Source organism: Sander vitreus, chromosome 1 (genome assembly GCF_031162955.1).
Source record: "Sander vitreus isolate 19-12246 chromosome 1, sanVit1, whole genome shotgun sequence".
Classification (NCBI taxonomy): Eukaryota; Metazoa; Chordata; class Actinopteri; order Perciformes; family Percidae; genus Sander; species Sander vitreus.
In genome coordinates this window covers 5,953,068-6,238,067 of record NC_135855.1, presented here as the reverse complement: position 1 = coordinate 6,238,067, position 285,000 = coordinate 5,953,068, and the positions used below count along the sequence as shown (strand labels likewise).

At 41.8% G+C, this 285,000-nt stretch overlaps 5 protein-coding genes and 1 long non-coding RNA gene across 9 annotated transcripts; 5 read left to right on the top strand and 1 right to left on the bottom strand.

Moving 5' to 3' along the window:
- Nucleotides 1-36,688: 36,688 nt before the first annotated feature.
- tssk6 (testis-specific serine kinase 6) lies at nucleotides 36,689-45,819 on the top strand. Its single transcript, XM_078256098.1, has 6 exons — nucleotides 36,689-36,943; nucleotides 41,836-42,418; nucleotides 44,783-44,962; nucleotides 45,056-45,123; nucleotides 45,632-45,727; nucleotides 45,802-45,819. Exons 1-6 carry the CDS (start codon nucleotides 36,689-36,691, stop codon nucleotides 45,817-45,819), a joined length of 1,200 nt encoding a protein of 399 aa, XP_078112224.1.
- Nucleotides 45,820-49,790: 3,971 nt separating this feature from the next.
- hdgfl3 (HDGF like 3) lies at nucleotides 49,791-65,966 on the top strand. Of its 3 annotated transcripts, none has more exons than XM_078255260.1 (6): nucleotides 49,791-50,101; nucleotides 50,919-50,995; nucleotides 51,844-51,982; nucleotides 52,276-52,428; nucleotides 57,491-57,625; nucleotides 60,933-65,966. In XM_078255260.1, the coding sequence occupies exons 1-6, from the start codon at nucleotides 50,018-50,020 to the stop codon at nucleotides 60,951-60,953; spliced, it is 609 nt and encodes a 202-aa protein (XP_078111386.1). In that variant the 5' UTR covers nucleotides 49,791-50,017; the 3' UTR covers nucleotides 60,954-65,966. The 3 variants fall into 3 exon arrangements, with proteins under 3 accessions (XP_078111386.1, XP_078111296.1, XP_078111212.1); XM_078255170.1 differs by having other exon boundaries at nucleotides 60,930-65,966; XM_078255086.1 differs by having other exon boundaries at nucleotides 49,792-50,101; nucleotides 60,927-65,966.
- Nucleotides 65,967-66,673: 707 nt separating this feature from the next.
- rbbp7 (RB binding protein 7, chromatin remodeling factor) lies at nucleotides 66,674-80,437 on the top strand. 2 transcript variants are annotated; one of them, XM_078254840.1, is made up of 12 exons: nucleotides 66,674-66,840; nucleotides 67,531-67,675; nucleotides 71,416-71,561; nucleotides 73,418-73,591; nucleotides 73,703-73,818; nucleotides 74,602-74,762; nucleotides 75,273-75,399; nucleotides 75,484-75,561; nucleotides 76,834-76,910; nucleotides 78,936-78,993; nucleotides 80,022-80,132; nucleotides 80,271-80,437. In XM_078254840.1, exons 1-12 carry the CDS (start codon nucleotides 66,825-66,827, stop codon nucleotides 80,340-80,342), a joined length of 1,281 nt encoding a protein of 426 aa, XP_078110966.1. In that variant the 5' UTR covers nucleotides 66,674-66,824; the 3' UTR covers nucleotides 80,343-80,437. The 2 variants fall into 2 exon arrangements, with proteins under 2 accessions (XP_078110966.1, XP_078110880.1); XM_078254754.1 differs by having other exon boundaries at nucleotides 73,415-73,591.
- Nucleotides 80,438-83,343: 2,906 nt separating this feature from the next.
- On the bottom strand, nucleotides 83,344-95,646 carry txlng (taxilin gamma). The gene is made up of 11 exons (XM_078254617.1): nucleotides 95,593-95,646; nucleotides 93,484-93,592; nucleotides 91,383-91,530; nucleotides 90,357-90,448; nucleotides 89,358-89,528; nucleotides 88,218-88,412; nucleotides 86,861-86,980; nucleotides 86,636-86,710; nucleotides 85,960-86,052; nucleotides 85,774-85,869; nucleotides 83,344-84,715 (listed from the first exon to the last, which is right to left on the bottom strand). Exons 2-11 carry the CDS (start codon nucleotides 93,574-93,576, stop codon nucleotides 84,329-84,331), a joined length of 1,470 nt encoding a protein of 489 aa, XP_078110743.1. The 5' UTR covers nucleotides 93,577-93,592; nucleotides 95,593-95,646; the 3' UTR covers nucleotides 83,344-84,328.
- Nucleotides 95,647-123,261: 27,615 nt separating this feature from the next.
- On the top strand, nucleotides 123,262-168,792 carry LOC144520626 (uncharacterized). Its single transcript, XR_013502239.1, has 3 exons — nucleotides 123,262-123,447; nucleotides 148,067-148,136; nucleotides 168,696-168,792. It is a non-coding gene; the product is annotated as an uncharacterized LOC144520626 (long non-coding RNA).
- A 4-nt stretch (nucleotides 168,793-168,796) lies between these two features.
- Nucleotides 168,797-220,273, top strand: ccdc102a (coiled-coil domain containing 102A). The gene is made up of 9 exons (XM_078254402.1): nucleotides 168,797-169,194; nucleotides 170,725-171,135; nucleotides 178,447-178,667; nucleotides 180,559-180,667; nucleotides 189,288-189,404; nucleotides 190,254-190,463; nucleotides 206,223-206,393; nucleotides 206,820-206,923; nucleotides 217,724-220,273. Exons 1-9 carry the CDS (start codon nucleotides 168,832-168,834, stop codon nucleotides 217,854-217,856), a joined length of 1,839 nt encoding a protein of 612 aa, XP_078110528.1. The 5' UTR covers nucleotides 168,797-168,831; the 3' UTR covers nucleotides 217,857-220,273.
- Nucleotides 220,274-285,000: the final 64,727 nt, after the last annotated feature.

Below are 285,000 nucleotides of genomic sequence, written 5' to 3'. Positions count from 1 at the left end.
TTTTAATACTGTGTGCAACACACAAAAGAAACCATCCTCCTCTACTGTGGTACACATCTCAAAACCTTGACGAAAAGAAAAGAAAAAACTATCTGCATGAATAGCTAAAACTGAGAGAATATATATAGTATATATGGGTTTACTGACTCTTTATAATAGTGCAAGAGAGTTAAATCAGGACAAAAACGAAGTCAATCAACTGCTGTACAAACTCTTCTTTCTTTCTCACTTCAAGATTCAAGATTAACTATTGTCCTATTTTGTCTTGGGTGCTTGACCCATACTGCCGCCATCAAAATAAACATATACAACATGATACAATAGAAAAAAACAAAACAATAATATGACCCTAATGGTGTGTAAAACACAACATGGTGTCATGCGGTGCATATTACTAAAACAAAATGAAAAAAAAAATTGTGCAGTGATCACAACTGCAACAATAACTGTGCAAAAGAATGCAAATCCCCATCATCAACCCGGGCCTTTTCTGCATGATATTTTGTGAAAGCTAAACAGACACAAGAATAAATGAGTTTTTGACTCCCAGAGAAAACCACGAGGAGAAATAAAAAAAAACTGCATTTTCCAAACGCAGAGAGAGAGAAGGGATAAAAGACACATGCTCTGTACATCGCATACTCTCCCTCCCACTCCCAGTGCAGGAGAGGTGTGCAGCATGGCTCAGTTCAGCGAGCAGGTCAGCGCTTCAAGGCCCTGCGCTGGCTGACTGACAGTTTGCTCTCACAGGGCTGAGTGGCCCGAGCATTTCATGTGTAAACCGGCGCGGCTCTGGCTCCTCTCAGATGTCATGGAGAGGAGCTGGCAGGCAGAGAGCAGCCGCGGCAGATGCAGTCCGACACTCCCAGGCCCCGGAGCCAACGCACCAACACAAATGCCTGCTCAGGCAACCGAAAGAGGTGACAAAACACATCAGGTATCTTTGCCTTTCCGGATGGTTCCCACCCTATCGTGTCACAGGCGTGAGATGTCTTCACGTCAGACGTTAACGCTCACTGAAAGTCAGCGGTAGAAGTACTCAGATCCTTTACCTAAGTAAAAGTACTGATACAACACTGTCAAAATACTCGGGTACAAGTGAAAGTCCTGCATTGAAAATGTTACTTAGCTAATAGTGTGTAAGTATCATCAGGAAAATGTACTTAAAGTATTAGCCTCACATTTTAGAAAGTGTAAAGGATCCAAACATTTGTGTGTTTAATGGTCTAATCAGTTCAGCTGGACTTGTAGGCCGTTGTATTGTTGGGTAGTTTAATTTATAATAAAACATATTTTATAAACTACATGTGTTTTGCGTGCAAAAATCTTAATTTGTAAAGGAACTAAAGCTGTCAAATTATTGTAGTGGAGTAAAAAGTACAATATTTCTCTCTGAAATGTAGCAGAGTAGAAGTAGAAAGTGGCATGAAAAGAAAAGACTTGAGTAAAGTACCTCAACATTTGGACTTAAGTACAGTACTTGAGTAAATGTACTCAGTTACCTTCCACCACTGCTGAAAGTGACAGGCCCCTCTCCGCGGTAGGATGAATGCAGTGGAGGCGTTTAACTGGTGGTTAACTGGGGCAGCAGATGCCGACTGGTAGCTAGCAGCAAGAGAAAACAGAGCTGTAAATAGTGATGTCGTAACGAGGCTGTCTTACTGTCCTCTGAGGTCACTAAAGCAATTAGGTGCTCATGTGCACAATGGACAGATGTCAGGAGAAATGGAGAGCATCATTAAGAAAGCAAAGCTCATTAGTGGCCCTGTTGGTGTGAAATAGGACAACATCTTTAGGGTCTGACCACTTCAGATGGATGCATTGAAAGGCAAAGGCAATTACACAGTTACAATTTCTCATATCGGAGCTGACTAACCTATGTAATGTTCAATAAAACCTTTTTTAATCAAAGATCTTTTTAACACACCTGTGCAGAATTAGAAGAGATACTTTATTACACTACACACAGGCCTGAAATACACACTCATGCACAGGACCTTTAATATGCTCTAATGAAGAGATGTCAGAGTGAGGGGGACTGCCCATTTAAGGCATCCCGAGCAGTTGGGGGTTTGGTGCCTTGCTCAAGGGAAACTCAGTCATGCCCAGGAGTTCTGGCAGCTCTGCAGCTACCAGTCCTTGAACTGGTGACCCTCCGGTTCCCAGGCCAAGACCCTATGGACTGAGCTACCGCTGGCCCAAAGACTAAAGGTATTAATTATAAATAATAAAGTATTAAAGGAAAACTAAGTTCAGTTATGATCAGATGTGATAACATTGTACTCACTGAAGTAATGGCTGAGACCTCAGAATGTGGCTTTAAGATCCAACAGGGCAAGAAGAATATTGTTGAAAAAAAATCATCCAAATGTTTACGTTGCCCCACTAAGAGAGAATCCCAGAAAAACTAGCCTCTTCCTCTGCAACTTTGTTTGGCACAATATTTTTTTTGTAAGTTCCCAAGAATGAGAAGGCCGCTGATTTTACACATCTAAGTCAGATTCCAGGTGTTGGGAAGTACTACATGTGTGAAAAGTTGTATAAAGGCTTTTGCTGCTGCAAAGGGAGCTGTGTGAAGTCTGATAAATTGACTCAAGTGATGTTGCTTGAGTCAGCGTCGGTTTGGGGCTGACTCAAAGAAGTTTGAAAAAGAGAATAATCTGGTGGTGTGGAGTTAGAAAGAAGTGAGCTTACTAGACCGCTGATGCTCCTCATCTATGCTGCAGGCTCCAGGCTCCATTAGCCGGTACTAAAATAATAGTCTCGCATTGCCAGACCTTCCTCCACAGCATTGGGATGGGAGAAAAACTTTCTTTAAACCAATAACAATTGTCTTGGGCGGCCCTAAGCAACGGAGCAACGGTGCCTCTGCCTCAAAGCGAGACTAACGCCCGACGAGGTGTCCATTATCAGAAATGAATAGGCAACAAAGATGCCAGAACTGTCCGACACGCAGCAGAGTCTATTAATTACCTCATGATGGATACCTCAAAGGGCATTAACCCTCTTATACCATGGTTTTATCATGAACTCTCGAAAAAATGTTATCATCTACTTTAAATGTAAAGATGGGAACTGTAATATTGTTAGTCCTTTTTATTTTATTAGGTTCCATATTCACAAAGCTAAATTCACTAAATCAATCCCATGTTTCTTAATTGGATTTGATATGCACTTTGAGTCTCCTACAGCCAATTGGTAACAAAAAAGAAAGGCATTTCAATAACTAATATCTACTCGGAACTATTTAATTAAGAACACTTGCTGTCACCACGTTTAGTGAAGCTTGTAAGTCTGTCACTTTTTCATTTATGTAATTTTTGTGTTTCAATTATTATTTTTCTTTTATTTTATGTCATATGTATTTGTATATGTACATTGTATGTTCCCGAACTGAGATGACTGACTGTACTTGAGATTCAATGTCGTTATATCCGTTTTAGTCTGTCTCATAGTAGAGCTGACAAAAAGCCATATTTTTATATTTTATATTATTTATATTATATTATATATTTTATATTATTTAATAGCCACACTATTCACAACTGCAGGGGAATTCAGGAGAGGGCTTGGTTTTCTAAATAGATGTCGTCTGTCATTTTAGATCACATAATCAAATCTCCAAACAGCACCAAGCATGTAGAGCAGAAAATAAAGAAATGGGGGATATTTGAAGATAATTAGCCACAGTTTTGTTCTCTTGGCACATATCACTGTGTTTACTACTTTGGGTTTACACACTGGTGCGGGGGGTGCGGCATATCAAGTCCACTCATTAATCCTGTAGAGGGGTTCTTGAGATTTCACATCACAGTCAGGGCCGCGGCCCGTCAGCCAATCCCCTCCGCTGCTGCAATTGGTGACATTACACTGAAATATTAAACGTTTGTGCGCATCACACTTTTTTCAAATGTGCAGAAGCATATTTCGTGTAGTGCTTAGGAATATTAAAGCATAATTTATATTTCAGGAGTTTGACACCTTGACATTTTGGCACCTCTGTTTTGAATTTCAGCATGCGGTTTGACATGTTTGTATTAATAACATTGTGATCTCGGAGGGCCATGGCCTCGGGCTACTTGAACAAGACTACTAAAGAAAGGGATTTCAAAAGGAATCGTAGAGCAGCCTAGGGACTCGTCAAAATCAGCCCTGATACTGTTGCCCTGATAAAAATCCATTACCCACAAACTTAAGGGGGGATGGTGGTTTGTGGGTGTGCGGTGTGTGTGTGTGTGTGTGTGTGCACGTGCGTGTGCGTAAATTAGAGAGAGATACTGAGGCCTGTGAGTTTTCTCAGGCAGTGCAGTGTGTTAGAAAGACATTCAGTGTTTCATTGGGCCTTATTGGTTTGTAGTGTCTGGTGTAATTTCATTGCTGCATCATGATCATGCCTGATCTCTTAAACCAAACATCTATTTTTTTGTCACTCCAAGCTCTCACTACTCGGTTCTGTCTGTTACGACAACCTCGTATTCACCATATTATTGAGACCTGTCATGCATTTTTCGAACCTAAAATAAAATAAAATTGCATACATTTAGCATACATTTTTAAGCGGAGTGGGCAGGGAGGGACATGGACATGGACAGGTCAGGTCCGCTCCTTCTATGTACCATTGACCATCTCAGTTTAGCACGAGGTAAAATAAAGAACCGTATACTAGATGGGGATTTTTTTCACTATAAATATATCTGAAAAAGTAAGGTGTCCTATATACGGGGCCCCCGTATAAATGTACCGGTTAAAGGTGAGTACAGGTGTGTACAGTATATAGTAGTCTCGCTTTGCCAGACCCTCCTCCAAAGCGCACTGGTGCTCAGGTGTTCACGTAGGTGGACCGTTCAATGCAGTAGGCTGTGAGAAAGTAAAAATGGAACTCGTGAGCAGCAAGTGTTGTTTGGCAGTACTTTCAGTCAAAAGAAGGCGATTCAAGTCGAGCTACATGTTCAATTTGCAATGCCGATTTGTCTCGTGGTGGCGAGGACCCTAAACAATACACAACATCGCCGCTGTTAAAACATTTGCGTATGAAACATCCGAAAGAATACGAGTTGTGCATGAAGGAATCTACAGGCGGCAGCCAAAATGCAGCAACTTCAGGTACGGCAAAGGAAGGACAGTCACAGCTAAAAACTTGTGTTAACCAGACGCATAATGTTCTTTTCTTTTTTTTTTCCGGTGCATCCCTATTCTGCTTACTATCCATTTACTGGCAGTGGGAAAACGACTGGATCTGAAAGATGAAACATAAGAATTAATATGCAGTTAGTACTGGACAGAGTGTAACACAACACATAGGCGCAGAGGGGAGTGCCAGTCAAACATTATTGGGTTACCGCCCTGCAGTTGTGGAGACGTGCACTCTATACGTCAATTAAATATCATCAAATATTCCTCTGCCAGACACCTCTGGGGTGACATTTATCACCCAGACATGTGATACTTCCTCAGTCTAGTATTCACAGTGGACCGAGGAATGCATGTTGATATGATTTTTGGAGGACTTAATAATCATAGGAAAACTTATTCACCCCATAGTGATTCAGTGAGAGTGAAAGGGGCACTTCAGGTTTTAATCTGTACATAACTCAAAAAGATGTCATCATAATTATTTTATTCACAGTTAAGCGGTGTGCAATACTTTACAAATTTTGAATGTTTGTATTGTATACAATGGGAATGTATGGACCTCCATAGACTTTGATTCATTATGTACGTAGCAATGACTCAAACTGTATACTGTATGTCATTATAATAAGCAATTTGGAACGTTAATGCAATTGGTGCTGTATACAGGTGCTGTGTTACAAGTACAATGGAACGGAATGGGCCTCCAACAGATTTTTATAACTCATATTTGTCATTATTAGTTTATTTATTTGTGTAGGATCCTCATAATTGGTTGCATAAAGGTTGCACCCCTAATCATAACAGTCTGTATGGTTTGAATATACAATGAATAGATCACTTATCAAAGTTGTACTGAACAAGACTTTCACTTTCCTTACCACATCATTAAACTGACACATTTAAGTTCACTTAAAGTTCAGCCACTGCCACATCACATGTTCATTCAGAGTCTAACCACACACACAGACCCAATTCAATGTTCTAGCTGAACATGAGTTTCATCAAGTAAATGCATTAGTTCATTTTACCATAACAGCGTATTAGCTTAACACAGGAAGGGTAGTGTACGCGCAGCGAGGCAAGGAGGCATTTCATTGGTTCCTTCAAAGCAGACCGTGAGTCTTGGTAGGCGTTTTTACAGGATTACAGTAGCTAGAAGACGGATCTCTTTCAGAGCCCATAAGATATTTATTGCTGTCCGGGTGTAAAGACCTAGGGCGTAATTTCCACTGGGGAGAGGGGGGACATGTCCCCCCCACTTTTCAATATCCCGTTTGTGTCCCACTTTCAAATTAATTTGATAGAATTTTATCTAAAGCTACATTGTGTAAGAATTTCTCCCATCTAGCGGTGAAATTGTATACGACAACCAACTGAATATTACTTTCTAGCCCCTCCCATTCCGAGCGCGTTTTAACTCCTACGGTGGCCGTATTATTCCTAGAAGTACGACTTCGTCCGTGAGTGTTCCTTCCAGTGAAATAATAGATTTACGTTATTTTGGTACCATTTCATTGCTAACATCAGCTATCAGGTTCCCAAACATATGCAAGCTAATGTTAGTAAAGTATCAGTGCTATCGTTATTCTGTATATTGTACGAGATTAATAGTGTAAGGCAATGTTTACAGCGTAGGAGAGAAGCAACGGAGGTTTGTGTTTTTAATATATTTCTCTCAGCAGTATGAACAATGTCAATGAAACCGAAATTAGCCTTTAGTATCTCCATCGTTTACACGCAGCTGTTCTAGTAGCTAGTCTGTGTTACAATGGAGCTTTATGTCTTGGTGATTGGCCCCCTATTTTGAGCAATAAAGAAAGTAAGACATCTTTTCTTTCTGGCATAATTTATCATTATGCGCAACTTACAGTAATTATTTCCTGGATTTTGTATTACCCTATAAATGTATACAGGAAATGGGATTCAAATTTAAAAAAAATTCTGGCGGAGGACACCCAGACCCCCCACCTACTTCTCAAACCAAAGTTACACCCTTAGTAAAGACCATTTCAAACAATATATAAAAAGTGTATATTGGAAATAGTTACCAACCCTGTCTAAAAATGTATTTAAAAGTTCAGCTGAAGATAATATGGGCTTCTGCTGTTTGTGTTAGCCAAATGAAGTGGTGATATCTTCCAAAGTCTTTTTTTAGTGCAGAATTCCCTCTTGGTGTTTCCACTGACAGTGTGTCATTGCTGAGCAACAGATAGCAAAAAGAGGGAATTTTGTATTAAATAGACAAGAGATCAAAATGAAGGCCATAAAGCAGGAGTCTTCAACGTTTTTTAAGCCAAGGACCCTTAACTGAAAGGGAGACGGATCAAGGACCCCCTACTAGATATATTGTAGAAGATTTGGTTGCCTACAATAACATGTAGGCCTAAAGCCTTTGTACATACCTTTTTTTGCATAGAATACAAAGCTATTAAAATAATAATTGTTGACATGATTTTATGAATCTGTGGCACAGTGAATCCTTATTAACTGTATCTGTGGATGGTTCCCTTAGTGACTACCTTATAGGCCAGTAAGACTATCATCAGTGGGGATTCATACTTGCTAGTAATATATTAGAATTATGTTAAGACATTTTCATTTATGAAAAAACTTTGAAAAATCGACAATAATTGGGAATCTGTGGACCCCCTAGGGGTCCCGGACCCCCTGTCCGGCCATGAAGAATAATCAGAAGTTAACGCCACCGTGTTGCTGTCAGCGTGACCAAAAAAAGCTATGTTTCTTGTTATGAGAACATTTAGTCATTTTACAGAGGTCCGTTCATCTTATGCCAATGTGTTTTTCATGTTTTATTACTGCATACAACATAATGCAATCACACTAAAATGCATTGTTGAGTGTGTCAAATATTGCATTAAAATATAGAATAAAGAGAGCTTTCTCTTTTAATTTGTGAAAACGTGAAAGGAGAAGTGAGAGAGCTTTGAGTGGTGACATGGAGCAAATATGTCCTTTCAAGTGAAAAAGTACCTTCATGTTCCAGTTTTGTGGGGTCCTGTTGAAGCACACTGAAAGAAACCCATCTCATTCTTCATCACAATAATCTAATAAATCTCACTTATCTCTCATAAGCTCACTAATAACACGAACATTTTGATCATGTCTGCTGCTGCGCTTCCTGCTGACTACCAGTCAGTACAGTCAGACAGTTCAGACAGTCATGACCATCTGCACTGTTCTCCATCGCTGCACAAAGTGCACAGCTACACCTGACCGTCTCGTGGTTATCTCGGCCTCAGCACTGCACTGAAGTGTTCATGATTTACAAATCTCCCACACGAGACATAACAATAAGTTGACTGTGTAAAACATAATATCAACTAACCGCGCTATCTGCCCACACGGTGAGTCACCGCGCTGGCCCGTAGGTCACCACTATTTGAAGTGCTGATCGAGATGATAAGATGTTCTGATGATGTCCAGCTTTACATCTGACTCAGAATAACACATCAACTGCCAACAAACCAAGTTTTTGACCAAGAGTAATTTCCTCTCTTCTTGAAGAAGCACCTCTTAACTACCTTTAACCCAATCAGGCTGGGTTGTGGCTAGAAGGGATACAGCCAGGGCTTTAAATTAACACCCGCCAACCCGTCAAATGCGGGTAAAAATTAACTTTGGCGGGTAACATTTTAAAGTTACTAACCAATTTGGCCGGTGATGACTGAAGTGAAGTGTTTGTTTGAATCGGCAGGCTGCAGAAACGATGCGACAAGTCAGTGTTTCCAGATGATGGTCTGTGTTCTGCCAAGACATTTGGGCGGTCTTGTGTGTGTTTGGCTTGGAAACGTAATCTTTATCTGGCAACACTGCTTGTAGTACTTATCCTACATTTCCCATGAACATTAAGTTGTGACGCGTCAGACCACCGTTTGGCTACGCGCCTAGCGTGCGTGGTATCGATTACAAGCTACGCAAATCTTTAACAATTAAATAGCCATGTTGGTCGATGATAAAAAAAAAAAGGTAATTTAAAACCCTGGATACAGCTATTACAGTTACGCATAATCTCGCAAAATCTAATATGATATAATATTCGTTGTTCGCGTGTTTGTTTCTCGGGGGTGTTATAATCCAAACCATGACCTTTTCCCTAAACTTAACTAGTCGTTTTGGTGCCTAATTGTCATTTTCTTCGTTGCATGATGCTCAATTTTTCTTGGCTACGCGCCGTAGGTGTAGCCCTTCTAGCCACAATCCTCAGGCAGCTGTACATGTCACAATCCACCCGTACAGTCAGGACACAGGCTCTGGATATTGAAAACATAGATTGGTTTAATTGAATTTCCAGTGTCCTCCAGTCCGAGTCACCAGAGTAGAGATAATTCCCTTATCCACATCAATGCAGGCCCTCTGCTGGGCTCAGTGAAAGGGGCTGTGAACCTACTGTTTGCTGGCAGGATATGCCACAATCACTTACACAAGCCTTGTTAAATGCCCCGCCATTTCCTGACTCCGCTCAACCCACACTGATGGTATGAACTAAGTTAAAGGAACCAAACAAGAGCCGCTGAGACAAATAACCCTAGATCATAGTCCGGCTACAGTGCAATTTGGTGTCTTAAGATGGCTTAAGCTGGCTGAAGTAATGCCACGAAATGCTGGACGTGTGATGGTGCCCTGCAGCCAGCCGGGGGTTTGATGAGGAGGGCTGAGCATTGCCCCCTCGTCGGAAACCAGCGCATAGCTGTGTTTGCCTAACCAGCTGGCTCCTTCTTTCATCCTGCCCACTCACCCAAGTGTCCGTTCTGGCACCAGCACACGCACACACACACACACACACACACAGACACACGCACGCACGCACGCACGCACACACACACACACACACACACACACACACAAACAAAAAAGCCGACTTGTGAAAGACGTAGTAAACGTAGGTAGTTTAATGTTTCCTACCTTTGACTTCTCTTCACATGCAGTACACTCTCCAGTGAGCACATGAACTACTTTGTTTACCCCTCTGAACTGAGGCTGGCATTTTTCAATATTTTCTTTATTGTCAACAAATCCCATTACAAGGCCAAAACGGACTTGCTAGTCCATCTCTCAGTACTTTCTGACTGTGGCGTCCCAAGCCCATTGGTTCCTACCAAAGTCATAAATCTTAAAAAATGGCTCACTAATTTCCCCTTAAATAGCTGGCCACTGCTAGCCTGACGAGCCAGATGGTTAGTTACACAGAACCATCTGAGAAGCTGTCATTGGAAACGGTTTGGGAAAGGGCAGGCACTTTAAAAAAAAAAAACCTGGCAGGTGATTGGATGAACCATCTGTCTATCACGTTTACCATTGTTGTTTTGTTAAATTTGCGTTTCCTAGGATGGCGAAGGCATGTCCCCATATACTCTGCGTTACTCTGCTTCTGATTTGCTAAACCTGGTATTCTTACTCTAACCCTAACCAGTCACAGAAATTGCATTCTGGGAGAATAGTGTCCACAACAGCATGCTCAAAAACATTTTCTTTACAAACTTCCGTTTCAGGGTGTTATGTTGTGTACAAGTTGCAATGTTTCTTTCTCTGCGTTAGTTTTCTGTATTTGCAGCCTATTTCATTATGCTGCATATATGTTCGCACATTGGTGAAGGTATGTCTTCATTTTCTTATAATACATTGTACAGTATATGCATACTTCCCCCCCCCCTAAATGCGACGTGTTGTCAAAATGGTTAAAAAAAATTTATACACATGCTTGCTTGTGTTTTGTCTATTTGCTCGTGTTTTCTTGAATTGTAGTGTATTAAGCTCTCTGGAGCACTGTATAGGACCGTGTGTTGGGGATTAAGCCGTGGTGTTCATGGTAATGAAGGAACATATGTGACCTGTGTGCTCTATGGCTCAGAGCAGTGATTCTCAAAGTGTTGTCTGGGGACCCCCAGGGGCATCCTTGAAGGGGTTCCAGGGGGTCCCCAACGAAAAGGTGAATCATTTATTTTCACTATAATTTCATCCATAAGTAACACAACGACAGATTGTATGACTATTGTGCTCATGGGTTCCATTCACTTTCTGTAATAGAACATCTAAAAGCAAAAAATCTGTCAGGTAGGGGACCCTGGGTCAAAGTCTTATCAGATGGGAGTCCGTGGTGTAATTTGTGTCAGTCTAGGGGTCCTTGATGTGAAAAAGTTTGATAACCACTGGCTCAGAGGAATACGATCAAACAAAAAATATAGAATAACGCCTGTCTTATCTTCAAAGCCATAATATATTCTTCAATCATATCTGTTAAAATGTATTAGGAAATATTTAAACAATGTAACATGGTCTGTTCCACCATGTACTGTATGTTCAGGGTATCTACAATGACTTGAATAAAAATGCATTTTCTTCTTCAACTAGTTGCAAGAGAAACCCTTGGTATTCAGTTTGTGGTCTTCTACACTTTTTTTTTTTTAAATCTTGGATTTGAACTTGTTTATAAAGCACAGTAAACCCTACCTAACAAAAAGACTGAATTCTTTGAGCTTTGGCTGTTTGATTTATATACAATTATAAATTCAAGTTTTAGAAGTTTTCTAAGAGTTCACTGTTGCAAGCCAACTGTTCTGTGGAGGCTGTAGAGGCTCTTTGTGTGTCTAACGTTTAAAAAAAAAAAGTGTCATGTCTTACAAAGTTTCTATGAAGCAGTGCCTCTCATTGGTTATGCTATCGTCTATGATGTGTACGATGATTTTTCTCTTTTGTTGGCTGCTGTATAGAGACAGGTTTAAGTGCCTCGGTGGAACTCCTGTTTATCCCCATGTTCAGCACTCTCCCATGGCCTCTTCTCCATTTCCACTGCCCAGAAAAAATATGTCATTGTGAACCCTGACCCCCACCCTGATCCACATCCACTCTCCATCAGGAAGCCAAACACATGCCTGAACAATTAACTCCTGCACTGCCATCAATTTAGCCCAGAGGGAAGAAAAGATTGAGTCACCCAGGGTTAGGCGAAAAAAGAGATGGGTAAAAACATGAGGATAAAAGGGTTTTTCTTGAGAAAGAAAGAGAAAAAAACATGTTTTTTAGTCCCTGAAAAGTAACTGTCACTGGAGTGACAAGGAGACACTATTAAGAGCCTCCGTTCATTCAGCCGGTTTGTCTGAACTGTTCAACAAACAATCACAGGGAGTCATGAGGGTTATGTTTATCCTGAGACCATGACTGTTAGGAGCTGCCTTAAAAGCCATGGTGAATTTAAGAGGCAAGTACATCTGCTTCATAAACTTGTGATGTTGTGTCTCCGTATTGATTCCTGTTCAACGCAGCAGTTGATGGTCAGCAGGAGGCTGATGGCAGCCTGACCCACTGTCTGTTACAAGTCACAGTGAAGCAGCTCCGGCTCTCCACTGGGGAGTAGACCGATGAACGGTGGCTGAGACGGTTCAACACAAACGCAAAAGCCACAACACAAACGCAAAAGCTACAACACAAATACAAAAGCAAAAACTAAAACTACAACACAAACGCAAAAGCTACAACACAAACGCAAAAGCTACAACGCAAAAGCTACAACACAAATGCAAAAGCTGGTCCCATTGGTCCAGCGTCTTCCCATCTTTTGGCGGTATCTCCAGTCCCTTTTGTTTTTCCTTGGTTGTTACTTTTGGGAATGTTTTTGATTGATTTAATAAAGCTTGTTGGTTAATTGTTAACCTTTTGTCTGGCATCCTTTTTAATATGGTGCATCCTCCAACCCCTTTTGTGCCTTGGTTTGATTCTTTAAATGGATGTGGACTGTAATTCGTAAGCATTCCACATATTTTTTTGCTGTCTGCACCCCATTGACTACTGCTGTATAAGAACGCGGTTGGCCATGTTGGGACGAGGTCGGGATGGATTGGTGGGTCATAAAACACAGGACTTTCAACCCAGGGAGCGGAGTTCGCTTCCTGGGGAAAACAAAAGCCTTTCACCCAGGAAATGCATGTTCCTTGGGTGTGTTTTAATCCAAACCACAATCTTTTTTCCAAAACTTCGTTTTGATGCCTGAACTTAACTGTCGTCACCGCATAACACTCACTTTTTGTCGCCTAAACTTAACTGAAGTTTGCCGAAACGACCGGCAGCTTGCGGTGCTCTGTACCCGGCTCAAAGTCACCTATTCTCTTGTTAACTGAACCACCAACAACCGCTGAAATGAAGGAGGACCATGTGGAGCACTGTAGCCGGCGTCGCAGAGCTCTGTAGCGGCTAAACACATCTGATAACTGCTCGTACTATATCATACAGACCCGTTCATGAGAATGCGTTGTTGCAACAACAACAGAGCGTAAAAATGTAATTTATTTTTGTAATAAAGTGCTTCTTCTTTTCTCAAAAACTTGAGCATGGTGTCTGGTGCTAGTGTAGCCAGATACTTTAGTGAAACTAAAAAGTGTGTTTGACTTCCCACTTCGGTCCTGCTGATACTTAGTTCACAGCTTCTCCAGCCCTTTTGTCTATCACTCTTTTATTTGCTTTCTCTGTTTCTTCAAATTTTCCTCCAACCCATCTTCCCCTAACCCTCTGGTCTACCACCACCTGCCAATTAATGCCAATCAGGCCAGCGGTGGGCTGATGTGGTGGGAGGGTTTGGGACTGGGACCACCTGGCTATCGCTCACAGCTGGCCTCTCATCCATACCTGTCAGGACCAGGTCTCTCTCCCAACACCCAGGAGATAGAAGGCTGCACGGCTAAACCTGTGTCCACTATGGTTTATTAATGCTGGGACACACTCTCTCACTCAATGTGTGTGTGTGTGTTATATTTGTATTCCATCCTGCTGACCACTTTTAGACTTTTACTGTGAAAACATCTTAGAGAAGTGTGAGATCAGTTCTCCTAACTATTCGACAATATTGGTCGTTTTTTCCTGCCCTCTAATATGACCCACAGGAGCGTTTTCCATCGTCATATCTAAATCAGAGAAAGTAACTGACTTTTGAACATTGTGAAACGGTTGCAGTTTGGTTATGTTAAGGCACCAAAACTACTACGTTTAGAAAAAGAACTTTGCTGCTTGTCGTTCCCCCTCTCTCTCCCCTTTCATGTCTGGGCTGTCCTTCCAATAGGGGCCTACAATGCCAAAAAAAGAATCTTAAAAAATTACGCACATGACGCTGAATTTGACGCAAAGTAGCCTCAGCTTTTACTTTTATTTTCAAACTGGACAGACCCTGAAGTCCCGAGTGAAAGTCCTGTTTGTTTGACCCATCCACCACCCCAACCTACCTTCCTATGAAGAACATAGCGATCTTATACTTCCTCACCTTACTTCCTGCTTTGCTCCCGCCATAACTACTACGGCCACTAGAGGGATCTACCACTAGAAACGCTAATATGAGTCGTAATTGCTGCTTGAAGGAACGACCTATGGGAGCGTTTTTTCAGGGGAGGGCAGTCTCGTCTTTTCACAGGTGGTTCATTTAGGTTAGGACTTAAAGGTAAGTGTTAAGTTACAATTAGAATCAGTTAAAATAAAGTTTAAGGTTAATTTAGGACTGCAATCTGAGTTAAGATTTAAAAGGGTTACATTAGATTTTGAATTTGATTTAGGGTCTGAGTTCAACCCGTTCTCACTCCGAACTCGTAAAATACGGACGTTTGGACAGTGGCTGTCAGTGTCTGAAGTGACGAAAAAAGCGCCCCTTCAGCATGTTCTACGAACATGCTGAAGAGCAGCAGCTACACGAGGTTTAGCGAGTAGTATGTAAAATGGAAATTCCGCGTAGGGAGGTTGGTCGGGGTGGTGGATGGGTCAAGCACAGGACTTTCACCCAGGAGGTCAGGGTTTGTGTCCAGCGTGTGTCTTTAACCGTCCTGTTATTCCCACGAGTCACGGAAGACGCTTTCTTCTTTAACCGGCCCGTTATTCCCGTGTGTGACGGAAGCGTAAGCCCACCCACGACCTTTTCCTAAACTCAACCATCCCATTCTTCCCGCAAGTCACGGAAACGTAAGCCCACCCATGAGCTTTTCCTTAACCTAACTGCGTGAAAAGGGACGCCAATAGTCCCGACCAAGCACGTTTAGTTAAAGCACGTTATATGAAGCTAAAGGAGACTTTTAGCGTCAATAAGAACGACAAAGACACCTGACCAAGCGTCCGTATTTTACAAGATGGGAGTGAGAATGTGTTGCAACCCCTTCCATATTTTACGAGATGGGAGTGAGAATGTGTTGCTGAGTTATATACCCTAATCTCAATGTGCTAACATGGTTATTTCTCCAGATAATTTTCTGAGTTTAGAGTTTTTTTGTGATTGTTGCGGGCAAAAATCCTTGATTATGCAGCACGTTTTCTTAAAAAATGCGATGGAATATGCGGGATATTTATGCAATTTTATGCAATGAAATTGCGGGAACTTGCAAAAACTGCAGTTTCATCGTGGCTTCATCGCGGGGTTTGCAGCTTTTCGATGATGTTCACGTCGCGTAATAACGTCACTTCATAACGTTCCCATGGCAACAGGGGAAAATGTCAGCTCTTGTGTGAAGTAAACGCAACATTTTTAAACTTTCTGCTAAGAAATATGTAACTTTTTTTTAAATCATGCAAGCCCCGCATATTTTGCGCGAAAATCGGCAACTTATGCGGCGAAAGTGCGGACTTTGGCTGATTATGCATTGAATTATGCGATCTCATAATCACGTTTTTCTGGAGGGACTGTAATGTCGACTTAACCAGTTTGGGATGATGGGTGGCTGTTTACCAATCACAAGCTGTGTCTTCGAAGATACAACTCATGATTGATATAGCTGCTCGAGTCATGTGGTAGTTTTGTAAAAATGATGTTGAGTGGAGGACGTAAGCGGTACCAATATATCAGCCCATTGGCTAGGGCAAAACTATTGTTTTATTTTGGTGAAATCTTCCCAGTGCACATTATTACTGTAAACAGCATTTTGATCAAGTATCAGATCATTATGCCTCTTAGTCAATATTAATTCTTTTAAATCTTTTAAAACTCTTTTGCTCTTTCACTTAAACAGGTCATATATTAGCAAGCTAGTTGTGTCAGTTGTTTTAGTGAGCAGCAAGAGGTACATCTAGAATATTTAGTGACAACTCTGTGTTTCTGTGTGAGAAATTAGCTTTAAAAAATCTACAAAATCCACTGCTGAGAGATGCACACATACAGGCTTTCATTTCCACGGCCCAGCCATAACTCCCTTAAGTCTGGTGGACAAACACGTTGCTTATGAACAAAGTGAGACATTTATTAATAACAGTAAATGTCAATGACTTTTGTTCAGTTGAACATCTACCAGTTCATTAGATGTACTGCAGCTGTGTTGTTGCAGCTGCTGGAGATCACATACTGTACGGCTGCCAGTAGCCCAGTACTGACTTCCACCGACAGTTGAGTGATGTCGGCCAAGGCTGAAGTGTGCTCTGCTTTTCTTTCCTGCTAATTTGTAACACTTTCCAAAAAGTGACATCTCCATACTAGTGAAAGTTATTTATGTCAAGTTCGGTGAATTCAGACAACAGAGAGAGGAGGACTCAAAAGCAGACAGGTAGGATGGAGGGAAATCTACTGCAGGCAATGGTCAGGAACAGGCTAGTCTCGCATTGCTGTGGAAGAAGCTCCACAGCACTGCAAAGGAGGGTCTGGCTGGTCCACACAGCACTCCGGGATAGGAGAAAAACATGCTCTGGTTTATTGGCATTTCTTTTAACCAATCACAATCATCATCATGCTAAATGCCGGACGGAGCCCCGGTGCCACTGCAAATTAGTCTTGTCTTGATGGAACGTGTGTACGTTCAAAAGTTGTTTTAGTCGTGCAACAGAAAACAGATTGGACAGATAGTCTAGCTAGCTGTCTGGATTTACCCTGCAGAGATCTGAGGAGCAGTTAACCATAGTCCTCATAAATCCACCGGAGTTTTGAACGCCAACACAAAGAAAGAGGAAGGTAACGGGACATCCTGCCCTAAATAGTGACATCCGGGCGGAATTTCCGGCAGCAACGGACCAATCCCGGAAGTTGATGTAGACAAGGAACAGGCTTACAGGTTGGCAACGGAAAGGCAGTCCCAACAGTAAAAGAAATCAGACTGTCCTCAAGCAGCAATTATGACTTATAATAACGTTTATAGTGACAGCTCCATCTAGTGGCCGTATTCATAATGATGGGAGCAAAGCAGGAAGTAAGGTGACAAAGTATAAGAGCGCCAAGTTCCGCGTTAGGAGGCAGGTTGGGATTTCCACCTAGGAAACCGGGGTTTGTGTCTTGTTTGAAAATAAAAACAGAAAAGTAAATTAGCATTGACTAAATATCTTGTAAACAATCTTATTAATAGTTTGATTTCAATTCAAACCTGATTTCTTTTTAGTTATGTCATATTTATTCTCATTATCTGCCCAAGATCTTCCTCGTTGTCAGGTTTATTTTGTAAAAAAATAAAAGTTTGATGAAATCTTAAGAACAGAGGTAAAAATTAAACACCATGGTATGGTTTACATTTTCTACGTCAAGTGCCTTTACGTAATGGTATTCCACCTTAGATTTCCTTCCAGCATCCCTGACATTCACCATCCTACTAGAGCACTAAAGATGTAATAATCCATGGTAAAAAATAGTCCCCAACCATTGCACTACCGTATTTCCACCAGTTTGAGTAAAGTTTACTAAAAAATACAGCTCAATGGTTATAGAAAATAATTGAACCTTTTTTTCTTTTTTAAACTATATTTTATTTTTATATTTATGTCTTCAGTAGGAACCCATGTGCTTGGGGCTGAGTGCCACAGACAGGATAGGGAAGTCAGAAAGTAATAAGAGACGGAGTATGAACACATTGTTGGTTTAAGTCTTTACATAGAATGTATAGATAATAATAAAAATACAGAATAACGCCACCTTTATTGCTTAATAGAGCAATTTTGAAATGCCAGAATGGAGTAATAACATGCATCACAAAGTGCCATGTGGTCTGTATGTGCGCATGTGTGCGTGTGTCTGTTTGTCTGAGTATCTGTGTGTGTGTGTGTGTGTGTGTGTGTGTGTGTGTGTGTGTGTGTGTGTGTGTGTGTCTGTGAAGTTATGTGTGATGGAGAAAGAGAGAAACTGAAGCCTGTCACAGTGCCTCACACCTGCTTACCCAGGAGTCTTGGCCGCAACCGTCCGTTTTAGAACTCAAGATCCTTCTAGAAATTGCGCCTGATCTCTGTGATAAATAATGCATCAAGTTTTTTTTTGTAATATTAAAATAGCTGGCTTTTAGCAGCGTTAGTGGGACAGTAATGCCACCTGACAATCACTCCCCGAAGTCTTGACTTTGGCCTGCAGGAAAAAGAGTCAGACTCCTCGTGATTGACAAGGACAAAAAGAGTAGTCCCTCTTCTGTTTTTGAATTGTCAACTGCAGCCATGGGATTTGAGAGCGGAGGATGAAACCGTGACTTTGACTACAAGAAGCAAAGGACTTTAAGCATGACAAGTGTGATTACAGTATCCAGGAAAGTCATTTAGGGCGCCATGGTAAGAGACAGTCTCAACAGGACATTCAATTATTTATACCACTGGGGAGAGTGGGTACTTTCAAGGCCAAACAGCTTGCAGCCTCTTTAAGAAGATGTATTCTCAGATACTTCAGCAACACCAACTCCACTACTTACAGTTACAATAAAACAATTCCATATAAATGGTATGCCTCCCAACATTTAAAACCCCAGCTATTTGGAGTTGGCCTGTCATGACACTGATCAACCCCCGTGTTGATGTAGCGTCTGTCCTAGAGGTAACTAATCAATTAAAATGAAGCTGTGATGCAGGCCTAATAGGAAACCTGTGAACTCAGATCAATAGCAGGCAGATGTTTTTTTTGTTTTACACACTGTATTAGCTTTAAAATCCACCACATTTTCACCATGTGGGTTTAACTTGATAGCTGCTGGAGAGATGAATACATACCCTGCTGCTTCCATTCTTAGCTCTATGATTAAGTCCCATGATTTTTATGCATCACTTAACTAGCCAGAAAAAAACAATCAGCAGCAGCTTGGGTGGAAGGTTCAATATGAAAATGAAGGAACAGTCTTGTATTTCTACTTGCGATGAATAACTCAAAACGTGCACCCACACACATATACATATTGCAAGTACAGAAATGTTGTTCTGCTTATTAAATGGCATTGTAAAAGCATACAAGCATGCATAGTGTTCCAGACAATGTGAAGAAGTGTAAGAAGAGCTCCAAACAAAATGAAAGTCTTGAAAAACAAAAGGCTGTTGGACCTTTTCTATTGTGTAGTTTACATTTTGTACAGACATTCATGGTCCCTGAATACTGACTGTTACCTATTGAAATATAGCATCTACAACAGTGGTTCTAAACCTTTTTGGTCTGAGGTACTGCCATTGGCATGAACTTGCATACCCCTTCATCGATTCCCAATGTATGTTCCAAATATATAACACTATTCATTAGGTAAAAGTGGAAATTGTTATCAATAATTCATACAATTAAACTGTCAATATTAAGGTTGTTTTGGTCAGCAGTCATACTACTACAAGCTTTCTGGGCTACTACTACTTGGAGTGACGCTGAATGTTTCAACTATTTCAACAGTTAGCTAACTATTTCAATTTTTAGCTATCTTAACCGTTTCTCCATTACTTTTAGCTAATCATTCGTTTATCAAACTGTTTAGTCATTACATTTTTACATTTAACTAGTTATTTCTACCATTTATTCATTACTTTTAGCTAAACTTCTACTCACTTGCTAACTAGTTTTCACATGCTCTTATATAGCCTAACTGCAATATGTAGTGTTCAGGTGTTATACTTAATGTTGATACGTGTATATATTCTTCCAATCAATTCATTACTTAAAATGTTTCCAATTAGTTGAGATACTCTACAATGTTTCCATGTACACTGCAGAAGTACCCCCTGGTATAAGTAGCCCTGGTTGGGAATCACTGATCTACAAGACGGAGTGTCAGAACATCTTGTACATTGTTCCCTGGGCCTAATTTTGAAAAAAATCTTAGAAATGTGGGAACATAGGGCTGTGAGAACATAGGCACGCTTCCTCTTAATTTACTATTTACAACTTAATTTTATTTAGATTTTTTTCAAAATTAGGCCCTATGTTCCCACAGTTCCCACATTTCTAAGATTGTTTTCCAAAATTAGGCCCTATATTCCCACATTTCCAGCAAGACTATCTGTCCAATCTGAGTTTTCTCTCGCACGATTAAAACAACTTTTGAATGTTCCACCAAAACAATTTCTTTCGCAAGGCTATTTTGCAGCGGCTCCGTGCGGAGCTTAGCGCCGCCCATGACAATTGTGATTGGTTTAAAGAAATGCCCATGAACCACAGCACGATTTTCTCCCATCCCCGAATGTTATGTGGAGTAGCCAGACCTTCCTCTGCTCCACAGCGTGTGGAGGATGGTCTGGCAAAGAGAGACTAATGTTTCCCAGAAGATGTACCATAATGACTTTGGTGATCCTTTGACTTTTCATGGGGTTAAAGTTTTAATTTGCTTCAGTTTATGAAGTACCTTCACAAATATTCACATTTCCATTAGCCTCACTCTGACCACCTTGCTCTGTGAATTCCACCGCTCTATAACAACATCACTTGACTTTATTCGTTGCTCCCATCATAATTCCCACGGCTGCTACAAGGTTTTGTCACTTGAACATAATTATGTCATTTTGGGGCACTTGCTGAAATGACTGATGCTGTCGTTTGTCTTGGGAGGACAGGTTCCATTTTTATAGATAGAAGGCCCTGTGCTTCCAGTTATTGTGGCTAATTAGACCAACTCAGGTTGGAGCTGTGCAAAGCTATACTGGGATTTAGTTTTGGGCACCAAACCCCATGGGTTCTTCAGCAATACTACTGGAGAGCCCCTGAATCCAGTAATCCTGAAAGATTTGGTAAAAAAAAAAAGATAAAAGATCCGCATAAAGAACAGATATCGCATAATAAATAATGTCATCTTTTAGGACCTTGGGGGCTCTGTAATTAAACACTCTGAAAGAGGCCATTCTGCATATTGCAGAACTCTGAGAGCAGGACTTTAACTTCTAACATTCTAACAAGTATTTTCACATTGTGGTATTGCTACTTTTACTCAAGTAAAGATTCTGAATACTTCTTCCACCAATCTTGTTGTTACATGTACAAAGACACTGTCCTCCCAAAAGGAAAAAGTACATCTGTCATTTTAGCAAATGCCCAATAATGACATATTTTAATGTTCAAGTGACAAACTCTACCGGCCAGATTCTTTTCCATCGGGAGCAAAGGAGAAAATAGTGTGACGTTGTCATAGAGACGGGAGGCGGGAGACCGCTGTTCATTTCCCATTTCCTACCAACATTCAGCATAAGGTGACCAGATTTCTGAGACAAAATCCAGGGACATTTTCAGCTCAGAAGTAAGTACTAAAATATATACTGTAAATACCTCCAAAACAGGTAATGTTTTTATCTTTGTAAACTTAAAACGGGGACACTGCCCCAGGGGCGTCACTAGACCTAGAGCTGCACTGGGCATACTCCCCTGTAAGAAAATGTTGTCTATTTTAATGATCTGGTGCACTTTGAAAAGAAATTCAGACAACCAGTAAGGGGGGGGGGTTCTATGTGTGGAGTAGTTTTGGAGACATGCCTCTTTGTAATTATGACATATACAGTGGGGAGAACAAATATTTGATACACTGCAGATTTTGCAGGTTTTCCCTCTTACAAAGCATGTAGAAGTCTATAAGAAAATCACATTGTATGATTTTTAAGTAATTAATTTGCATTTTATTGCATGACATAAGTATTTGATACATCAGAAAAGCAGAACTTAATATTTGGTACAGAAACCTTTGTTTGCAATTACAGAGATCATACCTTTCCTGTAGTTCTTGACCAGGTTTGCACACACTGCAGCAGGGATTTTGGCCCACTCCTCCATACAGACCTTATCCAGATTCTTCAGGTTTCGGGGCTGTCGCTGGGCAATATGGACTTTCAGCTCCCTCCAAAGATTTTCTATTGGGTTCAGGTCTGGAGACTGCCTAGGCCACTCTAGGACCTTGAGATGCTTCTTACGGAGCCATTCCTTAGTTGCCCTGGCTGTGTGTTTCGTGTCGTTGTCATGCTGGAAGACCCAGCCACGACCCATCTTCAATGCTCTTACTGAGGGAAGGAGGTTGTTAGCCAAGATCTCGCGATACATGGCCCCATCCATACTCCCCTCAATACGGTGCAGTCGTCCTGTCACCTTTGCAGAAAAGCATCCCCAAAGAATGATGTTTCCACCTCCATGCTTCATGGTTGGGATGGTGTTCTTGGGGTTGTACTCGTCCTTCTTCTTCCTCCAAACACGGCGAGTGGAGTTTAGACCAAAAAGCTCTATTTTTGTCTCATCAGACCACATGACCTTCTCCCATTCCTCCTCCTCCTCTGGCTCATCCAGATGGTCATTGGCAAACTTCAGGCCTGGACATGCACTGGCTTGAGCAGGGGGACCTTGGGGTCTGTTTGATTGAGTGTGTGGACAGGTGTCTTTTATACAGATAACAAGTTCAAACAGGTGCAGTTAATACAGGTAATATGTGGAGAACAGGAGAGCTTCTTAAAGAAAAACTAACAGGTCTGTGAGAGCCGGACTTCTTACTGGTTGGTAGGTGATCAAATACTTATGTCATGCAATAAAATGCAAATTAATTATTAAAAAATCATACAATGTGATTTTCTGGATTTTTGTTTTAGATTCCATCTCTCGCAGTTGAAGTGTACCTATGATAAAAAGTACAGACCTCTACGTGCTTTGTAAGTAGGAAAACCTGCAAAATTGGCAGTGTATCAAATACTTGTTCTCTCCACTGTGTATATATATATATATATATATATATATATATCCATCCATCCATCCATCTTCATCCGCTTATCCGGGGTCGGGTCGCGGGGGTAGCAGCTCCAGCAGGGGACCCCAAACTTCCCTTTCCCGGGCCACATTAACCAGCTCCAACTGGGGGATCCCGAGGCATTCCCAGGCCAGGTTAGAGATATAATCCCTCCACCTAGTCCTGGGTCTCCCCCGAGGCCTCCTCCCAGCTGGACGTGCCTGGAACACCTCCCTTTATATATATATAAAAAGAAGTATGGCAAAAAATATTCCCCAAACTTATGCATATGTCTATTTTTGAAAAGTAAGTGATGTAGTACAACCAGCAGAACACTAATTATGCGTGAAGTAAGTTTACTTGACTCTATTTAATTATTAAAATATTAAATGTTTTTGGCAAAAAATATTCCCCAAAATTATGATTATGTTTATTTATGAAAGGTAAGTGCTGTAGTATAAACAGCAGGGGGGATTCTATGTGTGGAGTAGTTTTGGAGACATGACTCTCTGTAATTATGACAAATTTTACTTTTTTTTTTTTTTTTGGCAAAAACTATTCCCCAAAATTAGGCATATGCCTATTGTTGAAAAGTGCTGTAGTATAACCAGCAGAAGACTAATTATATGTGAGGTAAGTTTAAAGACACAACTATATTTAATTATTAAAATATTAAATGTTTTTGGCAAAAAATATTCCCCAGAATTATGAATATGCTTATTTTTTTAAAGGTCCCATGGCATGAAAATTTCACTTTATGAGGTTTTTTAACATTAATATGAGTTCCCCCAGCCTGCCTATGGTCCCCCAGTGTCTAGAAATGGTGATAGGTGTAAACCGAGCCCTGGGTATCCTGCTCTGCCTTTGAGAAAATGAAAGCTCAGATGGGCCAATCTGGAATCTCCTCCTTATGACGTCATAAGGAACAAGGTTACCTCCCCTTTCTCTGCTTTGCCCGCCCAGAGAATTTGGCCCGCCCATGAGAAAGAGAGAGACATCATGGCTTGCAAACAAGCAAAGTGGCAGTTAGTCAAGGCCACACCCTCACCCTCTACCTTGCACCCCCTCTCTCTCCTCCTCAATAGCATTTAAAGCTACAGACACAGAAATAGCACATCCTAAGTAAAGCCCATTGTGGGACTGGCTCTAGTGGCTGTAATTCTGCACCAAGGCTGAATTTCAGGAAACAAGTTATAATTGAGGTAAGTTTGGAGACACTATCTTATTTAATCATTAATAAATATTTTTGTTGTATCTCTTTTCGGTGTTGTAGTTTGTAGACTGTCCCTAAGCACTTGTCTTACTGCCGTCTCACCGCTGGCTGCTCATAGAGACCAATGTTATTTCTCCAGGTTGGAGGATGGCTCGTTTTGATGAAAATGATTTTGTAGCTCGTTGTTCAGCTTACTACGGTAGGAAACATGCGTCGTTTGTGATTTAATAACATTTCGCTGTAGAGTAATTGATCCCGGAAGTTCGAATCTGTGAATATCTTTCTAACTTTACCGAAGTTGAGCTCTGAGCAGCACTTGCTCTGGCTGTCTTGAGCCTGCGCGTGTAGGGTGCGCGACTATACGTTTGGTCAATGTTTTCTTTCTTTCATTCCAATTTCGGGTCTGTCAGTCACAGTGAAAACCGGGGACATTTCCGGGGACAGTTCCAGCCAGGGACAGGTCACCAAAACCGGGGACATTTGGTCACCCTAATTCAGCATAGCTTCTTTTAACCGTGACGACCATTGTTCCCTAACATTAACAAGTTAGGAATTTTAACCCAACCATGATCTTTCCCTAACCCTAACCAAGTACTAAAGGGGTACATACAATTAAAAAAAAAAAAAAGTTAACTTAAATGTCATGATTTCATCATGGCAGCCGTGCTTCTCCTTGTTCTGTGTGTTTTTGTTTGTTTCCCCTTATGTTTCTCCCTCATGTGCTGATGACTGTGAGGCTTAGCTGGCAGGTGGCGCCAGGTGAGGCTCATTCCCTAAGCACCCTCCTGCAGTATTTAAGGCGGGCTCTGTGATCCACTCGTCGCCAGATCGTACAGTCTACTAGCGTGGCATAGTTGCGCTCCTGGCTCCCTGTGTTTATCTGTGTTCCTGGTGTTTTAGCTTGTGTAGCTAAAACGTTTTCTGTGTTTTCTTGTTGCAGCCTGCCTTGCTTGCTCGTGCTCTCGTTTCCTGTATATCCTGTCTGCTTGCTCCTCCCGCCTGCTTCTCTCTCACTGTAAGGATTGGATTCAAGCCTCAATTGTTTGTTGGACCCTGGAAGAGGCCATACCACATGGTCATCGCCACCACTTCACTGGACACGCTCTGGAGAGCGCACTGCACCCACCACTCACCACTGGATCCCCTCGACACAACCCCACTTTGCCACCAGCATAATTATTGTATATATATTCACGCATTAAATCACTTAATCTTATTTCTTGTGTTTGTCGTCTGCTTTTGGGTCCAACCTCCTGTGCTCCACTGCTGTGGAATCCTTTCTATGAGATACAACAAGCCATCCAGTGGCCTAGTTGTTAAGATGAATAGCGTATAACCACACTGTCCCTGGCTTTGATTCAAATAAAGACAAAAAAACAAATCTCAAATGAACAACATACATGACTTAAATCAGTCTCTCTGATATCAAAAACGACAATGTGTGTTCATACTAATAATTATTTGACAGCCAAAGAAAACGATAAGAAAAGTGAAGGACTAGCTATCTGCTGAGTGTTGCATCACACGCCTAGCACGTACAATAGCAGCTGACACAGACCATCCCCTGAATCAAATCTTCACAATACTTCCATCCGGCCGCAGATACAGAGCACTGAACAGGACTGAAGCCTATTTATATGTTATATGTTTTGTCCCCACCGTCATCACAGTGCTGAACAAACTGTGATACCGCCACCACCACCTCAGTTGCTTTGTAGTTTTCACATTTGATGTGTCTATGTGGGTGTCCTAATTTTTTTGGGGGGGGGGGGGTTTGTATATGTGTTACATGTTTTATGTGTTTTATATGTGTTGTGCTATGGAACACAAAAATAAGATGTATGGAAATGATTATGCCCATGGGACAATAAAGACTATCTACCTATCGTTCTATAGTAGTGTTACAGCAGAAAAATATGGAATATACATGAAATACTAGGATACAATATACATGAAATAATAGAATACAATACAATATACATACATACAATATACATGAAATAATAATAGGATAGAATACAAGAGCAGATATTTAAATATTTAAAATATATACAAGCTGGGAATACAAAATATACAACTGCTTAACTAGTAATGATAAAATGTAGATACACCTATTGTGCAAGTTGCACTTAGTGCAGAAGTGATGTCTAAGAGTCTTATCTAGCACCCAGTGATGAAGTGTTAAAAAGTTGTATTGCCTGTGGTAGGAATGATTTCTTGATCTATCAATGAAACCAGATTTTTTGTTTCGTTTTTAGCAGGTTAAAGCAGGAGCTGGAAAATGAACGGGGCACAGTGTCACACAACCGACAGAGTGGGATGATTTACATGCTTTCATATTTATCCTAATCTATTTCCTTTATTTGCCTGACACATGCCTTGTGTGACTGCTTAAAAAAAAAAAAAAACACAAATGGCAACAATTAGCACAACAGAGATCAAGCTGATGAATGGACTCACAATGAAGAGACTCTCAGTGCCTCCATGGACACATGCAGGCCCGGTGGCCTGACCAGCTGATCGGCCTGCAGTGCCAGACCAGTGTTAAAATGCAACATTAAATGTGTAAATCGAAAACCACACGAGGCAGCTTCAGTCACTCAGAACAGTTGAGTGCCAGCCGCTCCCACCTGCTGTAACCTGATGGTATGATCTCTGCCTGTCATCACTGATTGATTGATTGCATGCATGTACGCATCAACACAATGTGCATTCAGTGGGTGGAGTGCACGTGGCCGAGCGGAGTGGAGAAAAACTGGACGCCGCAGGTGAGAGAGAAGAGAGAAAATTTTCATTTTGCATTCCCTCTGATCCATAGAGGAAGGCTGAGCTGTATTATGAGACAGTATTATGTATTATGGAATAGACCGTCCCTCAGCTGTGGTTGCTATGTCTGTACCATGGCAGTTAGACAGACAGTAGAGCCGGGACGATATACTTTTGTTCCGATTCGATTCTTTCACAATACATGGGTTCTAGAAGTATTGCCGTTCGATAGTATTGAGTATTGCAATTTTCTTTAACAAAAGCTAAAGTTGAATAATACACTTCTAGAGAGAATATATTCATATATTTAGACATTTCTGTCTGACATTTATTTCATTGGTAAAGAAGAACATTTTCTGCTTTTTCTGCATTCGCTCTGTTTTGCTGGAAACGGATATGATGTAGTCGCCTTCAGCGGTACCGTAGAAACAGAAAATATTTAGGTGAATCATTGGTAAAAAAAAAAATATATATAGTTTCTAGGGAAAAGATTCAATTTTAAAAATCGTTGCAAAAAAAAATCACAATACGATTTACGATTTTTTTCCCCCCCCCTTACCCCTTATAGATAATCAGTGAAGCACTGGATGGATCACTGACTGCTGCCAACATAGGAACAGACTGTTGATGTGATTATGACTATAGTCAAGAGATGACGCACTTAGGGCAAGATGTCGGGCAAGTGTCTTTGCTAGTACGCATGTAGCAAATGCACCTGCGCCCATCTTTGCGCCTGCTGGTCTTACAGGGAGGTGTGTTAAGGTGAATTCTTGGCGTATTGCTATCTTGAGGCAGCGGGAAGTGATCGCGCCATTGACCAACAAAAACCTGGTCTAAAGTCAATAACGCAGCATTTCATTGTTATTTTAACAACAAATTAATAAAATGCGCCTAGGCTCGTGCACAGCGCGCACACACTATGCTTGTTACACACACACAGGACACAAACACAGCAGCACACAAACATGCAAAATATTACAAATAAAAAGATTACGGTGCAAATCCGCCATCATAATAGCAATGCGCCAAGGTCCAAATGCGCCTGGCTTTTTAAAGGGAACGGGAGATGACACTCTGATTGGTTTATTGCATGTTACGCCAAAAACACACCTATGAATTAATGAAGACACTAAGTACAACCCTTTTGAACCATGCGCCCGGCGCACGGACCCTTTTTTCCGCTGTCAAACTAGCAAAAAGTGTATTTGGACACGCCCTAAACGCACCTGCGCCATGCGCTTCACGCCGTGCGCTTAGATCGTTAAAATAGGGCCCTTCCTGTTCCTATGGATCAGGGGGAATGCAAACGTGTTTCTCTTCACGCAATTCATCAAAGCAATGTTTTCACCTCCAATGTATTCATTTCTTTTAGAATTTTGTTTATTTTGCACAATAAAATCAAGACAACAGTTAAAGAAAATAAACTTATATATATATATATATATGCGTCCCATTGACTCCCATTCATTTTGGTGCCACTTTAACACCGAATAACTTTACATCTGAAGCGTTTAAAGACTCTATTTGTCCTTTGTTTATTTCTAAAGAAACACGACAATGTATAAAAGGCTCCATTACCTTGTACCTCACGTTATGGCTCCGTAGCAGACGTTTTTGTAAAAATAGGCTAACGATTGTGCCATAACCACACGACTTACTGTCTCACAGTAGAGAAATTACCATACAGTACAGGAGAAACTCGCAGGCAGTTTCAACTTACATTAGCTGTTTAAGTTTAAAGGAACACGCCGACTTATTGGGAATTTAGCTTATTCACTGTAACCCCAAGAGTTAGATAAGTCCATACATACTCTTCTCATCTCTGTGCGTGCTGTACCGCTGTCTGACGGCACCAGCGGCAGCAGCCCATCACAGAAAATGCAAGTGAATGGTTCCAGCAATCCTACTGCTCCGAATTGTGACAGAAGTTACAAAATAACGCCAACATGTTCCTATTTACATGTTGTGATTTGTAGTCACAGCGTGTATAAAAACCAACGTAACACGAGACACAGCCATCTTCTAACCGTAAACAAACCGGGAACTATATTCTCAGAAAGGCTTGCTGCAAAGCAAATCACTCCGCCCAAGTAGCAGAATGAATATAGTTCCCGTGTTGGGTTTGTCACTTATTCGGAGCAGTAGGATTGCTGGAACCAGTCACCTGCATGTTCTGTGCTGGCCTGCTGCCGCTGGAGCCGTCAGACAGCCTTACAGCACGCACGGAGATGAGAAGGGTATGTATCGACTTGTCTAACTCTGGGGGTTACGGTGAATAAGCTAAATTCCCAATAAGTCGGCGTGTTCCTTTAATTACTAATGTTAACTAGCATTTTAGTTAGCAATAATTAGCCTGTGCCTATGTTATCTCCTTACATATACCTATGCTCCCTGTCTCTGCAAGATTGGGAATGATTGAGATTTCTCTTGGCACAGCTACCAAAAGACTTACAACTTTCAGACAGGTTGCTCACGTCACATTTACGTCGTCAAGCTCAGTTTGAGGCTGCGCAGTAACGCTCAGCCATCAACGGAGAAGTGCTTCTAATTCGTCTACGGCGTGGCTTTGTCCATTTGTTTAACTATGGGGAAAACACACAAGGCAGGAAGTAAAACAAGACATGAGAGAGGAGAAACAGAGAGACTACAAAATAAAACAGGAAACTGAAGCATGAAACATACATACAATGAAGAAGCTAGGAAAAACACACAGAAAGAACATGGGTAAAACATAACCAAGAGCAAATGAGAGAAACATTAACAAGGAATGAATGACAACATAAAACAGGAAAGGACCGATAACACAAAGACAGGCTGACAAGGGTGAGACAAGCAGGTAAGGACTACAGAGACACATGAGGCAGTAAACAACAAGGAAACAGGGAATGAATACTAAAATAAATAGGAAAAATCACAACAGAAAACCACAAAACAATGACAGACATGAACAATTCAGAGCAATACAGACAGTTTTACTCAGACAGGTCCTAAGCCTCTTTTTATAAGTTTTGACAGAAGTTGACTAAAAATGCAGTGTTGATATGACGGTTCTATAGCTGTGCTCCCCTGTATCCAATATATAATTGACAGAGCCTAGTATGGAACATACTATTAATACTATACTATTAATTTTTGGCATGTCTTGCATTATAACTGTGTACGTCAGCATTAGACTGAAAAAATACTACACAAGGTATCGGAAGGGAAGCTGGCTGGTCCATCGGTGACGGAAGCGCGCGCACAGACCAAATGACCAAATTACCTGCTAGATTGTCCTGCTGCGCTTTCTCTCTGTACCTTTTCTACAAACCTATACCTTATACAGTCTATGACCTGTACAGACACAACTGTTGCCTCGGCTTGCCATGTTGCGTGTACGCGCTGAACAGAGCTCTGTGGGATATTTTAAGGAATCGCTGCAGCTGGCTGGTCTGATGTGCCGTATAGGCCACCGTACTCTGGCCGTGGGCTGCTGCTGCACACTGGGACACAGCTTTGTTCCTGTGTCGGGCAGCGGAACAGTGGCACAGTATTCCAGCCACCAGCGTTGCAATATATAAGGCATGTTACCGCCACTGCCAAAATAAGCCCTGGTTCCAACATAATTTCGTCGTAATACTGTCAGACAGTGGTGCAATGACAATAAAGCCTCTCATGTCTTATATCTTCAGACAAACATTCAGATGACCCCTCCCAGGGTAGCAGTTCCTCCGAGCAACCAGAGCTTCACCATGATTGACACAAGTCCAGTGAGTCCGGTCAGAGTGCTGAGGAAATGCCAGGTGCAAAAAAACAAACACCCCTAAAGTGCACAAAACGATATATCCTCGCTGTCGGGCAGGAACCTTATACCGCCACATGTTATCATTTCTATATTTTTTCATGAATCAATGCTGTTGGTCACCCTTTACGTCCTACTGCAGGTTTTTACAAATATTTAAAGCTATAGTGCTTAGTTTCTGTCATGATACAAGCCTTCCGTGATCGCGCACCACCCCTTCACCACGCAGTTGCTAGTAGCCAAGGAGGACACGGAGGATTAAAAAAACATGACGGACTCTTCAGAAGAGGTAATTAACTTCACTCGAGTTTCTGCACACGAAAGTTGCCGGACGCCACAGTCTTCTGAACATAGCCATACTGAGAAATACACAGAGAGTTGTGTGGAGCTGATGGTCTTAATTAGCTTTGTACCAACTTGTAGCAATGGCTTAAATGTAACAGATGTTCATTAATATAAAAAATTTACGCACTAAAGCTTTAAACGTGACAAAGTGACGAAGTGTCTGGCTTCATCTGAGAGAAGGAGCTAAATAACATTTTTCAAATAAGCCTTTTTTTCCGTTTCCTGAAAAGCAACAATTTAGGACGTACAAGGTTTTTCGCCAGACAGGGACAATATATGAATATTTACTCCTGTAGACTTTACGAAAGCACAATTGACAAACTCTTGAAACTGAAGACACGTGGTGTGGTTTTTGAAACAGTTTTTTGTGTCTAACTAAAATGTATGCTAATGCTAATGAACATATATTTAAACTAACCGGCTACAGCATACAGTACATGATCTGTTATGAATGTGAAATTGGTCAGCCCAGACCAATTTTCCAGCCTGAATTATTATCCCATTCCAGCCTTGGACACATGACTCTTCTGTCCCCCGCGCGCACACGCACACGCACACACACACACACACACACACACACACACACACACACACACACACACACACATTCAAGCCTTTGTAGCCATGCTCAGTCAGCTGCGAATGCAGTGTGAGCAGATGTGAAAAGTATCACTGGTAGTAGTCACACACTTTTCCAGCGAGCAGCGTCGCGGACAGACATCCATACCAGATGCCGTGTGTGCCCTGGGCTCCGAGGCATCACTGTGAGGGGAAAAGCCAGTGCGGGGAAATAAGCACCTGTCATGTGCCAACTGAAGTGTTAAGTGCACAAATTGTGGAGGCGAGGGTGATGTTTCCTCAGGGGTGACAGCTCTGGGTCTGGGTGCCATGTCAGGCCCTGGCATATCATACAGAGCCCCCCCTCCCAACCCCGCCTTTCCCCCTCTCCTCCCTTGCAGCCCACCCCGGTCCCGCCGCTTGCCGAGGGGCACAATGGCAACTATTATTTACTGGATGTCTGCCTCATTTCCTCATATTCATCCTGGCTGGCCATCACAGGGCTACAGGGGGCGTGTCATCGCTGAGGGGCGGCAGTGGCAAAACAATCTCCGGCGAGCATTTAGATCATTTATTCAGAGCGCAGGGTGTCAGCCGCAAACCAAATTGGCCGCATTTGTGTGGCCGGGTGCTCTCCTCGCGCCTCTCCCTTCAGGTTGGACATGCATGCAAGCCGTGGAAGGTGCATCAGGCCGAGTGTCAGAAGGCCTCTTCACAAACTAACACTAATGCCACACGAAAGGGCTTTCTGTGAACAGTGTGAAAGTGCGAAATGTATGATAAATTGAGCATGCCGGGGGGTGGGGGGCTTTATGGCTGTGAAGTGCCGTGGCTGGTCGCAGGCATTGTTATGACTGGGGCTATTTAGGATCATGGGAGTTGACAGTGCACTACTGGCAGCCATGGAAGCCAGATTTATCCGGGTTGTTTTGTGCACCGATGAGTAACGGTCACAGCGCGAGAGGAAAAACACAAAGTTTTTAGAACATTTCTGAATTTAACAGAACTCCAAGGACATGATAAACACCAGTGACCCAGGCTAATGCTATTAGCTAAAAAAAAGGAGAAGCCTCATCTAACAAGATGACAGCACTTTAGAAATACCTTTCTTTTCATCTGACCACCTGTTGTCAAGGTTGTTAGCCGCTGAGAGTCCCGAACAAAAGAATAAGTGGATGTATTTGGAGAAGGAATAGCCGGAGAGGCAGATAGAAGGCAGGTAATGGTTTTGGGCTAATGGTTTCCTGATGTTGAAATAGTGATACATGACACAGGCTTGGCCGTACACAAACATCTGCAGGAGACAGATGAGAAGCATGTGAGCCAGTGCAGGACAACAGTCTTGTGTTTGTCCTTGCTTTTGCTGCCACCCACAGGGCACACTCCGCCAGGGCGCGCACACACACACACACACACACACACACACACACACACACACACACACACACACACACACACACACACACACAACATGTGGGGGAAATAGGATCACGCCTGTTTGCTATAAAGACACCTGCTGTTAGTTTTCCCTCATGAACATTAGAACACATGAATTAGACATTTCTTAGTATTTAGTGTTTCTTCATATGTATCATTCAAATTACACATCGCTTGCACAGCATAAATCATACCACACATCTTTCTTCTGACTTCACGTTAATGTAGATGGTTGTTCCCTGCTGCCATCTGCTGGAGGACTTTATGAAACACAGTCCTCTCACAGCCTTAGCTGTGATTTGATAAATACTGAGATGAAATACAAATACTGACAAACCAATAAATAAATAAGCGCAAATTAAGGGTAGTCACTACAGGTGAGCAGTCACGATGCCGTCTCTTCTGACTGCACATTGGCTAAGAAGATGATGGCTAAACAACATCAAATCAAAAATTGCACTTACATGTGGCACTTTTTAGTTTGGCTTCTTTGAAGGGAATGTACTTCTATGTGATTCTTGCTGTTGCTGTGTTTCTACCTTTCTGGTTGAATGCACTTCTTGGAATGTAATGTAGTGAAGGTGTATGGGGTAAACATTTGAACAATCTTTTTTTGCATTGCGAGTTTTCTGAAGTTTTATGTTTCAATATGCAAAAGAGGCATTATCCAATGCTAACTTTTTTTGGTGAATCACAGGTGAAATCTGTGATCCGTCAGAATGTGTGCTCTGCAGCGCCGTCTACCTGCCGTAAATCATTTTGTGACTTTGCGGGAAAAATCGGACCCGGGCAGAGGCATTAATAAAAACTAAAAATAGCATTCTATTCACTGTTAGTCTCGTTTGCTGTTACGGGTCATTTATGATCATCAGATGAGAAATTACACAGTTTCAGAAACATTAAAAAGTTACATATAGTTACGTTAATAACCATAACCCACAATGACATGATCATTTTTTGTACATTTTGTGTACTGTTCACAACCTGCTAGGACGGCCAGTGAATATCTATCTATCTATCTATCTATCTATCTATCTATCTATCTATCTATCTATCTTTTTGTTTTTACTCTGTAACAGATGTGACTTGAAATGTAGCACAGTACAATGCTTGTGATTAAAAGTACCTCAAAATTTGAATTACAGATATATGAAGTACATAAAAAAAGGACTTTGTTACAGTAACAACAGACCCCGATCATTTCATCATTTTACGTCTGTAGTCCCTGTGTTGTGGAGTAAAACTTGAAGTTGTTGTACTCTAGTGGTGTACATACAGTATGTTGCACATGATCTAAAAGTGTTAGGAGAAGATATGTCAAGGTTGTATTGTTTCTTTGTAGGGGAAATGCTTCATTTACATCACATAAAGTTTCAGGCTGTTCTATTTGTGTATATGGTTATAAAAAGTAATCCACTGTTATATGTATACATATATATATATATATATATGTACGTATATATAGATGTATGCGCCACATTGAGTGCTGCTGTTTAAAGGTCCCATGGCATGAAAATTTCACTTTATGAGTTTTTTTAGCATTAATATGAGTTCCCCCAGCCTGCCTATCGTCCCCCAGTGGCTAGAAATGGCGATAGGTGTAAACCGAGCCCTGGGTATCCTGCTCTGCCTTTGAGAAAATGAAAGCTCAGATGGGCCGATCTGGAATCTTGCTCCTTATGATGTCATAAGGAGTTAGGTTACCTCCCCTTTCTCTGCTTTCCAGCCACACACCCCCCACCCCCACCCCCCTCTCCTTCTCAATAGCTACAGACACAGAAATGGCACATACTAAGGAAAGCTCATTGTGGGACTGGCTCTAGTGGCTGTAATTCTGCACCAAGGCTGAATTTCGGGAAAGAGACTTCAGATACAGTATTAGGGGACCACTAAGGCCTATATAAAAGCATCCAAAGAGCACCATGTCATGGTACCTTTAAGACCACTCTGGTCTGTGTAGGGCCAAACCAAAAGATTTTTTTCCCCAGTTTGTTTCCCGGGAGTATTACTTACTGTAAAGGGAACCAGTGCTTTAATCCAACCGATGATTCATATTTAGGCTCATGGGAGTTGACAGTGCACTACTGGCAGCCATGGAAGCCAGATTTATCCGGGTTGTTTTGTGCACGTGAGAGGAATAACACAAAGTTTTAAGAACATTTCTGAATTTAACAGAACTCCAAGGACATGATAAACACCAGTGACCCAGGCTAATGCTGTTAGCTCAAAAAGAAAAAGAAGCCTCATCTAACAAGATGACAGCACTTTAGAAATACCTTTCTTTTCATCTGACCACCTGTTATCAAGGTGTTAGCCGCTGAGAGGACAAAAGAGTAAGTGGATGTATTCGGAGAAGGAATGGCAGATCGAAGGCAGGTTATGGTTTAATCCAACCCAATCCAATGGATTTTTTCTAATCTTTAGTTGTTTTCAGGGGCTTATAAGCAGGGGAGTGGAGTTCGCGTCCCAGGGGAAACCAAAAGACTTTCACCAAGAAAACGTGTGTTCATGTCCCCAGAGTACTACTTAAGGGGTCCGTTGTTTTACTTCAAATCACAATCTTTTTTTCTAATCTTAACTAGTTTTGGTGCTTAAACTGTCGCCGCTACAGGACAGTCACCTTTTATCGGCCGCTGAAATGACCAGGACCTCACGGTGCTCTGTAGCCGGCTAGCAGTCACCTCTCGTCAGCTAAACTTAACTGCAACGGCTGAGGCCGACCGGTACCTTACTGTGCCCTGTTCGTACGATATCATACGAACCGGTTCATTAAGTTCTTTTCAGACGCTAAGCGACACTTGGCCTGCGTAGTCGCGTGGATCCGTGGGCTCTCACTGCGCTCCTCACGTGAACAGACAGGCGGACAACGCTCCGCGAGTAAATGCCAGGCGATCAATGCTCAGTAACCATGGGGATCCTGCTGATACAACTGAATGAGAGTAGTTGACCGTGGTATCATATATTACTAATCACAGGTCGATTTGATTTATAACAAATAGTGGCAATCCTAGTCTTTCCTAACCACGAACTGTTATCGATAGCTAAAGTAAGCTAAATTAGCATAGTCATAATTACAGACGTTACCTGATAAATCCAGTCTTGTGCTGTCTGACAAGCAAACGCTCCACTGTCTATCTCCTGATAACTGTTTAGAAAACAGTTTGATATTTTAGGGAACTCACAAACACAAAAGTCTGTCTATTGTTCATTGATTTGTGTCAAGACATGCGTGCGACGGGCGTGTGTGAATGCGACGAGCATGAATGCGACAGTTTCACGGGATTGCGCCCGCTTGTCGCGTTGGCTGTCAGATTGTCCGCACCCATCCTTCTGCCCACTCGCCTCTCATTGAAAATGAATTACGAGGGACGACAGTCGTTCCCTGTGTGAAAAGACCTTTAGAATGCGTTGACAGAGTACATAGAGTTCCGATGGAAGGTTCTCAGAATCATCGCTTCTAAAATGATGTCATAATGTTCTGATTCAATAAACTGTTCCAATCTGACCAAGTGGCATTTCCCTACCAAACTAGATCAGGTTTTGGAGGGAATTCCGGTAACTCAACTTACTGTGGTCATCCTTACATTCATGATGAATAAAAGGCTAATGGAGAGCCGCGGTTATAGCTTTAAATGCAACCTGGGAGAAGGCATGTTTGGCAAAGTTGTGAGTGCATACTCAAGCCGACTAAAGAGAAGGGTTGCCATAAAGGTTATAGACAAAAATAAGGTTAATCCTAGTTACTTGGAAAAGTTTCTGTCTCGGGAAATGGAGATCATCAGGTCTTTGAACCATCCTCACATTATCAAGACTCTTGACATCTTTGAGTCACATACAAGCAAGGTAATCAATATTTTGTATTTATTTAATATTCTGTGAAAGATCATTCTTTATGGCCCAATGCAAATCTTACTTGTATTTTTTCACTAACCACCTGTTTTTATCCACTCGGCCTCGGTCATTTCTGCCCAACTATTAACATTTACCCAGTTTTTATATACACTTTTAAAACTTCTTCTTTTGGATTGTGGAATTCAAATACAAGCCATGTTTAATTATGTGATTCATTCAGGTACATAGTTGAACTTACATAGTTACTTTGAATATTCTGTGAGCATATAGACATACATACATATACATACATACAGGCCTACATATATGACAAACCAGTCTCACTGCAGTTCGTGAAATGTTCACGTAAATTGAATCTATTGATTCGTGTACATGGACACTAGTTTTTTTTCGTGATGATCAGCACGTTTTTTAAACTAATGTATTTCAATGAGAAGCATCTTTTGTGATCACAACACAATTCTTTCTGCCGTCGGGCTGCAGCAGAGAAGCTATTGCTATTATTGGTATTTTTAGCCCAATAACCGCTGTTTTTAAATAAATTTGGGTATAAATGGCGGTAGAAAAAACATGTAACAGTGGCCGGGTTGGTCAGTGGGTATAGCAGGCGTACATATCCTGAGAGGTTTATGCCTCGACGCAGAGGTCCACGGTTCAAATCCGATCTGTGACGATTTCCTGCATGTCTTCTCCCCCTTTCTCACCTAGCTGTACTGTCAAAATTAAAGGTGGAAAAGCCCCAAAAAAACACGTAACATAGAAATTTGAGCGGCCTTTACAAACTCTACCAATTGCCACTGTAGGCCCCGCTGCTGGCATCCAGTGTAAAACCAAATGTAAATACCTTTGTGAAATAGATAGAACAGATATAAGGTGCTTTCCGACCAGATAGTACTTGTACTTTTTAGAGGAAAAGTACACTTCTAAGCAGTTCTAAGAACTACTCTCCCCTAAAATAATTTTTTCCATTTGCATTCCCACTGGCCAAGTGGCCATAGGGACTGGTAGGAGGGGTAAGGGAGTGACGCAAGCACGGCAACAGTCTATAGGATCGGTTATAGCATCGTCACTAGACCTTACAGTTACAGATACAACAACAACAAATTATGCTAATACTTGTGCACTTTTCCTATATTAAATGCACGTCCATTCTCGTAGTAATTCACGTAATGTTTTGCTCAACACAGACGGGGCTTTATTATACTCGGAACAGACCCCGCCTCTGCCTGCTGCGCTGTGGACGTGTGTGTGTGTGTGTGTGTGTGTGTGTGTGTGTGTGTGTGTGTGTGTGTGTGTGTGTGTGTGACGGCCGGCGAGCCGCAGGACAGGCTTGTGGAGTTTAACTCTGAAAAGACAGTTAACCACAGGTTCCCGTTAATCTTATGATGGACATGTGTTGTGATATTTAAACAAACGAACCGTCAACGAAAGTTGAATAAAAGCCACTTATTTACGAGAGCGGTCTGAGAGACCTCCAGCTCACAGCGAGGTGTCTGAGCATGACTGGCCAAGCGACGAGCTAGAAGCCGGGGCAGGCGCTTGCTGGCTGTCGCCTCACTTCATGGAGCTTCTGAACTCCGAAAACTTTGAAGCAAATTGTCAATTCGGCATCAATTTTCGCAAGACTGCCTATATTCGAAATCTAAACAGTTAATTTCTCGCCTAAAACGTTGTCAGAAGTGAATTTAATGATGAATAAGATGGTGAAAATTGTTAAAAATGTCCCGTTGTTGGTCGCTGCTCTGCCTGCAAGTTTCCGAGTTGGCAGTGGGCGTGACTTATAAGTTCGACCAATCAAGTACACCTAGGAAAAGGGAAAAGACCCTGCTCTGAAGTAGGAGCTAAAAAAGTACGCTACAGCGGCCAGAGGAACTTAAAAATCCCCAAATTTTTCCTGTCGGAACACGACGAAAAAAGTGTTCTAGGAACGTTTAGTTCTAAGAACTGCAAAAATCCCTCCGGTCGGAAAGCCCCTATAGATAGCTTTGTATTACACCCATAAAATACAACTTGGGTTTTATTGGTCAACGTGTTTTTATTGAGTGTTGCATACATACACAGTATAGAGACACAACAGGGATTACACAGATATAATACATTGAGAAGAAATTAAATAAATACAACTAAATCAAACAAACGACAAAAATACACATTTTCAATAGGTACAGGGAAAAGTTAATTGTTCCACATAAGAAATAAAAGGCTGCCACACTACATAAAATTTCCCAGTCGATCCCAGCAGTGTGTCTTGTCATCTCTATTTTGAGAAAATGCATGACCTCGGAAATCCACCTGCCAAAGAATGAGACGCCTTGCCAGAAGATCCTCTGATAGTACACCAAAAGGTCCAAGAAAAGGGCATGGTTCAATTGTCCGACCTTTGATCTCTGAATAAACTTCAAATAAAAGCTGGATTTCAATCAAGAAAACATTCCAAACTATTTCTGACCTTTATGTCAATGTAATATTTCCTAATTGGAGCCTACCAATTAAATGGCATCAATAGTAGCCATATACATTTGGATGACTGATACTGTATTTACTTACTACTTACTACATCTGTATCTACACAGAGTTAGCTAAAGGTGTTCAGAAATAATACACGTAAATATTAATACATGGAAAGAGCCAGTTACATTTGAAATGGCTGAGACATAAAATGGCTATAACAACAGACTACTGATAGGACAGATTCTTTTAATGGATAGATGATATATGGATGGATGGATTGATAGATAGATGATAGATGATGGATGGATGGATGGATGGATGGATGGATGGATGATGGATGGATGATGGATGGATGATGGATGGATGGATGGATCAACAAAACGTCATGCTTTTTTAACAGCAGATCGCTGTTCACTTCCCATTTACAACCGTCAACATTGGTTTCTTTTAACCATGACAGTGGTCATTCCCTAACCTTAACCACATGGTTAAAAATTGTAGTCATGATGACAAAGTCCTCTAACATTAATGAAGTAGTAATTCTAACCCAAACCATGATCTTTTTCTAATCCTAACCAAGATAGTGGCGTTCGATCAGAAAATGCTTACCAACAACCTATTTTCTTGTTTAATTTGGAGGATTTGTTCGGTATTTGTGGCAGCAATGGTAGAATTAAAGTAAGTCCATTGAATGACAATATACTGCTGTCGCCTAAACAAGACAACAGTCTACAGCTGCTACAGCAGCTCTGTGCGGCTGCATTTGGCCCAGCAATGCTTTGAGCTAAATCACCTTGCTAACTCCAAATGACTAAGTTGTTGATGCTGCTGATAATATGTACCATGTTCCCCATCTTAGTTTAAGCATTCTGGCATCCCCTAATTTGCATTTAACAAAGTACAGCTGAGGTTGGTGGAAATGACATTTGTTTTGCTATATGATACAGTACTTTGTCAAGATAATTGAAGTTCTGAGCTGATGATGGTGCTAGATGAAAAGGGTATCACCAAAGGCATTACTATTCATCTTGAGGGGAACATGGATGTCTGTAGTAAATTTCATGGCAATCCTTTAAATAGTTGTTGAAATCTTTCACTAAAAGCCAAAAATGTCAACCTGCTGGTGGAGCTAGAGAGAGGGTCAGAAGATCACCACAATCAGTATGAGCTATGGTGGACAACCCAACAGACATTGCCATATCTAGAGCCACAACAATAGCACGGCTAATGTCAGGATCAGACTACACAAATTCAGCCCAATTTTGACATACATGTCATGTGGCGCACATATGTAAACATGGCGAAAGGAAGGAGAGACGCTACTGCTGCTGTCTAGAGCACACAGTGCCCATATAGGCTTTTTTCACAGCAGGGATCGCCCCGCTTCCCAGCATTGCACGCTAGTGGGCTAGCCACTAGTGGTTAATTGTTTCTCTTCACTTTGACCACTGACAAGCAAAGAAAACAGGCTCCGCCCTCTTACAACCGTGATTTCAAAACAGACCATAATGGCGGCTTGTTTGGAATACGATCTCTTATTTTACGAAAATAGTTCACCCAAACCTGATTCTGAAAACATTTTAAGCGAGAAATGGGCTATGCAGTTGTGAATCTGTATTATGTATATTATTTCAGATCGACAATGGTCAGTTTAAAAGATATTCGGGAGTTTTTGAGAGACTGCTGCTCCACCAAAGCGTCGACCTATGAACTTGCGCATGATCTTCACGACAGCACTATACTCGTATAGAGTATACGACATATTCTGTCTGGGGGCTGAATGGTGTCATACTTGTAGTGTTTCCACTCTTCTGTCCAAGACCCAGCAAGAATTGTTGGCAATATGTCTGTCTAGTCTGACATAATGACTGTCGTGAAAGACAAAAAAATCGTGTAGTCTGATCCTGACATAACCCCGAAATTCCACCAGGCGCCGAATTGACGGATTCCGTCTGCAGCGCGGTTTTGTTCCGTCCTCCGCCACGCGCCATACCACACTGAGAGCCTGGGTAAATTAACTGGATGCTCTCGTCCTTCCACTTGCTGCCCGGCCTGTTGAACGCCCCGCAGCATGCGTGAAAAATAGACCTGGCGCATATTTTAGCCACCTCTCGCACGCTTCTCGGATGCGCTTCTTGGACGTGCTTATGGGACGCGGTACTGGGACGTGGTTCTGGGATGCGGTTCTGGGATGCAGTTCTGGAACGCGCTGCATCGCAGCTGGTGAAATAACAAGCACTGTCTTGAATGGCCGTGATTTCTGGTGGTGTCCACGGTGCCGGCGGAACACAGCGCAGACGCACCCAGTGGAATTTGGCTGTAAAAGTGCTACCATTTGTGTTGTTAGGTCAGATTCTTCTTATTTAATTAAAATTTTATTTTGACATCTATTGCACGTTCCTATATTTCACCATGCACTTTTGTATCTCTAGGTCTATGTGGTGATGGAGCTCTGTGTTAAAGGAGACCTCTTGAAGCATATCAATGTCAGGGGAGCCTTACCTGAACATTCAAGCTGCAGGCTTTTCACACAGCTGTGCGAGGCCGTCCAATACCTTCACAACAGTGACATGGCCCACAGAGACCTTAAATGTGAAAACATGCTGCTGGATACACACTTCAACCTCAAAGTGTGTGACTTTGGGTTCAGCAGGAGGCTCACTTACGCAGACGGGCGGTTGGTGCTGAGTGAAACCTTCTGTGGCACCTCGTCCTATGCATCGCCTGAGATTTTGAGAAGTTATCCGTACAACCCCAAAGTGTCTGATGTGTGGAGTATGGGTGTTGTGCTGTATATGATGCTCTATGCAGCAATGCCGTATGATTCCAGCAACGTTAGGAGGATGGTGAGAATTCAAATCCAGCATAATATCAACTTCCCAAACACTCCGTCTGTTTCGTCTGAGGCACAAGACCTTATCCGAAGCATTCTGCACCCTGTTGTGGAGCAGCGAATTACAATCAGCAGCATATTACAGAGTTACTGGATGTTGCGGGAAGTGAGAATGGACGAAAGTAATGAGGCTCCCACATCAAACGCTGGCTCCGGACAGAAAGGACCTCCAGATAAAAAGGCCAAAGAAGAAGAGAAACTTTCAAAAGTCAATTCAGAACCGGGGGAGGGACCATCAACTGCTGCCCCAAGACACTGATGTTACATTGGAAATTAGAAGCTGACCAAACTCTAAATAAATACATTTATTAACACTTTTTTGTTTTAAAGTAACCAGCTGCAAAGTGTTTGAGTTTCCTCAATTGCAGGTGTGATGACCCTCTCACTGTCTTGGAGGCTGGCCAACCTCAGTAGGCCACTGTTTGATAGTGGAGGGTCGTCAGCTGACAAGAAGAAGTACTAGAGAATAATGATTAAGTTACCTTTTAGGACTTTTATTTTGAAAATACACCCTACTCTAGGGCACCTCAGTAAGGTTCTGTTAGCGTCTGGTAGCTTTAATTCTGAAAATCCAGCCCAGTCCAGGTTGAAGAAGGTGTGTGTGTGTGTGTGTGTGTGTGTGTGTGTGTGTGTGTGTGTGTGTGTGTGTGTGTGTGTGTGTGTGTGTGTGTGTGTGTGACACAGAGGTAATTTTAAATTGTGAATCAAATTTGAAGGTTTTTATTTTTTAATAGTAAAAAAGAGAGAGAGAGAGAGAGGGGTCTAAACTGCCAAAAAAGAGCTTAACGGCAATACACCAATCAGAAACAGAGGCAGATACTAATGGAGTGTAATCAGCCAGTCACTTGTGTGTTATCAATCAATCAAGCAAGCAAGCAAGCAACCAAAAAACAAACCAATGAAGTAATTACTCCCTAGGAATCCCCACCAATCAGTTCCGAAACGTTAGAATTTGCAGGATGGCTCTCCAGCTATCGTTGCCTATATGCTTGTGGTGATCTGTATACGATGGAGAACTGGCCAGCAGCAATTGTTTTGTCAGTATCTTTATCCGTGTCTGTCTCCACTGCATGCCGGACGGTTGACACTGGGTCTTACATGAATAATAAAAGGTCGTCAGCATACGAAAAAAAAAACCTGTGCTCTATGCGACCTCTATGAATACCCTAAAGGGGTGAAGATCTAAGAGTTAATTAGGTGTTCTTTAGAAAATAAGTGCAAATAGGAGGGGAATTTCATTATGCAAATGAGACATTATCTAATTATATATGTGCTAATTTGAATAAATAAAGGTGTTTCGTATTTTTCAACTTGGAAGCTATTTTCCCATGCATTGGTATAATGTAAATAATCAACTGGGGAAGTTTCATGGTGATATCTGTTAGTTAAAATATTTTCCTCATTCACCTGCAGTGTCTCCACTTAACATGGGCTGCAATGGGAAATTGCGGCATCATCAATTTCAGTATTTTTCATTATTTTCCACCACTTGGATCTTTTAGGATTTTTTTTATATTTTATAGAGGAGACTTTTATGAGTAATAAACATTTGTCAGATTTTCTGGTGCAATTTGTGGGAGATTCACCCCTTTTTTCTCACAAAATGCTTGCACTACTATTCAGGTTAGCGAGTGCTGGTCGGTTTGTTGTTTTTTGGTGGTCTTGCTGGTGATGTCATACGATCAGCATGGTCTTGTGGGTGAAGCTGCTCCAACAGTATGGTCCTGCTGCCTGCAGCTAAATAACAAACTTATCTAATTGTTTCATGTTATTATGTGTTATTACGGTGGAAAAACTGAGTTTAACTTTAGGGTACTGAGTCCTGAGGCCTGTACTACGAAGCGAGATCAACATGTCCTGGATTTCTTTCAGTTACCCGGCTTCACCTAACCTAACAACCACGGTCCCGCATAAGCTGTATCACGACGCTAGTTATCAACTAGTTCAGTCAACCCAGGTTTTTCCAATCTAGAGACGCGCGCGTTCACATAAAAGGGGCGGTGATCACGCCGTATGTCCAATCGCAAACACGGACAAAACTAGAGCTGCATATTTCACACAGGAGGAGCAGACCATAATCATACAAACTTATCAGCAATTTAAACACATAATAGGGGCTAAAAGCAACACAGTCGCTGCTGCCAAAGCAAGGAGGGAAAGCTGGCAGAAAATAGCAGACGCTGTAAATGCGTACGTTACATGACTTATTGATATAACTGTCACAGGAGAAATATCTGACCATAATTACACTTGTGCATTCCATAACTTATGTTGCCGTATTATTTTAGTTGCAACCCCGGCAGTGGCAAACGATCGTGGGAGCAAATAAAAATTAAATATAAAAACATATTTCAAACCGGTAAGTAGCAGTAGCAATACTTGCACATATTTTAAGGCCAACAAGTACAAGGTTGAATTGCGGGATCAGTCCCTTTTGTAGGATATTGGTATACAAAGGGTCTATAGAACAACGAAATTGCGTGCAGCCAACAGGAAGAAAAATGAGGCAAAGAAGACTGGAGGGGGCCCTCCCCCACAGGACTTCACTCCTGCTGAGGAGCTGGCCCTCTCCAGCAATCAGGGTCGGCCCCTGATGGAAGGAGTGGAAGGGGGCATTTCTTCTGACCCTGGTGGCAGCAGCTCACAGACCCAGGCATATGTACAGGGTACATACATGTACAAGTAATCTACGTGACCATGTTCATTCAACAATTCTTTCTGAATATTGTAGGAGTGAAATGTATTACTGTGCTCTGCAGTGACAGGAGATACAGTGGTGTTGCTGCCACCACCACCACCCACTGTCGTCCCACTGTGCCATACAGCGGTAACAGTGAAACTAATAGTCATACACCAGTATGTATGCCATATGTGGTTGCTGAATATTGATCAAATAGGCCATTTATTTCCTCACGTGGAGGTCCTAGATGATCAGGACACTGTGTCTGCCTGCTCAGAGAGCGTTTTGGGGGTACACTTTTGAGTTTTTTTACCACTTGCAACACAGATGGTGAGAGTGTGTGAATGTGTGGCTGTGATTGAAGTGTCTGTAATGACTTGCTAATGGTGGTGGTCTGAACATGAGACACAAGTCCTTAAAGTGCTCATTTCAAATATGATTGATAAATTGATTAAATTGCTATGGTGTTAAACTCAGCAGGAACAGGAAGAGGAGGAGGAACATATTCCACCCCCTGAGCCTAGGGCCTCCACGTCAAGGCCAAGACAAAGACACGTGGTAAGCAATGGACCTTAAAACACAGTAGTCAAATGGACACCTTCAACTTCCTCCAAGTGTGCCTTGCAAATGGACAATGTTCTTTTATTTGTTTCAGGTTGGAGCAGACAATGTGAGGGCCCTGGAGCTGGATATAGAATATGAGAAGCTTTTAATAAAGAAAACTAGGCTGGAGATAGAAAAGCTTGAGAAGGTAGGTAGTACATAACTGAATGTATAAATGACAAAACGTACAGTTACACTGACATTCTTTTTCTGTGTTCCTAGGAAAGGGACAACGCATGAGGATGTATTTTCTTTCTTTATTCTACGTTTGTCTTTTAACAATTTTCTTCTTTTAACAACAAGTTTTTTGTGGGGGTTTTCACCATTTTTTTTTTCTTTCAATGTCCTATTTATTGTGTTTTGAAACAGAGCTGTTTATAAGTGAATAAAACATCCAACTTCAATGAAAGTAGTAAAATGATCATTTATTTCACTTGAAATGAAGTGAAGAGCATTGTACGGTACCATACATGTTGTTTTTTCTTTGAAATGTTGTGGTTGAAAGAAACCCAAATTACTGATATGGAAATGATTAGAAAATGGGTCAAATCGACCCAAGAACAACAGAAGGGGTTAAGGGGGAGACACCCCAGTGAATAGGGATAACATATCAACATGAAACCTCCCCAATTGATAACTAATATTAGGTCATTTCATTACTAGTTTCCTGTAAATGTTTGAATGAGCAAATTATGAATTAAGTTGTAAAATATGATTACATTTGCATACATTTCCAGGATGGTAATCAGAACATTGGAATAAGACTGAATGAAAATCCTTGTTTCATTTTGTCAACATATTAGAATCCAAAGTCTTTACACTGGGCGCTTTGGATATCTCCTTTTTACCACTCCATTAATCAGAATATGGTGGCAACAGCCATTAAAGAAAATCCGTATAGCTCAAATGCTATGGAACTAAAATAGCCCAACTGAATTGTGAAAAAAATAAAACATGTTTTAGTCTCCCCTTAAACAAAAAACTGCTCTGTAATAGCCTTTCTCACGGCCCTGCCAGTAGGGTAGTCAATGGTGATGGGGTCTACCACATCTGGGGATTGCTGGCTGACAGGTGGGGCTCTCTCCTTTCTTACTGTGGCCACGTTGTGGAGCACGACACAGGCTGTCACAATTTCACAAGCCTGGTCTGGGGCCACTCAAAGGCCACGCAGGCAGTTGAAGCGTGCTTTGAGTATCGATCCTGACCCTTGTTCTGGTAAGGGCCACATTAAAAGCATTCTGTGGCCCTGTGTTTGGGTCAGGATAGGGGGTCATCAGAAAGGGCTGACAGGCGTACCCTCGGTCCCCTACCAGCAATCCACTGAAGAACCCTGAAGATGAAAATTGATGTTAGCATTATCAGTATTACAAAATGCAACATATTACTTTTGCAATTGCCATACCTTGCTCCAATCTGTGGCACAGTGCAGACTCCCTGAAGATCCGGGAGTCATGGACAGACCCAGGCCACTTTGCCTCAATGCTGGTAACCAGACATTGATGGTCACAAGTCATCTGCAAAAGCATCTTGTGTTAAAAGTCCATCCACATAACAGCATTAACATGAGGGAAACATCAATGTGAATTAGAAGGACTCCTCCTTTACCAGTATGACCAAACATGTGTAGCCTGTTCTTTATGATTTACCTGAACCATTGATGCTGTGGTATGATTTGCGATTAATGAAATCGCCTCCATTCACCCCCAGCGATGTCGCAATGGGGATATGGGTGCAGTCGATGGCACCAATTACCCTCGGGAAGCCTAAGGAGTATGATTAATTTCATATGCAACGGTGAACATCATGGGGCCTACATTATTTATAGATGAAGTTTCAATTTAAGTGAATATTTACCTGCTATTTCATAAAAGCCCTTTTTTATTGTCTGCATTGGCAAGTGCCCTGGGAACACTACAAATGCATTTAAGTGTGCTGTTAAAGCACGCATCACCTTGCGGATTGCGCGGCAGACGGTGTTCTTGCTGAGGTTCTCCGCATCACCCACACTGTACATGAATGTACCCATTGCAAAATAGCACAGCGCTAAGCATACAGTCTGTGGGACTGTGAGCGCACAGCTTCGTTGTGTTGCATTGGCAACATGCGGCTCAAGAAGCTGACAAAGGTACGTAATTCCCTCCGCGGAGAATCTATATCTTTCATAAAGATAGTCAACGGGTTTTGTCGGTCTCTAAATGTTCTGGCTCTTCTGAGCACACCTCTCACTATACGCGCACCAAGCTCCACTCTCGGTGACGCCATTATGATCAAGAATGAATGAGTCAGTGGGCGGTGCTTTTATACTGGTTGATCTCTGATCTCCAACTTAACCTGCTCCCGACCAGGTTAGGCGTTCAGCATAAGTTACCACGGCGATTGAACCCGATCACAAGTGATCCACCTTCGTAGTACAGAAAACCCTGGGTTGAACCTGAAGAAACAAATCTTGCTTCGTAGTACAGGCCTCTGGAACAAATTACTGCACTTTTTTGAAATCAACCCACTTGTGCCTTTTGGACAACTTTGAAATCTGATATTTAAACCTCCAAAAGTCTACTTGTAATTGAGTTACATAATTGGACTTTCTAAGTTCCCTTGGCCTTTGGAATTAAAATAGCCCCACATCATCACATACCCTTCACCATACCTAGAGATTGGCATGGGGTACTTTCCATAAAATCATCTCTCTATCTCTTTATCTCTCTTTATCAGGATGCATAGTATCCTGGATCCATGAAATAACTGGCCTTTAAAAATAAAAATCTGTCTGCGTCTATGGGAATTTAACATAGGGGTGTACTTACTTATGCCCCCTGTATTTTAAGGAATAACATTTATTTATTTACGATACATTATTCATTTACAAAGAAAATTGGTGTCCTTAAAGGTTGGATTTTTCCTCATTTTTTTAAATTAATTTAATTACAGTATTAAGATCAATTTCCAAAAGATGATTGATTTATTTATTCCTCTTTTTAGTCAACTTTAGCATGGGTTCATAAACTTATGAGCACCACTGTAAATGAGGGCCGCCGCTCAATGATCTCTCGAGTATAAATAAAGGTTGAACAAATGAATTAATAAAGCAATAATCCATTAATCTGATCAGGTTGTGGGTACAGCTCATATTCCAGTATGCAAGTGGAAAACAGCCGACCGTCTTTGAATGTATTTACAAAACAATCTTTTGTGGCAGACTTCCTTAAATTGTTGTTCGATTTTATCTTCTTTATTTTGCGTCTAATATTAATAATGGCAGAAGTAACAAGAATAGATGAAGTAACAAGTTGGATTGGTATAAAGTAGGCAACCACTTCATAAACTCAGGAAGGGAAGAGGATCAAGCTGATTGCTTACTAACAACATCACTGGGGAAATGCTTCCACCAAGTGGCTGCCAACTGTCATTAAGCTGAGGGATGACCAATAAAATGGAGACATTTTAACTGGAGTTACATGTGTCCGATTAAGAGTAGCCTGGGAAAGTGCAGTTGCTGAAAGATGGTTATTTTTTTTATTATTTTTTGGGGGCTTTTCCCATTATTAGACAGTGACAGTGGATAGACAGGAAAGGGGGAGAGAGATGGGGGATGACACGCAGCAAAGGCCAGCAGGTCGGATGGTTATTTGATCATTGTGTTAGCCAATCACTTTATTGGCAAAAATGTGGCAACTTTCACCAAACATTATTGTAGGGTAAGTATTGTTAAATTGGGACACTTTTTTGAAAATTTGAATTCTGGAACAATTTGCAGAATTTTCCAAATGTCTAAGCTCCAAACGTGTTATATTTCTATAAACTACAACATGCAAAAAAATAAATAAATAAATAAAATAATAATAATAATACTTAAACACAATATCAATGGTTCCATCTCAAACACAATATGTCCTAAAACACTTTTTCAAAAATGGGACACCTTCATTGACAAAATGGGACACCTTATCTCATGATACAAAAGACATTGAAGAAGTTGAGCAACATGTAATGTCTTCAAATAACACACACAGCCTAACAGCAAAATGAAAGCATTTCTAGAACATCTTTTTTTCCATACTTTTCCTTGCTCTTGCTTCTCTTCTCCTGTCTTTCCCTGTTCCCTTCCCTTGGATTTTGGTTGAATGCATGTGCGTCAGTTTTTCTTTTATTTCGATGACCGGAAGTTTGATTTGTCCTATTGAGAGAGACTTTGCGTTTCTTACAGGTACCCTACTCCAACTTAGGCCATTCTCGGTAACGCTTACACCTGAATTTGTGCGTAAGAGGATAGCCCTTTCCCAGGCCCCGTTTTCCGCGTTTTTTTAATTATTTATTTCCGTGTAAACTGCAGTCTTGATATAAAAACATTGATGGTCGATAATTTAGCCCTCCGTTAAAGAGCCCCGGGGAGAACTGCAAAGGATTATAAAGTCGTCTCCTCCGTCTTTAACCCAGCGACATGGCTCGACCACGGCCGCGCGAATACAAGGCAGGAGATTTGGTTTTCGCTAAGATGAAGGGATACCCGCACTGGCCGGCGAGGGTGAGTCTAGGATGCGGCCGGGCTGGGAGCACAGGGAGGCGGGGTTGATTTACACAATACAGCCGCTGCTTCGCTGGGGTAATAGGAGGGATGCTACTATGCCCCGAGCTCGGCTGGGGCTGACTCCACAGCCCACAGCCACATTTTGGTCTGCGTATTTCTCTTACTGGTGACCAAAACGTCTTTTAAAAAGCCTTTCTTTTCCGCCAGGTTGAGTAAAAATTTAGACATTTTAAAATAACATTTATTGGGCTCCATTTTTCACCAATACGTTTCCTGCTCCATTCAGCTATCGCTTGAGTTGTAACGCACTTTGGCATGTTATTTTTTTTCCCACTAGCCTAATTAGTTCATTGTGTTTTTAATTAGCCTAAATGTTTGCATTTAGCTGTCACCCATGGAATAAATGAGCCAGTAGCTGACCTTAGGTAACCCTTAGCGCCTCTGTTTCAAAACTACTACTACCAATACAACCGTCTCATTAGCAACAAATGTTGTCATGTGTTTAAATACACTATAGCAGACAGAGTATGGCCTCAAATTCAATGGCGCACATGGGCTATCATGTTATGACTGTGGATTTCCACTATGCAGGCTCCATTTCTAATCTCTTACAACAAATGAGCATCTCTACTAAAATACAATGCTTTATTGCATATGTGGGCTATGTATGACAGGGAATATAACCCATAGTAGGCTAGTAAATTATTAGTGAGGTACTGTGGTATACATTAACAGATGACTGGTAATCTGAACATAATCTAAAAAAAGGAGAAGTATAATAAATATGCAGTAATTCTCTCTCCCTGTGCTTCAGATTGATGAGCTTCCAGAAGGAGCTGTCAAACCGCCTGCCAACAAGTACCCCATCTTCTTTTTTGGGACCCATGAAACGTAAGTACCTTTTTCTCAGTAACAGTACAGTAAAAAAAAAAAAAAAGCTTCCTGATTTAGTTCAGCAAATATATGATAAAATAATAAGTGAACAAGCCTATGAATCTGAGTATACAGACACATAGTCAGTCCTCTGTGTAAGCAAACACTTTTTTTTAAATAAAAGGGGTCAGCTAGGGTTTTTACCTCCTAAAGGTTATTACAGTTCAATACTCATAGTGTTTGGGTTCGAAGTTGCTCAGCAGCTCATTTATTTCTGCAACATTTTATATTTTTTAAATTTGAAAACTTTTATGTACAAAGATCCTAATGAAGTAGCAACATTGTTGCATTTTTTATTTGGTTCAGTTTGCTTTCGCACTGACTGCACTTTGTCAAACGCACCGAACACCGTAAACACGCGCGATCGAGACGGTCGAGCAGCTGACAGACAGAGAGTGAAGGAGAGAGAGATGATGATGTCACACAGACTGATGATGTCACACGGACGACCAGCAGTGCATGCTCGGAATAGCTTATGGATCTAAAAGTTAGCATCCCTTAAATCTTATATAAGTCCGTAAATTGTGTGTAAGGTTGAAACTGCTGGCCTGTAAATGCTCTTGTTTTTCTCACCTGAAGTAAACTGAACTCTAGTTCACTTGGAAGAGAGCCGAGACCCACCGTTTTCAAGCGGACCAGAGTTTGTTGGTTTGATCCGCACCAGAGTTCAGATGAGCTTTCACACCAGCCCCAAACCAACCGGCCTATCAGACCAAAACACTCCAGGGTTGGTTTTAAACGGACCAAACAGGGCATGTGTGAAAGCAACCTAATAAGTAGTAAATGTGTCTTCCCCTCTTCTTTAGTGCATTCTTGGGCCCGAAGGATCTTCTGCCCTACAAGGAGTATAAAGACAAATTTGGCAAGTCCAACAAGAGGAAAGGCTTCAATGAGGGTCTGTGGGAGATCGAGAACAACCCTGGAGTCAAGTTTACAGGCTATCAGGTCAGTCGGCAGTGTATTGTGTATGTGGAGAACAGTGGGAAAAAACATGAGCGGGGGAAGCAGAGATGCCAGGCGGGCTCGATGCTCAACAAAGCCACATTGTTGCCTCGCCAAAAAGTGTAAGACACAAATGAAAAGGACTGTTCAAAGCAGACAGCGTTTGAGTAAAGAAAGATGGATTCATTTGTCGTAACTTGCAGTCTTACATTTACACATTTCAAGTGTCAGTTACTGTGGAACTAGCCATTTTAGTTTTGCAAGAAAAAAAAATGGTAGGCGTCTTTCGCACACAGGCCATCCAGCAACAGAGTTCGTCAGAAACAGAAGAGGGAGGAAACGCTGCTGATGGCAGCAGTGAGGGCGACTCTGTTGAGGAGGAAGATGACAAGGAAAAGCTGAAGGGAGACAAGACCGGATCCAAACGGAAAAAGACAGCCACCTCCAAGGTACTTTACTTCAGCTGGGGACGGTACTAAAACAGGAGCTCAGGTGTGGTGGAAGAAGTATTCAGGTCCTTTACTTTAGTAAAAGTACTAATACCACACTGCAAAAATACTCCGTTACAAGTAGAAGTCCTGCATTGAAAATGTTAATTAAGTATCATTAGGAAAATGTATTTAAAGTATTAAAAGTAAAAAGTACTCAATGCAACAACAACAAAAATTTAGAAAGTGGAAAGGATCCAAACACTCGTGTGTTTAATGGTCTAACCATCTCAGCTGGACTTGTAGGCCGTTATATTGTTGGCTAGTTTAATTTATAATAAAACATCAGATTTTATAAACTACATTAGTTTTGTGTGCAGAAACCTTAATGTGTAAAGTAACTAGTTACTAAAGCTGTCAGATGAATGTAGTGGAGTTTAAAAGTACAATATTTCTCTCCGAAATGTAGCGGAAGTAGAAGTATAGAAAGTGGCAGGAAAAGAAAAGACTCAAGTAAAGTACAGTAACTAAGTAACTAAGTACAGTACTTGAGTAAATGTACTTAGTTACATTCTACCACTGATGACGACCAACCTGAAAATGATACGTTCGATTAATGAGAGGCTAGATTTGACGAATGTAGAAACGATCTTTCATCCCGTTTAAATATTTGAAATCTGGCATGAACAGTCCAGCCAGACGTCATCAGCTGTGTGTCATGTGTGGCACTGATGGAAAATTCCATCCTCAGATACACCTATTGCATCATCCAGCTGTGAAGTTGAAGGCATAGTTACAGGGTCAGGAGGTCAGGGGGGGTGCAGGGGACATATCCCCTGGCACCCCCCTCCCCAAAATCCACACCTATGCGATCAAGTACAAACAGGTTGATACCGGCACTGGCTTCTCTAAAGGCCTCACCCCGTATACTTGAAACCAACTAGATCATACACTTGTCGTATGAGCATCTCAAAAGGCAAAGCTGTTTATGCCTGTTCCAAATGACCACCCTCGAACGCAGGATTGAAAACCTGCCTTACCTTTGCACTGGGTGACATGTTCCTTCATTACCATGAACTAGGGCCGGGCATCGCCGGCGAGTTTCCCCCAATCCATTCAATTCCGATTTCAAAGGTCCCGATTCCAAATTTCAGCTACAAGACTAATTAAGCTTTGATATAAAAGAGATTCTCAGAGAACCTATTCTGTGAATTGTACAAGCAAGAAGCAACCCTCAAATGTTGTTTTTTTTGTTTTTGTTTTTTATTTGCACCAGGTTCATGTTTACATTAAGAACTGACCCCCAAAGAGGGAGTCAATTCACTGCATCCATTGTGAAAAGGCATATATTAAAAGATCGGTTTTGGGATTGTATGAATCGAAACCAGATCAGTCGAACAAAGATCAATTTTAATTGGAGAATTGATTATTTTAACCCAGCCCTACCATGGACACACGCACTGTAGTTTATTTTGCCGCAAATGTGAAATAATCTGCCACTGAACATGGTCCCCGGCAAATACACGGTTTCCTCCTGTTTGGGTAATGTTTCTTTTTCATGGGATTTGTTGACAGTGAGGAAAGTATAAAGCAAGGCCAACTTCATCGTACAACATACTGTATTCATTATTCCCAGAGGGATAAATAAAACCTAGAAGCAGTTCATTAGTGTATAGGGATACTTAGATGTTCATGGACAAAATATTGTCATTAAAGGGGTTTGCGTCTTCCACTTAAGGATTTGTTGAAAATAGAGCAGCGTGGCTGTTTCCTTTTGTTTGTTTTTTCTGCTGAATACTAGACTGTAGCTTCACAGTGTGACATTTCTCCCAATTTCATTCATCCAAACATGTCTTTAACAACCTCTGTTCCAGGGGATCTTACTGTATTCATTAGGCCGTCCACTTCTGTTTGACCTTGCCTTTATTTTGAAAAAAAGAAGCTTTGAGGGTTTGAAGGGATGGAGTGCTGCAGAGCACTGCCACAGCGTGTTACTGTATTAGTGCATAAGCCATTGCTGCTGTAAATGGAAGCGGGTTGAAAAAGTCACATGCATCCTGCTCCTCACTTAGCAACCACAGTTGCCTAGCAACTGGGCTCCATTACGCACAGCACATGTGGTGCATCCGAAGGAATGTGGCACTATTGTGGAGCGGTTTGCTGATGTGTGTGTGTGTGTGTGTGTGTGTGTGTGTGTGTGTGTGTGTGTGTGTGTGTGTGTGTGTGTGTGTGTGTGTGTGTGTGTGTGTGTGTGTGTGTGTGGTACATGAAGGAACTGGAATCTCCTCAGCTGAGAAAAGATTAAATGTGATCTCTGTTTATGGGGTGGTGAGAGGGGGGAACAATCATTTGGTTGTTTTCAACCCCACGCCCTCACACACACACACACACACACACACACACAGACCAATGGTACATTTTTAAAACGGAGTTGTAATGCATATATGATTTTCATGGTTTTATTGGATATGTTGTGCGACTGCGACTTCTGATGCATTTGTGACCATGTAAAAAGTGACCATTTTTAAATTTTTCAGATATGTTCACATACATAAAAGACAGTAGTTGTTATGAATGAAATATGAATAACAATTAATTAAACGTATAATATGCATTATATTACTAAAAAACAATGTATGAGACTAATACAAAAGTAATCCCTGTCAGTCGTCATTATGACCCACTAGAAGTGTGTGGTGGTGTCTGTATCTGCAGAGACCCTGCCCTCTGCCTCATTTCTTTTTCTTTTCTTTTTTTGTGAGTGCAGGACGTTTATGGGCGTGGTCAAAGAGCCTTTGGGCCCCACACGAGTGTGCAACCCCCAGGCAATAACAGCGTGCAGGGTGGGCAGCCCGTTCTCATAAGGGGTTGCATGACTTCAGATTTTTCAAAGTGGACTCTGATGTGACGAAAGTCAAGTCGATGTCGACCAGTCGCCGATGACGTCATTGATGTCATTTTTTTCAGTCATTAATGAAATCACAGGAGGAGGGAATGCTTTGTAACAATCTGCATTCACTGACAACAGACAGATAATGCACAGAATTCATGCAGAACAGCAAGTACAACAAGCAGCAACTCGGCTGCATTATACATAACACCTAATGTTATGCTACGTCTCCCATATAAGTGCAAAAGAAAATACTTTGAATTTCGGAAAACAACTGGGGAGGAAAAATACACACAGGCAAGGGCCTGCATGCCAAGTCACCATCACAGTCCCTGTAGTGGAATGGCTTCGAATGACGGCCAAAAACGCTCGTCTTTTACTGTGAACATTTACTGTTCAATATGTTGCAGTTTTACAAACAAGAAAGTGAACAACTTAAGCTTGACGGACACGTTTTGCATCTAGCGTCTCACGTTCATCTCAGTACGCTAGCAAGAGTACACAACAGACAACTTCCGTGTAGGCTACTTCAAAATAAAAGCACTCCCTGTGACGGTTCGCAGTAAAACTAAATCACTGTTAAACAAATAAGGTTGTGTACCTTTTCACAAATCAGCTGTAAATCAAGTACTGTAAATAATGTAAATAGTGAGGTTTTTTTCCTTTAGACTGTTTTAAACTAAACAACATGAATTTCTTATTCAAGTGCTTTAAACAAACATTTTACAACAGTCCTGCTCAGTCACAGTTTCAGTCACAGTTTTGGGTTTTTAATCCTGGTTTGCATCGACGTGGGCTGGATGAAGGCTCGGCCTCTGTTGCGTAATGGTATTTCCAGCCAGAAGGGGGGAAAAAATCCTCTCGCCTGGTGTGCTGGTGGCTGGGACAGCCAGGTAACATTTGCACAACTTTGCCAAACAGGAAAAACTGTCTGCGTTCTGGGCCCACCACTGCAGCGGGTCCTGCATGGTGGGAATTTGCGGCGTTTGCACATTAGTCGCGGACCTCTTCGTCTGCAGTGGAATAATGCCCCGCTCTCCTTCCACTTTGATAGTGTGGGCCGAAAAGTTGTTCAAAATCCTGTTCGAGCCTAGCTTTTTCCCCCGTTACTGGCTCTCCCTCACTATCATCCACATCCTCACTTTGGACACCCTCACCTAGGACAACATGAATAACTACGTTTACCAAAGTTTACCAGAATTCAGAAATAGAAAAGAATTTAAAACAATTAAGGTGACGGACTTGTTTCATTCAGATGACTCACCTGTTGCTGCGAAGCCGCTCTTCCTCCTCTTCAAGCACGGTGTTGAGATGGCTCTGGGCGGCCTCGCTTTTACTCTACGTGGATGAACTGAAGATGCTTGAACCGGGGATCAAGCACACAGACCACAATAGGAATGTATCAAATTATGAGAAAAGCACTGCTTGCCACAGGGCCACTAAAGCCCCTGACACGCCAACCCGATAATCGGCCGTTGGACAGTCTGGCGAGGTCGGTGACTCGAGTCTGTTCGGTATATTCCGTGCCGTCGTCTGTCGGAGGGGACGTTGGCCTTCATTTTTGGCCGACCTGACTTGCTGGGTCGGAGGGCGTGCAGTCGGACTCAATGACCAATCTGATTGGTGGAGTGCTAACCCGGAAATAACGAGCGGGATGAGTGACGAACGCTTCTTTGTCGATCTGAAATGAAGACAGATTCAGCAACTGCATGGCCTATTTCTCGCTTAAAATGTTTTCAGAAACACGTTTCAGTGAACTATTTTCGTAAAATAAGAGATCGTATTTCAAACAAGTCGCCATTACTATCGGCTGGAGAAGCCAGACCCACGTGACGCGTTCGTCGTTTCCGGTTTTCATTTTTTGTATTACGTCTTACGCACTCGCAGAACGTACGCTCAAGACGGCGTCGCTTCGGTGTGTTCCGAGGCACTTTTCGGACTGGGAGCCGACTGATCAGTCCGACTGCCTTTCCTGCCGATGGTCAGCCGTCGGGTTGGTGTGTCAGGGGCTTTAGTCATCTAAGCCTGCTTTACACTGTGTATAGTTATTGTCCACTTCTAACTGTGTTGGTTTCTTCCCTGCAAATCATGATGCGTTGCTACAAAAAAAGTAGCCAAGTTTGTCTGTTAGAAATGAAAAACTCTTGACACTCAGCAAGTGTTCCCGCGTCCTTATCTGTGTGTCTGTGGCAGAAATCCTCCAAGCTGTCGAGGATCTCATCTGGGGAGGATGACCTGGAGAAGGATGGGAAAGATGACGACCAGAAGAGCGGCTTAGAGGGAGGAGACCCCGACAACGACATCATCCAAAATACCACCGACAGTAAGGTGGGATACCATATTTAGCACTCTAATCATTAATAAGTGCTTACTTAGTCTGGCATTGCCAGACCTTCCTCCACAGCGCTGCGGAGGAGGGTCTGGCTAGTCCACACAGCATTTTGAGATGGGAGAAAAACTTGCTCTGGTTTATTGGCATTTCTTTAAACCAATCACAATCGTCTTGGGCGGCGCTATGCGCCAGACGGAGCCACTCTGCAAAATAGCCTCGGGAAGGAACTTGTTTTGGTGGAACGTGTACACGTGGGGAGGCTAGCTCTGGAAATAAAAACGCTGTCAATTTTACTCAAAACAAAGAAAATGTAATTTCCCGAATCGACCGGAGATTAGAATGCCAACACAAAGAAAACAGAAGGTGAGGGACATCCGGCCGAAAATGCGGGACCTCCGGCGGCACCGGAACAATCCCGGAAATGTAACGCCATCGATATAGTGCTTACTCATTCGCTAGTGCTAGGCGAGAGCAGCAGTGTGGGTTTTACCACCAGTCCAATCGGGGGGGCTAGGAGAGTTCATATCTCTGTCACTAATGTTACTAATCCACCTTGTAGGCATGAGTAAACAAGCTGCCAGTACTGCAGTGGCATCTCACTTATGTATGACACTGTAGTGTTTGTAAAGGATTTTACTTTATTACTACTTTTGCCAAGAAATATGTAGAACCTCTCGATAATCGTCAAATCATTAAAATACTAATTAAATTAATAATTAAATAAAGCCTACATTTAATCAAATTTAAATAGACGGCTCAATGTTTTTTCTGCAAATCAACAAAAGCACACGACTGTTATATGTTAAAGCTATAGTGCGTAGTTTCTGTCGCCCCCATGAGGAAATCTAAGTAATGACAACAACACTGTCCACATGATACAAGCCTTCCATGATCGCGCACCCTCCCACCGCTCCTCCGCGCTGTTGCTAGTAGCCAAGGAGGACACGGAGGATTAAACAAACACGATGGACTCTTCAGAAGAGGTCATTATCTATTGGTCGCCGGACGCCACAATCTTCTGAACATAGCCATACCGAGAAATATAGAAAGAGTTGTGTGGATAGTCTTAATTAGCTTTGTATCAGCTCATTTGGCAATGGCTTGAATGTAACGGGCGTGCATTAATATAAAAAAGTTACGCACTAAAGCTTTAAACTTCAACTGTGGATAAAAATGAAAGCAAAATCCACTAGCCTCTGGGACAGCTAATGCGTGAGCTGCGTGTCCCCTGGTGAGGCTTAAAGTCAGTGTGGCTAGAATAAGGCTGTCTGAAAGGGGCCTGCTGCCAGCCCACAGCTCCTTTAGAGAGACAGATACATATTTCTTTCCTACTTTGTTTATTAAGTTCTGCAGGGACATACAATTGCCATTTACATTCAGAGTTATGCATACAAACCAGTTCCCTTTTTGCATAGAGACAAAGAAGACTAAACAAACATGACACTACGGATAATAACAAAAGGAAAGTAGGTAATAATAACATAACATGAATCAATTTTGGAAGAGCACATATGTATATATTAAAAAAGGATCATGATAAGACGCGAATATGCATTTTTACATTTTAACATATTTAAAATCCGTGGTTTTGTCACCTGCGACTGTTGGTCTAGTTGCCTAACTTTTTCAGTAATTTATCTGCCGCTAGAGCTGAGGTCGGCAGGGGTTACCATGGTTGCATGTCTCCAACCGACAAGGAGGCTCTCAGAAAGTGACTTTGAAAAATACAGCTTAGTGCGTCCTAAAATATACACACTACTGTTGATTCACACAAACGTATGTTGAACCATAGTATACATGTTTAGTATATAGTGCCAAGCATGCGATTCCGGACACAACATTAACCCAATATTCCACCGGGCGCGTCTGCTCTGCGTTCCAGAAGCGCATCCCAGAAGCGCGCATGAAGCGGCTCCCCGCTCCGCTTTGCTAACGTTACACGCCAGGTCTATTTTCACGCGACCCAAGGGGTGTTCACACAGCCGGGCAGGAAGTGAAACAGCAAGATTATCCAGTCAATTTACCGAAACACACCACGGACGACGAGAGATTAATCTTGGAGGTGGAAAAACATAACAGACATCACAGATCTTTTTTATTAAAATAACTTCAGAAAGGAGAAGGCCTGGAGTTTAACTGCAGGAGTGCTTGGAGTGGAAGGTAGATACTAGCATAATAAACATGTGATTGTTCTGTAAAGTACTTGTAGAGACAATATAATCTGCGAGTCGGGTAGCAAGACGCTCGGTTTATGAGACGCTCCCGGTGTGGTATGACGCGTGGCGGAGGACGGAACAAAACCGGAACGCAGCACAGATGCGCCCAGTGGAGAATGGGGGTTATGCTGCGTTCCAGACACAATTTTTAGCCCGTAGGTTACAACTTCAAGTCACGACTCACGACTTGGTAGCGTTCCAGGCAAAGTCACCACAAACCCTTCTAGCTAACGTTGATGTTAGCTAGCGCTAGCTGATACTAGCAATTTCTAGTCGGCGACATATATTGGGCTTTTAATAAACATAACCTGTAGCTAGTAGTACACAATCGTATGTGTATTGTTTTACAATGTGTGGAATTACTTTATGTTGTCTATTTATGTCTATTTATTTTTATTTCTCACTGTTAATCACCGGCGTCTGTACAGCATCAACAGGGGTCGCCATTGTTGTTTATGTGTGTGTGAGACGTCAAAAACTGTAACTGGGAGTACGATGATCTGGTACGAGTTCACTAGTAGTAAGTTACAGGTTTGACTGCCGTTCCAGGGCACTTTCACGGGTAGAAGGTTGTGAAAACACGAGGTACGGGTTGCCTGGAACGCAGCATGAGTCTCTCATCTAAATAGAAAAATGGCTCCCATATTTTTCCGAATTTGTTAGAAACCAGATATTTTTCTCAGGAGTCGGAGAGCATACAAGAGCTTAAAGAGAGTGGATATTGGACTGAGATTCATAAGGTGGACACAAACACGAGTCCAAATGAATGATAATGTTGCTCTGTGTCTTCTGGATCTTTAAAAAAAGCCACTGTTTGCTAACATGGTTACCAGAACAACTTTAGGTGTTAATATATTTAAACCACAACATTTTGATTCATTTCTGATAACCTTACTATTGGTCAATCACTGTAGTTACTAATATCACTGTTATGCTTTCCACTCTTAACACAGTTACAGTATTATTTTAGATTGTATTTTAGATTTCCCCTTTGGTCAACATTGGACTTGATTTCATAGGGCTAATGCTACCAACAACAATGCTAATAATGACTGTGTTTCTCTATTGTGGTGTCCCCCAGAAGCAGCTGCTCATAGAAGAACATTAGGCGAAGAAAAGAAAGCATGAAAGGGAAATGGTTCTTTGTAGCTGTGACGGGGGAAAGGTGAACCTACGACACGATTTCTCATCAGCACCATCTACTGGCTGCCATCTTCACCTCCGCTTCGGTGTTGGACTTCAAGTATGTGTTTTTATAAAAAAAAAAGAAAAAAAAAGGTGCACCCATACTGATAATGGTATCTGGGTGCCAGGGTATAACTGGGCATTATGTCACACAGTTTTTCTTTTTCTTCAGCGCCTGAACTTAATGGCAAGGGCCGTATCAGAAATCAAAGCAAAGCCCTTTGTCATCTTGAACTCTCTTGAATAGACAGATTAAGATGGTTAATCATGTTTACCCGGTGACTCTGAATGCTTGGGAGTTTATATAGTTTTCATCAACGTGAAGTTTAGGACATTTAAAGGGGCATTACGTACTTGACTTGACTTTTATCATGTTCTATTGGCAACAATTAGGCGTTGTGTTTATATGGAGCCTTTTTTCTCTGCTAGGCTTACAGGCCAGCTACATTGCACGCGTGAAGTATGCTCCTACACTACGCTTCCACTATAATCAATCAAATCGGGCTACGCCGCGCATGAGAGCAGCTTGTATGTGGTGCGTATGCGTCGCTGAGATCCGCTCTACAAGCGTAAAAATAGGATAGTCTATTTATATTTTTTACGTCAGGTGTTGCTGCCCTTATACACAGAAATGGATCATAAAGTGTCTTTATGTCTTTTAAAGCTATAGTGCGTCGTTTCTGTCGCCCCCATGAGGAATTCTAAGTAATGACAACAAAACTGTAGGCGCGTCCACATGATCCAAGCCTTCCGTGATTGCGCACAGCCACCCCACCCCCCCACCCCTCCTCCACACAGTTGCTAGTAGCCAAGGAGGACACGGAGGATTAAAAAAACATGATGGACTCTTCAGAAGAGGTAATTAAAGGGGAACTATGCAGTTTTAGCTTAATTTACCTTAACTGAACAGCTTCGGCGTCATTAGAATGGTTTTATGACTTTTTTTCGAGTTGACTGGTGGTCATCTCGCTCCCCCCTAGCGCTTGCGAGCGGAAAAAACACCCTTGCAACTTTCAGCCGGCGAGCTGGCGGCCTCAGCGTCAAGAAGTATCGCGTGATATCAGGTCTCGCGATGTAACGAATTGTTTCACGGCACTGCACACATACGCCCATTCAGGAACCGGCTAACAAGGTAGTGATGGAGTTTTTCACACTATCGTCAAGCTGGCAAAAAAGAAGCAGAAAGCTAGGAAAGCATTGTTGGAAGAACAGAGAAAGAGGAAATGGCAGACTGACCGAACGAGGCGTCAGACACAAGTAAACATAGGAGCTGCTAAATATCTATTCTGAAGCTGTAGGGGGAGCTCTATAGAGAAACCTTCGAGCAAAAAGCGAAGAAATGGCCAAAACTGCATAGCGCCCCTTTAACTTCGCTTGAGTTTCTGTGTGGGAAAGTCACCGGACGACACAGTCTTCTGAACATAGCCATACTGAGAAATACAGAGAGAGTTGTGTGGAGCTGATAGTCTTAATTAGCTTTGTAGCAACTCATTTGGCAATGGCTTGAATGTAACGGACGTTCATTAATATCAAAAACGTATGCACTAAAGCTTTAAATTAATCTACCAATGAGTGTATTGGCAGTTTGGTTTTGAGAGCTTCTGTTTCTATTTCTTGTTACCTGTCAAGTGTGTCCTTTGATAATAGCTGACAGTAGATTGGCGTTATCACAAAACCAAAAATTGACGAAACAATAACAATCCCAAAGCAAAAGCTCTCGCCTGTGACTCACACAACCATACGCGGTGTGCGCGCTGCAGGTGTAGCCAGTTAAAAGATACATCACGCGGCAAATCCAATCCGGTGTACATTCCGCACACGTTATGCGTGCAATGTAGCCAAAGCGTTAGATTAATAATAGCCCAATCACAATAACAAAATGCTTGAATTTGAAAGTTATACCCCTTTCATAGGTTCATGATTTGTTAAGTAATTGGTAAGTGGTGTGCGTGGCTCCCTTTGCCTCTTTTAATAACTACAAGAGTAGAACTAAACCTGTTGCTTCACTGGCATACATAGCAGTAAAATATCCGTCTGTTTGACTTATTTCTGATCATCCTGGCGGACCAAAACAATCATTTAACATCATGTCAAAATAATCTTTACTCAAGGTCTGCTTGCTAGCTTTTTCCAGAACTATCAACTGCATCTCACAGTCTTCATCAGCAATCGGGAGTTGTTGGCTAAATTGTCCCGAATATAAACGAAAACATTAATAGGAATCGTTAATTGTATGATTTCATACAGAAGGGAAAACAATATGCACTCGCTGCCAAGTCACAATGGAAAATCACAATTAGACAGTACCTAAGTCCGGTGAAGAGGTAATATTTCAGCATGCTAAATACTACCATTTGAATGTGTTTGGGCTTGAGAATGAGCAGAACTGTATTTTATGTTGCGTGAGCAGTTGAATATACAAGTGGGTATTAGGGTAACAGAGAGAGATCCAAGATGTACATGTTTGTACTGTGTTAGTAACACAGCTTCTTCAGGTTTAGGCTGACACTATGGTTAATGAATTCGAAATAAATAAAGGAATTGGCACTTAAAGAGCTGAAAATGTAATGGAAAACAGCACGATTACCAGAATGTAGATGCTTCAAGTTGACATAATAACTTGAAGACTTTGTGACAAACCCTCCACTGAGGAGGCAGGTCTGTCCTGAACATCTCTACTCATAGCTCATATTGCTTCAGCTAATGCACCTGGTTTGTTTTTAAGGGTTAAATACCGTATTAACCTTAAAGGTGCCGTAGGTAGGATTGCGAAGATCCAGGACTTAGCCTTAAAATTTGAACATCAACAACTTCTCAGTCCCTCCCCATTTTCCGCTAAAGCCCAAAACGGTCTCCTAAGCCCCTCCCCCCACAAGGGAGAATGAATGCGTGTGCATGAGCAGTGATTGACACACAGTTAGACCCCCCCCCGGGCCTGTAGTGCGATTTGCAAATCGCACTACAGGCTGTAGGTGGAGCCAGAGGAGCCGGATTTATTTTAAATGACCTGCTTCATGTAGTTCTACTCGAACATGGGGTCAGTTTCAGCAAATATGACAGAAAGTTAGTTTTATAAGTCTTACCTACTGCACCTTTAATAAACTAGTCTAGGTCACTCTTTATGGACAATGATGGAAAATGATGTTAATACCATATTAGAAATAATATTTGAGCAAAAGTTGATATCAAATATGTGAATTAATGTAAAAAAAAAAAAAAAATCTAGTTTTGCCCACCACGTTGATGACACATATGAAACTCACACATGACACCACATGAACGCAGCATAATACAATCATGTAACTGCAGCACATGTCCTATTTAGCCTCCAGCCACGAATGTTATCCCCAAATTTTTTAGGGTTGTAAAATAACTTTGTGTCATTTCCCCCTCAGTCTCTCTGACTGGACCGGCAAATCAATGCAGCCGAAGTTCTATTACTGGGGAAATATCGCCATTCATTTTGTAACTCTACTCCAAATGGGTTCAAAGATTAGGAATGGTGTTTACGCCAAATTCCTACCCTACCTACGTTATGTAACCTAACTTAAAAAGTATTAACATGACAATATTTGCCTCTCTTTACATCTCTGATGTACAGATTTTTAGTCATTCTATTCTCTCAAATGGCGTGAAAAATAGTGCATATAGCTGCCATAAATAGAAAAACAAATCTCCTCGAAACATGCCCCCCGGACCCCGCTGGGTTTAGGCTGAGTCCCGAATGTTTCCAACATCTGGCTCTGCCCCTGGATGAAACAGTGGGTTGGAGTGGCTTGTGTTCTTCCTAGTGCTTCATAATCACACATAGTGTAGATAGCCATCAATCGGTATTTATACTGGCCCGTGCATACTGTACCTATCCGTATTGTATCACTCATAATCACCTGCCACTGTGTACAAATGCATTTGATAAGACCTCCATATTATATACTCTCCTACCATCTATGATATATGTTGGATATTGCAGTGTACTGATCACTCTAGTTGTAGCTTGAAATTGCTTCTTTCTTCTTTTTTTTTACGAGGATAGTTATGGGAGGGGCTTATGGAACATTCAGTAACTGTCAGACATTATCCCATCCCCATATATGTTACTCTTTTATGTAACCAGAAAAAGACGAATGGAAATACATAGATAAATGTATGAAGTGTTGTGCACAACTGGGTTACACATTGTAACTCGAAACTATCTATATCTGTATATTTTTGACTTTTGTTGTAGAATATAGGACCACTATTCTACTCGGACTGCTCTAGGTAACAGCTCATCTTTTTATGGAGAAGTGATACATCTGTTCTTCTGTGTATCTGTGAAATAGATCACTGTATATTTCAAAGCTTTATAAAGTGGCATGCTCTGCTGTTTTACTCCAGATCATTCTTATATGAAAGTGTCCATTGGTTCTTAGTTTCAAATCAGATATTTGTTGGTATGTGATAGACCTGGAGGGAAAAAAAGAATACATAATCCACTTTTTTTTTTTCCTTCTGTTGCCTTGTTTTGACGTCTAAACCTGACAGTAAACTGAACCACATTCACTTTTTAAGGAAACTGAGAGCTTTGAAAATGTTTATCATCTGAAACATTGTGAACAACATACAGTGTGATAAGGCATTTTGAACTCTCAAACGTATCATTGTCCCTTGTTTAGAGTTTACTTAGATGGATAAGATGACACCAGACTACTCTGTCTTTTAACTCTGTACCAGTTGCCTTTACTTTGCTCCCGCTGTTGTTATATTGACCTATTTATTTTGGCTGATTAAGACCTTCTATATGTAAAACTCATGCTTTTTTTTGTTTTATTTCCTTCACATCTTTGTTATGCTTGTATTTGGAACATGTTTTGCATTTTCAAGGTTTGTAATTTACTGTAAACTGTTTTTGCTGTTTATGGATGAGACTTTTACAAAATAAACTCATTGGAATGCATAGTGAGGCCGTAATGCTCATTACACACCACAAAACAAAATTGTTGCATGGGTAAAAATAAAGGATACACAAATCCTTTTGAAGATCCTTACCACTTGTGGGACAAAAAAAAAAACATAGTTTTTCCTGAGGGTGGTGCCACAGGAAAGGCTATGTTGTTACCTTCATCAAATCAGCTGTACTTTGTTAGCATGCTTCCAGTTAGCATGCTAACATTAGAATGCTAGCTGATGTCTTTCTGGACTTTTCACTGAACTTCCTATTGACTTATCACCACATAACAGTGTCTACTATTTCCCCTGAACATAAATTATATAATGCCATACACTGTGTTTTGTATGCATTATATAGCACATCAGTGATAGTGTATACTAGTCATTACAGCCCAAATTATACATTGTGATACACTTGTAGCTACTTTCAATTTGCACATTGTCGCACTTGTATTGTGTATTCTGCCCATGTAATCTTATTTTTTCTAAAGCCATGAAGCAAAATGGCTTGGCCAGCATTGTATTTGATATATACTTGAATGTTTATAATTACAATATATTTTTTATAGGTGGTGGGATCCGAGTGTGAAGGCTCAATGTTGGAGCAGGGCCAAGTTGTCTGCGCAGTCCCTTCTCCATCAATGCGCACTACGTGCGCAGTATTGTTCCTCGTTGGTATGCGCGCATTGACGCATGCGTGATAGGTAATCGAGTAATTCGGCGCTGAAAAGGAAGGAGCCTACTTTTGTAGCGGTACAACAACCAAAGCGTCAGTACTAGCTAGGGCGACAGCAGTATTAACTAAAACGGCGTCTACCTAGTTACTTTGCTTTCGAGCATCGTGACAAAGCGCAGAGTTTGGAACATGGCTGATAAAGAGGGTAGGTTTATCAGAAGTAACGTTAACGTTACCTGTCGTATAAAACGGTGGCCCGTTTTCCTCGTGCATTAACGTTACCGCTTTGTGTGCGCTCTGCCATGGGTGCTAGCATGACATGCTAGCTTAGTAAAGTCCTATCAAGAGGCTTGTTGTCGGTTGTGTGCTGCTCTCGGTTGAACGTTTCTTTAAGAACATCATATCACACCTCTACTCTTTAACTTCGGTATAACGTTAACGTTACACCCAATTTACCAAACAGCACTTATTTTAACTTAATAAATTGTTTGCATGTTGTGACGCTGCAAAAGCCCCCTTCACCAAAATACGCCGTGACGTTAGTGAGAAATAGTGAAGATGGTTAATAATACAGAATACCTTTTCAGCTATGATTCTTGAATTTCTTTCATCATTCTCTTATCACAGCTTATCGTTAATGTAACATTGAAGTAAGCTAGCATTAAACTAGTTATGTTAAAATGGAGTATGGTGTAAGACTGTGTTGTCTGTTAACGGTTCCTTGAGCAAGCCCCTGGCTGAACCACCAATGTAACTGTAACGTTATGTGTAAATCCGCTTTCCTCGAGGAAATACGTAAATCTACGTGGGGGAAAAAAAATACATTGCTACAATAGCAATAGCTGCTACTATTTGCTGTTATACCTGTATCTCATACCATGTTGTTCTGCTAAAGTGTATGACGATGCTGTAGAAGAAAGGGTCATCAATGAAGAGTACAAGATTTGGAAGAAAAACACACCTTTCCTGTATGACCTGGTGATGACGCATGCGCTGGAATGGCCCAGCCTTACTGTCCAGTGGCTTCCAGATGTCAGCAGGTATTTACATGGTCTCCATCATACAACGTGGTTTAAATCCCAACAGCAATACCAACAACAGGTGTCTGTCAAGCTGCTTTTTACAGCTAATCAATGTCCTGTGCTGCGTGCTGCTTTCCACCACCTGCAGATTGGACAGTCCCCCCAGCTCTTAATTGTGGGTCTCTTTTGCTGGTGTTTTCCTGCAACATCTTTTTCTTTAAACTGCGTGTCAAAGTAGAGCTGGGTGATGTGGAGAAAATCAAATATTACGATATTTTTGACCAAATACATCAATGTGGATATTGCGGCGATATTGTAGGGTTGACTATTGGTGCTTTCACAAAACATTTACGCAATGAGATTTTTGATAAATAATCATCAGTAATGTGGATTTAAAAACTAAGTGGGTAAAGGCAAATAACAGAACAGCTAGTAAGTCTGGTTAGTTCAGAAAATGACATCACTTTACTGTAACGTAGCATTTAAAACCAGGAAAAGACAGCAAGTGTCATATTACGATATCCAAAATTTAGGAGAATATCTAACCTCATATATCGATGTCGATGTAATATCGATGTATTGCCCAGCAGAGGTCTGATCGGGCCGAATTTTTCCGTCCGAACCCGGCCCGCGTCCGACAGAGCAGTAACCGAGCCCGACACAGTTAAAATCTGTTTTTTTTTTTCTCATACTAATGACACGTGTACGTTTGTTTGTGTGGAAAGCCCACTTTTATTAAGCAACTATAGGAAGGCATTCGGAAATGTCAACAGATCAGCGCACACGGGGCAACAAGCGCACGTTAATAAGCTTTTAATAAGTTTAATTTAAAATGTTCAATGTGTTAACCTTTCCTGCTTGCTTCGATTCCGACCGTGATCTGGTGAGCAGATGAATGAACTTGGCTTTCAGTCTGGGGTTCATCTCGGACACCGCACACACTGTGTACAAAACATAAACTTATTCCACCAACTCTGCTCCGGTCGCATCTACACGTCTGCTTCCTCTTTCTCTATCTCTCTTCTGCCCACTTTACACATGCACTGAGCTCTCTTAAAGGAGCCGCAGCACCATTTTACCACAAATGCCATATCGCGCTGACGTGACCGACCCGAACCCGACCATAATTTCTAAATATCTGTCCGAACCCGGCCCGGGTCGGGTATCCATGCCTTATTGCCCAGCCCTACATCAAAGCCAACGTCTGGTCAGAAGAAGTGGGTCAGACATAGCTCAGTGTGTCTGTTAAATCTCCTCCCACTCTCTGTGATAACCTATATTGTGTTTTTACAACAGCAGAACTCGCTTAACTTAATTGTTAATTGTTGTAAAAAAATTTTTATTCTCCGCTTACATACTACGCAGCAATCATTCCCAAGGTGCTGCGTTGCCGTGCTGATCACATCGTTATTTTATGATCATGACATTGTCTGACAAAATAAACCTCCAGTGAATACTAGTGCTGGCGAGATGAAGCCCCATGAAGCATCGAAGCTTTCCAGCAGAGTGGTTCGCAAAACGGTTCATTTCTCAAGGCTTCATTTGCTCACAATACCACCTGTTGGTCAAAGAGTGTAAAACAGGCCGATATATTACAGGTGATGGAGTGATCTGTGATACACTGTATCAGACAGTTTTTGACTGTGAAGACTTAAAAATAATGGTGAAGAAAAAAAAATCTATTTCCACCTAATCCATTTCTAATATAGTAGGGGTGTGCAAAAAAATCAATTCATATTCAAAAAAAAAAATAATAATAATAAATTTAAAAAAAAGTAAATGGGAAAAGTAACTTCATTTACATACTGTGAATAATTTTTTTTTTAAATCGAATCGTGAGCCCAAAAATCAATATCGAATCGTGACATTTTCTGGATCGTGCACGCCTATAATATAGTCTGTATTTTCTTTTGGTATAATCTAATCAACATAACGGACTTCCTTGAGAGGAATGCGCCGATCAACCGTGTGGGTATCAATCCTTTTGCTCATAATATAGTAATAGCAGGAGGAGCAATATAAGTAGGCTATTCTAAAACTGGAAAGTGGCGGTGGTTTAACTGGGCAGAGGTTGGTGAGTGTGCTCGTGTAGATCCCAGATGTGTAATGAAACCGTTTAGTTTCAAACCACTTCATAAAACGGTCACGTGGTACGGACGGGCAGCGAGGCTTCAGACGTCATCAATGACGTCATTTGCCTAAACCGATACAAGCCTTCGCGGAACACTTCGGGGGGTTCTCGACGAGCTCTTCCAGTCACTAGTAAGTGCAGCTTAATTCAACAACTGGGCTTTGTGATTGGCTATATCGATATTTAAAATGAGTGACCACAAGAGGTGATACAAGTTTTTTTTTTTCTTTTCTTTATGCCACCCGGCCCACCGCCCCTCACTGGGAATGACTTTCATGATTTTGCAAAAGCAGAGCAAAATTTAATTTTGGGTGAGAAACACACTGGCCTAGTGAGACAGTGTAAGAAAATACTGGGAAAGGAAGTTAACATAACATAACTGGTCTCCTATTTCAGGACACAGTCTGTTTGTGGGTTCATGTCTGTTCACTGAAACACAAACCAGCCTTGATACTGTGATACCCAAAACTGGCAAGAGAGAGTGAGAAGTACGGTGGCCGAGAGAGCTCAACACATGACAACATGAGAAAACACAAGCTGATAGACAAACGCAAGCAAATTCAGAAACGGTGTTTTTTTTTTTAAAGTTGCGATTGAGCTCTCCCAGCCGCTGTAGAAGAGAGCACACGACGAGATGGCAGAGTGTAAAAACTAGGGCTGTCTTTTTCTTAATCGCAATTAATCGCTGAATTTCTATAGTTAATCACATGTTTTATCACATGATTAAAATTCTATTATTTTTCATTTCAGAACTGTTTTTAAGTACATATTAACAATGGAAAGCCATTCTTACCAGTGTATCTTGATTGGGAATCAAATGAATGCAAAGAGTTACTTTATGAACTTGCCTTTAAGATTTGTATTTGTTTATTATTTATTTACTGTAAACAAAAGAAAAATGTGTGAATCTAGTTACACATTTGAATCTAGAGTCAATATAACGTGCAGTAACTCCTAAGTAATTTTGATTACTCACTGACGTCCAGCGATCACCGGTTAATGAGACAGCATTTGCACTTTGCAGCAACAGGCTGTGTATGCGTGAAACTACCGTCCCCCTCAACGACAGTGTATAAGACGGGTCAGAACATGCCAACCGTAGTACGTCTGTAAGACCCGAGTCCTCTACGATGCTGACAGGTCTGCAGTTAGTTGCCACCCGTTTCGCAAAAGCTGTAGTATTTTTTTGGGGATTTGGTTTCATCCACAGGTCGGCAACTAGCACTCTCCAAAATAGTGCTTTGCCTGAGCCCGCTAGCATCAACCTGAGTCATGTTAACTGTACTACTATGTTTAGCTCCGTGGGTGGTAGCTCAAGCTTGACGTGCTTCGGTGATATTTTAATTCGGCTACCAAACAAGAATACACTAAGAGATTCATTGAAGCCCAAAACGTTTTGTTTTTATACCTTGATAGTCTTTGCTGTATAAAAGCGTATTGTCATACTATTTCCCTTTTTACTCAACAGTTTTGGAATGTTTTGTAAAAACTTTGAAGAATCACATTTGCCTTCCTACCTTGTTTCCATAGCAAAAGCCCCGCGCTTGATGTTAAACTGAAGGGCAAAGCTGTATTTGCTACAGAGTATAGACTCAAATCCTGTCCTCTTTTGTGGAACTCTGCACAGACCCGAGGGGAAGGACTACGCAGTACACCGGCTGGTGTTAGGGACCCATACGTCCGACGAGCAGAACCACCTGGTGATTGCCAGCGTCCAGGTACCAAATGATGACGCCCAGTTTGACGCCTCGCACTACGACAGCGAGAAAGGAGGTAAATACGCCACACGTCATCCTGCAGGAGAACTTTTCACATCTGAACAGTTGTTGGTTACCACTATAATGTCTTTGTGAGGTCGGGGGGAGTAGGTGTACATTTGCAATACAAACAAGTGGACAATGTCATATTTTAACATGTATTGATTCTCACCATGCTGTACATAGTGTGCATCTGAACAGCTTAACCTAACCTCATAAAACGTTTGTAGAAGCACCAACTACAGCTGTTTGTCATGTCGAGTTTTGTAGGGCTGCAACGATTATTTTCATTGTCAATTATTTTCTCGATTAACGGATCAGTTGTTTGGTCCCTAAAATGTCAGACAATGGTGAAAAATGTGGATCAGTGTTTCCCAAAGCCCACGATGTCTCGTTTTGTCCACATCTCAAAGATATTCCGTTTACTGTCACAGAGGAGTGAAGAAACTAGAAAATATTCACATTTAACAAGCTGGAATCTGAGAACTTTTACTCTTTTTCATAAAAAATGAATCAAACCGATTATAGTTGACAATTAAGTGATTCATCTTTGCAGCTCTAGAGTCAACACTGTCGTTGTCGGAAGCTGGTTTAAATGCCCACGTCCCGTTCCTGTCAATCTTTATGCTGAAACTGTGTTGTTCTGTCTTCCAGCAGGTATGTTGATGGGTGCCCAGCTGTGTGCAAGCGGGCTGAAGGCTCACTGCTCCTTTGGCGTGTTGCCGGAGGTAGTATTAGTATGTTAGCATGGCCCGGGGAAACAATTTTAAGGTACAGTCCAGTCCGAGTCTAAAGCTCAATACACGCACAAAAAATTCTCGGGGTGATAGTAATAGTTTACTACATGTTGGTTTCTGGGTTTTCTTCTTTAAGTGTGCCTGAGCACAGCCGCTGTCACCTTCGCTCAGAAACCAACTGTCAAACTGCTCACCAGCTTTAGTACATTCACACATAATGTCGTTCTTTAATCAGCCGGTGCAGATTTGGGCAAGCAGCAGCACCTTGTAGTAGAGTGGACGTTTATGTGCACTGTTTAATACAACACTTTCCAGGCAAAGTGACTCTGCCAACATCATATAAAATATAGAGATGCTCTGCTATTACTAGAATTTCGGGACCAATAAATATAACCAATAATTATCTGTTCGTTGTGGCCCATACCGATGTTACCTGCCAACATGAATCTTAACAAGTTTATTTTTCTAGCTCACCAATGTTTAGAGAGCCCTCACTGTCCCTACGATAGAGAATATAAGTAATTGTATTGTTTCAATAACATTAATTTCTCATTTATCGGCCAATAATGTGTCAGCCACCAATATTGTGCATTAGGGATGTAACGATGGTTAAGAATGGTTAAGATGGTTAAAAATTAAAAATTAATCGAGATGCAATTCATAAACGGCCTAGGGAGTAATTTACGCTTAATTTCACTTGTTTGACTTCAGGCGTCACTCACTGCGTGTTCTTAGTTTATTTTTTTTTAAGAGATTTCTTTCTATTTTAGTTATTTTAATGAGGGATTTGTTTTAAAAATCTAATTATACATTTTTATTATTTTAAGATAAAATACAATTTCGGTGTCACTTTTGATAAGAGGAGACATCTGTTGGTTGGCACAGTTTATATAAATGAAGGAATATTTTTCAGTCGTTTGTCTGCAGCTCGTTTTGCTAAAAAAGATCCTGAGAAAATCGTATCGTGAACTTAAAATTGTATGTGAGTTGAGTGTATCGTTAACATCCATACTGTGCATCCCTCGTAGTAAACTAGACTATCCAACCGAGCCAGGTTTGACCTGCAGTTGTCAAGTGTCTGGTGCTCCATTTCCTGCCTTGGCTGTACTACAGTCTGATTGTATCCTCTTGTCAGAGTTTGGTGGATTTGGCTCAGTAAGTGGGAAAATCGAGATCGAGATCAAGATCAACCACGAGGGGGAGGTCAACCGAGCCCGCTACATGCCCCAGAACCACTGCATCATCGCCACCAAGACCCCCACCTCTGACGTGCTGGTCTTTGACTACAATAAGCACCCGACTAAGCCAGGTTGGGTCACTGCTGCGCTGATACACCAATGACTACACACACCAGAATGCACTTAACTCCAGTGAGTCACACATCATGAAGGTGAACGCAGTGTGTATTTGTGTGTTTCAGATCCCAGCGGGGAGTGCAGTCCTGACTTGCGGCTGAAAGGCCACCAGAAAGAAGGCTATGGCCTTTCCTGGAATCCCAACCTCAGCGGCAACTTGCTCAGCGCCTCCGACGACCATGTAAGTGACTGGAACTAAAAGCTGAGAGAGAGAGAGAGACACTCTATTGGTGCTTTCACAAAATATTAACACAATGAGATTGTAGATAAATAATCACCAATAATGTTACTGTAATGCAGCCTTTAAAACCACACTTGTGTCATATTACGATATCCTGAATGTAAGTTGATATCTAGCCTTATATGTCGATATAATATCAATGTATTGCCCATTCCTAGTCCAAAGGTTTGTTTAGACTGAAAGTGGAGTGTATTTTAAAGATGGTGCGATTGCAAACACATTCAATGGAAAAGGCGCTAGTGGATTTGATAAACACCACAGTTTCTTCTTCTGTTGACTGTTCATTGCTGTGCCCTCAAACCATTGAGGACTTCTTGGAAAGAACTTGTGATGACAAATTGTGGGTATGCCTAGTGATGCAGCACTGGAAAAAAAACTTTCATGCCGTTTATTGATTTCACCTACCAATCATATGAGAGGAACGCAGCTCTAACTAACGCAGGACTGAAGTACTCTGGCCTGGTGCCCGATTTCTGGCGTTTGACTATTTTAGAAAAATAAATAAATTAAAAGGTCCACATGGGATTTGTTTTGATGCGATGTATTTAACCAGTCATCGAACTTCCGCCTACCAATGAAACGAGTTCTAGCCAATCAGAATCAAAGTAGGGCGGGTCTTTGCCGAAAAGCGAGAGTGCGGTGTGGTCTGTTACCCCCCCCCCCCCCAGTTTTCACTTTAAGCCCTGTAATTGATTGTGCTGTTGTGTTGCCATTTCTCTCCAGACCATCTGTCTATGGGACATCGGGGCGGGCCCAAAGGAAGGGAAGATTGTGGATGCCAAGACCATCTTCACCGGCCACACAGCAGTGGTGGAAGATGTGTCTTGGCATTTGCTCCACGAATCCCTGTTTGGCTCAGTGGCTGACGACCAGAAACTCATGATGTAAGCTGCCGATACAAATAGGTAGTCTGTTGTCTGGTTTTGTGGAATGGAGACAAGATATTCATCAAGTTAAAACTGCTCCATTCCTAGGGCTGCACGATATGAGGAAAATATGCAGTAACTTTGTTGAATATCGCGATGTTTCTTGCGATAAACGAATGTTAAAGTGTACTCAGTTCTGCACTTCTGCTGCTTTCAGTATTCTGCTGAAATAAAACAAATTGCTTGTTGAAAAACAAATCCAAGGAAATCACAACATTCTTTTATTGAACAAATTGAACATTGAATTGAGTATTAAAGACACCACTTAAGACATTTTAAAGTGCAGCTTGCTACTGATATTTTGTCTTTCGTGATATGTCGCAGCCCTTTGTGGTGTTTATTGTGCCAGTTGATATCCGATGACAATAAAGAAAGATTTGTTGTGCAGCCCTGTCCATTTCATTGTTTAATTTGTAACCAAATAAGTGCTGTCCCTTCTGCCTCTGACTCTCCTTAACCCTCCACCAGATGGGACACTCGGTCCAACACCACGTCCAAAGCCAGCCACGCAGTCGAAGCTCACACTGCTGAGGTCAACTGTCTCAGCTTCAACCCCTACAGCGAGTTCATTCTCGCCACTGGTTCTGCTGATAAGGTAGAGAAGAAATAATACACTCTGGACTGAAATTACATAAACTGGATTAACTATTTAATTCAAGGCTTGTTTTGTTTCTCTCAGACTGTTGCACTGTGGGATCTAAGGAACCTCAAACTGAAGCTCCACTCCTTCGAGTCCCACAAAGATGAAATTTTCCAGGTAAGGACTTCCAAATGTATTTATTTAGTTAGTAAGTAGGTCCAACACGGTTTTGTATTAATGCCAGTCTCCGGTCGGAAAGAAATTGTCTGTAATATACATACAGCCAGGTTCCTGATACAGGCAATAATAAAAAGCTGTTATGAAACAGATCGCCTAACAGATCAACTTACGCCAAAAGACACACGGCACGCTGAAGTGTCGTGAAGCGCTGGGAAGCGGAGCTATTTCCAATTTTATTGAAATTGCCCATGTTATTCAATCTGTCCGGCCACATCAGCCTGCGCGCTACGATTGTTTCGGTGTCTCCTCTATTTCTTCCGAGAGCCACAAGCAAATGTGTCAAGCCAGGCAGGTAATCGCATACAGGAAGGCCACAGTGCAGCCGGACACTTTACAAAATAAAACAAATTTCAAAATAAAACGCCCAGGTGGATAATGATTTTGGCTGTCTTGACTTCTCAGCTGTGTCTACAGCGAGACACGCGATCAGGCACGCAGAGAGACAGATGGACGGACAGACAGAGTGACAGAGGTTCTGTAGAGTGGAGAGGATCGCTTTTTGACCGGCACGTCTGGTTTGAAAAGCCAGGCGCGCGGTCAGGCATGAATCTACCCTTCACTTCTATTTGCGGCACTTCCGCGTGTGGTGTGTTTCTGCTGTTAATGGGAGGCAAATAGCAGCCCATGGGCCAAATCTAGCCCAAGGACGAAAAATAGATGTGCGAAGTTCACGTAAATCCCAAATATGACTTTGTAACTTTAATTACTGCCAGTAAGTGAAGAGACGCATGGAAACTAATGGCTACTGTGCCTTGTTCTGCACCAGGCCATGGTGACGCACATAAATTATATAATGTTGTTCATTCAAATGACACCAGCACTCTGTAAAATCACAGTTAAGCTGCAGCTTACTTGACCAGAACAGATCCGTCTCCTGAACACAAATATGCTGCAGTCGAACAGAAATGGTGTGCTACTGAGTTTTTCTTTTTGTAGGGCAACAGCAGCATTTAAATTACAATTTATTGAAACATTATTAATGAAGCAGACCCCTGTTTATTGTGTGTGGATATATCAATAAAATGATGAGCCTCGTAGTGTAACACGGAGCACGCCATCAGTCATTGCCCTGCCAAAGGTATGAATATATGCTGAAACCGTTTTCTGAATTGCTAACAAGGCTGAGGAGAGTTTTTTTACAAGAAAGTCCATGCTGCTATATGAGCGCCACATTTTGACCTGCCAGTGACCAACTGTCCAATTCATCAGGTACAATGGTCTCCACACAATGAAACCATCCTGGCCTCCAGCGGCACCGACCGGCGTCTCAACGTCTGGGACCTCAGGTAAAAACTCTCCACCATGCATCATAATCCATGTCTTTAATGACCCCGGGGTCTCCTGCCAGTTGGAAGTGGTGGGGAAACCTCCAAAGGAGGGGCGCCCCGGAGGCTACCTGATCACACGCCCCAGCCATCTCCACTCATAATAAATGATAACTACGGGAAATTACAATTTAAATATAGCGCAGTCTTAAATGCCAATAGAAGATAACATTAAGGCATCATACTAACTATTATTAATACAACAATATATTGACATGCAGTACATAGAGCCCGAGCGCATCGTGTCATACTCTGGAAGCCACGCCCACCAGTGAGGAAAACAATCGGCGCCACAATAGGCAACTAGGGGCTGAAATGCTAACAAAGTGCCTGTAGCTAGCTAAAAACATCAGATTTAAGCATGTCAAAGGATTATTTTAGCAACCTTTGTTTACCAGAGAGGACAAGTTAGCTGTTAGCAAGCTAATTTAGCTATGTGTTTAAGTGCCCATATTTGAGGTTGTACCAGAATAGGTTTACATGGTTTAATTTTCCAAAAACACCATATTTTTGTTGTACTGCACATTGCTGCAGCTCCTCTTTTCAACCTGTGTCAGGTCTCTGTTTTAGCTACAGAGTGAGGCATCGCACTTCTATCCCATCTTTGTTGGGAGTCGCACATGCGCAGTTGCTAGGTACTGCGCAGTAGCTATGTACTGGGCTACTAGCTTCTAGCGGTTAGGCACCTCGTTCTCAATGGCAAAACACTGCTACAACACACACACCCTAGTTCACCCTAATCTACAAAAGCAATTGTATAGAACTACTTACATGTCCCTCGTCTGCAGGTATTCCACGCAAAGTTGGAAGTGCGCCCTCGTTTAGAAGAAGTATCCCGGCTAATCCTGCCTTGTACTGACCGAAGTTGGAGAAACAGCTAGCTGATGTGGTATTAGCTAAAGTGGTTAGCACACACCAAATGTTTCGGCCAATGACGTAGAAGGCCCTGCCGATTTTGACCAGCTCACCCGGAAACTGAAGGCAGGATACATTCAGAAACCCGTATCTCTCTTCTTTTTTCCAAGTTTGTATGCGTGTGGAAGCACCAGAGACACAAAATAACACCCCAAATCCCAGAAAGTGTTGTTTTTTCTCCATAATATGGGCACTTTAAAGGTCCAATATGCTATATATTTACTGTAATAAATCCAAAAATGACCCCAATGCGTAATCATATATTAAGTAAGCGTGCTAAGTTGAAATACTACAACATACTAATACTACGACAACAATGCTAATGCCAGTATTTTCTTCTTTTGAAATTTCCGTTCCGTGACGGAATTTCTGTTTGTGTTTTGGCCTGTGTTGGTATCAACTGCCCAGTTTGACAGCCAGGCCGGGTTGCCAGATATACCTGTAAAAACGTAAACCCAGCGTGCTACAGCTGTGACGCTAGTACAGCCATGAAAGCAGCAAACAAACTAACAGGATCAACAGAGAGAGATTCTACCCGACCTAAAAAAAAAAACCAGCATGTTTCTAGCTAACAAACCCCAGGTAAATATTGGAGATGTATTTGAAAGATGGAGACAGCTCTCCAGTATTTTTAATTTGTATTGCAGTAACTATTTTAAACATTAGCCGTAAGTATTGCATATTGCACCTTTAACAAGCTATGGCACCTGCAGACATAATACTGCATAGCTTCCTGATTTATCCAGATTCCACTATAACACAAGTTGCCTACTGTGTACAAAATGCTTTAGCTAAACTTACAGAAATATAGTTAGCTTAAAACTGACTTTTGGCTTCATAAAAGCTCAGTGTTTCGGCTCAGCCGCTTACAAAAACTTAAGTTATGGGTTATTTACATTGTTGGTAGTGCATACCGCCACAAAGCAGCTTTTAGACAATTTTGTGTTGCTTGCTAGCAGACGGCGTTAATGAGGAGACACCTTCACACAATACAAGTAAATGGGCGGGACTTAAATGTGCTCTGTCTCTATTGAGGAGTAACTACGTTTTTGTTGGATGTTCTTTTTCTAGTAAAATCGGGGAGGAGCAGTCGGCAGAAGATGCTGAGGATGGCCCACCAGAGCTGCTGGTAAGCGATATCCTATAATCAAGATAACTGTGATTTTATTTTTTTATTTTTATTTTTTTATGCCGAGTCATCCTTAGATCACCATGAGATCCTTAGCTATGTCGGTAGCCATGAAACCTTCCCACACTTGGACCCAAAAAGCAGTGGTGTAATGTGATTGGACAGCCTTTCAATACTCCAAAGTGGGGATCAGGTCTGTCTGACTGCACCTGTCCCGTTGGCAATGCCAGTTGTAACTTCATTACTTGGGTTAATAATATGACATCAGCTGGTTGCATTGTAACTGCTGAAAATGGAACAAGGTGAACTGACCTTTCACTGGGGGGGGTAAAATCACAAGTTTTTATCACAATATGATATCAATTCTTTGGACACAGAAAAGATATTTGCTGATATCACACATTCTGCCATATATGATTCAGATTCAATTCAGCTGCCTGCAACATGAGGCGATAGAAGTCCATTTAACCCAATCAGTTCCATTTATATCAACTCAAAAAAAGAGAACATTTTACCACTTTATTACTGAGGTCTTCCACACATTTAAATAATAAAAAAAGCTATTCTCTTTAATGAAAAGAATAAATATAAAGTCAGAATTTTCAAATAATTGCGCATCTTAAAGATGTGTATCAATATTTACACTTTGCATTGATCACAGTGAATTGTTAAATATTAAATCGATAGATCGGTCCAGATGGATGTATGGTCACACCACATCCTCTCACATTTGTAAGGTTTGAACATGTTGGTTTATTTATTTTATGTTTATTTAAAAGGGACAATGCACATCAATTGACATTTTTTTGTTTACACTCAAAATGTCAATGAAGATGGAAAGCAAATGAAAGAAAAAAGAGACAAGAGAGAGGGAGAAATAAAATAAATAAAAAATAAGTACAATACAAAGAAGGGCAGTACCTAAACTCCTGGTTGAGATGGTTCCAAACTCCTGCTCACCTGTTTACGTCTGGCTGTCGTATCAAAGTGCCTGTCTCTAATGTCCACCTTCCCCCCCCCCCCATCAGTTCATCCACGGTGGCCACACAGCCAAGATCTCTGACTTCTCCTGGAACCCCAATGAACCCTGGGTCATCTGCTCGGTGTCGGAGGACAACATCATGCAAGTCTGGCAGATGGTGAGCACAACTGCCGTCCTTCCGTCCACACAGAGTTGTTCCTTTTTTGGGCTTACGTTAGCTCCAGTCCCTCTCCCCTCTCTGTGTAGAACATCCGAACCCAGCCAAAGTTAACCCCGTGTCCTCTTCTTCTCCCAGGCGGAGAACATCTACAACGACGAGGAGCCAGACAACACCCCTGCATCAGAGCTGGAGGCTCAGGGATCATAACCCAGCTCGGCACCCGTCTCTCCAGGCACGACCCCCGACCCCCAACCCCACCCTATTCCCCGAGCTCCCAGACCCCAGTCCAGCCTGTCGTTTCCCTCTCTGGCTAATCGAGTGCACAAGGAAGAGTCTGCTCCACGTGAATGAACCATGTGGAGAGATGGAGACAGCATGGACTCCAGCCTTGCTAACAGACGGTTGGATTCAGGCTCCAGCTTGCTCCCACTTCACCATGGCCCAAGTCCCCAGAAGCCCTCGGAGTAGGAGAAGAGTTGCTCAGGTGGTAATATCTCCAGTGTTTTGGGGGGGGATGGTATTTGAAGACTCTTAAGAGCAGAAAACCTTTTTAGGTGCAAAGTCAGTGTAAGCTATTGTTAACACAAGTTAATCAGTTAATTCCCAAGGGCTCACGCAAGGAAAACATGAATTTGTCATTTTCGACTTACGAGTAGCCAGAAAACCACTAGCTAAGTAGGCTTCCCCTCAAGACACAAATATGTAAGGAAACCCGCACAGTAAAAGACTGAAATGCTTTTTTTTGTTGTTGGGGAAAATCTGATATACATCTGTCCAAACTTTGATTGGCTAAGAGCTAACCGCGATGGTCCTGTCCAGGGGAGACTTATTCCTACTTTAATTTCCCACCTGTCGAGCACTTGTGGCTGTTAATTTGTTAACGTAATATCGTACTTAGCTGACACTTCCTGGCTGTCCTTTGAAGAAACATTCCCCGCTGCGTTTGCCTCCCGTTAATACGATAAGGTACACAAACTCTTCAGTGTTTGGTTGAGTGAAAGGCGTGGAACTGAATTAGTGCACTTGAGGGAAACGCACATCTTTTCCCTCTGTTATATAATGTGAAATTGCCTTGTTGTTTCCTGCACCACAAATTGCAATAAAACTTTTATAACTTTTCAAAAGGCAAGTTTCTTATTCATGCGAGTTAAAAAACGTCTAAAAACAAACAATGCTTTTACAGACAACTGGCTGAACAATCTCAGTGCACCTTTTGAGAAAATGCTACACACTTAAACCTTTACTCCTATTCTTTCTCTACTCAGGAAATGACAAGACCCAAAAATGATTCCACTTATTGCAAATTCTACAAAAATGTTTATTGAAAAGCAAGACAGGACTATAAGAACATTGTACAATCAAAAGGGGGGTGTGGGCTCATTTATAGTAAAAAATAGAGCTCTCCAAAGCTATGGTGACTCATGCCTCTTCTTTCACAGTTAGTCTCACCTACAGAGGTAGATTCTGACATTACCTGAGAGTCAATCTGGGGGCAACGCCAAAGAAAGAGGAAATGGATGCCGAAAGGTCTTCCCCCTCAAACTAGACCCGTCCTCTACCCGAAAGAAAAATATGTATACCACCTGACCTCATCACATCGATTTTGTTTTTAAATCCACACAATGTGAAGATAAAAAGCATGAGGAGAAATGTAGAAAAGACTGCAAGGCAACGTCTTTAAAGGACATTACACCCAGTTACACGTGGCTCTGTGTATATATTTGTTAAGGAAGATTATTTGTCGGTAACGCCCATATGATTCTCACTGACTTTACAAAATACCGAGTTGAAAAGGGACAGCCACGTGAAGAACTGATTGGCCAGAACACATTTTACAGTGCTGTGGGAATCGGGTCCTTCACCAAACACTTGGAGTTAACAAGCAATTCTGTTTCAGCTGCGGGGGGGAGTGTTGCCCAAAGGTAAAAAACTAGACTTAGAGTAACATCTGCAGAGGATGAGAGTGTGTGAATTGACTTTTGATTTGAGAGGATTCTATTCGTTAACGCTACTAGAACAATCCCACGATGTTTAACAAGCGGTTTCCTGACAATAACTGCAGCTCCTGTAATGCCTCCTATTGATATGCATCGCTGATGGAAATCAATTTTTTTTCCTTTCAATTCACACGCATCACAAAAGAAAACCTTCCAGCATAAAGTGGCGGTTCAGAACTCATGACTTGGCTCTTTTCTGTACACCCTGTTGAGCTGGCCATATGGCAAACGACATGGTTCATTTAAAAAGGAAAAAAAAAAAAGGTGCTGAGATGCAGATCAAAATCAAGCAACGCATTTTGCGCACGGACATTCGCTGAGCTTTCATCTCCACATTTAAGTTCTCTCTCAAGTGGGCGACAAGCAATGTGTCATTTACTTTTATGTTTCAATTTCCCATATTTTCCCCTCATTACATTTCTAAAAAGGTAACACTGAAGGTCAAACCGTGTTTAAGTTCTAACCCTTTTTAACGATTAATTCCTTAAGATCCTGGTCGATTTGGTGACACCTGTGGTGACGGAAGTGAGCTTTAACAATACATATCCCAGAGTTCAGTTCAAAATGATATGGATTGACCACCGGGGACAGCAAACGCCCCGCGAGTGTGAACGACGACAATTGCGAGAACATGTCATCTTAACTTCATTCTTGAAATATGACTATGGTAGAACATTGACCTCTTATCTGTGAAATAAGCGTGTGACCCGTTTCAACTCCACCCCTCAAAAGAACCGGAATCAAAAAGGAAGGAATCGGAATTGGATTCAGAATTGTTAAAAAATGCCTCCACACATTACTTCTCAGATGGTTTGGTGTCACGGCTATCCTTTCAGCAGTGCTTGCTAGTTCTCTCTATTTTGCGTGAATAAAAACAGAAGAAAACAGCAGCCCAGTTTACGGACAGGCCGCGACTGACTCCCTTGCTGGAGTATAAAGGCTGACGCACTTCAGAATTTTGAATTCTAACCGATTAGTGGAGATCCAATAGTGCTTTTCAGATAAGGCGACGGCCCTACTAGCTAGCTCGCTAACTGGCAATTAGCAAGCGCGTTGCCGGAGAGTGAGTAGACCTCGGCAGCTACAGTAGCTCGCCAGCTGTAGTCACTACGTCACTTATTACGCACACCCATGTGCAGATTCATTTTGCTGACACATGCTGCTCTAATCCAGAAAATTAAAATTCAAAAACCTGATATGACATGATCAGAAAAAAAACAAAAAAAAAACTGCTTAATACCCTGTGGCCAAGACAGACTTTGAACTTGTTCTATACTACGTCCCATTTGCTCTTCCAGCTTCTCAGATCACACGGGGGATATTAGGGCTACATTAATCAAAAGTGACGTACGACAAATTATGCATGCAACATGCCCACGTTGGAATTGAATCAAACTAGAATACGCAATTAGACGTTGTGACGCTACGGGGAGAGGCCGCGCGAAGACGGAAGGCCAATTTTAGAGCTGCAAAGACGAATCCATTTGTTGTCAAATATTTAATCAATTGCCGGATATTTTGATAATCGATTAATCAGTCGAAGTCTTTCTTAAATCGGACAAAAGGGGGGAAATTCTGACTGCAGCTTGTTAAATGTGAATATGTTCTAGTCTCTTCTCTCCTCTGTGACAGTCAACTGAATATCTTTGAGCTGTGAACAAAACGAGACACTCGGACGTCGTCTCGGACTTTTTGGGGTCAACACTGATCCACATTTCTCGCCATTTTCTGACATTTTTAGAGACCAGACTACTAACCCCCGTTCATCCAGAAACTGATCGACTGATTAATCGATTATGAAAATAAAAATAAAAGAATCGCTAGTCGCGGCCCTGGCCAATTTGACTTTGAACAGCGTCAATGAGACTGCATGGAAATGACCTATGAAAATACAGTTATGGTAGAAAACAGGGAGGACCAAGTAATGTAAACACCGGCAACATTTTAGAATAGAATCCTTGATACAATCATGTTATTCCTCTTTTACTAACGGCACACAACAACAACAAAAAAAAAAAAAAAAAGAGATATGGGTTGAGTTTCTGCGTAGAAAAACCCCAAGAGGCAAGTCTAAAGTTAAAGAAAAGAAATCTATCCCCGTTGAAGATGCTTTATTTCTGGCTCGTAATGGAACTGGGCTGGAGGTGTGTGGAGCCCCTCCCGTCACAGCCTTCTCACCGTGTGGGGGGGGCTCCTTCAGTCCTGCTGCGAGGCTTCCGTTTCCGCGGGCTGGCTGCTCGTCGTCACAGCAACAGTAGTGGTTGTGTCAGTGGCGGCCGCTGTGGGCTCCAGTTCGGGGGGTCGGGGAGCTCGGTGGATGCCCTCCGCCTCCAGCTTGCCAGCCTGTGCCAGGCCCCCCTCCTCCTCCTCCTCCTCCGCCTCCTCGTCGTCGTCGTCCTCCCCAGCAGAGGGCTCCGGCGGCTGGGCCTCGGGAAGCGCCGCGCTCCCCTCGTCTCCCGGCTCCTGCAGGAGGCTGAGCTGGTTGTTGAGGTCGTTCCTCTCCTTCTGCAGGGCGCGGCACAGCCTCTCCAGCAGCTCCAGCTTCCCCTGCAGGGCCTTGAAGTGGCCGTCGCGCAGAGTTTTCTACAACACAAACACAACCTCTCGTGAGCCTAGGAAATAGCAGTTTTGGGGGGGGGTGAAAAAAATAGCTATAGTACGTAGTTTCCGTCTCCCTCATGAGGAATTCTAATTAATGACAACAACACTGTCGGACCGTCCACATGATACGAGCCTTTCCGTGAACGTGGACTTTTCAGAAGAGGTCATCATCTTGTCATTTGTGTGTCCTCTTCGTCTCAAAGCTGAACGCTGCTTTCTCAGCGGTGAGGTAAAACGCATCACTCGAGCTTCTGCGCGCAAAAGTAGCCGGACTACAGCATTTAGTAAACACAGCCATACTGAGAAATACAGAGAGTTTTGTGGAGCTGATGGGCTTAATTAGATTTGTAGCAACTCATTTTGGTAATGGCTTGAATGTAATGGACGTTCATTAATATAAAGTAGTCGCGCACTATAGCTTTAAGATTATTTTGTCAGCGCTTTCCACCACTTCTCCCAGTCTTGAGAGCCGGGGGGGGCAGTGTTTAACAGCAGCAAAACCTGATGATCATATTCACAAGGAATCTAATTATTCCCAATGCCTCCTCCCTCTGACTTTCAAACATGTCCGTGCAAGTTGAAAATGTTTCGACTTCCCAGGGCTTTAATAATGGACTCTGTCAACGTACAGAGAGAAGAGGACCGTGGAGAGAGACTGGTATGGAGCTCATTTCCGGCCTAAACTTGGGAGAAACAAATACAAATGCCCTGTGATTCACTAACAAACAGCGTGGTTCGCAAACTGTAAATATAATAGAGGAATATACAATGTTAAACCAAACTCAAGTAAATATTGCACATTCGATTAATCGCGGTCTTGACGATTAGCCAATCGCATTCTTTCAAATGGTGATTTTGATTTGAAAGCGATTAATCGTTCGGCCCTAGTTTAAGTCACGTTCATGTTGGTTTGTTTATGTATGCACCTTTTCACCAAGGCCAATTCCACATAAGTGGACTTATTGTGGCAATAATAAGTTTGTCTAACTGCTACCAAAGCGACCAAAAGCAAAGAGGGGCGAGTGCATGCTAAGAGTCACCTCCTCGGCCATCTGCAGCAGCGCCTGGTTGTTGCTCTCCCATTTGGTCCTCCACTGTGTCGTCTCCTTCTCCAGCTTCTTGATCTTCTTGGTCATCTGCGAGGGGAAATCCAGACAGTTAAGCAGCGGGCAGGGGAAAAACACGGGAGACACAAACACAAGGCGACGGGACGCCCCGGCAGTCACCTTCTCCATCTCCTGTCTGAACGTGGTGAAGACTTCGTTGCTTTTGGCCAGCGTGCTCTGAAACTCCTCAAACTTGTCCATGTACAGGGAGAGCTGTGAGAGGGGGGGAGAGAGAGAGAGAGATTTTCAAACCTTTCAGCTGGGCTAACACTAGGGGCACATCTATCTATCTATCTGAATTCAATCCTCTACCATTCAATATCATCCAATCCAATAATATGGATACACTTTTTAAATTTTTAAACTCCCACTTTATGTTTATTTTTAGTAAAAACAGTAGTTTTTATTTATTTAAATGTCTGGAAGAGCTCAGTAATGAAATTGTCAAATCATATTACCACATGCTTATAGTGGCATTGGCAATGAATAGGCCTGAGTAGTGTAGTACATATTACTGCATTTGAGCATTGAATATTCGAATATTATGCTTTCTAACATGTCATCGCGCTAACCATCGTGAAGTCCCTCTAGTGGACAGAACATGTAACAACAACCACATGCTTATAGTGCCACTGGCAATGAATAAGTAGTAGTAGAAGAGTAGTGTAGTACATATTAATAACAGGCTGCATTTGAGCATTGAATATTCAAATATTTGAAAAGTAAAAAAATAAATGAAATTCAAATGGTATTATAGAGGAAGATTGACATTTAGCGTGTGTGTGTGTGTGTTTACCTGTTGTTTGAGCTGCGTTTCTTGCTCCTTCATCAGCTCACACTTGCGTCTGGACTCTGTGGCGTCCTTCAGCAGCTGAAGTGTCAAAGTACCGTCAGTTGATTATACCGAACACTGTTGATTACCACCGATTGGTTGCATTTCTGTTCAGCTACTGGCTGTCTGTGTTTAGGGCCATTTGAGGGTGCAGTGGAAATTGGAACACACGCGTGGATATGTACTCACAAAGTCTCTCTCCCTCTGCTGCTTGTCCTCGACCTCTTTCATCATCTCGGTGATTCTCTGCAGCTTGGCGTCCATTAGCTGCTGCTGCAGCTCCTTGTGCTTGAACACCTTGTCTATGTGCTGCAAGAGGGACACATCACACACACGCAACATTTATTCAGAGACAAATTGAAACCAGCACTGTACATTTACTACCACTTAACAAGTAAAACTGCTGATTTATTCTCTGCTCCGCTGTCTGCTCTGAATACATTCTCTCTCTCATGTACACACTGAACACTGAGCTGTTCCTAAAGGAGCTACGCTTCTCTTATAACACGACGATAGCCTGCCAGAACTTCTGGATTTGGTCAAGCATCTGAACTATCCCAAAAATGCTAATCGCAATAGAAACGAACTGAACCATTTTGGCTGTTTGGTCCGGACCGTGGTCGGGGGGTCAAACTGAAAAGTCTGAAAGTCCGGACCAAACGAGGTAGGTGTGATAGGCCCCGTAAGCAACGTGGCATCGTGACTTTGCGTAAACATACACGCCACTTTCCTAAAGCCAAATGGCGTGTTATCTGTATGCATTTTGAGCTAGCCGCGTGTATGTCTACGCTGTATACAGCGGATGTAAACATACACACCATGTGGCGTGCTATCGCGAGAACGTCACACGCGTGTTCTCACACGTGTTGGGTTTAGGAAAAGAACATTGGGAAAGGCTTTAACACAAAAAAAACACGACGGTGACCAACGTCACACGCTTAGGAAAACAAACGGTTGGGTTGGCGATATAATTCACATGTAATGTAGGTCAACGGGGGCCAAACGGCGTTGATAAACACGCTAAAAAATGATTATGCGTCTTGATAAAACACAAAAATGGCATACGAATTGGCATGTCATACCTACACCACTTAGTGAGATCAGTCTGCCTTAAGAAGCACCAAATAAGTACAAATGGGGGTGACCTCTGGATCACCCAGTAGATCGTGTGCCCCATGTAGGCGGTAGTCCTTGGCAGCGGACTGTGTCCTCTCCTCTCTATCCCTGTGTTTCCTGTCTATCCACTGTCACTATCGAATAAAAAAGGGACAAGCCACCAAAAAAATAATCTAGAAAAATTAAAAACCAATGTAGGTCAGTTTAGTCTTTCTACTCTACTTTTAGCCAGGATTGCAATTTTTGTCCTCGTTAAAGCATCTTTTACTTCCTGCCATGATTCAAGTTCCACATAAAAACTAACTCAGAGAAGCGGAGAAGGCAGAGTTTTAATGGGACTCCACTTTCTGGACCACCACGATTTGTGTTCTTGCAGCGCAGGCTCCGCAGTGGGCTCAGACGTGATGAGACCGCAGCTTTAAACCCGTACCTCCTCTCGGAGCTCGTACTGCTCGATGAGCTTTTTGAGCTTCTCGGCCAGCTCCATGTTCTCCTGCCTCAGCTTGGTGTTGTGGGAGCTGTGCTGCTCCATCTGCACCTCGATGTCGCTCAGGGTCATCTGGAAGTGCAGCATGGCCTCCTTCCGCTGCTCCTCGTACTCCCGGGAGCGCTGGGAGTTCTCCTCCTGAGGGGACACGAGAGGGAAGGAAAGGAGGTCGGCGAGGAGTCGGGAGTGGGAGATCTGTGCCCTTCACACAGGCAACAAATGACATCATATATACGCAGCGAAGCCCCGCACCTTGGACTGCACAAATGTCTTATACTTAAAAATGTTCAGAAGCTGGGGGGGGGAATGTATCCAAGGAGGACCCCTGGCACCGATGGATGTCAGGGTTTGTCCCTCACCTACCGCTCTCAAAATCCCTTCGCTTCAGGAAACATCAACAAACTTCGAGCTAGCGAGCTACACGCGGAAAATGGCAACTTTTGAAGGACATTTGGATCGTGCAACAAGGCCGGCCTGCTTGGTTCTTTCGGGAATCGATTGTAAAGATTTACAAAGAATACGTTTACGGCATTTCCTCTCCAACTGGGACGTTTTGGGAGTGATTGGTGGGATTGCGAGAGCGTAAGAGCAAATGAGGTTTACGTGTATCCACGTTTATGTACGGTTACAGTTGTATCCAGCTAGTTTAAATAGCTCACGTTGCTGTATTGCGTGAACAGTTAACTTCATTTAATATTGCATGTGGTTTTCTTTTGCGGGGTGCAAAATGTTCCACCAAAACAAGTTCCTTTCCGAGATTATTTCGCAGAGCCACCGTCACAACGTCCGGAGCTTAGCGTCGCCCAGGACTATTGTGATCAGTTTAAAGAAACGCAAACCACCCAGTGTTTTTCCTCCTGTTCCCAGAATGCATCTGTGGTGTAGCCAGACCTTACTCCACGGCGCTGTGGAGATGGGCGTTAGCAGTGAACTACTATTTGAAAGACGCGTTTACCTTCCTGAACTCAGAAGTGACCGTTCGCCTTGTGACAGTGCAAGGTGGTGCTGCTGCTGGTTTATTGTCCAGATAAGACAGAAGATGAAAGACATGGATGAATCCAGTTGCAGTAGGCGGAGGTGTACCTTCAGTGTCTTGTTGTGTCTCTGCAGCTCCCTGCAGAGGCTCTCCAGCTTGCTGCGGGCCAGGATGGCCTTGCTGTGCTCCCCCTGCAGGTGGATCTTCTCCTTCACGATCTGAGACTGCTTCTTCTGCAGGGCTTTCAGACGCTTCTGCATGCAGCGGCTCTCCTCCAACTGAACACACAAAACACACACAGTCAACGACAAAGATCATCAATACTTTTCCTTGGATACATCAAAGCACACTATACACACCCCAACTCCAATGAAGTTCTGAATGAAAAATTAGGTGTGTTCAGGTGCATTCTTGGCATATTGCTATCTTGAGGCAGCGGGAAGTGATCGCTCCATTGACCAACAAAAACCTGGTCTAAAGTCAATAGCGCAGCATTTCATTGTTATTTTAACAGCAAAGTAGTAAAATGCACCTAGGCTCGTGCACAGCGCGCGCACACTATGCTTGTCACACACACACACACACACACACACACGCAAAAGATTACAAATAAAAATATTACGGTGCAAATCCACCATCATAATAGCAATGCTCCAAGGTCCAAATGCGCCTGGCTTTTTAAAGGGAACGGGAGATGACACTCTGATTGGTTTATTGCATGTGACGCCCAAAACACACCTATGAATTAATGAAGACACTAAGTACAACCCTTCTGAACCATGCGCTCAACCCACGGACCCTTTTTTCCGCCGTCAAACTAGCAAAAAGTGGATTTGGACACGCCCTAAACGCACCTGCGCCATGCTCTTCACACCGTGCGCTTACATCGTTAAAATAGGGCCCTAAGAGTGTAAACTGCCGCGTCCGTTTCCAGCACGCGAGTAAATGGTACGCATCGCTCTCTGGGGAAGGGGGGGACCCAGGTCGTATCTGAACCGTCATGACCAGGGATCAACCCTGGTCTGATCCAGGTCGTTGGTGTCAAAAAGGTATTAGTGGCTTCGGAATCCAAAGAATGACTCTTCACATACCGACACTCAGCTTACCAGGTCTGCATATTTCTTGCACAAAGCGGCTAGTTTCTCCTCAGGAGTGGCTAGGGAGTTCAGGGCCTGCATCAAAAGAACAACCTCCTTCCCTGGGAAAAAAAAAAAATAATAAGACAAAAAATAATGGAATGTACAGGGACGCTTTCACATTTGATATTCCCCAAAGAATTTCGTTATGGTCATCTTAGGGCTGGGCGATATGGAGAAAATCAAATATCGCGATATTTTTGACCAAATGCCACGATATCGATACCGCGATATTGTTGTGTCGACTATTGGTGCTTTCACAAACTCTTGGCACAATGAGATTTTTGATAATCATCAGTAATGTGGATATAATGACTAAGTGGGTAAAGGCAAAATAATAGAACAGTTACAACAGTCTGGTAAGTTCAGAAAATGACATCACTTTATTCTAATGCAGCCTTTAAAACCAGGAAAAGACAACACTTATGTCATATGACGATATCCCAAATCTAAGACGATATCTAGCCTCATATCACGATATCGATATAATATCGATATATTGCCCAGCTCTAGGTCATCTTGTCATTTTGATGATATCAGACATGTACTGTCATTTCTTTTTTTAGGAATAAGGGGATACTAGGTTTCATCCCTTAAAGCATGTTTTGGAATAGGTCAAACTGAATATCAATTAGACCTGTGATTCCGGTGGTCAAAACAAAGATTGCTGATAATGATATTTATGCATGCAAAAGTTGTTGATGTGCAGCACTTTCTATCTGGGAAATCGAAGGAAGAGGATCAGGGCCGATGTGAAAAATGTGACATTTATTGACGGAATGGGTAACGTGGCGGGTTGCATCTATCTGTTCACGTGATGGCCATTAAGTGATCCATTTATTGCGGTGAGCGTTACAGGTTTGACTTAGTAAGACAGAAACACGACTTGGCCGCTAATTAAGACATGGAACCTTCATGTAAAATTGCCAAGTTACGTATGTAATGAGAGCATGTCTCTAAGTGGCTGTAACATACTGTACTTTGTAGTGTTCCTACCAAAAGCCTTGTCCTCTCCAGTCTTGAGGTCTCCTCCGGGGTCCAGCTCTGCCTCCCCCAGGTCGCTGGGACTGTCCTCTCGGCCTGGAGTCTCCCCCCTCTCCTCCTCGGCACAGCACAGCCCCAAACCAAACTCTGCAACCTCCTCCTGATAAAACACACACACACACACACACACACACACAGCTATAACATTTCATTGAAGAGCTCTTTCAATCTGGCAGCTTTCATCGAGCAGCTCCACTAAAGAAGCTGGGGGGGTTAAGTGCCTCTCGTAGCCCTATTTTCCACCGGTCGCATCTGCGCAGCATTCCGGAGGCGCCGCGGCCCCTGCGAGCAATCGTGGCCATTCAGGTCAAAGCTTGATACTCCAGAAGCGTGGGTGAAGCTGCTGTCCGCGCCTCTAAACATACGCGCCAGGTCCATTTTCATGCGAGCCACGGGCCGTTCGGACAGCATGTTAAACGGCGAGTATCCAGTGAATTTACCAAAAAGAGACGCCCCAAATGGCCCAATATCGTATATATGTCAATTCTACAGCACCACGGACAACGAGAGATTCATCTCGAGAGGTGGAAAAACATGAGAAGACATCACAGATCCTTTTCATAAGGACAACACCGGAAAAGAGAAGGCATGGCGTTTCACTGTAGGGAGTCCCGGTGTGGTGTGGCGCAGCCGGAACACAGCACGGCCTGGTGGAAAATCTGGTTTAACGCCGCCTCAAAGCGCCCGCGGCTGGAGGGAAAGGCTGGAATTTTTCCCACCCTCAATTTCCCAATGGTCTGAGGTATCAAAAACGTTTGTCACCTCTATGCTACTATCGGACTGGGTATCCGAGCTCAGTCTTTTTTTTTCAGAATAATTGAAAATACCTATGTGGGTGTTCGGAGGCTTTGAAAAGGTCCAATATGTAATACTGACAGCCAGCGTTTCAAATAGTTACTGCTGTCCAAATTCAAAACACCGGAGAGTGTCGTCTCCCCCGGCCCCTCCTCCCCCACGGACTTGAAGTTCACGGAGGTTGCCGGGTTGAGAACGCTGCATCCAACAACAATGTTGCTAGACGCTAGTCTCACATAGCCAGACATTACTCCACAGCGCGGCGGAGTAGCTAACGTTAGATGCTGGCTATGTCGACAGTCCTAAAAGCCCGTGCTCACGTGGAGCTCTGTACCCGACTGACAACCACCCGATCGCGGCTTAAAATGACTGCAACAACCGCTAAAACGTCACGACCTCGCCGTCCTCTCTACCCGACTGACAAACACACTTTCTCGGCTTAAAATCGACTGGTAAAAACACCAACCGTTTGTTGGCTACGGCCGCTGAACAGGCTATAAGTTATAAACAGCCGTGGCCCGCTTGCCTGGTCCTCCGGTAACGTTAGCCAGGACCAGTCGGGATCACTTCACTGGCTGTGTCTCAATTGTTTTTGCGAGTAACCAACTGGAGCACTCTATATAATTCAACGCGAGTACACAAATGTTGAAATGACATACAATTCCCATCCCTGGTAGCCGTGATAAATTAGCCTGAAGCTAATGCTTAGCCTACCTGTTCAGGAGGAAATTAGCCAACTCTGCGTCCTTTTGGGCTCTAAGCTGTCTCCATCTTTCAAATACATCTCCAATATTTAGCCGGGTTTCGTAACGTCTCTGGTCACGCAACTATTAGAAACATGCCACGGTTGGTTTTTTTTCCCCCCGGGTCAGGTAGAATCTATCTCCGTTGATCCCGTTCCGTTTGTTTGCTGCTTCCATGGCTGTACTACAGCTGGGTTTGCGTTTTTAAAAAGGTACAGTAGATCTGGCAACCCGGCCCGGCTGTCTAAATAGGCAGTTGATAACAACACACAGGCCAAAACACAAAACAGACATTCCGTCACGTAACGGAAATTTCAAAAAGGAGAAAATACTGGCATTAGCTTTGTTGTCAGAAAAGATAGTATTTCAGCTTAGCATGTTCCCTTAATATCTGGTGACATATTGTGGTCATTATTGGATTTTTGTATGCAGTAAACATATTACATATTGCACCTTTAATGGCATGACAAATAAGAGAACATCCACAAAAGCCCACACAGGTTGACAGTGTTTACCTGGCAGGGGCTGTCCAGGTCAGGGGGAGAGTCACTGCCTCCCACTATTCTTCTGGTGGCCACATCGATCTCACAAACTCCCGTTGTCTCCATTAGTCCTGATCACAAGCTAGAAATGCATAGCAAACCAGAACTGTTAAAACATTTAAATGAGAGGACTACAGGACCAAATACTTTGTATCAAGTCATGAGTAGTGGGAGTCTCAATATAGCCTCGTCTTGTCATGATTATATAAAAAAAAAAAAAAAAGGCAACGGGGGTTTTAATGATGTGGGTGTGCTGCTTCAGGTATTAATGATGCGATAACATTACAAACCAGAAATACCATTTGAATAATACATCCATAACGCTTATCAGACACCAAAACACTGCACTATCAGATATGAGAAAAACTCTGGAAGTTTAAAAGTTATTTCAAATGGAACTTGAGGAAATCATTGATTTATTGTAGTTTACTATTAAAAAAAAAATCAGCTGAATCAGAATCAGTCTGAATGACAGTGTTTTAGAGAGAGAAAATTTCTATTTTTTTTTGTTTTTGGCTTGGCATAAACAAGCTTTCCAAAACAAGCTATGCAGTGTTTCTTAAGGGCTGGCCTAATTCATTCTATATATGGAAGCAAGGACTTGATGACAACACAGCACCAGGGCAGATACTGTAGTCGATGTCAACAGAACAATGTAAACACCTGCTTAGCTTTTACAGTAATTGTGGCCATTGCTATGTAACAAACCCTGGTTGATGGAGAGAGACAAGCTTGCCATGATAAAAAACCATCTTAGCAAAGCAAAAAAATAACCTATTCAACTCCAGACAGCATAAGTCAACCACGTGTGCAGCACGGCACACAGCATGCCTCGTCCTGGGTACATTTCAAAGTAAAGCCAATATGGGTTATCCTGCATTTGAAATAGGCATATACTTAGGTCTCCCAACCAAGCACATTTACTTCTACTTACGTTACCTTACCGGTCATCTAATAAGGCCTACAAAAACTACTTTTCCACCTTTCTGCGTTAACGTTAGGTTAGCAGCCTCGCACCAACATTCACATCGAACGATCCCAACAGGTGGAAGATTGCTATACATGTCATGCTTACATAACATTACGACAGGCAATTTACAGACGTTAATTACAATCTAGCTTGCTTGCCTCGTCGGCTAACGTTAATTGGTGCGTATGAATAGAAATTACGTATGGCGTAAGCTAACGAAAAGCAACAATGTTAACTTTTAGATTACTAACGTCAACTCAATCAGCCTGTCAAGCGCGAAAACGTCTGTTATGACAGTGTGCTGCTGTTCAGATTGGTGACCTAACAATGTTATGTGATTGTAGTGAACGCTGTATGCATTATAGACCGTATGGCGCTGGAGAGACACGATCCCCAGCTAGTCGTGTAATGTCAGAGCTAACTTTGCTACAGTTTCCTGCATATGAACAGACACTGGCAAGCACGCAAAACATGTAACGTTAACCTAGCTAGCTAGCACTTCCAAAAGTTTCAAAGCACCGATTGAAGATAGTACTTAAGCCGAATTGAAATACACATCAGTCTACATAGAAAAAAAAGGTATTCGGTGAAGTATAGTCTCAGCAATGTGGTTTATAAGATTAACGAGGTATATATCTTGAACTGTCGAAATTTCAAAGGGAGTCTGGTGTGACGTTCCATCGCTGAGAACAGGACAGCGCGTACGGTTCATGGTCATGTTAGCTAACGTTACTTAGCCATACGCACAACACGCATTTCACTAACTATCATGGTCACCAAACTGCCGTTAACGTTTGTAATGTAAGTGCAGAGCGCAACTGGTAAATTCGCACCAGTAAGCCGGGGAAACGTAAATCAATTTCTAATCTAAGCTAACACGTTTGCTATTGTTAGCAGGGCTAATGCTAATCTTGTGCTAACAGCTAGTTGGTGGCTAACACTAGAAGTGAACTTTCCTTCGGCAAATACCAAATGTGTGATAGTGAATCAGATGACACACGCTCCAGCTGAGAGTGACAGGTCACCTACTGCATTAAAGTTATGTAAAATCAGCACGATACAACACCAGTAAAGCAAATACGTTGCTGAAATAGCTAGAGCGTTCAACTTACCTGTGTTTTTACACTGGATGGAAGTAGGACACGGTTATCAAGCTAGCTGGGACTGTCCAATAACAAGTAAAACGTCCGGTTATGTCTTTTCAAAATACTATCGAGCGTCTCCAAGAGTCAGATTCTACCAGTAAAACAATTTTATTCCATAATTTATAAAACGCATCTAAACTTTCGTTTGTTTTCCTGTTTAGGTTTTTAAATCACTGTGGTTTTTTCACCCGTTTTGTGTAGGCTTAGTAGTAGTTATCAGTAGTAATAATAATAATAATAATAATAATAATAATAATAATAATATAGGCTAATAATAACGATCATTGATAGGCCTTGATCTTAATATTGCTTCTGTAGTATGTGATTTAAATATCCATTTAATTAATCTAAAATTAAGTATAATATTAATGATTTTACAGCAAATAATCAAACATTCACACAAACTGCAACAATACCATACCCATCATATTGTAACCGTCTTTTGCGCGTGCTAGTAATTTGACATTTTGTAGGCTTTTAATTTGAAGGTAGCAACCTCAAATTTCCGGTAGTAATCTGACTAACTTGATGGCGCTAAAGTCAAAACCAAAAGCAAAAATCTCTGACCTCCTCTTGTTCCGGCACGTTAGCAGCGTTGTAATGTAACAAAGTACAAATACTTCACTACAGTACTTAAGTAGAATTTTCACGTTCTGTACTTTACTTCATTATTTATATTTCCGGAAACTTTTACTTTTACGTCGAGGGCAATGGTGATGACATTACACACCTTTGGCCATAAAGTTCATATTCAGAGTTTTTTTTTGTTTTTTTTTTTTACTTTTACTTCTAATACTTAAGTGCATTTAATATCAGAAAATGAATTTTGATACGTAAGTACAGTAGCATTCTATGAATTAAATAGGCTAAAGAACGGAAGTCTGCGGCATTTAACCTATCTTAACATGACAAGAAATTGTGTTGGGCCATCTCATGCTGTGCCATTTATTATTTATATGTATTATTGCCCTGGGATAGTAACAGGACTGATGGTAACTATTGGTAACAGGACTGATGATGTCATGCTAATATGCTAATTTCTAGCAAACAGGTCCGGGTCAGAAAGGCACATGGTAGGCCTATGTAATTTGAAAGGTTATTACTTCTAGATATTGGTAATATCAGGATTGATAAATAATTGTTTATATGTACACTTTAAAAATGGTAACAGGACTGATGTTGTATGCCGACCCCTCTCTAACAACCCTGATAAAACATGAAAAATAGGACATTTAAGAAGAGAGAAACTTAACTTTAACAAAACTGTGGAATCCACTTCCTCTAAATGACGTCACTTCCTTGAAATTATGTTACTTTTGGTTTGTACCATTATCCGTGCTTTCATGGACATCGGAAAAACGTTTTTCCGAGTGCAAACGTCATCATTCACGTCACTTCCTGTGGGAATCAGAGGTGGGAAACCAAGGGGGTAAGCTTCGCTTCAGAGCTCGAATCTCCTATGGTGCCATTTTGATGCTACAAAGCGATCACCCGACGTTAGCATTCCATTGACTGCCATTCATTTTGACGTCACTTTGACAGCGAATAACTTTACATCTGAAGCGTTTAAAGACTTTATTTGTCCATTGTTTATTTCTAAAGAAACACGACAATGTATAAAAGGCTCCATTACCTTGTACCTCACGTTATGGCTCCGTAGCAGACGTTTTTGTAAAAATAGGCTAACGATTGTGTCATAACCACGAGACTTACTGTCGCATAGTAGAGGACTTACCGTATAGTACAAGAGAAGCTCGCAGGCAGTTTCGTCTCACATTAGTTGTTTAAGTTTAATTACTAATGTTAACTAGCATTTTAGTTAGCAATAATTAGCCTGTGTCCATGTTATCTCCTTACATATACCTACGCTCTCCGTCTCTGCAAGATTGGGAATGATTGAGATTTCTCTTGGCACAGCTACCAGAAGACTTACAACTTTCAGACAGGTTGCTCACGTCACATTTACGTCGTTTCTCTCAGTTGGAGGCTGCGCAGTAATGCTCAGCGCTCACCGGAAAAGTGCTTCTAAAGGCCTTCACTTGTCTCCGTCCAGAGCAACGGGATCTGTTGGTCCATTCTTATATACTATCTATGTGGGAAACTCGGGCCAGATTTTGCTAACCGAGTTTCCCAGTTGGTGACGCGTTGTTGACAACTGACGTTTGATGTAGGCGAATTTGGTTCACTGAACATATTTGGAGCCTTTTATACATTGTGCCTTGATCCCGACCAAGGGGGTAAGCTTCTCCTTGGACCGCGAACCTCCTATGGCGCCATTTTAATGCTAATAAGCCATCACCTCCCGTTAGCATTCCATTGACTGCCATTCATTTTGGCGCCACTTTGACAGCGAATAACTTTACATCTGAAGCGTTTAAAGACTCTATTTGTCCATTGTTTATTTCTAAAGAAACACGACAATGTATAAAAGGCTCCATTACCTTATAGCTCACGTTATGGCTCCGTAGCAGACGTTTTTGTAAAAATAGGCTAGCGATTGTGTCATAACCACGCGACTTACTGTCGCATAGTAGAGGAATTACCATATAGTATAGGAGAAGCTCGCAGGCAGTTTCGTCTCACATTAGCTGTTTAAGTGTAATTACTAATGTTACTACTACTACTGTCTATGATCCCGACATGTGAACGCTGGTAGTCGGAAAAACAACGTAATCACGGGGGCGGTCCCTGTCATTCCGAGGTGGCATGAACGCGTCATATGTTATAGGGTTTTTTTGGTGATAGTAACAGGACTGATATGAAATTAGGGACAATGATAACTGACTTATATTTCTAAGAAAATATATCTATTTATGTCAAAACCATTGCGTAACAATGATATTACACTTGAGACAATATAAAACTGTGAAAATTGTATCATTTTTTACCAATATTTTACAAATGAGAAGGGAGGGACAGGCCAAAATCGTCCAACATTTTTACCCATAGCATATAATATGTGATTTTAATTACTTAAAATGACATTTTATTGGCTTTTACTTGGGCTTATATTGATGCATTTGAGCTATAGTAACATTACGTTTTTTAAATTACACATTTATTTGTTGCTAAAGTTACTTTAGAACTGATTATTTGTTAGGGGACGCAAAAGGCACCAATTTCGTGGAATTATATCAGATACTTTAAGACTTTTACTCAAGTAATATTCTAAAAGGAGACTTTAACTTCTACCAAAGTCATTTTCTGGTAAGATACTTGCACTTTTACTCAAGTATTGCTTTCAAGTACTTTATACAAGACTGCACGTTAGAGAGGGAGGAAAATAACACTATAACAACTACAACAACAAAAAAACCTTACCCACAGTATCTAAGCCATTTTATCCAATTAAGTTGACGCCATCAACTTTACCTTCTAAAAGAGAGTACGTGTAGTGTTGGAAGTCATTGTGAGGTGACTTCCAAAGCTGTTTTTTTTTAAAGTATGAACCCTATGAACAAATAGAAATGAACATTTAAATACAGTAGGCTATGTAGACTGTGCGGAGAATAAAGAAATCATTTTAGAAAGCAAAACTATATAGGTCCATTGGATGATTAGATCAGAATAGTTTTATTGATCCTACACAGGGATCTAGGTTTTTTTTCTGAATTCCTAAGCTTATCTTGCCTGTACAACATAACTAATAAAACAAACTGGGTAATTAGTAAATGAGAATCTAGATCTATATCCATGTTACACATTAACCCTTGTGTGGCGTAGAGGCTAAACCCAAGCTTTAAGACCCTGAGGTGCTCTTCTACGGATAGAGTAATTGACGCACTTTTTACCTTTTTGATCAATGAAAGTCCAAGTCATATTTGCAGTTAACACCATTGGTTCAATTTATTTCCATGAGATATTCGTTGGGTTTCCAGACAAAATACTGCTTGTGTATGCTTGTGTGGCATTGGTGTGCGTGTGTCTGTGTGTCAAAAACTGTTATGTGCTTCCCGGTTGCACCCGAGGAACCAAAGATTGGTTCCTATTTATACCAATTGGCTCTTACATGTGGTGTCCGGGTCTGTGGGACCCATTTTCAGTGTTTGCTAAAAGAAAAATGATGCTCTTTATTATTTATTCTAACTCAAACTCATTGGCCTCGGCTCATTTTCTGTGAAGAACATAAAAAAAAAAAAAACTTATTTTCAATGACTGCACATGGTAAATATGAACCATAAATGATGTATATATATCATTGGTAATTGAGCTGAAGTAAACATCTTATTAAATATTTTTAAATAAATCGTTATGGCTGTATTGATTTAAAAGCCTAATAATGTGGTGGGTCCACCAGACCCGGGAACATTGGCTGTGTAACAAAGATATGAACACCACGCAAGGGTTAAAGATCCTGTCAATGACAGATGAAATGAGTGCTTCAAATATTAGTAATACATTAATCATCACCTCCAAAATCAAATGTGCGTCTGGTGGAAGAAGAACAGTGTGCATTCATTGATTCATTCCTCAGAGTGATTATATACATTCTTAGTGTTTGATTATATATTGAAGTTGATATTGAAGTTGAAAGAGGCTGGGGAGTTTTAGGAACAGGTACAGCGTTACTGAGTAGATGGAGGAGCTATGGCATTGTAAAAACTGTGCAGATATAATTCAGACGAATGCCTGATGGAAAATTGAAATCTATAGCAGCTATTCAGAACAGCCAGCTGAGCCCCCTTTTTTGTCTGACTGGACTTTGGCTCCATCTAGTGGTCTGATGACACACTGACATTCAGTCTCCAAACTCCAAATCAGCTGATTGTGCACAGACTTGACTGATCAGCTACTTAAACTCAGGTGTGTCTGCAGCTCACGTTTAATCACTGTGTTTCCAAGTTCTCAACAAGGTAATGTGACTCTACTTTGGTTTCATCACAACAGACAACATTGGAAAAATGCATATAAAAAGATTTGGAAGTATGATTTTATTTTTATTTTTTTCAGCAGTGGCAGTTTTGTCAGTTTAAAAATACAATTCAATCTTTAGTGATCCGGTTCAGGATCTTTGTTGAATGTCTCACATGTTTTACTGTTACTCCTCACTTTATACTGCGTTCCAGGCAACCCGTAACCCGTGTTTTCACAACCTTCTACCCGTGAAAGTGCCCTGGAACGGCAGTCAACTCGTACCAGATCGTTGTACTCCGTTACAGTTTTTGACTTCTCACACACACATAAACGACAATGTCGACCCCTGTTGATGCTGTACAGACGCCGGTGATTAACAGTAAGAAATAGAAAAAAAATATACATACAAAGGCAACGTAAAGTAATTCCACACATTGTAATTAAAACAATACACATACGATTGTGTACTACTACAGGTTCAGTTTATTAACTGAAGGCCAAAATATGTTGCCGACTAGAAATAGCTAATATCAGCTAGCGCTAGCTAACGCAAGCTAGAAGGGTTTGTCGTGACCTTTGCCTGGAACGCTACCATGTCGTGACTTGAAGTCGTAACGGGCTAAAAATTGTCTGGAACGCAGCAGAGTTTCGAGCTAATGTAGCCTTTGTTTTGGTTCACTTAAAAGCACAGAATGCACACGTTTGACTTTTTAAAAACCTTGAATTTATTTACATAATAAAAGTAAAAGGACATGAGTGGGTCAGACAGAACCATGAGTCATGCTTGGTGTTTGCTTCTGGCAGCAAAAACGCTTGAAATGTTACATTTGTCGTGAAAAGCCATGGAATGCTTTTAATACTTTAATTGTAGTGTCATTATCTTCCAGACAATTGTTTACTTCCGAGTATATTGCACATTTTTATGCATGTTAAATTAATAAATATACAGACCAAACACTCAACTAAACAAACAAAAGAGCTTTGGCAGAGAGGGTGGAGTACCTGTTTATTGCAAATCTTGGGCTAGGTTAAATGGTAGTTTTGGAGAGAGGTCCAGCAAGGCGATCTTAAGATAAATCTTATTCCATGTGATCTAATTGTAAAATATATTTTTTTCCATGTCCAAAATGTCTTCTATTGTTGATAGCCATGGATTTAGTTTGGGTGGATTTGGCTGTTATGTCTGTCAACTGCTTTATAGCCACACACAATATGGTAGAGATGAATGTCAACTGATTTTACATTCCTAGTAAATTAATATCGTAAAGATTTTCTAGTTTCAGAGGTTCTTTTAAGTCAAAAACATACTTTAGGGTTTTCTCAACCTCTTCTCGAAAGGCTATCGATATTGATTGTGAATAGTTAATGTTCTTCTTTCCCACATCCTCTCTCCAACAATTAGTCCCTGCTAGGGTTAATATTGCCCATACATATAAGGCATAATGAAAACCTCTAATGCTCACTTCCCAAGCAAATGGACCTTTTTCACAGCAGACATTTTTGACTTGTCATGGTAGGAAAAGCACAGGTGAAATTGAAAACCTTAACGACGGCTCAATTCCATCAACTGTCCCAGTAAGCTATTTCAGTGAGTCAGCATGCACAATACCAGGGCCTCTCCTAAGTGGAATGCAGCCATCATTAATGGTTTTGAATACACCTGTGCTATATCTACTATGACATGTCAACATGTCTGCCGTGAAAAAGGCCCAGTTTTGATTGTGATGTCTTGAAGGGACAATTCACCCTAAAATGACATGTTTTGATGCGAGTGGCCCAGATGTCCTGGATGACGTGAGATACCGGCTGTAGAGATGTCTGTCTTGCCTTCTCTCCAATATAATGGAACTACATGGCACTTTGCTTGTGGTGCTCAAAGAAGACAATCCACAGACCCAATTATGAGCGGGTTTTTTTACCAACTACACCTGCCAATCGTATGCGCAGAAGCAAGCATGACGTTGCTAGCTTGTGGAGATTATGGCTAACCAAAACTGCTAGCTCACCTGAGCTAGCTTACGCAGTCACTAGCATTAGCCTCTCGTCCATGAGTATGCTTCCTTCGGCGTGGTGGTATGTTTGGCGGGTGTAGTTTGGTAGAAAGAAAATGGTTCCTACATTAAACTGCTCACAACCAGGCCTGTGGATTATCTTGAGTAACTTGGCCATGATTTCTGGAAAGACATTTTGAGTTTTTTTTGGGTGCTTTCAGCACCACAAGTAGTATGCCATCTAGTTCAATTATATTTATACTGCATAATATTTATCTTAACACTGGGAAACTCGCGCTAAAACAATCTAGATTGACAAATGGCACTAGAGGTAAGGGAAAAAATATGTAGGCTATTTTAGATTTTGTTAAATTCACTTGGCGTAGGCTATTTCCATTCTTCAGCTAATGTTCATTTTTATTTCTTCCCCATTTCTCTTTAACTTTAGCTACAATAATGGTGAGCTTTTGCATTATAAATATAGAAACAAAATCTTGCTTTTCTATTTTAGGTCATGTGTTTTATTTTCTGATATGTCCTCTTCCCAATGTTTTAAGATAACTTCTCACTTTAAGTACTTAAAGTACTTTTTTTTTTTTTTTTGGTTGTATGAGGTTATCCATAGTCAGTGTATTACTTACTGTAGAGGAGGGGGGTGGTTTGGAGAAGCAGGCAGCAGTACAATACACAGAAGTGGGTGAGGATGGGGGCATTACAGGCAGCAGCAAAATGTATTTTAGCCTCCTCAAAAAAAGGCCATAAGGTGACACTGTTGTCTGTCGACTCCTTGAACTAACCGGCTAACTGCAAGCTCTCTCCACATGTTTGTTACAGCAGGTAAAGCAAAGAGATGAGGCTTTTCTATTTAAGTGTCCTAGTAAACCTGCTAGTGAGATAACATGCATAATACCAACATTTTGGAAGTGAGAAACGTAATCAAATCGTTGAGTTTACCTGTTTGAGTATTGTTTGGTAAGATCTAGAGTGGGCAGCTGTTTTGGGAAGTTAGTAGTGTGGATGCACAACTCTAACAGTCCTCCTTCCTCCATCTCTGTAGGTTGAATATGGCATCAGCTGTCAACATATCTCTACCAGCTCATCCAGGACCAAATGGAGGGAGCCTACACACTCACTCTAACAGCCGTGGACCAACCTGTGAGCAGCAAGGTCCAGTACTGCACGGCATCAGCCAGGACCCAGGACCGTCAATCCATCCCCAACCCCCCGTCTTTGTCCGGCCTTTCTTCTACGTCCACCCTCAACCCCCCCCCCCCCCCCCCCCCCCTTTCCTCCACTGCCAGTGGCCCATGCCCTTCCCCTATAACCCCTTTGCTGCCTTCCCAGGCATGGGTGAGTCTTAAGTTTTTTTTTTTTTTTTTTCAGTTTTAGATTATTTGACTTTATTTTTTTTTTTCTACCTTCCAGGCTATGGTATGGTCATGCCCCCATTCCTTCCTCATCCTTACGTGGATGCTCCAGGCCACATTCTGTACCACCCTCACGTCCAACCTGTCGAGAGACGTTTCCTCCACCCCCCAGTCTACGCTCCTAGCGCACCCTACCAGAACCCAAACCTGACCCACAGAATTCATCTGCCTCATACTGGAAATGTTAGAGAAACTGTGAACTGTGAGGTCCAAACAGAACCCATACAGAGAGGTCGTTACGGAGAAAGAAGCCCACTCATCGGCTCAGATTCTGGGCGTGGAACCGGCTCAAACTCTCCATCTGCCGAGGTTAGGAACAATACCTTACCCAGCAGTAATTCACTAATGTCAGTGAGTTCTCCAGATAGTATAGTTCCTGTTTGTAGCTCTTTTCAACAAGAGGTTGTTGTCAAAGAGCGTCGCGTCTCTGTTCCTGACATTCTGATGAGTTGGAGAGGTGGCACACCGCAGGCAAGGATTCTGAAATTTGCAGACAACCAGCCTCAGAATGACAAACACCTGCTGGCTTACGAAACTGAAGAAGAACATAAGTCTTTGTACCAGAGTCCAACTCAGACCAAAAATGGTCCAGTGGTGGCTGACAGTGCTAATGTTAATGCTCAGCGTAACCTAAGCTCTAAGAACAGTGCAACCCTTTTTCAGATCCTCAAACTGAGAAAAGCTCATGGAGAGCGAAAGGCAGAATGCAGAAGAGAAAATGAACCGGTGGGATTGATTGGCTCTCTAAAGCATAGCCTACCCTACACAGAAAAGCTGCTACATTCACATAACAAATCCCGAAAGCTCCCTGACAATGAGCAAGAAGATGATGAGACAAATCCACATGAAGACACAACAGACATCATTCCCTATCAAATGAATAGCTGTCAGACGGAGAGAAAAATGAATGAGTCCGTTTGGTCTGTGGCGTCTCTGCCCCCCTTCATCCCCACCAAGGAGTGGCTACTGCAGAACGGCATGTTGGAGCCTGAAGTAACTGGCCCTGTTCCAATGTCCAAAACACTGCCTCAGAATGACCACCAGCTGCCATCTTACACAACTGATGAAGACCATGATAGGTCTTTTTACCAGAGTCCAACTTGGACCAAAAATGGTCGAGTTGTTGCTGACGGTGCTTATGCTAATGGAAATGCTGAGGGTAGCTTAAGCTCAATGGACATTTCAACCCTCTACACAATCTTCAAACTAGGAAATGACCATGAAGAGAAAAATGCAGAATCCAGAAATGCTGTAAGGCGTAGTCTACCCTACACAGATGAACTGCTACATTCCCAAAATGAATCCCGAAAGCTCCCTGACAATGAGCAAGAAGATGGCAACGAGACAACTCCACATGCAGACACGACAGAGATCATTCCCTATCAAATGTCTTTAAATAGTTCTCAGATGGAGAGAAAAATGAATGAGTCTGTTTGGTCTGTGAAGTATCTGCCCCCCATCCCCACTAAGGACTGGCTGCTGCAGAACGGCATGTTGGAGCCTAAGGTAACTGACTCTGTTCAAGTGTCCAAAACACAGCCTCAGAATGTCCACCAGCTGCCGTCTTACGAAACTGAAGAAGACCATGAGAAGTCTTTTTACCAGAGTCCAACTCAGACCAAAACTGGTCAAGCGGTGCCAGACGGCACTAGTCATAATGCTAAGGGTAACTTTAGCTCTACGGACAGTGCGACACTTTTTCAGATCCTTAAACTGAGAAAAGCTTGTATAGAGCGAAATGCAGAATCCAGAAGAGAAAATGAGTCAGTGGAATTCATTGGCTCTGTAAGGAGAGATGAACTGCTACACTCACAAAACGAATCCCCAAAGCTCCCTGACAATGAGCAAGTAGATGAGACAAATCCACACGAAGATGCAACAGAGATCATTCCCTATGACAGGTCTTTAAATAGTTCTCGGGTGGAGAGAAAAATGAATGAGTCTGTTTGGTCTGTAAACTCTCTGCCCCCCTTTAGCCCTACTAAGGACTGGCTGCTTCAGAACGGCATGTTGAAGTCTAAAGTTAACGACTCTGTTCCAATGGCAAACGTGCCGCCTCAGAATGACCACCAGCTGCCGTCTTATGAAACTGAAGAAGACCATGAGAAGTCTTTTTACCAGAGTCCAACTCAGACCAAAACTGGTCCAGTGGTGCCAGACTGTGCTAATCACAATTCTAAGAGTAACTTCAGCTCTATGGATAGTGCGACACGTTTTCAGATCCTCAAACTGAGAAAAGCTCATGGAGGGCGAAATGCAGAATCCAGAAGAGAAAATGAGGCGGTGGAATTCATTGGCTCTGTAAGGAGAGATGAACTGCTACATTCACAAAACGAATCCCAAAAGCTCCCTGACAATGAGCAAGTAGATGACGAGACAAATCGACACGAAGACACGACGGAGATCATTCCCTATGACAGGTCTTTAAATAGTTCTCAGATGGAGAGAAAAATGAATGAGTCTGTTTGGTCTGTAAAGTCTCTGCCCCCCTTTAGCCTCACCAATGGCATGTTGGAGCCTAAAGTAACTGACTCTGTTCCAATGTCCCAAACACTGCCTCAAAATGACCACCAGCTGCCATCTTACGAAACTGAAGAAGAGAAGTCTTTTTACCAGAGTACAACTCGGAACAAAAATGTTCCAATGGTGGCTGACGGTGAATATGCCAATGATGATGCTGAGAGTAACTTAAGCTCTATGGACGGTGTAACCCTTTTCCAGATCCTCAAACTGATGGATGCTCATAAAGGGCATAATGCTGAATGCAGAAGAGAAAATGAGCCGATGGGATTGGTTGGCTCTGGAAGGCGGAGCCTACCCTACACAGATGAACTGCTACATTCACAAAAAGAATCCCAAAAGCTCCCTTACAATGAGCAAGAAGATGGCAACGAGACAAATCCACAAGCAGACGTGACAGAGATAATTCCCAATCAAATGTATAGCTGTCAGACGGAGAGAAAAATGAATGAGTCCGTTTGGTCTGTGGAGTCTCTGCCCCCCTTTATCCCCACTAAGGAGTGGCTGCTGCAGAACGGCATGTTGGAGCCTGAAGTAAACGACTCTGTTCCAGTGTCCAAAACACCGCCTCAGAATGACTACCAGCTGCCGTCTTATTTGGCTGAAGCGGCGCATGAGAAGTCTTTTTACCAGAGTTCAGCTCAGACTGAAAATGGTCCAGTGGTGCCGGACGGTGCAAATGATAATGCTAAGGGTAACTTAAGCTCTAAGAACAGCCCAAACTTTTTCAAACTGAGGGAAGCTCACGAAGAGCAAGAAGGGGAATCCAGAAGAGCAAATGAGTCGCTGGGATTGGTTGATTCTGTACGGCGTATGCTATTTCACGCAGATGGACTGCTACATTCACGAAAGGAATCCCGAAAGATCCCTGACAACGAGCAGGAAGACGGCGATGAGACAAATCCACATGAAGACACGACTCCCTATCAAATGAATGAGTCTGTTTGGTCTGTGGAGTCTTTGCCCCACTTTATCCCCACCAAGGACTGGCTGCTGCAGAACGGCATGCTGGAGCCTGAAGTAACTGACACTGTTCCAGTGTCCAAAACACCGCCTCAGAATGACCACCAGCTGCCGTCTTACGAAGCTGAAGAAGAGCTTGTGAAGTGTTTTTTCCAGAGTCCAACTCAGAACAAAAATGGTCCGGTGATGGCGGACGCCGCTTATGCTAATGATGCTGAGGGTAACTTGAGCTCTATGGACAGCGCAACCCTTTTCGAGATCTTCAAACTGAGAAAAGCTCATGAAGAGCGAAATGCAGAATCCGCAAGAGCTGTGAGGCGTAGCCTATCCTACATGGATGAACTTCTACATTCCCCAAACCAATCCCAAAAGCTCCCTGACAATGAGCAGGAAGATGGCGACGAGACAAATCCACAAGCGGACACTGCAGAGATCATTCCCTATCGAGTGTGTAGCACTCCGATGGAGAGAGAAATGAATGAGTCTGTGGAGTCTCTTCCCCCCTCTGTCCCCACTAAGAAGTGCCATGAAATGGATGTCGCTAAAATATGGAGACTAAAGCAAGGCCAGAGCATGGTTCCGTTAGTAAAGGTCCCCTTAGCTTCCCCAACTCCCCTGCAGAGTAAACAAATTGTTTCAACCCTCACTGAAGAGGACGCAGACACCAATAGGTGTCCGCTGATTCGCCAAAACGGAGCGGACATGGAAGTTGAGGATGGAGCTTGCAAGAACAAAAAAGTCCGAAACCAGCAACTGTGTGTCCAGACGGCTGACCAGGAGATGGCCGACGTGTCTCCATCAAAGGCACATTTAGTGGACTGTGGCGTCCAGTGTACTGAACTACAGGAGCACAAGTGTGTATGTGAGATGAAGAGCAGCGTGGGACCGAGTAGATGGCGTTATTTGGGTGATTTGCTTCTTAATGCAACAATGATAGTTATGTGCTAAGGCTGCTCCATTATTGAAAACCTCTTAATCACAATTATCACATTACATATAATCACGATTATGTAACGATTACTCGTTGACTTTTGGAAAGCGGTTGCATTGATATAAACAGTTAAACAAATTAACATTGAAAATGCCTAATTTTCTTTAGTGTTCATATTATGCTTTTTGGCTTTTTCCCTTTCCTTTGTGTTATATCTTTTTTTGTGCACATTATAGGTTCACAAAGTGAAAAAGCCCAAAGTCCACCCCAAAGGGACTTACCATCTCCAACAGAAAACACTGTTCACAAACTGCTCCAAACAGCTCTATTGTAGTCCAGCCTTTACTTCAGAGACAAACGTGGTCACTTTGTAACACACGTTATAGTACTCGCCGAGCTGCTAGCGTGGCACGCCCTCATGCTCGTGCTTCTTAATGGCTAGTAGTCCTTACCTAGGTACTGTGCATGTGCGACTCCCAACAAAAAACAGAAGTGTGATGTCTCAATCTGTAGCTAAAACGGAGAGCTCAACACACAGGGTGAAAAGAGGCGTGTGCAGTACGATATATATAGATATATATAGATATATATATATGTATATGTATATATGTATATATATATATATGTATGTATATATATGTGTGTGTGTGTAAACCGGTTATGGTACAACCTCCTAAATACTATTATGAACCCGAAAATGATGAATATGAGCACTTTAAGTTGAACTATTTTTCCAGTCAGAACACAAGACAAAATAAGTTACTTGTAAAACGTACTGTGCAAAATAAGTGTTTTTCTCGATTACATTGATTTTGGGATCTTTAGGAGCCGAAATCACGATCAAAATTTTACAAACTGCACAGCCCTAACATGTGCTATGCCCTTTTGCCTGTTGACGAACAAGGTTTGTAGTTTTTTCACGGTTACTTCTCTCCATAGATAAGAAGAAAGCAAACCATTGCCCAGCTGAAGGGGGAAAGCGGAAGAAGAAAAGAGGAGGCATGGTCACTGGAGGAACGTCATCAGGTCAGAATTTCAGTTTCGTTTAACACCAAATTCCTGCAAGACCCCTTTTTTTCCCCCCCTGTTTTTATATAGAAAAATGTGCATACTGTAATTTAAAGATTAATCATTTTCTAGCACAAGCTTGCATACAAAGCACAGTACTCATAAAAGCTCGGTAATTTGAATGCATTCTTTAAGCATTCTTAAAATGTATCCTTGGGAACTGAAACCACGTTTTCAAACTGTACACTATACTACTGTGTGGGTTTGATAAGTTTGCCTGACAAGTGACCGAACATCTGATTTTGATCTAAATGTGTAGTGCACACCAGTACAGAACGCCTCCTTTTTTCCTCCCAACTTCAAACCATTCAAAAGATCACCGAAAAACAAACTGTTCGGACTTTGGCAGGAAAATGGTATGATAGTGTAAGACGCCAAGCTGCTTGGACTTTTTAAATTGCGTCATCTCTCTATATGACCACAGATATGCACAGCAGCCAGCTGGAAGCCTACAATGGAAACTTTAGCAGACCTTGGAAATCACAAGGTAAGAATCACTCGTCAGGATGGGTGATGCCGATCATGCTGTGCCTTTTTAAAATCTAGGCTTATACATTTTCTGTGTAATTCTGAACACTGGTCATTTTATGAAACTTGTATGTTAGCACGTGCAAAAATACAAATGAATCTATACATAAAAAAATTAAATAAATAAAAAATGTGAGGGGCTTGGTTGGGACACTCAAGTGTATACCTTTATCCATTATAAAGGAGAAAGTATGAGACTCTATACAAGTAGGGCAATCTGTGGTTGATTTGATAAACACTGATGATGCCTGAATGTTTGAGATGAATGACTATGATGCAAACAGTTGATAATGCTCGTTTCTGAAGACGAAAGATGGGAACAAGTTTACTTAGATGAGTACTCGCCCAGACTGAGTTACAGTAATACTGTGTATATACCAACGAATAGTATAGAGGAGTGGCAACCTCCAGTGTCTATCATAGGTCGGTGTTTTCCCAAAATGCAACACTTTTTACAATTTTGGTTGGAACTACTTTCCTTTTTTCTTTCTGAGAGACTGAAGTTTTTATTCAAAGACGTGCTATCATTCCATGGCCGAGTACCAAAAAGAGCACATTGTGTGTTCATAATGTTGAGAGATTAATCTTTTAGATTGTGTAAGACGTTCTGGCATCATTTCTCTATATGTCTACAGATACGCACAGCAGCCAGCAGGAAGCCCACAACGGAAACTTTTGCAGACCTTGGAAATCCCAAAGTGAGAATTGCATAAACCTAAGACTACTCATTCAGGGTTAACCCACCTTTTTATCCATCACTGCACATGCTTAATATACACTCTTTGGGGATAAAGGTGGAGTTGGAACAGCCAGCCTAGAACACTGTTTTTAAGATTTTGGTGCGGACCAAACATCCACACAGATCAAATAAAAGACAAGGTATTTCATAAATTAGTTTGATACAATTAATCAAAACCTTTTAACATAACTCAATTAAACAAACCTTCCAAGGTCCTTTGCATCGCAGAGCAATTCTTAAGCACAGGCCAGCTGCACACAACTCTAAACTGCTAATAGATGGGACATGCAATTTTAGTACCTTCCCATTGGACTTCACTTTACAGTCCCAGTACTTTCAGAAAAATCAAATGAAACCTTCATGAGTAGTGTAGTGCAGCTTGACTTGGTGTCAGTCACCCGATTGTATGTTTTTATTATTTTTTTTAAAGGCATTTTGTCAGTTGGCATCATACATACATGAGTTAGGACGATGCTACTAGATTTACTTGCATTGGACAAATGTTTCTACTGTTCTACCCACCCTCTAACCTGCATAATGCATCAGCGGATTTCTTTTGCCTTTTTAATACAGTTTGTTGCTTCTTCCAGGTCGATATGGAAGGAACAGACGCTGACACTGACTACCCTCTACAAGACAACACATGGTTTTAAAGAATATATTTAAAATTTTTAAATCTAAAAATGTAATATTTTAAAACTAATATTTTTCAATAAATGTTTGTACATTCAATGTTTGTCAAGATTTTTGAACATGGTTTAAGATCCTAACAGCCAATTGTGGGTAAGTTTCTAATCCTTCTACTTAATGCTAAGAATAAAGGTCAGAGCCCCTTTTTTTCTGTTCTATCCTGAACCACAACTTCTGCTTGTATCTAAAGTTAAATAGAATAGGACAAGCTAGACTAAAAACTAAACTCCAAGGGCCATTTTTTTTATTTTTATATTTTTTTAATATAAACAAAGTGGTTGGATTGCAACCAATTACTGAGTAATGAAGAAACTGTAAAACCAAGCAGCACCCAACAATGTAACATGCCACTTTTTGGACACACACACACACACACACACACACCCCTACCTACATTTCTCAGTATCAATCAATGCTCACAGACATTTAAACTAAAATATTTTTACCAGGTGGTTTTTTAAAAAAAAAAAAAAGTACAGAGTCATCTGCATAAAATAATATCCCATCCTGCCGATAACAATGTATTCAACCTGCTTCAGCCTTAGATTGCATGGAACTGTACCAGGATTGAGTGGTTACCAGCTTTGATCTTGCATTGATGCACAGACTGGTGTTAACTGAGACCACAGCCACCTACTCAGTCTGTCAATGAAAGAAAACAAAGGATTTAGTAAAGAACCCTGGGAAGGGAAGTCCCTAGGGATTCAGTCTAGTTTAAAGTACAACAGAATGGGAGAAGAGTGAAAAGACTATTAACCCCATTCCACTGGTACTGTAAGTGAATACCTTTTGCCTTCCACATGAGCCAAAGTTTAACCCTTGTGTTGTCTTCCTGTTGACCATGCAATGTTCTCCCAAGTAAAGACTGAAAATTAACCCTTTTTTTTTTTGAGGTTTCTGATGCTTTTTGAAGTTGTGCTTTTTTCTACTACCACCGGATTCACCACTAACATCAACTTATTACCACTAGTTTTACACCTATTTTTGGACATAATCCATAAACCTCATTTATATGTAATCATACCTAATTTGTTTGGTTTAAAAGATCTGAAATTATGAATTATTTCGACAAATCGTTACGATTTAGTGGATAAGCAGACTGACCAAACTATTTGTTTTTTCAAATGCTATAAAAATGTAATGGAACATGCACAATTAAATGAACAAGGTGAACTGATCTAAATATTACCTGCAAAGAGCGTTTTATGTAACCGTCTTATTTTTGGGCAATTTGGCTGAAAAAGTTATGATGAAGAAACTTTGAAAATGGGTCAAGACATCGCCATGTCAGCCACACTTGTTGCTCTCATCTAGGTTGTCGGTCTGGGTAAGGTATTCAGCCCCCCAACTCATTACAATCCTGTAAGAGACCCTGTGGAGGAGAAAGGCATGTACCATCCATACAGCTGGAGATCATACACTGACAACCTTCACAACTTAGGATCTATATGAAGTGATGGACTGATGAATAAAAGAACAATGAAACATGCAGGGAGCTTCAGGGCCTGACCTGCTGATGCTAACAATTTCAGCTGCTCATTAACACCTCGTGATTCACACTGTTAGTTTCCAGGATGACCAGTTGGATGAAAGACAGACCTGATGGATTATTTAGATAAACGCAAACAACAGATTTTTAGCTACATATAGCCTGTCACAGTGGACTCACACAAGCAGTGTTTGAGTCGAGTTACCAACTGTCGAGTCCAAGTCAAGTCTCGAGTCCCCAGGGTTTGATTCAGAGTCCGAGTCCCCAAAGAAGAGGTTGAGGTACGAGTCCCAGTCATTGAAGAAGAGCATCATAAACTACAGTCGCTGGTGGAGGACACACAAATTGCCCCTGCATTAAACCGTTACCAGTCTATATCCACGACGTTCCACTTCTAAGATTGCTCCGTTGCCGGATATCCATTACCTTGGGATTTCTTTGTGTTGACATTTTAAACTCTGGTGGACTTATGAGGACTATGGTTAACTGCTCCTCAGATCTTTGCAGGGTAAATCCAGACAGCTAGCTAGACTATCTGTCCAATCTGAGTTTTCTGTAGAACCTTTGAACGTACACTTGTTCCACCAAAACAAGTTTCTTCCTGAGGCTATTTTGCAGAGGCGCCGTTGCTCCGTACGGCGCTTAGCACCGCCCAAGACAATTGTGATCGGTTTAAAGAAATGCCAATAAACCAGAGCACGTTTCTCTCCCATCCAAGAATGCTGTGTGGACTCGCCAGACCCTCCTCCGCAGCGCTGTGGAGGAAGGTCTGGCAAAGTGAGACTAAACAGTTACAGACTGAACATACAGTGGTGCTCATAAGTATATGAACCCATGCTAAAGTTGACTAAAAAGAGGAATACAAAAAAAAAAAATCATCTTTTGGAAATTGAATCCAACCTTTAAGGACACCAATTTTCTTTGTGAATGAATAATGTATTGTAAATAAACGCTAAGGGGTTAAAATACAGGGGGCATAAGTAAGTACACCCCTATGTTAAATTCCCATAGAGGCAGGCAGATTATTATTTTTAAAGGCCAGTTATTTCATGGATCCAGGATACTATGCATCCTGATAAAGTTCCCTTGGCCTTTGGAATTAAAATAGCTCCACATCATCACATACCCTTCACCATACCTAGAGATTGGCATGGTTTTATTTCAGTTAGCCTAATAGCTGCTTTGATTTCATGTTATTATTAATTCAAAAAGAAAATTGGTGTCCTTAAAGGTTGGATTTTTCCTATTTTTTAATTAAGTCATTAAAGTGCCCATATTATGAAAAAAACACTTTTTCTGGGATTTGGGGTGTTCTTTTGTGTCTCTGGTGCTTCCACACATATACAAACTTTGAAAAAAATCCATCCATGCTGTTTTGAGTGCGATACGGTTTCTGAATGTGTCCTGCCTTCAGTCTCCGGGTGAGCTGTTCAAAATCGGCACGGCTTGTGATGTCACCAGCCGAAACGAGCTGGCTAACTGCAACCGTTAGCTCGTAGCGTTAGCATCCATCCATCCATCCATCTTCATCCGCTTATCCGGGTCGGGTCGCGGGGTAGCAGCTCCAGCAGGGGACCCCAAACTTCCCTTTCCCGGGCCACATTAACCAGCTCCGACTGGGGGATCCCGAGGCGTTCCCAGGCCAGGTTACAGATATAATCCCTCCACCTAGTCCTGGGTCTCCCCCGAGGCCTCCTCCCAGCTGGACGTGCCTGGAACACCTCCCTAGGGAGGCGCCCCAGGGGGCATCCTTACCAGATGCCCGAACCACCTCAACTGGCTCCTTTCGACGCAAAGGAGCAGCGGCTCTACTCCGAGCTCCTCACGGATAACTGAGCTTCTCACCCTATCTCTAAGGGAGACGCCAGCTACCCTCCTGAGGAAACCCATTTCGGCCGCTTGTACCCTGGATCTTGTTCTTTCGGTCATGACCCAGCCTTCATGACCATAGGTGAGGGTAGGAACAAAAACTGACCGGTAGATTGAGAGCTTTGCCTTCTGGCTCAGCTCTCTTTTCGTCACAACGGTGCGATAAATTGAATGTAATACCGCACCTGCTGTGCCGATTCTCCGACCAATCTCCCGCTCCATTGTCCCCTCACTCGCGAACAAGACCCCAAGGTACTTGAACTCCTTCACTTGGGGTAAGGACTCATTCCCTACCTGGAGAAGGCACTCCATCGGTTTCCTGCTGAGAACCATGGCCTCCGATTTAGAGGTGCTGATCCTCATCCCAGCCGCTTCACACTCGGCTGCGAACCGATCCAGTGAGTGCTGAAGGTCACAGGCCGATGATGCCATCAGGACCACATCATCTGCAAAAAGCAGCGATGAGATCCCCAGCCCACCGAACTGCAACCCCTCTCCACCCCGACTACGCCGATATCCTGTCCATAAATACTACAAACAGGATTGGTGACAAAGCGTAGCCCTGGCGGAGGCCAACTCTCACCTGAAACGAGTCCGACTTACTGCCGAGAACCCGGACACAGCTTTCGCTTTGGTCGTACAGAGATTGGATGGCCCTGAGAAGGGACCCTCACCCTGTACTCCCGCAGCACCTCCCACAGTATCTCCCGGGGCACCCGGTCATACGCCTTCTCCAGATCCACAAAACACATGTAGACTGGTTGGGCATACTCCCAGGCTCCCCTCCAGGATCCTTGCGAGAGTAAAGATCTGGTCCGTTGTTCCACGACTCAGGACGGAATCCGCATTGTTCCTCTTCAACCTGAGATTCGACTCATCGACCGAACCCTCCTTTCCAGCACCTTGGAGTAGACTTTACCGGGGAGGCTGAGAAGTGTGATACCCCTGTAATTGGCACACACCCTCTGGTCCCCCCTTTTTAAAAAAGGGGGAACCACCACCCCGGTCTGCCACTCCTTAGGCACCGTCCCCAGACTTCCACGCAATGTTGAAGAGGCGTGTCAACCAAGACAACCCCTCCACACCCAGAGCTTTAAGCATTTCTGGACGGATCTCATCAATTCCTGGGGCTTTGCCACTGTGGAGTTGTTTAACTACCTCAGCAACCTCCACCAGGGAAATTGATGCCAATCCCCCCTCATCCTCCAGCTCTGCCTCTACCATAGAGGGCGATAGTCGGATTTAGGAGTTCCTCAAAGTGCTCCTTCCACCGCCTCTATTACCTCCTCAGTTGAGGTCAACAGCGTCCCCATCCTTACTGTACACAGCTTGATGGTTCCCCCGCTCCCTCCTGAGGTGGCGAACGGTTTTCCAGAAGTACCTTGGTGCCGACCGAAAGTCCTTCTCCATGTCTTCTCCGAACTTCTCCCACACACGCTGCTTTGCCTCTTTCACGGCAGAGGCTGCAGCCCTTCGGGCCCTTCGGGTACCTTGCAACTGCCTCCGGAGTCGCCTGGGATAACATATCCCGAAAGACTCCTTCTTCAGTCGGACGGCTTCCCTGACCACCGGTGTCCACCACGGTGTTCGTGGGTTACCGCCCCTTGAGGCACCTAAGACCCTAAGACCACAGCTCCTCACCGCAGCTTCAGCAATGGAAACTTTGAACATTGTCCACTCAGGTTCAATGCCCCCCAGCCTCCACAGGGATGCACGAAAGCTCCGCCGGAGGTGTGAGCTGAAAGTCTGTCGGACAGGGGCCTCCTCCAGACGTTCCCAATTTACCCGCACTACCCGCTTTGGGCTTACCAGGTCTGTCCAGAGTCTTCCCCCACCCCCTGACCCAACTCACCACCAGATGGTGATCGGTTGACAGCTCCGCCCCTCTCTTCACCCGAGTGTCCAAAACATATGGCCTCAGATCAGATGAAACGATTATAAAATCGATCATTGACCTTTGGCCTAGGGTGCTCTGGGTACCAAGTACACTTATGAGCATCCCTATGTTCGAACATGGTGTTCGTTATAGACAATCCATGACTAGCACAGAAGTCCAACAACAAACAACCACTCTGGTTTAGATCAGGGAGGCCGTTCCTCCCAATCACGCCTCCATGTGTCTCCATCATTACCCACGTGCGCGTTGAAGTCCCCCCCCAGCAGAACTATGGAGTCCCCGACTGGAGCCCCATGCAGGACTCCACTCAAGGTCTCCAAGAAGGCCGAATACTCTGAACTCTTGTTTGGTGCATATGCACAAACAACAGTCAGAGTTTTCCCCCACAACCCGCAGGCGTAGGGAGGCGACCCTCTCGTCCCACCGGGTTAAACTCCAACGTAGCGGCGCTCAGCCGGGGGCTTGTGAGTATCCCCACACCCGCCCGGCGCTCACACCCTGGGCAACTCCGGAGAAGAAAAGAGTCCAACCCCTATCCAGGAGTATGGTTCCAGAACCAAGACTGTGCGTAGAGGTAAGCCCCCACCAGATCTAACCGGTAGCGCTCCACCTCCCGCACAAGTTCCGGCTCCTTCCCCCACAGAGAGGTGACATTCCACGTCCCCCAGAGCCAGCCTCTGCTGCCCGGGTCTGGTCCGTCGAGGCCCCTGACCTTCACTGCCACCCATGTGGCAGCGCACCCGACCCCAGCGGTTCCTCCCACAGGTGGTGGGCCCATGGGATGGAGGGGATGTCCGCCACGTAGCTTTTTTCGGGCTGTGCCCGACCGGGCTCCGTGGCAAACCCGGCCACCAGACGCCGCTGACGAGCCCTCCATCTGGGCCTGGCTCCAGACGGGGGGCCCCCGGGCTTCCTCCGGGCAGGGTCACTTCATCCCTTCTCGATTTTTCATAGGATTTTTTGAACCATTCTTTGTCTGGCCCTCACCTGAGACCACTTTGCCTTGGGAGACCTCTACCAGGAGCACAAAGCTCCAGACAACACAGCCCTCAGGTTCATAGGGACACACAAACCTCTCCACCACGATAAGGTGATGGTTCTCGGGAGAAGTTAGCATGCTAACGCTAATGCTAACGCTAGCATGCTACCTCATTCTCAATAGCAAAGCAGTGCTACAACACACACAAGTTCACCATAATCTACAAAAGAACTACTTCCATGTGCGCCCTCATTTAGAAGTCTCCCAGCTAATCCTGCCTTGTAACTGACCGAAGTTGTAGAAACAGCCTTTCTTTTACTGTCTATGGAGCTAGCTAGCTGACATGATCTACATCTGAGCTACTGCGCATGTGTGAGTGCAATCAAAGATAGTACAGAAGAAGAAGAAGAAAAGAGGTCTCACTCTGTAGCTAAAACAGAGACCAGCTGAAAAGAGGATCTGCAGCAGTGAGAGAGAGCTGTGCAATACAACAAAAATATGGTGTTTTTTGAAAATTAAACCATGTAAACCTATTTTGGTACAACCTTAAAATACAATTATGAACCTGAAAATGAGCATAATATGGGCGCTTTAAGATCAATTTCCAAAAGATGATTTTTTTAATCCTCTTTTTAGTCAACTTTAGCATGGGTTCATAAACTTATGAGCACCACTGTATATCAATGTGTTATATAATTTTTTATGACCAATTACGCATAAAAGTAGTCCGAAACTTCATCCAACTTCCGAGTCATATGGATCATAAATGCTCAAGTCTGATTTAAAAAATCATAAAGTCGAAGTCCAAGACATCAGTGCGCGAGTCTAAGGCGAGGCACGAGTACAGAGAATAGTGACGCAAGTCCAAGTCCATCACTGCACTTAAGACCAAGTGTTCTTTGTTATCCTGTGATTCTCAACCAGGGGTTCCCAAAACCCAATTCTTTTTTAGAAACAGCTACAACTAATGCCGAAACAGTTTAAATAATTAGTTATAAGTACTGGATGAATGGTTCAACTGGTTAGCTGAAAGTAACATTATTGAATAAATGGTTGAAACATTGAGCTTCATTCTAAGTAGTAGCAGCCTATAGACTAGTAGTACAATTGCTGACCAAACCTACATTAATATTGGCAGTTCAATTGTATGAAAAACTTAACAATATCTACTTTTATAGAATTAATAGTGTTACACATTTGGAACATACATGGGGAATGGATGAAGGGGTACGTGAGTTCATCTGACAGGGCTGTGGGGTACCCTTAGACCAAAAAGGTGGGGAACCACTGTTTTAAGCTATAGCTTCCTCATAGATCGACAGGCTCAGCATACCGTGTCCTAGAAAATCACACAGACTGAACTGATTGTCCAGCATTTCCGGGTCTTCTGCATCTGCGCTCTCTGCGCTATCATTGCAGCCAGGGAATGACTGTAACGGCACTGTAATGGCATTTTCTCTATGTATTATAGTTGTGACATCACAACCATACAGAAGTCCTAACGACTCGTTTAAAGACAGTTTCTGAATACGGGCTGTGTGCATTTCTCTATACTTTCACAGAAATTGCATAGCGACTCGACCTGCTTTGTAATAAAACCAGACATCGAAATCTCACTTTTTACAATATGGGACCTTTAATGTAGTGAAGGCCTGCTATACTGGTTTTGGTACAGCTAATTAATGGGTGATTGTGTTGTGTTTAAATTAAGATTTTTGCCAATGGATTTACACAATCCACAAGCAGATACCCAAAGCTTTTCCAATTCTAAGATGAAATACAATGCCACTGGCTCCATCTTCTCATTAGGCTTTTTAGGTAACCGATATTCAACACAGCTTACAAAAAGCTGACACATTCCATTTGAGTCAGAGCCAAAAGAAATCCAAAGATTCACTTCAGCTGTCTGTGAGGTGAAATCAGTTGGCTGGTGGTGAGCCTGTGTAAGTAGCATACTATGCAGACCATATGCATGTAATGCCGTGCACATGTACAAATACGTCTCTGGTTCAAATGTCATTATCGTGCAACATAATCACCAGACGTGATATTCATTCTAATGGATCATCTAACTCAAGCACATTTCAAGTCTCAGCCTGCTCGCATTCAAACCATACTAAAATAAATGGTAACCTGCGCCTCCAAAGTTTTTATACTTGTTTCAATGTTTACCCCTATTTCTTACTAAATCATTTTTTCAGTCAATCAGTCAAATGGTGAACTCATTTATATGGGACAATAAAGCCCCTAGAGTTACGAAGAACCTTTTACAAAGGCAACGTAGTGTTGGTGGACTCACTTTGCCCAGTTTCATCCATTACTACAGGGATGCAAATATCCAAAAGATACTTTTTTGGTTATACTCTCCTCGTATCAACTGGTGTGTTCTTGAGGAACAGTCATGTCAGCGTTCTAGCCTTAGAGCTTTAATTTACTCATTTTTACCTGTAATACCTTCTCACTTCACCTCCCATCCTACAGTGCTATCCACTCTTAAGATTTGGAACCAAATTCACTCTCACTACAAATTAGTTTCTGCTTCTATCCTTGGCCCCATTCACAAAAAACACCTATTTCTTCCCTCTACTATGGATTTGTCCTTTATGGATTGGTGGAAGAGGGGTATTTATTCTTTTCAAGACCTTTACAACTCTAGGGTTCTAGACAGTTATGAAAATCTACAGACACTTCATAACCTCCCTAGACAACTGTTTTTTCAATATCTTCAAATACGACATTTTCTCAAGATCTGCTACCCTTCCTTCCCCACCCTACCAGCATGCGAATCCTGGGAGGAGTTAACTCTTATAAAGCCAGGAAAAGGAATAATGTCTGTATTATATCAGAAAATAATCTCTTTGGAGAACCACAACCTAGCCAGGATTCGGTCTAGCTGGCAGGACGAGCTGGGAATTGATCTGGGAGAGTATTGGGAAGGTGCACTGACGAGAGTCAATCCATCATCATCCTGTGCCCGCTTGGCACTTATTCAGTTTAAAGTGCTACACAGAGCACATTACAGTAAAGCCACGCTAGCTGAAATATATCGAGGAGCTGATGCAAGCTGTAGCAGGTGTTCTTTTTCCCCTGCTAATCTTACTCACACTTTTTGGGTCCTGTCCTTCCCTTGAAATATATTGGTCAGGAGTGTTCAAAATTTGATCTGAGGCTCTCAATATAACCATCGAACCGAACCCCTTTATTGCGATATTCGATATCCCCTCAGAAACAGTTACCAGAGCCCAGTCCGACGTCATTGCATTTACCTCTCTGCTTGCCTGCCGTAGAATCCTTCTAGGGTGGAAATCCACCACACCTCCATCGCTAGCCCGTTGGCTACCCATCATTACCTACTTTGAGAACTTAAAGGAAAACGCCGACTTATTGGGACTTTAGCTTATTCACCGTATCCCCCAGAGTTAGATAAGTCCATACATACCCTTTTCATCTCCATGCGTGTTGTAACTCTTTCCGACGGCTCCACCGGTAGCTTAGCCTAGCGCGGATCCTGAAGGTAATCGGTTCCAACTAGCCTACTGCTCCGAATAAGTGACAAAATAACGCCGTGTTCCTATTTACATGTTGTGATTTGTATAGTCACAGCATGTACAAATAACAAGGTCACATGAGCCCAAGCAGCAGAAGTAGCACACATCACTGAGTGGTAGATAAGACTCATATACTGTACATCACAACACAGTACTGTGTGCAACTTGCACAAACATTTTTTGTTTTACTTACATCTTTATAAATACTATTCCCAACTTGTATATGCGTTTGTACATTTCTTCCTTTGTTCTTTGTTTTTTGAATATTTGTTCTTGCATTCTATCCTATTTGTTATTTCTTGTATATTCTGTATGTGGTCTGTGTGTCTGATATTTTGCTGCTGTAGCACTGAAAACGCACTCTTTTTGAGGGGCTTGTGTCCCTTCTTCCTTAATAGATGCACTGTTGCGACATGATCCCAGCCACAACTATAATTAAAATGAGATACACTAGTGTTGGTATGGACAGTAGTGAGAATATAATTATCTGTGCAGTGACAAAAAACAAGACTACAGGTGGAACCTTGGTAAATGGCTGGACCGTGTATGGTCAATATGCTAAATTGTGGTCAAATTGATGCATGGGTAGTCAGTGGTTGTGTCAAAATGCCTGCTGAGGTGCATCAAGATTCTGTGTTCTCTGATTCAGTTGTGTAGACCAAGAATACAATTCAAACTATCTCCTCACCAGCAGTGATCACGTCCAATTAGCTGGATTCACCAACCATGACTGAACCTCCACACCACCTCTAGCCCAAAGTGCTATAAATATGGTACAGTTTATGGAACATGAAATACCAGCAAACCTTATTTATTAAGAGCCAAAACAAAGAGGAGCTACTGTATTAAAAAGCAATGGTCCTGGACCCCTGTACATGTTAATTCAAACATGGCAATTAACCTAACACACTGTAGGGGTGGAGAAAAACAGTAGAAAAACTACACATTTCACACACAAGTTGGAGGAATGGGGGGTTAATAGAGGCCTTCCAGCCATGCCGTTGTGAGCTGTTTTTAGGGCAGACCATGGTCCTCGGCTTGCCATCAGGGGGTGCCAGTGTTGTGTTTTCTTTTGCTTTTGTGAAGCTCTTGTCATAGGTAATAGAACCTCATGAGACTTAGCTGGTGTGTTGTTTTTAGTTTAGCACTTATCTAGGCCTACCAGACTAACTCCTTATTGGCTCAGCTTAACTTTCCTAGATTATTGAGATATTTAGACTTTTTATGACTATATAGCCTACGTTTCTCAGTTTAAGAGCCGTTTCATTATTGACAGATTATAGGACAATGGGCCCCTAAGCACAGACACGTAAAAGGCCCCTATGAACCAGAGCTACCCCCAAATACTTCACATGCTATACAAAATACCATGGGAAATCATCAAAGGAAACCGGTCATATTTCCTTAAAGCATAGTATAGTCTGCCGTCAAACACATCATTCTATTCAAGTGTGCATGTGCTGCTTTATGACGGAAGAATGATGAAAAATATATTAACTGTATTCACGATTGAAGGATCAGGATGATTTGGACATCCCTTATTTTGACTCTGTGATTTTCTAAGAAATACAAAAAAAATAGCCACAGTGTGTTAAATAATCAGTTAGTCAATTGACAAAAAGTGTGTTTTTTCTAAATTAAAGCAATATTTTTAAATAACTAATTAATTGTTTAAGTCATTTCAAGCGAAAATAAAAAAAAAAAATATGACCCAGTTTCAGCTTCAATCTAGAATTCGATTGTCAGTATTAATATTCTCGGTCATTTCATTTCAAATGAATAATAATCAGTACAGAAATATGATGATATCTGTTGTTTTGCACATGCTTTTAAATTACAAAACACTCCTTAATATGTTTATAGATCTATAAACTGTGGGTTGTTTCTGATAAAAACAACTTTGTCTGCTTTGTTCTTCAGCATTAGGTAAAGTAAGGGAGACATGAGAGAGCTCACATTCCACTAGCTCCTCTCCCGGTGCTGTAGTATTTCAACTGGGAGGTCTTCACTTGGCCAACCAATAAGTACACAGGCTGTGTATTGGAAACAGAACCCGATTGGCTCACAGCGGGATATTCATGTCATATCGATAGCCGATTGGTCGGACGGGTTGTCCAAACGCTCGAGACCCTCCCGTTTTCTGTCCTCAGCGAGAACGACGTTTTCCATCCAGACCAGAAGGGAAAAAAACAGCAAAAAGAGGACAACCACCAGACCGGGGGTTTGGCTGGAAGAAAAAAAATAATACGGAACCTTTAGCTGCTTTTCCGGGATAAAGCACATATCACAGGCGGCGATAACAGCATTCTTCACCGGTGCTTCCTTTACGGTACGTTCCCCTTTGCTTTTGTTGTCATAGTGGCTGATAGTTTGACTGAGTACGCTGCGTTGAGACCCACTGGTGTCAAATGACACGAACAATATCTTGTTCTTCTCTTTTTCTCTCCATGTGCATCGGCTTTTTGGGGTATTATCCTAATTGCCAAATAATAGACCTATGGTGTGCTTTGAAGTGATATTTCCTTAGTTGCTTTATCCGTGATGTCTCCCGGTATGTTGGTAACATTTTTGCTATAAGGAAAAGGCACTTTGACTGTGGAAGCCCCGGTGAAGTTCACACAGTGTTTTGTTTTCCCTTTGCTCATTGACTTTTTTTTAAATGTTTAACTCGTTTATGTAGATGTATAACTACCTGCAATGTAAGGGAAATGACCAGAGCGTTCCAGAGCCTGTAGCAGGAGTTCCCAAAGTGGGGAACCCCAGTGGTAGGCTATACCTGTAAGAGCAGATTGGCTTGTCGAGAAATGATGAATAGGCTACATGAATGTCACAGCTGCCTTATTCTACAGGAGAGACAATCTGAAGAAAAAAAAATGTCTGGATGTTCAGTAACCTAATTTTGCATAAACTCTCATACCTAACAACTGTGACCACAATATACATTGAAATCAGAAAAAAAGAAAGATTTATTGCCAGGTAAGTAGGCTACTTACAAGGAATTTGCCTTGGTGCATGCATAAATAAGCAAACTTATTGAACATTAATATGTGATAAACACATACAGAACCAATATATGCAAAATGATGCAGTTTAATTAACATAAGAATTCAAAGAGAGGCTGAATGGGTACAGAATTTGCAAAAACGATATAGTATGTAACTAAGTCTGCTGGTGATTTTTTTGCCTGATATTCATAAGCTCGTCTGTGGCGAAGGATGCATTTACCCAGCGGTGTAGTCTACGTGATACGCAGGTATACGCAGGACACCCACTAAGAAAGCTCCAGGGTTTCCATATACCCACTTAAAAATGCCCAATGACACGTAACAACATACTTTGCATTGTAATTTTGATATATTTTGAATTGTCATCTGTGTTTTTCTTCTTCACATAGGCTAAACAAAGGTATTTCCACCGCAAATTGGTGCATAAAAGTGTGTCAGAATGCAGGAAAAAGGCCCATTCTGGCCCACATAGTATACAGCGTAGGTCCATACATATACAGTACAGTATATCCACTACAATACTATACAATAGACTACACCACTGCATTTACCCATAGAACTGCAGTAAATGAAAAAGCCAGACGGCGAAATGACTAAACCGTGGTACTTTGAGATGTGACCTAAGGATTGATTCACGCTTTGTGAAGAGAGGTTCACTGGAAAACTGAGTGAACCATCTGTACATGGTTGTGAACATACTGAGATGTAGCCTACATAGTCTTCTCGGCTGTGGTGGTCCGGGATCAGCTTAATGTGAGTTGAGTCATGGAGGTCGGGCTGGGTTTGCCCCGCTTTGTGCCTCTCATGCACATTCAAGTCCCGGAGTGAAGCATCTTGTAAGACCTCCAAGGATGAATTGAAAAGGTCATGTAACCGCACTCGTCGTTGTCTTGAAGGTCTTTACAATATCTTCCAAAATATTCCATCTAAATATTTGAAAGATTTTGAACCAGTGTCCAAAGTCGTGGCTCCGTTTCCAAACACAGATGGATATGCCATATCTCCCTGTCTACTTTGTTGGACGTGTACCAAGATTAAAATGTTTTATTGTCAGTTATATATATATATATTTTTTCCATATATATGTTACATACTACTAGGGCTTTTGTAACGTTTTGGGGAAAAAAAATCGAATTGCGATTTTTCTGCCAGATATTGCGATTACGATTGGATTTGCGATTTATTTTTTAAGTTTAGCTAAAGTTCATTATTCACAGATGAAACGTCATGGAGCATTCTAACATGAGACACAAGCATGGGACATTGAATCTGTGATATGCAACATCATTCCAACATTTATCTTATGAAAAAACTAGTGCTGTCAGTTAAACGCGTTAACACCGTTAACGCGAACCCATTTTTAACGGCGTCCATTTTTTTATCGCGAGATTAACGTTCTTTTTGGCCTAGCAAACTTTGTCGTTTTTTTCACATGCTGTTTGCAACAACTAGTAACGTTAGAAAAACTACAACACCACACCGGATCTAACTAGACCGGAAACAAAACAACAGGCACGCCGCACACACACTTGTTTGGGGCTTGTGAGCCGGGCCAAAGAGTAGTAGGCTAACGTTACGTTTCGAGACGCCGAAATGGATGCCAATAAGATTCTGACTTTTAAAAAGTTGCCAAATGGTTCCATTGACAAGACCAAAGTGATCTGTGTGTTTTGTCGTTGTGAACTGAGCTGTCATCGCAGCACGTCCAGTCTGAGATACCACTTGATGGCCAAGCACACAGCTGATGCCAATTCCCCGCCCCCTCGCCAAAGCCAGGCGACAGAAGCACAAAGCGTGCCGATCTACTTTTCCATGTTGATAAGAGCATTATTAAAATGAGAAAAAAATAATGGGACAAAAAGAAATCTAGGGACATTTAGAATAGAAACAAATGTGCAATTAATTGCGAGTTAACTATGACATTAATGCGATTAATCGCGATTAAATATTTTAATCGTTTGACAGCACTAGAAAAAAAACAGAAAGACAATAATAAAAAGAGGAATAAAAAAATGTTACACCAAACATTCAACTAAATATTTACATTTGATTAATCGCGGTCTTCACGATTAGCTAATCGCATTCATTCAAATCTCGATTTGGATTTGAAAACGATCAATTGTTCAGCCCTGCATACTTTTAACTTAATACACAAAATGTATGAATATTCATCTTGTGTTGCACAAAATGAGCAAGGAGTTGTTCATTGGCATTCTGGGTTTTTCAAAGACCATCGGGAATCTCCTCTGAGAAAAACTGATATAGCGCTGTGACTGGAATGTAATGGTAATATATGTAGGAGGGAGGCAAAGGATATGACTGGGTATAAAACCTCAATACTTTTTTTATTATAAAACTAATGTTCTGTCATATTTGCTGAAAATGACCCTATGTTAGAGTAGAACTACATGAAGCAGGTCATTCAAATAAAAATCCGGCTCCTCTGGCTCCACCTACAGCCTGTAGTTCTCCCTGTTCAGATGCACCAATCAGGGCCGGGGGGGGTGGGTGTCTAACTGCATGTCAATCACTGCTCATGCACATGCATTCATTCTCCCTTGTGGGGGGGAGGGGCTTAGGAGACCGTTTTGGGCTTTAGCGGAAAGGGGGGAGGGACTGAGAAGTTGTCGATGTTCAAATATTTTGGGCTAAGTCCTGGATCTTCGCAATCCTACCTACGGCACCTTTAAGCATGGCACAAAGTGCAAAAGGTTCAGGTAGCAGCTTCTCATTGACCTATTGCTATCCCAGGTACAAATGGCTAATGGCAGAATATATCAGCTGTAGGTACTCAACGTTAATTCCACAAAGGCTAAAATAAACATTGGGCTGCTGTTGTGTGGTTAATGTGCTCTCTGCAAGCCAGTGTCTCAGCCAAAGATCATTTGTGAGAAAGACGAAACATCCCCCTGGGATTTTTGTAGTCCCAACAAGACCAACAGACTGCTGACTCTTCTCTGGAGAAGTGTTAAAGAAACTGATCGGGAGTCTTCCAGTTGAACTTATGTATTCATATCATAAAGCTTATGAACTCGATAGTTATTCATGGGGATCTTCAGTATTTGTTGCCAGTGGAGTTATTTCAGTGTGCCAGACACATTTCATTTCACAGTTTGTGAACATTAATTGGGCTACCAGTAAAATCTGTAGTGTTGTTGGCTTCTCAGAGAGCAAATGTGGACTGCTTTTAATTACAACTTGGAAATGTTGAAAGCTAAACATTTGGTAGATTTGATAAGGGGATACACAGGATTGATTTAAATGCTATCAAACTCCAACCCTACGTTTGGTATTGAACATTTCTAGCAGTCTTAGGTCTGCATTCCCCTTTGAATTAAATCTGAAATGATTGGTCAATTAATGAAATCGTCAAACGACAGAAAAGCATTAAGCCTTTTGATTTTTCAATTAATAATGTTAACTAGCAAGCCAAAATAACAAACCTATATGTCAGTAAATTGAATAGTGTATCTTTGGGTTTTGGATTGTTTGGTTGGACAAAACATGCCTGACTTTGGACTTAAGGAAGTTGTGATGGGCATTTTACACTATGTGCTGATATTTATAGACCAAATGACTAATTTATAATTAAACCTTAGGTATACATTCCAATTCACCATCTGGTTGGAACAGAAATCCTTCGTCATTGTAATGTTTGGGCTGACTTGTCTTCAAAGAATAGAAACTACTACAGGAAGTCCCACACTTTATCAGTTTGTCAGACCCCTAAATAAACACAAGAATTAACCACCCATTTGCACTGCATTTCAGCATCAGGAGAAAAGAATTTTATGTTTTTGATTGATATGGTGAAATATTCCGGGTGGTCTCGAGCCTGGTGAGTTAGCATGACACTGTTGCCGTCTTGTCGCTGTCACCTAAACTGCTGCTTCTTTCACATTAAAGGCCGCTTCCCTCACATCAGCACACTAACAATATCTGCTGTAGTGCTTATGTACATATTTCTTAGTGACTGACAAACAGACCGGCACTTTAGCTGGAGTTAACCTGCTTCCTGGGTGATCTGGTCATTTGCAGACAGAGCCTGTGCAGCCGCTGCAGTTTTGACCGTTTTTCGAAGTAGTTCAATTTCTCACCACTTTCAAAGAGTCTGTGAATCATCTCCAAACCACATAAAAGAAAGAATGGAAAAATAAGCTCCGCATCCAGAAGAACCAAATAAACAATTTTAACTGGAGACAGGTGGAATGGCTCCTTAAAGCAACACTAACTTTTCCTGCTTCGGTCCCCCTACCAATCCTTCCAGAAAAATGTGGAGTTGTTTTGTGATTGTTGCGGGCAAAAATCCTTGATTATGCTGCACGTTTTCTTAAAAAATGTGATGGAATATGGGTGATATTTCTGCAATTTTTTTGCGACGAAATTGCGGGAACTTGCAAAAACTGCGGTTTCATCGTGGCTTCATCGCGGGGTTTGCAGCTTTTCGATGATGTTCACGTCGCGTAATTACGTCACTTCATAACGTCACTTCATAACGTCACTTCATAACGTCACTTCATAACGAAAAATGGATGCTCTTGTGTGACGTAAACGCAGAATTTTTCAACGTTCTGCTAAGATATGTGACTTTTTTTGCAACGGAAATGCGGGGATTAGGAAATCGTGCAAGCCCCGCATATTTTGCGCGGAAATCGGCAATTTATGCGGCGAAAGTGCGGCGTATTTGAAAAAATGCGGCCCCCGCATAAATATGCGGACTTTGGCTGATTATGCATTGAATTATGCGATCGCATAATCGCGTTTTTCTGGAGGGACTGCCCTACAGGTTGGAAGCGGAATTGTCCATTACATTACATTGTCCAGTTCATTGGAACTACAGATCCGCTACCCAATCTGGCAAACTTGCATAATGTAATGTAATGTAATGGACAATTCCTCTAGGAGGACCGAGGTGGGGAAAGTTCTCTAGTGTTGCTTTAAAGCTATAGTGCGTAGTTTCTGTCGACCACATGAGGAATTCCAAGTTATGACAACAACTTTGTCGGAGCATCCACATGACACTAGCCTTCGTTGATTGCGCACCACCCCCACCCCTCCTCCACACAGTTGATAGTAGCATTTATCCCGTCAAATCACGAGGACGCGGAGGATAAAAAAAAAAACGTGATGGTCATTATCTTGTAGTTTTTATGCAACAGAAATGCAGTCGGTCCGTTGGCCACTTTCTTTTTGGGATTTTAGTCATTGTGCTGAACGTGTAGGTCTTCTCTTAGAAGCACAATAACTGAGTGAAACACATCGCGGGCGCTTCTTCGGGTTTTCGGCCCTGCCTTCACCCGTTGCGGCAGTCCTCTTTGTCTCAAAGCGGAACGCTGTTGTTGTCCTTTCTCAGCGGCGATGTAAAGCCCCTGACACGCCAACCCGATAATCGGCCGTTGGACAGCCTGGCGAGGTCGGTGACTCGAGTCTGTTCGGTGTGTTCCGTGCCGTCGTCCGTCAGAGGGGCCGCCGGCCTTCATTTTGGCCGACCTGACTTGCCGGGTCGGAGGGCGGGCAGTCGGACTCAATGACCAATCTGATTGGTGGAGTGCTAACCCGGAAATGGCGAGCGGGATGAGTGACGAACGCCTCTCAAAATCTGGAGAAAATCTTTTAAACTGACCTTTGTCGATCTGAAATGAAGACAGATTCAGCAACTGCACAGCCTTAAAATGTTTTCAGAAACACGTTTCAGTGAACTATTTTCGTAAAATACGAGATCATATTTCGAACAAGCCGCCATTATCGGTCAGCTGGAGAGGCCTGACCCACGTGACGCATTCGTCATTTCCGGTTTTAATTTTTTGTATTACGTCTCGCACACTCGCAGAACGTACGCTCAAGACGGCGTCGCTTCGGTGTGTTCCGAGGCACTTTTTGGACCTCGGGGAGCCGACTGATCAGTCCGACTGCCTTTTCTGCCGACGGTCAGCCGCCAGGTTGGTGTGTCAGGGCCTTAAAACGCATCACTCAAGCTTCTGCGCGCAAAAGTCGCCAGACTACAGCATTTAGTAAACCTAGCCATACTGAGTAATACAGAGAGTTTTGTGGAGCTGATGGGCTTAATTTAGCTTTGTATCAACTCATTTGGTAATGGCCTGAATGCTACGGACGTTAATTAATATAAAATAGTCGCGCACTAGCTTTAAAGGTTGATTAAATGTGACTATTTGATGGGAAAGTATTGTGGATCATGGGGTTGTGAGAGGTATCCCTGCACCCCTGCATACATTTGTCCTGAGGTTTCACTTAGCAGACAGCACCATCTGTTGTGCTGCTTGGAGCTGCCTGCTTTGTTGGTGTGATAGTGGTAGTGCCCCTACCAGTCTGCTCTCTGCCCTCTCTTCCTTTCTGCCTCCATCCTCACCTCTCTCTCACGCCCCGTCCTCCATTTAACTCAATTCAGTCTCCCTTATTGGCCCTGAATGTTGAAAACCGTATCCATCCGTCGCACACCGACATGTGAATGTGACACACACACACACACACACACACACACACACACACACACACACACACACACACACACACACACTCTGCAACCTGAAAGGGGACTTCTGTGTGTGGTTGTCATGGAAACAAAGAGTTTCTGAAGGCATAAGACCGAACAAGAGCCATGTGCTCCTGTTTCAGACACCATGTCTAATCTGTGTGTGTATGTATGTATGTATGTATGTATGTATGTGTGTGTGTGTGTGGTTAGGGTTGGGTACCGAAAGGTTACTAAATGACTAAATTATCTACCGGACCGAATGGCACTGCGGATTTTGGTGCCACTTAAATGCCTGCGCTGCTCTCTGGTGCTCCGAAACAGACGTTAACAGGAAACAGAAGCATCGCTGCATGTGACGCTAGTTAAGATTACACAGCAGGTAACGTTAGCTTATTGTTAGCTAGTAGCTGGCTTAAACACGGTTAAAATGCTGACAGCTAAATCTGTCTTAACGTGTGTCTGTATTTCACTGGAAAGGATTCCAACAACGAGACGTCTAAAGACAACAGTCTGCAGCTAAAGACACAGAGGAAACTAGCTGCACTTTGAGACAGCATGGACACTGCGGGAGAAACAACACCAACAGGACTTAAAGGTCCCATGGCATGAAAATTTCACTTTGAGGTTTTTTAACATTAATATGAGTTCCCCCAGCCTGCCTATGGTCCCACAGTGGCTAGAAATGGTGATAGGTGTCAACCGAGCCCTGGGTATCCTGCTCTGCCTTTTGAGAAAATGAAAGCTCAGATGGGCCGATCTGGAATCTTCCCTTTATGACGTCATAAGGAGGAAGGTTACCTCCCCTTTCTCTGTTTTGCCCGCCCAGAGAATTTGACCCGCCAATGAGAGAGAGAGAGAGACATCATGGTTTGCAAACGAGCGGAGCATAGCAGTTGGTCAAGGCCACACCCCCACTCTCCACCTTGCCCTTGTCTTCTTCAGGATAGACTGTTTCGTTATATGTAACTAGGCTCCACTAATTGATATTTGCCTTGATGTATTAGGTGCATACAGTAAACACTGGACATACTAAAAAGGGAATAAACAATGAAGGAAAGTACTGCTATTGAGAACTAATGAGCCAGTACATTTAATAAAAAATATGGGTAAGGGTTGGTTACTGTGTTTGAGAAACTAAGCTGCCTTTTTAAGGATATTATTTTATTCTTGTGTCACTATTAGAAGTGAAAAAACTGAAAAATAGTCAGAATCACCCATGGGGATGCCTTCCAGTTGCTTGTTTGGTCCAAACAACTGTACAAAACCCAAAGACGTTTAATGATATGAAACAAAGAGAAGCATCAAATCCTCACAGTAGTTATTATGTTTGGCATTTTTGATCAATAAATGACAATTGATTTGAAAATTGTTGTTGAATTATATAATGATATAATCAACTGCACATTTCAATAATGTACTTTTTATAGAAATGACCAGCATAGGGTTGCAGCGATATACTGGTTTCACAGTATACTGTGGTATAATAAGTGACGGTTATCAGACTGTGAACATTTGCTTATCTACAGTAGGGCTGGGCAATATATCGATAGTATATCGATATCGTGATATGAGGCTGGATATCGTCTTAGATTTTGGATATTGTAATATCGTGATATGACACAAGTGTTATCTGTCCCTGGTTTTAATGGCTGGATTACAGTAAAGTGATGTCATTTTTTGAATTTATCAGACTGTTCTAGCTTTTCTATTATTTGCCTTTACCCACTTAGTTATTATATACACATTAATGATGATTATTTATCAAAAATCTCATTGTGTAAATATTTTTTTTGTAAGCACCAATTGTCAACCCTACAATATCGCCACAATGTCGATATGGAGGTATTTGGTCAACAATATTGTGATATTAGATTTTATTTCCATATCGCCAAGCTCTAATCTACGGTATTGACATTTTTTTTTACATTTATTTTCTAAAGAGAGACTTTTTATACATGCTTCCATAAAAAACGGATTCAAGTTTCAATCATGGTGAAACGTTTGTTTAACCAAATAATTTCTTCAGTCCGACGGTCAGGTCTTATTATGATGATGACAATAATTGTGCAATACTGTTTACCCTGCAACCGTGATATTTTCTGAGACGTTTATCAAACCGTGAAAATCTCATACCGTTGCAACTCTACGGCATAGTTGATATCAATACTTTACTGACTAGGCTGTGTACAAAGGACCAAGTATGTGAAGTTGGCATCAAAGTCTTGTTTACTTAGTGTTTGATCAGACGTCGCTTACTGATTTTGAATATTCATTTTGTTTTCTTTTTCACAGTGTTTTATTCACATTTGGCAAATATGGTTTTGGCCTGTTCTCTCCAGTTTGTGTCCTGTGTGTCAATACAGCAGAGCCTTTGTTTGTCTGTCTTCCTGTGTGGGATATCAACATCCTCTCATTTGTTGCTCCACCCGCTGAAACTCAGGCCAAACCAAAGAAGCCAAGTCTTTTCTACTTCCTCCGTCTACCTCAGTCTGCTCCAACACATCTCTCTGTCTGGGGCTGGGCATCGCCAATGATTTCCCCAATCGATTCCATTCTGATTCGATTACATTTCCAACTCGATATCAATTAGTTTGGGGGAAATTTTATTTACAGTACCAATTTAGCTTGGCTGTATAAGAGATTCTCAGAGAACTTCTGCTGTAAATTGTAGCAAGAAGCAACCCTCAGATTTTTTTTGTATAATGCACCAGCTTAATGTTTAAATTAAGAATTGACCCTGCAAAAAAGTTAGTTTAAAGTGCTGTTTTACTTAACGGGACTAACATGACAGTCTTTGAAAAGGCATGTATTAAAAGATTGATTTGGGGATTTTATTAATCGATATCAGATCACTCCAACAAAGATCGATTTAAACTGGAGAATCGATTTATTTTTAACCCAGCCCTATCTCGGTCCCATCACTTATCTCCGTCCGCTCAAACTGTTTCTTTACCTCTGCGGAAGTGTATTTCACTTACAATAAGACCAAATTTGACTTTCGAGGATTGTAACACCGTGGTAAGAATGCTGTCGTATTTGTTCTTGTGCAGTTGGGAGCAGTTGGTATGTAGCTGACAGCCTGTGTGCCAGGTCGACAGTGTACCTTCACTCACTCCGGCCGGCTGCTTAAACACATTCCAATCCCCTCGCACTGTTTACTTTCCTCTCAGCATCTCCCTTTCTTTTTGTTCCTTTCTAAACTCTCTCAGTTCACACGCACGGCCCTTTCTGTCTCTTAACTTCCCAATCTGTTTCTCCTCCTTTCCTTTCCTTTCCTCTCCTCTCTCCTCCCTCTCTCTGTGTTTTTCTCTCCATCACAGTGACTGTCAGGCCTCTTGAAGGTCTTGGAAGTCAAGCTGTTGTCAGCATGGGGTGTGCAGAAGCAGCAGAAGCATCACGGACAAATTCGCAGGCTAAGCCAGCATAATAATTAGGATGTTGGCAAGGTGTGATCAGAGAAAAAGATGTGTCAAGAAACTTTTTTTTCTAGGTTTCTATGGAAATGCTGGCTTAGCATGAATGGAAGCCCAGAAGTTCTGCTACCTGGCCATGCGACAAAATCCCGACTAAATAACAGATTTTGGGTGGGGTTTGGTTTGAGTTATTTTCAAACCTAATTTAAGAAGGATCTGTTCTTCTCTCTCTGACGGTGCCAGTCGCCGTGTGAGGTGACAGTGCTACCGAATTGATTGACCGTAAGTCACACACTCAGCAGTGTAGCTACTGTTAGTCACCCAGTTTAAATGCATATCATTAAAACCCTGAGGTTTGACTGGTTGCATGAAGGGTTATCAAACTCCAAACAGAAGCAGTCAAGAGAGCTGCAGTGTGAGTGTAGGCAGTGTTTTATTCTTGGAGGGAGTGTTTCCCTCTGAGTGGAAGAGAGTGTAAGTGTGTGTCTATGTTTAGCTGTTTGTTTAGGACTTGGTAATTATGGCTGGCAGCAGAGTTTGAGTTAGATCAAGCAGAGGAATGTCTTTGGTCGGCTCCTGTCACTGAAACTTTTCAAATGCTTTAACGTGTGTGTGTGTCTGTGTGGCTTGTTTACCTATATTCGTGGGGTCCAAAAACCGGGAGGCCAGTATACTTGTGGGGTCCCGACAGCTTTGTGGGGCCAAAATGCTAGACCCCACAAGTTCAAAGGGCTGTTTGAGGGTTAAGACTTGGTTTTAGGATTAGGGTTAGAATTAGGTTAGGGTGAGGGTGAGGGTTAAGGCTAGGCATTTAGTTGTGATGGTTAAGGTTAGGGTAAGGGGCTAGGGAATGCATTATGTCAATGACGGGTCCCCACGAAGATAGTGCCACAAACGCGTGTGTGTGATCAGTTTGGTTTTTATTAGTTATTTGATGCTATAAAAACTGTGTCTGTGCGTGCGTCCGTGATCGGTTTGGTTTTTATTAGTTATTTGATGCTATAAAAACTAGGGAAAATTTTGGCCGATACTGATAACTGAACATTGGCAGCTAGACAGAAATAATCATCGGATGTTCACATCGGTTCTTCACAAATTCAAAAGTCATTTAAGCCCTTAAACCCTGCCAATTGCATGCACCTAGTCTTCCACAAACCTAGGGAAAACACTGTAGTGTACCAAATGTTCTCATGAAAGTAATTTTTTTGGCGCAAGTATGCATTTTTTGCATGACATGTGTGTGTTTGTGTGTGACTTTTTTTGAAAATGGCTGACATCTGCCAAGCAAGCATTGACCTCTGAATTCCTGAACACACGTACTTGCATACATTCATTCTCTTTCCAGGCTCCTTAACTAGGAAGAAGCCATAACTTACCCTGTAACACACTCATACACACATAATTAACACACATGGATATAAGCACACACAGCCTTCCTGTTTGGGTGGAACCACCGGATGACATCATTGGCTGCATCTGGTGGCCTCTTGGTGATCTGTCTTCCAGATGTAGAGAACAGGACCAGCAGATGTCCCTGTGTGGAGCCACTGACAGTTGGGGGTCACCACCATCCTGTTTTTGGGCCTTGTTTTGGTTGAACAGAGAGACAGATTTATTATATATATATATATATATATATATATATATATATATATATATATATATATATATATATATATATATATATATATATATATATATATATATATATATGTGTGTGTGTGTATATATTTATTATATATAATAATATATATTATTATGTTTTCTTTACTGATATTTGGAGTATATATTCAATGTTGTGCCAAAATATTACACAAATTGAAGGTATTAACTTTACAGTCAGACGGTGCGGCAATAACGCAGGTCTTTCCATTCATTTTGAATTTCGTCGGATCAAGCCTTTCATTCACCATAAAAGAACTCATCTTAACCCAGTAAGTTTACCAGAGAGACTTGCAGTCACTGTGAGAGTCCTGGCATCCGGTTGTCGGCGAAGCCGTTCAGGCCTCCCGTTTCCGCTTTGTCGCGCGCCGCTGAAAAAAAAATTCTGCCGATTTATTATTATTTATAATTCATTAAAACATATATTATGTATTATAATTGGTAAAACATGACCAATATACCTATCACAATTTTCTAGAGTTGTATGTGTGGTTTAGATTGGACAGTCATGATAGATGCCAAAACATTTTGTATTGGCTGACACCCAGTCAGTTGAATCATCCCTAACTGATTAAATAACTGTCCTGATGAAGCAGCTCTTCAAAAAGCTTTTTTGGATGCACTCAAATTGAGTACTCGAGCTTGTTAAATCTTTGGCTGTGGTTCGTGGGTAAAGTCTTTCACATTTACTGGCTGTACTATTGCAGTCCTGACTGTTACAGAAACTGACGGATACAGAAATGGTCAGAGGCCTACACTGCATTTTCGGTGGATATATTTCTGGATACTTTATTGGAGTCCATTCCCTCTCAGTAGCCAGACTCAGACCAGATAATGGTATTTTGGCGCCAGCATGGCCGATCCTGCTGTGTAGAACTGAGCCTGTAAAACTGGTCTGCTTCCTTTTTTACAATCTCTATACATCTTTAATGTGTCTATATGTGTGCTAGTGTGCAGTAGACCCGCGTGTAACGAGACGAGCGTTAGGAGCTGTGTTTCAGGTCGGCGTCTTGTACTCGACTCATATATTGCATGCGTCACGTGGACGTTGTAGATCTTTAAATGTCGATGTTTCTGAGCTCTTAGATGTCCCCAAGACAATTCTACGACTCGGTATCACGGCCAATCTGGGTGTATTTTAATGGATCAGTGTCGATAAAGATAATAAAGCCGATCACATTGTGGTGGTTCGTGTCCACATAGGCGTTTTTTGACGGCAGGGATCGGCCTGCTTCCCAGTATTTCACACACTATTCGGCTCGCCAAGAAGAATTTCTCTTCACTGACCACTGACAAGCAAAAAAAAACCCCACCACCCTCCGACAGCTGCGATGGACCTGCACCTGATTGGACGAACGCTTCACTCATGGGGCTGTCTGCTCCCGGATTTCAAAACCGACCATCATGGCGGCTCGTTTGGAATATGATCTCTTGTTTTACGAAAAGTTTCTGAAAACATTTTAGTGGAGAAATAAGCTGCAGTTGCTGAATCTTCCTTCACTTCGGATCGACAACGGCCAGTTTAGGAGATTGTCGTGAGTTTTTGAGAGGCGGCGAGTCGAGCTGCCCGTGTCTCATTTGCATAAAGTATCCTGCAGCAGATGCCCAATATTAAAGGACTCCGATTGGGATCGGGGCCAAAAAAAAAGAGCATCCCCACTTTAAGGACTTTTCAGTGAGTTTCTCGTTTTTTGAGCGATGATTTGAATGATTGAATGATTTTGAGGAATGTTTTCCCTAGGTTTGTGAAAGACTTAGTGGCACGTAATTGGCGGGGGGTTAAAGGTCCCATGGCATGAAAATTTCACTTTATGAGGTTTTTTTAACATTAATATGAGTTCACATATTTTGGACCGTTATTGTTACCATAACTGTGTCTAAAACTTTGAAACAGCTAGAGCAGATAATAAATAAATAAATAACACTCAAAAACTCACAAAGACAAAACTTGCTAAATTAGTCCAACTACAATGATTAGATCTGAGAAAACTCATTTAGTTACGTTCATTTGGCTAAGGGAAAACCCTGGAATAGCTTTGATCTGTAGCCATACCAATGGGACTTGTCATGGGACACCGTGGTGTGTGTGTGTACCCGCCTCCCACCTGGGGTCACAGACAGATTTACTCGGCTTTAACGCACAGTTACCTCTGCTGCCACTCCAGACAACAGCAGACACAAATGATTCCACAGAGCATCTGAATGTGACGCACAGAGAGAAAGATCAGATCAACTTCTCTAATCCATTTCTGCTCCCATAACATGTCTTTAAAGTGGATCTGTATCACAGTCTTTATGGCTTTAAGCAGTGCACCACATGTGTTCATCCTGTCTGAGTCTGTGCAGGGTTATTATAGAAAAACCAAAAACCAAAATGAGCAGCAAAAATATTTTTAGTGAACTGAAACTAAATAAAAACTTAAACCTTAAAAAAAAACTTAACTTTAACTGAAACCAAAACTTACCGGATCAAATGTACACAATGGAACAAAAAGATGAACCTTGGTCCGGACCTTGGTTCGGACTTTCAGGTGTGAAAACGTCCTAAGTCATCACCAAGACCAGAGAGTATCGAGACAAGACCAAGTCCAAGGCAGGGCGAGTCCAACACTGCGTGACATGATAAAATGTGGAAAATGCTAACCATAGACACTTCTCAAATTGATTTGAAAAATCCACATTCCCATTTAAAAAAAAAAAAAAAAAAACACCCAACAGAAAACCAACGAAGATTCTTCTTCATTCATCTCTTTTATTGCCATACGTGTATTATGAGAAATGCCTTGATAAAATAAATAAAAGGCAGCTGTGGTCTTGACTGGTCTTGAAATCAAATCAATCCAGAGTTCTCTTTATCTGAGACCGACACAAGACCGAGTGAAAATGCGATCAGATTTCAGTGTGCGTACATGCATTAAAACCGGAGTTGTTGCTGGAATCCAGCTTGACTCATCGTGACTGACAATCTTTGAGTGTGATGTGAATGTTAACAGCTGTTTCCTGTGATGTACGACTTAGGCCTGACCTTTCTGCCTCACCTGCCCCGACGCTTCATTAACCTTAAAGCGGTGTGTAATTAATGAGTCTTTAGTGAGCCCTTACACACTCGTATGCTCTCTCAGCATGACAACAGGCTCCGCGGTATGTGTTTCCACCCCTGAAATATATCCCTCAACTCACTGTAAAGTCCTCTGTTTGCAACTTTCTGTTTGACTCAAAGCTTACCTATTGAGTTTTGGTAATGATATATCCTAAATTTTAAAAAAATATTTGAATATGTGTGCATCACAGGACAGCAAATGACATGTAGATTCTTGTTTGCATATGATGTTAAAACAGGTGATCACCCGACTGATATTTGTCGCCGGTAACTTGGCAAACAGCGGGGCTATGGCTATGTACTGACACTCTACCACAGTCAGACACATCGGAGAGGCTCGCGTAGTACAGCTACACCCACACAGAAACTCCCTATAAGGGCCATACAGTACATGTGCTTTAGCACCACAACATGACATGTCTGAAAGCAGTGTTTCCTCTAGAATTTTTTTCAGCGTTGGGGGGGCGGGGGGTGTTGGACTTCAGAGTACGGGCTTACCTGCTAATGTTAGCTGCCGACCGTTACCTTGAAACCATCCAGAAAATAGACGGTACCGTAGGGTGATTTAACGTCACCGCTCATTTTACCCACAGTTTAACAACAAAACAGAACATTACTAGCTACATTTTTCATGTTGGTTTTGAGCGGTATGCACCCCCACTAACCTGGAAAACGGTTTTAAATCAGTAACGTTACTACAGCGTGTCGGAGGAATACACACAGACTCCTGGCGAGTCAGAGCCAGAGTGGCCGTCAAAGCAGCGTGGCTAACGTTAGCTTCTTTTGTCATCTGGGGTCTGATAAACAGTAAATTCATTAACTTCAGTCTCCACAATGCTATTTTCCAATAAACTGTAGCTGTCGTATTTCACAGGCGTGAGTGCGGATTTCATGTCGCGGCTTTCGTCGCTTTTTATCACTTATTGAGTGAAGTAGTACTCGCCCTGTTGTTTATTTCGTTCCCAGTTTGTTTCCATAACTTCGCGAGTGATGATGTCCTGTCACTGTTCCATTGCTCTGCTCACCCTAGGAGGAGAGAGAGCTCACCCAAGGGGGAGAGATAACGGATGACAGTTCGCGGTTCTATTATTCTCGCATTGCCAGACCTTCCTCCACAGCGCTGCGGAGGAAGGTCTGGCTAGTCCCCACAGCATTCCCGGATGGGAGAAAAACGTGCTCTGGTTTATTGGCATTTCTTTAAACCAATCATAATCGTCTTGGGCAGTGCTAAGAGCCGGACGGAACCACGGTGCCGCTGCAAAATAGCCTCAGGAAGGAACTTGTTTTGGTGGAACACGTGTAACGTTCAAAAGTTGTTATAGTCGTGCAACAGAAAACTCAGATTGGACAGATAGTCTAGCTAGCTGTCTGGATTTACCCTGCAGAGATCTGAGGAGCAGTTAACCATAGTCCTCATACCGTAAATCCACCGGAGTTTAGAACGCCAACACAAAGACAGAGGAAGGTGACGGATAGCCAGCTGAAATAAAAGGACATCCGGCGGAATTTCCGGCGGCAACTGAACGATATAGACTACGTTGCCATCCATGTCACACTGAGCGGGGGTCATTCATGATAACTCCGAAAACATTCCTGTTACCATGACACAGCTTGTTTAAAGGCCGCGGCGACTTGTGAAAATTGCGTCATGGCTGTGCGCTACCGTTTCCAGCCACCCTGGTCATGTGCAATTCACATTGAAATGGACCCTTGTCCAGCCCACATGGCAATCTGGGTCGCGAAGTTGAATTGCTCGCCTAGGGTTACGGGGACACACACAATCATAGACTTACAAAAATGGACCAACAGATCCCGTTGCTCTGGACGGAGACCAGTGAAGGATATTAGAAGCACTTTTCCGGTGATGGCTGAGCGTTACTGCGTAGCCTTCAAATGAGAGAGACGACGTAAATGTGACGTGAGCAACCTGTCTGAAAGTTGTAAGTCTTCTGGTAGCTGTGCCAAGAGAAATCTCAGTCATTCTGAATCTTGTAGAGATGGAGAGCGTAGGTATATGTAAGGTGATAACATAGGCACAGGCTAATTATTGCTAACTAAAATGCTAATTAACATTAGTAATTAAACTTAAACAGCTAATGTAAGTAGAAACTGCCTACGAGCTTCTCCTGTACTATATGGTAATTCCTCTACTATGCGACAGTAAGTCACGTGGCTATGACACAATTAGCCTATTTTTACAAAAACGTCTGATACGGAGCCATAGCGTGAGATACAAGGTAATGGAGCCTTTTATACATTGTCGTGTTTCTTTAGAAATAAACAATGGACAAATAGAGTCTTTAAACGCTTCAGATGTAAAGTTATTCGCTGTCAAAGTGACGCCAAAATGAATGGCAGTCAATGGAATGCTAACGGCGGGTGAGTGCTTGTTAGCATCATAATGTCGCCATAGGAGCTACGCTTTCCAGACGCTCGCTTACCCCCTTGCACGCCATTCGGTATCGTTTATTAACATGGAGTATTTTTCCACAAGTTTAAAGCGACACAGAAACAGTCAGGATGAAGCTCTGCATTCACACAAAATCATCCTTCCGTGCATCTCCTTCCCTCAGACGTTTTGTTTGTGCTTTAGAACAGAACCCATATGAAACCAGAAAATGAATCAGGAAATAACGTTTTATTTCTCTGATTCACTGCTTTGTTTGGCTCCCACTCTTCATTCCTCTCTCTCTCTCTCTGTCTCTCTCTCTCTCTCTCTCTCTCTCTCTCTCGATGGTTAAAATAGTTTGTTCTCTCATTAAAAAAACATTTTCCTTCCTTGTTTTATTCGCTTTTGTTTCTGAATTAAGCTCAAAGTCTCTGCCGGTGACTATTGAGATTATTTGAGAGTCATTAGATTCACTTACAGCTATTTCACACCAGCAAAATCTGTTGTAGAGGAAAATACAATTCAGCCTGGATTCAATTTTTCCTCAAAATACCAAACCAGTGATAGATTGCTCCAGTAGATGTCGTAGATTCATATCAGGACAATGCGTTGTTCATTCTGTCTGTACTATTATTTCCTGGTTGTAGGAGTAGAAGGTCACGGCAGTGCTGTGTGTGTGTGTGTGTGTGTGTGTGTGTGTGTGTGTGTGTGTGTGTGTATTCCCCCTTTTTGAAGTTCTTTAAGTCGCTGCATAAGCTCCCATGTGTCTGTGTGTTGCAGTGTAAGCTCGTTTGGCTGATTGGCTTTGCATTTAAAAAGTGGTTTGATCCCCATTAGGGGCCTGCTAACCCACTCTATCCCTTTGTGCCCACTGAGCTTTGTGTCACACAGGCTGTGAACTCTGCTTCCTAATGGGAAAAGATTAGAGCCAGACAAATTCCTGGTCATCTCAGGCTATTCAGACAGTATTAGACCATTAGCCGCACAGTTTGGCAAAGTTTGCCCGTTTGTCTCAGCCACAGATACACTGTTAAATGTCAGTCACATGCTCATAGCTTGTATCTGCAAGAGCGTCTTCCACTTCTGGAGCTGTTTTTAAAGCATATTAGGTTTAGACAAATAAAGGTGAGTTTTCAAAGCCCATGCCAACAGGACATTAAAGGTCCTATGACATGCTGTTTTTTGGATGCTTTTATATTTGGCTCATTTCTAGCCACTGGGGGACCATAGGCAGGTTGGGGGAACTTCATATTAATGTTAAAAAAAACCTCATAAAGTGAAATGTTCATGCCATGGGACCTTTAAGTTGGTATTCTTAAAGGTGGTATTTAAAGTTTGTATCATTGTGTGGAAACAGAGTGAGCTTTAATATTTAAAAACGTAGCTTGTTAGTTACTGTTAGATCTTAAGAGCTTAACAAGGTAGTAACATTATAATGCACAACACACTGCTCATCAAGTTATCATTATAAAACTAGATGAGAAGTCACGGGAAAGACTGCAAAGGCACAGCTGACGCTTCAACTCTAAAGGACCATACCACTTGTTTAGCCCATTTAAAATGATGACTACTTTAGCTTAGTGATGCAGTAGTGTTGATTTCTTTATGTTTGTCTTACTGTTCCAGGCAGCTATTGAGATTCGATTAGATACAAATGTCGTTAGTTATGTAATCCATCACGGTGAACGTCGAGTTTCAATCAATCCTTTTTATCATTCAATCTTGAGGAACGCGTTGCTACGTTTTGTCGGGGGGCCGAACGTGGCCCAGGATCCAGCTCAGTCTCAGGAAAGGACACCACAGCTCTGGACATCCCGCTGGAAACGGACGCAGGCACCGAGGCCTCGTAGCGAGGACTCCTAGCCACACGCCATCACCATCCAACGTCAACCACATAAAACGGAACTATTATTTGTAATAATAGACGATTCAGCATACATTTAGCAGAGCTGACGGAGAGGCGGCTGGAGAGGTCCGCGCCTTCTAGAACCTAAAAAGTTGGATGGGAGTTGTGAGACAGTACATTTGTGGTCCCTAAAAACCAAAACAACGAGCTAAAAGAGGCTAAATCACTCTGTGAAGCTGAGGGGAGCTGCAGAGTTGGCTGATAACTTTCTGCAGTTTTAATCCTGCACTTATGTCAAAGTCTAACACAAAGCAAGGACTGGAAGTAGGAGTACAGTTGAATGGAGATCACAGACTATTCGGTATACTTGTGCCATTTTGGCAAGATGTGAAGTTTTATTGTGAAGGTGTAACCTCCTACTCGCTCTTTCATCTTTTTTATGCACTGCTTTGCCTTGATATCTCTTTCCATCTCTCTCCTGGAATTTCATCATCTTTACCTCAGCAGATTCTGTGATAAAGAAGCGAAGGAGCTGCGTCCTCCCATCTATTTACCTAATTGTGCGCATTAATGCAAACCTCTCTTAGCTGTTGCTTTGAAGCCGCTGTGCCCTGCAGAAATGCACCTTTTTTTAGCTCTGCTTTCTCAACATCTGAGGCGTTCAGTAACATCACATAATAATGATGACGATAAAGGTTTTAGTGAGGCAATAGCGACTAAAGACAAATTATTATGGAATGACTAACTTTTGACTCAGAACTCAACTTAAGGGCTCATGTGGGCTCATAAATATAGCTAAAGCGCGGCCATTACATCCTTTTTATATTCAATATAGTGTTCAATTTGTCCATAAAAGAATGTTGGAAATGATTTCCTTTCATTGGTTTGAAATTGAACAAGCAATGTATTGTAGGAGAATACTGAAAGCAGCAGAAATGCAGAACTGAGTACATTTTAATATCTGTTTATTTATCGCGAGTAATATCGTTATCGCGATATTCAACAACGTTATCGCATATTTTCCTCATATGGAGCGGCCCTAACCTTTTTAGCTTTCATTTAAAAAAAACAAATAAAAATGTGTACAATTTGTGATTGCAAACTTTGGACATTTCACATCTGTGAAAATCTTTTCCAAACAATGTCTTTTGATTTGGCCTTCAGGCAAGCTGAAATGTGTCTCTTTTCTCATTGATTTTAATGAAGAGGATTTCTCTCTTTTTGGGCACACGTCGAAGGTTTGCCTCAAGTGTTCTGGGGATTTGGGTGGAAGTATGGCTGTTGATAACGTCTAATCCAAACTGTGAAGAACGTGTAGTGGAAAGTGTCTCCCTGTCTTCAGGCTGCCATCTATCTTCGTCCTCCTCCATCCCCTGACATCAACTCCATCCATCCATCCTCTCTCTGTCCGCGTCCTGTTGAATAAATGATGGCAATGTGATACTGCACCACCTGCCTGTGCTGAGCTGGACACTCTGACAGAGCAGTATGAGTGGGCTAGCACTGCAAATACAAAGTCTATGTCTGAAAAGAGGCATGATTGGTTTTCCAATAGTGGACTTTGCCCATATAGGACACACACACACACACACACACACACAACACACACAACACACACAACACACACACACTCACTCTTGCTTGCTCTGTCACTTGCTCTCAAGTATAAATACAAACTCTTGAGTTTTTAGATTAGCGTTATAGCATTTGTAGCATAGAACAGTGCATGTTTGAGTTTGTGTGCATTTCTATTGGTTTGAAGGGCGTATGTTGTGTGGAACCACATGGTGTGTGTGTGTGTGTGTGTGTGTGTGTGTGTGTGGGAGTGGGAGAGTCATGCTTTAGGAATGTTCTGTATAATTTGCTACAATGGAGCCTTTTGCTGCACCTGGGGCCCCATGGGAGATGAAGTTCTCTTTTTTTTTCTTTTTTTTTTTTGCCCAGACGTGTGCAAGATGGAGTATCTATATTTGTCCAGCAAAGTATACAGGCATCGGTGGTACCAAAGTTATTATTTATTTATTTATTTAAAGTTCAGTTTATTTACTGTATACACACAGTTTAGCAACAAGGCCATTCAATGTCATTAAAGGGGCTGTACTCAAAATACCGGGGGGGAAAAACAGTGGGCTCGGATTGCCTCCACACGGCTCTCACAGACCACTCCACAAAACGTAAAAATTCACGTTTTTTTCACGGCCACGCAAACATGCATGACATGCACGCGCGGCCGGAACGGATATCAAAACAAAGAAGTAACTCAGATCACAACACACACAGAGGGAGTGTGACTTCATTCTCTGCTCAGGACGCCATTACTCCAATATATCTTTATATAGCAATTTATATTTGTTTGCTGTTGTGTTAATCTTCGGATTGTCAAGTACAGCCCCTTTTTAAAGAGAATAGGAAATCAAAAACATGGTAAAATCCAATAAGTCATGTATAAAATACGAGAATAAAAGTTCAGTGCAGTGTAAGAAATGAATAATTATTAGATTTAATAAAAGGCAGTGTCAAACGGGAACGTCTTCAGCATTGATTCAAAAGAACTGAGAGTTTGTTCCAGATATGTGATGCGTTCTAGGTGATGAATAAAAAGTGAACGCTGCTTCTCCATGTTTAGTTCTGACTCTGGGGACAGACCACCTGACAGGTCTGGATGGTTCATAATGTAGCAGCAGATCAGAAATAAACCATTCAGTGCTTTATAAACCAACAGAAGTATTCTGAAATCAATTCTTTGACGGACAGAAAGCCAGCGTAAAGACCTCGGAACTGGAGCGATGTCTTCCACTTTCTTGGTCTTTGTGAGGCCTCAAGCAGAAGCATTTTGCATCACTTGCAGCTCTCTCATCGATTTCATAGGTTTAAGTTAGACAGAGCTGAGTGTCTGATGTCAATAAATCGTTCAAGCCTCACTCAAGCCTTTGAAACAAGGTTAAATGTTCTGAGTCGTACATACAATGAAAAGGATTGTGAAGAGCAACTTTCCAAGTAAGAGATCTTCATAATCTTCTGTTTACCCAATAACGCGCAGACTTTGCTGTTTGCTGTGGTACTGGGTATGCCCCGGGTAAATAACAGCGCACGTGATTGAAAGCTGTAATAATACTTGGCAGTGATAGCTCAGAGACTTCACATACTCTACCATTATGTTGTTGCTTGGTATGGTTACCATGCCTTGGTTACCATGCAGACAGGGGTTGCTATTGAGCAGGAGAGAGCGAGAGAGAGAGAGAGAGCTGCCATCACACATTGATCACAGTTTAGCAACAAGGCCATTCAAAGTCATTAAAGGGGCTGTACTCAAAATACCGGGGGGGAAAAACAGTGGGCTCGGATTGCCTCCACACGGCTCTCACAGACCACTCCACAAAACGTAAAAAATCACGTTTTTTTTCACGGCCACGTACTGACATGCACGCGCGGCCGGAACGGATATCAAAACAAAGAAGTAACTCAGATCACAACACACACAGAGGGAGTGTGACTTCATTCTCTGCTCAGGACGCCATTACTCCACTATATCTTTATATAGCAATTTATATTTGTCTTATCAACCTGAAACAAAAGCTAGACATTATTGCACTGCGTACTTCTCTATTTAGGGGTTCCAAGCCCGAAAGGGCTGGGAGCCCACGTTGCCTTGCGTACGCAGGCTCCAGTACCAGTTGTGCTGGAAAACCCTATTGTAATCGCAAAGATTAAGATTATTTTTTCCGGAACTTAAAGTGTCGCTGCAGCTTGAGCCGTGCATGTTGGGGCAGTGCAATTTTTAAGGACTGGCCCAGTCCCCTGCGGGGGAAAAATGAACACTTTCCGAGTTTTTCTCCAAAGGTTTTTCTCCAAAGCGGACTTTTGAATTGTCCCGCTCTGCTGTGAAAACCCAGCGTTAGTCTTGTTGATTATATATAGGCCTACCCTGATTTCAGTCCTAATTTTCCTATTTTATGAAGTATGTTGTTTATTCATATGTAAGGTTGCAAAATTCCGGGATTTTTCAAAGTTGGAAACTTTCCATGGGAATAAACGGGAATTAATGGGAATAAACTGGATATTTTTAATATTGCTTGTTATAATACTGTTAGTCTATAACAGGGAAGTTAATTGTAGTTGGGGAAAAAAACATCTTGCAGCATAATCTTGGTTAAAACAACCTGATTTAATGCAACTTCAGTTCAATGTCCTCCCTATATTAGTCAGTGACATGCACGCACGCAGTAATCAGCATAGGCTACTACATACTTGCCAACATTTAGTTTTTAAAATACGGGAGTATTTTTTGTGTGTGTGTGTGTGTGTGGGGGGGGGGGGTGGTGGATATGTTTATTTTATTCAACATTCATTTTTTTTTTTTGTTCAATGAAAGAATATCAAAGATCTACTGACGAATAACTCAACATTTGTTTTCACTGTATATGCCTGTCTGCTTATTCCAAAACAAAATGTTTATATTTATGTTTGTATAAGATGGAGTTTGTATGAATTGCCCAACATTTACAGGTAATTGTTGTAAATTCCCATTAATTCCTGTACTTTTCATTAATTCCCATGAAAGTTTCCAAATTGGAATGTTTCCAAAATCCCCCAGCTTAACTTTCCATGGAAAGTTTCCGGAAATTTACCAGAAAATTTCAGCCCCTTTGCAACCCTATTCATATGAAGTAAAGTAATATTGTGTTATTCATAATTTATCTATTCATTTAAGAATATTAGCTTTTTTTTGTTAAGTGGAAAAAAGTAGAAACTACAGTATAATTGAAAAAAATTACATTTTAACTTCAGAATCACACCATACATCACTTTACAATACAATTGTACACATAAAGATCACAATATAAAGCATTGTAAAAAATTTAAGCGTCGGCCATTGTCACGTTTTTCTACCTGAGCAGGACATGGGGGCCATACATTCAGCCCTAAAGAGTGTTTGGCCGAGGCATTCACATCATATACAGGGTGGTTGTACTTTTTGTAATGTTGCTGGATTTTCTAAGGCTGGTGCTTGTCTGACTTTTGTTTTCTTTACACCAACAGAACACAACGTTTTCAGACAAAGAGTGTTGGCAAGCTTCTAGGAAGGTCAGACGTTTACTACTGGAGCCAGGTAAATACATTACCCAGTGTCACAGCTACTGCTTCCACAGCACTCTAATAACATCATGTACAAACAGACCATCGTACTTTAAAATGTTTTTCTTGGAACAGAAACAAGCCAAATCACTGTCTGTATATTTGCCTCTAAAATATAACTATATAGTCTATTCGGAGGAAAATAGAAGCTGAGCCATTTCTTCATTAACTAAAATGGACATGCACTTCAAAACTGCTTGAGTAAGCAAAAGAACTGTTACGTATCTAAGCCAAATTACTATTTCTTCAGCAGTGACGTCTTTGTGAAGTAGGATTGGGTACCGGAACCAGTTTAGTCCAGTCATTTTAAGCCAAAATCGGGGTCAACCTTGAACAAATTGCAACAAAAGCAAACTCAACTGATTTTGTGTTCTCAAAATGTCCTGAGTAAGGGAAAAAAAGCCCCGAAGAATCCCATTAGGGGAAAGTTTAAAAAAAAAGACCCAAATATAGCCTATTCATACGCCTATTCATTCTTTTTCCCACGTGAATAGGGTAAACATTTTAACCTTTAGATATCGCCATAAAAATTACTGAGTTGATTACTTACATCAAGACAAACAAAAAATGTATTACAAGTTTTTTGAAATTGTTTGGTAACATGGGCAAACGGTGCATGATCTAATTACGTATGTGCTATATTTGCATAAATACCCCAACAGATCTAAACATTGGGTATAGCCAGGTGAAAATGTCTTGTTGAATCTTGTTGACATCTTACAGTAAGATACTTCATGTTAAGGTCTGAATGGAACCCATTTAGGCTACCCATAAGCATTAATACATAGAGGCAGGAAGAAGTACTTTAAACCAGCCTTCATTCATTATTATTGCAGAGATGGGGAACAGGACCTACCTTTTGTCTTCTGCATTCTCCTCACCCTTGTCTCCTGTTCTTCCATCAGACTCATCCCCCAGAAACAGTCCCACGGACCCAGCCCCAAACCCCATCTCCGCAATAATAATTAATAAAGGCTGGTTTAAAGTACTTCTTCCTGCCTCTATGTATTAATGCTTATGGGTAGCCTAAATGGGTTCCATTCAGACCTTAACATGAAGTATCTTACTGTAAGATGTCAACAAGATTCAACAAGACATTTTCACCTGACCCAATGTTTAGATCTGTTGGGGTATTTATGCAAATTAGCACATACGTAATTAGATTATTATAGCAAAAAAAAAGTGTTTAAGTTACAAACTAATCGACCAGGAATGTGTGTGGATGTATTTGATTGGCCACAGTGTACTGCATTACATTTAGGGCTGCACAAAATGAGGAAAATATACGATATGCGACGATGTTGTTGAAAAACGTAATAATTACAGTATATTACTCGCGACAAATGAACAGATATTAAAGCGTTCTCTGTTCTGCTGCTTTCAGTATTCTCCTTAAATACAACAAACTGCTTGTTGAATTCAAAACAAATGAACAAATTTCCGACATTCTTGTATTGAAACAATTGAACATTGAATTGAGCATAAAAAGGCACCACTAAAAAAGAATGACAGTTACATTTGAACTAGTGCTGTCAAAATAACGCGTTCATTTCGATTAATTAATCTGAGAAAAAAATAACGCGTTAAAAAAAAATAACGCAGATTAATCCATTCCATATTGAACTTTGCCCCGGAGCCGTTCTAGCCACTATTCGACTGTAAAATGAAGGAGGGAGACGAGAATGTGCTGCCTGTATCATTAATTGGAACATTTACTTATAAAAATCTTCTTCCTGAAGGGTTGGGTACCGAAATCCGGTGCTAATACGGCACAGGTGCCTTCACGACCTGTATCTACCAGACCGAATAGCAACGTGGATTTCGGCGCCTCATTCCGGTGCCACTGATATGTCTGCGCTTCTCTCGGATGCTCTGAAACAGACGTTACAGGCAACAGAAACATTGCTGCACGTGACGCTAGTTAACACTACACTCAACAGCAGCTAACGTTAGCCTACCGCTAGCTAGTAGCTGGATTAAACACGGTTACAATGCTGACAGCTAACGCTAAACGGTGTAAAGTGTGACTGTATTTTACTGTAGAGAGGATTCAACACTGGGATGTAACAATGTGCAGCTGCCGTTGTCGGAAAAACACAGAAGGTGCGTTCAATGAAACTGGTAACCTACAGCCTCATGGTGCATTCAAAGTTGTTGTTAAAGGCCCTTTTCCAATCTGGTGGTTGTTTTTCTCATTCAACAGCAATTTACTAGTGAAATAAGTTATTGTTATTACATTATTATTAAATCATTTAATTTTGACCATATGGCCTTAGCAATTAACAAGCCGTTCTTTTAATGTTGCAGACTGTTGTTTAATAGCCTACCCTTCTTTTTCCCCCCGTTTTTTCGGTTATCGGTTAAGGCACCGGGCAAACATTATGTATACGATTAATTTAGATGAATTAATCACAGAGTATGTAATTAATTAGATCCATTTTTTTATCGAGTGACAGCCCTAATTTTTACATTTTTAACAAGTTTTCTTCCGATATTTTCTTTCAACTTACAAAGAAATCTCGGACTGTCCTTAGCTATATGTCGCTCGATGGTGTTTTAAGCCCCCAATGTCTCCTTCCAGGCAGCGCTGCGACCGTTGACTTCAAGGCACCTAACCTTAACCCTAACCATAACCATAACCATTGCCTAATCCAAGGAGACGTTGGGGGGGCTTAAAATACCGATAAACCTATATGTCGCAGCCTTTCGCGATGCGTTTATTGCGCTAGTTGATATCACGATAACGATAAAAAACCAATATATTGTGCAGCCCTAATTACATTGCTGCTCCTGTTGACCAAGGTAAGATATTTTTTTGCTAGCGCCCTCTGGGCCGGCACCCCCACAGCAGCAGTACAGTGGTCTCTGTCTGAACATGGCCTTAGCGCTCATCAATCTACAAGAGTCCATGAAAGAGAAAATGACAGCAAACAAGGTTCTCTGCATTTCTTTAACAGAGGCAGCAGTGGTAAAATGATTAGGTGGTCACAACTGTGACATTTCTTCAGGGGTTTGTCTGTAGACTATAGGGTTAAGTACAGTATAGGGGTGAGTTATGATTGGAAACCTGCCAGTTATATTAAATCGCATTGTTACAGCTAAAGTCTCTCTGATCTTTCCCTTTTGATAGTGTAATTAAGACAGTTTTGCTTGATGAGAGGTCTCATAGAGAGCAGACTGTTTACATGCCCACATGTATAGATTTCTTCCTGTGAAATTCTGTGTTATTTCAGTTCAGGGGGGAGGAACAACTCTCCAGCTCTGCTTTGATGTTTGGAAATCTCCCACTGGCTCTGATTCAAGAACTCTCCGACTTGGAAGGGAAGAGATTTGCTGTAGAAGTTTGGAGCCAAAGCTGAAATGATTAGGCTTGCATTAGAGCGGGAGAATTGTAGCGTCAGCAATTTTTGATATAATGGGAGAGCTTCTAGAGGCTTCGTTTTCTATATCAAAAGTAATATCAGTCCGGTAATACTCTTTGTGAAAGTTTTACAGTTTGACACAGAAAATGGCAGATTCATCTTTGGTTTTTTTTCGTGAATTGATTCAGGGATGAATGTAAGTCTTTTTTAGTTAGTTAAGACTTCTGATACGTTGACTTGATTGTCCTCACCACGTCTTTGTGAGTCACTTGTTTCAGTCATATTGTCAGACCTTCGCAAACCCATTCCATTCAGATAACTGGATGTGTTCATGTGTCCACCAAGTACAGTTCATGGATCAGTCTTTGTTGTGGGTCGTCTCACGTACGCTATGCATATTTCTCCAGTGCATCGTGTTAGTGCTGACAGCCTCAACTTAAGCCAGTGCACTAAATCCATCTTGATCCAAAATCAGCGGGAAAGGGGATCTCGCTGTGACTGCTTAGACCTCTGTTGAAAGACCGTTTTGTAACTACAGGTGGAATATATCATGTTCAGAATGGCAGCTACAGCTAGATTTTTGAAGGCAGATACTGACATTTTTGACAAAGATGTCAGAAAGTTGTTTTTTCTTCTCTTTTTTTTTAAATATAGAATTGTGACAAATATATGTAGGTGTAAGTCTTATAACAGTTATACAGTAAGACTTTTTAGAGCTAAAAAAAAACTTGTCAGTGCCGTGCCTATGTATTTGCAACAAAGATCACTCTAATAAGTAAAATGTTTTGAAGGCAGCTAGCCAGGCTCCAAAATAACAATGACTTTGCGAATAAAACATGTTTTTCTTAAAGGTCCCATGACGTGCTGCTTTTTGGATGCTTTTATATAGGCCTTAGTGGTCCCCTAATACTGTATCTGAAGTCTCTTTTATATAGACCTTAGTGGTCCCCTAATACTGTATCTGAAGTCTCTTTTATATAGGCCTTAGTGGTCCCCTAATACTGTATCTGAAGTCTCTTTTATATAGACCTTAGTGGTCCCCTAATACTGTATCTGAAGTCTCTTTTATATAGGCCTTAGTGGTCTCCTAATACTATATCTGAAGTCTCTTTTATATAGACCTTAGTGGTCCCCTAATACTGTATCTGAAGTCTCTTTCCCGAAATTCAGCCATGGTGCAGAATTACAGCCACTAGAGCCAGTCCCACAATGAGCTTTCCTTAGGATGTGCCATTTCTGTGTCTGTAGCTTTAAATGCTATTGAGGAGGAGAGAGGTGGGGCAAGGTGGAGGGTGGGGGTGTGGCCTTGACCAACTGCCACTTTGCTTGTTTGAAAGCCATGATGTCTCTCTCTCATGTGTGGGCCAAATTCTCTGGGCGGGCAAAGCAGAGAAAGGGGAGGTAACCTTTCCCCTTATGACGTCATAAGGAACAAGATTCCAGATCGGCCCATCTGAGCTTTCATTTTCTCAAAGGCAGAGCAGGATACCCAGGGCTCGGTTTACACCTATCACCATTTCTAGCCACTGGAGGACCATAGGCGGGCTGGGGGAACTCCTAACTCCTAACTGTTAAAAAACCTCATGAAGTGAGATTTTCATGCCATGGGACCTTTTAAAACAAGGTTGATTTCATTCGGACTTGTGGCTTCTACAGGGGCATAAACCATTTCCCGATCTCGTAGCTCGTGGTCAGTCTACCTTGGGTGTTTTAGACATTTTTGCTAATAATCCAAAATCCTTACGGAAAATGAATGGGATTTTTACTACCGGAACCACACTATTGAGCTCTAACAACACGCAACAATCAGAAAACGCACACAAATAGACCACAACCACTTCTGTGTATTTATATCCTTAAATATTTTGTAATGTGCAATAAAGTCATTTACTTATTTGTTGCTCTACGTTAGTTGATTTCTCTTTTGGTACATATGTTTAAAGTCATTATGTACAATAATCAAATCATAGGAATACTATTAACGGTATTTTTGTTTGTCAGAATGTAAATTATTCAAGAAAAGGCCATATACTCAATGTCGTCTTATACTTCTTGCATGCAAAATAACCTATACACAAATGTGATATTAGAAGATGTCCCTCAACATTATTTACCTCGTTACAGCCATTTAGAGTTGCAATCTCAGCAGGGTTTGAGCACGATTTGAGCATGAAATGAAGCGTTTCGCAGCACTGATTGACGGTACCGAACATTATTCTGACAAGTGACAGAAGCCTGCGAGTCAGATACCGGTGTGAATCCTCTGTTCTTTCACTGTGTGGTTGAACTGTACAGGCAGCCAGCCCCACTGAGACAGAGAGTTCTCCAGAGCTGCTTCTCATTTAGAGAAAAATAGCACACAAGATGACTCACTGCAACACACACACACACACACACACACACACACACACACACACACACACACACACACACACACAGAATTGTTGGCGAGCACTGGGGGAAATCCTTTGTAGCGCCATGCTTTATGCTTTATCTCTTCATGGTCACACTGACATAAATCAGTGCTGTGTACTAGGGATGGGGGAAAAAATCTTTTCACGTGTGTTTCGTGACGTTTTTTTGGCAACCATTTTTTAAATTATTTTTCCCCCCAAGAATATATATTAAATTTTTTCTGTTCATGCTGTAGTGCTGAGAGTGACTACATCATATCAGTTTCCAGCAAAACGGAGCGAAAGCATAAAATGCAGAAAATCCATGTTACGTTCTTCTTTACAAATGAAATAAATGTCAGACTGACTGACTGAATGTCTCATAATATACAGTGGTCTCTAGTATATAGTGTATTTTTCAACTTTTGTTATTGATAAAGAAAATCGCGATACACAATACTATCGAATCGCAATACTCCTAGAATCACAATAAATGAAAATCGCAATACAAATCCAATCGGCACCCATGTATCACGAAAGAATCGAATCAGAAGGAAAGCATATCGTCCCGGGCCCTGCTGTGAACCCCCCCCTCTGTCGCCTGTGGTGTGTTTTTGTGTTGCTCGTGCCCCCGTCTGCTACTCAGACTGTTGCTCGTTTAATAAGCAGACATTTTGCGTTGACAAGTGAAATAAACTGTGGTGTGTGTGGCGGGGGTAAGGATAGGGTGAGAACAACTACTTTCCGACACAGGGTCAAGTGTGGTCTGATGGTTTGTTTATGAGAGTCGACGTCAACCATTACTTAAAGTTTGGGCTGTATAGCATATGGTCAGCGAGGACAGATGTTCTGTCAAAGAGTTTATGACCCCGTCGCTCGACCCACTGGCTGGCTGTGCATTTTATGGGCCCTGTGATGACAGAGGGTGGGGCTCACATGGACGTCGGGCCAGGGAAAGGGGAGGAAGAGTCAAACTGTGAGACAGAAAGGCCGTGAAAGAGGAAAAGGAAAGTCGGGAAGTAGCAAAAAAGGATACAGGAAGAGAAGAAAAGCCAAAATCCAGTTTGGACTGCCAGCAAAAGCGTGTGTTTTCTGATTTATGTCCAGCTGGAATACCTCAAGTCCCAAAGGCGAGCGAGGTAAGAATGAGGGCGAAAGTAGCTTCGCAACAAGTTAGTTAAAATGAGACTCAATTGCTCATGATTTTAACCTCTAATCTTGTAAATTACAGTTTGGTGAGTAACTGTACGTAAACACTGCCGCCGACTTGAGCTTCAAAGTTACAGGAAGTCATTCATTTTCAATGGAAGCCGGCTTCTCTCAGCTGCAAGAAGCGGAAAATCCGTCGACGTCGCGTTTTGGGCGTGTTGAGCGACCAGAGCGCCAAGCAGAAAGTTGAAGTTTGGTCAACTTTATGGTAATGAGCTATGACGCGGTTCAGCGGCAAACGACCAGCAACCAATCGGAATATAGACATCCTTCGCGCTGGCTGATTCCAGAGAACATAACGATGTAAACTTTCGTTCCTACCAAAACATTAGTTGTGGAGGAAAAGCTCATCATCGCTATTGCTGGGTTCCCTATAATTTATGATATGACGTTGTTTGCGTATAGGGACCAGTTTAAAAACGAGGCATGGGATAAAATAGCTGGGATAGTTGGCGTCTCGGGTGAGTTGGTGAAGTGCGTGATGTTTTTATTATTTAAGTACGTATGCTAATCTTCCTTGCTTGATGTGAATGTCCTGCCACAAAAGCTTCCCCGTACTTTTTGACAAGCGTCCTTGACAGGGCAGCCAGAGCTTCTTTTTCAGCTCAAGTCGACGGCGGTGTGTACGTACAGTAACTGGAACTCAGTTTCGTCTCGTCATCGAAATCGGAGTCACTTAAAATGTGATTGATACGATAATCCCGATAATTTCAATTTTTTATTCATTTCAATTTTATTTACAGTATCAAATCATAACAAGAGTTCTCTCAAGACACTTTACAGATAGAGTAGGTCTAGACCACACTCTATAATTTACAAAGACCCAACAATTCCAGTAAGTGGCCTTGACCAACTGCCATGCTTCGCTTGTTTGCAAGCCATGATGTCTCTGTCTTTCTCATGGGTAGGCCAAATTCTCTGGGCGGGCAAAGCAGAGAAAGGGGAGGTAACCTTTCCCCTTATGACGTCATAAGGAGAAGATTCCAGATCGGCCCATCTGAGTTTTCATTTTCTCAAAGACAGAGCAGGATACCCAGGGCTCGGTTTACACCTATCACCATTTCTAGCCACTGGGGGACCATAGGCAGGCTGGGGGAACTCATATTAATGTTAAAAAACCTCATAAAGTGAAATGTTCATGCCATGGGACCTTTTAAGTTAATAACCTGAATGTATTGATATGATATGAATGTAAGAGGAACTGGAGAATGTGGCCCCTGAAACTGCAGAGAGAAGACGTGTCACTCTGTTGGAGTTGTGTGAACTACAGAAACACTCAGTACAGAGTGGAGCTTCTTCCTTTAAAACAGATCTTCGGCTGCAGACAGCACAGACAACACAGAGTTTATTTCTGGCCTGTTATCAAGTTAGTCATGGAGTTAACAATAATCAGCGACAGACTAATATGACCTACCAGTACCTATACCAGTTTGTCATAAGGTTTGGGGACTCACAAGAGACCGATCACAAGCCGACATACCATATGTAATCCAACTCAGGAACGCCTTTCACTACTCACTACTCATCATCATCAAAGCATTGAGTCCAAAATATTGTGAAATTTGTCTTTTGCATGTGCTTGCAAGTATGTGAATATGTTGGTTATGTGATCCAGGGCTAGGTGGTGAGAGAAACGGGGGGGCAGAGGCAGTGTAAAAGGAGTTTTATATTTCATTCATGCTTTTGTTTGGTTTTGTGTTGGAGCACAGACATTTCATGATGTATCAGTAAGGGATTCTGATCTATGGATTGTGAAGAGCTTTGAATGCAATATTTTTCATTATTTTGATGAAGCCAAACAGCGAATACTTCCTCAGTCTGTGACACCTTGTGCTAGCAGTGTTGAGTTTTGTGAGAGCAAACCTTGTAGATACAAACAACAGCTTCTACATGCTTGGATCTATGAAACTGATTGCACAGAATAAGTACTCGTGTACTGTTTTTGTTATGGTTTTTTCCACACACATGCTGGTGCTGCTGGGTGGAGTTGCTGCACCAGCATAAATATACACATGCTGGAACTGAATATGTGGTGGAAAAGAAGACAGATTTTTACATTTTAAAGTTTAGTTTAGGCCGTACAGGAAAAAAACTACAGCACATCCACACCCACCCAGAGAATTGTTTTACTAGAGTGGTGGGGGAAAAAAAAGGGAGCTCCCATGCAAGTTAGTGCAGGCTAACAATGAATGACACTATTTTACACATTCCTACATGGATGTTGACAAATGTGCTAATGCTCTCCCCCTACTGTCTCATTGAAATGAATGAGCGTGCACAGTGCCTTCTCACCTAGTGTAAATGTCTGAACATGGCCTTTGTTTGTCTTTGTGGTCTTTTGTGCATGCCCACTCATGGAAGCATTTACTGTATATGGCCCTTCTAGGGTTGTGACTAGAGACCCTTTTGAGTGAACTGGACCGTTCTCAGCGTTATCTCATGATATGAGACATGATAAGCTGATCACGGCTGTAGCTAGTCTGGCTATCACCAGACCAAGCTCAATCTTTTAAGATTGAACATTAGTCTGGGGTGTCTGCTCTGTATTTTCTACTGCGCAAGAGGTGTGATCAACGGGCATAGTTCAAATGACTCTGTACGCAATTGGATAGTCCTTCAACCAATCAGACCAACGATCCGGGTGACGTACTTTGCAGAGCCACCAGCGGGGCTAGCTGGTAAATTAGGCTTTTACCAAAGCCGGTCGGTAGTAAGGTAGTAACACATCCTTCTTTTGTAGGAATTGTTCCAGGGCATCAGCGGCAGCGGCATCAACGGGTTGCTGCGCTTCGGTGGCCGCCATGTTGAAAGTAAACATAAAGCTGCTTGCCTTCGCTTCTCTATCGTCGTCGTGTTAAACCCGCCAATACCATGCCAGGTGGATAAGCCAGTTTGTGATTGGGCTGGACAGGCAGCTTGCAGATAGTGAGGAGATGTTTGCTGTATGTGACAAAAAATGTTGTAGCCTAAAAAACGCGTGACATCGCTTAGAGCACCTTTAAACTACTAACTGTTTGAAGAACCGATTATTCGTCTAATCATTTTCGATCGCAAATGGGACAGAAGAGCTAGCTATCCAGAATCAGCTCTGCTTTGGAAACATTCGTCTCTAAGCCTGTCTGCTGTGTCGTCTCTGTCCTTTTAGGAGCTGGCCGACCTCGCGCCAGGAGGATAAGCCAGTTTGTGATTGGTCCCCGCAGATTTGTAACGGAAGCAGGATTGAAAAATGTATTAGGTTTCCAGCCTGAGCTGCAGGGCGAAATCAAATCGGGTTTAGTTGCCCCTGATAAGGTGGGAAACTTCAGCTTTATGTGTCTTTTATGGAACTATGACCCAGGAACCAAAGCTTTGGTCAAAAGTTCTTGGAAAATGTGACTAATGGCGCCTTTCCCCAATGTCGGTCTGTCCGAACAACAATTGTCCGACTACATTTTTTGTACAGCCCTATTTCTGATACCGTTGTGGCAGAAATGTTGCCATGGTGGGCCGCCACTACAAAACCAACATAGAGGAAACACTGGTGACACTAGCTGAGTCCTTTCATCTGCAACCAAACAGAGGAACGTCTGCACTTCGTCACTTAGCGGTTTTGTGGGGCTGCAATTTGTTTAAAATCTGGGGAGAGTGAATAAAAACCTGCAGTCGCTATTGACAATAGCTTGGCCTATTTCTTTAAATGGCGGGTTTGTGCAGGATGTCCCGTGTCACGCTAGTGGCGATTCTTTCCGACCAATCGGTAGTCGGCAGTGTTTTAATTAAACCTTCTGGTATCGGCTCAGCTCACTTAGAACCTCGGATGTGATCGTACTAAAATAAGCACCAGGTACTATCTGGAACTTTTGCTGATGGAAATCCAAAAAAGGAGCGTGTTGATTTGGGGTAAGGCAGAGCTGTACCATGCAGTGGACCACAGCATAACTCTCCCACCCTATTTGAGGATGGCCACATATTTGAAATCACAAACTTGCTTAGCTAGATTTACATCTTAGGTCTGATAACCCCAGCGTGCTATGTTCACGTGTACTGTTATTTTAGTTATCAGGTCTTTGTAAAAAGAAATCGCAGACTGGCTTGTACATTCTCTTTTCAGCATGGCTGGGGGTTTGCACTGCCCTAATAATGGAAGAACAATGTAAACAATGTGATTGTGAGAGTTTATTACATGGATCATTATCATTTCACACATCACATTTATCTGTTATTTTTGTTTTTATAGTTTCAAAAATATCAGGTAGACAAAATATATTAAGATGAGGCAATATTTGGTCTTAAAATGTGGAGTGTACAATCTCTAAGGCCTGTATCAACACATGGCAGGGCCATCTTCCCCATAATGTGCTTGTAATGTTCTTGTAACAGCCAGATGTGAAGGCTGTCCTGTGTGTGTTTGTGTCTTGTACTAGTCCCAATAGATGCGATTAGTGTGGGTATAGCATCCAAAGCCTGCCAGCTCTTTTCCAGGCTTCCAGGTGTCTCATCTCTCTGACCCTAAAATGTAAAATGCAGTGAATTTTAAGTGTGTGTGTGTGTGTGTGTGTGTGTGTGTGTGTGTGTGTACACTGTGGTCTCATTGAAATGAATGAGTGCACAGTGCTTTCTCACCTAGTGTAAATGTCAGTCTGAACATGGCCTTTGTTGAGTCTTTTGTGCATGCCCACTCATGGAAGCATTTACTGTATATGGCCCCTCTTTCAGGGCAGGGTTGTGACCAGAGACCAGATTGAGTGGACTGACCCCTTGTCAGCATTGGGCCCCATTCACACTGCATGAAAACGCAGGTCTTTCCATTCATTTCGAATGGGGGTAGTGCGCTTAGGCTGCGGCGGGGGGCTGATAAACTGACCACGGCTGCTCACAGTTCCACCACTGATTGGATCCTCTTTAAAAATTCCTGACTGTTCAACAGTCTGCCTGTTGCCCTTCCTGATGGTCTGTTGTCCCTGTCCTGTAGCCATGAAACCACCACTTTACAAGCATGATTTGTCACTGATGACTGATGTTGGGTTCAGGCCAGAGTCATTTGTAATGGCACATTTCATAGCAACTATACTGTACTGAGCAAGAGGTTGTCATACGTGTCAAATGGCTCTCCATCATTTCGCAGACTAATTCGGGACATCACATTGTCATGGTGGCGTGTCCCTGTGCGTCTGGAGGAGAAAATAACTTAACTTGAAGTTATCACCAGGGGAGAATCCCATGACCGATTTGTCCCGGCCAGCTCAAGTCATGAACACTTGTATTGTTAGCTATTTTTATAGATGCACGAAATGATTTTTCCGATGGATTGTCCCACCTCTCTCGTCTGCTAAATCAGCCATTTATAGGCCTTTTCAAACCAGAGAAACTTTTTTTTCTAAGAACCCCCTTTGTATTGTGTCCGCACCGCAAAACTACGAACAATCGTAGTTATTAAAAAAAACGCTGTTTTAGAGACATTTTTAGCTCCTACCTCAGAGTAGATACTCTCCCAGCACAAGAGGAACGTTAGGTTACAAGGTAACCTCGGTTCTCTGAGTGAAGAGAATATCTCTCCAGGGCACGGCCGCTCGGATACCGTTCCAATCAATGTAAGTCAGTGAACCCATGCACACCTGGACCTTTTATGCCCAAGCACGGGCCACGTAGTGGTGTGTCTTAACGTGGAATCCACGTCAACTGCCCCAGTGGGTCAGTCCCCCATACATACAGAATATGTAACTCTGTGGAGAGAGAGAGTCTCGATACGATAGAGAACTTTGTACAGTCATTGGTCCAGATAAGTGTATGTCAGTGATTGATTGATTGATTGATTGATCACATGAGCCAATGCAGCACCGGAAACCGTCATTTTTAACCGCTAGCTAACAAGCCAGCTGCTAAAATGGTAAATGTACTTCAGTTGATCCAGACTAGGGTAAGGGTTTTGTCTTCATTTTACATTTTTACAGCAGTTGGCTCCCCTGACTCCTGCTCTCATACCAGTTTCACTAAAGCTTGGAATTTAGACTCAGACTGCAGCTTCATTTTGCACATAAAAAAATCTGACTTTTTGAAAATGCCACGCCACAGGCTTTGCAGTTGTTCCGCCTTCGTGGCTTGACTACGTAGTGCAGTACACAGTGTACGTACTAAGGATTTTAAGAATTTCCACGCTTCCAGATTTTTCCTTCAATCCCTTTTCATGTGTTAATTATTTTTACAATGTATCAGTTCAGTTGTAACTGTTATTTGTTAGAGAGTTGAATCAACACCGATGACAAAAATGAACAAATATTCAAAGACCTGCTGGAAACGATTTTCAAACCATGTGTCCTCCATAAAGCTATGAAAAATAATAAGAGCATGGAACAGCTGTTTAGGCCTTCATCCAAAGCAAATTCAATATATATTCAAAGCCCAAAAATGACTTTGGTATATTACCAAAGTGTGTGAAATTCGATGTAGTATGCACGCCAGGCGGCTAGGTGGCACTGCCACACAACACCACCAAGTCCACGCGCCTACGTAGAACCTTCCTTCTACTTCTTCTCCTTAGTAGCGCGAAACCAAAACATGTCGAAGCGAACAACAAAAGCTGACAATTTTGTCTGGACAGACGAGGAGGTGGAGTTGCACGTTTGTCTGACGATGACCGACACAGTCGACCGTGATAAGCCACAGCACAGCACCCACGGGAGCACTACCAATATCCTGAGCCTCGCAGCCCTTCAGCTGCTGCTTGAGAGCGAGAGGCAGCGGGCAGAGGAGGCTGAAGCAGACCCTCCTCTGTCTCGCTCTAGATTAATATGAGTTCCCCCAGCCTGCCTATGGTCCCCCAGCGGCTAGAAATGGCGATAGGTGTAAACCGAGCCCTGGGTATCCTGCTCTGCCTTTGAGAAAATGAAAGCTCAGATGGGCCGATCTGGAATCTTGTTCCTTATGACATCATAAGGAGCAAGGTTACCTCCCCTTTCTCTGCTTTGCCCGCCCAGAGAATTTGGCCCGCCCATGAGAGAGAGACATCATGGCAAAGTGGCAGTTGGTCAAGGCCACACCCCCACTCTCCACCTTGCCCCACCAAACCCAGAGAAGAGAAAGCCGTCTCATGCTGGATATGAGGCGGGGGGGGGGGGGAGCAGAATGCATGTTTCAACATGTTGTTAAAGAATTTTCATGTTAAAATGTAAAAGACCGAAATAGACAAAAAATAGTAATCTGACTTTTAATGCTTTGTCAATAAAACCTGCTCCTCATTAACTGTGAATCTCAAATTTCTCAAAATAAAAGATAATTTAATTCAAAGCAATGTGTGGACATTGTGTGTGTGTGTGTGTGTGTGTGTGTGTGTGTGTGTGTGTGTGTGTGTGCGTTCCTAGAGCTGGTCTGACAGGAGGTTTTCATCAAGAGTGCTTTTTATTTATATTTCTACAAGTGTTGGATTTCTGGTTGACCGTCTGTGACCGCTGCCTTGGACTTGATTGCGCTCAAAGGCAAATACATTCATTTTTCATTTTTCTCTCTTGTTATTGCTGCGGTGAACTCTGTCAGTCCCTCCTCATACCCCCCCATCCTCCGCTCACTTTATTTCCTTCCCATACTTTGACCCAGGTTTAGGGGTTTTCTTGAATAGGCTTGGCGTTGTGTGAGTGTGTGTGTGTATATGGCTGCCAGCTAGCTACTAGTCTATGTCGACGACGTTTTATTTCTGGGATTGCGCCAGTGCCGCCGGGAATTCGGCCGATGTCCCCCACCTTCCTCTTCATTTGTGTTGGCGTTCTAAACTCCAGTGGATTTATGAGGACTACGGTTAACTGCTCCTCAGATCTCTGCAGGGTAAATCCAGACAGCTAGCTAAGACCATCTGTCCAGTCTGAGTTTTCTTAAAACGTACTTGTTCCACCAAAACAAGTTCCTTCCAGAGGCTATTTTGCAGAGGCACCGGTGCTTAGCACCGCCCAAGATGATTGTGATTGGTTTAAAGAAATGCCAATAAACCAGAGCACATTTTTCTCCCATCCAGGAATGCTGTGTGGACTAGCCAGACCTGGCAATGTGAGACTAGCTACCTACTGTCTACTGTCTACCTGATAAAGTGGCATGGGGCACTTTCCATAAAATCATCTCTCAATGCATATCAAAGCAGCTATTAGGCTAACTGAAATAAAACCATGCCAATCTCTAGGTATGGTGAACGGTATGTGATGATGTGGGGCTATTTTAATTCCAACTTTATCAGGATGCATAGTATCCTGGATCCATGAAATAACTGGCCTTTAAAAATAAAAATCTGCCTGCCTCTATGGGAATTTAACATAGGGGTGTACTTACTTATGCCCCCTGTATTTTAAGGAAGAACATTTATTTATTTAGGATACATTATTCATTCACAAAGAAAATTGGTGTCCTTAAAGGTTGGATTTTTCCTCCATTTTTTTTAATTAAGGCATTAAGATGAATTTCCAAAAGTTGATTTTTTTTTATTCCTCTTTTTAGTCAACTTTAGCATGGGTTCATAAACTTATGAGTGCCACTGTATATTCAATTGGGTTGGGTAGCGAAGCCTGGTGCTAATATGGCAGTGGTGCCTAAACGTCAGGAATCTACCAGACCGACTAGCAATGTGGATTTCGGTGCCTCATTTCGTTGCCACTTAAATGCATGCCCTGCTCTCTCGTGCTCCGAAATGGACGTAACACGCAACAGAAGCACGTCTTTGAAAAACCAATTGCGTAAGTGGGCCCCAGAGGATAAGGGGTCAAACGTTAGTGGGTTTTGGCAAGAAAAAAGTTTGAGAAAGTCTGGACTAGAGGATACGATTTGGAACTGGAGAAGCTGGATTAGTCACAGTGGGATTCTGAAATACAGCTTATTGGGGATAGAGATGAAGTCAAACTCAGGGTAGCTTCTCTCCCTCGTCGCTCTTTGTTTACCTCGCTGCTCAGGAAGAAATATTTGATTCAGCTGTTGCCAGTGTTCTGTGGCTCTGACTGTTGATCTCCTTTTTGTTCAAGCCTCGTTCCAACAATATTGTGTTTGTCTTGTTTCCACAGCTTGGCACTACAGTTGGTGCAAACAGGAAGTATAATGTTGCCTTGGAATCAGTGGGTCCGTCCCAATACTACAAATATTTTGCGGTTACTCTCCGAGGACACACTTGGTTAATGAGGCCGTCCTGAGACTCGTACAAATACACGGCTCAATGAAGCTCACATCTTTGTCGGTTCTATTTATCTTCCATTTATTTAGGATCAGTCACACGGTATTGCAGCTCCAAGCAGATGGCAGTGAAGGCAAACACGCAATCAGGACCTGAGAGGAATAATAATAAACTGTCATTAATAAAGCAATTAAATTGATTTATCCAGAGCTAGGGCTGTAGCTAACGATTACTTTCATCCTTGATTAAATCTGTTGATTATTTTCTCGATGAATGGATTAGTTGTTTGGTCTATACAATGTCAGAAAATGGTGAAAAATGTGGATCAGTGTTTCCCAAAGCCCAAAATGACGTCCTCAAATGTCTTGTTCTGTCCACAACTCAAAGATATTCAGTTTACTGTCACAGAGGCAAGAAGAAAACTAGAAAATATTCACATTTAACAAGCTGACATCAGAGAATTTGGACGTTCTTAAAAAATGACTCGAACCGATTATCGATTATCATATTTAGGTGCCGATTAATTCAATTGTTGACAATTAATCAATTCATCTTTGCAGCTCTAATCCAGAGGAACGTGAGACAGAGGCAGCAACATATTATTTAGAATGGTTTCTCTCTAAAGTTTTTTTTTTTTTTTTTTGCAAAGGAATATATTTCTCCAAATGATTGCTAAAATAAAATGTAATATTTATGTTGACAATGTCAGATTTGCGCTATTGTTCTTTAAGAAAAATATAAATAACTCAGGAATGATTGCCGATATTCAAGTGCTCATATTATGCTTTTGGGCTTTTTCCCTTTCCTTTATTGTGTTATATATCTTTTTTTGTGCACGTTATAGCTTTACAAAGTGAAAAAGCCCAAAGTCTATCCCAAAGGGACTTACCATCTCCAACAGAAAACACTGTTCACAAACTGCTCCAAACAGCTCTGTTGTAGTCCAGCCTTTACTTCCGTGACGAACGTGCGTCACTTTGTAACACACGTTATAATGCTCACCTAGCTGCTAGCGTGGCACGCCCTCATACTCTGCTTCTGACTGGCTAGTAGTCCTTACCTAGCTACTGCGCATGTGCGACTCCCAACAAAGATGGAACAGAAGTGAGATGTCTCACTCTGTAGCTAAAACAGAGAGCTCAACACACAGGGTGAAAAGAGGAGCTGCAGCAATGTGCAGTACAACAAAAATATTGTTGTATATTGTGTATATATATGTGTTTTTTGAAAATGAAACCACATAAACCTATTATGATACAACCTCCTAAATACAATTATCAACCTGAAAATGAACATAATATGAGCACTTTTTAAGTGACTTTCCTATGAATAATAAGGGTATTCACTGAACACAGTGCGACATCAACTTCTTCATAGCTGCTGATACGGCCTATATTAAAACCAGCATACAGACTGTCCCTTCACCGTCAACATCTGGACTGATGTGCTACACTGGACTGTGGTGAATTGTGGGATACGCCTTGGTATGACGGAAGCAAAAGTATGCATCAAGTGAGGGTTACTGTTGGTGAAATTTTTCAGACGCTGCTACCTAGGGGTGCCTAAACGTGCACTGGGACAGACCCAGTGTATGCTCTTGATCATGTATACCTGTAAAGGTCCACTAGTGGGTGTGGAGGTCGAATTGGTTAAAGGCAGTGACACGTCAACCCGATAATCGGCCGTCAGACAGTCTGGCGAGGTCAGTGACTGGAGTCTGTTCGGTGTTTTCCGTGCCGTCGTCAGTCAGAGGAGCTGTCGGCCTTCATTTTGGCCGACCTGACATGTTGCGTCGGAGGGCGGGCAGTCGGACTCCATGACCAATCTGATTGGTGGAGTGCTAACCTGGAAATGACGAGCGAGATGAGCGTGACTAAGCCTCTCAAAATCGGACGAAAGTCTTTTAAACTGACCTTTGTCGATCTGAAATGAAGACAGATTCAGCAACCGCACGGCCTATTTCTCCCTTAAAATGTTTTCAGAAACACGTTTCAGTGAACTATTTTAGTAAAATATGAGATCGTATTCTAGCAAGCCGCCATGACGGTCTGTCTTTAAATTTCCAGAGAAACCAGACCCACGTGACGCGTTCGTCCAATCAACTGCCAGTTTTCATTCAATACAGATTAGCGCCGCCTGTTATGGAGACGTATTACATGCTCAAGTCGGCGTCGTTTCGGTGTGTTCTGAGGGACTTTTTGGACCTCGGCGAACCGTCAGTCCGACTGCCTTTAATGCCAACGGTCGGCCAACGTCGGGTTAGTGTGTCAGGGGCTTAACAGAGACGAGTAGTGCTGCACAATATCATTTTATGAGGAAAATATCTAATTGCGATTATTTAGACTGATATTGCGATATGATTCACGATATTGGAGGGAATGATCATTTTTGTATCATTATTGTCATTTTCATTGAAAAATGTTAAAATTAAAATGAATATAGTGCGATTTGTGCGAGGATCTGTACCAAACAAACAGGTTTTCTTTAGCCTGTAGGATAGGATTTGTAGTCCGGGACGTCTCTGCAGCTCCGAATGGTTTGACACATATTTTGCCTTTTAACAAATATTTGCAATTTAAATATTGCAGTAGTCCATAGTCTCTATATATCCTCAGAGAGGAGGCAACATGGGCAAAAACAAATGTTGAAGTGATTTTTCCCGTCCACCAAGCTGCTGATGCTGCTCAACCCAGCTTCATTTCCTCTCCTTTTCTTCTGGTTCCATGCGAGTTCTTCCCACAGTTCCAGATCTCCTCCGGAACTTCCTCTGCCTCCTCTGGAGGGGGAGGGGGGGGAGCAGGAAGGAGCAGAGCTTTTCTTGGCCCAGAGAGTTTGAGGCCAACTTCACCACAGCCAGAGATGGGATTTTTCTTTTTGGGATTTCTTAACCCAAACCTGGCACCGACAGTGGAGATTAGATCACGGCTCGCCCACAGCTCCCCGAGGAGAGATTTAGTCGTTTCACAATACAACTGGGCTTTAATATGATACACCAAAGGAAAATAGCCTACAAACAGAAACTATATATCTTGCCAATGATTATAAATCTCCATATTGGTGGAGTTTATAATGAAGTTAAGATAGAAACACATACACTGTGTGCAATTTTATTTTATTTACTTTTTTAATACGTTGAGGCCATCAGTGCAAAGTTTAGGTGTTCCCGTGACGTTTACAGTCTATGGTTCAGACTCAAACACACGGAGCTCTGAAGCAGACCTGTGCGTCGCTTAGGGTCCACCGTCGCTGTAAAAACAGAGATGAGCAGCGCGCCTTCCGTGGTCTGTGCTGCTTCAGGTTTATAACGGACGCGCTCTGCTGTGGAGCTGCTGCGGCAGACGTGTCGCGTTTGAGCTCCGTGTATTTCGGCCGTAGTTTCGGTTTTCCATCTCCGACGTAGAGCAGCGTACAGCCACTTCCCTAAACTTTCGCTCATTCAGAGACCAGAGTCTCCAACAGGGCTCTGAGTCTGTCAGGAGGTCTGAGATCTACCGCATCAGCAGAGCAGTCACGTAACACACAGCAGACTGTGGTGCAGGTAGATTATATTATTATTATTTCTGAAATATAGTGACTTTATTCTTTTAATAGCCTATTATAACTGTATTGTTCTGAAAATATCACGACTCCTCCAAATCTCAGAGAACACAGATGGGATGAGTTATATTTTGAATGTGCACAAAGTTTTGAGCGTGAGCAAAAATCTTGCTCACATCTGAAATATGACAGTCCAGGGGTTTATTAATTCATCAAAATGAATTCATGTATCATTGAGGTGATTAATTGTCATGTGAGATTAACAAGAAATGTATCTTTTTAGATAAAACAGATGTTGACAAACTTTCCTTTTGGGGACAACATTTGAAATTGGGAAAAATTTCAAGTTGGAAAAAAGGTGATCAGATGTCCATATATATATATATATATATATATATATATATATATATATATATATATATATATATATATATATATATATATATATATATATATATAATGTGTGTGTGTGTGTATATATATATATGTGTATATATATGTGTGTGTATATATATATATATATATATATATATATGTGTGTATATATATAGATATATATATATATATATATATATATATATATATATATAGTGTGTATGTATATATATATATATAGTATGTATGTATATATATATATATAGTGTGTATGTATATATATATATAGTGTGTATGTATATATATATAGTGTGTATGTATATATATAGTAGTGTATGTATATATATATGTGTATGTATATATATGTGTATATGTATATGTATATGTGTATGTATATATGTGTGTGTGTATATATATATATATATATATATGTATGTATATGTGTGTGTGTGTGTGTTATGTAATGATGTGTTATCATTGATTTTCTTCTGATAATAACGGAGTTCCATATCTTCCTGTTGCTGTGTTCCTGTCTCCAGGCTGATCACTGACTAGAAGAGGATGATGCTCTCCTGAATCCCACCCGCTCACAACCCCCCCCCCCCCCCCCCCCCCTCCATTCCCCTCCCCACAGCCCCTCCCCCAATTTTCATCCACCAAACCACCGCCTCCATCATGAACCACACCCCCAGCCCCCACCTGTCGGACGGCGGTAAGTCGGCCGGAGGCGGCCTGCTGTGCAGCCTGGGCCTGGGGTCCGACAGGGGGATCCGCTCCCCGGACAGCTTCACCCACACCCCCAGCCCCACCGGAGAAACGCCCAGCTCCAGCCCCCCGCTGCTGCTGTCCCCCGGGCTGGGAGGCTTTGGCCTGGGGTCCCTGGGGGCCATGGGCGAGGGAGCCGGGGCCGACTGGGAGAGCAGGGAGGAGCTGAGGCTACGGGAGCTGGAGGAGGCTCGGGCCAGAGCCGCCCAGATGGAGAAGACCATGAGGTGGTGGTCGGACTGCACCGCCAACTGGAGAGAGAAGTGGAGCAAGGTGGGGGAGTCTAGTGGATACTGAAGTCCAGCCGAGAAAATAGATTGTGAAAAGCTGTGAATTACTATATACAAAGTCAAACATTTCTAAATCCAAATGTTAGGCCTTAAAAAGTCTAAAATTCACTGAAGTATTTTGTTCCTTTGTTCTTCATTTTCCTACTTCCATGTCAGGCTAACTCTAATGCTCATTTTATTTCGCTGTATTAGGACTACAAATGAGAACAACATGCAAATTATATTGCAGCCAATCAGCTTTCGTGTTATTGGCGCGAGTCAATTTCGGATTGTACCACAGGCGGATTTTATTCTTCAGCTAAGGGGGAAGTGCACGTTTAGTGATACTTGGCTTGAAAAAAAACTGAAGTTAGGGCTCAATTGAGGTTGTGATAAAGGTCTTAATTGTCATTCATAACAATCTTAAAAAGGTCTTAAAAAGTCTTAAGTTTGACTCGGTGAAACCTGCAGAAACTCTGTATATAGCGATGGCTTAAGATCTATCTGTTCACGCACAGACTTTCATCATTCCCAATCAGCAAAATTGTGCCAGATTTATTTAAGTCATGTGCATTATTTTGAAGGTTTTTTTAGTGTTTTCACTCACTTTTCTTTACTTCATTGCATTGATGTGTGTTTATGTGTTTTAAGTTAAAATTGACAGAATACATTTGACTTCAGATGTAATAACCCACAGTTGTAAACCTACTGCTCTAAATTATCAGTCTGACATAAGGTTGCACTAAAGGCCCGGACACACAAAGCCGATAATCGGCCGTTGGACAGTCTGGCGAGGTCGGTGACTCGAGTCTGTTCGGGGTGTTCCGTGCTGCCGTCCGTCCGAGGGGGCATCGTCCTTCATTTTGGCCGATTTGACATGTATAATCGGTGGGGCGGGCCCTGCCGGCAGTCGGACTCAAATGACCCATCTGATTGGTAGAGTGCTGACCCGGAAACGGGGAGCGGAATGAGTGTGACTATCTCAAAATCTGACGAAAATCTTTTAAACTGACCTTTGTCGATCTGAAATGAAGACAGATTCAGCAACTGCACGGCCTGTTTCTCGCTTAAAATGTTTTCAGAAAACACTATTTTAGTACAATATGAGATCGTATTCTGAACAAGCCACCACGACAGTCTGTCTTTGAATTTCCGGAGAAACAAGACCCACGTGACGCGTTCGTCCAATCAGCTGTTGGTTTTCATTTTTGGGCGACAGTACAGATTAGCGCCGCCTGCTGTTATGGAGTGGTATTACGTCTTGTCGCTTTGGTGCGTTCCGAGGCACTTTTTTGACCAATGTGGGGAGACTGATCAGCCCAACTGCCTTTTTTGCCAACGTTTGGCCGTCGGCTCTGTGTGTCCAGGCCTTAAGGTCTGGCAAAGCGAGACTAACTTAACTGTAATATGCAAAATAAAGTGCCTAATATTAATTATAAGCAAATTTCCGAGAATAATAATTTAAAAAAAAAATTTATAACGCGAGAAACCAAAAGGCTCGGGGCTGATTCATTTACCTTGTATCGTCTGGCAGGTCCGCGCCGAGCGTAACCGCGCGCGCGACGAGGTCCGCCAGCTGAGGCAGCGGCTGGACACCCTCACCAAGGAGCTGACCAGTGTTCGGCGCGAGCGGCAGGAACTGGCCTCCGAGAACGAGACGCTGCGGCTGGAGACGCTGCGTCTCCACGGTGGCCACACCGCCGACGCTCCTCCTCCGTTGGCCACTTCTCCGTCCTCCTCCTCCCCGGCACACCCTCGCGGTGGCGCCTCCTCCTCCTCCTCCTCTCCATCCATACCTCCCTCCTCCCCCGCCTCCTCCTCTCAGGTCCACGCCGACGGGAAGCTGGACGGGGTGAACCGGGTGGGGGAGGGACCCCCGGGGTCTCCAGAGCCAGAGCCGGTGAGGGACGTGGACTTGGACAGACAAAAAATGTCTCAACAGAAGGTGAGTCTGCGCTGTACATTTATTTTTGTTCACCTAGTGTCATGGTGATTCAATGTTTGTTTTTTTGTGGACGTTTTGGAAACTAAAGGTTAGTCAAAAAAAAAAAAAAGATTGACAGACCAATCAATAATGAAAAAAGTTGCTGTTCTAGATCCTATGAATAGCAGGTTCAGCTGACTTTTTAATTTTTTTGTTTGATGTAGGGCTGGGCAATATATCGACATATGAGGCTAGATATCCTCTTAAATTGTGAAGTAAAGTGTTGTCTTTTCCCGGTTTTTCAGGCTGCATTACAGTAAAGTGATGTCATTTTATAAACTTACCAGACTTACTCTAACTCTTTTTTTTTTTAAGATTATGTTTTTGGGCATTTTTAGCCTTTATTTGGATAGGACAGCTGAAGACATGAAAGGGGGGGGATGACATGCAGCAAAGGGCCGCAGGTCGGAGTCGAACCCGTGGCCCGCTGCGTCGAGAAGCAAACCTCTATATATGGGTGCCCGCTCTACCAACTGTGCTATCCGGGCGCCCTAGACTTACTAACTCTTGTATTATTTGCCCTTACCCACTTAGTCATTGTATCCACATTACTGATGATTATTTATCAAAACTCTCATTGTGTTAGTATTTTGTGAAAGCAACAATAGAACTAGGGCTGTGCAATTAATCAAAATGTAATCGTGATTACGATTTTGGCTCCCAATGATCACAAAAACAGAATAATCGAGAAAACCTATTATTATTGTTATTATTATTATTATTATTATTATTATTATATTCATTTTTTTTTACTGTTGATTTATTTAACTTTTTCCACTGTTTTTTTAAGTTCAATAATTGCAACATCGTTCCAGAAGTCAACGAGTAATCGCGTTAAATTATCGTGATTTCAATTTTGACCGAAATAATTGTGATTATATTTTTTTCCATAATTTTTCCAGCCCTATAGTCAACCCTACAATAGCGCCGCAATATCGACATTGATGTATTTCATCCAAAATATCATGATATTTGATTTTTTTCTAGTCTTAATGTTTAATAGGCATGTCGGTTGTGTTCTGTGCTGCTGACGTTTGCCTATTATCAGTGTGCTCATGCCATCGTCTGCTGCTACAGTGTATGGACAATGAGACCCGAGCATCAGTGGATGTAGGCCAGACTGGCTGCTGGTAGATCGCTCACCAAAAGTGTGTGTGTGTGTGTGTGTGTGTGTGTGTGTGTGTGTGTGTCCGTGTCCGTGTCCTATTTAAGAGACCCTACCCAGGTGCGCACACACTTTCTCATATCATGCATGCATCTCCCTGAGGTCTCAGTGATGCTGCAGTACTTCTTCTCTGTCAGTATGTTCCGTCCCGAACCTAAAGCCTATCTAGTGCTTTCTAAACACAGAGCTGACCTGCTGCTTCGCTCATCCTCCTTCACGCTGACACACGAGACACTCGTGAGAAGATTTTAATCTGGTGTGGGATGTTAGCATAATAGCATTAAGCACCATCATGGGTCATGTTTCAGCCTTCAACCACTCTAAAACACTCTGGGGAGGCCTTTTTTATTCTGAAGATACAGAGAGCCAAAGTGAAGCAGGAACTTCTGGAACTCCAATTACTGAAAAGTCCAGCCCTACAACATAACCTTACTCAACAGTACGTTGTGTGGTTCCCTCACGTCATATTTAAAAAAAACAAAAAACCTATCATTACCTATGTCATATTTAGATTTTTTAGTAAGTCTTTAAGGCACAGCATTATTGTGGGTTAGTCTTGCATTGCCAGCTCTGTCTCCACAGTGCTGTGGAGGAAGGTCTAGCTACACCACAGATACATTCTGGGATTGGAGAAAAATAAAGGCTCTGAGTTGTTTGCATTTCTTTAAACCAATCAGAATCGTCTTAGGCTGCGCTAAGCTTCCGGACGCAGCGACGGTGGCTTTGCAAAATAGTCTCAGGAAAGAAGTTGTTTCGGTGGAACATTTGCACCCCACAAAAGAAAACCCCACATACAATATTAAATGAAGTTAACTGTTCACACAATACAGTAACGTGAGCTACTTAAATTAGCTGGATACATGGTTAATCCTTATTAGCTCTTACCAGTGTATCTCTGTGTGTACTTCGTCCACAGCAATTCCCACCAATCGGTCCCAAAACGTCCCAGTTAGAGAGGAAATGCCGTAAACCTATTCTTTGTAAATCTTTACAATCATTCCCCGGAAGAACCAAGCAGGCCTGCCTTGTTGCACCAACCACATTTTCTTCAAAACTTGACATTTTCAGCGTGTAGCTTCCTAGCTCGAAGGTTGTTGTTATTTCCCGTAGCGAACAGAGTTTGAGAACAGCGACACACGGAGAGCAGAAGGTGAGGGGCATCAAGCGCCAGATGTCAAGACTTTATCCTGAAAATGTATTTCCGTTGATCCAGACGTGAGTTGAACATCAGCAGCTTGATGCCCCAAATTAGTTTTGTCCAACAGCTGGTGGGGGGTCTGTCCCTTTGGTCAGGTGTAAATCATTTGGGATCCCATTTTGTTTTTGATAATTGCTTTTAAGCGTCATTGCCACCGGCAAGGGCCTGATGTCCCCCACACTTGTATCTTTCAAAATCACACTTTTGTGCGACCCACTTTTCCAGTCTCGGTGCACTCACAGCAGTAAATGTCAGCGGCTACATACAGGCCACCCTAACAATCTGATTGGTAGTGCTCGCTGGAAGCAGACACAGCTCAGAGCAAAGAGTAAATCAACTGCTGTTCCCTTCACTGAATATTTTTTGGGTGAAACAAAAGTTTGACCCCTACTCCCAGCCACAAAAAAAGCCATTATAGTGCATAGTATAGTATAATGGTCTGTCATCACACCACATGCTGCTTTCACATCACCAAATGGCGATCCGGCGATTGGCCACAGGGTTGTGCGATGGTGGGAGTGTCACTTAAACGGCCCATTTGTGTGACGTCCTGTTGTGTTCTTTAACCCCCAATGTAGCACAAGTAGACTTTATATTTCACAATTACTTTTTTCCGTCCAATTTAAATTTTTTTTAGATCTTGATGTTTTCCGACTGCACTTGAAAGCAGCCTCATTTCACGGAGGAAGAGAGAAAGAAAAGAGAAGGAGGGACTGAGGAAACAGTCAGCTGTTGCACAAACTCCCAGGCAGTTCATTGCTTGTATTTCGTTTTTTTTTACCCTCATAGTTTTTCAAAACTTTCTTGTGGCAGCAATAGAGGCAGTGATGTTTCCCGTTTCCTGCACGGGAATCTGATGACTGATTTTCCACATTGTATTTTCAGTACGCAATTTGGAATGAACACAAATAAGGAGCTTTTCCTAACATGAGATGAGGGAGCACCACTCCCCTGAACTTCTCCTCTAGATGTGCAAACAATCAAAAAAGATGTCATCAAAATAAAAAATTTCAGAAGAAATGATAGTCACAGCAGTAGTGGTTTTCCCAGTAGAAGTAGCAGCAGTTACAGTAGCATTCTGTTGTCCCATCTGACTGCTGTGACCTCCTATGTTTTCCATTTACTCTGCCCCTCTGTTTCTTGGCAGTTGTCTACTATGTCACCACACACACAAAATCCCTTCACTACGGGAACCAACAACAAATTTTGAGCTTGCAAGCTACATGCTGAAAATGGCAACTCTTATAGAACATTTGGATTGCGCAACAAGGCAGGCCTGCTTGGTTCTTTCAGGGAATGCGTAGGAATTTCTCCCATCTAGCATTGAGATCATATATATCGCAATCAACTCTCTCGCACCACGCAGTTCAAAGTATGTATTACAGCTATGGTAGCCTTCACGCTTCAAAAAGGCGGTCTCTTGCTCTTTTCAATCTCCTTTTTCTTTTTGTGGGCGAAGAAAAAGTTTACTCCTGTTCCTGAAATTTGGATTTTGAATACGTGTGGTCCTCCATGTTTCCTTCTTCAAACTTGCCGGGGGCCGGGAAGCCACGATACCCATTAGCAGCATTAGCAGCACCTGTGAGTTTATCATGTGACAGCGAAAACGCGAAAGGCGGAGCAGTACGTCCTGTATATCCCTTACCGGCTAACATATTTCAAGATGGCGCATGAATATGGAGCGTCTACCCCAGTTCATGCGAATGCAAATGTAAAATTTAAAAATCCAAAAGGAATACTTGGAATTGATGGTGGTGGTAAATATTCATGAAAAAGGACAAGTTTGTGAATGGGGCAACAGATTTTGATAATTAACTAAACTAAACACGTTACACACTGGACCTTTTTAAGATTTACAAAGAATATGTTTACAGCATTTAGTCTCTAACTGGGACGTGCTAGCATGTTGGCCCACCGGTTATGAAAAGAAAGCATTGCCTATCGTCTGCAGTGAGCTAGCGAGGGTAATGTGAAATACGGAGGCATGGCGGGGAAATGTCACGGCTCTGGCTGCAGCTGCCTGCAACAAAGTGCGCACGGCGATACACTGGTAAAAGCAAATGAGGTTTAACCGCGTATCCAGCTAATTTAAATCGCTCACGTTACTGTATTGTGTGAACAGTTAACTTCATTTAATATTGTATGTGGCGTTTTCTTTTGCAGGTGCAAATGTTCCACCATAACAAGTTCCTTCCTGAGACTATTTTGCACAGCCACCGTTGCAGCTTCCGGAACTTAGCGCCGCCCAAGACGATTGTGATTGGTTTAAAGAAATGCAAACAACCCAGAGAACGTGTGTGTGGTGACACGACGCTGTGGAGATACTGTAGGTCAGGCAATGCGAGACTAAAGCAGCAGCCAATAAAGATCACTGTCACTGACACTGCCTGTCAGACTTGACCTTCAGCTAGGCTCAGGGGGGGGTTTCCATGGTAACACACACACACACACACACACACACACACACACACAGACACACAGACAGATAGAAATACACATTGAGGCTGTAGCGTTGCACAGAAACCATGATATTGTGGCTAACTGGTACCCACACACAGCAGAGCCTCATTTCCTGTCTCCGTCCATTGTTCTGGCTCTCACACACACACACACACACACTGAGTACTTCCACATGTGGCACAGGATGGTTTGGCTTACTAATATCTGTTACACACCGGCTCCCTCTGTTGGGGATTACCTGTAATGCCAGCATCGAAATTGGGGGAAACAGCCTTGTTTGTAGATTGACCTCAATGCACTTTTCAAACATTGTAAGGCTTTGTATCATCATCATCATCATCATCATCCCAAAAGCGTGCAGAAAATATTTAAACCACAGATTTGAAAATAATCCAAACCTTAGTAAATGTGAAAAGGTGTGGCCTTGACCAACTGCCATGCTTCGCTTGTTTTCAAGCCATGATGTCTCTCTCTTTCTCATGGGCGGGCCAAATTCTCTGGGCGGGCAAAGCAGAGAAAGGGGAGGTAACCTTTCCCCTTATGACAACATAAGGAGGAGATTCCAGATCGGCCCATCTGAGCTTTTCATTTTCTATCTTTCTATCTATCGCCATTTCTAGCCACTGGGGGACCATAGGCAGGCTGGGGGAACTCACATTAGTGTTTAAAAAACATCATAAAGTGACATTTTCATGCCATGGGACCTTTAAAGGCCCAATTAGACTAGAAAAAGCAGTTCGGTATCACTTAATCGGCCCATTTATGTGACATCCTGTTGTGTTCTTTAACTCCCCAATGTAGCACAAGTTGATATTATATTATTATATTTCACAGTTTTTGATAGATCTCGACATTTCTGATTAGACTTGAAGGCAGCCTCTTTTCACAGAGAAAGAAAGAACATAGACGGAGCAACTGCGCTTTGTTGTTTGCAGAAAACAGGTTTTTGGTCTGGGTTAAACTAGTTGTATGCACGACATTTCGCTTCCGGGATTGCTCCGTTTACCCCCCCGTAAATTCCACCGGATGTCCCTCATTTACAGCGACACTCCGTATCAGCCTGATCTTGTGGTACGTTCTAATCACTACTAACTGCCACTAAAATACAATTCTCTCACAGGGTCCATCATGGTTGACTTTTTCAGCCACAGATATCTTTACAACTCTCAGTCACAGAATGAAATGTTTATGAGGAACTCTTAAAGGCCGCATGAATATTATCTTAAAGAAACCACGCGGCATAATGGAGCCTGTGGGAGACGGAGGCCTCCCATTTTTACATCTGGCCCATGCCGTGAAGGACATAGGGTGGGGAAACATTACGATTTTTTTACTGTCGCAGTGCCAAAGCAGACAGATTTACTATGTGGCGAGGAGGAGAAAGCTCTACATTTCCAATTTAATTTCTGTTAAGGCCATTAAATAAAACGAGATGTGAAAATGTTTGGTCAGGAGAACCCACCCAAGAGTTTTCAGGGTTCTGCTGTGACAGCACGTTGGCAGAAACCTTAGATGGTCTGCTGGATGACACGGCTTGATTTGCAACTTTGTAGCGAGGAACAGAGGGCGGAGGGGAAAACTGAGGACAGAAAGAGAGAAATATTGGCCCATATTTCTGACAACCCCTTCAAAATCAGGGAGCTTCATATGAGTCCATATAAGAGATATATGGGTGTAGTTTGGAAGAAGACTGAGACTTTATTTTGCGGGGACTGAAACTGAAAGGAAGCCTTTATCCCTGCTGATCTGTAAGGGGTTATGGAATGTTGGGGGGGGGCGCGCAAATATTTCTCAAAGGATCATTCCAGCAAAACTGTCTCGACAGGGCTAACCTTTGAAGAAACTGAGACCCGGAGAGCCCAAGATGGAGGCAGCTATCATAGCCTGTTAGCTGCATTGGAGTCCAATATCCGAGGGGCCAGATTTGGCCCACGGGCCTTGAGTTTGACACATGTGCGTTAGTGGTTCAACACGCCCTAGGCACTTGCCCTCGAGGGAAATCCCCGCCGCCATCAAAAGCGTTCTTCCATTTGTCTGAAAAACTGTGAACTTGGTGAGATCGACCCTCTGAGGGCTGCGGGAGTGAGTGAACAACGATGGTCACTCCAGAGGTGGATATCACCCACAATGCATTGCAGTTATGCATTTGCTGCAAAAATACAAATCCACGGTTATGTGGCAGTGATGTACAGCCGGTAAAACTCCTGTTGCCGACCACCAAAGAAGGAGAAGATGAATACATTGAATAAATGTATTCACGGATAGCATTGTGCTCACTAATAACTAGACTGCTTGTGTTTCTGGCCCTGTTGGAGTTTGTTGTAGTGACGTCACCGTGCTATCTGAGTTTCAGTAACATACCAGTATACAGTACATATGCTCCTTACAGCAACAAACTGCTACCCTGGTCACATTGTTGCCTCCCTGTGTCTGTCCCCTGCTCTGTCAGGACCTGGAGGTGCTGGAGTCGGTCCTGCGTTCCCGGGCCCCGGACGGCGACACTCAGGAGGCCTGGGCAATCACCTCGCGTTCCTCCTCCGGTCCCAGCCGGCAGGAACGCAGCAGGCAGCTGTGGGAAGACATTAGCACGGTGGAGGAGGACTCCAGCAGACTCAACGCCCTGCAGCTTCGCCTGGATGAGTCCCAGAAAGTCCTGCTGAAAGAGAGAGAGTAAGACACTCCAAAACTGCCTGGGCTGCAGCAAAGATATAGAGCGGGACATAACAACAGTTGCAAATGAGAACAAAGTGTCGCACAATCTGGCTCCATACGCATATCTCTATTTATTCTGTCGACGTTTCGGCCCTCAGGCCTTCTTCAAATCAACAGGAAGGCCTGAAGCCGAAACGTCGCCAGAATAAATAGAGATATGCGTATGGAGCCAAACGGTCTTCACCAGGCTGACAGCAGACATTTAATGCACATATAGTTTAGTTATAAGTAGGCTGCATGAGAATTATGCAAGAAACAAATCTGCATTGTTTTATATTCATAAATTTGTTTGATTTTATTTCCCCTGCCCATAGTAGCAGGCAGGGCTTAATCAAAGTGTTGATAGAGTAATGTTGGAGAGTATTATAAGTTCAGTTTTTAGAAAAAAATGTCTATATGGATTGGCCTTAACAAAATAACTGTGATAAAGTCATCAGGGTTATCTCAGCTTGGGCTCGGAAACTACAAATGTGCTAGATAAAGGGTGTTTAAGTTACATGCTGGATGCATGGTGGAAACGTTGGTGTTTACAAGGCAGAGAAGGGACTCGCAAAAAGAGGCTATTACTTGCATTGTGGGAAATGTAGGATCCGGTGTTTTTGTAGGTTGACCCAAGGACTAAACATCTGGACGTGTCAGCCTCTGCTTCACACATTTAATGTAAGTACGAAAACTGGAGGAGTACCCCTTTAAATAATAAGAATAAGAAAAGCTAGAACACATAATTGAAGACATAACTCGCTAAAGAAAAACCAACTCCAATCATTCAATCTGAGACAGTTTTAAAGCTCAGATTGATTTTATATTCATTTGGCTTAGGTGGAGCCCAAAGCGGCTTGGGTGCGGCGCCTAAGCCTTATAATGATAGGGAAAAGCCTGTCTCTCCATGCATGGCCGGTCACATGTGCCATGTGTTTTTGAACTGTGCATCATGCAGCATTTATTTATCAGCATTTACAAGCAGAGCTCAACAAGCATGCAGTGTACAGTTCTAGAATCAAAGGCTGTAGATGGTGACTGACCAAGGGGGTAAGCAAGCATCCGGAAAGCGTACCTCCTATGGGGAGTTTCATAGGCTAACGAGCCATCACCTTCTGCTAGCATTCCATTGACTGCCATTCATTTTGGCGTCACTTTGACAGCGAATAACTTTACATCTGAAGCGTTTAAAGACTCCATTTGTCAATTGTATATTTCTAAAGAAACACGACAATGTATAACAGGCTCCATTACCTTGTATCTCACGTTATGGCCCCGTAGCAGGTGTTTTTATAAAAATAGGCTAACGGTTGTGTCATAACCACACGACTTTCTGTCACACTGTAGATAAATTACCGTATAGTCAGGAGAAGCTCGCAGGCAATCGGGGGGACGTGGAGGCATACAGTCAAAATGGCAAAATAATTAATCATAATACTTAACAAAAGTTGCTCCTACGCTCTGGACAGCTCCTACTCTGCTCTCCATCTCAGCAAGATTGAATGATTGAGATTTCTCTTGGCACAGCTACCGGAAGATTTACAACTTTCAGACAGGTTTCTCACGTCACATCTACGTCATCAAGCTCAGTTTGAGGCTGCGCAGCAACGCTCAGCCATCACCGGAAAAATGCTTCTAAGTCTATGGCGTCGCTGTGTCTATTTATTTCACTGTCTATGTGACTGACATTGCACTAGTGATTTCTGGGATAGACTGTTTTTTTTGTTGTGAACTTCACAAGGATTCTTAATGTGGAAGAGTGAAAAATCCATTTTGAAGATATTTGCAGACTCCTATAGTAACTCACACAGGCACCAGAGTGGCATGATTGACTGTTGGGAACCACTAATGTGTGTTGTGTCTTTCCCAGAGACAAGCTTGCACTGAGTAAGAGCATCGAGAGGCTGGAGGCTGAACTCGCTCAGTGGAAATGTAAATATGAGGAGCTCAGCAAGACCAAACAGGAGGCCCTCAAACAGGTGAGACATCCATGACCGCCACTGTGCCAGTCAGAAAGAATATGTCTGAGTGGATTCTACTGAGGTCAGATAGACACCAGGTCACTGCTGTAGCATGAAACAGCATCCTCTGCTTTCTGTTCGCCTACATGTTGGTTCCACAAACAATATCAGTATGTGGCGTTGGATCAAATACGGCCACTCATTCAACCTTTTGTGCTTTAATGTTGCGACTGACTGCAGGGCTATTGTTTCAGTTCAGATCAGGGCTGTAGTCATGACCACCTTTGTCGAGTCGAAGACAAGTCCAAGACCAGGACTAGTCGAGACCAAGTCAAGACCGAGTCCAAAGAGGTTTGAGTCCAATACAAGACCAAGTCCAAAGAGGTTCGAGTCCAATACAAGACCGAGTCCAAAAAGGTTTGAGTCCAGGACAGAAAAAAAGAATGGCCAGGATCTCCGGGAAAAGGCACAATATGTGTGTCTCCATTTCAAAGATCACTGCAGGTTGACTGCTTTTAGCAGCAGAGGTTGATTGTGGGCCACAATACTGTCGTGGTTAGCTCGCCGAAACTACTGCCGAAATTGCTGGCTGGCTCGGCAACGTTAGCTAATGTCCGCTAGCATACGTACACGCTAACTATAGCCAGTTAGCTTTGTGTGTAATGTAACAAAAACCCACCCATCTCATAGGAGCTAAGCTTAATATTTTATTCAATAAAATGATGGTACAAAAGGAGCACTAACGCCACAGGTGTTATGTTGACAACGTGGACGCAGATATAGGAAACTCCAAAGGGAGTCGTAATATTTACCTAGCAGGCTAGGCTAACGCTGTTATGTATGTTCAGCTGCAGATTGTTCAGACCACCTAAAGGCATGGTAGACATGCTGGGTGCTTTTAGCTCAAAGCTAGGGCTGGGTACCTAATTCAATACATTTTAGGGACAGACCGACTTGCCTCTTAAGTATTGAGTATCGAAAAATGCCTCGTCATTCAGTACCCACTTTTAATACCTCAGGAGTTAATCTCATCAGGGTCAGTGAGCCAATAAGCATGCAGCATGCTTCTACCAAGATCTTTTTTTTTTTTTTTGGTATTTGTACCAGTATTGTTAAAAATGTTGAACTATACCCAGCCACTACTCAAAGCGCCACTGTGCCTCAGAGCTGAGCTGCTAGCATGGCTGCACAACTCTGACCGGATACCATTTACGCTTAGATTTGTTTGTGATTGTGTTTGCCACTTGTGCAGCTTGAGTCAGGGAAACCTTTTATGTTGGGAGAGAGATGGTTTTCATTCATCTGCAGCTGGACTTTGATTTTGATTCAGGTTTGGTCTGATTTTATTGGTCTCAGGGATTTGGAACGCATTTATATTTCTTCAATAAATCTGAACCAAGCTACTAAAACTGTAGCGCTAGCTGGCAGCGGGGAGGCACAGACAGAAGTGTTCCAGCCATCCATGGTTCTCTGACGCACTGGTTGATGATGTCTGAGAACGTTCAATCAGTTCTGAGTTATCTGAATCAATTTTCAGTATCAAGGATTGCTTGACTCCACTTTAAAAGACGAGGACACAGCAAAAGAGGATTCTTGATCATCTCAACTTTAAAAGAAGAGCAAACCACAAAAGAAATCAGATTGACCTCACTAGCTCGGCTCAGAACCCTTCTCATTACAACCAGTCAGAAATCCCCTCCTTTCCTCCCCCATTCCCCCTCTTTCTCTCTCTGGCCCATGCATTGCCTTTGGCTTCCATTTCAACTGTGTAGTCATTGGACGCGTGGGGAAGTCCCCGGGATCCGAAATACCCTAACCCAGCCAGTGCCTTCGGATAAGCAGGTTCTCTTTAAAAAATCTTTATGCCACTGACCCGCCCCATGCTCGATTTTGGGATAGGCTAGGGCAGCCCACATTGACTCACCAAAACTTCATACAGTCACAGTGGTGAAACATCTGTGAGAATGAACTGTTTCCTCTGCCTGGCTCTGCACACACACATCCACACACACACATCCACACACACACACACACACACACACACACACACACACACACACACACACACACACACACACACACACACACACAAAGGTTCCAACCAGGAGAAGTCATCAGAGAAGAGGGACAGAAGGCTCAAAATTATAGCCCTAAAATCCTCAAATAAGACATAAAAAGAGTCTTCAGCCTCGCCTAAAATTATATAACTAACAAAGTCTTTCCTCTGAAGGAAGACCAGTAAACCTGCCTGTCCTGTACAGCTAATGGCAGATATTTAACTGGTGAATGTCTTCGTCACATAAGGCTCTAAACCATAGTTGCAGTTTTTGTATGACAATATGTTTTTTAACTTAGCAGTTTTTTCTCCCCCCTTATACATTAAGGCAGTGTTTTTCTACCACTGTGCCGCGGCACACTAGTGTGCCGTGAGAGATCGTAAGGTGTGCCGTGGAAAATTATCCAATTTCACCTAATTGATCTAAAAACATTTTTTGAAAACAAATTAATTATTATCTGCAAATAATATGCCATTGTCGAGTGTCTGTGCTGTAGTAGTGACTGGCGGCGCAATCATGTAATGAGTCCTTATCACTAGATGGCAGCAGGTAGCGAATTGCATTGTACGTTAAGACAAAAGAATTAGTAATGCATGAATGTGAAAGGTAGCGGTGAGAGCATTGTGGCTAGCAAGACTACGATGACGGTGATGGAGAAGTTTTTGAAAAGGAAAAATGCTAACTCCGATCTGGGCCCTGGACAAAATTCGGACCCAGATGAAGGCCATAGTATGAGTGGAGGTCAAAAGAAGGCAAATACGGTGAGCTCGAGGCAATACAGTGAGAGTTACATTTCATTTGGATTTACTTTTACCGGGGATGCAATGACACCGACTCCGTTGTGCTTGGTATGTGGTGAAAAGCTATCCAACAGTGCTATGGTACCAAGCAAGCTTAAACGCCATCTCCAAACGAAACACCCTTCGCTTCAAAACAAGAATGCAGACTATTTTGTTCGCCTGCGTAAACACACGGAGAAACAGGCAACTTTTATGAGAAAAACCACAAAGGTAAATGAGAGAGCCCTTAAAGCTAGCTACCACGTAGCTGAACTTGTAGCTAAATCAAAAAGGTCCCACACTGTGGCAGAGACATTAATATTACCCGCCTGCAAAGCCATTGTAAATGAGATGCTTGGACCTGAAGCGGTTAAAGAAATAGCCAAAGTCCCTCTCTCAGATAACACAATTTCCAGAGAGATTGATGACATGTCTGCAGACATCGAAAGTGTGGTTTTGGAAAAGATCCGTATCAGTGAGAAATTTGCGTTGCAACTTGACGAGTGTACTGATATTAGTGGACATGCTCAACTCTTGGCCAATGTGCGTTTTGTGGATGGAGACGCAATCAGAGAAAACTTCCTATTTTGCAAGGCGTTGCCAGAAAGGACAACAGGAGAGGAAATTTTTCGGGTCACATCAGAATATCTTGAACAAGGAGGACTTATGTGGGAAAACTGCACGAGTGTCTGCACTGATGGAGCTGCAGCCATGGTCGGGCGCACCAAAGGCTTTGTAAGCAGAGTGAAGGAAAGAAACCCAGATGTGATTATTACGCACTGTTTCTTACACCGTGAGGCCCTCGTGGCCAAGACTTTACCAGCAGACCTAGCCCCTGTGTTGAATGATGTTGTGCACATGGTAAACTTTGTAAAGACACGACCTGTGAAAAGCCGCATATTTGCATCTTTGTGTGAGGAAATGGGAGCGGAGCATAAGACCTTGCTGTTTCATACGGAGGTCCGATGGTTGTCGTGCGGCAAGGTGCTGGCCCGTGTGTATGAGCTGCTCAAAGTCAAAGTGTTTCTGACAAATGAGGGGTCCGATTACGCAAAGCTGCTTGCAAGTGATGAGTGGTGTGCAAGGCTGGCTTACCTGGCGGATATTTTTCATCATCTGAATGAACTGAACACACGAATGCAAGGCCGAAATGAAAACCTGCTCACAAGTACGGATAAAATAAACAGAATCCGCTCAAAGGTGCACCTCTGGCAACAACATGTGGAAAGTGGCAACCTTGAAATGTTCCCACTCACCAAGAAATGGCAAAATGTTCACACTGCTGCACTGTGTGAAATAATAAGTAAACATTTAAAAACTCTTGAGGAGAAGATGTCATTTTATTTCTCTTCGGCCTTCACTGAATGCCTTGACTGGGTTAGGGACCCATACAGCTCAGCAGTTGTTGGAAAGGACATGACTTACAGGAGCAGGAAGAACTAACTGAGCTGAGACAAAATCGTGGTTTAAAGCTGAGCTTTGCTGATCTACCTTTGGACAGTTTTTGGTTGACTGCTGCCAAGGAGTTCCCCATTCTGGCAAACAAAGCTATTTTGACATTGCTCCCATTTTCCACAACATATCTGTGTGAAGTGAGCTTCTCAAGCCTGACTGCTATAAAAACTAAAAACAGAGAGAGACTGAGAGCTGTTGAGGAAGAGCTTCGTGTGTGTCTTTCTTCAATTCCCGCCAGGATATCAGCTCTGTGTTCATCCAAACAGGCACAGGTTTCACACTGAGTAAAATATACTGAGATTGACATTTTGTACATGCAACTCTTCATATTGTAACAGTGAAATCTTTCCCAAATAGTATTGCTTCTGTCAGAATAAGCATTATTTTCTGTATTCCTGCTAACAGAATGCTTTTGGACAGAATTTGAGTTTGCAAAACACTTTGAAGTTTTCTACTACCTCTTTAGGTTTAAGACCACATTGTTGTGGCACTTCATGTTCCAGCTGTATTTTTGAAGTGGACATGTTAAGTGCACTTTTTATTTGAAAGAAGAAATATAAAAGATGATAAAAATACATTTTTGTGTTTATTTGATTCCTATTCAAGACACTTTGATGAGAATGACTATATTGTTAATATAGGCGGCTACAGAGTGTCATTTGTTTAACATTTTTGGTTGGTGGTGTGCCTCGTGATTTCTTTCAATGAAAAAAATGTACCTTGGCTCAAAAAAGGTTGAAAAACACTGCATTAAGGAGTAATTTGCACTGAGCCAGCAAATATTACACTGTAACCTGTTGAAAAAATAAATAAAATGAAGACAAAATAAAAGCTAAATTAATCAAACATAATACATTTGCCCTTACTAGGCCAGGGATGTCCGTGCAAAATGTCCAAATGAAAGATCTTTGTAGTGAGCGGCTGTTCAGACATGTTCACAAGTCTAATGAATATGTACTGTGTGAATGTGACAGGTCGCCGTTGCGAATGAGAAGTTGTTCTCAATCGACTTACTATAAAATCAATGAGAAGAATTAAGAACAGAATACAGTAGCATGTAGAAAGAAAAGTAGATTTGTATACACTAGGATGGGATACAACATCTGTAGTTCTCTGATATAGTATTACAAAATAATGCTTTAATCCTGCCTCACACGGACAGAAATACATAATCTCTTCTATTCCTTCTTCTGGTGCTAAGATCACCTTTAATATCGATTCTGAAATAAAAGATCTTCATATGTCCTCAAAATATCCCAATGCGCTGTTAAGTTCCTTTTTGTCAGATACCCAAAGTGCAGTGGTGGAATGTTACTAAGTACATTAACTCAAGTACTGTACTTGCGTACAAATGTTGAGGTACTTTACTTGAGTCTTTTCTTTTCATTCCACTTTCTGCTTCTACTCCTCTACATTTCAGAGAGAAATATTGTACTTTTTACTCCACTACATTCATCTACAGGATTTTTCTGCATTGAGTACGTTTTTACTTTTAATACTTTAAGTACGTTTTCCTCATGATACTTACATACGTTTACTTAAGTAACATTTTCAATGCAGATCTTTTACTTGTAACAGAGTATTTTTTTTTACAGGGTGGTGTTAGTATTTTTACTTAAGTAAACGATCTGAATACTTCTTTCACCACTGCCAAAGTGGCACCCATAGAGTGTGGGCTTAAGGCCTCTGGACAGAAACCATAAAACAGTTTTGGCAGTGTTCCACCACTCGGGGGCAGTCCAGGCCTGCAGAGAGGAGAGACATAAGGACACAGCAATGAATGACAAAATCAGTTTGATTTAAAAAAATAAAAAGCAAAGGGAAATAAAGGATGGGATAGGTCAGAACATATGAGAGATGTGTAGATGGTGATGGTGTGTGTTTTGAAGATAAGCGGGGTAGAAGTGATGGAGATGAAAGCATGATAGGGTGAAGTGCTGAAGGTGGAGAGGAGGCAGATGAGACAGAGGCAGAGATGCAATGATCAGATAAGAACAAGGAGGGATAAAAAAAAAGGGAAGTTAAAGGAGGTTGGGTCATCCTTATCTACACGCTTGTTGTCCTAGATACTTCAAGATCACAGGGGATGTTTGGTTCCAGAAATGGCCACCTTTTAAGAAGAAAGGGAGCGACTTTAATCACAAAATTTGTAGATAACACTAATGTCAAGCTATTGCAAAGTTCATAGAATAGCTGTCGTTATAGTAAGATATTTTAAGTATCATGCATTTCTGAAGTGAACACTGATGTTGTCCTGTCTTTTCCTCAGTGCATAACTTTAGTACTACTTTGTTATATCATTACATAACTCTAATTAAAGTTTTTTTTTATTTCATTATGATCATTATGTGAGAAAATTATTATTAATGTGTTTGAATTTCTGTCATTAATAAATATTTCATTTTCTTTTTTGTAATGGTAAAAAGAACAAGCGAGACAGAGAAATCCCCACAGACTCCCTGCAATGATGCTAACTGGCATGTCATTGAACACAATGTTGCCCACCTTTTTCACTGGGACAGGGAGGGGCACAGTTAGGGGGAGACTGGGGTGCTGCTGACTCATCTGTTGTTAAGTCTGCTAAAAGGGGCAGGGACAATGATTTAATATGAATATCTTGCTAAACGTTCCCCTGCACTGGTTAAATGGTGATTATGATGTAGGCTAACACTAGTCTGTAGCTAGCTAGCTTATTTCACTATGGACATTAAGCCAACAGGTTGATACCACTCACAGACTATAGGCTACCCACCTTTCTTGGTGAAAAACTGGGTTACAGTTTGACACCCTTTCCTTTGTCTTTCCTCTCTCTCTTTTCTCTCTTTCCTTTTTGAAAACCAAATTTTAATTTAACGTTACTTGGTAACATCGTGGTCACTGTAGTTCTGGCGTATCTACTGACTGCAACTAAACACCGTCACTGAGTGCTCTAAGGCAGGACCAAACCATTTCATGCAGATACAGAGGGGTGGTCGGTCTATATGGATGTTTACTTTTTGGTCAATGGGGATATTTAACTTTTACTGCCAAAAACAAGTAAAAACAAAGAGATCATTCATTTTATTATATTTGAAATATATATATACTGAATGATGATGGTTTAATAATTTTATATTAGTTTTTACCCCTTTTTTTGGGGCCCCTGTCAGTCATGGGCCCTTGGAATTGTCCTAACTTTCCCCCCCATACGGCGCCCCTGTATCGGTGATTTCAGTTTCAGAATAAGCAATGTGAAAAAGGTTTGCCCACTTGAATTTTGGCTTCTAAGGAAGCAGATTAAAGTAGCCAATGGTAAACGGCCCCATGACGTAGGACAAAAATGCCAGATGCAAACATAAGGATACATTGATTACATATTCAAAAGATGAGAGAAATGTGAAAGAAAAGTGAAAGTTCGGTCATAGCACCGTTGGAGTCTCAGCTCTCTCATCAACCTTGTTCCCAGTTTGGATTATTGCTGGTATCCTTACCAGCAATAATCCAGTCAGCTGTAATCTGACCTGTCAGTTAACCTGGTAGGGCATGTAAATACATCCAAAATACGGTCTGTGCGTTTAATAAGCAGCATCGTATGTACTTAAAAGGATATTAATGCTGCTCCTCACAGCTTTTTCAGCGGTCGTTGTAGAGTGGCACCGTTTGGGGTGGCAGTAGCTCAGTCTGTCGGGAGTTGGGTTGGGAACCGGAGGGTCGCTGGTTCAAGTCCCCATACGGACCAAAGTATGGTGGTAGACTGGTAAACTGGAGAGGTGCCAGTTCACCTCCTGGGCACTGCCAAGGTGCTCTGGAGCAAGGCACCGTACGCCCAACTGCGATCAACGAGGTCTTGTATCACGTAGATGCTCCGACAGTGTCATTACTTAGAATTCCTCATGGGGGAGACAGAAACTACGCACTATAGCTTTAAAAACAGTACTGCTCGATTTCAGTGGTCCGGCAGTGTTTTCTCACAAACATTAACTTAAAGGGCTAGATTAAAGATATTCACACAGTATTTTTTATGTTCGTACTGTATTTATGTTCACACTGCACTACAATAGAATTTGTACAATCCATTGTTTTAGAAACAACCTTTTCAACCTTAATCGTACTTTTTAACCTAATCTTACTTTACTGTTATAAATATACTTAACATTTGTATTTCTTACTGTAGCTATGTTACTATTTTTACGTTTTTCTTAATCTTATTTTTTTGACTACAATTTTGACTGTGAGCAACTACAACTTAACAATTTCCTTGAGATGATCAATAAAGTGTTCTGATTCTGAAGATAAAAACCGTGTGTGTGTGTGTGTGTGTGTGTGTGTGTGTGTGTGTGTGTGTGTCCCATTCCTAACACCATGTAGCTGAACCTGCTGAAGGAAATGCACCAGGATGAACTCGGCCGCATATCTGAAGACTTGGAGGACGAACTGGGAGCCCGAACCAGTATGGACAAGAAACTAGCTGATCTACGTACTGAGGTGAGGAGACTGGGGAGCAGAGAGAGAGAGAGAGAGAGAGAGAGGAGTAGTTAACGGCAGCATGAAGGAAGAAAGAGCACGAGTGTGGGCTGATGGTACAGAAAAAATGTCAGCATTGTATTAGCATTCGTTTTTAGCTTTATTCCTTGTCATTTGTTATGTGTAAAACAAAGCAATGGATCAACCTTTTGAGCCGATTTCTTTTTTTCCTGAATGTCCCAGTTAGATTGTTAACCTTTAAGGAAACTACCGGTATACTTCATTTCTAGCATTCTCCTGCATTAGGGCATGGTCACCCACTACAACATTTACATTTCATTTAAAATATGTCTATGCAGCCCAGCATTGTCACACTTAAAGAGCCCCTATTATACACATTTTTAGCATCATATTTTTACTCACGTGGTTGAGAAAAAGTGCTGTCTTGAGAAAGCTCCATTTGGAGTGAAATGTGTTTTTTTTTTTTTTTTTTGTACTTAAAAATTTGTATAACATACTAAAAGATGGGAAAAATCCAAAAAAGCATAATAGGGCCTCTTTAAAATGTCACTGGGCAGCGTGACGCAAAAAAGCTCAGTGCACGACAGGCAGATAACTACTCCACTGCTGCAGTAACAGGCGATAGCAATAGCTGCACCGTGGAGACTGAAGGAGGAGAGAAGGTGTGGTCAGAGTGCATCAGACTTTACTTTCAACTCATAAAATGTCAGTGCAGTAATGCCCCCCTCCCAAGATCAAGCATTCAGTGTGACAGTGGAAAAACTTCCTTTAGAAAGGCAGAAACCTCAGTGCCGCTTAGGACACTGAGATCCTTCTGTGTACACTGTGTCTCTGTGGTGTCTCCGTCAGATGGAGAGGCTGCAGGTGGAGAACGCTGCGGAGTGGGGGCGCAGGGAGCGCTTGGAGACGGAGAAACTTGCCCTGGAGAGGGACAACAAGAAGCTGCGAGCTCAGGCTGAAGACCTGGAGGAGCAACTGGCCAAGAAGCGCCGGCAGGCTGCCTCGGCACTCGACATCGACCTCAAGGCCATCCAGAGCGAGCTGTTTGAGAGAAACAAGGTGGGCACACATCCCAGTGCTTCACCATGCTGTCGTCTATCCATTAATTCAGTTCTTGAAACTATTAAGCCATTGAAGGAAAATTCCGCTTTATTACAGCTTGGGTCTTATTTTCATAGTTTTGTCTATTATTAGTTTCTATTAGCTATCACAACATAGTCCTCAACAAAGTAACCTAAATTGTAATAAACCGGAATTATCCTTTTAAATTCCACAATCAACACTAATACATACACACTGATGAGATCTCTTTACATTGTGCCCTGAGATTGTGCCCTGACCTTGTCTTTCCAAAACCCTGTCAGGTGTGTGTGTGTGTGTGTGTGTGTGTGTGTGTGTGTGTGTGTGTGTGTGTGTGTGTGAAAAGAGAGAGATTGATTGTGTTTAGTGTATAGTGTTGAAAAGATAGTATTGATCCAGACAGAGAAGGAGAAACAGGGCAAGGGATTAAGACACTGGATACACACACACACACACACACACACACACACACACACACACACACACACAGGTTGATTGATAGTAGAATCATCTTCAACCCCAGCCAGGGCTTTGGGCATCACTACCACTGAACAGATTGATGTTCACTGTCACACTGCGACACACTCACTCACACACACACACACACACACACACGACGGTGAAGAAAAAGGGCAATTTACACGAAGACAGCAATATAAAATATCTCACTGATATTCGGGAACTTGACGATAAGGGCCAACGCTGAAAAGTCTTCTGCATTCATGTGATAGTTTTTGGATCCTTTAAGAGGGGTCTCAAGACTTATCTGTTGATCTTACACTTAAATAATTAATTCATTCTTATTCTTATGATTTGTATATTTATGGTATTTTTTTCTTTTCATTATTGATATTGTATTGCCATTATTGTTATTATTACTATTTTGGTAAATATTGGCTCAGCAACTTTTAAAAACTGTTTACTGTTAATTTTAACTATTGTAAGATTCATATTTTGTCGCTTTGGACAAAAGTGTCTGCTAAATACAATAACCCCATAACCATAACCCTTCCCAAAAGCTACAATAAAGCTGGGAGTAATATATGCCCTGGAAAAGAGCACCAATACAAGAGAAGCAGTGTAAGCTTACTCAGTCAACAGTCACGTGAAACAAGGATAGAATAGGCTAGCTAAACACTACAGTAGTTAAATAGTTAAAATGGTACTGGCATTAGACAAAGCAACTTTGGCTTTGCAGTGCTACTGAATAACATTAGCTAATTAAGCAATTAGAGGAACACTGATGCTTGTATCAACATTGATTTTATAGAGCACACAGACTTTTCAGCTACCCAACAGGCCAACTGCTAGCATTTTCAATGTAAGCTTAAGCAGTTAGGTTATCTGACACACACACACACACACACACACACACACACACACACAAGTGCGTTTCAATATCTTTGTGGGGACCCGTCATTGACAGAATGAATTCCCTAGTCCCTTACCCTAACCTTAACCATCACAACTAAATGCCTAAACGTAACCCTTACCCTAACCCTAACCATAACCTAATTCTAACCTTAATCCTAAAACCAAGTCTTAACCCTTAAACAGCCCTTTGAAGTTGTGGGGTCCAGCATTTTCGCCCCACAAAGCTGTCCCGAACCCACAACTGTATTCCCGGTTTTTGGACCCCACGAATATAGTTAAACAAGAACACACACACACACACACACACACACACACACACACACACACACACACACAGCCTCCCTCCCTTCTTGAGAGTCCATGTTAATTTGTCTACATTGTCAACTACTCTCTTTTCCATCTTTTCCTCACTCGCTCCCATGGCCCTGTCATGGTCACTCTCCTCCTCCTCGGCTTCTTCCCTGTCATGATGTTGTTTCTGCTTCTCTGTATAGCAAGCCACCTCTCCTCCTTCTTCTACTTTAGGTAATGCTGATGTTGAAGCAGCTACTACAGCCCCAAACGTCAGAAATGTTGGCACCTTTTGAGGCATCCGCCTGTAGATTCTTAATCTTTTTCTCCCGTAATTTCTCTGCACCTCCGTTGCGCTTTGGTGGTCGTTTGTCCATTTTAACGTAGAACCTAAACTTCCAGCAAAAGCATAACTATTACAGCTCGTGTCTCAGGGCCGGGGAGTGGGGAAGGGGGTTCCTGGATTTGATTGGGTCCGGCCAGTGCCAATAAAGAAAATTAAGCAATGGGCCGCTGTCAGTTCTTTATGGGCCGGCACGGCTAAAGGCCTATAAATTATATCGGTGAATCGGCCCAAATGTGCGTCGGCCCACTGGGAAAATGCCCGGTATGCCAGATGGCCAGTCCAGCCCTGGGTTATATTATCTTTCTTAATGTCAAGTTGTCATAACACAGACATTTCAAACAATGCTTACTTTGCATTCGAAGTGTCATAATCTAACAATCACAAACATTCATAAAGACTCATGACCGGTATCATTATAGTTATGATGCTATCATGTCAGTCTTATGCATACCCCTTTTAAGCAAAGTGTTACCGGCTGTGCTTCACATAAGGCAAATAAATGCACTAGAACAGCATTTAAAAAAGGGAAATCAAGTTCATTTAAATATAAAGTTATTGATAATAACCCATACTATATATTTAACATAGAATATTAAAATACCTGGAGATTCAATAACATCAAATCAAAGTAGATGTCTTGTTATGACACCTATGGTCACCAGGTGGGGTTGTTGACCCAACATGCATCTCTCCGGCAGTCAGGAGGAGCTACTGTGTTTAATCTCTTGAGATAACTAGACATTTCTGTTGCTTGAAAAGATGGATAGGCAGTTTGTAGATATGTTTCATGCAAAATGTTGACCCATGATGATTGAAGTTGTTTTCTCCAGTCCTGAGGGTTACCTTGACCTGAGGTCAACTCGTCGTGTTGCCTCTTGCCAACTTGAGCAGTCCAAATGTCTGTGAATATTTTTTCCCAGTAATTAATGGGAATAGATAACTCTATGGGCAGATGTGATCCACCATGTGGACCTAAAGAGCAAAACAAAATAGCACTGTGTTTTGTATTCAGCTCCTGTGTGTGTGTGTGTGTGTGTGTGTGTGTGTGTGTGTGTGTGTGTGTGGTGTGTGAGATGAACTTCTTAAATGGCTCCATTAGCAGCAGGTTGTGTGGCACGGCCATGCACTGGCAGATAATAAGTAAGTGTTGGTCAATGCGTTGCCCTCCATTACCACCTGTCCCACAGAATTATTTATGAAGCTCTCAGGTTAATTTAATGCTTTAGTTACACACACACACACACACACACACACACACACACACACACACACAGGTTAAAAATTCTAACTTTTCAAAGGGGGAGAGAGTAATTATTCCAAACATTATGTTTGAGCAGAAAAGCAACAGGGCGAATTAGCTCACAGTCTCAGAGGTAGGAGGATGAGTATGATGAAAAAGAAGATGGAAGAGGAAAGGATGAAGAGAGGAAAAAGATAAAGAAACAACAAGAATACACGGTGATGTGCTGATAGAGTCAGAAGAAACCAGGGCTGAACAAACATGACAGAAAGGACAAAATAACAATTTGTGACACATTTTCCCACCTAAACCTCAAACATTGTTCATTGTCTCTCATTGGAGCTCACATCAGATTCACTTGCAGCCCTGTATTATGTTTTATTTATTAGTCACTCAATGGTATAGCTGATCTTTTTCAGATTTTAACATTGCATTAGTACAGCCAGTACAGGAAGTAGGAAGTGAAGGATAGGAGTCCTGTCTTAAAATATTTTTGGTTTTATGTAGACAAAACTTTTTTCCCCACAACTAAAAGATACATTTTGGTTCAAACCTGTGAGGTTAATGATGATTATGATGTAACAAAGCTTTTTCTTCCCCAACTTGGTTGCTCTAAAATGTATCATTATCGGTGTTTTTGCCACCCATGATCGCATCAATACTTGACATTTGCAATTGTCGGTTCATTTCACTAATCATGAAAACCAAGCTATGCAAAACAAGTGTTAGGATAATTATTTATCAAAGAATGGACAAAATCACTGGAGTTCTCTTAAAAGCTTGTTGACTTGCAGCAAGTAGAGTCCGTTTACAGCACTTCAGAAAGTGACTGAAGATTGTTCACAGTGTCTTTTTAAAGGAGTTGGGAGTCAAGTTAGTTATTCGGTTCATGCAATCAGTAGCTTTCTTCTTATCTCTGGTCAGGCCCGGCATCTCCTCCACATTATGCGCTCTGCCCTCAGGGATGCATCCTGTGCTCTTTGCAAGGTCACTCCGCTTTCATGATTAACACATGAAAGACAGAAATACTAAAACAGCAGTTCGGATGCAAATGGTTTAACAAAGAAACTGAAGCAAAACCGTTCTACGCATCATTTTTTTTTTCTTCTAACAACAAGCTAAGTATTTTGGACACAATACCTGTCTATTTTTGGGTATAAAGCACACAAGGACTAGGCGTTCCTTGATTGCATCAACCAAAACCATCCACACGGAATGAGTGCATTTTGGTAAACACACATGTTTTGGCCGATCGTAAACGCACTGCCTGAAGACGCACTTTTTAGAAACCTGGTCCCAGGGCGAAAAAAATTCAAAAACGGCACCCTTGTGGCTTCGTTTGGACGGCGAAGCCATCATACTTGCGTATCGATGATGGCTTCGCCACACCCCTCAACCTCTAGCCTTCGACCTCTTATCCCGCGATGACGTCTCATGTTGAGTCATTTACAAATGGATCCGTTTGGATGCAACTATTCTTGAAACGATGCCAGGGAAGACGGGGGGAAAAAAAGATTGTTTTGGTACATATTGACGTGGCCTCAATAGCGGAGCAAGTTGTAGCGTTAGGCTCTCTACACACGGTCAATGACAGAATGGCTCTGCAGAGAGGACATTGGATCTCACACCAGCGCTACCTTTGACTTTGAGCTCTGGAGGGATTTTACACCATGCTGCTGCACTCAAAGTTCAAGTTGACTTTTTTTTTTAGTTTGTGACCTTCCAGTGCACAACTAATGAGATAACATCTGTTTGTGAGGTAACCTTAAAACGACCTGTGGCGGATAAAAAAAAAGAAGAAGAAAGAGGATGAGTTCCAGACAAACATTTTCTACTGCAGTGAAGGGAGCTGAGTGGTTTGCCTGCAGTTGCTCTGTCAGCATTGTCTTTCAGTCTGAAAAGTCTTAAAGTCCCAGTGAAACGGAAGCTGGAGCGTCTTTAGCTTCTGTGCCGTGACGTATTTTCTAGTGAAACGGAATATTTGAGCGGTAAATCAAATACTTCACTTTACATACATACATACTATACATACTTTGATTGGGCCGCTAAAAAGTGGACAGGCTTAGAGTTTAGCTCTTTAATAATGCCTCCACACAGACTCCCCTCACCTGTTGTTGCTGTTAGATCATCTGCATGTAGTGTGTGTGTGTGTGTGTCTGTCTGTGTGTGTGTGTGTGTGTGTCTCTGTGTGTCTGTATCAACGCCGCGTCACATCCACTGCATTGCTGTTGCTATCTAGCTGTTAGTCCCAATCAGTTATAGGGAGCGACATAAAAACACAAGACATTTTTTTTCATTGGACATCAAATTAGCCCCCAAGTGCAGGATAAGTCATACCAGACAGTAATTAGGATAAAAAAAATAAATAATTCAAAATGTTAGTTATTTTCTTTTTACATATACAGTACCAGTCAAAGGTTTGGACACACTTCCCCAAACTTTTGACTGATACTGCATTTGGCAGCGATAAGTGAACAATTAACATAGGGACACAGGATTCAAACTTTTTTACTTCATGGGGCCTTTAACTACCCAGAATTAATGTCAAAGTAGTTCTACTTCAGATTGTCAAAAAAAACTAAATCATTTTGTGCAACAGATGAAGAAAATATCTCTCTGACTTTTAATGAGATAGTCAAAGCCTATGCTTGTGAAACTGGCCCCAGATCATTGTGTAGAGCTCCACTGTAGTTGAAGTCCCCCTCACTGTTGCTCTCATCTCCATCCACCATCTCAATCAGTGCAAATTGTCAGGGTCAAAAATTCATATTCTCACTGAATTTAGGCGGTTACCTAGAGATGCGACTGTATTATAGCCTACCTATCAGTCTGTGAGTGAGTGTTGTAGTCAAGACCACCTAAACCGAGACCAAGTCATTACCAAGACCAGAGTGTATCGAGACCAAGACAAGACCAAGACCAGACCAAACAACTGAAACATACAGTATATACACAACTAGCTAATATATATAGCTAATATCCGGGTGAAGAAATGTCTGAAGAGTTTTGGTACAGAGGCAGATTGATTACTTTAGCTAGCTAGCTTTGCTAGCGTCACTTACACTTAGCTTACCTTTCTTCATGGATCCTTAACAGTAACACATTTCAAACTAGAAATGAGTCAAGTTATTGGTTGCATTTGAAGCAGGACGTTTTACATCCAATCACAGTAAAGCTGTTAACACATAAAGCAGACGATACACAGGCAGTTAAAGGACAATTCCGGCGAAAAATTAATCTAGGGGTTAATAACATATATGTTCCCAGTCGACCGTTCTCTGGGACATGTTTTCATGCTAATCGAATGTGTATTTAGCTTGAAACAAGCTAGCACGGACCGGTGATTAGCTGCTAACGCTACCTTTCGGGGCAGAGGGTAAATCGCTATTTTATACCACTAACAAGGATAAAAATAGCACCACGCTTCCACGGTTGCATAATGCGGGTCCCTACATGTAAACCGAAGCATTGAGAACTTTGTAAGTGTACAGACAGTTTATTGAAAAGATAGTTTATAAAGACAGTAGCATTCATTTTTACATGCGGGGGCGCCATCTTGGAAAACCGTCACGATCAAACAAAGCGTTCGTGATTCGACTGATCGTGACTGTTGCTTGTGCTCAAACTTTCTGCTTGGACTCAGATATGTTGTTCTGTGGACAGATTTCCTGCTCTCAGCTTTGGCCCTTCTCCCTGCACTCTGACGCAGACTGATTCTGCACACTTACAAATCTTCTCCTCTCGGCTCTCTCCTACGCCCCCAGATTTTTTTTGTGTTACAATCCTATCAGTATTCCCCAACCAATAGAATGCCAGCTGTAGTGTTGATCAATGAAATGATCCCTGCCCCATTGAGGGTGCGTTTGCTTTACGTTAGAACGTGTGTTGCAGGCGGCTGCTGGATCTGTCTGTCCTCAATGTGCCAGAGATCTACAAGGACTTCACTCGTTTCTGCACCATCACCTGCATAATCCAAGTGATAAAAGAGAGAACAAACTATTGTGTTCTCTGCTCACATGAATGGGTGCCTGTAACGTCTGCCCACATATACAATCAATTCAATACATGTTGATTAGTATATATTTCTTAAATCATTGTAGTTTTTCAGAGCATTAAGATAAATTATTAAAGCCATGTTCATATTTGCAACAAACTAAAACCCTGATCAAGGCAAATAGGGTTTTCATGTTCTGTAACCTTTATAAAAAAAACTTACCAGAGCCGACACTTGGTAAATGGCTTTATTTTACCTTGTCAAAAACAATGAGTAATTCATAACAAACTGCACAATATTTGACACAAAACCTAAAAAGTGTATGGTTCATACTACTGTGAAGCAGTACACTTTGCCTGTAGGATTTACTGTAGCAGGAACATTGATATTGGCAAACAGATGACCCAGGTACAGGTGTGTTTGTGAGCAGGGTTATGATATGAACTAAAATAAAGATAAGCCTAGTGTTCACAAGAGGGATAATTCAGGTATTGCAACACAAATTAAGAAAAATAAATTAAAATTAAATAGGAGAAGTAGAAGATAAATTAACTATACAAGAGCAATTAAGGCAAATTAATTTGGTAGTAGCAAGCATAAAGTGATGTATAATCAATAGCAATGAGTCAAATCAACAGTGTACACCAGAATAATATATACTGTGATTAAGATAATGATGATTAAGTAATGATACTTAGTGTTGTCTGTACTAATATAACAAAACAGAAAATAATATAGTGTATGGTGCAGTATGGAGAACAACCAAGTCCCATATGACCACAAGAGACTTTTGATGATGTTCACTGCAAACAAATTTGCAGATGGTTGTTGTCTGTAGCCAGCCACACAGTCGGTAGATCTGGAGCAGCAGGGTGACTTCTAGCTTTCATGGGATGGTGATAAGACACTGTGCTGCTATGATGCAGCAGCTCAACAGTGGTCGAGTCCTTCAGCCCCACCTGGATTGAAAAGAAAGTAAAACAAAATACTTGTTTTTTTCTGTTCAGTTTGCTTTGTATTAATTAAAAAAATAACCACTGTTTAAGGAGCAAATAACAAAGCATATCATTTCTAGATCGTTTTTATCATAGTGGTGAAATTGTACTTAACATTACAACTTTTTAAACAGACTGATATGAATTCATCATTTTCAGACTAATGTTATATGAAGGAATGAAGACTAAATTCTGATGAACAACACATAACATTGATGCAAAAACTGACACAAACAATTCAGTTTCTTGTGATCTTTCAGTTATATTACAGTTTAGGTTTTACTACTGGCTCTAACATGAAATTAGCCAAATCCCCAGGAACATGGTTAACCAAACGAGGAAAAAATACAAAGTGGGGTCATCACATATACACATACTGTCCGTCATATGTCGTTCAATCTAGCTAAACGATAAAGAAAATCTACTTGTTTATGGACATCAAGCAAGGCTATATGCTAGCGCCATATGCTAGGTGCTTAAGTTATGTTACTCACCCTCGTAGTTGTGGACGTAACGTGATATGTCCCACTTCAACGCTTTCTCCCGTTACCTGATGGGTACAGGTGAAAGAGCGTCGACCATACTGTGCACATTGTTGACGTATACTAATAATAAAGCAACGGACGGCGGGGGTAAATAAACTCTGTTACAGAGCATCCGCCCGCAACAGACGATCTAACGTAAAGCAAACGCACCCTCAACGGGGCAGGGATCATTTAATTGGTCAACACTACAGCTGGCATTCTATTGGTTGGGGAATTTTGATAGGATTGTAACACAAAAAAAATCTGAGCGCAGGAGAGATCCGAGAGGAGAAGATTTGTAAGCATGCAGAATAAGGCTGAGTGTGGGGAGAAGGGCCAAAGCTGACAGCAGGGAATCTGTCCAAGCAACAACATATCTGAGTCCAAGCAGAAAGTTTGAGCACAAGCAAGCGAGCAGTGACTATTTGAGTGTGAGAGCAAGGTTTTGAGGGAAATTATTATAAAATCTGAACGTAATATCAGTGAGAAATGCTCTCAATGCACTCTTGAATAAAGAGTAGGAATATAACTATAATTTTGAGCCTTGTTAGTGGTATAAAATAACGATTTACCCTCTGCCTCGAAAGGTAGCTTTAGCAGCTAATCACCGGTTCGCGCTAGCTTGTTTCAAGCTAAATACACATTTGATTAGCATGAAAACTAAATGTCCCAGAGAACAGTCGACTGGGTACACATATGTTATTAAAGGTCCCATGGCATGAAAATTTCACTTTATGAGGTTTTTTAACATTAATATGCGTTCCCCCAGCCTGCCTATGGTCCCCCAGTGTCTAGAAATGGCGATAGGTGTAAACCGAGCCCTGGGTATCCTGCTCTGCCTTTGAGAAAATGAAAGCTCAGATGGGCCGATCTGGAATCTTGCTCCTTATGACGTCATAAGGAGCAAGGTTACCTCCCCTTTCTCTGCTTTGCCCGCCCAGAGAATTTGGCCCGCCCATGAGAGAGAGACATCATGGCTTTTAAACGAACAAAGTGGCAGTTGGTCAAGGCCACACCCCCACCATCCACCTTGCCCCCCCCTCTCTCCTCCTCAATAGCATTTAAAGCTACAGACACAAAAATGGCACATACTAAGGAAAGCTCATTGTGGGACTGGCTCTAGTGGCTGTAATTCTGCACCAAGGCTGAATTTCGGGAAAGAGACTTCAGATACAGTGTTAGGGGACCACTAAGGCCTATTTAAAAGCATCCAAAGAGCACCATGTCATGGGACCTTTAACCCCTAAGTTCATTTTGCGCCAGAATTGTCCTTTAAGTGATATATCCCTGCAGTTGTGGTCTTGACTGGTCTAGAAATATAATCCCGAGACATCTTCATACGAGACTGAGACAAGAACGAGTAAAAATGTGGCCAATTCCGAGACCAGACCTTCATAAAGTGGTCTTGAGACCAAGACCGGTCTCAGGTACTACAACGCTGCCGTGAGTTATCTCTGTAATGATTACTTGCTCAATCTGTGAACCGTTCTGCTAAGAATAACAAGTTCAGTCTTAGGCATCCTCCATTTTGGAAATCGGTCCATATGTGTGGGAAGTCCGGTCTTTATTATTTTATCAATGAATGAATATAATCAGAACCCAATCAGTTCTTCAAGTCTATTCCCAGTATACTGAGCCAGTGCCTTTCAAATGGGAACTGATTTGATGTCAACATTGAGAAGAATTACACCACTGTATTCTGTCCAATACAGTCACACGTTAACGGTATCATAGGGGTTTTTAAGTTAGTTTAGGTTTTTTTTCTGTCAGAAAATATGGTTATGCAAAGTGAAGCGAAAATGTTCTATACACAGAATACAGATTTAAGTTAGAGTTGTGACATGCAGATTCAGAGTTGTCTCAAAATGTTTACAGATGCAACACATGACGAGGCACACTTTTGAAGCCTTCTCCAGAGTTCATTTAATTGTTATGTGTTGTATATGTGCACATAAATACTGTATATATGCGTTCCATGTCCATTTCCATATCCATGTTTATTCTTGGTGCTTTTATTAATCTAACCTTTAATATTTTTTGTCTTCTGTTCTTTCTTATCTCTGTCTCTTTTCATTTTCTTCCTCGTCTTTTATTGGGCTGATCTGACCAATCTGGTTGGAGCGGTGCCCATAAGTCCCTCCCCCATTGTATCGCTCGTGGGCAGCCATGATTATAAACCTAATTCTGTGTGTGTGTGTGTGTGTGTGTGTGTGTGTGTGTGTGTGTGTGTAAGACAGACATCACTGTCTAAATAATGCTAAATTCGGTATGGCAGAGGGGGAAGGGAAAATTATAGAGATTGTGTGTGTGTGTGTGTGTGTGTTCGTGAAATAAACGTGTTCACCATAGTTTAAATGAGCTGCAGTTATGCACATCAGTTATTTCCACATCCAACCCTGTTTTTTTCTTTTATGTTTTCTCACATTAAATGATCTTTTTGTCTATTTCTGGACATAAGCCTGTTTGTGTTTGTGTGTGTGTGTGTGTGTGTGTGTGTGTGTGTGTGTGTGTGTGTGTGTGTGTGTGTGTGTGTGTGTGTGTGTGTGGTGGGCGCGCGCGCGTGTGTCTTTGTTTTAGTGGAACAGATGTAGCAGCAGACTTCAGGGTCTCTCCAGTCAAGGAGAAACATTTAACAGGCAGTGTAGCATAACACACACACACACACGCACACACGTACGTACGTACAGTAACACACAAACACATAATTGTGCTTTTGTGTAAGAGCATGTAGACACATATATTAAAACACACATGCATCAGAAACTTAAAGGAGCAAGCCTTCACACACAAACATATTTACAGAGGCAAACAGACACATATTCATGCTCATAGATCATTCAGTAATCCCTCATCTTTAATAGAGTCAGGGACTCCCAGTCTGTCGGCCTCCTCCCATTCATCCATCAACCCCGCCCCCCTTCCTCCCCTGTTCTATCAGACATTTATTACATCGTCTTGAAATGATAAACCTGCAGGGAAAAGTCAGGTTTCTGGCCTGTATGGCTGCTTTGAGGCTGCTTCATTTTATTTCATCTGAACTTTTGTCTGACAGACTACAGGCCAGGGACAGCAGCCAGCTATTCCTAGTTCAGATATCTGTATGATATGTAGTATAAACAGTGCTATAATAGTTTGGAAATTTTTTTTTAAGTGGGTTTCTTTTTCACGTGTTTTTAAGTAACCAGTCCAATGATGATTATTACTTTAATCATTTCAGTCCAGGGATATGTGATAGATGGAGACTTGTATATATTAATATGTGTATTTTCCTAAAATGACGAATGATGGTGGGTGATATTCTGAATACCTGTTTTAGCACCAAATGTGTATTATTAACTCACCACTGAAAATAGTTCCCAATAGATGCACTCCTGTTTGAGTAATGTTTCATAAAAATTACACTGACCAGCTGTTTTAGGAAATACTGAGCCTTTAAAAAAAAGAAATAACAACGCAGAAAGTATAAATAGGCAGCAGGCCAGGGCCCTACGGAATCGGAGAATACACAGTATTCTCAGCAGATTTCCCACAGATTTTTCGCAGATTAAAAAAAATAAATAAATCCAACAGAATGTTAACACATCTCCACCCGAACAAGAATAACAGTCCGCTAAAATTGGCAGATTTTCATTCTGGATCACCGCTGAAAACTGTAAAAAAAAAAAAAAAAAAAAAAAGATTCTGTTTGGCCTTATAGGCAGACACATTGTTGGGGTTTGTATATATTTTTATGGGGTTGTTTTTTGGCTATAAGAGAAATATAGAATAATGCCAGACTTATCCTTTCATGCATAGCTCATATTTCTCCATTGAACCGTTTGCCAAAGCATAGAATGTTGTGTTAGACATGGCACAATTGGTGATCTCATGAATTTCTTTCTCCGCGGCTGCGCCGTGTCTCTCTTCTTTGTTTTTATCCTTACCTTTTTTGTCCTATAAAATACCACCCCTCCAATAACTAGCTTCCCCCCACACTTCCTCATCTCTATCCTCATCCCTTCATCCCTGTCTCTTTCTCAAGGACCCACCCCCTCCTTTTAATTATTCCCTTCTGCATTACCGTGCCGTTCTCTTTGTTTGATCTGGCTCTGGGGTTACACTGTATTTGTGTTGCATTCAGGCATTTTGCCTTAATCATCTGGTAGATTGGTAGATTCACTGAGGGGGGAAGGGTGTCTGAATGCCACGTCTTAAGGAGTTTATAATTTGAACAGATAAAGCACCCATTCCTCTTCTAATCAGATACACTCTGTACATGTAACGCTCTGTGAGAATAAATGAGCCAAAACCCAAAAGGTCGAAGCTAATTATGCGTTGATAGCTGAAGGAATCAAATATTTAATACACAATAAAGATACAAGGCTGGATCAAATACAGATATAAATAAATAAGTAGAGGGCATTTCCCACTCCTTGATCCGGGTCTTTTTATTGTTCCTGTAGATATCTCATTTCTCTCTATCGTATTGTCGTATAAATGCAGGAAAGCTTTCTTGGAAGCCGCTCTGTCTGGGGAGCCATTAGGTGTGGGGCAGCAGAGAGAGAGGCTGAATCAACGCCATCAAAGTACATGAAAGTGCAGTGAGTGACAATGGTGCATTATTGATGAGTCCATTAGCTCCAAGTGCAGACTTTCCTTGGCTAATCCTAATGCAAACCTGTGGTGGAGAGCTTTCTGTTGGCACAAACCTGACCACAACCACAAGTACCTAAAGTTACAGCTTGATAAATAGATTTAAAAAAACAAAACAACGATTTGTAACGGCCTGGAACACAACCAAATGTTAGCATGCAGACATGTCCATTTAGAGGCCATCACATTGGTCTTTCAGAAAGCAGGGATAGAGAGAGCCATTCCTACATACACTCTCTGTCCTTTACAACACCACACCTTGGTTGTAATAAGGAAAATCTGACTTTGCTAAAGTGAATCTTTCGGGCCCTATTTTAACAATCTAAGCGCACGGCGTGAAGCGCCTGGCACAGGTGCGTGTAGGGCGTTGTACGAATCCACTTTTGCTAGTTTAACGGTGGAAAAAAGGGTCCGTGCGTGGGCGCATGGTTCAAAAGGGTTGTACTTAGTGTCTTCATTAATTCATAGGTGTGTTTTTGGCGCAACATGCAATAAACCAATCAGAGTGTCATCTCCCGTTGCCTTTAAAAGCCATAAGTGTTTGGATCTTGGCACATTGCTATTATGAGGGTGGATTTGCACCGTAATATTTTTCTTTGTAATCTTTTGCATGTTTGTGTGTGTGTGTGTGTGTGTGTGTGTGTAACAAGCATAGTGTGCACTCACTGTGCACGTGCCTAGGCGCATTTTAGTAATGCACTGTTAAAATAACTGCATCATTGACTTTAGACCAGGTTTTGTTGGTCAATGGCGCGAACACTTCCCGCTGCCTCAAGATAGCAATACGCCAAGAATACACCTGAACACACCTCCCTGTAAGACCAGCACGCCCATGGGCACAAAGATGGGCGCAGGTGCGTCGGTCTTAAACTAGCAAAGACACTTGCGTCGGGGGTTTGCGCTGCACCGGGTGCAAGATAGGGCCCGACATCTCATAGTGCTTCCTTCCTCGCTGACTCAATAGTTTCATTTCTATTAGATATGTGACATAGTATAGTATATAGAGATGGTCCGATACCATTTTTTGCTTCCCGATACCGATTCCGATACCTGAACTTGCGTATCGGCCGATACCGAGTACCGATCCGATACCAGTGTGTCATATATTTTATTATGTTTTAACAACTGTATACTACTATCTCTGTATGGATGTGATATGATTTCTATCTTTGTTGTCGGTCTGGCTCAGGTTAAACTCTTTGTGAAACATGAACAAACAATGAACGGCCCAGAACTTCTTCTTTTATTCTCCAGTTTGACAGTCCGTTATAACGGAAAAAGAACATAAATAAACTACTTAACGTAGATTTTCTTTAGGGCTTTATTACGTTTATTACGATCGGTCCATTAACTCCAGTACTTCCCGATACTGATACCAGCATTTTAGGCAGTATCGGAGCCGATACCGATACACGGAACATCTCTAATAGTATAGTCATAAACCACAGTGCAAGAGTTCAACCACGCTTTGTGTGTGAAGGTGTGTCAGATAGAAACCGAAGAATTATTGCCTCATGTCATTCTCACAAATTTGTGTGCGTGTGTTCAGCCCAGACTCTGACCCATCTCAGAACTCAGCTGAAACTCCAGTTCTTTCTGCATTTCTGTTCGGTTTCTCTGCTTTTTTACAGATCTCTGTATGTTTATGAAGCGTAATTCATGAAGAAGGCATGCAAATTATTCGCTCAAGTTGAATCATTTTCAACTCTCCATTGACTCTGTATACAGTCATGCCGCCTCTAAAATTCACTATGCATTCAGGTTGGCCCATTACCCATACTCCTTAATAATTAGTCTGGCTATCACCAGACCAAGCTCAATCTTTTAAGATTGAACATTAGTCTGGGGAGTCTGCTCCGTATTTTCTACTGCACAAGAGGCGTGATCAACGGGCATAGTTCAAATGACACTGTACGCAATTGGATAGTCCTTCAACCAATCAAACCAACGATTCGGGTGCGACAGCGGCATCAACGGGTTGCTGTGCTTTAGTGGCCGGCTTGTTGAATGTAAACAAAAAGCTGCTTGTTCGCTTCTCTATTGTCATTGTGTTAAACCCGCCAATACCATGCCAGGTGGATAAGCCAATTTGTGATTGGGCTGGACAGGCAGCTTGCAGATAGTGAGGAGATGTTTGCTGTATGTGACAAAAAATGTTGTAGCCTAAAAAACGCGTGACATCGCTTAGAGCACCTTTAAACTACTAACTGTTTGAAGAACCGATTATTCGTCTAATCATTTTCGATCGCAAATGGGACAGAAGAGCTAGCTATCCAGAATCAGCTCTGCTTTGGAAACATTCGTCTCTAAGCCTGTCTGCTGTGTCGTCTCTGTCCTTTTAGGAGCTGGCCGACCTCCGCCATGTCCACGCTAAGCTGAAGAAGCAGTACCAGGAGAAGACGGCCGAACTGGTCCACGCCAACAGGAGGGTGGAGAGCCACGAGGCCGAAGTCAAAAAGCTGCGACTGAGGGTGGAGGAGCTGAAGAAAGAGTTAGGCCAGGCAGAGGATGAGGTAGGAACATGGCTGTGCATGGATTTGTGTATGTATCGTTCAAAAGAGACCGTCATTGCTCTTGCTTCTGACTACTACACCAATCCAAAACTCTGACACTCATTTCAAACAGTTAGACAACCAAACAGTTTTTTTTCTGATTCTATTAGCAAACTACTTATTCATCTGCAGTAAGGACAAACATTTATTCCTTATCGTTTTAAATGTAGTGTGATTCTACTTCCATGGAGATGACAGACATGATAAAAAATGTTGGTGTGTGTGTGTGTTACCCTTCAGACAACCCTCTCATGTAACGATCAACCCAGAAGCTGTCAACCTCAATTAAATCAATTTATAGTTTAGTGAGACTTATCAGATTGCCTTTTACAAACGTGTGTGTGTGTGTGTGTGTGTGTGTGTGTGTGTGTGTGTGTGTGTGTCCAGTTGGATGAGTCCCATAACCAGACCAGGAAGCTGCAGAGGTCTCTGGATGAGCAGGTGGAGCAGACTGAGAACCTGCAGGTACAATTGGAACACTTACAGTCAAGGTAAGACACACACACTCACTCACTCTCACTCACACACACACACACACACACACAGAGTAGCTCTCCTGAGCTGTTAATGGTGATATAAACATGCCTAAACATGCATACACACACAGTGGTGTCAATGCAGGATTTTGAACAGATTTCAGGTGGTGGGGGCAGGGCTGGTCAGGACAGTGTTCTTCACGTGAGGCTTTGCCAATTAATTTGCACATAATGTGTTGCTACTTTAAAGCACAATAATCACATTTGATGTAATTTCCTGTATTTCACCCCTACTTGACATAATCCATTGGCATGACCTTGTTCTAATAAAGGCTAAGGTACATTTGGTAACGACATGTTGCCTGGCTGCAGTGCATCTGTATAGACCCATGCAGGGTCCGCTGGTTGATAGAATTTCAAATGATCAAATGAAAAACAGTATGTGACTAACAGCGGTCATCACTCCTACTTCTAATGGAAACTGTATTGCTCCTGGTGCCAGTGACATCAGTTAGCATTAATGACCCAAACCGAATGTTATCTGCCATAGGAATATTTGCTGTCTGTTTCGCAGTTTGATCCACGTGTATGTAACGCAATGTGTTTGACTAGATTTTGTTTTATTGTATGTTGTTTTGTTGTTGTTTTTTTTCCCCATTGTGGGAGATCTCTTGGAGCGTTCTTTGTGGGAGGTCTATCTTCATGTTTGGATAATGTGCATATTTATGTGTGGTGGATATTTATGTATTGTGCTGTAAGATGTTGGTGGGTGAACATGCCGGGAGGTTTGGTTTATTGTTAGTTAAAGCATAACTCTCGCCAAAATGCAACCTAGGGTCTTTTTGTGAATGTACCCGAGTCAAACTTTCATTTAAAAGCATATTTAGGACGGAAGCGTGACTTTTAAGATTTACCGTATCTTCGTTTTTCGGTCAAATGGCCTTTTGAATGGGAGTCCTAGGGGCACTTTTATGCTAGCCTCAAAATTGCTATTTTTAAAACGCTAAGAAGGCTCAACACAACATGAAACTTTTCTCAAAGTATCACCAGGGGCTCTACACATGAACTCAAGCATTGACAACATTGTTTGTGTACCCAGAGTTTACTAAAAAGAAAGGTTTTGAGCAACGCCAGGGTTAATTTTTCCTGCTACACGGAAGACACTTTGTTTGTCTGTCTCCACCGCCGGAGCACTGAACTGCCCCGGGAGTTTCTGTAATAAATGAATGTTTCCTGCAACAAAGCAATCGCCGTGTCTCGCTTGTCTCTTTTCTTTCTCTCTCTTTCTCCGTGAAACGAAGCTGCATTCAAGTGCGGTCGGAAACGTTGAGTTCCATAAATGATCTGACCGAAAACTGTAATTGTGAAATATCAAGTCTGCTTTTGCTTTGTTGGGGGGGTTTAAGAACACAACAGGATGTCACACAAATGGGCCGATTCATTGACACCCACCCCCCTCCCAACCAGCGGCAAATCGCTGGATCGCTTTTTTTGGTCTGAATGCCCCGTACGTAGTACTAAATTATAAATCAGCCTTCAGAATGGGGGGCTGTGGCAGTTTCCCTAAGCAGCACCAGTGCAGACACGTTAATTACCCAACTCAAAAAAAAAAAAAAAAGGTTCATTTTTTTTCACCAACACTACTGGCATTCTATATCTACCAACTATTGATAACTTTGTCACTGCATCACTACTACTGCTGGTGCTTCCCATATAGAGCTCAGGGACGCCAGGGACGCCCCTCCTCTGAGAGACCTTGGGTTCCGGAAGTAAATTTCCCATTCATTTCTACCATTGACGTCTGGAAAAGTCCGTACATAAAGAGTTTTAGACCATGCCTAACCAGACGGTACGTGACTCATAAGCGTACGACGTATCATTTTGAGTAAAGAAACGAACAGAAAATCCCCAAAAAGTCAAAGGTACAAGACTGTGTACATATCGTCATTTCAGAGCGAAGGAACTACTCATCCCATAAACCACCGCGCACCACTGAATAAAGGAAGCTACGTTAGTTTAGCTAATTCGGCTAACCGCTAGTTGAGACAGCATGTAATAACTTTAAAAGACCCTCAAAATAAAACCTGAAAATAACCGTTATTTTAGACTGAATCAAGCTGTCAGCTAGCAGTTAGCCGAATTAGCTGTTAGCTAAACTAACTTTAGCTTCCCGGCAGAGGCTAACGTCAGAAGCGTGGAACAGATCGTGATTTGTGCAGTGTCGTAAATCCTCTTGACGGATCGTGCAGGCAGCACAGATCGATTTTATGGCTTATACTCCAATTTGTCAATGGAGAAATTGCATTGTATTTTTACTTACGGAACCCACTGTGGGCGGGACTGTTGAGCTCTATACACGGTCAATTATAACATTTTGGCTTCCCGACCAGCTCACATCCAAAATATTTCTTCTGTATTGAACCGTGAAAACGCAGATCTTTTTCACTTTTGTTATTAAAATCCAAAAAGACATTGGAATATCTTAGATAAAGGCTTATGCCAAAATATATTTTTTGTTCTCTACGACTGGTGCCATGTTTAGCAACAGCACTCCCACTCCCAAACACGCCTCGACAACCATGAAGGCACTCACTTGTTCAGTTCAGGTTTGTGTGTGCATGTGTGCGCGTATTTGTGTGTGAGATGTGAAGCTGACAGCCTACTTGTAGCTCACTGTGAGCCTCAGCACTCACTCCTCTTACTATTTACAGATTAGCGTTTTCTGATTTGTGTGTGTATGTGTGTCTGTCTGTCTTTCAGTTTAGCTCTCACACTCTCTGAGCTTTGCGCAGTCCTCAGCTCCTCGCTCTCTGCCTCTCCCTCTGCATTCGCTCCATGTTATCCACGTCGTTGCTCTGCCACCCAACAGCCAATCGCAGAGCTCCCAGTCGTAGGTTACCCTAGTAACAGAGAGCTCTCTTGTTGCTCTGCTCTGTGGAGGAGTGACAGGCGGATCGGCATGGTAACGGCTTCCGAGACTGACACAAATCTGTGGGTTCTTGTAGAGGGTGTAGCTTAAGCTTTTCTTCATTCTGGATTTGTTTCATTCAGTTTCTCAGAGACTGCTTGACTAGGGTGTGTGTGTGTGTGTGTGTGTGTGTGTGTCTGTCTGTCTGTTTTATTCTGCTGAATAGTAGAATAGTAGTAGTAGTAGTTTAAAGTAGTCATTTAAAGCTCATGCTTCATGTTGATGGATGGCTCTGTTCTGACTATATCACTTGGCAGGGCTGCGCGATCATGCGAAATCACAATCTTTTAACACGATTACTCTGACTTTTGGAAAGATGTCGCATTTATTGAAACAGTTAAACAAATCAACAGTGAAAATACCTTGAACTGTGACATTTCCCTTAATACTTTTCCTGTTTACTTTTAGAATTCCCCTTTCAGAACACAAGACAAAATAAGACTTTACTTTCACAGTGTAACGTGCAAAAAGAAAATTCACTTGATTGCATTGTTTTTGAGATCATTAAGCACCGAAATCGTGATGAATTGCTGCCCTATCACTTGGTCCTGCAGGCCTGCTTTATGCCATGTGCCACTGACACGTTAGCATACAGTGTGTGCGACAGTCTGTACCGTATGTGTGTGTCATTTAGTTTTGTCATCCACTGTTTGTGTGTGTGCGTGCATGCGTGTGTGTGTGTGTGTGTGTGTGTGTGTGTGCGTGCGTGCGTGCACACGTGCATGTTGTAGTCAGTATGTATAATGTAATAGTGCACACCATGATAGTAAAATCTATGGTAACACTTTACTTGAAGGTATCTACATAAGAGTGACATGACACTGTCATGAACACATGACACTGTCATGACACAGTCATGACACATGCACCCTAACCATAACTTGTCATGACAAAAACCGGACAGGACACTTACTAAAAGAAGCGTTATGTCATAAACGTGTATGACTTGTTTATAATGTTTATGACACGTTCAGAACAGTGTCATATCACTCTCGATACCTTCACGTAAAGTGTAACCAAATCTATTCTGCTTCTTTATTGTTTATATATGCGCTGTGTTTTCTGTTTTTGGTGAAGCATAACAAAATCAGAAGGGTTTAAAATGGTGTTAAGATGTTTGAAATATGAACTGATAAGTATTGGCACAATAAATTATAAATACAATACAATAAAATCCTTAATTCCACCATTTCAATCCTGCTGTGACTGAGCCAAAGGGCAACGCAGCTGTCTGCTGGGGGTTGCCAAAGCTGCTCAGCACTAAAACTACACGCGCACACACACACACACACACACACACACACACACACACACACACATACACACATACACGCACACAAGCACAGCCTTTCTATCTACGGTTGCTCATGTTTCTGTCTGTGGAACATGATCTGGCCACGTTTTTGTTTTTGCGAAAGCCATCGATTCTCCTCATTGCTCATTGAAAGAGTGACCACAACACAGCTTGAAACAAATGGATGGCAGGCTGCAACCCCCTCCTGACTCTCTCTCTCTCTCTCTCTCTCTCTCTCTCTCTCTCTCTCTCTCTCTCTCTCTCTCTCTCTCTCTCTCGCTCTCTCTCTCTCTCCTCTCTCTCTCTCTCTCTCTCTGTCTCTGCCTCTCTCTCTCTCTCTCTCTCTCTAACTCTGCCTCTCTCTCTCTCTCTCTCTCTCTCTCTCTCTCTCTCTCTCTCTCTCTCCTCTCTCTCTCTCTCTCTCTCTCTCTCTCTCTAACTCTCTCTCTCTCGCTCTCTCTCTCTCGCTCTCTGTCTCTCTCTCTCTCGCTCTCTCTCTGTGTCTCTGTCTCTCTCTCTCTCGCTCTCTCTCTCTCTCTTTCTCTCTCTCTCTCTCTCTCCTCCCATCTTTCTCTGTAGATTGATTGATGAACAGTCATTCATGTCTAAATGACTGTTTGTTGGCTCAGTAGAAAAGCGTTTTGTGGCTGAGCTTAGGGCTGCACGATATGACCTAAAATAAAAATCACGATTAATTGCACATTTTACCTCCATAACGATAAATGAACGATAATTGAATTTTTTTGTGATTCGACGACGGACACTGCGTTTTGACATTTTTTTTTTTCTGTATAAAGTTTTTTAAAAAAAACGTCTTTTGCATGATAAAAATAGGCTATACAATCTATTTCTTAACCGCTAATTAACTTGTTAGTCCTAACTTTGAACCAGCAAGTTGCGTTTGAAGCGCCTCTTTATTTCTGCTTGTGGAGAGCTACGTGACGCATGAAACCGGGGACCTGCGAGTTAAATCGGCCGTCCGAGAGTAAACCAGGCAGACACACAGCTGACAACCCTTTCATAGGCGCGGGAAGTGGGGGGCGAAGCTTTAAAACTGCGATGGCAATAAAAATGATAGCTTATAAATATCTCTGGTTGTTGTTTCTGTTCCACGGCATGTTGTATGTCATGCTTGGGGTGTGGGATGAAGAGAGGGATCATTTTAGTAATTTTACAATTATTTAATTTATCTTCAGTGTGTATTGGCCAATCAGGATTTAGCAGACAGTGGCGACGTGAATTTTTCGAGGCAGTGGATTTAATGAATTTGGAAATGGAACGCAGATTCGATCGAGCTGCAAAGAGGGAGAAAGTGCTGCTGGATTCTGCTAATGGCCTTGTTTCAGATGCTGACTTGAGTAACCTTCAGCTTCCGCGGATGGACATTGCATCCCTAGGCCTGCAACTGAGGTGATGCTGGGTGACCTCACCAAACAACAAGCATTCCACTCAGTCAAAGAACTTGCACGCTTTGTATCAGCTCCAGTACACAAACAAGAGGGCTCTTCACCGAGGTGGAAAAGCTGATCCACTTGTGCCTCCGTTTACCAGCGTCTACTGCGGACTCCGAAAGGTCTTTCTCAGCTCTTCGCCGCCTGAAAACCTGGCTCAGAGTAGACTTTCACACATGGCGTTGCTTCACGTCAGCATAGTCATTTTGGATGAATCTGGATATTCAGGGTCTCATGGCAGAGTTTATCAGCCGAACTCCAGAGCGCAAATCTACGTTTGGTGTACCGAAATCATTGTAAGGTAGAGACACGGTGTCTTACATCTCTGCGTCTTTTTCCTGCCGCTGTGCAGGCCCAGATGGTAGACTATATTTAGCCTAGTATGATTGGGATTTATGTATGGCTATTATAAAGAAACAAATAGTTTGTAATTTTTTTTAGAATTTGTCACATACTGTCGGAAAAGAAAGGTTTTGTTACTTTGTGGCACTTAGGCCTTTTTTTGGCCGTTATGCGGTTTATGAACACTTAATCTACTTGTGGTTGTTTGAAAGTGCCCATATTTTGAAAAAAACACTTTTTCTGGGATTTGGGGTGTTATTTTGTGTCTCTGGTGCTTCCACACGTATACAAACTTGGAAAAAAAAAAAAACATCCATGCTGTTTTGAGTGAGATATGGGTTACTGAATGCGTCCTGCCTTCAGTCTCCGGGTGAGCCTGTCAAAATCTGCACGGCTTTCTACGTCAGTAGCCGAGACGAGGTGGCTAACCGCTAGCATGCTACCTAAAACACACAAGTTTACCATAATCTACAAAATAACTACCTACATGTCCCTGTTCTGCAAGTATTCCACGCTAAGTTGGAAGTGCGCCCTCGTTTAGAAGAAGTCTCCCGGCTAATCCTGCCTTGTATTGTAACTGACTGACATGATGGTAACAACAACAACAAAGATGGTAAAAAAAATCAGAGGTCTCACTCTGTAGCTAAAACAGAGACCTGAACACAGGGTGAAAAGAGGAGCTGCAGCAAAGTGCAGTACAACAAAAATATGGTGTTTTGTGAAAATTAAACCATGTAAACCTATTCTGGTACAACCTCAAAATACAATTATGAACCTGAAAATGAGCATAATATGTCTGATTTAAAAAAAACATACATTGTCATCTAGAAAACCGATCCTAGTGCATCAAGCTCCTTGTTTTAACAGACATTTTGATTATGCATGTAGTGCTAGTAATATATAATTTACATTGTTTGCACTATATAAATAACTTTTTAGTTTATATGCACGCATTCACACAGATATTTAGATAGGCCTACTTTTTTCATCGCTGGTTTTCGGAGTTTGCTGTGCAGTAGGCCCTATGTTAGGATATAGTTTGTACGCACCGTCAGCTCAGCTGCACTTCATGGAGGGGAGGGGCGAGTGAGCTTTTAAAAGGAGACCGAGGTAGAGTGGTCTGCGGAATACAGAGCCTGTGTAACATAGTATCTTTAGACTCTACATGGACCGTGGACATTTAACTCACTTTTCCTGGCTAAAGTCCACTACCACGGCCCCTGAAAGGGCCGTCATCTGGCGGTGCCTATAGCTGGCTCACAGTCACCTATTGGCAGCTAAACAACTGCCGCTGGTAGACGGCGTTCCCGGAACTCTGTAGCGGCTAAATACAACCAGCAACTGCTGCTCAGATTTTATCGTTCTGTGGCACTATAGACTGTAGAAATTCCACCCATCCCCCCCAGAAAAATCGCACCCTCCTCTTTGTAAGTAAAGCTTAAAATAGCTTAAATTGCATCTTTACAGTGCGTTCAGACAGTCTTGGATCAGTGAAGACACCAACTGAAATGCAGAAGAGGATTTAAATTGCCTTTCGGAGAGCTGAAAATTTGATGCCTTCAACCATCCAACCGTCCTGACAACTCGTGTGTTCAGGGAAAACGAGGACAGCAAGACAAAAAAATCTATCTTCAGGGTCTGTTTTATAATAGGCCTAGCTTGCATATTTGAAATAAGAAATCAATAGTCATTGCCTTTTTAATCAATTGGAAATGCATACAGCTCAGGGTGAAATGAAATCTTTTTTTTTTCATTTTGTGGCTCTTTGAAATCAACTCTGGCATGTAGATCACATATTCCCTTGTATTTTCATTTGTCTCAGCATGAATAAACCCAAAGATATAAAATATACCAGTTACTTGATGTCAGGGTTTTTTTCTGGCTCAGAATGGGTCTTTTGCATATTAAGTGGACGATGTGGGGGGTCCTCCCCCAGGAAATGTTGAGCATCAAACACTTCATTTCCTACATTCTGATACATTTTTATGCACCAATCTATGGTGGAAACATGTTCATGTGAAGGATAACACATACGATCAGGAAGCAGGTGACAGTTCAGAATATAAAAATATAATGGAATATAATGCAGTAAGGGTGCTTTCACATCAGGGACCTGGGCCTGGATCCGAGTACACTTGAAAAGATGGTCTCGACTACAGTTTTTGCGTACTCCTGTACAGTTGCATCAGGTGTGGAAACCAACTGTAGCAAAAACCAAGGTTGTTCTATATTCCTTGCCAAAAACACAGAAGTGAACTACTATATAACACGACTACGAGGAGATTTTAACCAATTATGAAACTGTCTTAATTTAATACTGATGCCTCTTCATCAGACAGCAGCGCAGGGTCGCCGTAGAGTCCGGTACAGCCTGACTCTGGGCGGTAAAAGTGAGATCCAATTAGCGCTATTTTTTTATTTATCAATTTTATTTGTTAGGGACCATGTACAATTTTTACAATGTTTTTTTTTTAACATGAATGTTGCTATTTGATGCACTGTACCAGAGTTAGCCTAAGGCTAATTTACATCTGCAGTCCCTAGGCAGGGCATGCTAGCTTTACAGCTTCACAGCAGTGTGTTCAGGTCCATTCAAAACAATTTAACTTAGCTGGCTTATCAGTGCCAGCCACATTTGTAAAATATAGCAGCTGTGGATGAGAGGGGAGTTGACAGCTGGAAGTAAAGATGTTTTGGTGCTGGGGATTTTTCTTTGGCGCTGGCTAAAACCTCTTTAGGGGGTGCCACGATGCAGGAAAACCCTTGACATTCGTTTTAGTCAGTTGTTATGGTGTATTCTCCATGTATTTTAATGCTTACTTCTAATGCTGAACAGGATTCAGTACTGATCCTTGTACCCATCTACCCCTCGATTTGTACCAGTCCTTTGACTGTTCAATCAATTTACCTTATAATGAGATACAGTATTTAGCACAGAAGCTATCAGTTTGGAAAGCCTGTCATAACTCTGTTGGCTGAATTGATTTTTAGGTACTTTTAGGTATATTTTGTATAGCTGTTTTTAAGCCATGCTAGCAGTGGGCCTCTAGGGATGACAGTGCAGGTTGGTTGTTGAAAATGTCAGCAAATAGTTGAAGGTTCCCATGACATTTACAAACTATGCATGGCCCCCAGAGGCAGAATTCTAATGACTTTTAATCTGGTGGCATCATCTGGTCCAAGACTTTAGTTTATGCTGACGTCCGCTCAATGCACCACTGTGCCTATGTACAGCCTCACAGAGCCGCTTGACACCCATCACACATTGAGGATACATTTACATTGCTACATTTTGGTTTCTTTTACTACGTTTATACCTCGCATTCACACTGCTCTGGCGTTTCAGAGCCCCTAAACCGAAGACATTAGAAAACACTTAAAGGACAATTCCGGCGCAAAATGAACCTAGGGGTTAATAACACATGTGTACCGAGTCGACCGTTCTCTGGGATATGTTTTCATGCTAATCGAATGTGTCTCTAGCTTAACCAGTTACATAGCTCAAACACGGCGTTCGTGCTTCGACTGGTCATGACTGTTTTCCAAGATAGCGCCCGCATCTGTCCATGAACGCTACTGTCTTTATAATCTATCTTTTTAATAAACTGTCTGTACACTTACAAAGTTCTCAATGCTTCGGTTTACATGTACGGACCCTCATTATGCTACCGTTGAAGCGTGGTGCTATTTTGAGCCTTGTTAGTGGTGTAGAAATAGTGATTTACCCTCTGCCCCGAAGGCTAGCATTAGTAGCTAATCACCGGTTTGGGCTAGCTTGTTTCAAGCTAGAGACACATTTGATTAGCATGAAAACATATCCCAGAGAACGGTCAACTCAGTACACATATGTTATTAACCCCTAGGTTCATTTTGCGCCGGAATTGTCCTTTAAGACCTGGTTTTGGTTTGGAATCTGTGGGGTTGTGTTGCAGTCTCAGCGCCCGCAAACGGAGCCCTTTGGCAACACCGACACTGATGCCAATGTTCCTCTGCCTGATTGGGTATTATCAGTAATGGCGTCTCGGTCTCTGAGACTGAGCTACTAACGTTAATATGGCAACTACCAGCAGCGGGTGGATTATACACGCTGCCTCCTGTTTATGCCCAGCATACGAGAATGTTGATGAGATATTTTGGTTTGGGCGTGTTAGTTTAAAAGGAGATTAGTTTTTCTACTGGAGCTGAAACATTTTGGTGATGACAAATGAGAAAAAGCACAAACACTCTACATAACGTAATCAGTGTTAACCCATCAATAAGAAAAATCTCCCAAACTTCACAAACACCATCCACAAAGAACAAGCTGTACGTCCAGTTACTCAGAGTTTCCTGATAATCAACACAAGTCCAGTCAGAGCGCTGAGGAAAGGACCGGTGCAAAACAAACACCCTATAATCATATATATGCATTTTTATTCCTGTAGCTTTATTTATGGAACTGCAATGAACTCAGGAAACTAAAGACACTTATCTGTTCTGTAATCTTTGCTGTTGTATGGTGCAATGTGTACATGTACCTCCATAACTGTCTTATTTGGCTTTCCTTTCTCTTGCTATTTTTGTGTGTGTAATATCCCCAGCACACATTTATACACATATTACATTTACACAAACACACGGCAGTGTGTCTAATGTAAAAATGATATGCAGTACTGTCATATTCTTCAGCATCGTAATGCTATTTTAACACCATTCTTCTTTATCACTCTCTCTCTCTCTCTCTCTCTCTCTCTCTCTCTCTCTCTCTCTCTCTCTCTCAGACTGCGGCGGCAGCAGCAGAGTCCTGGTCTGTTTGGGAAAATGCGATCAGCTCGATTCAGTCCTGAAAACCCAGACGGTCCGACCAGCGACATGGACGAGGAGGAGGAGGAGCTGCAGCTCCAGATCCCATGACACACACACACACACACACACACACACACACACACACACACACACACACACACACTGATACAGGATATACTTTTACACAAACATATAGAAGTTGAATACTGTTGCTCTTGGGGGGGGGGGACTTTGTATCTCAAGAAATGGTCACATTTTGCTACAGGAAGCAGCCGTCAGGCCCAGCTAGTTCTTAAAGGTCCACTCCAACATTATGGGAGATATTTTACCCAGAGTCAGACCAAAAGGTCAATATCACTTTTAGCTCTGTGCATCCACGCGTCCTTGTTGGATGCAAATGTTAGGCAATTCATTGCTGCTTGCAATAATCAAATTCTCATCAAAAACAAATGAACAAAAAAAAAAAAGCAAAGCAAGCCTTGTCGAACAAAGAGACTACAAAGATGCCACAAAATTGTTTATCTGGACTTTAAACATGAAAGAGGTAATGTGACAAAGTTTCAACCAAGCAGCAATCACACACCTACGGTAATCCTCACACAGAACACACACACACACACACATTCTCATACACACTAAGACACACACATGCTTGGACATGCAGGCACACAGCAGCAGGCGTTTGACAGACATTAACAGGATGTCCGGTAGTGTAATGCTGAATGAAAGGATCTCTCTTCAACTTCCACCAAACCACTCTGGCAGAGGCCGACCCGTATCGTCCTTTCAATGTACTCATTCTTACCTCATATCATCACAAGCATTACACCTGTCCCATCTGAACTGTGCTACTGTATTCAAACAAGCCCCAAGCTCACATATACATCACCAGTATTATTTCCTCATAGCGTCTGCCGTGAACAAAATGCCTTTCACGTCCCTCTGAGCTTGCAAGTGTTGATATATCACAAGGGAATATCAGTCAGAAATGTCTTCCAAATATCGAAGTCTATGTCCCATGTATTTCAAGTTCACAACCAATGCTGGGAGCACACTACACCTTTTGCCTCATTATGGCTGCAAGGTGGAAAGTGTCCGCTCAAAGTGAGAGAAAAGCCTCAACTCAACTTCGCTTCATAGCAAATGTGCTTAATGCTGCCCTACTGGCAATCAACGTATCATTAGCAGATTTTCCGTTTTAAAAACCTGCAACCTGCCCTTGAGAGCTGTGTTCAGATTTTGGGCATGAAAGAATAATACAAAAGAGAAGCAAATCAGTCTATACATTTTTCTATACCCAAGACCTGAACCGGGCTCTTACCTTTCAGACTCGACACAGAAGAACCCGCATCGTACTGCCGAATTTGAGACCTGAACCAGAGTTTTTTTGTTATTTCCTCTCCAAAGACAAATGGGTACATGCTTGTTTTGGAAAGGCTTTTTACACACACAAAAAATAACTAACCTGAGAATGACATGGCCAGCACCACACATACATAACATCTACTAGCCAATAAGCCATAGCTTTAGTGGCAGTACACACCTGTAATGTGATCTGATGTTGCACTCTTGTCTGAAGATGACAACAGAACGTACAGTTGAATCTCTCAGTATTGATCTGCCTACCCCTGCAATGGTGTGCATTTAAAAAAGAGGGAAAGGGATGAAGTGTACATCCTTGCAGTGTTTGAGGGAAATGTAAACTAGATGGAGAAAGGAGTAAAAGGCCTGTAACTGTGGGGCACTTGTATTCTCATGTAAGTGCACTAAGCCTGATCATTATTTCAATGATGTAGTGTGTTCCCAGCATGACTGAGGCTGCGACAATAAACAAATGTAACAGTACATAGATAATATGTACGTAAAACACAAGCTTAGTAAGAGGATGTACAACACCATTGTAAAACGAAGAGATTGTGGGATGTAATGGATGGCGTTGGTAGTAAAATCTCTTCTTTTATTGTTTCTTGTGAAGGAAAATATGCACCTGTGAATGTCCACTAAAGTCCCAGTCACATCAGCATTTACAACTGCTTCATTTCCTGAGAAAGTCCTATTCATTCAGTCTGGGTGGAAACCCCTCCAAAGCAGCATTTAGACATCACTGAAACCCGGGCCAGTAAATTTTCCCGTAGGCTTAATTATCCCCGGCGCCTTTAAGACGGCCCATGTGTTCAACAGTAGGGGGAGTTTTTGGATACACTGCGTGTTAATTTATTTGTACAAAACTTGGTTGGGCTAAATCTCCCGCCTGTGAAAGAGCTCCAGTCTAGCACAGGCGGGGATAGATGCAGTTGTGAAAGCAATAAAACATTCATTTATCTTCCACCGCCGCCCACAGTCACTCTCTGCCTCGGCCTCAACTCTGACGCTGGAAGGGGACCAAGATATTTTTACCGATCAAGGATTCAGAACTATTTATGTTGTCGTTGTTATGGTTTAGTTTTTATAAATGATCTGTACCACAGTGGTTTTGTATTAGCTCCATAAATGTCAACTGTACATATAAAAGAAGCATGAGTCACTGTGTCCTTTTTTCTTCCGTACTGTATTTATTCATCACACACGTGTGTCAGGGTAATCTTCTCTTCTATTTGGAGAACACTTTGTGCCTCATTGCTTGTTGTTCTCCTCAGGGTTTCTCTAAAAACGTGCATTTTTCCTGAATAGGCTGAGTAAGTGATTTCTCACACACCAGCAGGAATTTGATGATTATGCCATGGGAATGTTGGTCATGTTCATGCTTAATCTAATCTTAATTGCAATTTAGACACTAATTGTTGCCAGGATATTTTCAGTGTATTAATTAGACATGAAAAAGAGGAGAAACTCCTGTTCTAAGAATCCGCCAAAAGAAAACCAACAACTTCTATAACGTGTGGGGGACTCACAAGAGACTAAAGAAATCAGTATGGTCAATGTTGAGGCAACAGAGGCCCAGATATTCTGACCTTTAGCCCCTAATATTGGTCTAACATCAACAAGGCTCAATCCTACGTTTCCCATAATGCAACCAATGGCATCTTGCTTAATAAATTCCAGTGTATTTCAAACTCAACATCCATAGGCTGTATGCAAGATTTCTGTTATAAATGTGTAGTCTCTGAGCCCAAGTCTGATTTGTTCAGACAACTGCTGAACCATACAGGACATCAGCTTATAACAGAAGGCCAACATGTAAAATCTACATTCTTCTAGTTATTGAAAATGTGCTTGTTTAGCATGTGATTAAAACAACCTACACTACATCAGATCAAACATGTTTTTAAAACGTTTTTTATGGTCCTCGTCTATAGGTCATACATGAATAACAATCGCATAAATACATGCTTTATGTCACACAATGCAAAACATCACACTGATCTGATTTGTTCAGACAACTGCTAAACCACACAGGACATCAGAGATGGCAAAAGTACTCACTTTCCGTACTCAAGTAGAAGTACAGATACTTGTGTTAAAAAATACTCTGGTAAAAGTAGAAGTACTGATTTAACTTATTTACTGAAGTAAAAGTAACAAACTACAGGCTTGGAAATGTACTTAAAGTATAAAAGTAAAAGTAGCTTTGCGAATGACAACCATTTTTTATGCAAAGCTACCTGGATCACACAAATGTTACTAGACTGCAAGCTGAGAAACTTCAGTGGACGTGGAAAAAAGCTCTTTATATGCCGTTGCCTACATTTTAAATGGATGTCTGCCAATAGGCCTAAAACATTACATATATGATTATTGTGACAGAGACTGGGACTCCAGGTTAATAAGATTCTGACTGAGCAAGATATGAATTCAGTTGTGATTCTGTGAGAATTCACAGATCCAGTTTCTCTTTTTTAATCTTCCCCCTACCATTGAAGGAATCCACATGTATACATGTGTGTGTGTGTGCTCAAATATGGCTCCTGGAAAGAAAATAAAGGATAAAATATGAATTACTAAACAGACATTAATTAAAAGTTCCCCATACTTTTAGAGTTACGCAGCACATTGGCCAGGAGTCATTCTTGATGCCTACTATCTCAAACATCTCTCTCAGATAAGGCCAAGGATGATTGGGAATGTCTTGCTGCTTGTTTGCCGAATCTCTGGGATCTCCATTTTCTCTTCATTTTCAATCATGTCGCCGTCCGTACTATGTGCTAACGTTACCGCCATCAAGCCGCAATGATTTGCCGTGAATGAATGCCGCCGAATCTGTCGAGTCGTCTTGTAGTGGTGCGTCAAGTGCAATGTACAGTATATTCCCATCCAATTAGATTGAATTCGGTATTGATGAGGCGAAAAATAATAACGGTAACTCCACTGAAATTGAAACTAAAGAAACGAGCCAATTTTGTAAAATGTAAGGAGTAGAAAGTACCGATATTCGTGTTAAAAATGTAAGGAGTAAAAGGCAAAATAGGCCCAAAAATAAATAGTAAAGTAAAAATATCTGAAAAAATCAACTTGAGTACAGTAACAAAGTATTTGTACTTCGTTACTTTTCGTTTTACTTTTCACAGGCTGAGGAGTTTTCCTCATGATGAGTGAACTGACCTTTATCAGTGGAGTTGCTCTTTAAGTCAAATCTGTACACTAGACCGGTAGTCCCCTTTAAAATATTTACCACCTGACCGGATCAAAAATATTTTTGGTAGAAAAAAAATAAAAAGCCTATATAAAAAAGTCTGATTTACTAAACAACAACCTTAAATGACATTTTAAATGTTTGCCCAGTGCAACAGTGTGGCTCACTGATGTGTTTTAATAGTTTTTGGACAACAATGGAGCTCTGTTGCAGAGAGGAATGAGAAATATCAGGCTTTGATACACAGACATAGACATATCACTAGACTTTTCCTTTTATGCATCCCACAGACAGAGCAACATTATCATTCATTTGGAGTGGTGTTTGTGTCCAGGTGATGAATGCCATTCACTACTCATTCTCTTTTCGCTCCGGTTTTGGTCTCCACCAACATCAGAGAAAAAATGTGTTTAACTTTAGCTGCTAAATGCTCCACTGTGTTTACCAGCTAGTCTCTTACTGTGTCTGTGAGCTGTTTGCTGCTGAGCAGGTAGTGTTGAGTGGGTTTATTCTCTAAAAAAAACCAGTTACCTGCTGCTGGAAACGAAGGTTGATAACAGAGTTTGGGGGTGAAAAACCAAAACAATGAGCTATGTGGAAAGCCGTTTGAGCATTAAATACATACCCACGATATGAAACGACAATTTCCTTTACTACTCAGCTCTATGTACAACACATTATTCTCATTGGATTTTACTTTAACATAAAAAATAATGCAGGCCTAGTAGCTGTTAAGAGAAATGTCTAACGATTTTAAATGAGTACAGATAACCTCCAATAATAGGCAGAGTGATTACTGTAGCATGAGAGTGTAAGGAAGCCAGAGAGTTAGAAAATGTGAGACAAAGGAGTTGGAGCGAGAGAGCGCTAAACTCAGACCCACTCCTGTGGTGTGTTTGGCAGTACAGATGGTGGTGTAGTGCACAGTGTCGACACAGTAATGAGATTGAACCTCAGCCTGACTCCCCACACACAGCATGAGGGAACAGCTCCCATCTCCCTGAGATCATATTCATTACTCTGTGTGTGTGTGTGTGTGTCTGAGAGAAGCCAAGACATATAATGAATGTTTTACCCTTGTGTAGGCTGGAGTCAGAAAGACTGAAATCATAGACACAACTCTGGCACTGCACCGTTGTGTGTGAGTGTGCATGCTTACTTTGCATAAAACGCACAGTTTTGTATTGACAGTTTAGACATACAAACTTGTACAAGTAGTCACTATGGTACCCTTGGGATAACAACACACACACAACAGGCCCACACACTCAGGCTGTTAGCTGTGGATGATGGTGTGTGAGTGTGTTAATGTTTAGCTTGATCCCATGAGTACATTACAGAAGATAATTCTGAAAACTGTTGGCTAAGCATGACACACTGTAATGTGCTGAGGGTGTGTGTTGTGTTCAATGTATGTGTCAGAGGTCATTGTTTCTTCTATTTATTTGTGTGTGTGTGTGTGTGTGTGTGTGTGTGTGTGTGTGTGTGTGTGTGTGTGTGTGTGTGTGTGTGTGTGAGAAGCCTGGAGCTTAGTTCATTATGTTAATTTTCTCAGTGTCTTTATTAGGCCAGGAATGGCTGACAGCAGGAAGGCAGAACATTACACTGATCCCTCTATAATTATTCCACAGCTACCACAGCATCTCCTTGTATTCATGTACAGTATTTGTGTGTGAGCCTGCATGCTTTTGTGTCACTACAAAATACAAACAGTGAAAATAATTCCTTGTGCTGTGAAAAATAATGGAATCATTTGATTTCTGCTATGATGCTATGGCATGTGTTATACACTCTGTAATGTTACTAAATATAACAATGATAACTACGACGGAATATTAAACGTTTATTAGCCCAACAGCATGTCTTTACAGCAGCATGGCCAACACCAACAACGCAAGCTAAAGTTACCCACAATCCATCAGGTGTATCTCAACTACAGATCTAATAATAGCCCAAAATACACAACAGCAAGCTTTTTCTGCCTTTCTATTTATTTAGTGCATTGAATTTGTGTCTCTTTTGTAAAAAAAATAACAATTTAAGCTTGTCTGCATATTAACAAGGCCAAAAAATGATCCTGACACACACAGGTCATTACCATCAGTCCAGGCTGTCTGTTTGCTAGCCTGTTCATATCGACCTCCTTTTGTCTGATCTTCACAGATTTGCGTACCCAAATTGAAAGGCTTATAACAGAAGGCCAACATGTAAAACCTACATTCTTCTAGTTACTGAAAATGTGCTTGTTTAGCATGTGATTAAAACAACCTACACTACATCAGATCAAACATGTTTTTAAAACGGTTTTTATGGTCCTCGTCTATAGGTCATACATGAATAACAATCGCATAAATACATGCTTTATGTCACACAATGCAAAACATCACACATACCTTCTACATCTTGTCAACACCTGTATAAGGTTTCAGACTTCTAGGCCTAACTTGATGGGAGCTAGGCAGTTTTCAGTATCTACTGTCACTGGTGTCCCCGAACCTCTCAAAAACCTCTCCAAGTGACCAAATTGTGCTAAATGCTTGTAGAAAGTCTTGCTGCCACCGTGGGTCACCCTTGGCACAAACCACAGCGACAACAGTTGATTCACAACGTGTGTTTTTAACTCACCTGGAACTGCTCTGTGAGCTATCCCCACACCTCTCCAATGCAGCTGATTGCAAACCACGCTTACCTCCACAATGATTTTTACTTACTTCTGTGACATTAGAAAAACATACTGAAGCCTTAAGACGATTTACAAAACCTTTTTATATTTATTCAAATTTGTTGGTCATCATTTTTTCTCACAAAACACATGAGTGTGACCGTGTGACTGCTGGCTTTGGAAAGAGAGACACAATTTTTAGCCCGTACGTTACTACTTCAAGTCACGACTCACGACTTGGTAGAGTTCCAGGCAAAGTCACGAGCTGGCTAGCTAAACATTGTGCCGTTGGCAGGGTTCAGGTTAGGCTACCTAACGTTAATGTTAGTTAGTGCTAGCTGATACTAGCGATTTAGTCTGCAACATATTTTGGGCTTCATTTAATAAACATAACCTGTAGTAGTACACAATCATATGTGTATTGTTTTGATTACAATGTGCGGAATTACTTTACGTTGCTTATTTATATCTATTTATTCCTATTTCTCACCGTCAATTACAGGCATCTGTACAGAATCAACAGGGGTCGCCATTGTTGTTTATGTGTGTGTGACGTCAAAAACTGTAGCTAACTGAGAGTACAACGATCTGGTACGAGTTCACGGGTAGTAAGTTACGGGTTTGGCTGCCATTCCAGGGCACTTTCATGGGTAGAAGGTTGTGAAACACGGGTTACAGGTTGCCTGGAATGCAGCATCAGTTAGCTACAGTTTTTGACGTCACACACACATAAACAACAATGGCGACCCCTGTTGATGTTGTACAGATGCCGGTAATTAACGGTGAGAAATAGAAATAAATAGACATACGTAATTCGTATAGTAATTCCGCACATTGTAATCAAAACAATACACATATGATTGTGTACTACTATAGGTTATGTTTATTAAATGAAGCCCAAAATATGTTGCCGACTAAATCGCTAGTATCAGCTAGCGCTAGCTAACGTCAACGTTAGGTAGCCACTAGCTAACGTTCACGGGTAGTAAGTTATGGGTTTGGCTGCCATTCCAGGGCACTTTCAGCGGTAGAAGGTTGTGAAAACACAAGTTACGGGTTGCCTAGAATGCAGCATAACATCTGTCACGCATTAATTTAGACTGGCTGCATTTGGATGTTCCTATAATGGGAATTTGGTTGGATACAGTCACGATTGACGTGTTGATAGACAATGACAGCTCGTTCTAACATGGCTGCTCAGAGACAAGAGCGGCACATTGAACTGGGAGGCTTGCTGTCAGGGGCTGCCCTGGGCTGAAAACTAAACAGAAAAAGGTGGGGATAGTTTTTCATTGTGTAGGCAGCAACCTAATGAAAATGAGCATACCCAGCAACACAGTGCAGGAAGAGGAGAAATTATTCTTTCAGACAGAACAAGTTCAGCAAAAGTTAGCAAACAGTTAGCAAACAGTTAGCAATGGAGTCCACAGGACAATATTCAGAAGTTGGATTCATTTTAATGAAACACCCTTCTGATTCTTTTTAATGGTAGACACTTACGGACCAGAGGAATATAAATAAGCCTGGAATGGAACCAGATTCTGCATTCAGGATCAGATCACAGGTAGGGACTTGTCATAATTTTTGGTCTCTTTTGTTTATTAGCATGAGCACTTCAATTATGAATCATGCTTAGATGCTTATGATTTCAGTAAAATGAACTGAACTTTTGTGCAGAATCTAACCGAACCAATCTAACGATGTGTAGCATGTCCATATTAAAGTTAAGTTTTGTGGATATAAGCTTAGTGTGTGGTCGCCTGCAACCCGGTGGATATAAACAAGCGCTAACACTTTACTTGAAGGTATCTACATAAGAGTGACATGACACTGTCATGACACATGAACCCTAACCCTAACCATAACTTGTCATGACAAAAACTCAATGACACTTACTAAAAGAAGCATTATGTCATAAACGTTTATGACTTGTTTATGTTTATGACACGTTCATGACGGTGTCATGTCACTCTTTTGTAGATACCTTCAAGTAAAGTGTAACCAAACAAGCTAATGTTAGCTGAGAGACATTAAAGGACATTTATGTTTCTTTCAACCTTTTCTTTTCATCATCACTGTCGGTCTTCTTTCCATTTTTTTTTTGACCTTAGAAACAGTAGTCCAAAGAAATCAAGGACCACATACTTATTTTTTTCTGGTCTATGTTGTTTAGTAACGTTAATGCAGAGTGCTCACATGTCATTATGTGACATACTTATGTAACTGCTATCATGCAATGACGACCATATATGTCCACCTATTATCAGGGGTTGAAGTGGGCTGGAATGATCCGGAACAGCGTTCCAGGAGCTCTCTCTCTAATTGTCAGTTTCATACATCGGTGTTTCCCGTTTGTTTAAAATAACGCCAAATCTCCATTCTAGTGTTTCCCCTATTCACTCTCAGCAGCGCACCGTCGTGAGTCCATGAACAAGGCAACTGTCTGTGGTTAGTTCAAATGTCTGTAAAAATAGCAGGACAGACGCGTACTATCTAAACTGGTAAAGTCAATTGAACAGATGAAGATCACGTTGCCGGTAGCCTACTGAGCTAGACAGAGAATATTCTGTTAAAAGACAGAGAATATTTGGTTAAAACTGATCGTTGATGTTGTTTTGCCCTCATTGTTCTCCGTGAGGTTTGCTGAAAGTGAACGTAGCCCCGGTTTGTTTTATGTAGAGTGACTGTGTGAGACTCCGTTTAAAAATTCGCCTTTTAAATGCTTGTCAGCAGCAAGTCATATGGTAACTTAGGAGGCAATTAGGCCTTGTGTGCTCTGATTCATTTGGCATGCAGTTTACACGCCAGCCATAATTTAGTTTTAATTAAAACTCAACAATAGCTCCTGGTGTTCTTCACCACTGTTTTGAAATGAGGAAATAATGAGACTAACAGGCGAATCAGCTTTAAAATTGAGTTTTCTTTTCTCTAAGGGTGGGTTCCCCCACCTGCCAGATCCCACTTTAACCCCTGCCTATTATCATGTGACATAAAGGAGAGAGATAGGGGGCGGGGGTGGGTTCCTGTCTTTAGGATGGTTGAATGGTTTGTGGTGAGTACTGACGCCAAGTTTTCAAACCAAGTGGGAAAGAGTGAACAGTTTGCACAAGGTAGTGCACAGAATAAATGGCCAATAATAGAGTTGCATCTGAGAACACCATTCTTCACTACAGCTAAATTGTTGTGCCATAGGTTGCCTGATAGCTGAAAGGTTAATGGTTACATAAATGCAATGTCCCTGGTTCAATTCCAGCTGGGGACTTGTATACCTCTCTTTCTCCTCCCATTGTCTGTTGGCCCTTATACTGTACGCTATCCACAGGGGCGATTCTAGGATCTGACTTTTTTTTTTTTAAACCCTTAAATCATGACTTCTGGTGAGTTTTGGGAAAATAAATAGACAGATTGAGACATGCAATTATGACAAACTATCAACAGATTCAAGGCATCTGCTGTGAAAAAAGATGGCAACTACAAAGCATGATTATTGCAGCACATACCCAGGGGTGTCAGACTAGGGGGAAAAAGGGGACTGAGTACCCAGGGCCCTCATGTGAGGAGGGCCCAAAAAGATGCTAGAATTAATAGCTGTGGATGCAGGGAGGGCCCATAGAAAATGCCTTTCTACAGGGCCCAGAATTTTGAGCTACGCCCCTGCACATACAGTACCTTGAACTGGTAAAATAAGCCATAAATAAAACATATTTTTAGACAGGATTATTCATGTTTTTTTCTGCTGTTAATTTTCAACTTTTTCATTTACATCATTGATAGAAAGTGATATGGTTATACATCTAAATGATGAATAATCTAATCTAATAATGCCTCTGAACCAGATGGGGAAAACCCATCATCTCTTTTTCTTAAGAGCCTAGTCTTCCATGAAATGCATATGTAAATATAATGTGAATGGAATATTTTAAGTGTTTTAAATGTTTTTGCCCATACAATATATGTCCACTTTGTCACCTGGTTCTTCCAGGTCCCTCTCTTTGTCCACTCTCTCTCCATCCTGCTCTCTCTCTCTATCCCCCTCCCTTTGTCATATCACTGACAATCACATACAAAACATTTTGTAATCAACTAGGAAATAATCAAATAAAAGAGAAAACAAAAAACACAGTAGTCCTACTATATATATATATATATATATATATATATATATATATATATATATATATATATATATATATGTCTTATAAGCTAGCTAGCCATTTTCTCACCTTGTTCATCTTGCTCTCTGCCCTTCTCCCTCTCTATTCTCCTCACTCCTTTGTGCTGTCAACCAGAAGGCAAATGTAATCAACTAATCAACAGAGAATGTATCGTGTAGGCTACCAAAGGTTATACATTCACCTATTTATAACATATGTGAATATGGGGTTGCTGTTCAGTGCAGTGGGATAATGTTAAAGGCTTATCTTATACTTTCTCACCTGAACCTGACTGTTTTCTTAAAAAGATATATATATATATATCCATCAATTGGGAAGTCAGGGTTTGTTCTTCCAGTGTTTCAGTTCTGATATGAATGAGTCTGATGATCCGTCAGGTCGAATTATTTATTTTTCATTTGCATTGACAGTTAAAAATAAGAAAATGTCTGGTAGGGAGGTAGCGGTGCTCAAGCCATTACGGCAGGCTATTAATAGCACACTTGAAAAACGCGTTGTAGGCTACTCATTTGCCTACAGTTAGCAATTTTGTCTAACGTTGCACAACAAAATTGGACTCCGTGGTGAATAAGCTAGGCTAATTCAGATATAATTGCCATCATTGTGATCAGGGAATCACAGATTGGTTCCACAAATACACCTGTAGCCTACTTAACGTGTTCATTCGATTAGATTTAATTTTCACTCCAGTAGCCATAGCCTACCTTTTCAGTAGTTGAAAGTAGCCATACTCTGACGACCGAATTTCCCAAAGTGCAATTTGCGCAGACTGAAGAGTAGGCTGAGGCGCCCTCGTTCAGGGAATCGCAGATAGGCTGTTGACTTTAGGCTACAACTGAGCTGAGCCTGTCGTCATTTATCCTATTCCATCGCTAAAATCAGGTTTGCAGAAGTAATAACGTTTGAGCACTAAACGATTTCACAAAATCACAATGATAAGGACTTTATTTTTCAGGGGTGCTGAGATGACTAAAAATAGCCTATGGCTATCCAATAGGCAAAAGTGTCACAAATGAATCTATTTTTTTTTTAAATGGTGTGCCTTAATTTCCGTCTCCACTCAGGGCCAGAATCTTGTTGGATGTGCACCATGGAGGTTAGCGTATTTGTGGTCGAAGTTCACTTTACAAGGCTTATGTTGCTGCCCCAACAGGCTCAGAAGTAAAGCTATGTCTAGGGATAGATATTTAGATATTACTGATGCTAGTAAAACATTATCATAATTAGGGTTGCCTTAACGACCAGTATCTACCGGACCGAATAGCAACGCTGATTTCGGAGCCTCATTTCGGTGCCAATTAAATGCCTTCTGCGCTGCTCGCTGATGCTCTGAAACAGACCGTGGAGGCAACAGAAGCATCGCTGTAAGTGACACTAGTTAACACTTCACTTGACAGCAGGTAACGTTAGCCTACTGTTAGCTAGCAGCTGGATTAAACACGGTTAAAAAGCTGACAGCTAAACGGTGTAAAGGGTGTCTGTATTTCACTGTAGAGGATTCCAACAGCAGGACGTTAAGCAGTGTGCAGCTGCCTTTGTCAGCACAACACAGACGGTGCGTTCACTTGAAACTAGTAAGCCTTGTGGTGCATTCAAAGTTATTGTAAAATACCCTATTCCCTATTACCCTATTTTTTTTAAAGTATTGGTTCAGGCACCGTTTAGGCACCGGCACTGCTTTAAAAGTATTGTTTTAGCACGGGGTATCGTAAAAAACCCAAATGATACACAACCATAATCATAATGCACAGGAATATGACCAAAACTAGAATCAGGTTTAAAAAGTACAAAACTGCTGGCTGTGTGGCATGTAGAGGCCAGTACATACGCTATCTTTGAGTGCTAATGATTACTTATTTGCAACAACGCTGATGGTAAACAGATTCAAATAATTGATTTGATCTGTTTCCAGTCAATTATGGTAGAGAGATGAACCATGTCTCCTCAGGCCTGTAGAACTGTGCAGGTGTTATGTGTAGAAATGTCCTTCGTTGTAGTAAACTGCTGTTGCCAAGAGCTGAGTGCCTCCTATATGGCGGCCAGAGGCTGAGTTATGCCACCTTCTGTAGAGTATTTACTTTACGAGTATGAGATCTCCACACATGGCAAATAAAGTTTTTTTTACTACATAACATTAAAGTTTGTACATAAGAGTGTTCATGGGAGGTAGAGCTGGAGCTTTTCTATCAGTTCAAGGTTCATAAGCTTGGACATGATCTATACTACAATGGTGCCGGCAAATACAGTGTGATTATAAATCATCTTTATAAAAATGGCTTTAGGTGAATAATGAGTCTAGACAATACACAGAGGTATGAGAATCCCATTTTCTGAGGCTGTTCTTTCTTGACCGAAGGAGGAGATGGTCTGCTGGGATTTCTAGCAGAGAGGACACAGTGTTGGCTCCAACAGTCTGATGGGCAGATGAGACAACCAATATGCTCTGTTTTGTATGCTCTGTTTTCATGACGGGGATCACACACACATACACACACACACACACACACACACACACACACACACACACACACACACACACACACACACACACACACACACACACACACACACACACACACACACACACACACACACACCTTAGGCAGTGCTGATCAAATATAAACCAAGATTTTGTTACTGTATTGGCTATTTCACGCCAAAAATGTTATCAGAAACATATTTTAGTGCACCGTTTGGCTGTAATAAGAGTTTGTGAACAGGAATATACTGTTATACTGTTTCCTGTATTTATGAAAATGGAGGCTTTAAAAACTCTGGTAAAACTGTAAAACTAGATAGCGCTGATCAAATACAAACCAAGATTCTGTTACTGCATTGCCTAGTTCCTGCCTAAAATCTTTTCAGTTTAACTGTTACTTATACGAGATTGTTTGTTACCAGCCTGCTGCAATGTTGCTTTCTGTGTCAATACAGACATAGTCTCGCATTGCCAGACCTATCTCCACAGCACTGCGGAGTAAGGTCTGGTCACACCACACATACGTTCTTGGATAGGAGAAAATAAAAAATTCTTGGTGGTTTCCATTTCTTCAAACCAAACACAATCGTCTTGGGCGGCGCTAAGTTTGTCAATTCCAGACGCATCAACGGTGGCTCTGCAAAATAGTGTAGGGAATGAACTTGTTTTGGTGGAAAATTTGCACCCTGAAAAAGAAAATGCCACATACAATATTAAATGAAGTTCACTGTTCACACAAAGCAGTAACTTGAGCTATTTAAATTAGCTGGATACGTGGTTAAGCATCAACTGCTCATACCAGTGTATCGCTGTGTGTACATTTGTCCATGGCAATCCCCGCCAATCGGTCCCAAAATGTTGAATGAAGTTGTCTAACTAATGGACCATACGTTCTGGTTAAGCTTTGGCTCTCTATAAAGTCTCCTCATACACAACTGTAGTAATCGATCTATCCTATAGTAGAGTCATCAGTCAATATGTATCACACAGAATTTGACAACATAAGTGTAATATCTGTTTACAAAAAAAGTTATATTGACCTGATTTGTAATATATTGTATCAATTACAGCAACGCAATTTGAATTGAACATCAGAGGCCATGGGCCTTTTCCCATTTCCAAGTTTGTGCATCCCCGATTCCTCTCCTCGATTCCCCTCCTCGCGTCCTGGTCCCACCCGCAGGAGATTGGAGCCGAGGAGTCGAGGAAGAGCCCCGAGGAGAGAGGAGTTGAGGCAACAGCCATTTAACAAACACAAGACATCTCTGCCTCCGAGCCGTCATTAAAAGCGATGTCAATTAAATATGACGTGCAGCACCACTGCATCAGCTGTCTATTGTTTTGTTTTGCATTTTAGGATTGGATTAGCAGAACTGTGTTCATGACAACTTATATATATATATATATATATATATATATATATATATATATATATATATATATATATACTTTGAATTCAATTCACAACATGGATGAGAATGTACGGGGGTCGTACATTTTTATTTGTTGTATTTAACACAGACACACACACACACACACACACACACACACACACACACACACACACACACACACACACACACACACACACACATACACATACATACATAGGCTTATATATTTGTAATAGTCTATGGCCTACATACACAGTATGTCTATATATTTAATGTAAAACACTACAAAGGTTTGTATGAAAAGAACTGTTCCATTTACTGATTTGAATGTATCAATTTACTTCATGTTCATACAGACGCACAAACACATCCATTGGGCCAGTGGGTATGTTTATGTCTCTTCTCTTCTATCCATTTTTCTTTTGCCGGGAGAAGACAGGCTGTCTGGTCTCACTGGCTGTAATTACAGGCCCTGTCACCTGGCTGGGCTAACACACACACACAAACACACACACACACACACACACACACACACACACACACACACACACACACACACACACACACACACACACACACACACACACACACGTACATCTAGCTCACAAATCCATACTTCTTCTCAAACCCTGTTATCATACTGACTGCTGCTCTTGCGGAAGGTTTTCCTAGCAAATCAGGATAATTCATTTTTTGGTAAAAAAAAAAATGTAAAAAAAATGCAATGGTTAGCTGAACGTCACTTACCGTCTCTTTTCTAGCTCATACCATACAACATACATGGCAGCATACATCTCTCTGAGACTAATGTCTTCATATGGCATCAGTGCTTAAGATTCTCCATAAATACTGGGATTGTGCTAAAATCTTGCCCGTTTCTATACTAGCGACTTATAATAACATCTTGTAACAATGGCAGGTCTCATATAAACTTTACAATGAGCAGGCATTTAGATGGATCAGATTTATCGGTGACAGAAGCAATCCAGTGGACATGTAGAATGATGAGGAGCTGATTGAGAGGTTTCGATTCTGTAGCAGAGTTGAACTCACTGTAGAGCTGTCACTTGAGGTTTGTGTTGGAACACAACGCAGCTGCTGATAGCACTTAGGACGATGCGTTTTAAAAACCAGTTGGAGATATGATCGGTGTCCACAAGTCCCCCGCCTGTCGGGCCATCACAGGGTCAGGGTGTCACTGGCACTATCCAGATCCATGCGCCATCTGAAAATGAGTATCTTTATGTCAACCGCAAGGGATGCCATTCAATTAATGTTTAGATGGCTTGCAGCACCAATTATAACATCTTTAATTGGGTAGCAAGATGGCCTGGATCTACCCACCACGTGGAGAGATTGCATTATACCAGGACTTTGAGTCTGGCAGAAGGAAGGGGCTGCTCCTGGCTACCCACTGGAATGCTGGCTGATGACACCGATCATTGCTCCGAGGATTTAGCGCCCACACTAGGTCAGTTGTTGAGCGATACATCGAAGTCCTCAAGGGGGAGGGGCTAAATCTTCATGATGTGCATATCTTACAAAAAGCTTCCCTTTAATTAGCCTATTTCTTCCATTACTCACACTTAAACTTAAATAATTGCATTTTTGCTGTCTTTATTTTAAACTATTCATTTAAACTATTTCCAATGTACACTTTTTGATTTAGTCTTTGAAATGGTCTTTACTCCCTACAGCAATTTAATAACTTACGGGCTCTGAAAAAGGAGCAAAAAAAAAGATCCATCTTCTGTAGCTGCTGTAATCCTGTAAAAACGCCCACCAATCACTGCCTCACGGTCCGCTAGGAAATAACCAATGAAATGCCTCCTTGCCCCGCTGCGCATACTCTACCCATCCCGTGTACGAGCCTGAGCTCAATGTGCGTCGTCAGCGCATTGCTAACAGTAGTCGTGTTTGCTTTAAACATTTGGTATGATAATAGCCTATTAGGTGTTTGCTTACCGGTAAATGAGACGTCAAGTAAAATGGCAGTGCTTTCTCCGCTCTGCTCTGAAGCAGCAAGGCAGCGGTGCTCGTGCATGTCTTGTGTGTGGGTCGGAGCCCCGAGGGCAGGGGGAGGGGTTAGACGGAGCCCCGACGAGATGCTACTTCCAAATCTTGCCAACTTATCAACATTACCAAACCTGCCTTTTAATTAAGTGTACCTGCGCTGTAAATGCTGTGTTGTTAAAGGTCCCATGGCATGAAAATTTCACTCTATGAGGTTTGTTAACATTAATACATGTGTTCCCCCAGCCTGCCTATCGTCCCCCAGTGGCTAGAAATGGCGATAGGTGTAAACCGAGCCCTGGGTATCCTGCTCTGCCTTTGAGAAAATGAAAGCTCAGATGGGCCGATCTGGAATCTTCCCTTTATGACGTCATAAGGAGGAAGGTTACCTCCCCTTTCTCTGTTTTGCTCGCCCAGAGAATTTGGCCCGCCCATGAGAGAGAGAGACATCATGGCTTGCAAACAAGCAAAGTGGCAGTTGGTCAAGGCCACACCCCCACCATCCACCTTGCCCCCCCCTCCTCAATAGCATTTAAAGCTACAGACACAGAAATAGCACATACTAAGGAAAGTTCATTATGGGACTGGCTCTTGTGGCTGTAATTCTGCACCAAGGCTGAATTTCAGGAGAGACTTCAGATACAGTATTAGGGGACCACTAAGGCCTATATAAAAGAGACTTCAGATACAGTATTAGGGGACCACTAAGGCCTATATAAAAGAGACTTCAGATACAGTATTAGGGGACCACTAAGGTCTATATAAAAGAGACTTCAGATACAGTATTAGGGGACCACTAAGGTCTATATAAAAGAGACTTCAGATACAGTATTAGGGGACCACTAAGGCCTATATAAAAGAGACTTCAGATACAGTATTAGGGGACCACTAAGGTCTATATAAAAGAGACTTCAGATACAGTATTAGGGGACCACTAAGGTCTATATAAAAGCATCCAAAAAGCAGCATGTCATAGGACCTTTAAGATACAGGCAATGATGTTGCTAGATACGCATCCTGCGTCTGACGCATTCAATCCAAATGAAGGCAGTAAATTCATCGTTCATCAGCTTCACTATCAAACTTCTAGGGTCACTACGTGAAACAACGAAGATGCATTTTGCCCTGCTACTGAGGATGCGGGTGCATGAGAGCAGTTTAGTGAATTCAGACATTCAACATTAGTTTTTCCTCCATTTTGCTTTCCGTGTCTGGCTGGCTGCCTTGTTTCTATTGGCCATGCAGGTATTCGTGACAGAGCTTTGCTCGACACAGTGGGAAATGTCATAACATAATAATGATGTCATAATTTTAAGAAAACAATCTTTTTACGATTTTATGACATAAAATCACAATTTGATGACAAAACGTTTGTTTTTCCAGAATAAAGGGTGGATTTTATGATACGAATTGCAATTTTATGAAAAATAAGTAATAGTTTCATAAGAACATGTGATATTTTGTTATATAGTCATAATTTAAAAAGAAAAAAACATTGTTGTGAACAGGTAAGATGTGTCAGTGGCATGCTTTCGTCAAAACAGTGGCTTGTTTTAAAGGCTGCCGTTTCAAATCCTTAGATAACAGGGTACCACGTGTGAATGAAGTGACAGAATAACATTATCTTCTCCTTCAAAGCCAGTTTCAGCTGCCCTCAACCCACAGCTGCTCTAATGGACCTTCACATTGGCCCGCAGTGTGGTCACACTGGGCAGCTTAGTCTGAATGTCTGTGTGAGGCAGTAGGTGGACGGAAAAGTGCATAAAGCACAGTCAACTTTTCCAGAAAGAACACAAATAAGTATTAAAACACAAGATAGCAGGACCTCGGAGGCTATTAGCTGCTTTTAGGGTTCCTTCTTGCTTTCCAGGCTCCATCTGTTCACAGTGGATGGGATCTGATACGGCTCCCAGCACTGCATGTGTTTACTCTGCTAGAGAGCATTTAATGGCAGCCTTAACATCACTCTATTGTGCCTGCTAATGTTTTGTGTGTATATGTGCACACGCGTTTAATTATCTCCATTAAAGCCCCATGCATCACAGCACTTCTGCGAGGGACTTTATGATTAGGGCTTCATGTTTGTATGAATTCTACTTTATGATACTAATTACCTTGTTCACTGGCTCTCCCTGAGCTGTGGGCTTTGGAGCGAGCTGATTTGATTTGCACTGAAGAAAAAGCCTTTTGGCCTCATATCAAACATAAACATTTTTTTAATCTAAAACAAGTTAAAAACTGTCATTACGGGAGATATTACAACATAGTTTCAGAACTTATCAGAAACAGTATTTGAAAAGGGAGAATAATGCAAACCACTGCTCAGTGCTGTAAGAAAGCTACAGTATGGAGACCACATTCACAGCCATTTAAGTGATCTACTTAAGAAAACACAGTACCACGACAAACGGATATATGCTTGACATATGAAAAGAACATTACATGTAAATAATATCTCAGAGGCAGGAGGAATACACAGTTAATTTACACTAGGGGTACTCTCGCATTGCCAGATCTATCTCCACAGCGCTGTGGAGTAGGGTTGGCTACACCACACATACATTCTGCGATAGGAAAAAAACACTCTGGATTATTTGCATCACAATTGTTTTAGGCAGAGCTTAACCCTCGAAGCTGCGACTCTGGCTGCAAAATAGTCTCTGGAAGGAACTTTTTTTGGTGGAACAAGGGAAAACGTAACTTCTTCACACAATACAGTCAGGTGAATTATTTAAATTAGGTGGATACATTGTTAAACGTCATTTGCTCTTACCAGTGTATGGCCATGTGTATTTTGTCCATAGCAAAGTTAGTAAATGCCATATTTTTTGTAAATCTTTACAGTCATTCCCGAAAAGAACCAAGCAGAAAAACTTGCCATTTTCAGTGTGTAGCTTGCTAGCTCAAAGGTTTTTGTTGTTTCCCAAAGAGAACAGAGTTAGACAACGGCAACGCATATAGCGCCGCCGGATGTTCCAGTGATTATCCGTTGATGCAGACTACACTGGGGGAAACATTTAATCAACAAAGTGTGGCTATAATTACATTAAATCTAATTACTTGTAAAGATTGTGAAGCTTTGTGACCAACATGTCCTTGCGTGATAGTGTGGGTTGAGGTCAACATGGCATCATGACTTTGCGTAAACATACACGCCACTTTCCTAAAGCCAAATGGCGTGTTATCTGTATGCATTTTGAGCTATCCGCGTGTATGTCTATGCTGTATACAGCGGATGTAAACATATGTTTACATTATCGTGAGAACGTGCCGTGCTATCGCGAGAACAACTTCACACGTGTATAAAAAAAAGAGGTTGCGTTTAGGGAAAGAACATTGGGAAAGGCTTTAGGAACACTAAAAAACGACAAAACCACGACGGTGACCAACGTCACAAGCTTAGGAAAACAATAAACGGTTGGGTTTAGGAAAAGAACATTGGGGAAGGCTTTATTAAAAAAACGAAAAGTGCAGGACGCAATCCCGGCTCCTGTGTTTTACCCAACCTCCGTCCTTTCATACTACTCGCTATGGTGATAATTCACATGTAATGTAGGTCAATGGAAGCCAAATGGCGTTGATAAATACGCTAAAAAAACGATTATGCGTCTTGATAACACGCCAAAATGGCATACGAATTGACGTGTCATACATACGCCACTTAGTGAGATCAGTCTGGTTGAGGTACTAAAATACTCAGAGGTCTACCTACCAAATGTCTACGATGGTCACGGTCCAGAACGATTGAGTGCTGTTTCATTTCTAAAAACTTTAGAAGTATGTACTCAAAAATAATTTCTGTATGAAAAGGATAAGGTACACCTTTGTTGTGTGACTTAGTCATTAAACTTGGGCACAAAAGGTGTTTTGACCAGGCAGAGAAGCTGATTTTAGTGTTCATGAATGAGTTTGCTGATTCATAGAGTTAAATGCTGCTTACATTGTCCATTCTTTCTGTGTCACTGATTTTACAATTCTTCTGCTGGCAGCTTCATATGAAAATTTCAGCTGGTTTAGTTTGGCGCTTACATCTGTGCTGTCCCCCTTAGCTGAGTTTCAGTTGTTGTTGACCGGAAAAAAATGATGAGTAGCAGTAGAGTTGTCTCCGGTCAGAATGACCGGTGGAAATAATTCCCTCTGCACAATTTGAATTGTAGTAATGTCACAGACGCACATCGAGATACCATATATGATGATAGCTCTCCGCAGTTACGCAGTCTTGACTTTCTCAACAGCCTACGAGGTTCTTATTGGGATTACGGTGAAATCTATCCAGAGTGGGCCAAACTGGCCATGGTAGCATGCATAAAATCCGTCTCCAGTGTGCCAGCAGAGACAGGCTTCTCCCTGCAGAACTGCATCAAAACAGCACAGCGGTGTCAGGCAGAGGCTTATGCGCATCGCGAGTTGCAGAAAGACACTTGTTTACAATTGTTTTGATTCAAATCAGCACTTAATAATTTTATGAGCCAGTTTGTTTGTACTGTAGTGTGTATTGTTTTATTTCCTCAGCCTAGCAAATGGAAAATGGGCCTTTTTTAATTCAGATCGGCACGGTTTTGTGCATTGATTTTATTATTTTGCCCTCTCTACCTGTAGCAAGAAGCCTATATTTCAATAAACATAGTATAAATCTACATCCCTTCATGATATTATTCTTTATATATAGCCTGCCTATCAATTGTTTTTAAGCACAATAAACACGGAAAATATTTGACCGGAACTTTTTCCATTTGACAGGTAAAATGAAACCTTACAGGTCACTTGACCGGCATCAATTTTTTTCTAGCAGAAACTCTGCCCCTTAGAATGGACGCATATTTCTTGAACCACTCTTCCTTTAACACACAGTTAACCCCTCTTTCCTTTGCATTGGCTGGTTTTGGATATGCCTTTCATGTTTTCTGAGCCCCTACCCCTAGGGGCGTTCTTGTGTTTAGTTTTGTTTCCCTTACTATTTAGTATTGAGTGACATAGCCGTCCCGCCAAGATCATTTTCAGTCTAGTTCAGAACTTCTGTACTGTACTGGTTGCCAGGGGCAGTTAACTCTTTTCACCACGATTGAACAAGTATGGCAATTTGAGGGTTATTTCTGTAAGTCAAATTACGACAACCTGTTCAGCTGTTCTGTTGCTGTTGTTTAAATGGACGTAGCTAGGTAGCTATAGCTAAGAGGATGACGTCCATATTCTTAATTCTAGCTACAAAGCTGTGATTTGTAGATTCCTTCTCCAACTGGCTGAAAATGCCATCAATGAGCACAACATGAGACCCTTTTGAGAAAATTAAAGATGTTTCAGAAGTCTGGAACTAGGTTAACAGGTGACTCCTATCACGTGGTAGCAGCCGAGAGGAGCGGTAGCAGCCGAGAGGAATATCCATCAGGCAAGTGTTATTTAAATATACTTCTGGTGTAGTTACAAACGTTCTAATGCCTTGTTTTACAAGTACAGAAACTATTTGTACTACTGTAGAAGTTTGGTATCATTCCGGGCATTATTAGTGGGGTAATTTACAAGATACAAACGTGGATCCATTAGCGCCTGCACTAAGCTAACCAGCTGATAACGCTAACTCGACCAACGTTTTAACAAGGGAAAAAAGCTTATGGGGGGGTTGTTTGGCTCAAGGTCAATGTGCAAAGCAGCCTAGGGTGAATTACTCCGAACCATCACTTTAGGTACTGCAGCGCATCTCCTTCTCATCTACTGCACTAGACTGGCCAGTTCTTGCAATTGTTGTTGTCTTCCTGTACTTGTCCTGCAGGTGTGATATTCGGATGTACCGATCCTATGCAGGTATTGTAACACGTGGTCTGCCACTGCGAGGACGATCAGCTGTGCTTCCTGTCTCCCTGTAGCGCTGTCTTAGGCGTCTCACAGTAGGGACATTGCAATGTATTGCCCTGGCCACATCTGCTGTCCTCATGCCTCCTTGCACCATGCCTAAGGCCCGTTCACGCAGATTAGCAGGGACCCTGGGCGTCTTTCTTTTGGTGTTTTTCAGAGTCAGTAGAAAGGTCTCTTTACTTTCCTAATTTTTTTATAACTGTGACCTTAATTGCCTACCGCCTGCAAGCTGTTATTGTCTTTTTGACCAGGAGCATGTTCATTAATTGTTTATGGTTCATTGAACAAGCATGGAAAACATTGTTTAAACCCTTTACAATGAAGATATCTAAAGTTATTTTGATTTTTACAAAAGTATCTTTAAAATACAGTGTCCTGAAAAAGGGGCGTTTTTTTTTTTTTTTACTGAGTATATATATATACAGTGGCACTCATAAGTTTATGAACCCATGCTAAAGTTGACTAAAAAGAGGAATAAAAAAATCATCTTTTGGAAATTGATCTTAATGCCTTAATTAAAAAAAGGACACCAATTTTCTTTGTGAATGAATAATGTATAGTAAATAAATAAACGTTCTTCCTTAAAATACAGAGGGCATAAGTAAGTACACCCCTATGTTAAATTTCCATAGAAGCAGGCAGAGTTTTATTTTTAAAGGCCAGTTATTTTTCATTTCATGGATCCAGGAGACTATGCATCCTGATAAATCCCTTGGCCTTTGGAATTAAAATAGCTCCACATCATCACATACCCTTCACCATACCTAGAGATTGGCATGGGGTACTTTCCATAAAATCATCTCTCAATGCAAATAGTAATAAAATAATAAAACCATGCCAATCTCTAGGTATGGTGAAGGGTATGTGATAATGTGGGGCTATTTTAATAATTTGTTTTGTAGCCACAAGTGCAACATCCTTAAGAGCAGAGCGGCAGAATCTTTCCATCCTGTGTGATTCAGAAACTCTAATATAATAAACGGTTGGCAAATACTGATAATTTCTTGAAAGACAGTTGTCATTTATTTTTTTTCGTTCTGCGAAGTTAGCTCCAAATTGCCTCATCTGGCAGTTGAATAGAAAAATTGCTTTTATAATCAAAGTAGTGAACTAAATTCACAGTTCATCTCATCAGACGTGTGTGTGTGTGTGTGTGTGTGTGTGTGTGTGTGTGTGTGTGTGTGTGTGTGTGTGAACCACCTGAGAGGAAAGGATTTAGTGATGGAAGTGATGTGCATTGAAATGAGTAAGATTGGATTACTCTGCCTGAATATTTAGCCAGTTAGTTCCAAAACTTCAAGGGTTCTTCTGGATTCGAGAAGTTGCCAGCCAAAGCCTACTGCCTTTCTCTTCTCTTGTTTTATTCTCTTCAGAGATGTCTGAGAGGAATGCCTTTATGATGAAACCTACTAGGATAAACCATACATTACAGAAGGCAGTTACCCTGAGATAATGACACAGTGGTCTCTAATCATGAGACAACAATTTAGCTCAAGATATATGGTAATTGTCCCAGGGAAACAAGACTAAGAGTCTACAGCCATGCTATCAGCATGACAGACTGTACTTAGAGCTACTATAATTTCTTTGAGCTAACCTCAGCGTGGTAACATGCTAACAATGAAAATGGTCATGTTTAGGAGAGTTGATGTTTACCATGTTCACCACTTTAACACCAAGCAGTCTCCAGCAGTAGCTGCCAATACACAGGTTTCCTGTTTACAAACATTACAGGGTGCGTGCGCGTACCAGGGGCAGAAAGCCAGATTGGTGAGCTGGTCCGCTACTGCAACAACCTTAAGTATCGAAGCTTTCCTTATTGTTTGTATATAACTGCTGACTCAATAAAACGTGATTTTAGTTGGATCTGTTTGTATGTCTTTAATTTTGCAGTGTTACTGTGATATAAATGTATGGCTATTATCATTTTAGGCTAATGTAATAGCCAATGTTAGCAGCAGGGTTACCCCTGAGTGTACCCCTATGGTTGGTTTATGCCTTAAAATAATGGCCAGGATTTCCGGGAAAAGGTACGATGTGTCTCCATTTCAAAACATCACTGCAGGTTGACTGTTTTTAGCAGCAGAGGTTGATTGTGGGCGAGAGGGCGACAACACTGTCGTGGTTAGCTTGCCGAAACTCTACTGTCGCTGTCTCGGCAACGTTAGCTAATGTCCGCTAGCATACGTACAGGCTAACTATAGCCAGTTAGCTTTGTGTGTAACGTAATAAAAACCCACCCATCTCGTAGGAGCAAAGCTTAAGATTTCATTCAATAAAAGGATGGTACAAAAGGAGCACTAACGCCACAGGTCTTACAACGTGGACGCAGATATAAGAAACTCCGAAGGCAGTCGTAATATTTACCTAGCAGGCTAGGCTAACGCTGTTGCACTCATGTTAGCAAAACATCAGCGTAGCTTTAGCTAGCAGTCTAAACTTGTCTCGAGTCCGGACCTTTAACTGTCTATGGTCCGGACTCGAGTACTCTAGCCCTGACAGGTAGAAATCACTTAGCTGAACAACTGAACAAGCTGCAACTTTTCTGATTGATACTATGGGCGCCTGACTCTTGCATATGACCCCAATCTGCCCTTCTTATGGCTTGAAGCCGTAACCTCCGCTGGTTTTTGGCAAAAGCATGCTTCCCCCTAGGTATGTTAAACATCAGGCACCCATCACTGGCTCTGTTTGTACAATTAACTACGCAACAACTCCTTGGCATTTTGACTTACGCTATGCTGCTACTACTACTAGCTACACAAAACACGTCTTATTTCTGCCTGAAAGCCTGAACCAAGGTCCGGACCAAGGTTTGTGTTTTTGTTACATTGTATACATTTGATCCGGTTAGTTTTGGTTTCACACTGCAGTTATGCAAGCGCACTAAAGAACTCTACATGATCTACGTCCTGTCATCATCACATTTGTCATTGATTGGTTTGTAGACGGGCTTCCCCAGCCTCTCGTAACCTCTTTCTGGTGTCGAAATTTTGAATTCTGCTCTTCCCTATCACTGCGGCTCTTTTTGTTTTGTTGTGTTGTTGAGAAACAAGACAAGGGAACTTTACTTGGTTTTTGAGGAACTACAGCCTTTATTCAGAGACAAACTGAAACCTACACTGTACATTTACTACCGCTTAACACTTAAAGGAGAATTCCGGTCGATTTCAACATGTAGCTATGTTGTTTGTTGTCACGTAGTGCTGTCACGTACTACTTAGAAGCAAATGAACACAGTGAATATGGCTACAGTAGATGTGAAAGAAATGCATAAAAGTTGTGCTAATTCATACCTCTGTTTAGTTCCGGTGTTCCGGTTGGTGAGCCGGCAAGACGAGTGCTTAGGGACTGTCTACAAACTACAACACCGAAAAGCGAAACAAAACTATTTTCAAAAATAGGCATATGCTTATTTTTTTAAGTAAGTGCTGTAGTACAACTAGCAGGAGACACGTTATAATTGAGGTAAGTTTGGAGACACTACCTTATTTAATCATTAAATTAATAAATGTTTTTGTTGTATCTCTTTTCGGTGTTTGTAGTAGTTTGTACACGGTCCCTAAGCACTCGTCTTGCACTAAACAGGTATGTGCACTGGCTGAATTAGCACAACTTGCATTTCTTTCACATCTACTGCAGTCATATTCACTGTGTTCACTCAGAAGGAATCAGTTCACATGGCAAGGCACTTGTAATGACATCTCAAACATGTTAAGAGGCTAAAAGCACATTTAAAACCTGCCCTGTTACAGCTGCCTGGGTGCGAAAGCTAGCAGTAGCATAACTGGGTGTAGGCAACACTGAATAGTTTCGGTTTTGTCGCTACTGACAGCACTACGTGACAACAAACAACATAGCTACGTGTTGAAATCGACTGGAATTCTCCTTTAACAAGTAAACTGCTAATTTATTCTCTGCTCCGATAGCCGAAAGCTATCTGCTCTGAGCGCATCACGTCACTCTCTCTCTCTCTCTCTCATGTACACACTGAACACTGAGCTGTTCCTAAAAGGAGCTACGCTTCTCTTATAACACGGCGATAGCCTGCCAGAGCTTCCTGTATTTGGTCCGAAAGTCTGAACCAGCCAAAAAAAAATGCTTTCACACTAGAAACGAACTGGACCATGGTTTAATTTGATCCGGACCAAGACTACCTCTTTTTGTCAGACCGTGGTCCGTGGGGAGGTTTCACACCTGTAATTGTGATTCAGATCAAACTGAAAAGTCCAAAAAGTCCGGACCAAACAAAGTAGGTGTGAAAGGCCCCTTAAAGTTCTTCTTTGATGTTAGGAAAAGATAATGGTCATAGATAAGCAAGCCAACATTAATTTAAGGTAGGAGACAGGTTGTGAATTCCTGGATTGAAATTGTGCTGCAAAGTCATTTGAACTACAGTATATTACTGTATCATGCCAGAGTATAATACAGTGCTGGATTGTACTATAATACACTATAGATATTACGTCCCCAACAAGCAGAAAAGACACAGTTTTGTTTAGATGTGAGTGGAGCGAAGGAAGCCCTGATAGGCTGCAGGTCAACAAGCTGTTCCGCCTGCTGGATAGAAATGGAAGTCACAGCTGGAACACAAATGAAACCTGATGTTTAATGTCATCACGGAAAGACAGGGGCTGCCACAGCACTCAGAGGGGAGCCAGGTCAGAACAAGAGAGAGATTTTGGACTGCAGGATGGAGAGGACATTTCCATTAGATCAGCTGGTTTTTAAGTGTTCTTACAGCAGGGATCAACTCAGATAAAAAATCCTGCTCCTGTACAAAATGATTCTCATAATTTTCCTTAGGGGAAGATCCCATTTAAGAGCCACATTTAATGTGTTGACTTACATCACACAGTACTGTAAAAAACAATTTCACATATATACACTGTTCTTTGTTGAGAAAAATCTGTTCTTTTAAAGTAACAGCTGTATTAATTATAGCTTCTTACAGCACCCATCTGCAACCCAAAACCCAGATGTTCCCTTAGCTCAGTGTTGATGGTTTTTAACTAACATTTTCAATTAGAATCAAACCCTGGAAGTTGGAACCAGCCATCAATCCCTAATTGATTGACAGGTCTTTTTAGTCCAGGGACTAGACAACTATCACATCTAAATCTACTAAAATTATAAAAGAAATTATCTTTATTTTTTTGTTTATCTAAATAAGTGATTATGAGCGACACACTTTTCCTTTTATAGGAAAAAAAAAGTATAATATTACAGTATTGGATCTTTAACATTGAGAAATACCTAAATGAATGTCATTGTTATTCAAGAAAAATGGTTAAAAACTTGATGTGAGTGTCCTGATTGAAATCCAATTCATTCATGGCGGCCCGCCACGGTAAAATTTCTGCCGCCACGGTATCAGAAATATGGCAGACGCATAACTGGGTTTCTGCTATGTCCACCGCACAGCGCCGCTCCTTCAGCTGTTTATGAAAAGTCATAAAGTCGTAATTACACGACTCTGCAGAGCCTTGTACTCTACTGAACTCAAGCGAACTGTCATCCGCTTTCTCTCCCCTTTAGGGTGAGCAACTGGAACAGTGACAGGACGTCATCACTCGTGAAGTCATGGCAACCAAATAAACAACAGGGCGAGTACTACTTGTCACTCAATCTTAGGCAAAGTGACAAAAGCTGCGACATGAAATCCGCACTCACGGGTAGCGTGAGTAGTTCCAATGAGACAACCTGTGGGGGGACCGAAGCGGGAAAAGTTCTCTAGTGTTGCTTTAACGTTACTGTTTTAAAACCGTTTTCCAGGTTAGTGGAGGTGCATACTGCTCAAAACCAACATGAAAAACGTAGCTAGTAATGTTCACTCAGCATGTTGTTTTGTTGTTAAACTGTGTGTAAAATGAGCAGTGACGTTAAATCACCGGTTTCAGGTAACGGCACCCTACGGTACCATCTATTCGCTGGATGGTTTCAAGGTAACGGTCGGTAGCTAACATTAACAGATAAGACCGTTGACAGCGACATTATTGTTCATATTTTTGGCACCATGTTTCTGACAGTAGTAGTAGTAACAATGTTAGCTGTTTCACTGTTTGCTGTTTTTAACAGGTCAGTTTAACCTTGTCCGTTTGTTTGTGATAGCTGCTCCCAACAGGTTGGCTTTACAGCAGTAGCGACAGTTTGCTAATCCACAACCTAAAGTGAGCTAATATCGACTCATGTCATATTTCGTTTAGTCAGAAGAGACACTAGCAGAATTCGTCACCGTGGCAATGCATGCCCATGATTCTGGGCTGCGGAGATTCTGAAGCGGGGATTATATATCTCAGTCCCTCCAGGATTTCGCGATGTCGCGATTGCGCCAATTCACGCGAATTCAACCAATCACCGCGAATTTGGTGCGACTCGCAATTTTGACCAATCACTGCAACTTTTCCGCACATTTGACCAATAACCTGAAGTTTCCCGCGACTTCAACCAATCACAGCAGTCCCACGTGCACTCTGAGATCCAATGACCAATCGGGAGTGAGAAGGGGTTGATCATTTCCTTGTTTTTGATATGAAGACGAGACGTGTGTGTGACTCATTTACCAACAAAACGTACAGCGAAAGACCGTGCAAAACATTTCAGACCGTCCGATACATTTTAACATCAATGTAGACTTTAACAATTTAAAAGTCGTTGAAGTTGCTTCCGTTTCCATCCTAGCTGTCGGCTCTCTGCAGCGGGTGGGGCTACTGCTCCGTGCCCCCCGCGACTAACGCTTGCACACACACAAACACACACAGAGACACACACACAAACAACACACAGATGGTGGATGCAGGAGAAAAAGGAGATGAGACGACACGATGACCTAAATTGAGGACAGCTGCGCTTCTTATTGTAAGTGCAATGATAAGTTAAAGTCAGTATTATCAAACCGTATGAATGTGTGTCCCAGCCCAGGCCAGGATAGGAAAATAACAATACAATACAAATAACAATGTAAAGATCAACAAGCCACTGACACATATGTTCAAATTTGATTCATTCAATAAATTATAATTTTTTTTGTCTTAAATCCATCAGCCATTTTCATATTATACCAACATTTGCAGCGTCCTGAGCCTTTTTGGTAAGGTTACTAGGAAAACTCAGCCCAGAGTAATTTTATTCTCCCCAAAACAAGTTTCCTTTTTATTGTGAAAGAACTATACAAAAAAAAACTTTTTTGCAACTTTCACTGTCTCCTGCAAATTCATTGCAACAAACATACAAAAGACATTGCAACTTTTATCGCAATTTTTTGCAAAAGCTCCCGCGAAATCAGGCATTTTGTCGCAACAATCAAAAAAAAAGGCCGCGAAATCCTGGAGGGACTGCTATCTGTTTGGCAGTTCAACAGCCTTTGGGCAGCATCGCTTACTGCACCTTTAATGTAAAGGCGTTAGATTAATATCAATCTTCTTGAAAGCAAATTAAAAAACTGTTCCTTTAACATCAGATTTTAAGACCATTCCACCACATTTATGCTATAGGCACATTAGTTAAAGGGCAACTATTATATAGCATTTTCAGGATAATACTAGTATTTTGTGTTTGTACTGGAACATGTTTACATGCTTTATTGTTAAAAAAATATATTTTTCTCATACTGCCCATGGCTGCTGCACCTGTATTCACCCTCTGTATGAGATGCTCTGTAGGAGCGCCTGTCTCTTTAAGCCCCCCTCCCGAAAAAGCCCAGTCTGCTCTGATTGGCCACCGTGTTTCCTGGACTCTGTGCTCCGCTCTCCGTCGCAGCCTCCGCTGTTAGTTAGTTGAAGCTGGAGCTACTGCAACGGAGTATATAGCAGAAAAAATCACCAATAAAGTACGGTGGCCGACAAGGGGCAAACGCATTGCAACTTAATGAAACACACACAAATAGACAAAACACAAGCAAATTAAGAAAACATCTTCATAAATTTGACAACACATGCGCAGCATTTAGCAAACGCGCTGCAATTACACACAACACAACCAAATACACAAACGCGCTGCAAATACACAAACGATGCAAAAAGAAAAGCACATAATCCCCGAAAACAAATGCAACAAAAAAAACGCAAACTACTGAATCTCAATAAATGATGTATTGTCTATCACTGTAAAATGAATAACAAACAGTAAAGCAAAAGCAGCCTGCGGTACTGTACTGAATCTGGGTTTGTTTACCAGTGAATTACAGCCCCATCTCTTCCCTTTCTTCTGTGTTTCACATCCCACCACTCAGCTTCCTGCTGTAGCTCTGCCCAGTATGGAAATGCATTACTGTTTCAGAAAATCGATTTGGGGATACTCCAGCCCAGAGAAAGTCATTTCTACCATTTATCATCAACGGAGCTAAGCATGAGAGGACAACAATGGAAACAAATCGCACAATGGGTTAACTACAGGTTTTAGATTACTGCAAATAAAAAAGTGAGAGCACATTTTTGATTGGTTGCCATTATATTATTGCAGAAATTAAAATAAACTGTGTTTTTCTATGTGTTCCAAGGAAAAGTAAAATTACAACTGCTACTCTTATCTCTTTACTGCATCCTATGCACAGTTTAACACAGCCCACCTCTTCATCCTTCAGTAACTTTCAGATAAGATAAGGTTAAGGTTGAAAACAATCTAATGAGATGGTAAAATGTAAAAGCATGGGTCAGTTGAATAACAAATATATGACAATATGGATTGAGAGACAGTAGTTTTAGGTTAAACAAATACGTCTTTAAAAGTTGCTTGAAACTGGCAACTTAATATGTCTCCCTGATGTCTACAGGCTAGTCTGGATCGACGTAAGTACATTCGCAGGATTTTGCCTCACCTTCTGCTCTCTCTGTGTTGCAGTTCTCAAACTCTGTTCGCTTCAGGAAACAACAACAAACTTCGAGCTAGCGAGCTACACACTGAAAATGGCAAGTTTTAAGGAAATTTTGGATCGTGCAACAAGGCAGGCCTGCTTGGTTATTTCGGGGAATGATTGCAAAGATTTACAAGGAATATCTTTACGGAATTTCCTCTCTAACTGGGATGTTTTGGGACTGATTGGTGGGATTGCTATGGACCAGGGCTATATTATTTGAGTCAAGGCGCTTTTCTGTTGTCTCGGACTCATCTTAGACTCGTTGGTATTTGGACTTGGACTTGTCTCGGACTCGGCCATTGGACTCGCCAAATATTCTAGTTGGTCTCGACCGAGTCCAGCACTATATGCTTTTGTCCAAAATCCATCTAGAACAGGCATTGAGATTGGTCGCCTGGTATACACCTGGCTGCTTCATATTCCTCAATCATCAGGCTTCAATCATTTTCATTTTGGCCACAGACACAATGTCAGCAAGCACTTTGTACTATAAATCCTTCAGGACAAGTTGTCATGGTTGTATGTTTCTGTTTCCTGTTTTATTTTGGTAGTCTGGTTTTTCTGTCTTGTCTGGTCTTGTTTTACTTCCTGCCTTGTGTTTTTCCGCCTTTTTTGATTGTTGTGCCCAGCCCTGATGTGTTTCACCTGTTCCTTTCCCTTGTGTCGCCTGTCCCTGGTTAACTCGTTACCTCTTGTATTTAGTCTCTGTGTTTCCCCTTGTCTGTTGTCAGGTCATTGTATTGTGTTTTGTGGTTGTTTGTGGAGTCTACGCTGTTCTCTCTGTGTTTCCAGTTTTGGTATTCCTGTCTTTTGTTTTCCTCCACATTCTGGAGGGATGCTGCCTTGTGGACCGCTTTTGTTTGTATGGACTTTTGTATATCTTTGATTTTTTTTATTATTATTTTTTTATTAAATACTCAAAGCAACACTACTCTTGCCTACTCTCTGCATTTGGATCCTACACATTCTCTGAAATCATGACACAAGTAATAAGTTCAAGAATGGGAACATTTCCATATTATATTTTAAATAAATAATATGGCTTAATTTGATCCTATAGTGTTTTATTGCACTTGCTTTTTGATTATTACAAATAAAGCAAAATCTTAATAGAAGATACTGTCTCTCACATCACATAAATTATAAACAGGTAAGTGGTCTTCTGGTTTTTTGTGTCTCGGTATTGACTGTCTCTCATTTGGACTCGGTCTTGGCTTGGACTTGAACCTCTTTGGACTCTGTCTTGACTCGGTCTCGACTAGTCCTGGTCTTGGACAAAGGTGGACTTGACTACAGCCCTGCTATGGACGAAGTACACACGGCGATACACCGGTAAGAGCGAATGAGGTTTAACCATGTATCCAGCTAATTTAAATAGCTCGCATTACTATATTGTGTCAACAGTTAACTTCATTTAATATTGTATTTGGCGTTTTCTTTTGGCGGGGTGCAAATGTTCCACCAAAACAAGTTCCTTCCCGAGACTATTTTGCAGAGTCACCATCGCTGCGTCTGGAGCTTAGCATCGTCCAAGACGATTGTGTTTAAAGAAACAACCCAGAGTGTGTTTTTCCTATCTTAGAATGTATGTGTGGTTTAGCCAGACCTTACTCCACAGCGCTGTGGGAATGCGAGACTAACTGCTAAATAACTCAATTAAAATGTGATCTATTATCTATTTTTTTTTTTCACCACTACATTTATACGTTACTTAAAATGATCTGCATACCTTGTTATATTTAAAGTGTTTAATATATTTCTTTATCTAAAAACAAGCGTTTCCAAAGGGACTGCAGTGTAGATAGGTAAGAAGACATGGGGACGGATAGGAGGACTCAACAGATTGGCAGATACTTACCAAAGGAACTTTTGGAAGAGAGATTATTATAGAAATACACAGACCAGGGGAAGGGAGACAGAGAGAGCTGCGGAAATGAAAGCAGGAGACACAGCATCAGTCAACATTTAACATTTTTGCTTTCTACCTTTTCTGTAAATCTGGACGACATGGAGAAAATTTAATATTGAGATATTTTTGAACAAATACCTTGATATTGTGGCGATATTGTAGGGTTGACTATTGGTGCTTTCACAAAACGTTTACACAATGAGATTGATGATAATCATCAGTAATGTGGATATAACGACTAAGTGGGTACAGGTAAATAATAGAACAGCTAGAACAGTCTGGTAAGTTCAGAAAATTACATCACTTTATTGTAATGCAGCCTTTAAAACACTTGTCATACTTATTGTCCTATATTGCGATATCCAAAATCGAAGACGATATCTAATCTAGCTTATCACGATATTGATATATTGCCCAGCCCTACTTTTCTGCCTCTCACATTTATTTAGCGTCAAGCCTTGCCCCTGAGGCCTGTACTATGAATCAAGATCAACATGCCCAGGATTTCTTTCAGTTATCCGGCTTCACTAACCCTAACATTAAAGAGCAAACTATAATTCTACATAAATATGAAGAACACAAACACGTTTTACAGGCAAAATGCAGCAAGGTAAGCTGGCAAAAAAAGCTGATGCTGTTTAACGTAAATCACAACGCTTATCCTATCAATATCACTTCCAGTGGTGTAGTCTACGTGATAGTAAGCTCCAGGATTTCTATATAGGCTACCCACTTAAAAATGCCCAATGACACGTAACAACATAGGCTACTTTCCATTATAATTTTGAATTGTCATCCGTGCTTTTTTTCTTAACATCTATAGGCTGAATAAAGGTATTTTTACCGTAAATTGGTGCATTAAAGTGTTTCGGAATGCAGGAAATGAAGTCGTTGATGCTTAACTTTCCTGGGGGGAGGACACCCAAGCCCCCCCATTATGATATGCCCCCTTCCTCCCCCAAAGGCAGATTCTGGCCAATATACAGTAGGCTACAGTACACCCACTATAATAGTATACATTAGACTACACTGGTCACTTCCCCATCAGTCAGGCACAAGATCTGACCATTATTACACTTTTGCTTTCCATGAACTGTCGTTGCTTTAGCCTTTTATTTCAGTTGAAACCCTGGCAGTGGTAAGCGATCGTGAGAGAAAATTAAAAAAATATCAAAACATAATTCTAACCGATGTGCGTATTGGCACACGGCTGAAGAAGCTGACAAATAGCCTATAATTCCACCGCTTAAAAAATCTAAATATTTCATAAAGATACCCGTCAGTGAATGTTAACGGGGTTATCGGTCTCTAAATGTTTTAACTTTTATGAGCGCACCCCTCTCTCTTTTAAAAGGCACATTGGCATGCAGAATCACGAGCAATGCACAGTGTGGTGTAGCTATGCTTTACTCCACAGTGCTGTGGAGATAAGTCTGGCAATGCCATACTTATAACAGCCTAACTAGTTTGGCAAATGTACGCATGGTTAAGCTCCCCACCTCCAATAAAGTGCAGGACACAGAAACTTGAGCTTCTTTCTCACAATGGATGAGACAGCCCCAAACAAAGTTGGGTGTTAGGTGACATGTATAATTAGTTGCATGTACTGAAATACCCAGCTGTCTTCAGCTTATCAGCATTCATACTACTTATGAACACCTTTGTGTGTGTGTGTGTGTGTGTGTGTGTGTGTGTGTGTGTGTGTGTGTGTGTGTGTGTGTGTGTGTCAGCGTCAGCAGAGTGGACCTTAGTCCCAGCCCATTAGAGCAGCTATCAGCCTCAATAGTAACAGATGGCGCTGACTGCCCCATTCAGGCCATTTGTTACTGAGAGAAATAAACAGATAAATAAAAAAACATCACTACACTGATGCCTGTGAGATCAAAACAATGTTTAAAGGTGTTCAGAGGCTACTTTGAGATGTGTGTGATTGTGTATTTGTGTGTGTGGGCAGCAGGATAATGGATCCTGATGGAGCGTCCAAAGCTCAGAGCAGACATCCAAAATGTAGCCTGATGATTATAGTGAACTGAGCAGCAGAGTAGCTGTAATGGAGGCAGTCATATATGAGATTTATCTCTTTCTGTTTTAAAGTGATTTTTTTTTTTTTTTTTTTAAACAATCTTCTGCCCTGTTTTGTCAGCATGTGGGAAACATGGCATACAACTGCTCTCTGCTGTGAGCGCCTAACAGCCTGTTGTCCCTCTCAACAACAGATTTTCCTTAGCGATGATGGCTTAGTGCTTTGGATCAAAACGCACCTAACACGGACGCATTGCTGAATACATTTTTTTTGCAGGTACCATTCATACTTGTCCAGCAGTCTACACGGTCATACCTCTATTTGGAGATTCCCATCCCAAACAGATTTTTTACATTTTAATTGAACATAGTGAAACATAGTTCCATTTAGCAGGTTTAAGCCATGCTAACATTTACTGGGCATCTGCTGACAATAGACGAGTTTTGAGATTGTATACAAGTTAATGGCCATTTACGTCAGACCCAAGTTCTCCCAAAGCAACTAACCTGATGCAAAGACGCGTCCGCAAATAATTCACATTTCCTGGGGCATTATCAATAGGCGATTCATACATTTTTAACAGGAGGGGGGGCAGATCCAGTCCGTTGAGTTCACCTGCGACTAGCAAACCGCCCCATGAACGACTCGATGGTTCTGTCATCTTTAGGTGCAACTGGCAGGTTAACATTTGTACTTATGCTATTTAATATCTAAACATGTAATCGATGGATCAATTTTTGTACAGACATTTTTGACGTTTTCGGTGTGTCTCAACCAATATTGGATTTAGTGCCATGAAAAACATTCATGTTCACCTCAGGATAAATTGTAATAACTTTGGTGATCCGCCGACTTTTCATCTAGCAGCAGCATCATGTCAAACTGAATGTATCCAATACTACCAAATGTTTTTAGTGCCATCTAGCAAATTGGAGGGGTGGGGGTATTTCTTATGGGCACTGAGCAAAAGCTGCATTAATCCAGATTTAAAAGGATCCCGCAATTCACTATATAAAATGCTACAAAAGTAGATGACACCAAAAAAAAAACCTTCCCTTCACCTATGACACAGTCTAGTATAGGAGAGGAACAAAGTGCAGAGAAAGCTGCAGACAAGGTTAAACAAAGCTGTAGTGTTACAAAAAGTTGGGCTGTTTATTTTGGAGCGATGCTGTCTCTAAAGGTTAATTACAACTCTAACCTTTCCACCGTCCTCTTCCACATCCCATTATGTCTTCCTCCCTCGCTCACTCCATTTCAACTTGCTGACTTTGAAGCCACACAGGAACAGCAGAAATTGAACCTGATACGACAGAAAAGCCCTCCTTTATTGAATAACTTCCTCTGATATTCAACTTCTATCACTTCACCACCAGCATCTCCTCTTCCCCTTCTTCTTCCTCCAGTCCAGTCATTTGCCATCCCCCCACTCCTTTGTAATTTATTAGTTTACCTCCTCTCCTCTCTCTCCTGGCCAGACTGACTCATTCTCCCAGGGAGCAATACCATCTGTGTATATGTGTGTAAGTACTTAACACAAATTAGTCACAATAATCTTTATTACTCCAGCTCAGTGCAGCTCTAAAGTGCTGCAATTACTGCCCTCTTCAGTAGGAATCTAATGCTGCGTTCCAGACACAATTTTTAGCCCGTAAGTTACGCTTTCAAGTCACGACTCACGACTTGGTAGCATTCCAGGCAAAGTCACGATCAGTGTTGGGGAAGTTACTTTTAAAAAGTAGTGTTTGCTCTTTACTCGTTACTTCTTAAAAAAAGTAATCTGTTACTTTACTTAGTTACCCCCTATGGAAAGTGATTTTTTTTTTTACTTTACTCGTTACTTTTACGTTATTTTTAAAAGCAGGCGTCTCTGGCAGAGACTGAAGTTAATTATACAAAAACTATCTTTGACCATATAAGCCAATCTCTGGTTTATCAGTGAAGTGTCTGAACTACACTGCAGGCTGGATTCTCTCCTCACAGAGCGACGGCTGATTCATTATGAACAAGTCCAGTGCGGGTTGAATGCACATCAGCAGGTCATCGGTGTTACACTGTGTTAGTGTATACTAATGTCTGTATCGACTTGTACCGGTTGCACAGCCACGATGGTCCGTGCATTGTCGTAGACACATGCAGCCTCCTTTCTGGAAATCCTTGCGTGTCCGTGCAACGTTCCACAGCGGTCCACTGTGTGTATGTATGAGGCCATCTCCACCGCATCCATCTGTGAGGTTGTCAGCTTTGTGTGAAGCTTAACACGCTCTCAAAAGTTATCTCTGGCTGCTTCTCGCTTGCCATGATTACTCTGCTACCAGCCTCTGTCACGTCCTGTGTAGAACTTGTGAGCGCGCAGCTGAGAAGGCAGTGTCACTGTCAAATCTGTCCCTGGGAAAAGTAACGTTGCGCCGAATTGAAAAAGGAACTACGTTTCGTTTCCAAATTTTCAGTAGTAGACTTACACTACTTTTTACCCGAAAAAGTAGTTGCGTTACTGTACACGCACCCAACACTGGTCACGACAAACCCTTCTAGCTCGCGTTGGCGTCAACTAGCAGTTACCTACCGTTGACGTTAGCTAGCGCTAGCTGATACTAGTGATTTCTAGTCGGCATCATATTTTGGGCTTCATTTAATTAACATAACCTGTAGTAGTACAACAATGGTTTGTGTATTTTTTTTGATTACAATGTGTGGAATTACTTTACGTTGCCTTTTTATGTATATTTATTTCTATTTCTTACGGTTAATCACCGGCGTCTGTACAGCATCAACAGGAGTCGACGTTGTTTGTGTGTGTGACGTCAAAACTGTAACTGGGAGTACAAAGATCTGATACGAGTTCACTAGTAGTAAGTTACAGGTTTGACTGCCGTTCCAGGGCACTTTCACGGGTAGAAGGTTGTGAAAACACGGGTTACGGGTTGCCTGGAACGCAGTATCAGTCTCACAATTCACATTATTATTTTTCTTTGTAACGGACAATGTTGGCAGCTTTGTGTGAAACTTTTTTTTTAATAGAGAACAACTAACTGATAGAAGTCACATTATTCAAAGATGTTGGAGGTCAGCAACGAATGTGAATCCATAAGAAAACATAACGATTTATTTGCTGCTGAGCATATATATACAGTATGAATATGTATGTTCTATACTGTAAATATCTATACATTAATTGTCTTTTGTTACTACTGTAGGAATGCAGAAGTTAGTATTTCTTAGGAGATAGTACCTGTGGTCACCACGAACAATGTGTATTCCATACTTGATTCATTAGTATGCCTCTTTTTTCACTAACAGAGTCCAGCTTGAAAAGGTGAACAAAGCCTTTTTATCTGCCATCATGCCAAAAGTTGGGGCCCCACAGGGTTGTGTAAGTTCAGCTATGCTTTTCACTTTTTATACTGACAATTGTCATACAGATGCACCAAATAAATACATTTTACTACAGTATTGTGATGATACAGTTTTAATATCTCTGTTAAGAAACTCAAGCAACCCTGAGCTGCACCATGCATGCATGGTGTAAACAAAATGGTGGAGTGTAGCGATAATAATGCTCTTGAGATTAATACAAAGAAAACAAAAGAAATAGTATTTGGTTCACTGTCTGACTCTCATATAGTTCCTATTATTATCAGTAATAAAAATAAAAAAATCAAGCAGGTGCTTTCATATAAATATTTGGGTGTTGTGATAAAATATCTGCTATCCTGGAAAGACCACATTGAATCTGTCTGCAAAAAGACAAAACAAAGAGGTTTTTCCTCCGCCGCCTTAGGTCTGGCATACATGGCATACGCACAAAAGAAGACGTACGCCGCTCTCTACGCAAGAATTGGGATTTATAAAAAGCAAACTTGACGGGAAAATGTGCGGACCTTCACGGACACTCTGACCCCGGCGTAGGCACAAAAACGGGTGAAATGAGAAACGGCGACACTGAGGGCAGATGGATGAAAGACGTGAAACTGAGACCATTGTGTAAAATGAATCGAAATATTGCCTCTCATTAATTATATGAAGAATTCACAAAGCCGTTCTTAAAATTAATAGCCTTCACAAACACCTGTTTGATCGATCTGCGGTGAACATATGTTGTTAGTATACTGGTTAGCTTAACATGCTAGTTAACCTAACATGTTTTTTTTAGCTAATGAATGAATCATAACCATGAAATGTTGTAACTGCTGGCTATTTTTTAATGCCACATAACATAGTTTCACACATCCCAAATGTGTTTGTGTGTATGAACATCTAAGCCAACCAGCTTCTACTGCTTCCTTTCCAAGCTCTATATGAACTAGGAAAATGACAATGAATTTGATGACAACCATATCCTTAATTGTCCTTTCACTGACACCCTGTCTCCTCGCTCTGTCTCCTCTACTCCTTTATCTGGTCTTATATTGCCTCCAGTGCAGAATGGTGTGTGTATGAAATATTCAGCAAGTCCTTTTTAAAACTCTCCCAGAGCTGTAAGTCCAGGAAAATCCACTCCCTTTGTCCAAATGCAAAGATCCCCTTGTCCTCAGGCTGTCAGGACGCCTGTGTGTAAATGATAGAAAAGAGTTATTAAATATTCTGACAGCAACATATTGTTTGTTGTTTTGAGTATGTGCCGTCTTATTTCAGTTCTACAAGATTTTTTTGGCAGCCTAAAATTGGTCAGACTGTGGAAAATACATTTTTGTTCATTTATTGTTGATCCAATATTGTTGAAAATAGACCAAAATTAAGAATGCGTGCACACAGCTGCACTTTGAACTTTGTCAATTCTCATCTATTGTAATATGGACCAGTAATATCAGTACATTTCATAACAGTAAATTGCATAAGACATGTTATTACTGGTTAGCATCTCATTTGAACCGTACATGTTAGATTGATGTATTGAGTAAATAAGTAATAATAGGAAATAAAGAACATACACTTTTGCTTGATGAACATAGTCTTCTAAAAGCCATGTACAGAAATTCTCCCTCCTCTGCTCCTCTCAATGTCATCCGAAAGGACTGGGCCTGGTAATCTACTTATATTGTGCGTGCCCATTACATTTGATAGACATCCAGCTGCATACAAATGCAGGGTTATGTAAATATATTGACTTAATATCTCAAAATATTGACTTAGCGTCTCAATATATTGACTTAGTATCTCAATATATTTACTTAATATCTCAAAATATTGACTTTGTATCTCAAAATAATGAGAGATGACCTCATAATAGTGACTTAGTACCTTCAAATAATGAGAAAGTACCTCAAAGGACTGACTTAGTCTATCAACATAAGAAATGATCTTTAATATATTGACTTAGTATCACAAAATATGGACTTACTATCTCAAAATATTGACTTAGTATCTCAAAATATTGTTTAGCAACTTTGAAATATGCACTTACTATCTTCAAATGTTGACTAAGTATCTCAAAATATTGACTTAGTATCTCAAAATATTGACTTAGTTTCTCAAAATAATGAGAAAGTACCTCAAAATATTGATTTAGTGCTGCAAATAATTAACAACTTTGAAGCATTGACTTAGCATCTCCAAATATTGACTTGGTATCTCTGAATATTGCTTAGTATCTCAAAAGATTGACTTAATATCTCAAAATATTGACTTAGTATCTCAAAAGAATGAGAAATGACCTCAAATATTGACTCAGTATCTAAAAATAAGAAAATACCTCAAAATATTGATTTAGTATCTTAAAATAATGAGAAATTATCTCAAAATATTGATTAAGTATCTTAAAATAATGAGAAATTATCTCAAAATATTGACTTAGCATCTCAAAATATTGACTTAGTATCTCAGAATATTGACTAAGAATCTCAAAGTAATGAGAAACTTTAATGGCCTGACAAGCCAGACCCACATCAAGATGTTGGGTCTGGGAACTCACCATTGGCAGGGCTCAATCCGAGGGGTGAGATAAACGGTTGTCTTTCAAATTCCCTCTGCACTCAATAGGATAGCGCTACAACCAACCAGAGCAACGCTAGTTGATGGATTAAACTTTTGCCATATCCGGTCGGCAAAACTCCGAAAACATCTTCCTTTTTTAAGAATTACTTCAGTGCCGTTCTTTGTTCTTTTCTCAAAGAAAAGTCAAGGCCAAAGCCATTTCAAAAGACCGCTGTTCGCCAGCAGAAGCAGCCATCGTCTTTATTTTCAAGTAGCAGGGAATTCACACGGAACCGCCATAACTCTGTCGTCATTATGTTAAGCCCGCCCACTGACTCTATACACGATGTGATTGGCCTGGCTAGAGTTTGGCTTTTCCAGCTCGCAAGCCAACGGAGAGTTGCTAGACCCCCTGGCTGCAAATTACATTTGCTTATTTGATGGGGGGCGTTAGGGACCTGGATAATGGATCGGGGGGCGCTGGCCCAAAAAAGGTTGAGAACCACTGCATTAGGCCTACAATCACACGCCACAGCAGGAGTTCCATAGATATACTGACATGGGGAGAGGTTTAATGAGGCGATTTATCATTTTGTGCAATTTCATTCTTAATGTCTTGACAAGAGGGAATCTGCACTAATATTCAAGGAATTTTGCATATAGATTAGTGGTTCTCATGTGTGTAAGCCTATATAAAATGGAGAGTGACGTCACCAGTCAAAATAGCTGTAGCTGAAGTTTACGGTATAATTCGAACACTGGTTCCTACCTGACAGAATGAGTTACCACACTTTTCTGACAGAGTGAGCTACCATACTTTTAAATACATTCACAGGGTAAGAATTCCATTCTTATAGATATTTCTTACCTGACAGAATGAGCTACCATACGTTTAACTATATTTATGGATGAAGTAGGTCATTCTGATAGATATATGTACCTGGCAAAATGAACTGCTATACTTTTAATTGCATTAATGGATGAAATATGGCATTCTGATAGATGTTCCCTATCTGACAGAATGAGCTACAATACTTTTAATTACATTTTAAGAGTAAGTAGTCCATTCTGATCGATATTTCCTACATGTCAGAGTGAGCTATACTACTTTAAACCACATTTATAGAGGAAGTATCCCATTCTTACCGATATTACCGACATTTATAGAGTAAGTAGTCCATTCTGATAAAATGTACCCACCTGACAGAATGAGCTAACCTACGAGGGCCGTAGTCCACTCTGATAGACATTTCCCACTTGTCAGAATGAGCTTCTTTTTAAAAAAAAAATCATAGGAGGAAGTAGGCCATTCTGACAGATATTTCCTATCCGCCAAAATGAGCTACCCTACTTTTAATTACATTCACATGGAGGAAGATTTCAATTCTGATAGATATCTCGTTTTAGATCTACAATATCTATCAGAATGGACTACACACTCCAAAATGTAGATACAAGCAGGGTAGCTCATTCTGTCAGGTAGGTTATACCTATCAGAATGGACTACTTTCTCTTTAAATGTAGTTAAAAGTAGGGTAGCTAATTCTGTCAGGTGTAAAATATCTATCATAATGGACTACTTCCTCCATATATGTAGTCAACAATAGGGTAGCTCATTCTGTAAGGTAGATAAAATCTATCAGAATGTACTACTTCCTCTATAAATATGGTTAAAAGTAGAGTAGCTCATTCTGACAAGTAGGGAATATCTATCAGAATGGACAGCTTCCTCTATAAATGTGGTTAAAAGCAGGGTAGCTCATACTGTCAGGTAGGTAATATCAATCAGAATGGACTACTTCCAAAATTGTGGTCTTTTCTCCACTCTGCTCTGAAACAGTGGTGCACCGGTGCTCATGCACGTCTGTGTGTGGGTTGGAGCTCCGAGGGCAGGGGAGGGGTTAGACAGAGCCCCGACGAGATGCTACTTCCAGATCTTGCTAGCTTTTCAACATCTCAAACCCTGCCTTTAAGATTGATAACTGACTAGCTTTCAATGAGCTTGTTGCATCACTTTGTCATGGCGCCTATACTGTATAACATCAAAAAGATCAGGGTTCATCTGACTGTGTACAAACACTGGTTATCGTTCACCTCTGTTTATCTTTCACCTCTGTTTACTATCCTTCTGACGACTGAAACGCCCTTCTGGCAGGGCGGCCACCATACACAGTGAAACTTCTGCAAATTGCCCAACATGCAGCAGCAAGTCTGGTCTTCAACCAGCCAAAACCAGCTCATGTCCCTCAAACTGCTAAAATTATTTTGCTGTTTTTGGCAGTTGGCAAACAATTTCATAACCAGATTTATCAAACCCTCTTAACTGGCTAGTTTGGCTGTCTTGGTCTGCAAACTGCAAAGTGTCTTTAGTTGTTTTAATTGCTTTCAAGAGTAGTGTTAACACACCACACTGCAGCTGTTCGCTTTCCCCAGAAATCCTTCATTTGTCAGTTGTCTTGAGTTAAAGACAACTGACACAGAGGTGAGAGCACAGAGGACACTCTCCTTCTCTGTTCTCTGGCCTTGGAGACACACTGTTCTCCATGCTGCTGTGGATATGTCACTGAATGTCTTGATTGGTTATTAACAAGCAATGGTTATGTCAGCCTGTGGTTATTCGTAGGCAGGGGTTGTTGTAGCACCCATGGTATACTATACATTTCTTAAATAGCCTTTGAATAGTCAACGCATTCTCATGAACGGGTCCGTATGATATTGTACGAAAATGTATGCACACCAAAACGTATGATATCTTACAAAATAAGGAGACCGCTGGCTGCTCACATGACGCCGGGTGATCACGTGACGCTGGCTGGCTACGAGCTCCATGACCCGGGCTACAGACCTCCTTTGTATCAGCAGTAGTTGGTGAGTCAGTTTGGCAGTTGCTAGTTGTTTAATCCGCTAGAGAGCTTCGTGACCCGGGCTACAGACCTCCGTCGTATCAGTGGAAGTTGGGGGTTCAGTTACCTGAAAATAGGTGACCTTAAGCTGGGTAGAAAGCATCGCGAGCTGCCGGTCGTTTTGGCGGACATTACGGTTAAATTTTGTCCACAAAATATGAAGTTTTGCAGCGACGAAAGTTAAGATTAGGCACCAAAACGACTAGTTAAGATTAGGAAAAAGAGTGTGGTTTGGATTAATACACTCCTAAGGAACATGCATTTCCTGGGTTAAAGGCTTTAGTTTTCTCCGGGAAGTGAACCCCGCTCTCTGCCTTGAAAGTCCTGTATGTTTACGCATCCCATACACCCCCAAACACCTCCATACATGGCCAGCCAATGGCCATCAGTGTAGTGAATACAGCAAAAAAAAAGTTGTACGTTGTAAATGTTGTAATGCTTACGAATTACAGTGCTTAACTTTTCGTAGCTTTTTGAACGAATGGTTCATGAGAACAGGCTGGAATAGTATTCAAACAGCAGAAGACCAGGCTTGGAGAGGAGAAGACTGAGTGCAAGTTTGAATTTGTGTGACACTTAATTTGCTTCCAGGATTTTACGTGTGAACACTTGCGTGTTGATGTGTGGGTATGTAGGCTATTCTATATGTGTGTATATTTAGCGCCGTGGTAGTAAAATTTTAGTGTTTTCATCACAAGTGGACACCTTTAAGTTTAGGTGTGAATGCACCCAGGACAAATAGAGGACACATTGAGATCCGATCACTCAGACCACATTCTGAGGTGGTTTAGGCCACATGTGGCCACATTCTTATATCAATCTCTACGCGTTTGTGTCCTGGGCCAAATAAAGACCGCCTACTCAACTGTGAGTGGAACTATGTACCCATTGTTACTTATGATTTCTCATGTCACAGTAACCACTGAGAGTGAATTGTGTGTTTTGGATGTTATCATCATAATGTCGTTGATGTGTCAGTGTTTTTGTTCCAGTGCTGCCTGCTCTTATATTCCCGTCTGTATGGAGCTCTGTGCAGTGCGGTGGCCTGGAAAAATTATTCATTTTCAATGTTATTTTTAGATTTTATTAACTGTGCCCAAATTCACCAATATGTAGGATATTACTACAGACATTCCTGTTCTTATGTCACAACTTCTCCTTTTGCTATTTAGTAGTCTTGCACTGCCAGACCTATTTCCAAAGCGTTGTGTCAGCGCTGGAGTAAGCCAGCAAGCCTGATTGGTCAAAGTAGCGTCTGTGAAACGGTTTCATTTTGTATAAATTCTTAACATGACTCCTATAAGAGAACATAAAAGTAAAATAAAGCAGATATAATATAGAAACTAAACTTCAAACCACAGAGACTCAGTTAGAAGCTAGAAAACGTACTGAGAGCTGAACACAGAGACTGTCTCTCTCCAAGTACCACCGCCGTCAATACACTTCCTAATGTTGGCACACAGACAGACTGTAGGCAATGCTTTTACATTAGTCATTGCACATTTCTGATGTGTGATTGTGAAAGTAACAACTGACATTTATACACACACTCACACACAGCCAGCTGAAATGCAAATGGTATGACGTACATGTTTATTTTATTTATAATGTATTTGCATGTATATGCATATATGCATATGGAGCGGGGAAGTGAGATCCGATCACAAGTGATCACTCACAACACGTGGATTCTACTGCCAGGTGTAAACCCATGTACTTAGAGCAGTCCACTTGTGATCAGATCACGCAAATCTGATTTTAATAACAGGTGAAAATGTGTGTCAGCAATGATAATGCACTGGCAACATGTCCAGGGTGTATCCCGCCTCTCGCCCAATGTCAGCTAGGATCGGCTCCAGTCCCCTGCAAAGGATACATACTGTATAATGGATCTCACATGGGGCTTCAATCAATTGCAGCAATGTAATTTGTGATCCAGTGTACTCACCATACTCAGCAGACACCCATCACAGGTAAATAGCTCACCTGAAATAATGGATGTTGATAGGAAAATGTTGTAAGCACCAGTAATGGGAATTTGATTGAATGCTTGCCTCAGGCTTGGTGGATAGGATAAGCTACAAACACATTCTCCCCTGTGTTGTTGTTGCCCAGTGTCTTAGCCTTGTGTCTCCAGCACTGTGTGAACAGTCATTAGCTGTTTAGCCCCGGGGCGGCCTCAGGAGGAGGATAATAAAACATGAGAACTGTTGAAGAAGTTCGGAATAAAACAAAACAAAGTATTTGTCCTTTGAGACTGGCAGGTGAGATGAGGGAAGATATTAAGAATGGAAGTTTGTTGGCCTACTTTCTACCATCATTAACATGCATACAATGGACTCATTTTTGGGTAACGCTTCGTTTGAAGGGGTGTTCATAAGACTGACATGACACTGTCATTATTATGACATGACATCTGTCATGAACATGGAGTCATTTTGAGTATTCATGACTGTTATCAAGTGTCATTCAGTAAATTATAGCCTAAATGGTTCCACTTTACTTGAGGTCAAGGATATTATTCATGACACTGTCATATAAGCGTTTGACGATGAAATCAAACATCATGACAGGTCCAAATGGTTTCACTTTACTTGAAGTCAAGGAAAAATAGTCATGACAATAATAATGCTCTCATGACAGCCAATGTAAAAAACAACCTCTTAATGACAGTTTAATGTAATGTTAACACATAAAGCTAAATAGTTTATTAAAGTTTGATAATTGGGCCTGTCGTGACATATATAACAGGTTATGTTGTCTAGGTTAATGTCAAGTTGTCATTACAAAGACATCGATAGGTTGTATTGTCTAGTTTAATGTCAAGTTGTCATGACACAGATTGTTGTCTTCATTAAAGTCAAGTTGTCATGAGAGAGACATTTCTGACAATGCTAACTTTGCATTAAAAGTGTCATAATTTACCAAATGACGCTTAATGACAAGTCATGAATACTCAAAATGACTATTTCATGTTCATGACAGGTGTCATGTCATAATAATGATGGTGTCATGTCAGTCTTATGTACACCCCTTCAAATAGTGTGAAATAGTGATAAAATTGTGTAAGAAAATGTTTGTAAAACTGTTCATAACAATTTTCTTTTTAGTTAACGCTTTATTTTACAAGTCCATAATTTACTATGGAATTTCGAATTTACTTTTTCAGTAAATTATGAACCCATAAAAAAGTGACCATCTTGTTTATGGACATTGTCTATCTATTTAAGACAACTCATGTTTCATGCAGCTGTTCGCATTAGCATGTAATTAGACCACACGCTAAACAGCCAAAGTGAAGCTCAAGTGGCCACTCGATACACTCAAAGACTGTAAAAATAGTGGACGTCACCCATTGGTTTGTGGACTGACATTTTGAAGCCTTGAGTTTGTCGATACGGGCATTGCCATCTTGGTTTTTTGCAACCAGATGTGGCGACTTTTAAAGTGCCCATATTATGAAAAAAACACATCCATGCTGTTTTGAGTGAGATACGTGTTTCTGAATGTAACCTGCCTTCAGTCTCCGGGTGAGCTGTTCTAAATCAGGAGGGTTTTCTACGTCACTAGCCCTCTCGTTCTCAATGGCAAAACACTGCTTCAACACACACACAAGTTTACCATAATCTACAAAAGAACTACCTACATGTCCCTGTTCTGCAAGTATTCCACGCAAAGTTGGAAGTGCGCCCTCATTTAGAAGAAGTCTCCCGGCTAATCCTGCCTTGTACTGACTGCAGTTAGCGAAACAGCTAGCTAGCAATTGTGAGCCTTACCTAGCTACTGCGCATGTGCCACTGCCAACAAAGATGTTACAGCAGTGCGATGTCTCACTCTGTAGCTAAAACAGAGACCTGAACACAGGGTAAAAAGGGAGCTGCAGCAATGTGCAGTACAACAAAAATATGGTGTTTTTTGAAAATTAAACCATGTAAACCTATTCTGGTACAACCTCAAAATACAATTATGAACCTGAAAATGAGCATAATATGCCTGTGACGGGGCGCATGGCTGCCGTCACGGTAGCGATACGCTACCTATTTTATCTCTCAAAGACGGAGCGTAAATGTTGCCTCTATATGTTTGTTTAGTGTGTCTATATGTTCTGTTAATTACCATACACTGTTTTCAAATCATCTGTTAACCTATTCATTCATCTAATTCCCCATAGTAATCCTGTAGCTTTCTTGCACACATATTTAACATCTAATACTGCGGTGATTTAAATGCTATAGCTTCATCCATCAATACATCATTTTCTATTTTCTCTTACCAGCATGTGCTCTCTTTGTTATAAGGGAAAGTTTGCTGTAATCCTCATGTTTAAATAAGGTTTGGACTTCTGGGGTAACAGGAAGTGAACCGTAATTTTGAAGTAATTATTTTTTATATTATTATTATTTTATTTATATATATATATAATATAAAATGTATTTATTTTTTTGGTGAAATGTTTCTGTGAGTCATGTAAATCCCTGTGGAGGCTGGGGGCATTGAACCTGAGTGGACAATGTTCAAAGTTTCCATTGCTGAAGCTGCGGTGAGGAGCTGTGGTCTTAGGGTCTTAGGTGCCTCAAGGGGCGGTAACCCACGAACACCGTGGTGGACACCGGTGGTCAGGGAAGCCGTCCGACTGAAGAAGGAGTCTTTCCGGGATATGTTATCCCAGATGACTCCGGAGGCAGTTGCAAGGTACCGAAGGGCCCGAAGGGCTGCAGCCTCTGCCGTGAAAGAGGCAAAGCAGCGTGTGTGGGAGAAGTTCGGAGAAGACATGGAGAAGGACTTTCGGTCGGCACCAAGGTACTTCTGGAAAACCGTTCGCCACCTCAGGAGGGGGAAGCGGGGAACCATCCAAGCTGTGTACAGTAAGGATGGGACGCTGTTGACCTCAACTGAGGAGGTAATAGGGCGGTGGAAGGAGCACTTTGAGGAACTCCTAAATCCGACTAATGAGGGGGGATTGGCATCAATTTCCCTGGTGGAGGTTGCTGAGGTAGTTAAACAACTCCACAGTGGCAAAGCCCCAGGAATTGATGAGATCCGTCCAGAAATGCTTAAAGCTCTGGGTGTGGAGGGGTTGTCTTGGTTGACACGCCTCTTCAACATTGCGTGGAAGTCTGGGGACGGGTGCCTAAGGAGTGGCAGACCGGGGTGGTGGTTCCCTCTTTTTAAAAAGGGGGGACCAGAGGGTGTGCCAATTACAGGGGTATCACACTTCTCAGCCTCCCCGGTAAAGTCTACTCCAAGGTGCTGGAAAGGAGGGTTCGGTCGATAGTCGAATCTCAGGTTGAAGAGGAACAATGCGGATTCCGTCCTGGTCGTGGAACAACGGACCAGATCTTTACTCGCAAGGGATCCTGGAGGGAGCCTGGGAGTATGCCCAACCAGTCTACATGTGTTTTGTGGATCTGGAGAAGGCGTATGACCGGGTGCCCCGGGAGATACTGTGGGAGGTGCTGCGGGAGTACAGGGTGAGGGTCCCTTCTCAGGGCCATCCAATCTCTGTACGACCAAAGCGAGAGCTGTGTCCGGGTTCTCGGCAGTAAGTCGGACTCGTTTCAGGTGAGAGTTGGCCTCCGCCAGGGCTGCGCTTTGTCACCAATCCTGTTTGTAGTATTTATGGAGGATTTATTGCAGTTCGGTGGGCTGGGGATCTCATCGCTGCTTTTTGCAGATGATGTGGTCCTGATGGCATCATCGGCCTGTGACCTTCAGCACTCACTGGATCGGTTCGCAGCCGAGTGTGAAGCGGCTGGGATGAGGATCAGCACCTCTAAATCGGAGGCCATGGTTCTCAGCAGGAAACCGATGGAGTGCCTTCTCCAGGTAGGGAATGAGTCCTTACCCCAAGTGAAGGAGTTCAAGTACCTTGGGGTCTTGTTCGCGAGTGAGGGGACAATGGAGCGGGAGATTGGTCGGAGAATCGGCACAGCAGGTGCGGTATTACATTCAATTTATCGCACCGTTGGGACGAAAAGAGAGCTGAGCCAGAAGGCAAAGCTCTCAATCTACCGGTCAGTTTTTGTTCCTACCCTCACCTATGGTCATGAAGGCTGGGTCATGACCGAAAGAACAAGATCCAGGGTACAAGCGGCCGAAATGGGTTTCCTCAGGAGGGTAGCTGGCGTCTCCCTTAGAGATAGGGTGAGAAGCTCAGTTATCCGTGAGGAGCTCGGAGTAGAGCCGCTGCTCCTTTGCGTCGAAAGGAGCCAGTTGAGGTGGTTCGGGCATCTGGTAAGGATGCCCCCTGGGCGCCTCCCTAGGGAGGTGTTCCAGGCACGTCCAGCTGGGAGGAGGCCTCGGGGGAGACCCAGGACTAGGTGGAGGGATTATATCTGTAACCTGGCCTGGGAACGCCTCGGGATCCCCCAGTCGGAGCTGGTTAATGTGGCCCGGGAAAGGGAAGTTTGGGGTCCCCTGCTGGAGCTGCTACCCCCGCGACCCGACCCCGGATAAGCGGATGAAGATGGATGGATGGATGGATGGATGTAAATAATCTTCGGTAGATTTCTAGTCTAATAGATGTATTAATTTTGGCTGTTTTGAGCCTTTACTGTCTATTCACCTGAGCCACCCCTGCATTGTATTGAATTGTTGGTATGTTCCAATTTGAGGGGCGGGGCTTTAAGATCAATTAGTGAACAGTTGTTAATATTATGTGATTGTTTTGACTCCTAAGTCAATTTACTTTATTTTCTTGAAAGTATGTATTTTTTTTGCTTTCCATAATTTTGTTAATTTTTTTGTCACTATTTTGCCTCCATGGCCTTATTTGGGAAAAACAATAAAAATCCCATCTTGTCAACTCCATCTCCGACTCATCCCGAGTGTTTACACCTGCTCACGACTACTCTTCGACACCTACCCTTAACAATGCCCCATGCCTCGTTTTTATTTTTTTTTACTGGTCCCTATGCGCCAACAAAGTCATATCATAAATTATAGAGAACCTAGCAACAGTGATGATGAGCTTTACCTCCATTTTCTCAGAACTAATGTTTTGGTAGGAACGAAATTTTACATTGTATGTTCTCTGGAATCAGCCAGCGCGAAGGACGTCTATATTCCGATTGGTCGCTGGTCATTTGCCGCTGAACTGCATCATAGCTCATTACCATAAAGTTGACCAAACTTTCTGCTTGGCGCTCTGGTCGCACAACATGCCCAAAACGCGACGCCGACGGATTTGCCGCTCCTTGCAGCTGAGAGAAGCCGTCTTCCATTGAAAATGAATGATGACCTGTATTTTTGAAGCTCAAGTCAGCGGTGGTGTGTACTGTACGTACAGTTAGGCGATCTAAGGCAATCCAGTTTGCCATGACAACTTTTTTAGGTGATATGTCTATATTGTGTTTACAGCTTGTTCCGGTGTGTGTGTGTGTGTGTGTGTGTGTGTGTGTGTGTGTTTAACTATATTCGTGGGGTCCAAAAACCGGGAATACTGTAGACCCCACAACTTTAAAGGGCTGTTTGAGTGTTAAGACTTGACTTTAGGATTATGGTTAGAATTAAGTTATGGTTAGGGTGAGGGTAAGGGTTAAGGTTAGGCATTTAGTTGTGATGGTTAGGGTAAGGGGCTAAGGAATGCATTATGTCAATGACGGGTCCCCACAAAGATGGTGAGATGCAGTGTGTGTTTGTGTGTGTGTGTGTGTGTGTGTGTGTGTGTGTGTTTGTGTGTGTGTGTGTTTGTGTGAGATATGAGTGTAAAGCAGTCAGTGCCAGTAATTGGATATTGCTCTGCAGCCAATAACCTCTTTAATACATAATGCTGTAGAAGTAGCTTTCCTCCTCTCTCATCATCCATCATCTGCACGCACACACATACTAAATTATTCACCACAGATGCCCTTATGATCCTAAAACAGAACCCTTGTCACAGAGATTAGAATTACTGACAAAGACAGCATGGAGGGCAAAAAGTGGAGTCTTGGGCCTGGTGTGTAGAGCGGACATTTATATGGCTGATGAGCTCTATCAGGGCTGGCAGTAGGACAAGACTGAACAGCAACACCTGCAATGTCAGTACAAAATATCAAGCAATATCTTTACACTTACTGCCTCAGTTTATGCCTTATCTCTTTGTCTTTCTGTAGATATATTCCAGCTATCCATTAAATTGTATGTCACGGTCAAACTTACAGTGGAGAAAAAAAGTATTTAGTCAGCCACCAATTGTGCAAGTTCTCCCACTTAAAAAGATGAGAGAGGCCTGTAATTTTCATCATAGGTACACTTCAACTATGAGAGACAAAATGAGGAAAAAAAAATCCAGAAAATCACATTGTAGGATTTTTAATGAATTTATTTGCAAATTATGGTGGAAAATAAGTATTTGGTCAATAACAAAAGTTCATCTTAATACTTTGTTATATACCCTTTGTTGGCAATGACAGAGGTCAAACGTTTTCAGTAAGGCTTCTGAATCAAACACTACCCAATCGGACATGTTTCAGCAGTATATACTGCCGTTAGCCGTGTAGCTGCTACAGTTAGCAGTGGACACTAATAAAATATAGCAGCACTTTACTTTGACTATGGTCAAAAATCGCAGATAAAAGGCTTTTAAACCAAATACTACATAAACAGAAAATGTTTCAGGCGTAATGTGACTCGGAATTGGGGAGAATTCAACATCACTGGCAGCCAAGATGACATTTTACTGCCGTTAGCATGTAGTTACATGCAACAATGTTAACACCGCAGTGGCTTAAAAAAGACCACTCCAGTCCTGCCTTCCTGTAGCAGATGACCAATCATAGAAGGCCGGCTTAGAATTGCGTAATACTTAGCTGAGAGTAAAAAAATGTGTTGAAACCAGAGCGTTCAGAACAGTTGGAAATCTGAACAATTTAGCTCATGGGGATTTCTGTAAAATATGTTGACCTCATTATTTGAACCACAGCCATGTTTAACTTGAAAATCCAACATTATAACATTGTAGATATGACAGAAAATACAGAAAAAGCATAATATGTCCACTTTAAAACAATGTTGATCAAGGCAATTCACAGCACCACTATCAAGATGGCACTTCGTTTAATTTGCATTGGCAAGTTTAGATTTATTTTACAATTTGTTCATTGTTTTACTGAAATAATTAGTTAACGGTCTAACATCTGTTATATGTTTTATGTTGCTACTTTGCTTTTATTGGACTACAGTACAAACAAACAAAAAATGATAGAAGCATGGCAGGATTAACCTGATTTCTTTCAAATCTTAGATAAAGTCTTACAGGCAGGCAGGTTCAGAAACAGGTAGGCAGGAAGGCATGTAAGCAGTCAGGTCCAGGTTAATGGGCAGAATCAGGTTCTGGAAAAGTTCAATGCTCATGACAACTTTAATGGTCTGGCAGGGAATAAATAGAACTGGGCCTGTATATGAACTGAGAGGCTGATGAGGGAAGTGGAAACAGGTGTGGGCAGTCAGGTGATGGGGAAAAGAGGGAAAGTCAGGGGGGTATCTAGGTGAATGGATGGAAGATGGCAATGAAGGGGCCTGCGGAATAGGAAATGTGGCTGGAGAGGAGGGACAGAGATACAGACTGTGACAGATGCAAGCTAAAGGTAGTCAGACAGAATTGTAACTGACACTCTGATGGACAGAGCACACCTCGAATAAAAAACTACTAAAAACAATGCTGGATGGTGGTACAGTCACCATTTCTTGACATGCGCATTAAGACTGTATCTGATGCGTCCTGTAAGGAACTGCAAGAACATTAGTAATTGTCAACGATTAAAAGCCAACAACACAGAGATGAGTCTCAATATAATGTCATTTATGGCCCTCTAGGTAAGGGCACTTTGTGAATTTGTGCCGAGGGCCCGAGGTCATGATAATCCATGGCAGGATTGGGTAATGACGAACAACCTGCCTTAACTGATGTTGTTCCTTAGTATTGGGAATTTTAACAAACCAATTGACATACAGCAAACATGGGGTTGCTGAGATCCCTGGGGGTTTGCAGCCCGCTTTGACAGGTTAGTAATTATTGGGTAGAAGACATGGTGGGCTTCCATTGCATGTTTAAAAAAATACACTAACAATCAGCTTTAATAATAAATGTGCCGTTAGTATTGATGAGTTGTTCTTAACGAACAGAGTTGCTTCAAGTGAAACTGCTGGCTTACAATCCCAAATGCAGCATCAAACGGCAACAAATTCAGACAAACCCAGACTGGCAGCAACTATTTGTGTGATTTTTCAATCTGCCAAGTCAACTGGCTATTTGGCGAATTGCTCTTTCTTGCTATTCTCTACGGTCTGTTAAAAGTACAGACAAAGAAATTCTGTTTTTATTGTTTCTTGCATTTTGTTTTGATCTTTCCTCCTTTATCTCTAATCCTTTTTAACAAAAGGATGGCATTTTAATGGTCCATTTAAAGAAACTGGGTCATTGCAGCAGAAAGTAATGGGATACAAGAAGAGTCCATATATATCAGTCAGTGATCATTCTTGTTTTCACCTTTGAATTCTCTTCCAAACTAGTATGAAAGTAAAAACAAAAGGTCGTAATGGAGGATGGAAGCAAGATTTTCTGTCTAATTAGATTTTTAGCCATGCTAGTGGCATAGCTTCATGGATGGCAGTGTCGGTTTCTTGGTCGTTAATGGAAATTGCTGATTGTGTCAATGTGAATGCCCATTGGCTTATGGACTGCCGTTTTGAAGTCTCGAGTTTTGCGATACGGGTGGCGCCATCTTGTTTTTTTTTGCAACCAGATGTTACGACTTTTAATGAGAGAATGGAGCTTGGGAGGATGACACGACATGGATTTTGTTCCATTGCTACTGAGAAACAGCTGATTGAAGTTATGCAAATAGATCGATCACAGCCGATTGACATCTAGGAAACACGCTCAGGTGTTGAGGTTCTTTCAATCGCATGACCATATGGTAGTACATACAGTAAAAGAGGTCCTATTTGAACAATATAGATGAACACAAAGAAAGGAGGAAAATGCCTGCACGAGGGAGAGGAAGACGAGTACTAGGACAATTCTGTCTCTGTCTTCTTTTTTTCATAGACCGTACATTCTATAAAGCTACTCTGAGATGGGTCATTCATTTTCGGTATTGAATTTCTGCAGCAAAAGAAACAAAATGCATGCATTTACTAAACCCAACAAAGAGAAACTGCAGTGTAAAACACAATCTATGATCCATACAATATACTATTGTCTATTATTATTGTATAAGGGCAGACCTGACACATATCAAATAATGTAGTTTCTGTAATTCCATGTGATGTTAGTGTTTTGTATGACATTGTGCAGTGATTGACTAAATGTTCCTGTTGGAAGAGAACATGTGTTAGTGTTTTGGAAGAATTATTTGATTTTGAGACATGTTTGCATTGTTTTGGTAGACAGTGTATTATTGTATTTTGAAAATCAGTGTTGGAGTTTAGTTTACAATGTGTGATTTTGAGAATGAAATGAACTGTTTTGCCAATTGTGTGTTGTAGGTGTGTTAAGAGTTTAGAAAAGCTGTTAAAAGAACTGAAAAAATTGTCATAGCGATCGTATAAAACTGTAAATGATGTTATTTGTGCTTAGAGTTTTGCAAAAAAAAAAAAGTGATTGAGCATTTACATTTGAGTAATAACAATCAAATTGTGCTTAGTGTTTAGCAGTCTGGAGGCTTGTTGTTGATACATGAGCTTCACATTTTTTGAATTGTGTGCATAGTTCCATTTTTCATGTCAACATTCCAAAGAGATATTCAGTTTACAATGGAGAGAAAACCCCATTGTAAACTGAATATCTCTTTGGAATGTTGGTCCAATAAAACAAGATGTTACTTGAACTCCGAGAAACTGGAATGGACATTTTTAACCACTTTCTTATGTTTTATAATCTAAAAAAAATAAATATTACTAATATTATTCAAATATTACTGAAACCTGCCAGAGGGTTCCGCCGGTGCCTAGCAATGGTTGCTAAGCAGCAGTCATTGTTGGGTGGGCGGGGCTTATGTAACAGTCAGTCAGATTCTATAATTCCCTTGATGTCTTTGATCCTTTGATGAAAACAATATAGGCTCATTTAACTCACCTTTCATTCTAACTGAATTTCCTTTGGACGAGACGTGAGCAGCACAAAAGCTTATTCAGTTAACGGACCGGTTTGTGATCTTATCGAAAATAATCGACCATCGAAATTAACCATCAAAATAATCGACCATCAAAATCGACCATGGAAGTTGAAAATAATAACACAGCAACAGTTGTCAAGACTGAAGACATCCCAGAGATTAAAATAGATGTCATTCTCCCAGCGATCGAATCCTTTTCTAAAAGTATGACAAAGGAACAGTGGGGGTTGTTGAATTTAGGCACCCCTGATCATGCCACTGAAGTTATGTTGGCAGAACTACTTTTGGACATAGTAAGATCACTGTCACAAGCATTGTTGAATGCTAGGAACAAACATGGAGTCCTGTCTGAGGAGAATGTTCTGTTCAGTATCGGCGACAAACTCTCTCAGAGTTTTGGCGAGGTTTTGGACATTGAGAACCAAGTCCCGTGTGTCAGCTCAAAATCATTGACGAATTTGGTTGCTATAGAGGTTGCAAATATTTGCAACTCTACTACCACTGAAGAGTCAGACATAATGTGTGTCACTTCCTGGAGCAGTTTAAATGCTATGGTTCGCCATGCCTGCAAAATGTTGAAGTTGTTCACAGCCAAGATGAAAACCTGGTGCTCAGCTAGACCACGTAGTGAGAGACAAAGTCGGACTTCCCCCATGGAAAAACTAATTTTGGAAGATATGGAAAATGACACTGATGTCCGCTCTTTGTCACCAGTTTCCACCACAACTATGGAACCAGAAACCCCGGAGGTCTCATCAAAGGACAGCTTTGAGATGGCAACAGCTCTAGCTGTCGAAGATATAATTAGGGAGGAGATGAGTAAGATCACTGAACCTCTTTTGGATGTAGTGCCAGAGCCAGAGTATGAGCAGCTGAAATCTAAAAGCTCTCAGGAGATTTCAACTGTTGCAAAAGACATTGCTCAAACAATTGTCAAGAGTTTGGAAAAGACAGATGCTGCGGAACAGAAGCCAAAGTGCAAACTGTCTATAAAAAAAATAAGAAACAAGATCAAAACCTTTTTTGCAAAGTGCTTCGTCAAAACTTGGATTCATCGTATGCTGGTGCAACTGAAGGCCAAATTCCACCAGGACTCCAAAGTTGAAAGCGGGCAGTCAGTGTCGTCACTCCTAGATGATATTGACTCTCTGCTTCAGCCACAGCATGGTGGAAAAGCACACCTTCGAAATGAGATCACTGTATTCCGAGAGCTCAAGAAGATTTCCAGTGGTAAAGACATGACATTCACACAGGCACTGTGTGATCTCCTCTCCAGTCACATCTCACCTGGGATGGCGCCCAATATTATCCCAGATGCAATTAGAGAGAAGGCATCTCACAGGACACATCCTGACATGTATGCTGACATACAGAACAAAATGTGGAGTTTCCTGGGAATGCTGAAGTGGTGGCTGAACACTAAGGTCTGTGCCCACAGTCGAGACGCTCTAGAGCAAATCGAAAATCGGTCACTGGCACCGACGCACATCACACCAACACACATCACGCCAACACAGTCAGCAGAGGCGTGTGAGGATGCCACAGCAAAGACATCAAGAAACAAAATGTCCATCAAGGTAATTGTGCAGAAGCTGGTTACACGCACGATCAAGAAAGCAAAAGTGGACTGCGACCTTAACGACACTGAGGACTTCATTGACCGTCTGCTTGAAAAAACATGGGCCACAGTCGAGGGTGTTGATTTCAATATCACCACGAAAACTTTTAAAAACCTGGACAAGGACATTTTCCAAGACGCGTGTTGGAAGTGGGGCCCGGCAGAAGAAATGCTGGTCTCCATGAATTTAGGGGAACCAGCACTGGAAGACTTTATTGCCTGCTGTTTCAAAGATCACCTGATGAAATCACAGAAAACAGATTTCTTCTCATATGTGTGTAAAGCCATCTCCAATTTTTGCAGACGCAGAAATAGGGTTGGCGTTACATGTGAGTAAAATGTCGTCCGTCTACTATAGGGTTTTTTATAAATGTAAAAAAAAACATTAGCTTAGACGTAGTATTCATCTTAAAGGGAAATGTGTTTTTTTCCTTTAAACTGAATGTCATAAAGAGCTCCAGTCCAGCCATATATCCACGTCTCCACCTCCTCCACTGGCCTACGCCCTTCGTGAGGGAGGTACAGAGGCCAGTGGAGCAGGAGGTTACCTGGATATGAGGCAGGACTTTAGCTCTCAGGGTTTCCCCCGGGTGCTCCGGTTCTCCCACATTAACTGCATGTTAACATCTAACAACTACTTAAATAAAATTGAAAAAAATAAATGTATGGTTATCTCTGTGATCATTTACAATAAGAACTGTACACATTCAACTCAGGCTGAAGTTCTGCTGATAATAATAATAATAATAATAATAATTTATACTTTATTATACAATGTTTTACACAGAATGCACATTACACACAGGCCTGAAATACACACACATGCTCAGTACCTCTACATGCACTAATGGAGAGATGTCAGTGGGGGGGAGGGGGGGTGCTGCTGTCCATGGACAGGCGCCCCGAGCAGTTGGGGGTTTGGTGCCTTGCTCAAGGGCACCTCTCCAGCTACCAGTCCACCACCACACTTTGGTCCGTATGGGGAGTTGAAGCAGAGTTTAGGCTCTCAAAGTTCTCTTTATGAATGCCTTCAGTAGTTTTTTTCAGGGCCTCATGCTCTCTTCTTCAGGAGTGTATTTAGGGTGACCTTGTGTGCGGATCAAAAACCACTCCAGCAGAATGGGGAGGGGCAGTTGAAGCAAGCGCAGACGCGTAAACCGATCACAGCACGGTTAAGGTGTAAACATGCAGGAATACCCCGGTTACTGAATGAGTTCTCTACGTCTGTTAACCGGGTTATGAGAACTCAAATTTTAACTGGGGTAAGGTGTATACATGGCGTTTGAGAGATCAGGGTATTGCCATAACCTGAATATAATAATATAATCGTTTTTTTAAACTGCATGTAAACGCGCTGACTGTAGCTGCAGGCTGGATTAAAGAAAGACCTCGTTAAAATGACACATTTCTCTGTTTCTAAACAAAAAAAGTAAGTCTCTTCAATGTAACCTAGACTCACTGTATTCCGGACACTTCCTACACGAAACACAGTACAAAGTCCCATAAAATATCAATGAGGGGAAAGATAAGCCTGATCTGAACTGTCTCTGGGGGCAGGTCTTACACCCTTACTAAATTGATAGACACATTTCGGGCAGATTATTCGGGAGAAATCTTAAAACAGTCAGCGACACGGAATACCGTGAGATTGGCTCTGGAAACTGGAGGTTGGTTAAAGAAGAAAGAGGAGGAGACAAGGGTGACATAAAGTATATGTATATTGCCCATAAAATGAACTATTTATTTCTAGAATTTGCGGGGGGGTGAAATCAAGTGTCCGGACTACAGTGAGTCTACATTATTGATCTTGAGATACTGAATATGACATAAAACGTGACGTGTCATTGTTGTCGACGACAGGAGTGAGGTGTGTATATATAGGCCTGCTTTATGTATATAGGCCTACTATATGTAGTGCATGTAAAGTATATGTGCCGTTTATCTGCTTGTGCTTATCCACATCTACTTATTTCTGTTTGGATAGATTTACCAAGGGAAATCAATAAGGAATAAGAAGTCTTTCTCAATGCTCATTCTTGTCTGTACTTGTGTTCTTGTGGACCTGTGAAATGTCAGTCACAGGTCAAGTGCTGAACCAGTTCAAAGTCGTAAGATTGACCAGAAGTGTTGTTCTGCCCATTTTAGCCAGGATGTGTGAACTTGGGGTGGACAGGTATCCCAGCATTGATTTTGTGTCAAACTGCAGCAATGTTGGATGACAGCCAAACTTACAAATGCTAACATTTAGTTTTAAGATTTTGACTTTTTTTTAAATGTTTTCTAAGATGTGAGAACCCACTACTTGGTCAATGATGGTCAACCTCTTTCGTCATCCCCAGGGACAACAGTTTTATCTCTGCAAGCCTTTTGGTAATTTACTAGAGGCACTGAAGTCTCCAGTGTTTTAATATTGGATATAATAATTCAGGGTTGTTACTAGAAAGATTTAGTCTCCAGTTCTTTGAAGAACCTTGTAGCATTTTTTTTTTTATTATTATCCCATTCTAAGGTATGATTTTTTTTTCCATCTAAAAGGTTATGTACTAGGAGAGAGAAATGTGAGGATTAGAAGATGCTGAATCAGTTCTCTGCTCCCGCGGTGTCAGGGACAGAATGAGTAAGTCTGTAAAGCTTCACTGTTTCTTTTCACTGTCAGCCACTTCTGCTAACGCTGCAACAACTGTCCATTTTAAAATTACAGTACACCTCAAAATACAAATGCAGTCATTATCTACAATGCAGTCCAATCACATTCCTTTGAGGTAGGTAGTGAGCAGTGAGGTTATACCCATGATTTCATCTTCCATTCCAAACTGTTGAAATTAAAAGGGCCATCTTCCCACGGCCACAAAAAACAGCATAAAATATCCATCAAATTAGTGCAAACTGCTTGTGCAGCAAAAAATTAAGAATTATGTGTCCAAACTAGTGATGGCCAAATGAAGCTTCGCAAACCATTGTCTTTATTTTCTGAGCCCACTAGATGGCGCTCTCTGTTCAACAAAGGGTTGAGAATACACTGAATTGCAATGCCTAAGGCCTTTCTCTTAAATCCAAGAGCGCCATCTAGTGGGCTCAGAAAATAAAGAAAATGGTTCAAGAAGCTTCATTTGGCCGTCACTAGTCCAAACTATTCCAAAAGATAATTTCCTTACTATCAGTCTTCTGTTGTAGAGGTGCTAACAGAAACCAATCTTAAGTCTTTAAGTCCTATTTTTCAGACGAGGCAAAAAAAAATGTCATCATTTTGAAAGTCAAGTTAATCATTTTGGATGTGCTCTCTAACACCGCATTAACTGATTTTCTGGTCATGTGGGGGAAAGTGGAAATGAGCCATAGCCATCATTTTTACCAGTTATTGCAATGAATGGAGCACCTGTAACGTCGCTAATAATCCCTCACTCATGGATTAAAGTGGTCCAGAACTATCAAGAAAGGTGTTCGGGCACCTTCTATTAATAAGTTAATTCATTTAATTGGCAGTTTCATACATCAGTGTTTCCTGTTTGTTTAAAATAACGCCAAATCTCCATTCTAGTGTTTCCCCTATTCACTCTCAGCAGCGCACCGCCGTGAGTCCATGAACAAGGCAACTGTCTGTGGTTAGTTCAAATGTCTGTAAAAATAGCAGGACAGACGCGTACTATCTGAACTGGTAAAGTCAGTTGAACAGATGAAGAGCACGTTGTCAGTAGCCTAACGGTTACAAATGGGCTCGGTATATCGTCATGGTAACGTGCTGCTGATCCCATGTTTTTAGCTGAGTTGGACAGAAAAATTCAGTTAAAAGACAGAGAATATTTGGTTAAAACTGATCGTTGATGCTGTTTTGCCCTCATTGTTCTCCGTGAGGTTTGCTGAAAGTCAATGTAGCCCCGGTATGTTTTGTGTGCTCTGATTAATTTGGCATGCAGTTTACACACCAGTCATAATTTAGTTTTAATTAAAACTCAACTCCTGCTGTTTTTCACCACTGTTTTGGAAGAAGGAAATAACGAGAGAGTAACAGGTGAACTAGCTAAGTGAGTATAAGTGCTGTGTAGTGGATAGAGACTTTAAAGTAGTAACAACTTTTGTTACAAACAAAAATTGAGAATTTGGTGTTGTTTTATGCGCCCCTCCCTGCCCTCACTGCATATAAAACTGTGTTTGTGCACAACTACGGGTACAAGGTAAATAGATACAGTATCTTCCCCCTATAAGAGAGCATAGACTCAGAGCCAACCGGTGGATACTAGGGTGGAGGTGGAGCTTGTGTAGCTGTATGAATATAGCTGCCATGTTCAGCAGGTGACAGCATAGCTTTCAGGCAGTTGGCCTCATTAACATTATCAAGTTCCTTTCACTTTGACACCAAATCCTCCGCCATTGTCTTGTTGGTCAGCTCTCCTGACTCCTGCTACTCTGCTGCTGCTGTACGGAGCAGACGCCGTCAGTTTAACTGGACGGGGTGTGGATTATTCAAAGTTACAGTAAATCACTCTCAGTGTTCTAATCAGTCAAAACGACGGATGGCCTTCAGATATTTTCCGTCATTGTTAATTCGTCAATAATTTAGTCAATTTAGTCACGGAAATTATTCGATAAACTGCGACATTTCACAAAACAATGCGCTCTTGACTGTAATCAGGCCGCACCTCTGGGTTCACGGCACTAGAGCCTGAGGTGTCCTCTTGTGCGCACAGAGCAGAAACTGAAAATTGGCTTGTGGAGGTAAAGAGATAAAAACGAAGAGAAGGTAGGCTACTGACCGCTGCTGATTCTGTGGACAGACGGGATGGTCATCTGAACTGAGCATCATTAACATGTTGAATTAGCAATATGTCCTTTGCCTTGCTGCTGGAGAGGCATTAAGGTTTGCTGGATTAAATGCTTCATATTTCTATTGGTAAATCATCAAGAAAATGGAGTTCTCAAACTAATCAGTGTGACACACTTTACGGCCCCCCATATAACAACAATAACCATTTTCTCTTGAACTAGTCACTGAACACGGCAAACAGTTCAATGTCCGTTATACTCTCATTCTATTACTATGGAGCCCACAAAAGAGGTCAACTAAACCAAAGTAAACTCAAGCAACGACACCTTTACATGAACTGAACACACCAAAATGACATTACACACTGAACACAAATAATGTTGAGATTAGATCATTCAAAACAGAAGAGGTAACAATGAAAAAGCTAAGCACTGAACTACAACACAGGACAATTTGTCTTATCAGTCAATATCTCAACTAATCAAAACAAGCCACCACTGTTTGTTCAAAACGACAATGGCGAACGTGACAGACAATCACCTGCCAGGTATTTTTTGAAAGTGCCTGCCCTTTCCCATACAGTTTCCAACGACGGCTTCTCAGATGGATCTGTGTTAACAAACCATGTGGCGTGTCAGGTTATATACCTTCCACTTTTGATCAAGGAGCCAATATTGCTAACAGAGTTGCTCATCTTTTGTGCTGATAATTCAAGAGAGAGTTTCATGCCCTCAAAGCCTTTGAAGTGCTCCAACAGCCATTGTCTGTGTCACCTGAACGGGCTCTTTTGCCTCCCCTGGACGCCAAAATAACTTTTCCCACTGGGCTTGGCCAATCAAGATTTCACTGATGAGGAATGATGAAGACAATGAAGGTGTTTTTGCACAGAGAAGACAGTAACGCAGTGAGGACTGAACATTTGCTTGCAAGTCTGAACCTCCCCCTTATGAGCATTGATAACAGAATTAAGGCCACATTTGACCCTTTTCACATGCATTCATTCAAGTAAAGAGAGGACCAAACCCATAGGCCACCCACAGTCTTTCACTGAGAGTGGCCTGAACAGCCCACCTTTTACTGTGGATGTAAAGAGTGAGATGAAGCATAATGGAGGAGGGACAGAGGAAGGAGGTAGCAGACCAGTGAATGTGTGGAACGAAGAATTGACTATACAAACAAATATTGCATACACACTTAATATCTTGGTAGATTGAATTGGCATGGCTGCTGATATAAATGGGATTGATATCCAACAGTGCTCCTGGAATCTATATCTCGCTGTTTTCCATTTACAAAAGCCCATGCTAGGCAATATTGCCCTAAATGAGGTCATGTGGAGACGGCCAATGAACGTGATAGAATGTTCACAGCTTATTTTATTGTTGTTTATGTTGGCTTGCCCTATGATGTGTGAGCTGATGTGTTTGCACCTGAATGCTTCCCTGCATGTGGGAGAATGATGACTTTGGTTAATTGTAGTCCCCACTCCCCAGAACTGAAGAAGACTTTTGGATGAGTAGTGACAGTATCTGCAAGAATCAAGCGACAAATAAAACAGCTGTCTTTGTCTGGATACTCCTACATACTCAAGATGAGTTTGATGTTATACCTCAAATAGGCCAATAAGAATGTATATTTGTATTTTTGGCTAATGTTACCATTTTGGCAATTGTGATAGCGACTGTTGTACAACATTGCGCAATTTTTATTTCAGCTTTTAAAAAATGCCGGTCCATGCCATCATTTCTATCAGAAACATCAGCAACATTTTTTCTCATCAAATTAATTGCTGAGATCTAGAAAGATGTGTTGACAAGGCATTCCACTTGACACAGACACTGCTGTTTATTTTTTATACATACGTTATTTTATATTTAACACATGAGGTACTTATTGCTGAAAAACAATATGTCTGTGGATAGACTGCACGTCTATCAGCACAAACAGGTAACGCTAACAATGACTTTTAATGCATGGATCAATGCATTCTCATAAACAGGCTCGTACGACAAAAATGTATGCACACCGTTACGTATGATATCTTACGAAAATAGGCCACCGCAGGCTGGTCACACGACGCCGGCTACAAACGTTAGCGATTGGTTATGGCAGATCCAGAGTGGTGCTGGGCAGATCCAATAGTTTTACAGAGTACCCGCCTTTAAGGAAGTTGACGCTTGTCAATGGAGAGTGGCCAGACTCTCTGTACAAATGAAATGTACCAGAGTCTGTTAAGACCAGGCTATCACTGTGGTGCATGCAGCAAAAAATATGTGTTTTGTGTTATGTGAATTACAGTGCATTACTTTACGTAGCTTTTTGTACGAATGGTTCATGAGAACCGCCTGCATGGATATATACTGAAGAGATAACCCAATAGTGCAGGTATGTCCTTTAACTCCGGGCTTCATCAAGACTGTGCTGCATCACAATATACTGGGCATTTCCAAGACGTATTTTTTTCTGCTGTGTGTGTGCATAACAAGGTATGACTGAAATATTGCTCTGTGTATATGTGTGTGTGTGTGTGTGTGTGTGTGTGTGTGTGTGTGTGTGTGTGTGTGTGTGTGTGTGTGTGTGTGTGTGTGTGTTCTATTTAGATTACAATCCATTAGCTGTGGAAGTGGGAGTGCCTGTGCTGAATGGAGGCTTTTGTTCGGCAGGCGCTTAAATAAAGAAAGCTAACACTGAAATAACCTTGCAAATGACATGCCACATTTTAATACAACAATTACAAATCGCCCTCCGTTCTATTTTATGGTTGTTATCATTCCAATTGTGTGTGTGTGTGTGTGTGTGTGTGTGTGTGTGTGTGTGTGTTTTTGTGTGCTCCATTTGTTTTCCCAGAGAAAGAGAATGCAGAGTAAAATATAGCGTTCAAGATTAGATTATTTCCAGACTTTATGTCCCATCTACGTCAATACACAACTGAAGGTGACCTATGAATCCTCATACCATCCACAGTATGGGTTTCAATGCCCCCCCCCCCCCCTCCATCCTGATGCAAAGCAGGAAATAACAGGCTGTATACTTGTATGTTGAATTTACATTATGAGCCATGGTGGGTAACACAGGGTGGGATCAGAAATAACACATTATTATAGGTGGTACATAACAGGCCGTGACAGTAATGGCCAAGCACATTCACTAGATTCACCAGCTTTAATCACAGACCTATCCCTGTCATGGCGCACTGACAGGTCGGGAATCCTGTAGGCAGCTTCTCCTCAGAGGAAACTTATTGCTGGGAGGGACATTATTTTGAAACCTTAGTTTTAAACCCAAAAAAAAAATCTGTATCACATCCAGTGGTGTAGTCTACGTGATACGCAGGTCTACACAGTATATCCACTAATAAAGCTCCAGGATTTCCATATACCCACCTAGAAATGTGCAATGGCACATAACAACATACTTTCCATTATATTTTTGATATATTTTCAATTGTCATCTGTGTTGTCCTTCGCATAGGCTGAATAAATGTATTTCCACTGTGTATTGGTGTATTAAAGTGTATCAAAATGCAGAAAATTAACTCTTTGACGCTCAAATTTTCTTTGGGGGAGCAGACCCAGACGCCCCACTGTGATATGTTCATTCTGGTCCATATATTTATGTAGAACAGTATACCTGTTAAAATACATTAGACTACACCACAACATAATGTTGCTCAGCACAGCCACACACGTATACGGTGCTATTTGTTTAGTTACCGGAGCGCACTATGACGTGTGCACATAAGCTGGGAAGTTGTGACTCGTTTCGAACCACTGTTCCTACGATGAGAAGTTTACATACACTAGTCAAATATTGAATGAAAGGATGTTTTGCTGCCTTTACCTCTTAGCTATAGACTAAGAAAAAAATATCTAATTCACTGTGCCGCTCAAATGCTACCGCCGGCAGCTACTGGCGAATTTTGGGAATGTGTTCTTGCATTTTACTTGATCCATGAGTAGACGCCATGAGTCAGTCAACACACCTTAAATGTCAAACTTCCATTTATTTTTGTCTCTCTTGCATGAC

Coding starts and splice junctions, on each gene's coding strand:
- tssk6 (XM_078256098.1), top strand. CDS start 36,689: ATGATGAATAAAAGGCTAATGGAGAGCCGCGGTTATAGCTTTAAATGC. Junction 44,963..45,055: donor GACCCAGGCATATGTACAGG/GTACATACATGT, acceptor TGTGCTCTGCAG/TGACAGGAGATACAGTGGTG. Junction 45,124..45,631: donor TCCCACTGTGCCATACAGCG/GTAACAGTGAAA, acceptor TATTTGTTTCAG/GTTGGAGCAGACAATGTGAG.
- hdgfl3 (XM_078255086.1), top strand. CDS start 50,018: ATGGCTCGACCACGGCCGCGCGAATACAAGGCAGGAGATTTGGTTTTC. Junction 52,429..57,490: donor AAAAGACAGCCACCTCCAAG/GTACTTTACTTC, acceptor TGTCTGTGGCAG/AAATCCTCCAAGCTGTCGAG. Junction 57,626..60,926: donor AAAATACCACCGACAGTAAG/GTGGGATACCAT, acceptor GGTGTCCCCCAG/AAGCAGCTGCTCATAGAAGA.
- rbbp7 (XM_078254754.1), top strand. Junction 73,592..73,702: donor TAAGCACCCGACTAAGCCAG/GTTGGGTCACTG, acceptor TGTGTGTTTCAG/ATCCCAGCGGGGAGTGCAGT. Junction 75,562..76,833: donor ACAAAGATGAAATTTTCCAG/GTAAGGACTTCC, acceptor CCAATTCATCAG/GTACAATGGTCTCCACACAA.
- txlng (XM_078254617.1), bottom strand. CDS start 93,576: ATGGAGACAACGGGAGTTTGTGAGATCGATGTGGCCACCAGAAGAATA. Junction 85,870..85,959: donor TCAGACAGGAGATGGAGAAG/GTGACTGCCGGG, acceptor TTCCCCTCGCAG/ATGACCAAGAAGATCAAGAA. Junction 84,716..85,773: donor TGCTGCAGATGGCCGAGGAG/GTGACTCTTAGC, acceptor TTTGTGTTGTAG/AAAACTCTGCGCGACGGCCA.
- ccdc102a (XM_078254402.1), top strand. CDS start 168,832: ATGAACCACACCCCCAGCCCCCACCTGTCGGACGGCGGTAAGTCGGCC. Junction 171,136..178,446: donor AAAAAATGTCTCAACAGAAG/GTGAGTCTGCGC, acceptor CTGCTCTGTCAG/GACCTGGAGGTGCTGGAGTC. Junction 178,668..180,558: donor GTCCTGCTGAAAGAGAGAGA/GTAAGACACTCC, acceptor TGTCTTTCCCAG/AGACAAGCTTGCACTGAGTA.